This window comes from Bidens hawaiensis, unplaced genomic scaffold, assembly GCF_021521415.1.
Source record: "Bidens hawaiensis isolate Kalapana, Puna unplaced genomic scaffold, B.hawaiensis_p1.1 tig00008796_1, whole genome shotgun sequence".
Lineage (NCBI taxonomy): Eukaryota > Viridiplantae > Streptophyta > Magnoliopsida > Asterales > Asteraceae > Bidens > Bidens hawaiensis.
In genome coordinates, this window is record NW_027491634.1 from 630,845 (window position 1) to 919,202 (window position 288,358).

Genomic DNA, 288,358 nt, shown 5'->3' on the forward strand with positions numbered 1-288,358 from the left:
GTTATCCTAACATGTTAACCAGTTGGTCTAAAGAGCAATTCAGATTATACTTGAAAAATATTATATATATATATAATAATGAAAATTTTATCTTCTTCCTTTATCAAGAACATAAACCCTAAATTTTACAATCGATTAATCTGTTCAAGGTTTAGGGAAATTAGTTTAGGGTTTTTAATCATTGATGTTACGACAGTACAAAGCATATAACAATTACCTTAATATGTTTTGATTTGGCCGAAACCCAGTTGCCGGAAAAGAATTTATAAGAATGCACAATTACAGATTACTCAGTGTATTAGAGGGGGATTGAGAGGAATGAGCGAGTTGTAATGAAGCTTGGGCATCTATTTATACTATGGGGTGGAGCTTATACGCGATATTTGCATTAATGGTGAATCCGTGATTTCCGGCGACGATTACGGGGTGTTTTACGGCAAGGAATCACAATTAATTAGTCAGTTAATGCTTTAGGTCAATGGAGAAACACGTTTATATAAATATTTGGTTAAAAAAATAACTTTGGGTGGTGTTTGGGTCACCTCCGGCGCCGCTTCCGGCGGCCGGAGGGTGGCCGGAAAAACGGGGTGGGGGAGGGGGGCTGGTAGGGTTTTTTTAATATAAATTGAATTAAAAATGTTACTCTATTAGTCCCTGAAGTTTAAAGAACCTTTAAATGATAATATAAATATCTTTTAAGTTAAATAAAGTTTTCAAGTTTACATTTTTAACCCTAAACTTTATAATTAAATTAAATAGTTTTCGGTTTTACGCGTTTAACCCGTACGGCTTGATTACTTAAGGCTCGGGAATTTATAAATACTTGAATGACAACGAACATCGAATAATGAATATTGAATGTCGAGAAACACTTTATTAAAATATTTACTACATCGAAACGACCCAACGGGTCGGGTTTACAAATACGAAAACGAATCGAAAAACTGACGAATGTCACAAAAAGGGCCTCATTATCCAACTACGTTGGTTATTACCAATTGGAAAGGACCTTACTTGCGCGATTATCCAAGTACGTTGGTTGTACCAACTGGAAAGGACTTACTTGCTCGTTTATCACATGTCTATGAATTGTATGGTTTTTATGTACGTATTTAAACTGTGGAAACTAGCAGCTATATTTATAGCTGACCATATTTTATACATATGTTACAGGTATCGTGATTAGAGGTTGAAGTATTGAAGACAATTAGATTACTTAGGGTATTTCAATAAAAAGAACTATTGTTATGGTTATGTTTTGGTTTGAACGTGTATTGTTACTTTCGAACTTGTGTTACTTGGATTATTAAATGAATTAATGTTATTATGGTCACTTAATAGTGCCACGTGTGTTTGAGCAATCTGTACGTCACACTCGGGTGTTTCCGCCTAAGTCGGGGTGTTACATTAACCAAAATGTAAATTTCAAATAAAATATCAGTAACAACACAATGACTCTAAGAATTAACAAAGTAAATAATTGAGACTTTGAGATCAAAAGTAACACATCGGTCTCAATCGATAAAACATAGATATCAAGATCAAAGTATGCCATTGGTCTTAAATTATTAAAACATCAAGAACAAGGTAATCAAAGTAAGACATTTAAGATCAAATATAACAAAATGATTCGAATAAACTTTGAGCGAAAATAGAACTAAACAGATAATCAAAACAATTCGTGTAAAATTAATAAACTCAACATGTGCATAATCCCACTTTCCACTAAAAGATTATGCTTAGGGGAAATCGGTTATAGACCACGAGAGTGAAATAACGAAAGTAAACCAATTCAATAATGTAACTATGAAGAACGTATGAAAATAACTAATTAACGAATAACCAAACTCAACATAAACTTTGTAAACAACCTTTGAAAGAAATCGAAAATTATTTCGATAATGTCCAAACATAATACATATATAATAATATATGTATATAAAGAAGAAAGAAACGAACTCAAAAGTTAGCTTGCAACGCTTGTCTTCTCGAAGACAGATTGCGGCATGAAAATTATTATGGGGGCGATGGTATGACTTATTAACTCGAAACTCATTGGCGTTGAAAAGGAAGATGAAAAGAAGTGATTGTTGAGCTTCGTTTAAATTTGTGAAAATCAATTGTAAAAACACGATTTTGTTTAACTCAGGGAAAAAATAATAATAATAATAATAATAATTTGTAAAGAAACTTTTAGTTAAGTACTAAAGTTTGCGAAATTTTATAAAACCTTTTAGTGTAAAAGATTTTATGTCGGGTTGTGTCTTATGAAAACACTATGGAGGATTGTCAAACGTTATAACTGTTATAGTGATAATATTTTTATTAACGGGACTCACAGATTTAAAAAGTATGTAGAAGTTGGTTATTGAGTGAAAGGTGATAAGATTAATTTGTAACAAAAAGAAATAATAATAATAATAATCTTATTTTAAAGATCTTTTTGGAATAATAATAATAATAATAACAATAATGATAATAATAATAATAATTTTTCTTAATAAGATAATAATTATAGTAATAATAATGATAGTAATAATAATGATTGTACGAGTAGTAATAATATTAGGGATAACCCATTTGGTTAAAATGAGATTTCTTTTAGAAAAATATTTTGATTATACCAAATATATATGGATATATGTTTGTTAATTGACTATTTAAAATAATCGAGATTTGATTTTTCACATAAAGAAATAAACGTGGAAAATTATGTGTGAAAATTTATATATTTAAAATTTAGGAATGGTTGATGAGTTTGAAAAGACTAAGTATTAATGTCGGAAAACGAATAAACTTTTTAGTAGTCAAGGGATGCGAGGTAAGGTATGACATGGCGGAAACAAGTTAGGCATTATAATGGGTGTGCTTGGGTTACTACGAGCAAATGGTTGGAATGAATGGTTGGGTAACTTTTCGTCGGGGTAAATGTGTGGTGTTGAGTATGTTTAGGTGCATTGCAAGAGTTGATGTGGCCGAATTTATCACCATTTGGAGCCTTTCGACATCGCGGTAGCGGAGTGGGGGAATCGTACGTGTCATAGAAAGGGTGGGTTCTCGTGTAAATATCTTGGTTGGGTTTGAGTATCCAAGAGTTAGGTTGGGTTTGGATTTACTCAGGTATGGCTTTGAGGTTTGAATGCATTGTTGTGGTTGATAATGAATCTTGGTTTGTTATGATCGGGATTACGTTGGTCAAATGCTTGATGATTTGGGTTGTCGTTTTGTGGTTTGAGTTTCGAGGCAATGTCAAGGAAAGCGAGAAGGCATGCTAAGAAGCGTGACACAGAATGTAAATATGAAATTCGTATCAAAAATCAAAGGAAACTTCACATAAAAGATTCCTAAAATCAGAATAAATCTTTATAAATAATAAAGATGAAATCGCATGAAACAAAAGTTGAAATCAAAATTGAAATGCTTATGAGTTTTCGCATTTCAATGATATTCTAATTAATATTGGAATAAACATATGAAAAAAGATATCAAATTTTGAAGTAAAATATGAATTTAATGCAAGCTTAATATAGGTAATGAAATCGAATTGAAAATCAAGTGTTTATGTATCACCATAACTTGTTCGGATTTTCAATTAAAACCATAAAAATGAACGAATTATATAAAGAAATCGAATTGAAAATCGACAATTCATGCATCACCATGACTTTCCAAATTCTCAATTTTAAAACACACGAGTAAATGAGTATTGAAAGTCGACAATTCATGTATCATCATGACCTTTCGAATTTTCAATTTTTAAACCCAAAAGAGTAAATGAATATATATAAATAATGGAAACGAATTGAAATTCGACGATTCATGTATCACCATAACTTTTCGAATTCTCAATTTTAGAACATAAGAGATAATGAGTATTTACAAATAAAGAAGATGAATTGAAAATCGACTATTCATGTACCACCATGACTTTTTGAATTTTCAATTTTAAACCCAAAATAATAAATGAATATATAAATAAAGGAAACGAATTGAAATTCGATGATTCATGTATCACCATAGCTTTTCGAATTTTCAATTTTAAATCCCAACAATAAATGAATATATAAGTAAAGAAATGAATTGAAATTCGACGATTCATGTATGATCTTTCGAATTATAATAAGTAAAGAAAACGGGTTGAAACTCGAAAATTCGTGTAATAGCGCAACCTTTAGAAATTTCTATATGAACACGAAAAAAAAACGAATTAAACTTGACTATTCTCATAACCAATGTCTTTTTAAAACCGTAATATGAACAATGAAGTCTTAGAAATCACACACTGTAAGAATCATCGTAACTCGTGTGTTCCAAACATACGTAATCAACTTGAACCAAAAGTTGGGTATTCGTGTATCACCACAACTTGACAGACTTTCAGTTAAAACAAATCAAAATGCGTAATTAAATCGAACCAAAAGCTGGTTATTCGTGTATCACCACGACTTGTCAGACTTTTAGTTAAAACACATTGTAAAACATTGAGGGTCGGAGTCACACGTCGCATGAAACATCATGACTTGTGTGACATCTTAAGGAGTGCAGCCATATCCTTATCACAAAGAGGACATGGTTTTTAAGAAGATGAAATATCGAAACACCGAATTTGAAGATTGCTTGAAATTGCTTTTGAGAAATCTTGTTTTAGGCCTAAGGACTTGTGTGTGTGTGTACTTGTGTTCATGAGGCGTAAATGAAATCAGTAGTACAGTAATCCAGTAATAGTAAGTGCGTTTAAACAATCAAGTAAATGCTCACATAATTCTATCATGCAACCCTAACAAATAAACAAATAAGCTATAGCTACCTAGAACACTACGTCTAATGTTCTATCTTATAGCCACGGCTTTCATACCAATCTGTAACACCCCGGCTAAAGCGGAAACGCCTGAGTGTGACTTACAGATTGCTCAAACACACGTGACACTATTAGGTGACCATAATAACATTATTTCATTTAAATCTTCTTGTAACACAAGTTTATCAAATAATACAAGTTGTAACAAATAAATAAACAAATGATAAGTTATTCTTTGAATATCCTATAGGCATGCTATGTGTCTTCTAACTTTCATCCTTGTATCTTTACACCTGTAACATATGTATAAAATAAAGTCAGCTAGAACATAGCTGGTGAGCTTCCACAGTTTAAATACGTACGTAAAAACCATACAACTCATGGACAAGTGATAAACGAGCAAGTAAGTCCTTTCCAATTGGTAACAACCAACGTACTCGGGAAATCGCGCAAGTAAGGTCCTTTCCAGTTGATAGCAATCAACGTACTCGGATAATGAGGCCATTTTCCACTCGATACAAATGGACCGGAGTGCAAAGGGGGCGTATGATCATACTTAATGAGGCTTCCCAACCGTGCAAGTAATATTCGTGCAAGTAAATTTGTGCAAGTAATACAAGTAACACACAAGTCCATATACGAATTGTAGTTTTGAAATAGAAGTAACAATACTTGAATTTCAATATGGATACATATGCTACCCCAAAATAATGAAAATATTAAAAAGGGGTGGTGAAAAACTCACCTTGAAATTGAAGATAAACGTTGCAATGAAAACCGAAAGCATGATAACGAAACCGAAGCGGTCGAACATGCGTTAAAGAAATCCGAAACGATTGAACTTCTCGAACTATAATTAAAACAAAAGCAAAGTCTAACTATCGGGATTGAAAAGGTTAACATTATTTTTTTAACGGAGTTAAGCATTATTTAATGTAACTTTTATTATTTTATGGCATTTTTATATTTTAATAATATTGTTTAAGCTTTAACGGGTTTTAACGATTTAAATTAATACTTTATTAATAACTTAACGCTAATACGAGAATTATGATATTTGCGAATCACGGATTTTAACTATAGTTTTATCTCAAAAAAAAATGATTATGTTTACAATTTATCAAAGGTAACGAGCTATAGTCAACGAAACGGAAAAATAAAATAATTTTATCGGGTTTAATGAAGGTGAACGTTAGTTTTAGGTGAAAAATGTTAAACCTAGATTTATACATAATTTATTTATGTTAAAATGATTTTATTTGATTTAAAATAATTTTTAATAATCTATTTGGTTTATTTAATAATAAAGACGACTTAAAAGAATTCGGTTCATTTCCGGTCGGACCCGGACTCAACTTTAGGTTGGGTTCGTTTCCGACATGGTAAAAAGTATTATATTTTAGAGAGTGAGATGAAAAGAATTAGTTTTAGATGTTGGATAAATAAAATAACTAAACCGAACCGAATAAATACATAAACGAGTCAAGATCGTTTTTGATGAAGTACACTATTGTTAAATAAATAATATAACATTAAGTTCTTAACGACACGAACAAGCAGAAACTAAAAACATGCCCGGAACAAGAACTTAGATAATAAAAGAAGAAATCTTGAACTTCACGGTTTGACTTCATAAATCAAAGTAGGTGAAATCACCAAAATGAGAAAATAACAAGAATCTTTTGTAAATTGAGTTGTGAGGAAATGGGAAGGAATGGTGCTTTATTTATAAGTGAAGTGAGCTAGAGTTGTTTCAATTGTATTAAATTGATCAAAATACTTAATGGGTCATGAATGTCATTTAAAACTTGTAATTGGTCATAAAAATTAAATTGTAACCTATAATTTATATTCAAACACATTTATTATCATCATAAAGAATTTTGACCAAGATTTAAATGTAGTAGGAATGTATTTTTCTTCATCTTTTAAAACCAACTAAGTAAAAAAATGTGACATAATTAAATAATAATAAAAAAATGTACTTTGGTTATACGTAAGTAATGTTATCTATACGACATTTGAATAAAGTATATATATATATATTAGTAATGGTTAATATATTTAAATAACTTTAGGAAAAGCTATTACATATGAAATATGTAACATATGATTGTATTTATAACTAAATGGATCACCTCGACTAATAAAACGGATTAATTTTCCAAAATATATTTACTCTTTAGTTCTTGAACTTTGAGGTGCAATCTATATGAAATAGAATTTATATAACTTGGATATTTTTATATTTTACCCGCACAGTTTGCAAATTGTTTTATCTTTAAAACATTGACTTTCGTTAATTGCGCAGAATGAATTGAAAGCGACAAATGATAACCGTAAATCCTCGGAATTCAATACGAATAGAAAATGAAGGTATGATAAACGACGAACAAGAGTACATTAAAATGAAAAACCGGGTCGGTTTAATGAACACAATACTAACTCAAAAATGACGAATGTCACTTGAAGTGAAACTTAAGAATCTTTTAATAATATATATATTTAATATATTTATAAAAAAAAACCGAAAATTTGAAATGGGTCAGGTTTTCAGATTTGAAAAGTAACGAATGTTACACATTAGTTCTTGGAGAACCATAATTGTGTGTGTATGGCAGTGGCACAAGTTCCTAGAAATAAGAGACGTTTCTGCTGAGTTTGTTCCAAAACTATCTTGTCAGTCAAATGTTTTCAGAGTCAACGATTCACCAGCATATTGCTGAAGTATGTTTCCCCTCGTTACAGGAAAACAAGTATAGCACAGATAGCAAGGCATAAGAGTCACTCTTGGAGATAGATGCTCGCAGATACAGATGGCTCAGTTTTTAATAAATAAAATATTGTATACGAAGAAACAAAGGTTTGTAAATCAAATACTTGGATATTTATGATTCAAGACGTTTTCAAAATAAATTAATATTTTATTATAATCAAAGACTTCCGCTAATAACCGCAACTCTGATATATTTACAAAACAGGTACCAATTACGGGTGTCACACCTAGGCCCTAAGTCGGGGTGTGACAGATGCACACGCGTATTACATTATAACTTAGCTATGTTGATGCATCTAACTGTATTTGTTTATTATTTCACATAAACGGTACATAAATTATGTGTTTGACTGCACATATTTTAGATATGTTAGTCGAACACAACAATTTTACCATATGTGTGAATATCCGGTTATAATGCACACATGTATTACATTATAACCTAGCTATGCTGATGATCTAATTGTATTTGTTTATTGTTACGCATACGCAGCACACAAGTCTCATGTTTGGCTACACATTTTTTAGATATGTTAGTCAAGCCTAACAATTTTATCGTATGTGTGAATATCCGGTTATAATGCACGTGTGTATTACATTATAACCTAGCTATATTGATGATATAATTTTATTTGTTTAATGTTGCACATATGTAGTACACAAGTCTCATGTTTAACTACACATTTTTTAAGTATGTTAACCGAACATAACCATTTTAATGTATGTGTGAATAACTGGGTATAATGCACACGTGTATTACATTATAACCTAGTTATGTTGGTGCATTTAATTGTATTTGTTGATTGCTGCACATGCAGTACATGAATCAAAACTAATCAAAGTCCCGATAATGGGTAACAACGTGCAGTCAGAACGCGCGTTAAAAAGTCCCGATAATGGGTAACAACGTGCAGTCAGAACGCGCGTTAAAAAAGTTAAACATTGTATAACAAGAAAAAGAAAAGTAAAAAGGAGTTTTTAGATTACAACAAGCTTGGTAAGTTATATTGTTTATATATTTTCCTTATTTAAAATTGCAAGCGTTTAATTATTCTATTTTGCAATTTATGAGGCAAACAAAAGAACGAAAAAGGGTGAGTAACTCAATACAGAGAAGATTGTCAGGCGTCGAAGAGGCCAATTTAGGTAAATATAACAAAAATGACAGTTTTGTGAACACATATTTTTGTATCTATGGCATTGCGTATATTTCACAGCTGCAAAGACAACGAGGGTGTCAAAACGCACAAATATATTTAAACGTGCAGTATCATATGATGATGTCTTCGAGGATGAACACTATATACCCATTATAGACGTATTGCACATATCCGTTACCGGTGTATTACACTTTTTCGCGGATATGGTGTATTACACGTTTACCTGGATCTAGTGTATTACATATATGCAGTACAAATGTATTACATAGATGTAGTACTGATATATTACTACATGAAATACTGACGTATTACGCATATGCATTAGTCATGTATTACACATATATATTCGGTTATGGTGTATGACATATAAGCAATGCAAATGAATTACATATGTGAAGTATGGATGTTATACATATTTGCATTGCTAATCTTTTAAATGCATGCATTATTGGTGTTGTAATAGGTGGAAAGCATGCCCGGGAAGGAGCAACATAGAAAGAAAACATGTATGGCATGGAATACGAATTACGATTGTCTACACGCTAGCTATTTGAAGGCATTAGAGGACTGTCGAAAAACAACGTGATGTCGTTCGAAGTCTGGTCCAGGTCATACCATTCGGAACAATGTTGTAAATGTGAACGCATTGTTTGGTTAATTGGTTATTTCACGGGTTAAGTCAGTTTCGGGTCAGCAAATGCTATCAGGTAGTTAAGGGGTCACATGTGTATAAATAGTCAAAGTTGACCAAGTTTTATGGGATGTGAACATTGGAGTTGGAGAAAAAGTGGAAGATGAAGTTTGTTGTTGATATAGAGGAATAATTTGTCAATTTTAACATATGTTTTATGTGTTTATTTAATAAACATAGGAGTAGCTTTTTCCTTTCATGAGTACCTTTTTGTAATTCTAATATTGAAGTTGGAATAAATATTAAAAAAATCCTTTTTCATGATGTGTCTGCGTAATCGGGCCTGAACTGATGCCCGCAGATCAAAAGCTTAGTGGATTAGTTTTCAGGTTTGGATTTTATGTTGTTTGCTTGGATGAATGTTAGATATTTCAAGTTTAGATGGATGGTTTGGATTTTTTCAAGTTTACATAACTCATGCTGCATAAGAATTTTATGATAAGCTACATTGCGTATTTTCACATTCATCAAAATAATAGTTTGCATATATTCACATTCATATTGCATAAGAATTTTGTGAACAAAATGAAGTTAATTGGCCTGATAGCTGCTGCAAAGTAATAGGTTATCAGACCAGGGCATGCAGTCTGTTGCAAATTGCAGGTTAAAAAAATTCTAGAAGCTACATTATGCAAAGTTTCACCTGTATTTTTACATATATAAAACAAACATAACAAAATTTGACTAATTTAAAATGTGATATGCAATACACCCAATTATTAGCGAGTAAAGGGTTTGCAGTAGACGTGCACAAAAAAACCGGTTCCGGAACCTAACTGGTGGAACCGAACCGGAACCGGTTCCAGTTCCAACCCGGTTGGTACAATACCCGGTTTGGGTATTTTTGTACCCGAAAATCGTACCCGGTTCTCCTATTTGTATGTCAGTATCAGTTCCAACCCGGTTCCTACCCGGTTCTTAATTGGAACCGGTTCGGTTCGTACCTGGAAAAACCGGTTCCGACGGGTTTTTTTTGAAGGGTCAAACAAAAGTCAAACTAGCCGTTGGAACCGGTTCCAACGGTAATATAGCCGTTGGAACCGGTTTTTTAGACACCAATTAGCCGTTGGAACCGGTTCCAACGGTAATATAGCCGTTGGAACCGGTTTTTGAGACAATAGATCCGTTGGAACCGGTTCTAACGGTAATATTCATGATGAGGAGGCGGAGGACGGGGTTTCTTCCGATAACGAAGACGAGGGTGAAGACGAGAATGAAGACGAAGAAGAGTTGTAATTATTTGTTTTGGTAAAATTATTTGTAACTTGTTCAACTAATATTTAGTTTTGATTTGTTTTATTATAATTACTTTTGTTACTCATGATTAATTTTTGTTACTTTTTTAATGACGAACATTTTATTTATTTAAAAAATAACTGTTACAAACATTATTAAAACCTAAACGATACTAAACATAACAACTAAAACATAAAAAACAAAGTCCGTCGTTTTAATCCGGGAATACTTATTTTTGGGTTGTAGAGCCGGACGACTCTCCCACTTCCGTTTTTTTAGCTTCCAAACTTCTTTTCTCTCGACAATACTTATTCGTATGTTTTCGTAATGTCGAGTTGGACTCTGCTTTAAGAAACTTCGAGCAATATTTGCAACGTGCCAACTCATGTGAGTCGGTCATGAGACACAAATCGTAATGAACCCAAACATCGGGGCATCTTGTTGTTTCGATCACCATAACAACGTCATCATTAGTTGCCATTTGTTGTCGGTTTAAGGTTAATTGTGGTTTGGAGTGTGTTTTATAGTTTTGAAAGTGGTTTAACAAGTACACAAACAAACCTTGCTATTTATAGTAAGAAAATAACCTATTTGTAGTTAAAAAACCGGTTCCAACGGTCAAAAACGGCTATATAGCCGTTGGAACCGGTTCCTAACGGCTATAATATTTAAATTTCAAAAAAAACCGGTGGAACCGGTTTTTACGTAAAAACCGGTTCCGGTTCCAACCCTACCCGGTTCCTAAAAGTTTGCATTTCTGGGCATCGGTTCGGGTCGGGAACCGAACCGGTTCCTGACTGGAACCGGTGTCATTTTCTACCCGGTTTGAAAAAAACCGGTTCCGAACCGGTTCGGGTTTTCAAGGTGAACCCGATTTGTGCACGTCTAGTTTGCAGCCTATTGCATTTTGCAGGTTAGCAATTCCCATTTAAAACCCAGTTTAAAAAATGCATCAGTTGCAGATTGATAGGAAATTGAAAAACCCATGAAAACCGTTACTCGGCCCATATAACACGTTTAAAAACCAAGACCAACCCATGTGTTGATCGTCCGGTTCAACTACATGCATTTATCACAAAGGCACACGAGTTTAACCCGCAACATTCAACTACAAATATCATACAACAATTAACACTAACACATAAAAGTACAATAATATTGATATCCGTATTGTCAAAAAAACGTTCTATTATATATAGTAGCCCATACGCAAACCCAAAGAATTCTTCCATCCAGCTATCATATATTTTTTACATGCCCACATAAACAATAACAAAACAAATCTAACTATTTAATATACATAAACTTGTAAAAGTATACTATTTTTTGCCTAATCCCTTTGTATTCCAATCCGCGCATTATTTTTCCATCATTCGCTTTCTTTTAACTCTAGTTTCCTGTCCAACCCGCCGTACTCTTTATGATCTTTATCACCTGGTTATAAATTAAAGTTAACAATTAATATTTAGAAGTAATATAGTAGTAAACAATAGTACTGCATGTATATAACACAACATACCACATATAAGCATTTTATACACAAGCACTACATACATTTTGCGTATATGTAAGACAACAGAGTGCATATGTATGTGACATAAAAGTGTTGCATATATGCAATACATCATACTACATATATGCATGTAATAGATAAGTGTTGCGTATATGTAATATAATCGACTTTATATGTGCATAATAGATACACTACATATATGCAATATTATTAACCTACTTCAAATACACTACATATATGTGATGTTAATATATACATGTGGCTACATTAGCATTGATAGGTTTAAACATATTAGAAATATGCATTATAACTAAACATATACATTTACTTAACATTACTACTTTCAATGTTATATATATGCAATATAACTAAAATGTGTAGTAAAATATGTCATTTATGCACTAGATAAATGTAAAACATCAATATTGCATATATGTGATGCATCATATGTGATGCATCAACGCTGCATATTCATGAAGTACAACATTACTACATTATGTAATATATCATAATCGTATATATGTAATGCATCGGCACTGCATAAACATGTAGTATATCAATAATACATATATGCAATACTTGACAAATCATGTAAAATACATAAACTGATCAATATATGAAACGCTCATAGCTTTCATTTATAATTAGTTTAGAAATTAATGTTCAACGACGTTATATTATTACTCGATTAAACAAATAAACAAAAACACAGTATATATGAATGTGATATCCTCTATTTATGCTCGATTGGTGTAAAATTCACCTAATCAACATTGAAAACACAAAAAATTAACTATTGCCATCGATTACCTGCTGGTTTTCTTATGATTTTAGCTTCGTTTTCCAGTCGATTTGGCGATTAGTTATCGAGTAGGGATTTTTACCCTAGGTTATCGCTGAATGGGGAGGGGGGAGATAACGATTGTGACCTCCTCGTGGTCTTGGTGTCTGGGAAATATATGTAAGGTCATTGATACGAATATATGTAATTGTAATACAATATGCATTAAATGTAATAAAATTTCAAACGCATACCGTCAAAACTGCTATTTTCACCGTTGGTTTTTGAATCAACCTCGTCTTCATTGTCCAGTAGCTTCCTGTGATTCACCTTTGCTTCATTTTTGCCCCATTATTGTTTTCATGTCTTTGTCATATATGCAGGGTCATAAACTAAATAATATACAAGCATTTTGCAAAACATATCTTAACAACCATAAAGAAAAATTAACACGAGATTGTGTTATGATGTAGGTACCAACAACTAAATAAACAACTATAACAATAGTGAGATTTATTCAAGGCGTATTACCATTTAGAATAAGTAGCTTATGGCCTTAAACAACACTTCAACAAAAATAATCGAGGAAGAATGTGATTACCAAAACGAGTTCTTTTAGACCTTGTATCATACAGTTGGAGCGCATATTGAATCCAACGGTAAATTAAGCTCAAATTCATCAATTAAGCACATAAAATGATAAACCAAATATGCATTATAACTAATATGAATTTAGGTAAGCATATGCATTATAAACTAAAAGTCGTAAGACTATATTACCTTCAATCGCCACGGTTTTAGGTCAAATTCAAGATGTGTAGACATTTAATGTGGAAGTCGATTATAGGCAAGATTCGATTATATCAACAAATTTGATAACCATGAATATGATTTGAATGAATCGTAGGCTTGTAGAACTCTGTGTTCGTTATCTCTGTTCACTCTTGGGTGAATTTAGAGAAAATCTGATTATATGCCATTTTTACATATTTACCCCTTATAGTTAGGAGTTTTCTAGTTTTCTCCCTAACAATAAGTTTTCTATTGATCCCTCCCTTATATATACACACACACACACACACACTAGTAGATACCCGCGCAATGCGGCGGAATCCGAATACAACTTACAATACATAAATTTGATCATTTACAAAACTCATCTTATAAGATCGCGTTAACATAAGCTAAAGCAAACCATTCTACACTAAAAACATAATATATCCTTTACACTCACGTTGTTATACAAGTTATATCAAGACGAAGATAAAAAAAACAAATAAATTGTAACCTAAAATAAAGGTTCTTTCAGCCCCAAATTAAATGATGAACTGTCTCAAAATCTAACTGCAATCAATTTGTAATAAATATTTTCAAACTAAACAACGCATGTAATCCGTTCCAAACTTGACTCAAATAGTTAGCTCAACCCGTTCACATAAAATCTGTCCGGAACAAATCTCCATACTTTTGACCCGGTTAAAGAAGCACAATCTGAATTAATTAAAGCCAAAAATGAAATTTCTTTTACATGTCCCTATAGTAACAAATATAATACAACTTGCTACAGATCTGTAACCCAAAAACAAACAACCCCAATACTCGATTAACCCACCTGACCCGAATGCAGGTCGTGTTCGGGTTCACTGGCCTTACATGATTTTCCAATTCAGATAGTGTTCGGATGAACAAAATTTAAATAAATGCTTTTAACTCATACCAATAAGGGTGACTGGATGAGGCCTGTATATTCATGAATTCACACGAATAAAATCCCATTTGACCCTTGAAAACTCAAATTTTAAATGCTAGCTTGAAAAAAACTTGAGGAAATTCGCTCAAAATCGGCTCATTCACAAACCGAGTCAGCTTGTTCAACTCGTTTACAAAGAGTAAGTATTTAGTTTCAATAATAACAAATATTGCATTTGAGGAATTAAAAAATAAAAACTTATAGAAACATAAAGTTTCAAATGGTTTTTAGTTTTTTGATTAACTTTCTGTTTTGATCAAAATTCTGCTCACCTGATGATATAAAACAAATTCAATTTCTAATGTATTGCTTAACATATAACTTAAAAGTTGAAAGAGACGTATGAATCTTTGAACTAAAAAGTTATTGGCACAAAGAGTAAACTCACCACATCCACATTTGTAGACTCCAATCTAATGCAAAGGTTTTCTCAATGTTCAGCCTGTCCAAATGCAAAATCATATTTGCTCCTACAAAATTCACAATTTTTTCCATTAATGCTCCAGGACATGTGCATATGAAATATTTCAAAAATAATATAACAAAAAGTCTTCCAAATATAATAATATGAGATTCGTAGGTTTGATTTTGGTCTAAACAGGTTTGGGTCGTGTTTGTATCAACCTAATGGGTTTGCGAGTTTACCCATTTAACCCATTTATTTGGTCTTTGTTTAATGTTATTATGTAATAACTTGAACTACTTGGGATTTATTTTGCTAGAAAAGAAAATTTTAAAAACAAAATGAAATATTAGTATGCAAAAGATACAAACCTTTTTGGGTTAAATGGGCCATGTTTGTGTCAGCCTGCAAATACGCCTGTCGTGTTCAGGTCAGGTCCCACCCCGCCAGCCTGTTAGAACGACTGCTTAGTAGCCCTAGCTGGTCAGGACATCCATCAGCTATAAAACTAAATTTTATATACCAGATAACAAATGCCAAAAATAAATTAAAACCATAAACTTCAAAAATTTATATACTGCATTGAATTGATAGGCTTGCTTTGCATTCTCCATTCTCCATTATTAACTCGTACAAATGAAATAGGTGTAGTTATCCCTTGAATTTCCAAAATATAACAAACTTAACAAAAAAATAATAATAAAAATAAAGAGTAGTATTTGAAACGCAAACCTACTGCTCTTTTCTGTTAAAGCTTGCCTTAATTCTTCTAGTTTCTTAATGTGTCTTTCCAATTCAACTCTTGCTTCATCATTGTCTATTCAAGGATTGCCATATCAACCCAAATACCAAAAGAAAAAAAAAGGTTTTGCCATTTGAAAGGAAAACCTGCAGCAATTAACAGCAGGGGTGTTAAACAAGACGTCTTAGGTGGTCTAACCCGACACGACCTGAACAAACCCGACCGAAAATCATGGCAAGCACGTGAATCTGAACACGACACGCATATTCGCGGGTTGATCAGAACACAACCTGTTTGACCCGAAACTTTTTTATTTTTTATTTTCTTCACATATTAATACCTTAATTTACAATTTTAAAGCAAAAAAAAAATACAAAGAAACAAAATACGCCAAGTTGTATATCATAAGCAAAACAGAATAGTAGTTACTGTTAATTACAGAAGTTGGTAACTGGAGATTTGTGCAAGAAATGTGAATGTGTGAACATTGAAGTGTTCATCGACTGCAGTTGTCTCTGTTCATATTAACCAACAATAAGCGTACCTCATAATGAAACGGTCCAAGTTGGTAAAAAATAAAATAACAGTCAATTATAATAAAAAGAATACGGAAAGAAATTGGTTTATAAATTTTAAAAATATTATGAAATTGAAATGGGTAAAATGGGTCAGAAACAAATATTAAGCCTCGCCGTCTCGTAACACCTCAGACTGCCTCGGATTGGCTGAGGCTTAGGTTTCACTTGACCCACATGAGGCTAAGCCTCGGAGCACCATTGTAAACCATGGTCACAAAAAGACCATTCGTAAAATATTATAGAAATAATATAATTTAAAAACACAAATTGATGATATTAATTTGGTTTTAAGTAAAAACTTTTTTTTTTGTTTGTTTACGTTCGCTAACTGTTTGATTAGGTTTTAAACGAACCTACATGAACAAACACGAACACGCCAATTTTCTTAATAAGCTAACTTGAACACAAACATTTGTTCTATTATATGTTCGTGTTTGTATTCATGTTCGGTTAAAGTTAAATGAAAGAACGCAAACATGCCACAATCCATGTTCGTTTGGTTCGTTTACATGCCTATCAATTGTAATAATATTTATCACAATGGTAATATGATATGAATTATAATTAATATGAAAGATGTAATTAACAACAGTTCAACACCTTAAATTGAAATATGATCATCAAAACATTTTACATAAATATTTAAAAGAAAAAATACCTAGGATTTCCCATAATGACTCCATCTGTTGGAAAGTCCGGTCCATGCATGTATTCCAGCAATTCCTGCAGCTATTACAAAATCAAGCAGATTTAATAGGTATGAAAATTATTAACAAAATGCTGAAAAGAAAGAAACTAAAACAAATGCCGTGGTATCTAGATTATGATTTAAGACAGATAAAGCATCAACCAACTCCCCAAGATTAATGTGAAATATTGGTTACCATTCCAACCTAACAACGAAAACTAATAAATCAGAAACTACATAGATAGATACATAATTTGTAAGGGTAAAAATGTAGTATTTTTAAAAAATCACCGCAATCCCAGAAGAACGGTCAATAATACGTTTGGGAGTCGAGCGTAGCATTTATGGTTCTTTAAGAGAGTTATCAAAGTTTGGTACATAATCAACCTGCCAAAACATGAACTCAAGGCATAAATATTGTGTAATAAACTAATTCGAAGATTGAACAATACATATGGTGTTAAAATCCAAATCTGATAAAGGTGTTGTTTCAGTAAACTCATAACTGAAGTAAACATCAGTAACATTTTATTTTGATTGATAAATAAAAACTCAATTAAATCTAGTAAACCACAAATACCAATTGAACTAAAAAAAAACATATAACAACTCTGGTAGCGTGCATATCATCTGAAAACGAATCATTAGGGTAAAGTATTTGAGGGGGAATATGGTAAATAATAGAGAAAACTGCACATAAAAAGAAACACACTTTACACTTTTTTTTTCCATATTTTAGTAACAAAGTTTAAATTAGACGTAAAAGGAACAAACAATTTATCACCAAGTTTAACCGAACTCTTTTTATTTGATTTTACCGAAAACCGAACCGTATTAGTAAAAACCAAACTCAATTGTAAATTCGGTTTTCAGATCCACTGATCTTGATTATTCAGATAACCAAACATAATTTAATCAAACAAACATAATATTCTGGTTTAATTAAACAAGCAGATTACTTTTAAAAATATTTGAAAGTTGAAAATGGGTCATACGACCAGTATCGCCAAAAACTATCTGGGTCAAGCAATCCGTGTATGTCAACAAACAAATCTTTTGACGATGTTTTGGGTTCGAACACACGAGTCAATTACTCAACAATGAATTTAAAAAGATAAATCTGCCTACAAATCAGGGTTTCTTACATTTTGCAAACCGAGGCCTTATGTAAACGAAGCCCTTCCGGTTACAATGAGGGCAATATCCTGTAGTTGTAAATGGAGCCCTTCCAGTTGTAAAAAGAAAGAATTTAATATAAGATGATATTCAACTAAACAGTGTCAAAAAAACCTCAAGCTTATACCTAATGGTTTTTAGCATATAAAATGTACATATATAATGCAATTACCCCTATCACCATATGATAAAATTTTCGTATTATAAAATGAACAGGGCTAGTTTTATAAAGTATTAGTATGCAACTTACATGAATCTTTGAAGCAAATCCTACAGATAAGCGCTTTTCCGGATGCATTTCCTTCAACTTGCAGATGATGGTAGTGTTTGCTGAAGCTGCACCAGAATGATCATCCAGGTAACTGTCTCTTCATAAGCCAAATCTTTACCAACAAAAAGAACCTAAACCCAAAATTCAAAACAATTAGAGAGTAAAAATGAAGAAAAATAAAACTTACGAATAAAATATTTGAGTCTAGAAATGTACATATGTAATACTGTAAGTTGAAAAAGGTTACATCTCTGCACAAGAAAAAGAAATGAATATGAAAACGCATATAGTAAAACCATATGGTTTTTATATTCACAAATCTTCACTTCAAAACACTGCAAGTTGAAAAGGTAGGTTCAAATTTAGTTTGTTTGTATTAGAAACAATAGCTGAAATAAAATTATTTTTTTTTGCACTTACTTGTATTAGTAGGTTGCGATTGTTTTATCATCTCTCAAACAATAACCACTCTTAGTGCTTTTTGGTTTGTTTATATTAGAAACAATTACTATGACTCTCCAAATGAAACATATACCTTGGTGTTTTTTTGTCTTTTGCTTGCCTAGCCTTTATATCTTGATACGTCAACGTCTGTTCTCTATTATGGAAACTATATGATGATTTTGAATTTTAATCCTGAAATAATGAAAATGCATAACATGAGACCTGTTTAAAATTAACAAAATTGATACACAGTATGCAGTTTTAGGATGACAAAATAATTAAAAAAAAGTTGTTAATCAACAAATATAAACCAAATCACATGACATTTGCAAATATATAATATATTAGGGCGGTTATTAATTCAACAAGACAAAATTCACACTAACAATATACACTTCTAGGATTATAAGTTAATATCAGGAAAGCAACTAACGTATAAAATAGAATACTAATAACATTCAATTACGGTTGATATATAAATCTAATCACTTAAAGCTATGAACCAAGATTAGGACTTAAAAGTAAGAAAATTTATACCTAGTTGCGCCATTATCAGGATTGCTTCTCAAAACGATGGTGTAATCACCGCAAGCCCTAGAGCAAACGAACCAAGTCCATAACATGACACTCAACGCTGCAAACAAAAGCTCCGTATGGAATAGATCTGACCGGTGTACATGAGCTGGGCGGCAACAAACAGTTTATGTTCCTTCTGGTGCTTGTGCCGGAAAGTGACGCGAGCAAGAGGATCATTGTGGCCGGAATCTTGTTTATTATGAAACCCTAATTCAGCAGATCTTCGTCGGAGGGTGGCTGCAGTCTCTCTCTACCCTGAATTCTAGCGGACAGCAGCTAATAGTATTCAAAATTTGAAAAAAACATCTGCGCGCTACTAAAGAGTATTAACTTCTACAATGGGTTGTAACTTATGCATATATACATGTAAAACTCTTAAAATTAAGAGTTTTTGATAAAATTAATCTTTTGTCAATATATAGTATAGATACATGTATATTCTTATTTTTATTGACCAAAATCAAATATATGTTATGTTTTAATTAAATTTAGTTATGTAAAATTATCCGTTCTACAAATATGACATTTACAATTTATTAACAATATATAAGATACACATATATTACATTTTCTTTATTTTACACCCGTGCGTAACACGAATAACTATCCTAGTAGTATAATATACTGTAATGAAGATGTGTAATCAATCTTAGCCTTTGATTTAATTAATCAACGTATGCTCATGATTTGCCCTCACTTCTTGTAGATAGCATACGGTTTCTACCGGATCTTAACTTGTATTTGCAACTATAATACGGTTAGAAACCGTGCACTCAACTATATATCACATCAGCTGCTCAAAATATCAATTACCGGATGTTAAGTGGTCATTCCTAAATGGAGATGTATGTGAAGAAGGATACATAGAGCAACCTCCTTGTATATTTAAAGAAAAAGAGAAACATGAAGTCTGCAAACTTAAGAAAGTTTTATGGAGTTAAACCTGCACCCCGTGCTTGGTATAGTTGAATCGATGGATATTTGGCTAAACATAACTTAAAAAAGTGTCCATATATATGAGCATACCTTTTATATAAAAGAAAACAACAAAGATCTATTTGTTTGTTTTAATGTAAACGACTTAATTTACAATTAGCAACCCAGCCAAGATTATTAGTTATTGATTTCAAGATATTCAAGAAGACCAAATTTGAAAAGGTTGGCCTAGGAACTCTTCACTATTTTCTTGGGAAACAAGGAGACAACATCATGATTATTTCACAAAAGAATTGAAGCAGGATTGGAATAATCAAAGAGTTCTACTACAAGAGAAGGATCCAAGTATGTATAGAGGTCTTACAACATATGCTATTAGCTAGCCAATTAGCCAAGGACATTAAGAAGCTGGGAAACGGTATGTACTACTGTTATTATCACTTAATTTGAGTTCGTATCTTCATAAAACATAATCAACCGTTCATCAAATCAAATTTATAAATAAGCACACTTTATTTTTACCCAAATCACACACACAGACGCCCTAAAGGACGGAATTATTTTAATACAAAAGTAAAACAATCAGTTGACATCAAACCTATAACTCAAACTTCACTTCTTTTAGTTAACCTCACTTTCAAACCATTCTTCATCTGGATGATAATAGAAGCACTTGGTAAGACTGGGTGGCCCTCAACCAGCTCCACATGGTAATGGTATATGATTGTAGCAGCTACAATCTTCATCTGAGTAAAACTCATGGACTTACCCAAGCAAGTTCTTGGCCCAACATTAAACGCGGGAAACTTATAAGATGGTTGGTGTTTGATCCCACCACCTGCTTTAAGCCACCTTTCAGGTTTAAAGTCCAAACAATCCTTTCCCCATATTGATTCCATCCTTCCCATGGTATAAAAACATAGAATGATTGTGGTGTTAGTATCTACTTGATAACCACTTGGAAGCAAATCCATTTTTTACTGGAGTTTTATGCTGAAACGGAACCGAAGGGTAAAGCCTTAAGGCTTCACATAATCCACCATGAAGATAAACCAGTTTGCCCAAATCAATGTCTTGAATATCATTGCATTTCCTACTTGCTTCCTTTTGTAATTGCGTCTCAAGCTCTTCTTGGATCTTATCTTTGGCTATGGGGTTTTTGGCAAGAAGATAAAAAAACCAAGAGAGAGTACTGCTTGTGCCACCTCTTCCTGCAAGCATCAAATTAAATAAGATGTCTCTCAAACTTTATATTTCTCTGATATAATAAAATAATATTGTAATTATATCCTCCACTTATGAAAGCTAATATTTACTTTATATTTGATCAAGGTAAAAGCTATGCCCCCGACTATGTGTAAGTCAATATAATGATAAAATATTCGGGCAGAACCCTTACTTTATGCGGGTATTATGAATGAAATGCCTAGGCTTCAAGCGAGCGGCAATCCCACTAGTAGCCGGGTATTTGAAAGAATTTAATAACGGCACTTGCACGTACTTCGAGAAATAATCCCGTCAAAATCGTGGCACGTTTCCAGAGGTATACGTGGGTGTTATAATAGTGAGAGGGACTGATTTGGACGCCATAATGCAGAGCCTGAACCCCATATTTATAGTGAAAAATTTGGGACCATATGCGATGAAGTCTCCATCACGTAGCACGATGGACCTTGTTAGACCGCCTTTAATGTTATAATCTGTCGTGTATCTAGACGGACCTACTTCTTACTTCGTTGCGTAGCGTGAGTAGGGCTATAGCCCTACTTCGTCATCATAGCCTAGCAGTTGGCCTGTCAATCGTGCCACATGTTGCCACGTGGTGCTCCACGTGTCCTTTGATCGTGGAGAACACGTCGCGTATTGTGATGACCCTGGGCTTGGTCCATCAAGTAGCACAGACCCTTCATGTCTCGTATTTCGTGAAACATCCATCGCGTATCACGATGGATCTCCCTATGATCCGTCGCGAGCGCGATGGGTCTTGAAGTCCAAATTTTTCATTTTTAACCCTTGATTTCTATATCTTGTCCAATTTAGTCCAAAATTTCCGAGATGTTACAATTAAGGCGATGAGTATACGCAAATTTGGTCGGTCTTCGTCACGTTCGTTATGGTACCAGAACTAAAAAAAACATAAAACAAAATTAACATTCGATTGGGTTTCGAACGTAAATAAAATGCGATGATTCTACACGAATTCAGTCGACTACACTTAACAACACAACCATCCATCCCACGTAAAGTTAATGTTGAAAGATGACCATTCTAACATATCATAAACATAATAACACACTTATAAAAAAAGAAAAAAAAAAGAAAAACCAATGTTTGCACACCATCATATAGAAAAACGTAAATAACACATTTCAGTGTGACCAATTTTTGCAAGAGAATCAGAGATGAAAAAAGAAAAACCAATTTTGCACAACATCATATAGAAAAACGTAAATAACACATTTCAATGTGACCAACTTTTGCAAAAGAATCAATTCGAATCAGGGTTACAAATCGGTACAAGCATCTACCTCAATTTGCACAACCATCCAGCCAACAACATGCATTTGCTTAAAGACAAAACCACTGTTACATGTAAAAAAACAAAAATAGCATATTTGTGGCACCAAAGTTTTCAATTATACAAATTAGATAATTAACCATGTCACGTTTTTAATGCATGCTTAAAGCAAGTATCAAAAGGGACTTTTTTAAAATGTAAATTTAAAAATGATTAAAATGTATTTTACAAGTGATATGAGGGGCTTTATGCATGATAAAATTAAGAAATCATCGAAAAAAATTACTAGAACTGTTTTATTCATAAGATAAAAAGGAAATATAGTACTTTTTTTTGTGAAGGAAAGGGCATATTTTTATTGCATCACATATAGTCGAAGTACCTTAAGTTTTCGTAAATTTCACGAGATAAGTATTTTTTATTGCATCACATAGTTGAGTACTTGAGTTTGTCTCTCTCTCAATAAATATTGCTTCGGGAAAACAAACGAACAACCAACTGTTAAATTAAAAGATATAGCCGACAACTACGTTTATGGCATCCGCCAAATTGTTGAAGATTATTTATTTTTATATTTTTAAACGACAGATTTTCTTTTCGACAACAAAGGTCGAGCATGCGGATCACTCTGACGATCACTTTTTTGGTTATCCAATCCGTCCACATAGGAGGAAAGAAGGAAACTGGCAACTGGGAATTAAAACCCATGGTTCAACCTAGAACAAAATGCTAAAGATCAGACTTGAACGCATGACCTTTCATAAGGAAAGTCAAAGGGCTAGCGATTGACCTTCGTTTTTAGTGACAAATTAACAAACACCATGATATCACCACGTTAGAAACTCTGATAAATTCAAAGATTATTAAGTATATCAAAAGGCATGCGTATCCGTCAGTGGAGCATGTGGATTTATGGGCATGGATGGGAAAAATCAAGAAGGGCTGAGCAGTGTGGCAGGAATATAAATAACTAGGAAGTGCTATAGCATAATCTCCTATAGATACATCCTTTTTTTAGAAAAATTGGATTTAAATAATCTCAATAATCGACTATCGGTAAATAACTGTCACAACTAATGAGTTAACTGTTGACGGTCCTATCTTTTAATATATTTGTTTCCAACAAGTCGTGATTAATAGAAGCTTAACTTCGTTAGTCTCCGGTCACCGGAAAAAAGTTTTTAGCCGGAAAACTCTTTTTTTGCCAGAATACTCAATATTTTCGTCCCAAACCTCTTAGTAACCTTAGATCGGAACTTCAGGAACCTTTTTTTATTAAAAACCCCAAAGGTTGTGAGAACCCTATAACCACCGTCAGAGTCAGTGCTGGTAGAAGAAGAGGGTCATACCAACTCTATGATGGTGATGGACGGTGAGTTGAGGCAAATCTGGCGAGCACCCAACCACTTAGACGACAAACTAGGGTTACGAGACGGGGATGAACGACTGTTCATCGGTGAAAATCATGCAAATCCCTAACATGGAGAAGGTTTCTGGCGACGCGCCAGTGGTGGTGGTGTTCAGGTGGTGGTGGTAGCTATGGGCGAAAAAGATTGAGTTTCCTGGCAAAAATATTTTTCCAGCGACTATAGACTAAAGGAGTTAAATTTCCGTTAGTCGCAGCTTATTGGGAATAAATATGTTAAAAGATGGGACAATAGCAGCCAACCCGTTAGTTAAGACTGATATTTGCTAATAGTCCATAGCTGGGATTATTTAACTTCAGTTTTCCCTTTTTTAAACACTCACGAAAGAATCCAATCAACTATCACATCAGACTGTCACCCGTTCGTTCAAAAACAGCAATTTATACTCCAACTAGTGTTTTTCCCGGCGCGTTGCGCTGGGCAGGTTGGTAAAACCCGGGTGGTGGTAAACTCAAACGTTGATACGGTAAGTCGACGCAGATCCGGTCGGTTTTGGTTACGTGCGTTATTGTATCGAACTAAGACAAAAATAAACAAAAATAAGTATAAAAATTGGGGTGGACCAATAGCGTTGTGTCAGTCGGTAAAACTCGATCGTTGGTAAAACCCGACCGTTATCGATCTCGGGCCCTGAGGCGGTTGAGTCTACGTGAATTCAGTCAGTTTTCATCATGTTCGTTACGGTATCGGAACTAAAAAAACAATAATCAACATTCGTTCGGTTTTCGTTATGGTGCTGGAACTGAAAAAAAACACGGTGAGTCTACGCGAATTCGGTGTATTTCTGTCGCGTTCGACACGATACCGTAACTAAAACAAAATAATGAAAAAAAGAACAAAAACAAAATTCACATTCGGTAAGTTTTTATTACATTCATTACAGGCTGAAACTTAAAAAAAACACAACACTACCAATATGGTGTTGCAAAGTGGCCCAATAAAGGCTTTGCGGCACCAAACTTGTAAGTTATTATATAAATGTTATGACTGCTTTCAAATGCCCGTTTATTTCAACATAATCACATATTCCTATAATTTATATTTCTCACCAACATAGATATAAATAGTAAATTCATGTTTTTAATTTGTATTATTTAAAATTGTGGAATGATATAGTGCAAAAAACACATGATTTCCCTTGTTTAGTTTGTATTGTGTTTGATTGTTTTTAATTCGTTTTCGATTAAAATTTGTATATTACTAACTTAATTATGTTTTATAGGTTTGGGACATAAAAAGTGTTTAAAAGAGCAAGAAACGAGCTAACACTGTGAACCAGAACAATTTAGAATAGAACCTGGTTGAACCGACACGCAAAACGAGAGAAATAGGCAAGCCACGCCATGCGACCAGCTCTCCTAAAGCTGGCCACGCGACGCGGTGTGTCCAATGGGGGTATCTTGTTTGTTTATTGTATGCCATGGATTGCAAGCTGGTCAAATTTGCTCTATGCGCGATGCGGAGAGCCCCCTTTTCTAGAAAAGTTTCGTCCGTTTGTAAGGGTTTGAGTTAAAACACCTATATAAACATCATTACCTTAATCCTAATAATAGCATACAAACCAAATCTCTTTTGGACAAAAATTGGAGTCGGTATTACAAAATTTTGAAGGCTTTTGAGGCTAGGAATCATACAGTGAAGTGCTTATCAAGCAGGATCGAAGATACATGGGTTTTATCACCCTTACTCTTTCGTTTTCTGTTTTTATTACGATGTTCACCATGAATTCTTTTTATGAGTTGTTGGATTTGATAATGATAACCTAAACTTATTAAAACCACCTAGGATTATGATGAACTTGTGCTGCCATTTGATTTTAGTTTGGATTTTACGTTTGTTTATGACTTTATGATTATTGTTATTCATTCGATGCATATGTGTGCTTAAGATTGTTTGGTGAGTTTTATTGCTTCACAAAGTCATTGGTGAATGTCTTTCATATAATAGGATTATGTTATATCATCAACCGTGTGTTTTTACTAGTTTGTGGTTGATCTGCATTAAAACCATAGTAACAATAATAATTAATCAAGTAAATTTAAGCGTGCTGCTAATCTAAATAGTTGTAAGGTGATAGATTATGTGATAGGTCTTGGTTGATAAATTGCTAGATTTAGTTCTCTGTAAGGAGTTCGTCTAGGTTTGTTTTATTTGTCTTGTCTATATAGTCGAGTGAATTCTTTAAACTACCTTTGATTTCCGCGTTGTAAGGTAAGATTTCGTATAAAGGTACTTGTCATAAAATAAATTAGCAACGTAAGCGAGTCTAGTTAAACCGGTATTTTTAATAACTTACTAGAGTTCCACATGTGTCTCCTTGAGAAGAGTCAAGGGTCCTGTTCGGTTTCCCATTAAGTGAATACTTTAATATCCGGTTTCATAACATAGCATGTTCCAACTATTTGATAATTGATGCATTAGGGATTCTAGCCTAGGTGGTTGTTTGTCATTATCTGAATCAAATATGAGTCCTAAGTTAAGCCGTGTCTAGTTTTATTAATTAGTAGTTCTAATTGGTTTAAATTTAGCTTTTCAGTAAACCCCCCTCCCCCCTCTCAAAATAATAAGAAATAAATGCCAGTCATTTGAGTCTAGTTAGCTCGTTAACGTAATTTAAAGAGTCTTATGGGTTCGATATTTTAATTTACTTAGTTGTACTGGAGTCAATCGATACATTTGCCGGGATAGTAGTTTTAGTTAAGTTAAAAGTATAAGAATTATTAATTAGTATCTAGATTAACATAATTTTAGTTAATACTTTTATAACTACTTTTAGCACATCATGGAACAAATTTAAATTATATATATATATATATATATATATATATATATATATATATATATATATATATATATATATATACAGGGTTATGATAAAATAAAAAATCCACTTAAGTTGTGAAAACTCTAGAAACTCATTCTCAATCATATGTTTTTAATTAAAGTTTGAATCTTGTGGTACACAATTAAAGTTAATAAAAATATAAATGTAAATATAATTTTTTCTCTCTCCTGAAAACATATTTAAAAATAAGTAAAAAAATGTAATAAAGTAGCATAATAGTTTTTTTTTTTAATTTTTCGATTTTTTGTCTTAAATGTAACAACATGTATTACATATGTAAAAAAACAAAAAAATGATGTTACATAGGGTTTTTTACAACTTAAATAGGTTCTCATTCTAGCTAAACTTCTCCTATACACACACACACACACACACACACACACACTAGCCATATGCCCGCGCGATGCAGCGGGTAACAACACTTAAAGGCTGTTAGCGAGCCAAGCCTAGGTTAGCTCGAGTTCGACTCAAACTTAATGCCCTGCTGACTCAACTCAGCTCGAAATTAAAGCCGAAATCTTAAACTTGAGTTCGAGTTGATTAAAAATCAAGCTGACTCGCTCGAAATTTAACACTTGTAATTATTTTAACTCTTAAGTTTTATATAAACCTTTTTGTTATTTCATATATGTTTTATAGTATTATATAATATAGTATATATCACGGTTAATTTTTTTTTACTTGAAGTTGTTTCACATTTAAATATAGACTACATTAGAACTTCTTTTTTCTAAAATTGCATCACCTTAAAAAAATTTATCCAATGGTAAGAGAATTATTCAACACATGCTATCATGAAACTTAAATAAATTAAAAGGATTAGGACAATTTTAGAAATAATTTAAGAAACTTACTTTATTTTTGAAAATTTCGAACAGAACATTCATGAGGATATGTAGTTTGTTGTGAAGTTGGTAGTCGGTGTAAGGTAAAGAATCAGGTTTTCTCGACTTATATGTTTGACAATTTCGAACAAAACATCCATGAGGATACTAATATAAAGTGATACGAGAAACAAACTCTTATTTGAACACTTCCTATGGAAGTGCGATAACATTTTATACATAATAACATAAGAAAAAACAACTGCATGCATTTTAATCATTGTAAACGTGTGCTATATAATTGTTTGTGCCATGTTAAACCGATGAAATGATAAATTTTATTTTATATGATTATACATTTATAGCAATCAACATAATATATATATATATATATATATATATATATATATTCTTTTGAAGTAAAAATGCATCTATGTTACTCATATATAGTTTTAATATTTATAATTATGTGATTTTTTAATTTTTTTATTTCGTCATTTTTCCTCATTTTTGTTCATAAATAATTGAAAATAATTTCATATATTCAAAATATATATGCTTTGAAGTGGAATGATGTTTCACATATTGGTTATATAATAAATAACAGACATGATTTTAAAAATATAGAAAGAAATGTGATTTTGGTATATCACGCTTTAATTGTGTTTAGTAAAAATAAATATGTGAAATTATGATTTATCTCATTTGACATTAGATTATAAGAATAATATTTTAATAAACAATTTTCAATTTTGATAGCTTCAAAGGGAAAATTGGTTCATTGTTTTAGGGGTGCAATTTGAAAGTTTGTAACTACCAACCATATTATAATAATGCTTAATTGACTTGTACATTATTGCATAGTAAACTTGTATATTATAACTGATAAGTCGATATTGAATAAAATTTACATCGAAACGTTGAAAAAAAATATGCACGTCGCAATGGTAAGTCCAATAATTTTTTATAGCATGATATATTAAAATATATATAAAGAATAAGAATTTTAAATAAAGTTGTCAAATTGAGTGTTAAAGATGAGGGGGTAATTATGTAAGAATATTTAAAATTTACAGAAGTTAACCATATTTAAAGGGAATAAATTGTAACTATTTTAATTGATTATGGAGACACACGTTATATTTGATGTTGCAATGACCTTTTTGTCCATCTTGAACTTTGTAATATGTGCTTTGTGAGTTATAGAACTCTTAAAATTACACCCTTAATTTTGCCCATCATTCATGCTTTATATATATATATAGGCTAAGTATAAAATGAAAACACACTTGAGTTGTGAAAACTCTAAAAACTCATTCTCAACCACGTGTTTTTAATTAATGTTTAAATCTTGTGGTCCACAATTAAAGTGAATAAAAAATATAAATATAACTTTTTCTCTCTCCTGAAAACATATATAAAAATTAGTAAAAAAATGTTAAAAAATAGCAAAACATTTTTTTTGATGTTTTGTATTAAATGTTACAACATATATTACATGTAACAAAAAAAACGATGTTACATAGGGTTTTCGCAACTCAAGTGGATTTCCATTTAACCTTATATATATATATATATATATATATGAGAGGGAGAGAGAGATCCATCAATTTCGTTTGGAAAATTGGCCTCTGAGAAACAAAGTTAAAGCCGAAGTAGACGACTCCTCTACTGGAGCCATCCCCTTTTGGATGTTGAGTAGTCAAGACATCACAGGCTTTGAATCACGGGAGATACCCAGGCTATGCATACGCATACCATTTTCCATTTTGTATACTTCACCACCTAAACGTAATTTTAGAAACTTCTCCGGCATTCACTGCACCACTTTATCTATGTTATATCCTTCATTTTCCATTCTTTTTTTTTTAATATTATTTTGATACAATTTAATTTAATATTTAGCGTTTTTTCCTAGTAAATAAACCAAAGTTATATAAGCTTAATTAAAAAGAGTATAAATTACATAACATTAATTAAAAAATATATATATAACAAATTAAGAACTACATATTAATGTCAAAATTTTTAATGACTTTTCTCTTCAAATATAACGCCACGTAGAGTTCCGACCCAGTAAGATTATCGGTATTGGTTCTTATAATTTGGAAATCTTTCCTCTCACTTTCTTCTTCGCTCAACTTTTTCTTCAAACACATCTTTTCTTTTTCTATCTCAATTACTTTATGACTTAACTTCTCATTCCACCGTATTTTCTCTAGTTTATATCTTAAAATCTGTTTGATATGTGATAATGGATTGAAGAGAGAAAGAAATGGACGAGAGAATGGAATGAATAAATGAATGAAATGATCATTATCATTCCTTAGTCCTGTTTGATTAACCTATGGGAATAGAAGTAATAATTACGAATGTTGTTTGGTAGATATGAAAAGTAGCATAAACGAAATAGAAATGACAAACATACCCCGTCCTTAAAATATTTTTTTACCAAAATAAAAAACGACGAAGGAGGCGGCAATGGTGGCGGTGCCATGGTGAGGGTGGTGGCGGCAACGGCGACGAAGGAGAAGGTGGCGATGATGGTCAGGTAGTGGTTGATGTTTGGTTTATTTGTACATATATATTTTAGATTGTTAACGTTGTCACACCCCGACCAAAGGCGGCGGAACATGCCGAGGTGTAACGATTGTCCATAAGCACATGACACTAATTAAAGTGACAGTATTTAATAAACTCATTTCATTTCACAACATCGAAAATGTCACATAACAATTATCCATAAAATAACCATAAACAAGATATCACAAAATATGGCAAATTTGATATTGTTCATTTTTACTAATATCCTAAGGTCTTTGATGTCGTTTTCTTCACAATCATAAATCAACCAAGATGCAAACCTGCAACATTTCATAAAATAAAGTTTGTCAACACAAAGGTTGGTGAGCAATTCATAAGTTTAATCATATTAGTATATAATAAAGATAGCCACAAAACTTGCATACGAAACGATAAATAAAAGTGGTAATTTGGATATATAGATATCGCTAAACACATTAGCGACACCTAGCTATAAGGGGATGCCAAATAGTCTAGGATTTTATAGTTATCGTTAATTGCATTACGTTAACGACACCTTGCTATAAGGGGATGCCAAATAGTCTAGGATTTTATAGTTCCACCAACCAAAAGCGATAAACACATAGGCATATAAGCATAGAACACCAAATCGAGCAATTATTTAGGTAAAGTATACAATTACGTTTGTGGTTTAAGATTCAAATATAAATCATTTTGTTGAATAAGTATGAAATGTCACCCCCAAAATAAAAGATGGAAAATGGGGTATGAAGTACTCACCTTCAAGTAGTAAACTTGAAAGATGATAATTTGGAGATTTGTCGGAACGACGAGTTTAACGCACAATGCCTAAAAAGAAAAGAAGTCTTGAATTTAGAAAGGTTGTCTTGAAGGTCTTTAAACAAACTAAATGTTGAGAAATGTAAATAATTAAAGTTCAAGGTTTAAAATGTAACTATTTAAGAATTTATAATAATAACTCTTTAAAAATGTAAGTTTGCTCGAAACCGGGTTAAAGTATCTAACCTTAATATTTACTCAACCTATGTTAAGTAATAAGGTGGGTAAAATGCAAGAATGCAAATCCCTTTGGAATAAAGATACTAAAACGGTTTTTTTTATCGAGTGTTCGGGTTGTCGGTTCGGGTCTTGATAATTGGTCAAACCCAAAGTCAACTTTCCAAAATATTGAATGTTATGAGATAACTCAATAAAATTTAATAAGACTTAACCAAGTATGTAGTTCCATTGTTTTAGAACTAACAACGCACGTTAAGCGAGTGTTCGGTTTTGTCGGTCCAAACTTTGTTATGAGATCAAGTTGGATCCAACATTTCCATGTACTTAAGAAAATATTTAAAATCAATTTGTAACTATTTTTAAAGAAATATACAAGTCTTGATGGCTAAAAAAAACACTTGTGTGTCTTAAGCGAATAAGAATCGGTTTGGTTTTCACATGTCCAAACACTAAAGAACTTGTATAATAATGTACAAATAAAAAAAATACTTTAAGTTTTACAACCAAAAGTTAACAATAAAGTCTTTAAACAAAAGTTCGGTTTTCGGTTCGGATCGTGTTTCGGGTTAAGACCGAGGTAAGATTCTGCAAACCCATAACCATAGAATTTGTAAAAATGATTTTAGAAACTTAGATATAACAATAAGTATGTTTAAACAATTATTTAACTAAACTAGTAACAAAGTTCGGTTTACGGTTTAGAGCTATTTACGGTTAAACCGAAGCATAGACTCTTAAAAACCCATAACCATGGAACTTGTAAACATGACCAACAAACTAAAATAAGCAAGATTAATATGTATGAACAAGTTATATAGATGTATATATATCAAGGAAACGAAGTCCTCCATGAAGCCTTGCCTTATGAGGTCCGAAACCTCACCGACCGGAATCGGAGAAGTAACTACCAAAGGTAAACAAGGGGTGTATATTATATATATGTTGCACAACCATAAACAAGTATTAATAAGGCTACATAAACTAATTAAGATGAAAGACTAAAAACCTTCAAGAACACTTAAGAAGATAACCTTGAATCTTTGATGTTTGAGAGAGTTTTTTTCTTTTGGAGTTGTAGCAAGAAAAAATGAAGAGGAAAGGTGGTGTATATATAGGGTAATGTTGGTGGTAAAATATGGGTGTGAGACACAAGAGTTTTCATGCAAAATGGATCAAGACAAAAACACAAAACAACAAAAAAAAAATAATAAAAAATAAATAAATAAATAAAAATAAAAATAAAGGTAGGATGTTTTCAAGACCCAACAAGTGTGAAACAATATTGTAACATAAATCCATCATTTTGATTATAACATAAGCTTCGGTTTACAAATTGGGTCGGTTTACATAATAAACAAATACAAAAACGAATACAAACAAGACCCGAAATTGACGAATGTCATAGTATCCCCTACTTTCGGAAATTTCGTCCCGAAATTAAGACGAAGACGATGTTGCGAACAAATGTGGATACTTCTCTTTCATTTTGTCTTCTCTCTCCCAAGTGAATTCCGCGCCGCGCCGTGATTCCCATCGAACTTTGACTAACCAAATACAGCTACGCTTGGTTCTCTTCTCGTTGCGATCCATGATCTCAACGGGTCGTTCAACCAAGACCATCGACTCATCGACATGTACTTTTTCGAGAGGTATATGGAGATTACCCTCGGCTAAGCACTTTTTAAGATTTGAAACATGAAATGTCGGATGAACACCGGTAAGTTCTTCCGGTAGTTCGAGTCGTTAAGCTACTTTTCCAACACGCTCAAGGATTTTAAATGGACCAACGAAACGAGGAGCTAGTTTACCCTTCTTTCCGAAACGGGCTACCCCCTTCCAAGGAGATACTTTTAAAAGGACAAGATCGCCAACATTAAATTCGATCGGTTTTCGCCGTTTGTCGGCGTAACTCTTTTGATGACTTCTAGCGGCTAGGAGGTTCTTACGGATTTGATCAATAATGTCGGTGGCTTCTTGAACCATTTCGGGTCCCGTGATTTGAGCTTCATCGACTTCGTTCCAACTAATTGGAGAAAGACATTTACGACCATAAAGAGCTTCGAAAGGAGCCATCTCAATGCTCGAATGGTAGCTATTGTTATAAGAAAACTCAATGAACGGAATGTGAGAATCCCAATTCCCACCGAAATCAAGAACACATGCTCGTAGCATATCCTCGAGAGTTTGTATTGTACGTTCGGATTGACCGTCCGTTTGAGGATGATAAGCGGTGCTAAGATCGAGACGTGTTCCCAAAACTTCTTGAAGTGAACGCCAAAAATGAGAGGTATAACGAGCATCACGGTCAGAGATAATAGTCAATGGTAAACCGTGTCGGCACACGATTTCTCGAACATAGATTTGAGCAAGCTGCTCGACAGAATACTTCTCGCGGATCGGAAAGAAAAAAGCAGATTTGGTCAAACGATCGATGATCACCCAAATGCTATCGTTGCCCTTTTGGGTGTTGGGTAATTTAGTGATAAAGTCCATAGCAATGTCTTCCCATTTCCAAACGGGAATCGGTGGTTGCTCGAGTAGACCAAAAGGTCTTTGATGTTCGGCTTTAACTTTTGATCAAGTAAGACATTTAGATACGAATAACGCTATGTCCTTTTTCATACCCGGCCACCAAAAGGTAGCACGAAGATCGAAATACATCTTATCCGCACCGGGATGAACGGAATATCGCGAATTGTGAGCTTCGTCGAGTATACAAGTACGAAGGTCATCGCGATTTGGAACCCACAAACGATTGAGAAAGTACAAAAGACCATCGGGTTTGGTTTCGAGTTGAAGTTCGGCTCCACATGACATTTCGTCGTATATGTTACCTTCTTCAACGGAGGTACGTTGAGCTTGGAAGATTCGAATTTGAAGATCGGTTTGAACGACAATGCTTAGAAGCAGAACGGATTTAACATTAACCTTTCGACTTAGGGCGTCGGCGACAACATTCGCTTTACCGGGATGGTAACGAATTTCGCAATCGTAATCACTAAGTAATTCGGCCCATCGTCGTGTTGAAGGCTTTTATGATCGGTAAAAACCACACATTTCGTACCATAAAGGTAATGTCTCCAGATTTTGAGAGCGAAAACAAAGGCACCAAGTTCGAGATCATGAGTCGTGTAGTTCTTCTCGTTAACCTTAAGTTGCCTTGATGCGTAAGCGATGACTTGACCTCGTTGCATGAGGACACAACCAAGACCTTGATGAGAGGCATCGCAAAATACCACGAAATCGTCGTTTCCATCGGGAAGGGTTAAAATGGGAGTATTGCAAAGCATGTCCTTGAGAGTACAAAAGGATTTTTCTTGCTTCGAACCCCAATCAAATGGTTTTCCTTTATGAGTGAGGGAGGTAAGAGGCAAAGAGATTTTGGAAAAGCTTTGAATGAAACGTCGATAATATCTAGCTAAACCGAGGAAGGATCGAATTTTCGTGGGAGTCGTTGGAGTTTTCCAATCCTTCAGCGGCCTCAATTTTAGCGGGATTAACATGAATACCTTTGTTATTTACGATATGTCCCAAAAATTGAACTTGCTCGAGCCAAAATTCGCATTTGGAGAACTTGGCATAAAGTCGTTCGTTTCTAAGAAGTTTGAGAATGGAACGCAAATGATGCTCATGTTCGGCTTTGAATTTGGAAAAGATGAGAATGTCATCAATAAAGACAATAACGAATTTATCGAGGAATGGTTTGCAAACGCGGTTCATGAGGTCCATAAACACCGCGGGTGCATTTGTTAACCCGAAGGGCATAACCAAAAATTCGAAATGTCCATATCGAGTACGGAAAGCGGTTTTTGGAATGTCTTCTTCGCGAACACGCAATTGATGATAACCTGATCGAATATCGATTTTGGAGAAGCAAGTTGCGCCTTGAAGTTGGTCGAATAGGTCGTCGATTCGTGGCAAGGGATAACGATTTTTAATGGTGAGTTTGTTATGTTCCCTATAATCGATGCACATACGAAACGAACCATCCTTCTTTTTCACGAAGAGAACAGGAGCACCCCAAGGAGAAGAGCTAGGACGAATGAAACCTTTATTGGAAAGTTCTTCGAGTTGGTTCGATAATTCTTGCATTTTTGACGGGGCTAAACGGTAAGGAGCCTTGGCCACGGGCATCGCGCTGGGCACAAGATCGATTCAAAATTCAATCGGACGAACGGGTGGAAGACCGGTGACATCGTCAGGAAAGACATCGAGGAAATCAAGAACATTAGAAATATCTTGGATTTTCCTTTCCTTTTTGTCTTTTGTCGCCAAGAGAGCTAGGAGCGGAGCATACTTTTGGCGTAAGTATTTTTGCGATTGAGAGCACGACATGAGATTAAGCCTTCTCGAAGTAGCTTTTCCGAAGACCTTAAGGATTTTACCGTTGACAAACGAAATGCGAATGAATTTATCGAAGCAAACAACTTCGGCACGGTGCAAAGATAACCAATCCATGCCTACTATGACATCGAAGCTTCCCATTTGCATTGGGATGAGATCGATGGAGAATTTATGGTTAGCAAGAACGAGAGTACAATCGCGGATGACAGAATTTATGGTGATGGAGTTCCCATTGGCGACTTCAATAGAAAACGACCGGGAAAGCTTGGTTCGAGACACGGCAATTTTCGACTCAAATTTCAAAGAAATGAAACTTCTATCGGCACCCGTATCAAATAAAATGGAAGCCAAATGTTGGTTCACTAAAAACATACCGTTCACAACATCGTTTGCCGCTTGAGCTTGATTAACATTCATCATGAAAGCTCATCCTTGATTGCCTTGGTTGACTTGAGGTGCTTGCGGTGGTGGAGGAGGTGGTGCTTGTATGGCTTGGATGGGTTGGATGAGTGGTGCATTGTGTTGGGAAAGTTGAGGTTGGTAGGTTTGAACTTGGTAAGCTTGAGTTTGGTAGTAAGGTGCGGTCATGGTTTGGTTAGTAAGGATGAGGCGACGACAATTGTTGCGGAAATGGTTAGGGTCACCGCAATTATAGCAAGCTCGGGTTTGTTGAGGTTGGTTTGGTGGGTAGGGTGCATGTGACATTTGAGCCAAAACAAGGTACACCTCAGTACGTATTTACCGTTTAAGCAGATAAACGCATTTTGCGTAACAAATGAACGATTAACCGAACGGGTCGGGTTATGACCCAGATATCTCGGGGGGCCATCTATAAGTGATATACGATCTATACAAGCTAAAACATTAGAAATATGGCCTTAGTTTGATAGCAAACAAGTTAAACGAAAATATGCTCGTTTAACTACCCGCTATAGATGTAAATGCGAAAGATAGTTACAAACCAAGCATTGTATCATCCGTTAAGCCGAAAAAGACTTACCAAACACTTATTTGAAATGTTTTAAGCGATCCATGAAAATATTTTTGATTTTTACAAACGTATAGTATGTTTTTATAATTTTACACAAAACTAGCCGAAAAACACTCGTTTTCGCGCTGTTTAACGCACCCGATAAGTTTTCGCGCCAAAAACCAAACCCGAACTAAATTTGGACCGGGCTTTTCGTGTTTGGGCTTGAGAAATCAGAAACTTGGGTCAAAATGGGCCCAAAGTGGGCCCATGATGGTCCGATCGCAACAGCAAACCCCCCCCCCCTTTGGTTCTTTCATATTTAAACTAGATACAAGATATTTTGGCCTCATTTTCTTGAAAATTCTGGACATAAACTCGGTTCCAGCCAAAAACAGCAAGAAAACCTAAGGTAAGAGCTTAAATACTTAAGCTTTTGAACTTGTTTAAACTTGTTTAATACCATAAAAACATGTCTTGGTTACTAAAAATCATTCCTAACCGTGTAAAAATCCTAAAAATGGTCCATAAACATGTTTTTATCATACACATGGTAAGGAACCTGTTTTGATAGTTTTTTTGGCCATAAACACGGATTAAAGGGTTGAAACGACGTTTTTACGGTTCAAAAGTTCGCTTTTGTACACTAGCCGAAACCCTAACTTAAGGGCTGTTATGTTGATGAAATATTGATTGGTTTGTGATATAAGACTTGTACCTAGCTTGCTTAGAAGCACAAGAACCTGAAAACTTGATTAAAAGGTCGCAAACGAGCCAAACCCGCTAAGGTAATGCCGAAACACTCGCTTACGGGCTATTTAGGTTAAGGTTGTGATGTGCATATTTTTAGGACTTGAAATTTTGGAGGGACATTAGAGACCATGTCAATAAGTCTCTGTTCAAATTTGGTAATTTTTCTACCATCCGAGAATATTTGGCAAATTTATTACCGAATTGGGACGTTTATTTAGAAAAAATAGCTAAAATACTTCAAAAATTATGAAATTTTTCTGGGAACTCAAATTTGATGTATTTTGATCACATATGAATTTTGGTATCATTTGGAGAAGTTTAAAGGTGTTTTGTTTATTTACGTTCGTGTGAATTTTTACAGCCGAATTTGGGCCGAAAAGAATATTGCACAAGCTTTTTACATTCTGGAATTGATACAGGTTGTTTTGGGACATGATTTGAGTATTTAGGAATTTTTGTGGAATTTTTGGAAATTGTTTGGGGTAAACGGACGATTTTCAGGCGAAATATAGCTGATAAAATGAATTTTTATAAATTAATAAATCAGTAAATAAATTCCAGAAATATTTTTATAAAAATCTACATATTTTAATTGATAAGTGGTTAAATTTTCATAATTTAATGATTAATGGTTAATTAATTATGCTAATGTGAATATTAAACAAATTCAGTTTTTATAACAACCGGCAAGTTCGCGAATAGTGAACCTGCGGGAAAATCAAAACACCAAGAGTGATCAAAAATCATATTTTTGGGCTAATTAAGTAAAAATGAACTTTTCTATGAGAAACCTGGACAATCCGGGTGGATTGTGCGCGTTTCTTCTCAAATCAAACTGTATAAACGGAAACGGGCCCCGTGGCTAATCCGGGACCCCAGTATGTGATCTTTCTTTATAACTTAATCATGTTATTAATCAATACATTTACCCAAGCTTATTTTCCCATAACTGTTTTCTGAACGCGTAAACGAACAACTTGGCCCAGCTGGGAAAACAGGAGCCTGAGCCAAGTTCGGTTTTAAGTATTAGACATTGAACAACATCACAACCTAAGCCTATTGCCACTTTCTGGGCGTTCCAGCTACACCCAGATTAGTTATACAGCCCAGTTTAGTATTGAGATTATAATAATGTTAAAATATTAATATTATTATAATATTGATTATAGGAACTACTGATAGCGGACTGAACAAACCACGAGCTGATACAGTACCAAATATCTACTAAACCGTGAGTTTCATGACCCCACTTTTAAACTGTTTTACGAACTTTTGGGGTGAAAAGCATGTTTGATTACATATACATACCTGAAACATGTACTGATGTGAATTATCTAAGTGCTAACACACGAAAGTCCCCACGATCACAGTGATTAACTTCGAGCCGGTGGCTTGTGAATAGTACTATTGGTTTGACTAACCCAAACGGAATCGGCCTGGTTGCCTTGTCACATAGCGCCGTTTGCACATGACCATATTTATACAAACAGGCTATGTAGTGTTAGACATAGCTACCGGGGCATGTTGTGGGCGGAAAGGGGCCACAGTGGTTGATTGAGCGTGGGAAATGGAGGCACGCAGCACGAACAGTCCAGGCTTCACTGTAGCTTAGCATAATTACATCACATACATCATTTACATACATACATACTTATGTCATGATTACAAGTGTTGACTTGTGAATACTCACTACTGATTTCTTAAAACTCGTGAAACTCACCAACTCTAGTAGTTGACCCGTTTTAAACTGCTTTTCAGGTGTACCTAAATCGAAGTAATTTGGTGATATGTTACTTACCTGAAGTGTGTGGTTGATGCTATGTAAATAGAGGCAAGGATGTTAGTAGTATGAATGTATAGTTAATGAACTAGTTTTGTTTGTATCACCTAGGCTGTAAAACAATGATAGAACAAAGAAATGTAATATATTGTAAATTAGTTTGTAATGTTTCTTTATAAACAATGTGTTGATATCAGAGGTGTCTGTTACATTCCCGTTTTACGCTTCCGCATTGTGCTAGTCGGGGTGTGACAGTGCATATCGGTGTTGAGTATTTTGGGAAAAAGTTCTTGGTTGGTTTGATTGGTTAGGTTTGGTTCGTTGTGCGGATCAGCATGTGGTGTTGAGATGACCAAGTCGGTTACAAATGGTACAATGGCGACAAGGCATGTTTGGTAGGTGATGGAGTTGGCAAATGTTGCATAGTGGGGCGGTACCGGTATAGGGTTTTGGGTTTGGGGTGGAATTTGGGTTTGTTGTTGAGGTTGGGGTTGGGTAACGGCATAGTTTCGGTAGTTGGTTTTGGGTTTCTTGTTGTTGTTGTTGTTATTGTTGTGACGGGAAGAGTTGGAGTAGTTAATGGCTTGTGGTGCGGGTTCAACCTTGTCTTGTGGTGCGGGCTCGGGTTTGGCTTTTTCGTTTGGTTTCTTGAGGGTTAGGGTACCCGCTTTCACATGATTCTCCGATAGCGCACCGGCTAGAGTAATGACATCCTCAAGATTCACGGGTTTGCTACTCATGACTGAGTCCCGGATTTGCATAGGTAAACCCCCAATGTATTTGCCAAGCTCACACTCAGCCGGGGTAACCAAATGAGGGACGAGAATGCTCAACTCGTGGAAATGGAGTGAGTAAGCGGCGTTATCACCACTATCTTGCTTGAGGTTCCAAAATTCCTCCTCAAGCTTTTGAAGTTTGTGTTTGGGACAAAACTTCTTCATCATGAGTGCCTTGAGGTCGGACCATGGAAGAGCCATATCCGTTTCCGACCCTTGGAGATGCATGACACTACCCCACCATGTTATAGCGGTTTTTCTAAACATGCTTGAAGCGAAATTTGTCTTTTTCGCTTCGGGGCACTCGCTATATCTAAACACATTCTCCATAGATTCAAACTATTGAAACAAGGTAGTCGCACAGTTCGTACCCCAGAATTCAGTTGGGTTAGTACTAGTAAATTGCTTATATGGGTAGGATACGGGTTTGGGTTCAACGGGTGCAACAACGGGTGGAGGAGGTTGGGTAGCTTGGATTTGAGTTACAACTTCGGGAATCACAGCGGCCATTTGCTTGATGATAAAAGCAGCCATATGTCGGTTGATGCTCTTGCGCGGTCTTAGTGGAGGCATGCTAAAAGATTATAAAGAAATGGAATAAGTTTTAGGTAAAAAGAAATGGATATGAGAGTGTATAAAATAAGAATAAGGTGAAGTTAAATTTTCTTTTTGATTGTGAATCCTAGAGTTAGTGAGGAGTAGATGTTAGTGTTAGATAAAATATAAATCTTTGTATATAAACAACAAACCGGAAACAATCGTAAATGATTTTGAGATTTTGAGGGGTTAAAGCTTAAAAATTTGAGATTTTGAGGTTTATAGAGTCGAAAAAATCGTACATGAACCACCATGATTTGATATTCCAACTCAAAATTTTTTTTTATAAAACACAATGTTGGAGTCTAAACATGTGCACGAATCACCGCAACTTTTTCATGTTTTCGACTCAAATAACGATAATAACACCATAATTCGGGATACAACGTCATGTCAAAGCACTAGTCCACGAATCACCGTAGTTCTGTTGTTTTGACACCGAAAAATTAGGATGGCGACCAGAACGCTCGCATTCAACTACTTAAAGTATTGACATGTATAACATAGTTTGTGGCCTAGAAAACGAGCACTATAATCCCACCATTCCAGGTAAGTAAACCACCTTCGATTCTTGGAATCTTTTTGTCAAATGTTCGTTTTATAATGTCTCGCTTCCTATGAGGGCTACGAACCCGATATAAATGCAACCTTTAAGGGATTATAAACAATGGGATCCAAGTTAATCTTATAATCCATAAAACACAATGAAAATCTACTTTTTGCGTTTTAAGGTAAGGATACCTTGGAAATACTATGAAATTATGTGTATGTGAACATTTGGGATATTGTGAATTTTAAACAAGTTTATAAATAATATGCGATATGAACAATCAAGATAGAGTAAACACGTATGAGCACACGTATAGGACCCTAAGCAGAACAATACTAGGTCGATACGTCTAACCACCTATCCTATTGTCAGGGCTCTGATACCAATCTGTCACACCCCGACCAAAGGCGGCGGAACATGCCGAGGTGTAACGATTGTCCATAAGCACATGACACTAATTAAAGTGACAGTATTTAATAAACTCATTTCATTTCACAACATCGAAAATGTCACATAACAATTATCCATAAAATAACCATAAACAAGATATCACAAAATATGGCAAATTTGATATTGTTCATTTTTACTAATATCCTAAGGTCTTTGATGTCGTTTTCTTCACAATCATAAATCAACCAAGATGGAAGCCTGCAACATTTCATAAAATAAAGTTTGTCAACACAAAGGTTGGTGAGCAATTCATAAGTTTAATCATATTAGTATATAATAAAGATAGCCACAAAACTTGCATACGAAACGATAAATAAGTGGTAATTTGGATAAATAGATATCGCTAAACACATTAGCGACACCTAGCTATAAAGGGATGCCAAATAGTCTAGGATTTTATAGTTATCGTTAATTGCATTACGTTAACGAAACCTTTCTATAAGGGGATGCCAAATAGTCTAGGATTTTATAATTCCACCAACCAAAAGCGATAAACACATAGGCATATAAGCATGGAACACCAAATCGAGCAATTATTTAGGTCAAGTATACAACTACGTTTGTGGTTTAAGATTCAAATATAAATCATTTTGTTGAATAAGTATGAAATGTCACCCCCAAAATAAAATATTGAAAATGGGGTATGAAGTACTCACTTTCAAGTAGTAAACTTGAAAGATGATAATTTGAAGATTTGTCGGAACGACGAGTTTAACGCACAATGCCTAAAAAGAAAAGAAGTCTTGAATTTAGAAAGGTTGTCTTGAAGGTCTTTAAACAAACTAAATGTTGAGAAATGTAAATAATTAAAGTTCAAGGTTTAAAATGTAACTATTTAAGAATTTATAATAATAACCCTTTAAAAATGTAAGTTTGCTCGAAACCGGGTTAAAGTATCTAACCTTAATATTTACTCAACCTATGTTAAGTAATAAGGTGGGTAAAATGCAAGAATGCAAATCCCTTTGGAATAAAGATACTAAAACGGTTTTTTTTATCGAGTGTTCGGGTTGTCGGTTCGGGTCTTGATAATTGGTCAAACCCAAAGTCAACTTTCCAAAATATTGAATGTTATGAGATAACTCAATAAAATTTAATAAGACTTAACCAAGTATGTAGTTCCATTGTTTTAGAACTAACAACGCACGTTAAGCGAGTGTTCGGTTTTGTCGGTCCAAACTTTGTTATGAGATCAAGTTGGATCCAACATTTCTAAGTACTTAAGAAAATATTTAAAATCAATTTGTAACTATTTTTAAAGAAATATACAAGTCTTGATGGCTAAAAAAAAACACTTGTGTGTCTTAAGTGAGTAAGAATCGGTTTGGTTTTCACATGTCCAAACACTAAAGAACTTGTATAATAATGTACAAATAAAAAAAATACTTTAAGTTTTACAACCAAAAGTTAACAATAAAGTCTTTAAACAAAAGTTCGGTTTTCGGTTCGGATCGTGTTTCGGGTTAAGACCGAGGTAAGATTCTGCAAACCCATAACCATAGAATTTGTAAAAATGATTTTAGAAACTTAGATCTTACAATAAGTATGTTTAAACAATTATTTAACAAAACTAGTAACAAAGTTCGGTTTACGGTTTAGAGCTATTTACGGTTAAACCGAAGCATAGACTCTTAAAAACCCATAACCATGGAACTTGTAAACATGACCAACAAACTAAAATAAGCAAGATAAATATGTATGAACAAGTTATATGGATGTATATATATCAAGGAAACGAAGTTCTCCATGAAGCCTTGCCTTATGAGGTCCGAAACCTCACCGACCGGAATCGGAGAAGTAACTAAAAAAGGTAAACAAGGGGTGTATATTATATATATGTTGCACAACCATAAACAAGTATTAATAAGGCTACATAAACTAATTAAGATGAAAGACTAAAAACCTTCAAGAACACTTAAGAAGATAACATTGAATCTTTGATGTTTGAGAGAGTTTTTTTTCTTTTGGAGTTGTAGCAAGAAAAAATGAAGAGGAAATGTGGTGTATATATAAGATAATGTTGGTGGTCAAATATGGGTGTGAGACACAAGAGTTTTCATGCAAAATGGATCAAGACAAAAACACAAAACAACAAAAAAATAAATAAATAAAATAAATAAATAAAAATAAAAATAAAGGTAGGATGTTTTCAAGACCCAACAAGTGTGAAACAATATTGTAACATAAATCCATCATTTTGATTATAACATAAGCTTCGGTTTACAAATCGGGTCGGTTTACATAATAAACAAATACAAAAACGAATACAAACAATACCCCTAATGTAATGTCACAAAAGTAGTCGTTTTATTAGTTTATAATAGGAACTTTGGTACTTCATACGTGTTTATTGTATTTCAGGTCACAGGTACTTAACGCGCTTAATTTGGACCTATACGAGCACGAAATGAAGTGCCGGGATGTCCAGCACGCAAATCGAGACACATTATTGAACTTGCTGAGTGAAGCGACCCATCACGTGGCGCGATGGGTGTTGAAGGTGGGGCATCGCGTTACGCGATGCCCTTTAATATTATTTAAACTGTTGACTTTTGGTCCATCGCGTAGCGCTATGGACCAGGGGAGGAGGCCATCGCGCTACGCGATGGTCCCCAGAGTCGTGAAAGTTAGGGTTTTGATTTATATCTCGTTTTGAGGACCCTAGACGGGATCATTTAGTTTTCAGAGTATTTTTAGAGAAGGAGAGCAGCCTACCATCAATTCCATTCATCTCAAGGCCATAGATATGATCCAAATCATCAGAATCAAAGACCGAGAGATGCCGAGACGCGGCTAGATCCTTCGAATCATACCCGGGATGTAGAGTATTGTGTTTAACAGTTTTTCTCATGTATTAAGAACAAATTATTTGTAACCATCTTTGATTAATCTATGAGTATTGATGTCTAGTATTATTGTGCACTCAGTCGGTTTAGGTTTATTTCGATCAGAATGATTAGTGTGCAGTTGCTATGATAATTGCTTATAGGATTGTCTAGACTAGTTTGAATATGATGAAGCATACGTTTGCCCTTAGTTGAGTCACACTGGCAGGGTTCGTTTGATAACCAGTGCCTTGTGTTAGCGAGCGTGAATGCCTAAGGTTTATCTAGTTAGTCAATCTGCATTGATCATTGATTGTTAATATGTTAAGTTGCATGAGATTGCTGTTAGTTTACTTGCTTGAACCCTGGGTGTGATTTACTTTGTTTGATTGATTGAATACTTGATTAATTGTTCATTTCTTATAAAACTAAATTGTTTGCTAGTGTGATCAGCACTTTGATAGAATTCACTTCATAATGTTAGGAATCGATTTCACTGCACACTGACCACATACTCATCGTGGTTCGACACCCTAATTACCCTAGCTTGCTTAGGTGATTAGGACACTTGATTTAATCGTTTTTGACTAGATAGCGACAGTCTAGCATCAGTGGTGTTGGTGGCAACAGTAGAAAAAATGTTGGTACCAGGAGCCGGTGATGGTGGTAGCGACAGTGGTGTTGGAGGCGACGAAAATGGTAGTGGCATTGGTTAGGTGGTGGTGTCGGCGACGATGGTGGTGGCGATGGCTGTGGTGGTGGTGATGGTAAGATGATGGTGGAGGAGACGGTGGTGGCGGCAACAACGAAGGTGGTGGTGATGGTGGTTGCATCGACGACCACAATTGTGGTCAGGTGGTGAGGCAAAGAAAATAAGGTGAAAGAGAAATGTAATGAAAAAAAGTGGTGGAAAATATTATGGAAGCACTTACTTGAAATCTCATTTTTTGAAGACAAAATTTTTTCTAAAAATTTCACCATAATGTAAAATATCCCCATTTGATAAAGGAATCAATAAAAATTGATCCCTAATTCCAATTATGAATTCTTTAGGATAACAATACATACCTATATGCTAAGCATTTCCTCTTTTATATGTATCGCCCCAACCTATGTTAGCCACCGGAGGCAAGCGTTAGACCGTAGCAAGGAATGGTTTTGATTAATGGAATTCCTTGTGTAATCGTTGATGCCATTACAATGACCAACTAAACACTCATTTTTTCCATTCCTCTTAGTAATTCATTCCATTGCACATATCATTCATGCGTACCAAGAGCTACCTAAATTTTTCAAATTTACTTTATAGCTTCCAGTTTGGGATTTGTGTAGTTTTTAATTTATTATGATCTTGCCTTCACTTTGTTCCTCTTGATGGGGTGTTGCGGTTCCGTCAGATCTTCAACCTTCAAATCCTTCAAATTAAGGTGAATGTAACAATATGCATATGAACCACCTAGGCTAAATTCTTCACGTTTGGATTTTTTTTACCTTTTCACCAACTGGCCCAACTCAACCTCATTCAGCACCAAACAACTACTTCGGAGTAAACCTTACAATTTTCCAAGGTCTTGTGTAGGGAAAGACATGCTTGTGTTTCGAAGTGCATCGATCACTAGCCCCCTTGAAAACATTGGCGTCGTGGCAACCAATCTTTCGATTGTTGAGGCGTCACTACAAAAAAATGCCATTTAGTGGCACACGTTTTAATGGCACTTAACTTTTGTGCCACTAATTTATGTTTTTAATGGCACTTTACATATGCCATCTTTAGGGGTGTTCATCGAATCGAAAAACAAATTTTCAAGTTAAATCGAATCGAATAATCCGAATAATTGTTTTTTTTCTGGTATTCGTATTCGATTAAAAGTTGAACTATTCGATTCGTATTCGTAATATATGCCCAATTCAAAATTCGATTCGAATTCGTATTTGAAATTCGAATTCGAATCGAATTTGAATAAATTCGATTTTCATTCGAATAAATACAATCTAACTCAAGTTTACATATGCCAAAATTCAAAAACCATAATCATAATAGCAAAAGAAACATATGAATTTAAAGTAGCTACAGTATCACATGATAATAAATTCAAAACTAAACTACAAATAGTTTAAATTCAAAATATTCAAAACGAGAAGTAAATAACACCCATATTAGTATATGCTAGGAAACAATAATATGGCATATTGGGTTTAATAATTTGTAATGGACATTTATTATTTATAGATTTGACACAAATAAAAAAAATATTATATATATACATATATGTATATATAATTTGAATTCGAATTTCGAATCGAATCGAATAATAAATCATAAATTCGTATTCGATTAATATACTCGAATACGAATCGAATCGAATTTCGAATGTGAATCGAAATCTGAACACCCCTAGCCATCTTAGCTTATAACACATTTTTAGTGGCACTTAGTTTTAACGCCACTAATTTATGATTTTGGTGGCACTTTACGTATGCCACAAAAAATCTAGTGTCACACGTTTTTAATGGCACTTAACTTTTGTGTCACTAATTTAGGTTTTCAATGGCACTTTGCGTATGCCATCTTAGCTTATAACACATTTATAGTGGCACTTAGTTTTAACGCCACTAATTTATGATTTTAGTGGCACTTTGCGTATGCCACTAAAAAAATCTAGTGTCGCACGTTTTTAATGGCATTTAAATTTTGTGCCACTAATTTAGGTTTTTAATGGCATTTTGCGTATGCCATCTTAGCTTATAACATATTTTTAATGGCACTTAGTTTTAATGTCACTAATTTATGATTTTAGTGGCACTTTGCGTAGCCACAAAAAATCTAGTGTCACACGTTTTTAATGGCACTTAACTTTTGTGTTGTGCCACTAATTTAGGTTTTCAATGGCACTTTGCGTATGCCGTTTTAGCTTATAACACATTTATAATGGCACTTAGTTTTAATGTCACTAATTTATGATTTTAGTGGCACTTTGCGTATGCCACTAAAAAATCTAGTGTCGACGTTTTTAAAGGCATTCAACTTTTGTGCCACCAATTTAGGTTTTTTATGGCACTTTGCGTATACCATCTTAGCTTATAACACAATTTTAATGGCACTTAGTTTTAATGCCACTAATTTATGATTTTAGTGGCACTGTACGCCACTAGAAAATCTAGTGTCGCACGTTTTTAATGGCATTTAACTTTTGTGCAACTAATTTAGGTTTTTAATGACACTTTACGCATGCCATCTTAGCTCGTGACACATTTTTAGTGGCACTTTGCATCTGCCAATAATATCTAGTGTCATATGTTTTTATTGATATTTAGATGTGGTCCCGAGGTCGAAACATTCTCTCAGCGTGAACTAATTCTAACATGTCTTCTTATTTCCGGTTCAAACGTGGAGGTCCATGGTTTAATTTGGTTGGATTAAAAAACGCCTGGTTTAATTGATCAAATCCGGTTTAACCAAATGTATCAATTTTTTTATTTTAATTTGATCCGTTATAAGTTAACAAGAAAATTACTGTTTGCGTCCCTGTGGTTTTAGGGTAGAGACACAATGAGTCCCCGAAAAAAATTTTGAATTGGTTGAGTCCTTGTGGTTTCAAGAACGAACAATTTAAGTCCTTGTGGTTTTAGAAACGAACAATTTGAGTCCCTGTGATTTCAGTAAAATAAAAGTTTACCCTGAAAGTTAAGTAACGACTGAGACTCAAATGGTTCGTTTCTAAAACTACGAGGACTCAACCAGTTTAAAAAATTTTTTGAAGACTCATTATGCCTCCGTCTTAAAACCACAGGGACGCAAACAATAATTTTTTGTAACTCAAAACCCGATTTTAAAACATTGGTGGTATCAAATATTATACCACCGGCCATTCAACATTTTATGTTTATTCCTGGAACAAATTACTACTTTTTCTCATCTCCACGTATTAGATTTAAGCTAAGCTAGCAGCCTCTCCACAAATTAGGTTTTACTCTGCGATTTCATCTCCACGATCTCATGAATTCGTCCTCGCCAATTCGTGCTCTGGTATGCAATTTCATCTCCATAATTTCGGATCCTAATTTCTGTTGATTCTTCAATTCATGCTCAGGTCTGCTTGTCCTCGTCCACAACTGCTCCGATTAGTTCGTTCATGTCTGCTTCTCTCTACAAATTGAAAGGCTCGTCAATTCGTTCCACCTTTACTTTCAATTTGAGCACCGGTTTAGGTTTATAGTGATAACTCGGACTTGCAGTGGTGTGATTATAGGCAAATTATGATTAATAGTGATAACTGAGACGTGAAATAGTGTGATTAGGTAGTTCTAGTTCAATCTCGATGATTAATGGTTTGATGCTGCTGATTCCTGTTATTTTCAGTTAGGTTTTACTAAATCTACATTATTTTGCATTTCTAAGTGTTTTAATTCTTTTATCTCTTATACTGATTAGCCCTGAATTTTACGGTTGATGATTTAGGTGTGAAATAGTGGATTTCAGTTATAATTATATGCTTATAGTTGTATTTAGTGATTGATTGTTTGTTTTTTGGGCTTATAATTTGGTAGTATGAGAAACTTGATATGTAGTTAAAATCAAAACTCCAAATCTGGATCAATCCTTGTTTTTGAATATATTTAGTTGGATATGTAGACTAGAAGATCAAATATACCTAATTTCCGACCTATTTAGGACCGGCAATTAGGTTCAGATAGCTATTGTTGCTAGGTTTAGTTGGTTGTGATTTCTAATTTAGTTTGATGTTGTAGACTAGATGATCAGATATTCCTAAATTCTGACCTAATTAGGACAGACAATTAGGTGCATTTGGGGCATGGAAATCATTTTATTAAGTTACTCACACTAGGAATTACATGTGAAGTTATTTGAATTGTGAAGTTTTAATTTAAAGCTCATGCTATGTGTTAATAAAATGTAACTTACTTCTGCATTATCATCTGTCTTATTCAGCTACTGATCCTGAGAGCTTCAATAATAGTGTGGCACTAGGACAACAGGCATGCCATGTAATCTTAGATTATGGGGTTTCGTATGTAAGTTTTAAACTTGCTAGCTATAAAAACCGTGCACAAAAATGCCATTGCTTATCTTTTTTTTTTTGGAACCATTAAATATCATTATATAAATATTTCTAGAGATAAAATTGCCCAGCACACAGGCATGTCATGTAATCCTTAGTTTGTCAGTTAGATTTAGCTTTTACATGTTTTAGAGACCCTCAAATGGTCAATTACTGTTGAATCTCCCTGACATTAATGTATATGTATGCCAAAGTTTGACCTAAATTGAGATCTAGAGTTTTTTTTAAACATGTTGTGATCTATTCTGTGTTCCTGTGGTGCATCTACTTTGCTGTTGTTTATTCATTTTGCAACAAGGGATTTATGTGGATAATGGATAGAGTTAGATTTGTTCGATTCTGTTTGATATCAATGAGTTGAATCTGACATAACTAGATATCATATGATTCAACAAATACATGTCAACAAATAACTCATCAAAGCCTTCTCTTTATACAAATATTAACTGCACACCGTTTGTGACAGCGGTTGTTAGTAGACAGATTGCTGTTGTTCGTCGGCAATTGATCAACTAATGAATGTTGTAAATGTTATGTTGAACATCATTCAAGAACATATTCCCAATGCAAACTTGTCTTCGGTTCTTAGCGATATGAACATAAAGGTACTCACATTCATAACTATTGTTTATTCTTTTTATGGTTACATATCTATGTATTAACATTTTTCTCATTTAGTTGTTTTAAGTACCGGGTACAATTTCTTCGGTTAACCAAGTATCATCTTCACGAAATAATAATGGTAATATGTTTTATGCGATTTGTTTGTAACTCGAGGTGCAAATCCTAACCGGTTAACCGAACCGGTTAATAACCGATGTTGGAGAAACCGGTTACTTTCCAATTGTAACCAATGAAAGTAACCGGTTAGGGATTTTCACACAGGAACCATTTAGAGTGTGTGTATATATATATATATATATATATATATATATATATATTATAAAAATGTTTAGCGCGTGAACCGGCTCGAGCTCGACAATGAAGCTCGGGCTCGTTTATCGAACGAGCTTATTTTTAGGCTCGGGCTCGCGCTAGCTTAGCTTTTTCACAAGCCAATCTTGACTAGCTCGCAAGCATTGATATGGTTGATTTTAATAGGTTATTATTGATTTTAGATTAATAATTAAGCCGGCTACACAAGTTAGTGTATATATATTTACATATTAAAAAGTTTTTATTTTTCTTATGCACCTTGCATGAAGATTGAAGATGGTGAAAGAGGCTAACAAGTGGTGAAATTTTTAGTTTTTATTCAAATATTTGTTTCCTTATTTTGCCTTTAACACAGCCTGTCTAGCAACAAACCCACTATTAGTGGCGTAGCTACCTTGGTTGTAGGGGGTCGGCCGACCCCTGTGAGAAAAATATTTTTATTGGTATATATGTATTAAAATTCCGGTCAACCCTTATGAAATTTTGACACCGTCCCCTATGGATTTGAGAACGACCACCAACAGAGAGAACTTGAGATGAAAAAAAAAAGAGTAAACTCACCATATTTTCTGGCAGCCGACGCAAAGAAGTATTTTCATGTTGCAGTTAAAGAAGAAAAAGAAGAAAGATGACCTGATTTAACATTTTAAGGATGTAATAGGCATTTATTAACAATCTTTCACAGCCTATTATTTTACCAAAATTTAATATGAGATGTGAAAATAAAGATAATGTCAACAAAACATTTAGTTATTTCTGAGTTAGTTTACTTATAACCTAATATAAAATAAATGGCACTATGTTTTTTTGCCCAAAATTACTTACCCATTTATTTCGTATATGATTAATTAACTTTTTAACTTTTAATAAGCATTTGTTTTGCTTTTATATTTTTTTTAATATATGAATATCGAACGAATGATGTTGTGATTTGTTAAGTCCCATTTTGTGTATTTTAGTTTTTTGTATTGAATATATATGTATTTGAGCTTTAGTGTTTGTTTGTATGTATGAGGCCCAAGGGAAATGTAAACAAGCCCATTGGGTATTTGGAAATAAAACTACTTCTCAAGCATGCTCCTCTATAAATAGGGAGCATGCCATGAGAGAAAAGAACATTTTGCAAAACTTCCAACTTACACATATCATCTCTCTCTCTCTCTAATTCTCCCGTTTCTCTCTCTCTCTATCTATACCCGAAAATAAACTTCTCAAGATCCGAGACCTCTTAGGTGGTTTAGTGTGATTTTCGCTAGCACTAAGCTCGGTTGATCCAAGAAACGTTGTTGGATCCACCCGCGTCGGGACCTACAATTGGTATCAGAGATTCGGCTCACTAGTTGAGGGTTTTTGAATCACAACCTTGGGTTTTGATCTTGACGAAAAGAAAGATAAGCTTCTTGCAAAGAAAAACCACAAAAACAAGAAAAAAAACAACAAAAATACATAAAGAATCGGTTTCAAGTCGATAATCATGTCTTAAAGTGTGTTCTTGGTGAAAATAACAAGTGTACTAGCCTTAGATCTAAAAGTTGTGGGTTTAAAATTATTAAAGTTGATTTTACGAGTTTGAAAAATTGTTAAAAAAATTGACAAGTAAAAATTTCGCTTCGCTTGGCATGAAAATCAGTGTAACAACCTTTGACCAGAACTGACAAGATTGGGTGGACAGATCTCAAGAAAGATTGCTTCCAGAAGACTGAACTTTTTCGCATCTCATAGCTTTTCGCTTCGCTTCACTTTTTTGATTCGCAAGACATTTCGCTTCGCAAGACTTTTCGCTTCGCTTGGCTTTTTGCTTCGCACAGGGATTTTACTTCGCGTCACTGTTGTGACATCTGCCCCGATCCGACCCGACCCAGGTACCCGTTTCTCTGACCCGATCTCTTTCTTTTATGATTTAATATTTATTTATACTTATATTTTACTTTTAGTAATAATAATATATATTTTCCTTCCCGCCTCTTTCTCTCTCTTTCTTTCCGCCGTCCCGTCCCTCTTCTTCTCTCTTTCCGCCTTCTGTTCCCTCTTGTCGCCGTTCCGCCCTTAAGCCTCGTTTCCTCCTTTTTCTTCTCTCCTTGTCCTTTGTTTCTTCCTGCCTAAGGTTGTCTGCGCAGCTCCACGCGCCAGACTCCTTACAAGGAAGCCTGCGTGAAGACCATCTGTTCCAGCGTTACGCGAGACGAACTCTTCTCGCAGCGCGCTAAGGATTTGTAGTTCTTCTCGCAGCGCGCTAAGAATCGTAGTTCATCCCTCGACGCGCGAAGAATTATAGTTCTTCCCGCGGCGCGCTAGGAATTGAAGTTCCTCCCGCGGCGCGCTAAGAAATGTGATTCTTCCCGCGGCGCCCTAAGAAATGTGATTCTTCCCGCGGCGCGCCTTAGCCTTCTCGCGCGCAGCTTTCTCGCGCTAGACTTATCTTTTCTTCTGTTTTAACTTGCTTGTTTGCTTTTGATATCATATCTTTGTGCTGTTGACCTAACCTGACCTATCTTATGTCTGAAAAGCCACTTTTGGCGCAGCATGCGCACCAACCCCATTGGTTGGCAGAAAAAGTGACTGACATTATCTTTTGAGATCTGCTTTTTCCATGCTTGACCAGTACCTTTATCTGACCCGCCCATGCATGTTTACTGTTCCCTGTCAGCTTTATCTTGCCCCCTGCAGCTGCCATATCTTTTGATATCTTTTGCTTTTGGAATCTTTTGCTTTTTGAGATCTTTTCCCCTTTTTCTAGGGATTGTGTTCCCTAGGGTTTCTCTATAAATAATAATGTATTTTTCCTAACACTACACACACAAAGCACTTAAACTCTCCTGTTCTCTTTTGCTCCTTGCCGTTCTCCCTTTGCCGTCTCCTCTCTCTTTGCCTCCGTCTTCCTCCCTGTTCTGTCCTGCTTTTCCGGTAACATATTATATATAATAATTTACTTATTAATTATGCTAACTTGTAATCAAGACTTAAAACAAATCATTAAAACAATAATCTTGTTTATAGGTTAACTTGTGCTTGTTTAAAGTTGGTTCTTGCTTTATCTTACACCGCATCGTTTATCATGTGAGTAATCTCCCACCTAATCCCTTTTTATTTTTAATGTTTTGGGATGTTCATGTGTTCGTACAAACTTGAGTCTTAAACTGGTTTATGAACTTTAGTCGCGCAGTATCCCATGTGTTGAGGACGTTTACTTAGCTGTTTATTTGTATGTGTGTATCATTAACCGCTTTGTTCGGCCTATTCCGAAGTTTTCATGGATCCATTAGATGAACACGGGAGACCTATCGTTTACGGTTTTCTTTGTTTACACTTGCACAGATGTTTTCTTGTTTTTGTGCTCATTTGGGAGCACGGATTGAACTATGAACTATGAGCTATGATCTATTTAGGCTTGATCACAATCTGATTGCACCCTTGTTAAACGCCAGACATACACGTGTTGCGCGCAGATTTATTGTTATCTATTATCTATTAAACTTGATTTCTCACCAACACGCAAGTGTTTGACGTTTATTTTAACACATGTTTAGGTTTGCAGTAGCTGTTTTGGAGCTTGTGGACACGTAGGAAGTTTTCTTTATTTTGGGCCTAGATTAAAATGTATCAAGACAAGTTTTTGCTGTTCGAATATTATGATTTATAATATATTGATTTATGATGATTCATGTTATCTTGTTTACTTTGCGCGTGCGCGAATGAATGTATTTATTAAATATTGACACCCAATAGTGTCACGAGTAATGAAACAATATGTGGCGCCCCGATGTATAATCCGCCTTTGGTCGGGGTGTTACAGATTGGTATCAGAGCTCGTTGACTTTAGGATAGGTGGTTAGACGTAACGGCCTAGAATACCTAAGAGTCCCTTCTCGCGCATGAGAGAAATCTCATGTTTGCGCGCTTATTGTTAATTACTCGTTGTTTATAAATATGCTCGCGCTTGCGCAGTATATGATTTTATGTTTTATTCCGCGATATTTCGATTTTTGTTGAATTTCGATTTTTATTGATTTTACTTACATACTCGTTTGTTGGATTTGAAAATCCGAAAAGTCATGGTGATACATGAATAGTTGATTTTCAATTTCCATTTACGATTATGTTCTGAGGTTGGAGACTTGAAAAGTCATGGTGATACATGAATTGTCAATCTCCAATACTCATTTTCTTGTATATTTTATATTGAGGATTGAAAAGTCATGGTGATACATGAATCGTCAATCTCCAATACTCGTTTGCTCGTATATTTTAAATTGGGAATTCGGAAAGTCATGGTGATACATGAATTGTCGATTCTTGATTCGAATTTGTTACCTTTATTAAAGTCTGCATTTAGGGTCATTTATTTTACTTTAACTTTTGACAGTAACTAACTTCGCGAAACAAGCTTTACGATGACATACTTTGCGCTAAAACCAATATATTAACTAAAATTAAAACTTTTATAGAATGCCTCCGCTATCTCGCCGCCATCTGAGGAGAGAAGCCTCGCGCAGACGTTCGCAGCAACGTTCCCAGGAAATGGCCGCCGCAATAGCTCAAGCCTTAAACCAAAACAATGCTAACACCTCTGGTTACAACATTAAGTCCTTTAACGCGGGTAACCCTCCAAAGTTCACAGGTCTTGAAGGAGCCACCGTGATGCTCCAGTGGCTTGAGAAAATAGAAAACACTTTCCTCCACACCCAATGCCCTCTAGACAGACGAACCCTATATGCCTCTAGTGTCCTGGAATCAAGGGCGCTTACTTGGTGGAATGGAGTAGCTCATGCGCGTGGCGCAGAAGCTGCTTCTAGCATGACATGGGAGGAATTCAAGGAAATTCTGACGCGAGAATTCTGCCCTCCCAACGAAGTTAAGCGCCTGGAGGAAGAATTTTGGAATCTTAAGCAATACAGTGGCGAAGCGCGCGAGTACGCGACGCGTTTCCATGAACTAAGCCTGCTTGTCCCTCACCTTGTTACCCCTTCCCGCCGAGCCATCGAGAAATTCCTTGGGGGTCTCCCCATGGAAATTCAAGATTCTGTATGGGCCAGAAACCCAGTTACCCTCTCTGACGCCATCGAGTTGGCCGCTGTGCTCAGCGACAACCATGTCAGAGCAGGAACCCTGTTCCTGCGGGGATCTGAGAAGACCAAACTCACCAAGACTGTCCCTGAACCCACAGAAACCAAACCTGAACCCTCACACCATAACAACCTCAAGCGCAGGCGCAAAGCCTATACGCTTACCAACCCGCCCATTGTCCAGCAACCCATCTACCAACCTTCAGTTTACGCGCCTAACCCACTGACAGCCTACCCAACCCCTCCTGTAGTCCATAACTATGCCTTAACCAATCCCGCACTCCCTGCCCCGCCATTTAAGAAACCTTACACAGGAACCCAACCCTTTTGCCCAACCTGTAGACTTCACCACCCAACCCAAACCCCGTGTCGACAATGTAACCGATGTGGCCGCGTTGGTCACTCTGCCGAATACTGTAGAGTCCCTCCCGCCAACCCAATTGCGCCAACACCACCAGTCTACCCGCAGAACCCACAACCAACCTACCAAAACCCACGACCCAGGTCGTGCTTTAACTGCGGTGATCCCAGTCATTTCCGGAACGCGTGCCCAAGGCTACAAGTTCAGATTACGCAAGCGAATCCGGTGAACCAGATTTCGAACCAAGTAACGCGCGGACGAGCTTTTAACATAACCGCGCACCAAGCGCAAGCGAATAATGACGTAGTTAATGGTACATTTTTGCTCAACGGATTTTATGCTTCTGTACTTTTTGATACTGGCGCCGATCGAAGTTTTATTTCTCGCGCGTTTGAGCAGAAGCTTGCGCGACCGCGCAACGACTTAAAAGAAAATTTTTCAGTTGAATTGGCTAATGGCGAAACTGTTTTAATTAACTCAGTGATTAAAGATTGCACGCTTAACCTTAACGAAAACGATTTTCTGATCGACCTCATCCCCATGCCTCTTGGAAGCTTTGATGTTATCATTGGTATGGACTGGCTCTCGAAGAATCGCGCCGAAGTTATTTGCGCCAAGAAGATGATTCGCATACCTCGAGAAAATGGTGATCTTCATATCTACGGCGAAAAACCCTCCCGCGGTCTTAAGCTTATGTCTTGCGCCGAAGCCCGAAGGCTCATGAGGAAAAGGTGTATTGCATTCTTAGCCCATGTGGTTAAACCCGATGAAGGAAAGAGGAAGCTTCGCGATATCCCTGTTGTGCGCGATTTTCCTGAAGTTTTTCCTGATGATCTTCCTGGTATCCCTCCCGCTCGTGAAGTCGAGTTCCGTATTGATCTTGTCCCTGGTGCTTCCCCCGTAGCTAAATCTCCTTACCGTCTTGCACCCGCTGAGATGCAAGAATTGGCAAGCCAACTTCAAGAGTTGACTGCTAAAGGATTCATCCGCCCTAGCTCTTCGCCCTGGGGTGCTCCGGTGTTGTTCGTTAAGAAGAAAGATGGATCGTTTCGCATGTGTATTGATTACCGCGAGTTGAACAAACTCACCATTAAAAACCGGTATCCCTTACCGCGTATTGACGACCTCTTTGATCAACTCCAAGGTGCCTCTTGTTTCTCGAAGATTGATCTCCGCTCTGGCTATCACCAGTTGCGCATCCGCGATGAAGATGTTCCCAAGACTGCTTTTCGAACTCGTTATGGCCATTTTGAATTCTTGGTCATGTCCTTCGGTTTAACCAACGCACCCGCCGTTTTCATGGATCTAATGAATCGGGTGTGTAGGCCTTTCTTGGATAAATTCGTGATTGTGTTTATCGATGACGTTCTGATTTATTCTAAGACCAAGGCCGAGCATGAGCAACATCTTCGGTTGGTGTTGCAAAAGCTTAGAACCGAGCAGCTCTTTGCCAAGCTCTCCAAGTGTGAATTCTGGTCTGATGAAGTACAGTTTCTTGGCCATGTTGTTAACAAGATGGGTATTCATGTCGACCCATCCAAAATTGAAGCAATCAAGAACTGGATTACGCCATCCACTCCTACCGAGATCCGTTCCTTTCTGGGCTTAGCTGGTTATTACCAGCGCTTCATTTCGAACTTCTCGAAGATCGCTTTGCCTTTAACAGCTCTAACGCACAAGGGTAAACCATATATTTGGGGCTCGAAGCAAGAAGAAGCCTTTCTAACGCTCAAGCGTTTGTTGTGTGAAGCTCCTGTCCTTGCGCTACCTGAGGGTAATGCAGATTTTGTCGTGTACTGCGATGCCTCCAACCAAGGTCTCGGTTGTGTTCTTATGCAACGAGGCAAGGTTATCGCTTACGCATCGAGGCAACTTAAGGTTCATGAAAAGAATTATACAACTCACGACCTCGAACTTGGTGCAGTTGTTTTTGCCTTGAAGATCTGGAGACACTACCTTTATGGTACTAAGTGTATCCTCTACACTGACCATAAAAGCCTTCAGCATATCTTTGATCAAAAGGAACTTAACATGAGGCAACGCCGATGGAACGAACTCATCAGCGACTACGATTGTGAGATCCGGTATCATCCTGGTAAGGCTAATGTGGTAGCCGATGCGCTCAGCCGAAAACCCAGCCAGCTTAACTGTATCTTGCCGCGCACGCAGCTTCACTTCGCGCCGATCCAAAGCAACCTTGAATCGCGCATTCGTGACGCGCAGCGCGCATCCATCAGTAATGGTAACCTTCGCGCCGAGTTAGCGTGTGGCGCGGAAGCGCATTTTGTGCCCAATCTGAGTGGAATTCTCTGCTATCTTAATCGCATCTGGATTCCCTTTGATGAGAATCTTCGCGCTGATATCCTGAGTGAAGCGCACAAATCTCGATATTCCATTCATCCCGGCGCTGATAAGATGTACAAGGATTTGCGCATTACTTATTGGTGGCCCGGTATGAAGAAGGATATTGCTGTGTTCGTAGCTAGATGCCTGACTTGTTCTAAAGTAAAAGCTGAACACCAACGCCCATCTGGTTTGCTCGAACAACCAGAAATTCCTACGTGGAAATGGGAATGTGTAGCGATGGACTTCGTTACCAAGTTACATTTGACAGCAAGCAAACATGATAGCATTTGGGTAATAGTGGATCGTTTGACTAAGTCTGCTCACTTTCTGCCCATTCGTGAAAACTACCGTGTTGAGCAACTCGCGCAGCTTTATGTCAAGGAAATTGTCTGCCGCCATGGTACCCCTTTGAGCATCATATCCGATCGCGATGGCCGTTTTATATACCGCTTTTGGAAATCTCTCCAATCTGCGCTAGGAACTCGCTTGGACATGAGTACGGCATATCATCCTCAGACTGACGGTCAGTCTGAGCGAACTATTCAAACTCTTGAGGATATGCTCCGATCTTGTGTTCTTGATTTTGGAGGTAATTGGGATTCGCACCTGCCTTTGATCGAGTTCTCTTATAATAACAGCTATCATTCCAGTATTGGTATGGCCCCATTTGAAGCACTTTACGGTCGTAAGTGCCGCTCCCCGATTTGTTGGAGCGAAGTGGGAGAAGCTCAAATCACAGGACCCGAACTTGTTCAAGAGACAACCGATAAAATCGCCAAGATCCGTGATCATCTGCTGACTGCCAGAAGCCGACAGAAGAGTTACGCAGATCGTAGGCGGAAGCCTCTCGAATTTCAAGTTGGTGATCTTGTTCTCCTCAAAGTGTCGCCCTGGAAGGGTGTTGTCCGCTTTGGGAAGAAAGGTAAGCTTGCTCCTCGATATGTTGGACCATTTAAGATTCTCGCGCGTGTAGGAAAAGTTGCCTACAGACTTGACCTGCCGCCCGCGCTCGGTAATGTGCATCCAACGTTCCATGTATCCAATCTCAAGAAGTGTTTAGCTGACGAGAACCTTCACATTCCACTTGATGAAGTTCAAGTTGATGAAACTATGCATTTCGTTGAGAAGCCTGTTGAGATTATGGATCGCGAGGTAAAGCAAACCAAGCGCAGTCGTATCCCTATCGTGAAAGTTCGCTGGGAGTCCAAGCGCGGAGCCGAGTTTACATGGGAAAGGGAAGATCAAATGAAGATCAAGTACCCGCACCTGTTCTCTGCGAAACCTACTTCGAGATAAATTTCGGGACGAAATTTCTTAAAGTAGGGGAGACTGTGACATCTGCCCCGATCCGACCCGACCCAGGTACCCGTTTCTCTGACCCGATCTCTTTCTTTTATGATTTAATATTTATTTATACTTATATTTTACTTTTAGTAATCATAATATATATTTTCCTTCCCGCTTCTTTCTCTCTCTTTCTTTCCGCCGTCCCGTCCCTCTTCTTCTCTCTTTCCGCCTTCTGTTCCCTCTAGTCGCCGTTCCGCCCTTAAGCCTCGTTTCCTCCTTTTTCTTCTCTCCTTGTCCTTTGTTTCTTCCCGCCTAAGGTTGTCTGCGCAGCTCCACGCGCCAGACTCCTTACAAGGAAGCCTGCGTGAAGACTATCTGTTCCAGCGATACGCGAGACGAACTCTTCTCGCAGCGCGCTAAGGATTTGTAGTTCTTCTCGCAGCGCGCTAAGAATCGTAGTTCATCCCTCGACGCGCGAAGAATTATAGTTCTTCCCGAGGCGCGCTAGGAATTGAAGTTCCTCCCGCGGCGCGCTAAGAAATGTGATTCTTCCCGCGGCGCTCTAAGAAATGTGATTCTTCCCGCGGCGCGCCTTAGCCTTCTCGCGCGCAGCTTTCTCGCGCTAGACTTATCTTTTCTTCTGTTTTAACTTGCTTGTTTGCTTTTGATATCATATCTTTGTGCTGTTGACCTAACCTGACCTATCTTATGTCTGAAAAGCCACTTTTGGCGCAGCATGCGCACCAACCCCATTGGTTGGCAGAAAAAGTGACTGACATTATCTTTTGAGATCTGCTTTTTCCATGCTTGACCAGTACCTTTATCTGACCCGCCCATGCATGTTTACTGTTCCCTGTCAGCTTTATCTTGCCCCCTGCAGCTGCCATATCTTTTGATATCTTTTGCTTTTGGAATCTTTTGCTTTTTGAGATCTTTTCCCCTTTTTCTAGGGATTGTGTTCCCTAGGGTTTCTCTATAAATAATAATGTATTTTTCCTAACACTACACACACAAAGCACTTAAACTCTCATGTTCTCTCTTGCTCCTTGCCGTTGTTCTCCCTTTGCCGTCTCCTCTCTCTTTGCCTCCGTCTTCCTCCCTGTTCTGTCCTGCTTTTCCGGTAACATATTATATATAATAATTTACTTATTAATTATGCTAACTTGTAATCAAGACTTAAAACAAATCATTAAAACAATAATCTTGTTTATAGGTTAACTTGTGCTTGTTTAAAGTTGGTTCTTGCTTTATCTTACACCGCATCGTTTATCATGTGAGTAATCTCGTACCTAATCCCTTTTTATTTTTAATGTTTTGGGATGTTCATGTGTTCGTACAAACTTGAGTCTTAAACTGGTTTATGAACTTTAGTCGCGCAGTATCCCATGTGTTGAGGACGTTTACTTGGCTGTTTATTTGTATGTGTGTATCATTAACCGCTTTGTTCGGCCTATTCCGAAGTTTTCATGGATCCATTAGATGAACACGGGAGACCTATCGTTTACGGTTTTCTTTGTTTACACTTGCACAGATGTTTTCTTGTTTTTTTGCTCATTTGGGAGCACGGATTGAACTATGAACTATGAGCTATGATCTATTTAGGCTTGATCACAATCTGATTGCACCCTTGTTAAACGCCAGACATACACGTGTTGCGCGCAGATTTATTGTTATCTATTATCTATTAAACTTGATTTCTCACCAACACGCAAGTGTTTGACGTTTATTTTAACACATGTTCAGGTTTGCAGTAGCTGTTTTGGAGCTTGTGGACACGTAGGAAGTTTTCTTTATTTTGGGCCTAGATTAAAATGTATCAAGACAAGTTTTTGCTGTTCGAATATTATGATTTATAATATATTGATTTATGATGATTCATGCTATCTTGTTTACTTTGCGCGTGCGCGAATGAATGTATTTATTAAATATTGACACCCAATAGTGTCACGAGTAATGAAACAATATGTGGCGCCCCGATGTATAATCCGCCTTTGGTCGGGGTGTTACAACTGTTCGTCAGAATTAGTTTCGCTTCGCTTGACTATTTCGCTTCGAACAGACTGTTTCGCGCGGAATTCTTGACTGTTTTAAAATTTGAATTGTTTAAGGATTTTTAAGTGTTTGAGACTGTTGCAGCCATGGCTAGTACTGATTCAGAACTGTTGAAGGGGTATTTGTTGTTAGAGAACCAAGTGGGAACACCTACAAAGCCTCCAAAGTATATGACCCTAGATGATAACTTTGCTGACTTTAAATGGAGGTTTATGAACTTTATCTCGTTGACGGACTCTGAATTGATGAGATGTTTTGAAGTAGGTCCTCATGTTCCCATGATAGTCACCGCAAATGGGGAACGAGCAAAACCCATTGAAGGCTATGATCAAAATGACAGAACATTAATTGAGCAAGATAAGAAAGCTTACCTCACTTTAACCGTTTGTCTCTCCAATGAAATCACTGAGACTCTAAGAGAACATAGAAGTGCAAAAGGTCTGTGGGAAGCACTTGTAGAGAAGATCGAGGGCAATGCTGAAATCAGGGAAAACAAGAAGGCCTTATTGAAAGAAGAGTTCAATATGTTCAACCACCGTCAAGGTGAAGCTGTGTTGGACTTGGTTAAGAGGTTTGAAAAGATGATGGTCAGAATGAGAGCTGCCCGTGTAAACATCACCAACTCTGAAGTCAACCACAAGTTGATGAACTCTTTGCCGTATAGTTGGAGTACTAACACAATCACGATCAAGAGAACTACCAATTTAAATGCCATGATAAACACTGATTTGATTTCAACTATCAAGTCATTTGAAATGGATGAGAAAATGAGAATGAACAATCATCTGAGTTCTCTTAATCAAGCGGGAATGAGTACTGCATCAACTATACCAACTGCCTTTATAAGCAAAACCCAGCAGAATGTGTACCCCGTGACCACTCCAAAGTACTCCACAAGTATGCCACCTTAGACTACAGCATTCATTTCAGCGGGAAGTCAATCTGGGTCATCTGAGTCCAGCTCGTTTCAAAAAGCAGTTGATAGTGCAGTTGAACAAGCTTTGAAAGCTCAAGGAATTTCATCAAAGAATCAGCCAAGCAAAAGCTCAAGCTACTGTGAAGCCCTTCCAATGCTGAACAATACAAACATAATTCTGGTTCATGCATTTTTGTCAAGTCATGAAGAATTGATGCAAGGAAAGTTGTTGCCTCCTCAATTTGAAGCTGGAGATTTGAAAGGCATCAACCAAAAGGATCTCGAGAAGATGGATATCAAGTACAAGATGGCTATGGCAGTTCACAGAGCCATCAATTTCATGAAGACATGGAAAGATAGTTTCAAGGATTCTGATCGGAAGAGAATTGGTTTTGATAAAGACAAGCTTCGGTGCTACAACTGTGGTGAAATGGGTCACTTTGCGAGGGAGTGCACAAATCCTCCCAAACCAGCAAACGACATTCGTGTGACTGAGGTGACCAATGAAGAAAACAGCAAGGCAGCTGGGAAGAAGCACAAAGTGCACAAGCCAAGCAGCTCAACTCCAAGAATTGGAGGTCATCCACACAAAAGAAATCAAGGATTAAACTCAAGGGCTCTTGTCTCTCAAAAGGAGGTCGAAATTGTGGATTGGGATGATCAATTTCAGGAGTTGAACAATCCTCTCAACATAGCTGGCATGGCTTTCTCTTCCAACAATGAAGTTTCTTCATCTTCAGTTGCACGTTCTGATGCATCACCACTCGATGAGGTAAACCTCAATCTCTGTTCTCAGGCTTGCATTGATAAGGTTATATATTATACATATAATCAAAACGAAGTCTAGGAAGAAAATGCAAAACTTCGAGAATTAAATACTGAGTATGTAAAGGCTGACAAGATTTATGTTGAAAAGATTAAAACTCATCATGATGATGTGGCAAATCTTAGGGTTAAAAATTTTTAAAAAGATCAAGAAGTAATTTATTATAAAAACATAGTTTCTGAATTAAAAGAAGAAAGTGAGAATTTGAAACTTGTTGCTTCTGATAAAAGGGAAAAAGGAAAGATAGTCGAAAGATTTGAAACATCATCTGAGCAATTAGATGATCTTATTGGAGCCCAGAGAAGTACTAAAGTTAAAGCGGGGCTAGGATATGATTATTCAGCGGTACCCCCACCGATGAATGATAGCTTTCCCCACTTTAGCTATAATACTTCTCCTGAGGAATAAATGGCATATGGGATTGGTAAAATACCAAAACTAGTGAAATTTGTTCCTGCAGCATCAAAAACTGCTGCTCCAATTCAATCATTTGATAAGTCTAACGTCAATGTGTCTTGTGGAGCGGGTGATATAATCAATGATGATTGTGGGTAGGTTAACCAGGGTTGTAAGCAAAATGGAGAGTTAACCCCGTTTTGAGTCTTGTGTGGGTCTAACAAAGTCAATTAACAATCCTGTTGGTAATAAAGTTTGTGAATCTATGTTGGGAAATCTAATGTCAGGATCAAAAGCTGTATTTTGTGAAACTTCTAGTGATGAAAATTGTAAAGATGTTTGTAATGAAACTGAATGTTCTTCTCCTGATTCAGAGTGTGAAACAGTTTTTGACGAAACCATTGGAGCTAAGGTTGATGAACAAACTGGTCCTAGTTGCTCATCAACTGATCATGATATTTAAAAATTTGAGAAAACAAGAATCAAATTTTGAAAATAAAAAACCAAGCACTTCCTGTAAATATGTGCCACCTAAGAAAACCTCATTTTCTCAAAATACAAATTGTAAAAATAGTTCTCAATTTTATGATCAATTTGATAGTGCCTATTACTACTCTCGATAAAAACCTAGGCAATCAAATTATTTTGCAACTCATCATTCAAATGTTTATAATTATCAGTCAGATAAGGGTTACCAACATGTTAACCAGACCACATCACCCTATCCCACATATCTTAGTGAACATGATGTCTATAGATGCAACCAACGAAATTGTATCTTTGTTTGTGGAAATCCATCTCATCTTGCGAGACATTAAGAAAATGTCTAACCAAACTCACTCCACTGCCAGTGAGTCGGATTTCAAGACCAAAAATGTCAAGAAAATAAAGAAACCATTTTGGCTAACCCAGAGGAAAAGAAAAAGGTTAGCAAAGGGTTCAGAAGCTGAAAAGCCAAAGGGCCCTTCAAATGTTTTCAACAAGAAACACACCGAGGACTTTGCTGTTAAGTCCAAACCCAAGAGAAGGCAATCCAGAAAACCGTTCAAAATCGAGGAAATCATAATTCAGGTTCCTCGAGGGATTGTTCTGATTATAATTCTCCAAAAGATTATATTTTTAGGAACCATAAAATTAAATTGGGTGATTTTCTGTTTAATTTTCCCGAGACAAATACGTCTCGGGAAACCCTCCACTAACTAGTTGTTCATGTGTGTAGGGTCAGCCTGGAAGGCCTGTCAATAGTATTTGGTACTTGGACAGTGGCTGCATCCGACATATGACAGGAGATGAGTCTCTGTTGTTTGACATCAAACCATTCGACGGTGGACATGTCTCTTTTGCCGGTGATGTTGGAGGAGAGATAAAAAAGCAAGGCAAGGTCTCCAATGGTATATTGACCTTTGATGAGGTCAACCTAGTCGAACAGCTAAATCACAACCTTCTCAGCGTGTCACAAATCTGCGATAAGCATTACTCTACCCTTTTCACAGAAAACGAGTGTCTTATTCTTAAACCTGGTTTTAAAGTCCCAGAAGAGTGGATTCTGTTGCATACTCTGAGGCACAATGATGCTTACATTCTGGACATGAGAAGTAATTATTCCATGTGTACTACTTCTTGTTTGATGTCCAAGGCCTCGGAGAATGATTCATCCTTATGGCATCGACGTTTGGGTCACGTCAACTTTAAAAACTTGAATAAGTTAGTTAAAGGTGACCATGTGAGAGGTTTGCCAGTAAAATCTTTTCATTGTGCTGAAAATTGTTTATCTTGCTCAAAATGCAAACAGCACAAACTCCCTCACAGACCCAAGACTGTCAATTCCATAAGCTCCACTCTTCAACTGTTACATATGGACCATTTTGGTCCCATTCAACCAATGGCAATAAGTCGAAAACCCTATTGTCTGGTTATTACTGATGATTTTTCGCGTTTCCGTTGGACTTTCTTGTTAGGACACAAGGATGAGACGGCTTAGTTTCTGCTCAGGTTCATCGTTCTAGTTGAGAACCAAACTGACAAGAGAGTGAAGTGCATAAGGAGTGACAACGGAACAGAATTCTGCAACAAAACCGTCAATGACTTCTGCCACAACAAGGGAATAGTTCGTCAGTTCAGCGCACCTTACACTCCCGAACAAAATGGGGTGGCTGAAAGACGAAACCGCACTTTGGTTGAAGCTCCTAGAACCATGCTGTCATACTCCAAATTTCCTTTGTTTTTCTGGGGTGAAGCTATCAACACTGCATGCTTTACCCAGAATCACGTGTTGCTTAATAAAATATTGAATAAGACACCTTATGAAGTCTTTTATGGAAACAAGCCAAGGGTCAATTTCATCAGGACGTTTGGATGTCCCTGCACTGTACTTCAAACAAACGTCGCTACAACTTCCAAGTTTGCTGAAAAAGCAGATGAGTGCTACTTTGTTGGTTACTCCGCTGACAAAAGTGCTTATCGTGTCTACAACAAGAAAACACGTGTGATCTTGGAATCGTACAACATAGATTGGCAAGAATTGAACCCAACCGATGCACACACTGGTCCAAATTGGATGTTTGACTATGAAGGACCGTTCAAGCAGTTTCGAGGAATCTATACAGCACCGACTGTTTCTCCTGTTCCCGCTATTGTGACAACGCAAGTTCAATCTGAAGACGATCAGTCAATATTGATGTGTGTTATTTTGAGAGGTCTGGAAGATGTTCAAGTAGCTACACCTGTACTTAATGTTCCACCCGTGGCTAACCAACCAGCCCCGGTGATTGAAGTGCAGCCTTCTGCAGTTTCTACAGAGATACCCGTTTTTGAAGACACCACTGATTCAGACACGGATTCGTATGTGTCTGCTGACAATGTGGAAGATCATGTTGAAAATGTCCAGACTGATCAAGCAGTGGATCCTCCAGCAGAACCAATTATAGTTGAATCTGTTCATACACCTCCCTCTGAAAAAGAAATTCATGGTAATGCTGAGGAGACTGATCAAGCATATGTGCAGAATGAACCTGTTCAGATTGAAGCTTCTGGCAGCCCCGACTCAACGTCAGTTCCAGCTGTAGTGGTGCCTTTCTATGAAAACCTATGGGAAGTTCCCATTGCTCAAGAACACTTGGTTGATCAAGAAGAAGGTGCAAGTGAACCTCAACCAAATGTTCCTGTCATTGTGACTACAGTTTTTCATCCCATAGAGAGCTTAACCATTCAGCTCGAGGCAACACCAGTCGAGCATGTCGAACAAATTCCACAGTTGCCAATTCACCGTTGACATCCGACTGAGAACATTATTGGAGATCCGTCCGCTGGCATCCAAACACGCAACACCTCTAGTACTATTAACAGATGTCTTTTTACTAGTTTTATTTCACAAGTGGAGCCCAAGGACTACAAGGTTGCGTTAAAAGAGAACTCTTGGGTTGAAGCAATGCAAGAAGAGCTGTTACAGTTCAAGAAGTTGAATGTTGGAGGCTAGTGAAGAAGCCAGAACATAAGAATCCGATCGGAACGAAATGGGTGTTCCGAAATAAGAAAGATGACAAAGGGTGATCATTAGAAATAAAGCCCGGCTTGTTTTGCAAGGCTTTTGGCAACGTGAAGGTCTTGATTACGATGAAGTCTATGCACCGGTAGCCAGATTGGAAGCAATTCGTATCTTTCTGGCATACGCCTCGTACATGAACTTCAAAGTATATCAGATGGATGTCAAGATTGCCTTCTTGTACGGGAAAGTGAAAGAAGAGATCTACGTCAGTCAACTTCCAGGTTTTGAAGATCCAAGTCATCCTAGTCATGTTTACCGTCTTGACAAAGCACTTTATGGTCTTCACCAAGCACCTCGTGCATGGTATGCCACATTGGCTGGTCATTTAGTGAAGAACGGATACAAGAGAGGAATCGTCGATCAAACTTTCTTTGTCAAGAAGGTTAAGGGTGATTTAATTCTCGTTCAAGTGTATGTTGATGACATTATCTTCGGGTCCACGAATGAGAGTCTGTGCAAGGAGTTCTCTAAGATTATGCAGAAGCGATTTGAAATGAGTTCCTTAGGGGAGATGACTTTCTTCCTAGGCTTACAAGTTGAACAAAAGAAGGGCATGACTTTAATTCATCAAGAAAAGTACGTTCATGACATTGTTCAGAAATTTGGATTCAAGGACCCAACAGCTTTCATGATACCAATCGCTACGCGACCTGTTCTCGCTCTTGATCCATCAGGAAAACCAGTCGATCAACACCTTTATAGGTCAATGATTGGTTCCCTGATGTATCTCACTGCAAGCAGACCGGACATCATGTTCCCTGTTTGTCAGTGTGCCAGATATCAGTCTGACCCGAGAGAATCCCACATGACGGCTGTCAAGCGTATTTTCAGATACTTGAAGGGTAGACCGCGTTTGGGTCTTTGGTATCCAAAGGAATCTCCCTTGGAACTTCATCCTTACACCGACAGTGATTATGGGGGATGCAACTTGGACAGAAAATCAACATCGGGGGGATGCCAATTCCTGGGAGATCGGTTGATCTCATGGCAGTGCAAGAAACAAGTCACTGTGTCCACCTCCACAGCAGAAGCCGAGTACATTGTCGCATCCAGCTGCTGCTCTCGAGTGATATGGATCCAGCATCAGCTGCTGGATTACGGTTTGAATTTCTATGGAACCATGATCAAATGTGACAATGAGGCTGCCATTGCTATTGTTAACAACCCAGTCCAGCACTTAAAGTTTAAGCACATCGACATCCGAATACACTTTATTCGTGATTGTTTTGATCGTAAGCTTGTCGAAATAAAAAGGGTCCATTCTGACTATAACTTTGCAGATCTCTTTACCAAAGCTTTTAGTCGTGCCCCATTTTTGTATCTCGTTGAGTCGTTGGGCATGATTTCCTTTGAGTAAATTTTATCTTTTGTTTTAAAATTGTAAATATTTTTAAAATATGTTACAATTTTAGAGTGAGAAAATGAGTTAACTTTAACTCACCAAAAATATTTTAAATTTACTTTAAGAAAAAACAAAAATCGAGTAACTTGACTTAACAAAAAAGATTTTATATTTTATATAATATTAATTTCATATTTACTCCTATTTAAGAAAATTTCATGAAAACTCTAAAAGACTTATCCTGTTTAGAGGGAGCTCCTTTGTAGAGGGAGTTGGATATTTAAAATTTTTAATTAAGAATTTGATCAGGCCATTTGGAAAGTGATAGTACATTAGTATGTAATGATTCTAGCGCGTCAAAAGATTAGATCAAAAGGCTACAAGGTCATTCATCAATGTGTAGATAGGCTTGACAAACAAGTAAGTGTTGGGTGATATAAACTTAAACTATTGCCGATGCTAGTGGCTATACGTTTATGAAGCGGTTGCATGATTCGGTTAAAGTCATATCAATGAAGGAAGAAATGTAATTACACATGTCATACCCAAGCCTCTCTTTACCTAATCACAGTTGTCTTATAACCTCATTTAAAGGCAAGAAAAAGAAAAACAAAAGAGTCAAGAAAAACAGGAAAAAAAATGAAAAATCAGAAAAAGAGTCATTTAGGATTTTAACTTCTGCTTTATTTCTTCATTTATTTTGATTCAAGCCTTGGACTTTTTCTGTTTGTAGTCATACAAGATCTGATTGTTAAGGCCCTGAATCTTCTGCTTTATTTTAAATTTTCTAGATTGAGTCAAGTGTACAAACCACAAAATGTCGAGTGTACAAAGTACAAAGTGTCAAGTATGTTAATAAGAGTACTGTGATCAACTAAGAACGGTTTAAGTCAAGTTGAGTTGATATGTCAACACAAAGTAGACCCTAGATATGATGGAATCAGTAACATGTCTGATTAAGTGGGGACCACATAAGTGTCGTGCCTAATTGAATCATAAACGTATCACGTTAACATCAAAACACTTGTCAAGTTTAACAAGTGGACAATATCTATAATTGATGATGAACTTGTGTCACAATAATATCAAAATGAAAACGCGATCTAGGGCTGAGCAAATCAATATGATTCCACGTTGTGATCGTTCTTAACGATATTATATAAATTAATTCAATATTTATTTTACACTAATCCCTCTAAATAGTTACTTTTAAATCTTAAGCTCTTAAAAGGCTTATTATTTTAAGTTTAGTTTATTTTATTTTATTTTTAAGTTTATTTTTACTTTTACTTTTAAATTTTGTTTTGTAAAATATATTGTATATAACTATTTTAATTTTCTTTTCTTTTTAATTTTATTTTTAGTTTTTATTTTTAATTTAATTTTATTTTATTTTTATCTTTTATTTTATTTTATTTTTACTTTAAAATTTTCATCAAATAATATTTTACTTTTCTTTGTTTTGCTAAAGAAATCGTCAGTGCAAATGTTAACAGTTACGGACCGACAAAAGAAAATTAAGAAAAATAAACGAGTGTTAGATTCGGTGGGTAAACGTTTTTCAGGTTTGAAAATGCAAATATTTTTAAAGACCAAGGACCGAGAGTGTATTTTCGGTGAATACTCGCGATGTTTTGACCTTATCGCGAGATAGGTTGACCCTATATATAAGGGCAACCTAAAATATCTTTCACTATTCACCAAACACTTTACACATTTCACTCTCTCCTCTCTATCATCCAAACCCTAACTTTTCATTCAAAAATCTTCAAAATTCGGCCCTCTATATCACATTAATCATGAATCCAGATCCTACACCCTCGGTATATCATAAAAACACCATCGTTCTTCCTCTATTCTTTGTGTTTCTGGGTTCACGCGGATCGTGACGGAAGTTCTAACCAACCGTCGGCTAGATCTAAGTGAAAGATCTTCATATATGGTGTTGATATATAGATTATGAACTGTTATTAAGCCTTTAGATCTTGTTTATCATCATTGTTAATTACTTTTAGGTTTAATTTTGTACAGCTTGTAGTTTTAAGGTTTGTTCATACTTTTTGGAGTCCAATTGACCAAGTAAACCAAAGGGTTTCTCTCTCAAACCCTCCAGATCTTTGATTAGGGTCTAGGCGACCATGTTGAAAGTATAAGGAATAGAAAATAGAGCTAAGGAACTTTTTCGCATGAAAAGGGGTTTCGCTTCACCTGGTCATGCGAAGCGAAATGCTTTCGGTTTCGCATGCGAAGTGAAATGCTTTCTGTTTCGCTTCGCCTGAACATGTGAAGCGAAATGTATCTCTGTTTCGCTTCGCGTCCCATGCAAAAAAATAAGCTTCATGCGAAATTCTTGTACTTAAAAAAATTTTCAAAAATCTAGATTTGATACTACTGACTATTTTGGACTTTGGACTACTATGGACTGTTAATCCTTGTGTATATTGGACTAATTAACCTATAAACAAACTAAAATCAACTATTTGACTTATCAAAACAAATTTGTATATAACTAATTAACTATAACTATATGTAATTATTTTGGTTGAATGACTTGTACAAACTTAGATCTTTGTATATAACTTATCTTGTTTAAGTATATTAAATGATGATTCTCATGATCTCAATGACTGATTTCATGGTCATAATCAATTTTGTGCTCTCGGGCGTCCCAAGACCAAAGATGACAAAGTATTCACATCCATGGTGAAGGGGCTAAAGCAATCACCCCTAGAATATGCCATCTCTGCAAACCCATCTATTTATTCCAAGTGGGTTCTGGACTTCTGGGCCTTTGCTAAAGTTGCTGATGATGCTTTGTCGTTTACTACAAAAGTGGCCGGGAAGGAACTGACCATTACTGAAGGGGATATTAGAAAGGTGTTAAAGATTGTAGATGAGCCTGATTATATGTATGAGAAAGGAGACAGGGCAAAGTTGGAAGATTTTGTGACACAGATGGGTTATGACACCGAGTGGAAGAGTTTGGAGAAGAAACACCTTCCACCATATTAGAGGTTCCTCTTCCATATCGTGACTCATTTTTTTCCTAACATACGCGGTGGTTTTGACAGCATGAGAGTTGACTGGGTGCGGATCATGTATGCCTTGACAACTCGAGAAAAGTTCAACTACTCAAGAAGGATATTCTTGTGCATGTTTGCAAACGCAAAGAATGAATCTACATGGCTCATGTATCCGAGGTTTGTACAGATGCTTATAGACGATATGATGCCTGATGTACCCAGGCCTCCCCACAAGGAAGCCAAAGACAATAAGTCATTGCCAGAGCCCTATCATGTGAACAAGATCAAGTTATCAATCTTTGGTGTGTTGTTAAGCACCAAGGGGAAGGGACATCAGTATGTTGGACCGAGGCCGGGTCCAAAGTTTGATTTGTTTGAGGAAACAGAGCCTGTTGGGGATGAGGCGTCTGTTGAAACTGGAGAGATTTCTGAGCCAGAGGTAGAGGCTGAACAAGATTCATCAGATGAGCCTGCTGAGGATAGAACAAAGGCTAAGCACGACTTGAAGAGGAAGGCTACTGACAAGCCTTCTGTTGGTAGTGCTTCTTGAAAGGAGAAGGTTATTGAAGTGGAGGAGGAAGAGGAAGATCAACCGCCCTTGAAGCGTCAGAGGAAGCTTGGAGACTCCCAGAAGTCCTCCAAGCTCGTTGTCAAGCTTCCCACAAAAGGTAAGTCTTCCTCCACCTCCGAACCACCCGTAGTCACAAAAGAAACCATAGCCCAGGTACTCAAAGACCTAGACGTGTCCAAAATTCAAATTCCAGCCTATAGGAAACCCAAATCCAGAAAGAAAGCCAAGGCCAAGAAAACCAAAACCATGCTTCGTGACTCACCCAATTCTTCACCCGAACCCTCATTAGCAGACCAACCTATCTCAACCTTCATACCACCAATACCACCCTCACCACCTCAAAACCAACCACATATCTCACCACCACTATCACAGCCACAACCTACAACTCCACCCAAACTGAGCCATCCCAAACCACAACACCACCTACATAACCTACCACTGAACCTACAACCTCCTCAATTTTCACATCATCCATATTTAGCTCACCAATACAAACCACTAGCCTTTGGAGCCAAACTGTTATCACCTCCCCACCTACAAAACCTCCACCAGCGTTAAACTTAGAACCCATACCATACACCTCCATATTCTCAAAACCACCCACCGTCACAACTTCACCTATACCAACCCAATCACCACTCACCTCAACACCACCCACCTCCACAACCTCACCAATACCTACCCAATCCATCACCGTACCTTTTCAAATCACCTCACCACCCACTATGTCCGTAACCCACCTTCCACAGTATTCTCACCAAAACCTATTACCAAGGGGAAGTATCTGACACCTCCGGTTTACGCCGATCCTATCCTCGATAGGATCGTCGCACTGGAGGAATCAAATGTCAAAAGGGCAGAACGCGAGATGGTGCTCCTCACGTTTATTAAAGACATGAAGAAGAAGGGAATTGAGGACGAGAAAGAGAAAGAGCAGCTAAGTGCAAGGGTTTAGACTTTGGAGGAGGAAAAGGAATTGAATGAGGCTAAAATTGAAAGTCAACGCCTCCTAATCAACACTCTCCACACCCGAACCCAAAACATACATGTGCTGATGAACCATGAGTCTTCTGAAAATGCTAATCTGAGGGCAGACCACTCTAGGATTGGTGATAAAGTGGCTACTCTAGAGAGGAACTTACCGGCTGCCAATCCTCTTATAGAAAGCTTGAAGAAGATGATTGATGATGCACCACAAAGTGGGATGTTGAGAAAGAGGCTACAAACTCAAGAGTCTCCATGTTAAAAAGTCAGTCAGTATCATCTGCCTCTCTTGATAATCTGGTTGCTGATAATGCTAAATTTCAAACTGAGTTGGAGGCAATTCAAGATAAGGTCATGGAGCATGACCGTCTCAATGAGCAGCAGCTAAAGACGAACGAGGATCTGCTAAGCAAGTATCAAGCTGCCTCTTATCTGATGGGCATGCGCGAAGATGAATTTCATGGCCTGGAGGACAGACTTAATACAATTTTCAGGAGTTGGAGAAGGTCTGGTGAGACTTCTTAGGCTGGTGGATCTCAACCCACCACAGGTCCAAGTGCGGTCGTGCGAGCTGAAGGGGTTGTTGCATCGGAAGGTGAGGCAACTGTTGGTCGTATCATACAACAGGGTGGCCAAGCCGTTAGTGGTGTTAGCACCAGCTTGGGTCCTCAACACGTTGAACAACCTCAGGTCCAAGCTAGTGGTGATGATGGAGATGATAACGTGGTGAAGATGATGAAGACGAGGACGAAGACGACAACGTCCACGATAGATTTGTTGAAGACGATGATGGTGATGACAATAATGGTGGTGGTAATGGCAGAGACGGAGGAGCCGGTGCAGCAGGAGGTGGAGATGGAGTTAACACTCAATCACCTCCACATGATCAAGAACATGTACAAGACCCTGCTGCACACGACTCCGCCAGCAAAGTCAGGGAAGCAGACTCGAAGATTGCTGATATGTATAACGAGTTATTTCCTGAAGATACTTTTGCAGGTAACGTTGCAGGGATGATGGCGACTTTATTGAAGCTGGGAAGAGCTTGGCAGATTTAATTGGAGGAACGGAGGAGGCAGTAGACACAACTGACGACTACATCAACTACTCGCCAAATCCTGACTTGCCACCAGCTCAAGCTTTAGAGGCCCCTGCAACAGATCCCGTCTCCAATCCAGCTGCAGGCTTGACACACGAACCACCAAAGAAGAAAAGAAAGACTCACATTGTGTCAAGCCATGCCTGTGCCAACGTGCTCAACTACCCTTATCATGATGATTCACTGATTGTCTACGCCAAGTATGATAAGGAGAACAACTGTTGGGCTATAAGAAGATATAGCGGAGACCTAATCTATCTCAACCACCACGAGTTGAAGTCCTTACCAGAGCTCGACATCAATTATCTTCGAAAAGCTCTAGGCCGTGGTGAGTATGAGGATACGTTGGAGGGCTGGGTCAATACTCATCTGCATAATCAATCAAAGGTAGGCTACAAGGATTTTGAAGTCAATAAGGGTCGCAAGTTTAAGAACCTACAGCCACCGGAGAGCCACGTACAATGTGGAGATATAGGGCGCCAAAAGACTGTCACGATATATATCATGGCGAGCCTTTCCTACCCAACACTCTCTGAGACTTCATTGGTTGGGAGTTTGATAATACAACCGGTGAGCCCGTCATCTACTGCCGTGAAATGCACGAGATACGAGTATTTGACGAGCATGAGCTTATGGGACTACACATGGAGGATGTGAAGAAGCTCTATAACTCGCCGCTTAGAACCGTCAAGGACATCGGTCGTCAGAACACCGACTGGATAGTTGAAGCGTTCAACAAGTTCGTCCAAAGACTTGTTGAACTTCCACTAACCGAGGATGAATGTCTTGTTTATGACACCGACGGATTTCAATACTAAAGACTAGAGGGAGATTGTTAGGTCCCATTTTGTGTATTTTAGTCTTTTGTATTGAATATATATGTATTTGGGCTTTAGTGATTGTTTTTGTATGCATGAGGCCCAAGGGAAATGTAAACAAGCATGCCATGAGAGAAAAGAACATTTTGCAAAACTTCCAACTTACACATATCATCTCTCTCTCTCTAATTCTCTCGTCTCTCTCTCTCTCTCCTCTCTCTCTCCTCTCTCTCTCTCTCTCTATCTAAACCCGAAAATAAACTTCTCAAGATCCGAGACCTCTTAGGTGGTTTAGTGTGATTTCCGCTAGCACTAAGCTTGATTGATCCAAGAAACGTTGTTAGATCCACCCGCGTCGAGACCTACATGATTAGATACCAAAAAATAAAAACTTGTAGAATACAACTAAAAATATATTGTATTTTAATTATGCATAACGAATGACGTATCATGTATTTTTTTTTGTTATATGGTAATATGATATGCTGTGTGATTATCTTTTTTTCATATGACCCAGCCCGATTTAACCCGACTTAAACGACCAAAGCGGATTGAAAAAGAAATTATATACCGATTTGACCTGACCTGTACAACCGGACCAGACCGAAAAAAAAATTATATAACGATAAGCAACTGAGTACTGACCCCCTACAAGAAAATTTTCTGGATCCGCCACTGCCCGCTGTCCCTAAGCCCGACAAGAGGGGACACCCTAGTAAGGTCCACACAAGCATGCTCCCCCCCCCCCCCCCCCCCGCCCATTCAAACACAAGAATGTCCACTAGTCGGAGAGTAGACCTTCCTTCATGTGGATCCGACAAAAAATTCACATGAGGCTCTTTTTTGACCGAGATTCCCGCCCGTTTTAACACATCACAAAGAACATCCTTGACCAAATCATGTCTATATTTAAACCCCGGGAGTTATTTGCAATAAACCGCATGTTCACCAAAATTCTCTAAACATAATTTACGGCAGACCAGGCAGGGCTTATCAACTGGGAACGGGGGGGTCATTAAATGATAAAATAGGAATTTACATTTTTCTTATAAAATAATAAAAGATGTGAGTGGAGTCAATTTGAAAGTTAAACGCTTTGTATTATGTCACTTGGGTAGTTGGCCTAGTGGTAAAGGCTTATGCCTCTTGGTAAACTGTCGCATATTCGATCTTTGGCTATGGCATTAGTTTAGGGAAAATAATGTAACATATAAGTAGTGCAATTTATCGTTAAAAAACCGTTAGATAGCTTTAAGTTGAAAGCTCATTTTCAGTATCTTCTGATGAACCAGTGGAACACGAAAATTTCTCCATTCACCGTTGCCTATAGAGTGACTGCAACTTTTTCATCTACGATCTTCTCGACATGTTTCAATATATATTCGACCTTATAAGGTCATCTGGATATTATATTGAAGGAAAAAATAAATAAATGCTAGAGTCACTGGAGTTTAAATCTACGCGTACGGTTTAAGGTAATGATCTGTAGCCAGGGCCGACCCAAATGCATTACATAGTAAAGCTAGGGCTTTAGGCCCACAAATTTTTTAAGACCCCCATTTAAAAAAAGTTTTATATCTAATATATATGTTTAATATTTTAGCCGTTAGAATAAACAATGTTACTTTGGTGTAGTGATATTGTGACTGTTTTTCTCTCGCAAGACTAGTGTTCGATTCCCCTTCCTCCTTAAAGTGTGATTTTTTCTTTTATTTTACCCAACACTCCAATCCCAAGTAAAGGAAGTGAGGAACAACTTAAAAGCCCAACATTTTCCTCTAGCTAGTGTTTAAAGTGCATATTTTATCTTTCTCAAAATAAATATTAGTTCAAGAACTTCTTCTTTTTAAAGTTCTTTAATAACCATTCATTTTTTTTAAATTAAAGACTACTTTGAAACCTAAGTATGTATTATAAATCACCTAAGCATACGAGCATATATAGTAAATTCTAATTTGAGTTATGTTACTTTAATTAAAAATTCAATCATTATCTTACTTTAATGGCTCATTTTGTATTTTTTTTGGAAGCAAGATAATATATAATATATGCTCATTATAATTGTAGACGCTTATGTTGGAAATAACCAATGTGTGTGTTGTCCACATGATGTTTTTCAATATTATCTGATCAAGTTACACTCATGACGTGTTTCAACATATTTACACTTTCTTTTTGTACTTTGTTATTTATAATCATTCAAACAATTACAACAAAGTAGAAGAGTGTCTAAAGAGTATTTGCATATGGTTGGGTTTTAAAGAAAAAAATAGAGTACTAGTTGCATAGCTCATGTTATAAAATAGAATATCTAAAGAGATGTGAAACTATTTTGGTTTTGAATTTAACCTATTCCTTTAATAAAATGTGAAGTGGAATGGATAAAAATGTAGAAAGCGCAAACTCAATTTTTTTTAAAAAGGCCCCAGGTAATTTACTCGCTTTAGGCCATCAGAATGGTTGGGCCGTCACTTTCCGTAGCAACTCTATGTACATGGATTTTGATCTCCTCTACCCTATAGTATGATATGTGTATTCGTTATTATGTAGCCCTGGATTTGGATAGTGCTTATGTTGTTACCATTTATGTTTTTATTGTTATATATTATTAACGTTAATATTAAAATCTGAACTGAATTTTTAATGTGGACTCTAAGGTGGAATTCTTAATGTAAACTCAGAACGTGTCTCTAAACTTGAAATCTAAATGTGAAATCTGAAGTTATAATCTGAACATGCTACTTCGAAGATTATATTATTTAGTATTGTTACTCTGAATATGGCAAGTTAGCTCAATGTATGTTGTTATATCTGTTATAGTTGTGAACGCACACCGAGCAAATAACGATTTTCTCAAGCGTACTTTTTTTTAGTGTATGGTGTACCGTACAGGACTCTAGAGAAGACATGGAAGAGGGGTTATTAAAGAGACAATTGAATTAGTAGATGCAATAGGTTTTATCATCGATCAATCGATCTAATTTAATTTGTATATCATAACAAATTAAGGGTTTATGGGTTGAGCTAGGATATCTGATTCTTAACAAATCCCCACCACCTTGTCATCTCCGACGGTTGTATGTCAATAATTTGCACGCACTGCTTCGATATTTTTATGGCGACCGTTATATGAGGTTAGGGTTTGAGGATGGGGGATGGAATTGATGAGTTATTAAGATGTTTTGTTAAAATATGGAGATGATGTTAGAAATGGGAGATGGATTGGAAATGCTCTCACAAGGGAAGATCATCACGGGAACAAAGATAAGATACGTGATATCATTTTATTTTCTTCCTTTTTCTTTTTAGCGGTTTTTTATGTTTGGGTTAAAATATCATTTAAAAGAGCTAAATGGGCACGCATTTCAAAACGAAAAAGACATGTGAGCGAATATTTGAGATCAAATATTATGTGCCACAAATTATTAGGCATCTTATACTTTCATAGAAGGTACAGAATTATGTATGCCACACAAAACGGGATTCTTTTTTACGAAACACTTCATACGATAATAGGAAGCCCATACGATAGTATGACTTTTTTTTGTGAGTCAACTTCTTACCCATATGGATAGTATGACTTTTTTTTTTCTTTTTTAAAATTCTTACTTCATTCGACCATATAACTTTTTTTTATTTCAACTTTCAATCTCGTTTCTATCTTTTTTTACACGACTAGATTTTAACTATTTTTTTAACTACCGACGTCAAATGGCTAACAAGTTATATGGACGGTGCATAGATCCCTTTCTTATTCGTTATCGTTATCGTTATCGTTATTTCGTTTAAAAATCGATATTGCTCATGCTGCTTTGGTAGTTAACGAATGAGAAAAAAAACTTGTGTCTCTCAATGTTTATATAATACATTCAGTAGAATCTTGTGTTGGATCAAATAATTGACGGAATTTTGTATCATGTCAAATAATACACATAATATTATATCGCATCCAGAACGCTGTATCGCGTCATTGCGTAGACCAGGGATAGGTGTGTACGAGTGAGGGTCTGGTGTTTTGTTCTAGTTTTCATACCGATTGTAAAGAGATCATACTAGCGTATTCCAAACGATCGATAGCACTCATACTATATGCGTATTCCAAACGATCGATAGCACTCATACTATCGTATGACTTCTGGTCCAATTTGTACGGACTACATGTTTGTCAGATGCTTTTGTATGATACATTCTATGCATTTGTATAGCCCTTATACGACATTATAACGGATATATGAATTCTAACGGAGGATGCACCAATAATATGTCCCATTTAACATCGCATGTCATAATTGATATATGTTAAAAAGTTTTATTTAATATGGCATGCCATAAATATGATGGGATGGTAGTCATGGAACTGTATCTAGAGGACCCTTGATAGGATGGTACATTTAAAGTCTTTTTGATGGGACTAGAGGTTGGGTTATGGCTCGAGGATCAAACCTAAAAAATATGTATGTTTTCCCACTCTAGAGTTATGTCGCCTGCTTTTAATATTTTTTTGTTATACTTTGAAAATGGTGTTTGATGTTTACTGTTTTAGAGCCTCATATCCCTTTCTCTATACTTAAATTTAAAATTACATTAAACATTATAAGATTTTTTTTCTTTTTTTTAATTAAATAATATTTTTATACTTTTATTATTATCTTTTTTTTTCTTAACTCAGAACCATTTTCAAAAAGTATTAAAAAATTATAGTTGATAAACAATAGTTTTTCAAATATACAAAAAAATCACAGTATTTTCTCTCTTCTCCACTCAAAATATTATGCCACTTCTTACATTCAAAAAACTTCTCTCACATAATTTGATGAAGAGAATATGAATGCTCTTACACATTATAAGAGATAAATAAAGATCTATAATCTACCTCTACGGTCTATTCTAATAAAAAAATAATAATAACCAGAGATACATGTAAATTGAGACATATGACACTTGTAGATTCATTAATAGCCTTAATTTCTCGATCAAACTATTTTTAATTTTTAATAAAACATATTTATGTTAATGTAATCAAAATATATCAATCAATCATTTAATCAAATAATTAATTACCTAAATTATATGAATTAAAAATATATGGGTATTTATGTCAATATAATCAAATTATTTATATCTTTAATGAAATCAGATCTATTTTTTTATTAAATCATATACACTTTTGAATGTAGGAAATGAATGTTGTAAAATTCAATAAACAATATTTATAGGTCTAAGATGATAAAGATAAAAAGAAATTATGAATGAATAACAAATTTATTCTCATATATTCATTCAATCTTTATGGATCCATGGGGTTTTTATCCATTTCTTTCGGAACTGTAATAGAAAAACGTATTTTATTCATGCAGACATATATATATGATGTTCTTTTTTTAGGTCATTCAAAATAAAACATTTTATTATCTTTTTTTAGAATTCGTTATTTCATTAAAAATATAGTTTTAACTTATAAAATCACTAGGTTTATCTTTTTCCTGATTATAAAAAAATTGGTGAGAAAGCACCACGTGTTTGTATGAATATTCCATTATAAAATATAATTTGAACTTATAAAGCCATTTAATTTGATAAAATATAGGTTTATTTTTAAATTTTAATCATATAATTTTATAATTGTATTTGTTTTAAGTATCTAGTACATCACACGGGTTCTAAAGCTAGTTATACTAACAATCAATATTTCTCTCATATTTTCAATTAAATAATACTTTTTATACCTTTATTATTATAGTTTTCTCTCTTCTTACTCATAACCAATTCAACAAATATTAAAAAGTAAATGATGGCAAACAAAGTTTCCCAATTTTATAAAGAATTACTAAATTTTCTCTCTTATATGCACAATCACTCAAAACCCTATCATATAATTTGCAAAGCTTTCTGAAAATTTAGGGGATAAGGATGAGAGAATGTCATTAAGAGCATTCTCAACCCATTCCCTACACTATATTCATATATATCATATCATTACACTAAAAATCATTGTTTTTTCTCTCTCATTTTAATTAAATAATACTTTTTATACCTTTATTATTATAATTTCTCTTTTCTCCACTCACAACCACTTTTAGAAAATATTAAAAAATTATACGGTATGAATAGTGAATCCCCAAATTTAACTTTCCCCTATGACATTTTCTCTCTCCTCTACTCACAACCACTTAGGGGGGTGGGGGTGGTTCACAAGCCATCACTTGCTCCCACCAATCAAGGTGTACCACCTCACCCCACCACTTTCCATCACTAGTGATGGAATTTTGGTGGGGGTGGTGGTGTGATGAATTTTTTTTTTTTACAATAAATACTAAAACAAGGTTAAATTAAATAAAAAATAAAACAAGATTAAATAAATATTACAAAAATAAATAAATTAAAAAAACCGACAAAAAAAAACCTACGGCGCTTCCCAACCCCACTTCTCGCATAGCTCGCGTTTGCGTTGAAGTAGGATCGATCTAAAGGGTTTGTTAAGATGTTCGCGCGGTTGTACGATGAATGTTAAATCGGCGTTTTTTTGGTTTTCATTCAAATGGTTGATATACGCCTCGTCACGTTTTAATTTTGAAGTAAGAGCTAGTTGCTTTCGCTCCTTCGTCTCGACCATTTCCGTCAACTTAGCCGACTTGTATTCGTTGAAGTCCTCGGCCACCGTTTCCTTTCCTAATCTTGACGATTCCCCACTTTTCTTGCGATGCGGCCGTGTGGGTGTGTCTTCGTCGGGATCGTCTCCGGGTTGATCGTTCAAGTTCATGTTCGGCATGTTGCTTGACAAGCCGTCGGTAGACGTTGTGTAGTTCCCGGAATCGGAAGTTTTTGATCTTTTTGAAGAAGATCCTTTTTTCCTTGGAGCCGTCGGTCCGTCCATGTCGACCATGGGAACCGGTTCCCACTTCGGGTGGTGTCTCGCAATCTCCCACGCATCCAAGTAGGGAAAAGATTTATATCGAAAAATCTTGGTATAATTGCTCAAGGCGTTCTTTATGATAGTCACCTCGCTCGCTCCGCTTTGTGGATCTCGGCTCTACAAAACATTTCGAAAAATATATATATATCAAAATTTTAAAAATAAAGTAATAAATTATAAAAAAAAATTAACTAATAAATTTAAAAAATAATTACCAATTGGATGTAGCAAGCATTAAATTTTGACATTTTTTATTCAAATCTCCCCACTTGGAAGTCATTTTATCCATGTTTCGATCGGTTGCACCGGGAAGTTTTTCGAAATGTGCAATCACACGTCTCCATAACATATCTCGTTTTTGTTGGTTTCCGTGTTTTTTTGGTTCGGAGGCGTGTAAATAAGCCTTGGTCAAGGCGACCTCCTCCGCGGACGACCAAGGTCTACGGACGATGGCATCCTCCTCCGCGGGCTCCTCCGCGGATTCATCTTCATTGTCGTCTTCATCCACATCGTCGTCTACATCACGAAAAGCACGTGCAAATTGATGTATAACATTGTTATCCTCTAAAGGATCGACGGACGTTTGTGACGGTTGAGATTGAAACGTTTCAAAATGATTATTTTGAAATATTTGGCTAGAAAAAGGTGAAATAAACGGTTGGTTTTGATACGGTGTTGATGAAAACGGTGAATTAAATGTTTGAGATTGAAATGGTTGGTTTTGGAACGGTTGTGGTTGAAAAGGTTGTTGTTGAAAAGGTTGTTGTTGGAATGATTAGGTTGTGTCGGGTTCATCTTGTATTCGGAATCTCGCCGGCTCACCAAGATTTTGTCGAACCTTTGGTCGGGATTGGGTTTTCTTTGAACCCGAGCCACGTTTCTTTGAACCCTCCATTTGTGTGAAGTTAGAATGTTGTTTGTAGTAGAGGATTTGAGTTAGATTTGAGTTGGATTTGAAGATGGATTTGATTATATTTATATAGGTTAATTAAGGTTTTTTTTTATTTTTTATATTGCAACGGTAACAAGCTTCCAACGGTTGAATTGATTTGCGTGATGGCCATCACGGCCGGCCCCCCATCCCTCGTGATGGGAGGACCGGCGGCGGTGTTCCACAAGCCATCACAAGTGATGGGAGGTCCATAACGGACCACCCCGTCTCCCCTTATAACCATACCATATAATTTACAAATCTCCTTCACAAAAATATAGGGAATGAGCTGAGAATGCTCTAAGAGAGTAGAGAGAGAACTGAAGGAGTGTTAGAAAATTCAAGATATTAATATGGAACAATCATAAATTTTGGAGGATATGATATATGAGTTCATGTTCCAAATTTTGCATTCTTCGTTAGCAAATTCCACAATCTTCGTTGTTAATATACATTCTCGATATACTTTATTGTTTGTATAGTTTCTGTCGGGGGTCGATTATTAGGAGATGGAGATATATAGAGATAAAAGTATGCACGACAACTCCTAAGGTCATATATAAATTGAATCAATACCTAACTGACATTTGCAAATCATCACATGAGGTATTTCAGACGTTAAAAAAATGAGGTGTTTCTAAGGTAGTTGTGGATGAATGCAAAGGTATGTGCCTCATTTAGAAACGTATTAGCTAGCTGTGGATGAATACAATCGAGTACCACCCACCAAAAGCGTCCATGCCAAGAGAGTGTGCTAAATAATGATACATATAATTTTAACAAAGGTAATCGCATACTTCATAAGATTATGTAAGGTGTAATTCTTTGAAATCAATTTCAATAGTGGCATTATCATATATTATGACTTTGTTATAGTGATCCAACCGTCACCTTAATTTTGTCACATAATTTGGCAAATGAGAGAGAAAATAAACAAGAATGAACCACTTGTTAAGGTTTGTGTTCAATCCTCGTTCGCAATACCAATTTGTTTTAGCAACATTATTTCGAACACGTTATCTTACAAAGTCCCACATTAAAATTAAGCTGTAGACTCGAAGCTCTTCTTAGTCAGGCATGGTAGAAAATCTTCTCTCAAAAAGAGACAGACCAGAGATGACAGAGGAAGGTATTCGGTTCAAAAAAGATACGGCAGTCAGAACAGCTTCAGTCCAAAATTGACTACAAGTAGTATATAGCTACAATAAGTTGTAAAGTATTATAGCATATAATCAAAATAATTATTATTTAAGTTACATAGTAAGATTTTGAAGTAACTGAAGCGTGTACGAATTATCATTAATGATAAACTTCATTACATGTGTCCCTTACAAGTAAATCATGTCTATTGAAATTTATAGATGCCAATCAAGATTTAACACTACATAAAGGATCCCCACCGCCTTGATATCTCTGATGGTTACATAACACTTATCTCTATTGTCCTGATGTGATTGCAAAATGGCGGCCCTTAAATTTAATGCTTCTCAAATGTGGTATGTTAATACCTTGGCTGGGTGGCCGCTAAAGCTCTTGCCTTTAGGGTGAAGACCATGGTTCAAATTCTTAGAATGAGCTTGAGAGTAGATTGATCTATTGAAGTGATTTAGAAGTAGAAAGTAGATAGGTACGTGAGTTATCGTTTTAAAAAAAATATATATAAATTTTTCCCAAATTGACCTATTGTTCTATATATTTTGATTAACTTTCTATTAAATAAACACTTATGGTTTACAAAACTAACCATTAAAATTAATTAGACAACTTTTATCAACACTAATGCATGTTGAGCTGCAAAGAAAATGAAGTCAACAAAAGAAACACAGGTTCCAACTGGATTCTGATGGGTATTTTTATATGGGCTAGTGATCGAAGTCTTGAATCCAGCGGGGTTGAATGTTGAGATCTGCAAGTGTAAGGGCACTAAGAGAATCGTGTGGCGAAGGTTAGAAGAGAGAGATGCTCTAATCTCATCAAAGAGTCATCATCGCATTCATCAAGGTTTCTTCATGCATAGAATGTATGAACACAAAGTATATGGCTAAAGAGGGTGGAATTGGAATGTTTTACCATTTGATGAAACCTCCTATTTATAGGCGGAGCAATACGATGATGAAGGTTGGTCCACATGTCAGGGACATAATGGGTTGTCCTCTCCATAGCCGTCAAAGTGGAGATCGTGGATGTCGTCTTGCGTGGGGCCCACCTTTTAATACTATTGTCTCTTTTGTGTATCTACAATGGTGGTCCCGCACGTACTGTTAGTGAGGTGGTTTTGCCCTGTTGGTGCATTAGCCCGCACAATTCTAACGCCTACATTGGTCCAGACTTGTACCTTCACTCACGCGGTGTTGTGGGCGTGTTCACCCAAGGGTGTGCGCTCTACTAAAGAGTTCTTTTTTGGCATGTTCTTCTTATAGTATTCTAGTTATTCTCTCACTTGGATTTGGGTCTGACCCGATGCCGAGAACATATCCCTTCATAACCAGTTAAACATATGATTCGCTTCATTTGATTTTGATAATTTATGTAAATTTAGATTTATAAATTTATTTATATCTTATATATACACCTATAATGTTTTCACATAAAATATGTAACCATCTAAAATGATTCTATCTCTAGTATCTAACCATAAAATATAAACGCATACGTATATGTAACGATATAGAACTTCATTTTTACAAAACAAAGTTTACATATTATTTCATATCAAATTGTTTGGTAGTGGCTTACGTATATTTTGGTCTTTTAATAAAGGGCTAAAATTATCATTTCTAAAGAGTTTACGCTCACTCATTTCAAGGACTGAAGAGGTAGGTCCCAGCAGAGCCCAGTTGGACCCGCAGGACTCACCTTGAAGAGAGACGTCTGCGCAGAAACCAACTGGATCCGCAGGACCCACCATGCTCAGAGACGTGACGTCCTTACGCGCAGTACGCAAGCTGTTCCCGCAGGAAATGCCTCCCAATGGTGAAGTACTCCGCCTGTTCCCGCAGCTGCGGATACAAGCCATCAGGGAAGGCCACCCGCGCAGCAAGGCTACACGCACAAGGCACTTAGCTCTCAATAATTCAGTTGTCACCTGAAGGAATGAGCAAAGCCGGGAACAATCCCGCACAAAGGCGGGAGGGGGAATACTCCCGCCCAAATAAGCCAGTCCGTACGATACGGGAAGATCTTTTGTATTGTACCTGACGAGGTATGGGCAAAAGATCTGACCAGAGATACGACAGCTCATTGACAACAGTATGGCGAGCAGCATGCTCTTGTACTGTATGTCACTATTAGCCGCTGCCTACTCACCAACTCCTGTCATACCACGTGCACAGCCGGCAGTTGGTGGAAAAGGAATAGTACACAGCAGGCCTGGTCACTGTCAGCCGCTGCCTACCCACCAACTACCAGCATGGCACGTGCGTAGGCCACAGTTGGTAGAACAGGAATACTATTCAGCCGGCTATACCTTCTTGGAAACCTACCTTCGGCTATAAATACCCCAAATGGTATGATCATCTCATCTTATCATATACTATCTTGTATCTTACATATTATACCTGATATCTGCTCTAGCAATCTCTTAATATATACTTATATTCAAGAGCAATCTAGTCTGATTCTCACGCCGGAGGGTGGTCACAAGGAGGAACCCCACCCCCCTTCTCAGTGACGAGCTCACGGTGTCTGTTTTGCAGGTTATCAGAAGAACCATCTTTGCTGGGTCTAACCCCTCGTGGGAAACATCTATCTAACCCCCAGATTATCCGTAATCTGCCCGGGGTCGATTAGTGTTTCTTCATTGGCGCCATCCGTGCATAAAAGCTAGAACTTCATTTCTTTTCGGTTTTTTCAAACTTCTGGAAAGATGGTTAAAGAAATTCCGGTAACCACAACCCCAGCTACTGGGGGGAATACCGGCGACTACACAGTTTTTACGAACACTACCCCGGTTACTCAAGCCGGGGCAAGTGCAGTAAATTTACGAACACTACCCCAGTTACCCAAGCTGGGGCAAGTGCAGTAAATAAACGCTCACTGGGATTCACCGATACCCAGTTAGGGAGACAAAGAACGAGGCTCCCCCGCCAAACGCTCGATGAAGTCAAAGCGTGGGCGGAAGCACGTCAAAAAGAATTCCAAGCTGAGTTGGATGAACGCTTACGTTCACTCCAACAACCTGAGGAATTCGAAGAATACTTTGACGATGATTCGGAGGAATCCGATAGTGACGCAAACCCTCGTCATAGGGCGAAAGGGAAGCGTAAGGAAACGGACTCCTAGCCGAGAAGGCGTTTTGGATAAACCTTCAAACCAAAAAACGCTGGTGGAAACCCACGTGACTTCTCCAAAACATTCAGACCAACTGTAGCAAATGCGGGAACGTCCAAATTTGCAAGGGACATTGCGGAAGCAATCGCCCCGAAAAGTGCCAAACAGATGTCCAACATCGGCACTTACGATGGTATATCTGATCCAGACGATCATTTAAACAGATTCATAGCGGGGGCAACCGTCAGTAATTGGACGGAACCTACGTGGTGTTACATGTTCCAAATGACGCTTGTTGGGGCAGCTAGAGTGTGGTTCGATCGTCTACCGGTCAACCACATCTACGACTGGGCAGACTTCCAACAGAAGTTTAGCCAACACTTCAGCCAACAAAGAAAGTATACCGAAGAGCAATGGACAATCCTCAAGTGCATTCGAGAGGAAGATGAATCTTTGCCAGACTTCATCACTCGCTTCAACTCAAAGAAGCTAAGTTTGGGTAATATTAGCGAAGATCTTGTTCGCGCTGCTTTCATCCAGGGCGCGAAAGACCCAGAGCTCATCCGCACCTTAACGGGTAAAGATGGCATGCCATCCACATGGGATGCCATCATGACAGCAGCTAAACGCTTCGCGGAAACGGAGAAGCAACTGGGTAGAGATCTCCCCCAGAGCACAAACCTCTACACCCAGAAAATTAGAGAAGACAACGTCCTTACCGCCCGACTAAACAAAAAGCGGAAGCTAGGCATTTGGCAGTCAAGGGTAAACTTTGACACCTCATCTGGCTTGCAACATCGGTTAGGCGGAAGGGATAACGTACAGTCGAACCAGAACTCCAGATGGACGCCACTCACCAAAAGCGTCACCGAGATATTCGCCACTGAGGAGCTCCCATGGCCAAAGGCTCCAATAATCCGACATCGTCACAATGCTGATCGGAGCAAATACTGTGACTTTCACAGGACAAAAGGCCACAACACTGAAGAATGCACAGACGTAAAGGACATGGTCGAAGCATTTGTCAGAGATGGGACGCTCGCGCACCTCGTGGCGCAATGAACGCTGAGCAGGCTGATGCGTGTAGAACCCCAGTTGGGGAAAACACGAATAAAATTACAGCTTCAATGTTGGAGACTACATACTGCGTAAACAACGAGATCCCGAACCAGGTGCATATCGGCTCGATGGCACTCCCATCCCAACAACATGGAAGGGAGCTCAATTACATAGTTTGCATGTAGATCAATTCCAAATTTGTAAAGGCCCAGAGCCACTTCTAATGGAAATGATTCTCCTTAGAACATCGACGCTGATGATTTTACATTTATACTTATGAACTTTCCACACGGATATGCCGGTCTTCACCGCATACATAAGTGTGAAAGTCGTTGCGTGGGGAAGGCGGCAAAACCCGCATAAACCCAAAAAACGAAAACCTTCACGCGGGTCAGTTAAGGGTAAAGTTCAGTCATCCCACTAAATGAAAGTGCCGGTCTATCCGCACGAATCATGATAGAGGAAACTGAACACTAACCTATTAACAACCGCGCGTCGAATGGTTAATTTACTCAACACTGATATGCCGGTTTTCACCGCATAATTACGTGGAAAGTCGTTGCGTGGGGAAGGCGGCAAAACCCGCATAAACCCAAAAAACGGCAAACCTTCACGCAGGTCAGTCATAGGTAAACTTTGGTCATCCAACTAAATGAAAGTGCCGGTCCTAACCGCACAAATCATAGAGGAAACCGAACCTATTGACAACCGCGCGTCGAACGGTTAACTTATTAAAAATACTTAGAAAATTTCTAACAGAAGGATGAGGAAAACCTCCACGCAGGTTAGATGTAGGTAAAGTTTAGCCATCCTATTAAGTGCAAGTGACGGTCCTACCCGCACAATCACGAAAGAGGAAGCAAAACTTCAACCTATTATCTACCACGTTCAAAGGTTAACTTATTCTAAACAGTTAGAAAATTTCTAAAAAGATGAGTAAAACCTCCACGCAGGTCAGATATAGGTAAAGTTTAGCCATCCTACTAAGTGCAAGTGACGGTCCTACCCGCACAATCACGAAGGAGGAAGCAAAACTTCAACCTATTATCTACCACGTTCAAAGGTTAACTTATTCTAAACACTTGGAAAATTGCTAATTTAAACTAAAGTATGCATGAGCAAGTCATAACGTTTATAAAGCAATTAATCCAGTGAAAGTAGCGGTCTTACCCGCACAAAGATTTATATTTCATAATATTCATTACAAGAATGGCCGGGTAACTACCCGCCTACAAGAATATAAATCTATACAAGCTAAACCTATCTTAACAGTGGGAAGGGATCTTCAGGATCAAGCTTCAGGACCACTTCCACTTGGACCAGCACCATCAGTAGAGCGTGGCGGTTCAAGGAAAGCTTTAAGGATAGCTAGCCCATCATCAGCAGCAGCAACTTCGTTCACCTTCTTCACCACCGGATGCGGGAAGGCGGCATACTGATTCACTGCTTGGTCATAAACAGCTTCAGTATCCACATCATACAAAGGGAAGTTGGAAGGCGGGATGCCTTTCTCAACGAACCCTAGACCAAGCAGGAAGCCGGCCTTTTCCCCATCCTCATGAGAAGCGTTGAGGGCTGCGCTCATGGCATCGTCGTATGATGTGTCCGTGAAGACTCGATGCACAACCTACAAAAAAAAATATTCAAGTATCAAAACCTTTTTCTATTTACAAAGAAAAGCGTGAAGACATTATGAAGCTAAGCTTACCTGAGACAACGCTTCTCGAAGAAGCCATTCCTTGGCAACCAGAGCCTCTTGGAAGGCAGCTTGAGCTTGGTTACGGGCGCGTTCGGCTTCACTTTTGTTGAGGTTGGCAAGCAACACTTCCTTTGCAGCAGCCTCTTCAACGCCCTTTAGCTTCCGCTCAGTATGGTCAAGCACCCCCCTCTGGTCCAAGATCTCTTAGAGCTTCTTGGCGCCTTCCATCGCCAAGGCATCATGAGCCTGTTGGAGCGCCTCTAGTTTGGCTTTAAGCTCCTCATTCTCGAGGCGTAAAGGCTCAGCAACAGCTTCAGCCTTGGTGGCCCTCTCGGTTGCGTTCCGCGCAGTTTCCTTAGCCAGCCGAAGCTGTTCGTTAACAGCTTGGGCAGCCTTGGAACGGGCCTCGAGCCGGGCCTGAACTTCAACCTCGAGGGCCTTGAAGGCCTTCTCCTTTTCCGCAGCCACTGCGGTAAGCCTCCTATTCTCCTCCCGGACAGCCAGCGCCTGAGCTACTTCTTGGATGCGAGCTGCTTTTAACTTGTCGTTTTCACGACAAAGCAGCTCGACGCGCGGCTGCATCCGGGCCAGGAGAACCCGAAGCTCATTGGTTAGCCTACCCTCCTGGTAGCTAGCCATGGCTTCCCCCAACGCACCACTGGGAGCTGCGTGACGAGCCCAATCCACGCACTCCACAAGCGTGCGAAGGGTTGTTCCTCGGCGGATGTTCCATCGTGGAACATACACTTCATTGGAATCCGACACTGCAAAAAACAAAAAGCAGTTAAAAAAAAAAGGCCAAAAGAACCCTACGCACCTGTAGGGTCGACAACAGGCCGATAGCCGCCAAACCCATCACCTGAACCCAAGGGAAATCCATCCAAGAGGTCAGGTAGATGGGAAGGAGGCAGAGGTTGGCGAGAAGCCCCGAGCATACCTGAAGGATCGGCTGTAGCTGCCGACGTCGGAGGCATGGAGGCCGCCGCGGTAGAAACCAACGGAGGTTAACTCACAACCGTGGTCGCCGCTGCGGAATGCGCAGAAAAAGTAACCGCCGGCTCAGTGAAAGACTCAGTAAATATGGCACTGACAGCCGGCGGTGATGTCATCACAGTTGGAACAGTTGGCTCAACGGGATGAGCAACTGAACCAACTGAAGCAGGCGCAGCCGCCTGGGTCGTCGCCTCAGGTAGGCTGACCAAGCCTACCGTCATGGGTCCGGAGGTATCCCTCCCCGCTCCACCCTGGAATGCGGTAGCATCCACGCCTGCACAAAGAAGATAAGTATTAATGATGGAAAGTTACGAAGTTAAAAATAAAGGAAGTTTGTACTTACGGGTTTTCTTAAGCCTAAAAGTGCGGACAGGCGGGGACGAACCCGATGGAGCCGGCCTCTTTACGCCGCTCACCGTCGTCATCCTGGGCTCTCCGGAGGTGACAGTCGCAGCCTCCGGATCAGTGGTCCTATCACCACCCGGGTTCCCCGCCACCTCCTCGCTCTCGGTCTCTGAATCAGACCGAGGCACCGGATCGGCAGTGGAGGCCACCTTCGCCTTTCCCTTCCCGCCGGCAGCCTTCTTCTTCCGCACCAACGGAGGACCATCTGCGGATTCCTCATCAGAACACAAGATTAGAGGAATTCCAGCAGAGGTTTCAGCATTGAGGGGTCGAGGGTTGAATAACGCCTTACCTGGCCGCCTGGCGCTCAGGATCTCGTGGCCTGGCGGGTAGACCTCCACGAACCGATCCGCCGTCTGTTCAAGGATGGGCAACTCGTTCTCATCTAGATCACGAGTACCCATCCGAGCGGGACTATCAGCCTCCCGCAGATACAGGAGCGACTGCAAGTCGTTCCCCTCTGAAATAAAAGTAAAACAGTTAGAAGACAAACCTATATAAACAAAGAAGACAGAGCATACCGTAAGGAACAGAGTTCAAACCGTATTCAAGGACGATCGGGATCTTTTGCGCCTCCGCATCCTTCCACACCCGGCTCATCCCGAGCATCACCATCCCGGACTCCGCAAACCGGTAAACCGGAGATTGGACTCGGGAAATCTTTGAAAACCATTCCGCCTCCTGGTAGTTGGAGGCGTGAAGGCTGGGGAGAGCTTGCCCATTCTTGAACTTCATGGCAAGGGGGATGGCGCGAGCGGAGATATAAAAGAACTCCCGCTTCCATGAACGAAGACTGCGCTCGGTTGCGCAAATCTTCAAACCCTTGATCCAGGTTATCAGAGTATACTACCCCTGGATGCACCTCCAAGAGTAGAAGGTCATCAGACGGTCGACGAAGGGCTCAACGCCCAGAATCCGGCACACCCACTCGAAGTGGCGAATCTTTGCGATCGCCATCGGGTGTACCTCGGTCAAGTGTACACCGTGCCTCTCCAGAACACGGTACACAAACTTCGTCAAGGGGAACCTAAGATTCCCATAGACAAAGAATGCGGCATATACCCCGATCTTGCCTCTGGGGGCATCATACACCGTCTGATGAGGTTCAGGAAACTCAGGCTCGAAAGACTCGAGCATGAACTTCCTGACGATGTACTGATATAGATCGACAGGCAGAGCACACTGGCACTCGCCAGCAGTACTCTTGTCATCGGCGTACACCCCAGCCTCCTGGGCTGTAGCTTCAAGATCGTGAGAAGACATCTTGCAGGTATGAAAGAAGAGAACGATTTCAAGAGTGCTCAGCTGAAAAGGTGAGTATTCGCCAGAAATCGTTTTGAAGATGAAGAGAAAAGTGAAAGTGTGGATTACAAAGGACCCTCTCCCCCTTTATATACTAATCGCAATTAATGCGATGAATTTAATGCGGAAGAGAGAGAACTCGCAGGTGCAATGAAACTATGACATGTGGCAAAACGCAAGCTGGCAACAGCTGTTGAAAGGACGCGTGCCATTAATTTCGCGGCCACGCGCCCAAAAAATCGCGCCCACGCGCCTGAAAAAACGTCTGGAATGAATATGTACTGTCACGTCACCATAACTTCCTGCACGTCCTGACACAGTCAGAAGAAACCGTCGCACGACGTTTCAACAGTTTGGACTGTTCTTATCCTTTCACCAACTCTTCGAATTTCAAAAATTCAAAAAGATTCAAAAGTAAGCGGGAAAATACCCCTTACCTTGGCAACCAAGTAACTGTAAGACAGGTGCGAGTACAGTGTTAAGGCAAAACCCTTCACATACTTAGCACCTGCAGGGAATTGAAGACAAGAACACCTCGGCGACCAAGTAACTATAAGACGGGTGCGGGTACAGTGTTAAGGCAAAACCCTTCACATACTTAGCACCCGCAGGGAATTGACGCCAGGAATACCTTGGCAACCAAGTAACTATAAGACGGGTGCGGGTACAGTGTCAAGGCAAAACCCTTCACATACTTAGTACCCGCAGGGAATTGACGCCAGGAATACCTTGGAAGTAAAGTAACCGTAAGACGAGTGCGGGTACAGTGTCAAGGCAAAACCCTTCACATACCTAGCGCTCCGCAGGGAATTGAAACCAAGAAGGATCTTCTGGGCAATGCTTGCGGAAACGGGAATAACATCCCCGCATAGCGGGAACGCCGAGAACTACATTGTTGGAAGCTCCAAGATGGAATTGGTGGTTTTAACATAATTGATCACTATGTTCAAAACTACCAAAACCTCATGGAGAATCCACACAAGTGGGACTCAACACTCCTGACTTGCGAGGAGGTTACAGACCTACCCGCATCATACCCAAAGATCAAGCAGGAAAGTCGGGAATTTCTGCAAGTGACATAAGAACTTCCGCGGGAAGAATCCCCATGGAAAACCTTAAAACTAAACCCTTTTCAAAACCCTTTGCTTAAGTCCAAAAGTTCACCTCACTTTATTAAACATTCATGAGAAGAACATTGGACTGGGGGGACTTGAAGAGGTAGGTCCCAGCAGAGCCCAGTTGGACCCGCAGGACTCACCTTGAAGAGAGACGTCTGCGCAGAAACCAACTGGATCCGCAGGACCCACCATGCTCAGAGACGTGACGTCCTTACGCGCAGTACGCAAGCTGTTCCCGCAGGAAATGCCTCCCAATGGTGAAGTACTCCGCCTGTTCCCGCAGCTGCGGATACAAGCCATCAGGGAAGGCCACCCGCGCAGCAAGGCTACACGCACAAGGCACTTAGCTCTCAATAATTCAGTTGTCACCTGAAGGAATGAGCAAAGCCGGGAACAATCCCGCACAAAGGCGGGAGGGGGAATACTCCCGCCCAAATAAGCCAGTCCGTACGATACGGGAAGATCTTTTGTATTGTACCTGACGAGGTATGGGCAAAAGATCTGACCAGAGATACGACAGCTCATTGACAACAGTATGGCGAGCAGCATGCTCTTGTACTGTATGTCACTATTAGCCGCTACCTACTCACCAACTCCTGTCATACCACGTGCATAGCCGGCAGTTGGTGGAAAAGGAATAGTACACAGCAGGCCTGGTCACTGTCAGCCGCTGCCTACCCACCAACTACCAGCATGGCACGTGCGTAGGCCACAGTTGGTAGAACAGGAATACTATTCAGTCGGCTATACCTTCTTGGAAACCTACCTTCGGCTATAAATACCCCAAATGGTATGATCATCTCATCTTATCATATACTATCTTGTATCTTACATATTATACCTGATATCTGCTCTAGCAATCTCATAATATATACTTATATTCAAGAGCAATCTAGTCTGATTCTCACGCCGGAGGGTGGTCACAAGGAGGAACCCCCCCCCCTTCTCAGTGACGAGCTCACGGTGTCTGTTTTGCAGGTTATCAGAAGAACCATCTTTGCCGGGTCTAACCCCTCGTGGGAAACATCTATCTAACCCCCAGATTATCCGTAATCTGCCCGGGGTCGATTAGTGTTTCTTCAAGGACCAAAAGTTTCACCGTTGAGTAACAATGGGGCATAAAGGGCTAACTATTTGGGACTATATATATGAGCTTTTGATTTGCACTTCAATTACTTGGTTAAGTTGATGGTCACAAGCGAAGTGAAAACTTCTTACCTTTCTGCCTTTACAATTAAAGGGTTAATTATTTGGGAGCAAACGTACTTTGAATGAGAAGAATGGTCCCTCGAATGTGGCATGTTAAAGGTTTAAACGAAGAAGATGAATGCTCATGGTCGTTTGGACCATACACCCAACCTAAGCTCTAGCCTTAGGCCGTCTTAAAATTAAGGCCTCCATTTAAATAAATAAAGACATTTGTATATATTGATATTAGATTTAGCAAATAAATGAATAATAATTGATATGGGTCCAGTCGTTGAAAGCTTGAAAATTGAACGCAACTGTTATATTAACGTTTAATTATTCCCAATGCAGATATTATCTATAGAATTCGGTTAACTATTCTTGTAATTGTTGATCTGTAGAACGTAGCCTTTTGAAATTACCAATGATTAATAATTACTTAGGCTCTACAATGTCACACGAAAGACTAAACGGTTTCACTATTTTGTCAATTGAAAAAGATTTTTCTAAAGAACTTGATTATAAATATTTAATTAAATAATTTGCATCAAATAAAGCAAGAAATATTAATTTTATTAAAAGATATTTTTACACACCATATTACTTTTAAAAACAATTAACTTCGCCAAATATAAACTTTTTGTGTATTATTGCCGGTCTCAAGCTCGAGTAAAGAAAGACGGTTTTTATTAACTAGTTTTATCGTGCTTGTGCCAAACATGCTAATATTATCTTTCTATATCGTTTATGATCATCATGCGCGTATTATGTGCAATGCGTTTATCGCTTTATGGTTGGTACATAAAACATCGAAGTGGAAGGGTCCAATAGGAAGTACTCGCGCCGCCTATATCATGCCCCGGTTGGACTAAATGGTGGTTATCAGTCCCCCGGGTCCGTGACTTTGATCAGGAGAGTGTGGCTTTATTTACATACTTGTTATTGTTTACGTTATGATTGGTATATTGCATGGGACATGTGCATCGAGCAATCAGCCAAGCAGATTATTGTGATAAGTGTGAGAAATCCATTCAGCCAATCAAAATTTTAGTTTTTTTATTTTGTTTTATTTAAATATGGGAATAGTATAGTAAATGGATAAACGTAATATATATAGAAACTACTTAATTATTTACATGTTTATATATTAACATAATGTTTGACCTATAATTATTTAATTATTAATATAATATTAACCATATCCAGAAATCATAACCATATCCTATTAAAGATAATCACCCCTCAGTTCTTATTGTTATCCACATCAAACACAATCAAATCTTTAATTCAAACACAGTCATCCTACATCAAGAATCGTACAAATTCTCCGATCGATTGTATTGAACTCGATCTTCATTCACCACCATTTATCATCAAAGAATGTCTTCACTAAACCTATTTTTAGGCGCTGATTGACATGGTAAGTATTTGAATTCCATAATCAGTTTTTCATTCAATTTAGGTTTTTGTATCCTAATTAATTCAAATATTTACAATTACTTATAATCACGGTGAACATAATAAACCATGATTTCAGTATTTCATCTTTCTGATTTTTTGTTTCCTTATTCCTTTTTTAGCATGATATTATATCAATTCCATGATTTGTTGAGTATCATTAGTTTTATGAACGTGATTTGAATTTTTTTTGTGAAGGATCAAAACTAATAATTTGTACATGTTCTGTATAAACCAACCATTACCTTCATTACACATTATTACCTGCATTATACAGTTTTTTAAATTTCTTTTGAAGCAATGGATAACCCTTCAACCTCTCATCAGTCTTTGTCCATGAGTCAGTCAACATCTCATTGTGAAGGTTTTATCGTTGGTTAATTCAATTTTGAACTTAGTATCTGTTTTGAAAGTATGTGTAGGTTAGTGATAAACACGTGTGTAGGCTATTATAATGTTCTTGTTTGCTTATGGTTTTGTACAAGTAACTGTTTATGTTTTATATTAAGTGTAGGTGTGATGTTAATGTTTATGTTGTTATAGTATGTGTAGGTTAGTGATATACACCTGTGTAGGCTATTATAATGTTTATGTTTGCTTATGGTTTCTATAGCCAACTGTTGTTGTTTATATACTGAGTGTAGGTGTGACGTTATTGTTTATGGTTTTATAGTGTGTAGATTAGTGGCATAGCAGTGTGTAGGTTGTTATAATGTCCTTGTTTGGTTATGGTTTTTTGTATGTAACAGTTCATGTTTAAGAGTATGTGTAGATGTGATGTTATGGTTTATGTTTTTATAGTATGTGTAGGTTAATTATATACGCGTGCGTAGGTTATTATAATGTCTTTGTTTGCGTATGGGGTTGTGTAAACTGATGATGTGTCATAATAATGTGTAGGTGCGTGGTTATTCGTGTGTAGGTTATCTAAACGTCCTTGTATCCTTAAGGGTTTGTGTAGGTTGTTGACGTTTTGTGGTATGTTTAGGTTATTATTGATGTTTCTGAATTAGATGCATGTTATTGACTACTTGTGTTTTTATTCCGTAGGAATCAAACCAAAATTATAAATTAAGTTATGTCTTTAGATATTTTATTTTGTTTTATGTTTTTGTTTTACATTCTCAACAGCATCTACGGTTCTTAGCAATACCATACAATGTTCGCCTGTTGTTAACAATGCATCCATCGGCGACACAAGCTCGCAGCAAGATATTAGTAGCGAACGTAAGAACGGGACTCAAAAGTTTTTTACCATAATAAACACATATTGCACCGAAAATCTACAAATAGTTTTGTATACCGAAACTACATAGCATTCATATACCACATATTGCACCAGAAACCTACATAATTGCAACTTTGTACAAAATCACATCGTCTTGAACTGATTGTTTTCCTCTCCCAACTACTTTTGTGTTATCCCCAACATTACCTCTACTTTTTTTAGCACGCTCGCTACTAGAGTCATTTGCATTAACTTTGGAGGTTTCACCTTCTACACCTGCAGCAATATGTCAATCGTTAGCGTATGTGCAGGCAACTTTTTAAAATGTTTTATCGATCCTACAGTTTTGCTTAGTCTCCAAATTGTAACCTACACTTTATTTTCTCATGCAACATTTAACACATGCATCAGGAACCTTTTCCTCACTAGTATCCTACATTCTATATACATGCACCAACTAGAAAACATACCTTAACTTTTCACTAAAAAACACTACCATACATACACAAAAGATGCACAAACTATCGCACAAACTTGTACATGAATTTCTTACACCCTTAACTACCTTCCCCTGGTTGGTCGTCTAACACTTTCTTAGCTACACTACCCACTAAAATTAATAAAACCAAGTAAACATAACAAAACCAAATACACACAAAAATTGTTAAAATAACTTCAGAAAAGAATACCTTTTCTTCTCTTGCCAACAGGTTTGCTACTCGAAACATTTTTAGCAACATCAGCTTTCTGACCATCAACGCCTGCATCGGTTTAAAGAAATTTAACCTACAATTCGAAAACTAGTTGCCACAACAAAGAAACAGGCAACATAAACTAACGAATAAATTTAGTCAACACAAACATCGTTAATAATTCCTACGCACCACTATTTAGCCGTTAGTATACAACTTTTACGACACACCACAAGTACTACCATACTTGAGTAATCCACACTAACTAACACAGTCCCACACATAGTGTATCATTAACCATCATACACACACGAACAACAAATGGTAAGGTTTTAACATTATTCAGATATAGCATATAGATATTACAGTATCCACGTACTCATCCTGCAAATCCTACATATATATTGAAGACTGTCAAACACCAGACAGGACATTTTAATAATTCCGACCTACACAAAACATACTATACGTTGAGAAATGTTATGACTAATACCTACACAAACATGACTTATACCTACATAAAACATACTACACAATTAAAACCAATTTCCGCTGAGAAATGCTATGGCTTATACCTATACAAACATGACTACACTATCATTGTCATTCGCCTACACTACTCACAAACATCATAGAAACGCCAAATTTTTAACTTACCTCCACTTTGTGAACCATCTCTTGTCTCGGCATCCACATCGACAGGATCGTCAGGAAGATTGGTAAAATTTGAGAAAGAGGTTTTCAATGCTATCCTTTCACTACTCCTTGCTGCACCATACAAGAAAAAAGGTTACACACTGTATAAATGATTTAGTTGTCTATTGTCAACACAGCAACCAAAATACCACCAGATATTTACCCTTTTCCAATGCAAGTTTAGCCTTCATTTTTGAGGTACCTACATACACATCAACAACAGATACATTAATCTGGAGTCCGAAACAATCAGTTGCTAAAAACTATTATTCGAATTACCTACATACACCTCAACTCAAATAGATCAGCAGACAAATACATATTCGAATTTCAGTACATGCGAAGTACCAACCTACACCTACATTCCACTCACAACAACTGAAGGAACGGACAAATACATACTCCTCAGTTTGGAAGAATTTAAGTAACTACGAGGTACCAACCTACACCTAAATTCCTATCACAACCACATAAGGAACAGACAAATACATATTCCTCAGTTTGGAAGACTTTCAGTAACTTCGAAGTGCCTACCTACACCTACATTCCTAACACAACCTCTTACGAACCAATCTATAAAAGAACTAAATCGAACAACCAACAGCATTCATACAACAATTACCGACTACCCTACATTTACTTCCAACACGCATACAGGTAACAACGACTATCAACAAAACCACACTGACTACAAATCCAACATCAAACCGCAAACTTTAATCTGCGGTCAACAAAACACAACGACGGTCAACTAAAACACACTGCAAAATAAAAACGACGCCCAATAAAAAACTAACCTTCTTTTGCATCCCTTGGCGGACGGTAAGAAAATCATTTAACCACCTACGCCTTCAACTCCGACGACCGTATGAAACCTAGCATTTTTTTATCAACCAAAATTACCCTTTTATAGATCGTCACTTACAGCTTCCATATCTATGACGGGAGATTCTTCAAAATCGCCTGACGATTTTCTAAGATACCAGCTTCAATTCAATTGTGTCAGATTCTTCAAAATCGCCGATGGTTATTGTTATATTTACTTACCGCTTTTGTGTCTCTTATTTGGGGAAATGCGGTTCTAATTGGCGGCGATGGAGGAAGTCAGAAGGTCAGCGCCATTTTCAATGCGTTCTACATACACGAAAATACTATTATACCCTTTTAATTAAAAACAACATTAAAACACTAACAGATTAATTACATAAATGTCACGACAGATATGGACCATTGATCCATCTTAACCAAGGACTAGTATTAACTTCTCATAATAGCTTGACTTCTCTCATGAACTATCTCCTATATATATGTGTATATATATGTATTTCAAACTTATAAAACCTCACCAACTTTATGTTGACAAATGTTATCATTTTCAACGTGCTACAATAAGTTGAATGATGACGTGCAAGGATCAAGAAAATTTATTGGCTTTAGGTTATATTTAAATGAATAACAGTTGTCTTGATTCGATGTAATGCTTTATTTTCGAAATATCTTGCCGTGTACTTACGAATTTATGAAAATTAAATAAATATATTGACGCTATTAATAGTGTTACGAGCTTTTGAGTGATCTATACGTTGCATCCGGGCGTATTTCGCTTAAAACCGGGGTGTTACAAATATAATTCAATAGTTCAATGCAAACTGCTCTTTTTTTTAAACCTTAATGGGCCTAAAGCCTTGCATAATGGGTCTCCATTTTCTTTCTGAACTAAAGCCCTAGCTTTTCCAAAAATCATTATGGGTCGGCCCTGTTGATTATGTTAGTTTATGAATTATGACTATATATTTCCAATAAAAAGATAGAACAGTGTGTCGCAAAACTACTTTTATTGATAAACTTTGTGTCTGATAATTGAATTGACGGGTTAAATTGAACCCAAACACGACCCTTGTATTATTTAGTATCATGCCATGACAAAGGATGAGCAAAAAGGGGGTACCGGTACCGATTTGGTACCGTCACCGAATCGGCACCAAGTTTTGAGTTCGGTACAGCCATTTCTCAAAAATTGCCTTCAATATCCTTACCATGCCGGTACCAAACCGAGCATTTCTTCGGTACCGGTACCAAGAATTTATGACTGTGTTTCCAATAAAAAGATTGAATAGTGTGTCGCAAAACTACTTTTATTGATGAACTTTGTGTCTGATAATTGATTGACGGGTTTAAGTGACCCGAACACGACTCATATATTATTTAATATCATGTCATGAGTCATGACAGACACATATAAATTGTGTTGTGTTTTAGTCGTGCTTTGGTCAACCAATGTTCATATGTAAATGTAAGTTATATAACTGACTTAAAAAGTTCCCAATGAGACATTCTAATGATTAAGTGGTGCGCCCGACAACTAAAAAGTTGAGAGTTCAAATATTGTAAGATGTAAGTTCTGAATTTATGTTTGAAGAGGTATGTACCCACCTCAACACCGAGCGAGGCGGGTCAACCCACAAGATACAGACAAGAGTCTTGAAAACAAGACATTATGAAGGCACAAAGCCAAAACCTATGCGCATGGCGCATATCACATATGCTCACGCATATCACATATGCTCATGCATTACATGCTCAGGCACCACAGATGCTCAGGCACCACAGATGCTCAGGCATCACACATGCTCACGCACATCACATCTGCGCGTGGCGCATCCGTGCGTGGCGCATATCACATGCTTGTGCATCACATCTGCGCATGAAACATCTGCGCGTGAGAATAAAGAGAAGACCTCGCGCATCCTCAGGATAGGCGCATATCACACATGCACATAATCAACCTCGTCCTTATCCAAATCAGGATTAGGGCAACCTTGATTGTGCACGTCAGACAACCTTCCAGAAGGTATCTTTTTAAGGAATAAGAATATGCTGATGTTGACAGCTGCCAGATGAAAGGTGGACAACTCAGCATAACTCATGTGCTACCACGTGATTATAACCAATGAAAAAGCACCAGGTGTCCCCAAGGACACGTGGCGCAAATCAATTGGAGGAGGCCAACAAAACCCTAATTGGGTCTCAGCCCAATCAGTGGAAACCCTAGCACTATAAATACAGCATCAACTCCACAAGGAGTTACACAATTACAGAACAATAACACACAGTTACAGCCAGTAACACACTCAATTACATCCAATCATATCCAATTACAAAGTATTCAGCTATTAAGCAATACTCTTCAGATTTCCTTACTCTCACATTATTATCTTCTCCTACAAATACTTATTCTCACGCCGGAGGGTTACCCCAAAGAGGACCCCTCTGTCCCTTTCTGAGGGGTAAGTTGACGGTGCTGTTCATTTTGTAGGTCGAAGAGCCCAGATCCAAGAGATCCATCGGTGAAGAAGTATAATCACACCCGAGGAAAGTAGATCGTCTACCAGTGAGTCGATCCACGTTTCTTCAATGTTAGTATTCAACTATGATCGACAACGGTTGTCGAACCTGCGTCGCCCTTCTTATCACCCTCTTCATCGTCCCAAATATATACTCCATGAATTATTCTCATAATATGTTCAGGTAGCTAATGCATGGTTTACTCTCATGCCCGCAAATTGTTTGTTGTTTTGCTTAACCCACACTTAATGCTTGATAAGTTGATATAATACTATTTTTTATATACGACTAGAAAATTGCGTAAGGCTTTCTTAGTGGTTTAACTTAAAACATTTTGTGATTGATGGGAATAAAGTTGTATCGAGCGTCATACCGAATTTGAGGAGCATGAAGTTTATGCAATTGACATTGTGGATAGCAAGGTGATTACTTATATATATAATGGGTATGTTTGGCAAAACTAGCTGGAAGCTGGTGACTGGTAGCTGGTAGTTGTAGCTGGTAGCTGAAAGCTGTAGCTTTTAGATATATTTAAGTGTTTGGCACATTAGCTGGAGCTTTTAACAAAATGTATAAATGACCAAAATTGGCATAACTAAAAAACAATAATATTAAATGTAATTATTTTGAAAGGTTATTTAAGTAATTAAAATACTAAAAGCTTGTAGCTAGGGGTGTTCATCGGATCGGATAACGGGTTATTCGGTTTATTCGGTTCGGATTGTTCGGATTTGAAAATTTTGGAACCCTATCCGAAATCCGATCTGATCCGAATTAGGGACATTCCTATCCGATCCGAATTGAATTCGGATGGATTCGGATCATCCGAAATTATCCGAATAATCCGTATAACAAATATACAAACTTAAGTTTTATTAAATAAACATACAAAACTGGAAAATAAAAATAAAACACTGCAAGAACAAGGAAGTTAAGTAGTTTGAGAGTATAACGACGAAGTGTTATAACGTTTTTGTCTATGATGTGTTAGGTTGATTGAAAGAATAATAAAGTTATAGTTATAAAGTTATTGTAAATGTTAATGGACTTGGGTATACACACTAATAACATGTTATATATTCGGATTATTCGGATATCAGAATAATCCGAAATATCCAAAATTGTTTGAAATCCAAATCCGATCCGAATCCGAATTAGTTATTCGGATATTCGGATCGATCCGATCCGAATATCCGTATAAGAATTCGAATCGGATTATTTGGGTTTCGGTTTCGGTTCGGATTTCGGTTTTTTTCGGATTTCGGATTTCTTGAACACCCCTGCTTGTAGCTCTTTCTAAAAGCTACTAGTTGGAGCTTTAAGCGTTAAGTTTTTTTTCATGACCTAAAAGCTTCAAACTCCTTCAACCAAACAAAGCTTTTAATTAAGTATGAGCTTTTTCTTAAAAGCTTGAAGCCCATAAAAACTCCTAAAAGCTCATTGCCAAACATACCCAATATCTAACTTTTAAGTATGAGTTTAAAGCTATTTGAAACGACTATATGCCACGACCCATGTTTGGTTCCCAGTTGGCCAAGTTGCCACCGACGACACAGACTGAAGATAGAGACATAAGAGGAGTGAGAAGATAGATTTGATATCGTTTTTTTGTGTGCTTTCAACAAAGATTTAGAAACACTAGTCAAAAGTAAACCTTGTTATATAGGGAAAATGACCAGTATTTTGACCATAACATTTCCAAATTTATCCATTTGTTTCAAAAAATCCTTAAAATAGTCATTTAAATCATAGCCGCCGATGTTTCTTCATCTGCCGTTGATGGAAGTGAAGATATTCCGATGAAACTCGTGGACCGACGGAACTGAAGATGGACCCGACCTAAGCGATTTACAATATGGCTTGATCACGTGGAGAAATAAGAAAGATTGAGATGGAGGTTTGTTACGGAGGTTTAGGGTTTGAGAGGTAGGAGATGAAGAATTTGCTAGATCCATTAAACGTTCCTTCGGATCTAACGGTTTTTAACAAGTTCCAACAGATCGACATAATACGTCGAATTCATTAAAAGTTATGTCAATTCCAATGGTTTGGATGGCTATTTTTGGGGGGGAGGGGGGTTGTGAAAGTGATGGCTATTTTAGGGTTCTAGTAGTCAATATGGTTATTTGGGTCAGCTTCTAATATAAACCAGGGAAGGCCTTGAGGAGGGGCAATGTGGGGGTCCGTGAGGGGGGGGGGGGGGGGCACGTTTTATCTAGAGGTACAAAAATATTTAAAAGTTCCAATATTATATCTTTTTTTTGGATACCCAAACACTTCTACTGTCGTAATAAACTCATTATAATACCATGATTTTGTTAATTGTTATGTTATTGTTATAACTTTAGTTGTCGTTTAAAAAAAATAGTGTATATTATTTACTTTGTTAAGATCTATGGGCTATATTTTTTCAAACTCGGCTGGGGCACATGAATTCTCGTGACTGTCACTATTATAAACTAATGTTATATGGTAACTTTTCCAATTAACAAGAAATAAAACATTCCAAGTAATAAATCTCTAACCCTTATTAAAAAGAATGTTTATCTAATCACATTCGTTTGTTTAAATAAATGAACCAAAAAGTTGTGATAATATTAGTTCATTTATTGAAGGAACAGAAATAATCGAACTTCATGTCGAATGGTTTACTGAATATTTCGTCCATTTATAGGTTTAGGTTTCTAATGCCTGATAGCATAGACTAACCACAATTTCTTATTATTCCCCCACTCTATGTTCGAGAAACCTCTTTTCTTCCACATGTCTAAACTTTGTAACTTCCTTTAAATTAGCTTCATCGAATCGGTTCAAGCATTATTATGTTGCCCTGGTTTTCCTTGATCTTCCTTTCTACTTGCTTCATTTGTTTCTGAGACCAGCCCAACAACCCTAAATACCGTCGACCAAATCCTTGACTTGCAATGCTTTTTCCGTTCCCTCTTATGTTTTGCTTCTTTAATAGTCATGGCTTCCCTTTTTTCCTCAAAAATCAAAGTTTAAGTGAAATCCTTCTTAGTTAAACCCAAACCGACATTCCGCTCTATATCACAACGATAATCACGAGATTAGAAACTTTACACGATGACACAATGTTTTACCTTGTTCAGGCAAAGACTTTGGATTCGCGCATAAAAGTTTCTTTCGATCAGAGAGGGTATCGTTGTATTGTTACGACTACTTGTGTATTATACCAACACCTTATATAAGAAAATTTAGAAAGAAATTTGATGTGGGACGAGGAAGTGAAGGCTGATTTCTTCCCTATTTATAGCTAATTTCAAGGTCGGTAGCATATCGCGACGGCCTTAAAATAAGGTCATCGCGTATCGCAATGAGACTTATAAGGTTGCTGAGTCAGCTCTAGATAGGCCATGTGGCAGGCAACGTGTCTCGTCAGTGTAAATCCACGCCGCGTATCGCGATGGGTTACCTAAGTGTCTGTCATGTAGCGCGATAGCCGAAAAAGTTTTCTGGATAATTACACGTCATCGCATATCACGATGAGAGTAATCTAAATCCGTTGCGTATCGCGATGGGAGGATATTTTAATTTTCAATAAAAAATACTAAGGCGGCCCTTAAGTGGCGATGCGAAGTGCAAAGTGCGCTATCAAAGCGCCACATTGCGCCCATCGCACTTCGCTCGTACGCGTCGGGTGCTTCGCACTCTCTGCTAGAACCACTGAGTGTGACTTGTCATACATGAATATCATCATATGAGCTCTCTTTCTTAAAAAGAGCTTACAAGTTTTATAATCTAGCGATGTGGGACAAAAACTCACATTATTATTTATAACAAGGTGGAAGCATTCCGTTTTCTTTCCTTCACCAATATGGGATGGAATTCACTTGTTTTATTTCTTCACTTTTCTTTTATTATTTATGGTTTGTTATACGTATTAATCTTGATTATGGAATATAATAAATCGTTTTATTCGTGTGTTGTCACAAAACATTCCTTCAGATCTGACGGTTTTTTAACGAATTCTGTCAGATCGACAGAATACGTCGGATTCAATTAAAGTTCTATTAGATCTGACGATTCTTTAACAAGTTTCATCAGATCGACGGTTCTTTAACGAGTTTCGTCAAACCAACATTATACGCCGAATTCATTAAAAGTTATGTTGGTTCCAACAATTTGGATGGCTATTTGGGGGGGGGGGGGGGGTGAAAGTGATGCCTATTTTAGGGATTCTAATGGTCAATATGATTATTTGGGTCAGCTTTCATTATAAACCAGGGAAGGCCTTGAGGAGGGGCAATGCGGGTGTTAGGTGTGTGTATGCGGTGTTGGTGGGGGGGGGGGGGGGAAGAGGGGGGCATTTAATCCAGGGGTACAAAAATTTTTAGATACCCAAACACTTAGAAGTCTACTGCCGTGATAAACTTATTCTAATACCATGATTTTGTTAATTGTTATGTTATTGCTATAACTTTAGTTGTCGTTTAAAAAATAATTAGTGTACATTATTTACTTTGTTAAGATCTATGGGCTATATTTTTTTGAGCTTGGTTGGGGAACATAAATTCTCGTGACCACCACTATTATAAACTAATATTATATAGTAGTTTTTTCAATTAACAAGAAATAAAACATTCCAGGTAATAAATGTCCAACCCTTATGTAATCACCTTCGTTTGTTTAAATAAATTAACCAAAAAGTTGTGATAATATTAGTTCATTTATTAAAGGAACAGAAATAATCAAACTTCATGCCGAATGGTTTACTAAACATTTGGTCCATTTATAGGTCTAGGCTTCTAATACCCGAAAACATAAGCTAACCACAATTTCTTCTTATTCCCCCACTCTATGTTCGAGAAACCTCTTTTCTTCCACATGTCTAAACTTTGTAACTTCCTTTAAATTAGCTTCAGCAAATCGGTTCAAGCATTATTATGTTGGCCCTAGTTTTCATTGATCTTCCTTTCTACTTGCTTCATTACATTTTGAGACCAGCTCAACAACCTTAAACACTGTCGAGTGTCGACCAAATCCTTGACTTGCAATGCCTTTCTCGTTCCCTTTATATATTGCTTCTTTAATAGTCATGTCTTCCCTTATTCCTCAAAACCTTAAGGTTCAAGTGAAGTCCTTCTTAGTTAAACCCGTACCCCAATTATTACTATATAACAAATAAGAAGTTTGGTGCCGCAAGTGCCCTATTGAGCCACTTGGCGGCATCGAAGTGGTCCATAAATTTTGTTTTTGATTTTTAGTTCAGTTACCGTAAGGAATGTAATGAAAACCGACCGAACGCCAATTTTTTTAGTTCCGGTATCATAACAAACATGACGGAAACCGACCGAATTCCTGTAGACTCGTCGCCTCAATGCCCGGGATCGACAACGCTCGGGTTTTACCAGCGCTCGAGTTTTACGACCGACACCACCACATTGGTCCACCTCAAATTTAATTTTTTTTTGCTTTATTTTTTGTTTTAATTATGGTACAATAATGACATCACCGAAACCGACCGAATTCGCATCGATTTACTAACTCAACGCTTGGGTTTTATCACTATCTGAGTTTTATCGAACTGCCCGGCACAACGCATAACGTAAAAAACTAGTTATAATTAATTTGTATGAAATTTGAGTACTACCGACCCATGTGTGACAAGCCGATAATAATGATCTCATTCTACTAGACTAGACTAGTCAAACTAAAACCTTTTATTCTCTAACATTCCACACGTTTCTAAAATGAGCAGTGTTTTTTTAGCATCACCGTCCACCACCGTTGACCAAGTTTGACTCCCGACGCTCAAAACTAATAATCAAAATTTTAAATATCAGACAGACAGCCATAATAATACCAGTCAAATCCCATCTGCTATCATAAACCGCAAACTCCCAGCGCACGTTAGCACCATGCCGGAAATCAACCCAAAAACCGGTTACTGCCACTCAAACTCCACCTTCTACAGCAAACGGAAGCCAACGCCGTTACCGTCAAACCACGTACTCGACGTCACCACCTTCATCTCGGCGCGTGCGCACCACGGCACCACCGCCTACATCGACGGATCCACCGGCCAACGCCTCGCGTTCTCCGACGTCTGGCGATCAGTTGAGTCCGTCGCGTCAGCCTTATCCGACCACGGCATCCGTAAACACGACGTCGTTTTGCTCCTCTCGCCTAACTCAATCTTCTTCCCGATCGTTTGTCTCTCCGTTATGTCACTTGGCGCCATTATCACCACAGCTAATCCACTTAACACTAAAAACGAAATTAATAAACAAATTTCTGATTCGAAACCGGTGATTGCATTCACCACGCCCGAACTCGTTTCAAAACTCGCGGATTCGGATCTTCCGATTGTTTTGATCGGGTCGGGTACCCGACCGGACCGGACCGGGAGGATAGTTAACACGCTTGATGAATTAATGAAAAAGGAACCGAATCCGAGCCGGATAAAGGAACGAGTGACACAGGACGATACCGCTACGCTTTTGTACTCTTCGGGTACTACTGGAGCGAGTAAAGGCGTGATCTCGTCTCACCGGAACTTAATCGCGATGGTTCAAACGGTTATCGGGTGGTTTCAGCTGGAGAATGATCAGGAGAAGGAGAATTCGACGTTTTTGTGCACGGTTCCGATGTTTCATATATACGGATTGGTTGCGTTCGCTACCGGACTGATCGCGTCCGGTACAACGGTTGTGGTTTTGTCGAAATTCGACATCCACGATATGTTGTCCGCGATCGGGTTGTATAGTGTCGGGTACCTCCCGCTCGTGCCGCCGATACTCGTGGCGCTTGTCAATAACGCGGATCAAATTAGGTAATAATAATACTCTTAAGCGTGTGTAAATAATGGCGTAAAATTGTAAATGGTATATTGTATTGATATGCTTGGATGTGAAAAACATACGAATAGCTAAAGTAAGCTGGAGTAATTATGTTGATATTATAATAATTTGTTATTTTCTAATGAAAAAAAACTGTAGATTTATAATGTATAATATTTATTATTGTAGCTATTTGTACCTTTTAGTAGTTTTAGTAGTAGGCTAATTTTATTTGTACAGGCTTCGTTTCAAGGACATGAGATTTTATATGTAAAACATAGTTTTAAAATCATGTTCCGTTTAACTTCTACTAATTACATTGTGTCTAATAAATTTACTAGGAAAAAGTATGATCTTAGAAGCTTAAAGCGGGTATTATCCGGCGGAGCGCCGTTGAGTAAAGAATTGACTGAGGGATTTATGGAGAAGTATCCCGGAGTGACGATTATGCAAGGGTACGGGTTAACTGAGTCGACTGGAATTGGGGCGTCTACTGATACGGTGGATGAGAGCAGGAAGTACGGGACGGCTGGGATGTTATCGGCAAATATGGAGGCGAAGATCGTTGATCCGGATACCGGCAAGGCGCTGCCGGTTAACCGGACCTGAGAGCTTTGGCTTAAGGGTCCGACAGTGATGAAAGGTACGGTCGATTATTCTTTGTCTAGTTATTAATTAGTGTTATTTTAGTCAATCTAGTTGTCAAAATAAACAAGGTATCTACATTTATTCTTTGTCTATTTATTTTAGTGTTAGTTTAGTCAATCAACTAGTCAAAACTCAAAATAAGCATGGTATCTATATTTATACAAGGAATATTTAAATTGTGTTTAGTATTACTTATTAATGACTTAAAAGTATATGTAGCTATAGGCTATAGAACATATGAGGAAAGTAACTGGTAATGGTAGGCGCACCTATTAGGTGTACATCCAAAATAAAGTGATTATTATTATATGAAGTTTGAATTTATAAAGCCTTATTATATTTTCTCATCATACTGTCTCCATATTATATGCATGTTCGTTGTTGGTTCTTGGCCGTTTTTTGTGACAAAGATGAGAAAAGTAGTTCCACTTCCAAATGTCGGTTTTTAGTGCTAGCTCCTTTTATTTGTCTGTTTGTTTCTTTGCATTATGCACCTAAGAGCAATAATGGGACTATAAAGTTGACTCATTGAGTGTGAAGTTGTTTAATATCTTTTGTATATAATATAAGTTTAGATGGATTTAAGCTAAGAACTATATAGATATGTATATCTATTACTTTACATTTGATAGATAAGATTTTTTTAAGGGAGCTGCTATTTAGACACGCATAAGGGTTTTAGAGATGGTGTGTGTAAGAGAGAAATTATGAGTAAAAAGGGTGTGTGAATAGCAAAAAAGGAAGTTTGAATAGACAATGCCTTTTTTCAATCGTATCTCTTTCGCTCTCACACTAATGATTTTCTTACATGTACTGTACAAGTGTTTTGCAGTTTTACGGTCTCAACTTAAAATTGGTTGAGCACACCCTTATAAGCTTAACAACACAGAATTAGAACACTAATGCATTTTCATTTTCTTTTTTAGAATAAATCTTAATAAGTTAGTGGCATATTTTAGTTGTCTGCATTCAGATAGACCCATTTATAGGTTTTAAGATTTAAATTGCTCTATAAAGAGTAAATAAGGTTGCCATGTACTTAAATATCTTTATAATTAGGAAATAAAGAAAGTGTAATTAGCCTTTCATATACGAGCCTGTTTAAAAAGTTCGTTGCTGGCTGCTTGTTCGAAATCAGTTCATTTATAAATTGAGCAGAACCGAGCTTGAGCGAAGGCAAGCTCGCTAAATTGGCTCGTTTGAATTAAGCCAAAATTTTAAAGCTTATAAGTTGGAACCCAATTTCATTTAAATAACCCATATAATATGGTTCCTGGGCTCACTGGAGACCACAAATATATTTTAATATTAATTTTTTACTCAAATATTAAATTAAGTATTAAACTTTTTATGTTTAGTTTGAATGATCAGGCTCATCGATCCACGAGCTGGCTCGAGCTTTTTAAGAGCCCAGCTCGAGCCATAGCTGAAGCTGGCTTGGCTTGGCTCTCTTGTTAAGCATCCCTACTTTTATCAGATTTGATCAATGGACGGTTGAGATCTCTTATGTTCATAAATCATGTTCTTGCAGGTTACTTCAGTAATCCGGAAGCAACTGCGTCCACTCTAGATTCAACAGGATGGCTACAAACCGGAGACCTGTGCTACATTGATGAAGACGGGTTCATCTTCGTGGTTGATCGTTTAAAAGAGCTCATCAAATATAAAGGATATCAGGTTCCTCCAGCAGAACTCGAAGCCTTATTACTAACACACCCTGAAATCGACGATTGTGCTGTAATCCCGTAAGTCAGCATTAATTTTATTTTTATTTTTTTTATCTTTTTATCATGAGTACCTGTCAGTAAAACACATTGCGCCCACCAATACCCTGCTAATCAACCATACGGCCACTGGCCACAGGTTTCCTGACAAGGACGTTGGACAATTTCCGATGGCGTATGTGGTGAGGAAAGAAGGAAGTAATTTAACCGAAAAGGGAGTTATGGAATTTGTTGCTAAACAGGTACTTGTATCATTTGAGGTTTCGGGTATAAGTTTTATGTTTTTGTTAACTTATTGCAACGAGATATACGGGTATAAACATAAATCGTTGATATAGGTGGCTCCATACAAGAGAATAAGGCGAGTTGCCTTCATCAGGTCGGTCCCGAAGAACCCGTCCGGGAAGATATTGAGGAAAGATCTGATACAACTTGCAACTTCCAAATCCAAAATGTAAGAAAGAATAAAAGGATAAATGGGCTTTCTGAGGAGATACAATACAAGAGATCAGTGCTCGATTCTAAACATAGCGGGCCTAGCCCGTTTATGTAATTGGGCTCGGCCTGCCTATAAGCCAATTCTAGTAGTTTTCTTTATTTTTTTCATGAGTAATGTGTATTTTTTTAATGGTATTCTGTTTGTATAATCTTTTGGTTTCAAGGTAGAGATTATTAGAGATTAGTGGAACAAAGTTATTATTAGTAAAAGTTATTATAGTTTGTAATAGTTGGTCACTTTGAATGGTAATAAATAATAATTACTTTTAACAAGATATTTAACAAGTAAAAATCTTAATTTTTTTTATAATGTCCTCTGGAGATTACTTTTTAACACAACTACTTAAAAAGTTATTTTTTATAAATGTTTTTAGGAATCACGCAATCAGTGTTTTAATAATCAGGTTTGGCGGGGCTTAATCGTTACATGTCACTACGCCGATGAAATATTTTGATAATCGATCCTATTAATCGGTAGTCGGATCTAGTCTGCCTAAATCGAACATTTTCTTTTAACTTTTTAATTTATTTTATATTTATTAAGTTTTTTATATATATTGGCTTTTATCCCCGTAGTACGGGGTTCTTTTACATTATTCTTTTCTATATTTATATATTTTTATTTTAATTTTATTTATTATAATAAAGTTAATAATATATTTGAGATTTGATAGTGAAAGGGTTTTACAAATAAATGAGATGTTATAACTCATTTAAAAGTGATCTGGATTTGGTGAGACCCATGACTCGCTTATTTTTTTACTATAAAGTTGTTTCTTAATTATAAATAATATTTTTAAAAAAATCGTGGATATTAATTTTTAATATACCCCTTTTATAGGATTTTCATATCAAACATTTGAAGAGATTAATTTTTAATTTAATGAGATATTATAACCCGTTTAATGGCTATCTGGGTTTGTTTATACCCATACCCATGAATTCGGGTCAAATCCATGGGAAGCCTTCATTTGCAAACAAAGTTTGTTGATTAATTTTTTTCACATAAGGGGATACCTTTTTATATTTTCTTCTTGAATGGCGTTAAAATGCTAAACGGGTGTATAAACCATGTGCCGTGGTTTAAGGATGACAAAATTGGTATTAGTACCGATTAAGTGTCGTTGATACCAGATCAATACCAAGTTTTGAATTTTCGGGTACCGACATGGTACATGTATTTTCCGAATTTTACCTTTAATACCGTATCGTACCGGTACCGAACCGAATATTTCGGTACCGGTATCACGAAATAACTATTTTTGTTGTTTTTTTTTTTTTTTGCAACGTCAACATAACTTCTTAGAAATGTAATCATATGACGAAAATAATAACACTAAATTATAGCTCAATAAGCATGTGGTATATATCGCAAATGACACTATTAGACATAGTAACAGATCCTCATATTTTTTGGAAATGCAAAAACTGAATTATTTGTATAGTAACGTAACGTGATAAACGATGATTTCCCTTTCGTTCCAAAAAGCAAAGCATCACGACGACATTGATTGAGGATGGTAATATATTGCATTACTGTTAAAAGGTTGATTAATTGCTATTATATATATATTAAAAAGCAAAAGTTGGTTAACTCACAAAAGTTACTATTCATAAGCATTAATCACTAACTTTTATACATGTGTGTATGGTAGTTAAAACTTTAATAGATTTTATACATATTAGTCCCTTCAAATATTTTTTTTACATGTATGTCTTGTTCATTGTATGTGTGTTTTTGTTTGTTTGTACCGTGTGATGATGATTAGCAACTTCTATTAATGTCTACTTCTCTAGGAAACAACAGTGACCAGCCGTTTCTTATCAACCAACACGGTAGCATCATCTAGCGGTTCGTCAGCCGACAACGAACAACACCAGTTTCACAACTCCTTACCAAGTGTTTAATTCCCTTTTTATCTCTTTACATCGCCTTCAAACTTTCTTATCTTCTACGAGGCCTGGTACTGATTGTCGTGTGTTGTTTTGGGGTTTATACCTTTGTTTTTCTAAGTTATTGATTGACATCTACAGCTGTCAACAATTTGGGTTAGAGTTCATGTATGTTGTTCACGGCTTCTAAGTTACGTATATAGTAGCCACAATTATATTAACCATTCAACCTAATAGCAAAAAAACAAATTTTCTCTTTGACTGTTATGTATACATGATTTTTTATAATTCAAAGGCCTGTAAGTATCATATTAGATTTCATCATTGTTTAGAGCATTAAATTATCAATGCATACGAACACAATTCTGGAAATACAGAATGATGAGAGTTATTTTATGTTGCATTCAGGTATTATGAAAGTGTCATTGCTTTACTAAAAAAACATGACATCATTCAGGTGTTTGTTACATGTTAAACTTTCTGCGCATTCGAACTTATAATGCAAACTCGACCTCTTTTATGATTTAACGTGCCTGCTGTAGCGCGCGGGTAATAATACTAGTTCATAAATGAAAAGGGTAATCAAATCATGTGACATTTTCATAACAAATAAAAAAAAAGCGACACGACATGCATGTGCATTATACTCCGTAACAAAACAATAAAACAACTTGAAAGATGAAATAAAGTTCCATGATATGCTTAGAGTTAATAATTTTATAGTTTAACAAAGTTTATCAATATTTCGTATACGAACACTGTAATAGTGTAATGTGACCTAATGTCCTATGAAAGTTACAAGGAAACGTATTTGGGCCGTTAAATAGTTCAATGGCTTGGCTAATACATTCCACTATAGTGTCATTCAAGTTGGAAACGAGTGCGCACTTGGACAACCATTATTATTGTTCCAAATTCCAATCAATTTCTAAAGGGTTTACGGGTTTACGTCTAGAGAAAACGAGAGTTAAAAGTAGGTTTTGTTCATAATCGTGGATCATGCATGTATACTTACTTTAAAATGCACGTCTTTCAATGATTGAAAATTATAAACGTATAAAGTTTGCAATTTGGGAGTGGGAGGTGAGGGGTCATTGTCTTCAGAGGCTATAGAGTTAGAGTTAGTGTCACAAATCAATTTCTGAAAGGTCGTCTATAGAGAAAATGAGAAAGTTTTAAAGTATGTGTTGTTAATAATCGTGGATCAAACATAAATATACCTACATATTAAAATACACATCTTTTAGTGACTAAAAAGTATGAAAGTATAAATGTCACAATTTGGGTGGGGGAGAGAAAACGGGGGGAGAGGGGGGGGGGGGGTGTTTGGTTGTCATACTTAAGTCATTTTTAGAATGTCATACTCTTAACCACTTCCCCTTCCTAAGTCTTTGTTTGTGCGACGGATCCAATCAAAGAACCTGGAAGAAGTGGCGGACCATCGCATGCCTAGTCCACATGTCATCTTGTTAGCTATCCAGACAAATAAAATAGTAAGACCAAGTTAAAAATGAACCTTATTATTGATCATGTACATTACTGTTGAGTGTCTGGTATGTTTAAATAGCACCCCTTCAAAGTTATTTGTTCGCTTAACCTTACCACCTCTAACTTGACACTAATTGATTTTGGGTTTTAGTGACGAGTTTTGATCTTTGTTAATATTTGTTAGCTATCTATAAATAAAGGTTATATTACTATTTAATCTTATCCCAAACCAATTTAAAAAGAGTATTAAAATTAAAGACATCGGTCCATTTATGCAAGTTAAATGTCACCACTTTATCATATCACCTATATATTATCTTAAGATTACGATGGTGTAACTATATTCTTTTCTAAAAAAGTTTTAAGGCAACTTGACTGTGAATTCAAGCTTAAGTGCTCTTTAGCTCCACTTGTCTTAAATTATTTGATTTGTCTTATTAGTATTGCTCAAATCCACAAATAACAGGCTTTAGAATAAATTAAGCAATAAAATTTGTAAAGTTACACAACTTGCTTTATATATAAAAACAATAAGCTACCTATATACTAATAAAATAAAATAATCTAGACACATGGTATTCTGAGGTTAATTCTTACTATCAAATTCTCGCCTAGCTAAATCACTTCTCTTCTATTGATGGAAAACAAAAGAAAATATATTTGTTCTAAATATAATATTGATTATAAATTCAGCATACCGTATTAATTGAATTATTAATGCTATAAATTTTATTGTAAACATACGTGATATAAAAATATTAATATATATAATAATTACGTGTCATAAAAATCTTTTCTTTAAAATTAAAATGTATATAAAAGAATTTGTGTGTAAAGAATACACTAACATTTAATTTTTAAGACATCTTCATATTGAAGAAAACTATAATAATTTTGTTTACTTTTTACAAATATCCAATGTTTAATAAGTTTTAAAAATCATAGACAAATTTTTGATTTTTTATATTTAATATAAAACTATTGTAACAGTTGAACAATGTGTGTTTATAAAGATATCATGAAAGCTGTTTAAAAAGGAAAATCTAGTGTCTTTTTTAGTTTATGATTTGAGTTTAGGGTATGGAATGAAAACATTTATGTGAAAGGCTTAAACTACATCCTTCATATCTAAAGACCTCATTGTTTTAAATGCTACTTTCAATAGTATTATTTTTTACATTAATTATCTTTTATTTTATTTGTATTAAATTATTTATTAATTATTCATTGTAATTTATAGATTAACTTATACCGTATAATACACGCGGTTCTAAAGCTAGTTAATTTATATTAGAAGTAGAAATGTGGGTTTTACCCAATTCTAGATATGTTTAATTATTTCCAACTAATAGCTTAGAAGTGTTTGATTTCGAAACCTTATAACAAATTTTTTGGATGCGTATATGTGGTTGAAATGAGACATATATCAAATATGTATAACATTTAGGAAAAATCCATATTTATTTTGGACTAAAGTTGTTAACCTTGAAAATTGAAGGATTAAAATAATCTCAAAATCAAGTAATGGGAAAAAGGAGATAAGAAAAAAATTAAGCATCTTATGTTTAAGAAAGTAGGAAAATCCATCCCACATGGAAAGATGGAAGAAAAGGGAAGCATTCCCCATGGGTATAAATAAGGAATAGAATTTTCATCCCACATGGAAACAAGTAAAGAAATGGAAGCTCTTTATAAGGAAGCAAGTTTCCATAGAAATATTTAATGTGGCTAATCACTCTCCATAGTCCTAGGGGAGGGTGCGAAGCACTCGACGCGCACGCGCACGGACTCTGACTCTGACACTGGCGATGGGCGTAATGTGGCGTTATGATGGCGCACTTGGCACTTCGCACGCTAGTGAAAAAATCTGATAATTCCATGACCCATCGCGCTACGCGATGAGCCCAGGAACAGCTAGAGATGTTCAACGAAACCGGTTCCTGGAACCGAACCGGTGGACCCGAACCGGACCCGAACCGGTTCCTACACGTTTTTTGTAGGAACCGGACCCTATCTGATTCAACCCGATGATCAGTGACCGGTTCTTGCATTTCTGAGTGGGGGCGGGTAGGAACCGGAACCGGTTCTGGAACCGAACCATCCAGAACCGGTTCCTAACCGGTTCTAGAAGATATTGCAAACAGAATGCACGAAGACCTAACATATCTTCTAATATTCTAATATGAAAGATGATTTAGATCACTTAAAGACGACTTGACCATCTTAAGGTTAATTATGAACATGCATCACCTATCCTTTATTACACGTGCCTTGTATACTGAAATTCATATAAGCTCTTTATTGACTTAAGAATTTTCTACTAGTTTAGTTTAATTAGACATGGTATGCTCAAATGATCGACGATTGAGCTCGAATGACGATGAACCGCCCATCTGCCATGGTTCTTCTGCTACTTGGCTATTCAAATTTCAATAAGATCCTTGTTAGATACATCGACTTGTATGACATTGCATCGACTACATATGTTCTTTTTATGAAATTCTTCAATTTTTGATGTTTGTTTGAGTTGATTTTATCTTTACAAGCTATTAATGATGGACTATGCATTAGCCATCCCTCTGGTTCTATATATCATGATTTTCTTTTCACTTGTTTGATCTTTTGAATACTTATTGTGATGATTTAAGAATATAGAATATGAATATAAATTTAAATATTTATATCTATGGATATTTAGTAAAAAATTATAATCTCTCTAACAAATCAACTGATGCATGGAACATATTCCACTAAAATTGTTTCTAGTTTTAGATTTGAATAATTGTCACTATGAAACAATTAGCTAGTGACTCTGGGAACGATCACTAATGGTGGCATTTTAGCCTTAGGAACAAACATATATTTGCAATTCTGTATTCTAGATAAATCAATGTAACACTTCTAAAGGTCAATATTACACCTATACATAAACTTTTCAATAAAATGTTTTAATGACATTATTTCACTAAGATTTCCACTATAACTTTTTCAGCATAAAAAACCCTGACGTTTTCACGCTAATCTACGAAATCATCTAAATCGCAGATTGTGATGATTGATGAACAAATTATCTTGAAAATATTATGATGGGAAACCATAAAAACAAGATTTTAACATGATACCACTTACCACCACATAAAGATTTTATTTGACGAATTTCTATGAAGTACACCCTAAAAGCATTGTACTTTTAAGACTATAAATCGCAAACGAAAAACGAAAAAAAAAATAAAAATTTTTTACACTGTAACCGGTTGGAACCGGTTACGGTACAGGAACCGGGTTATGAACCGGTAAGAACCGGTTAGATAGGTTAGGGGTCCGAGGGTGGGAGAACCGGTTCGGTTCCCTAACCGGTTCGAGCCTGGAACCGGTTTAAAAGGGGGTTTTGAATATAGGAACCGGTTAGGAACCGGTTCCGGTTCCTAGTCCCAAACCGTTTTGAACATGGCTAGGAACAGCATCATCGCGCTACGCGATGCTCTTCCCCAGAAATCAGAAAAAAGGGGGCGCTGCGCCGCGCGATGACCAAGGGATAAGGGGCATCGCGCTACGCAATGACCCCATTAAGCAACCGGTGCCACGTGTCCAGCCACGTGTCAATACGTTGCAACATCTCAACAATTGCGGCGTCACGCTACACGATGCCCTAAGAGAAGGGACCATCGCGCTACGCGATGGATCCAAATTTCGGCTATAAAATGGAGGGATCACGGCATTCACAACTCACACCTCCAACACACATTTTCACACACTTTTACACACACTAGTCTTGGTTTGCGTGCCGGTCTCGTGGAACGTGCCAAGCTCCGAAACTCTGACAGTTTAAGTAGTAGTACGCGATATAAAGTAGAAGTGCCGCTCGATCAGTCATAGGCAATTAACTCCAAATACCCGTGTGAGGTAGGGGTTCTGATTAAGTTATTATTATTATTATTATTATTATTATAATAGCTTAGACCATAATCGGGGGTATAGCTCGAACCTTGATCACTGTTAAATATAATATAGCTTTTCATAAGCAAAGGTTATAGTTAATTATAGTTTCTTCATCATTAAAAAACGTAATTATTTTCATGCAAAGGATATAATTAAATAGTATTTCTTAATGATTAAGAAATATACTATTCACACAGGTAATGTAATGTTTCTTCTTGAAGAAGAAACCTGGTATAAATGTTTCTTCCTGAAGAAAAAACATGATATATAATTAATAAATAAATAAAGGGACTAAATGTCCACATGTTTTATACAAACAAATAAATAATCAGGGTTACAACTACAAAACAGACTACGAGGTCTGAAGCTAGATCGTAGATCTAGATATTTATACAAATTTTATTCTCGTACTATAGGTCCGAGATAACAATCAATCAATCAATCAACAAGGTGAAAACAGAAACAGGAATCAGTAACATAAACTGATTTACTGACAGGGGTTAGTAACATAAGCTGATCAATATACAGGAATCAGTGTCAGAAACTGATTTACAATCATATAAGGTGAATATGCCCCAACCTTTTACAATTCTTTTAGAGTTTGAACTGTTTACATAGGATTTACGAATCCTTAAAACTTTGTGTTACAATAATGAGAAACGGGCATACTCAAATTAAGAGTATACGTGTGTCTGGATTGATACATACATGGTGACTCAGAGTTCCCCGAGGCCATGCATATCATCAAACATGCCTCTGGTAGTCTACGGGACTGATCAGATAAATGATATTGTGTATATGATTAATTGTACATGTACTTAGGGTAATTGTAACCCAATTGAGTTGGGTGCCTAATGATTATTGTCACAAAGGTATTATTATTGTTTACACACTAGTATTATTGAGTCAGCGTCATTCACCGGCTGTGTGCTGACGTATTTTTCCCCTACATTTCAGGGAAATTGTAAAGAATAGAACTGACAGGCAAGACTGATAGAAAATTTAAGACATAGTCATTAGAGGTGATCTGATGGCTCAGATATTTTATTTAGAATATTATTAATAAATTATATTTTCAAAAGACAGTTAATTGAAATATCAAACGGATATTTTGACCCGACATTTTATAAATGAATATTATATTTTAAAAGACTTCCGCTAATAACCCGCAACTCTGATATATTCTCAAAACATATACCAACTAACGGGTGTCGCACCCAGGCCCTGAGTCGGGGTGTGACAGGTTGGTATCAGAGCCAGGTTCTTAGCGAATTAGGTATACTTATTACCTAAGCTTTGACTAGAAATAAGGATATGTTGAAAATATTGGTATTCAATACCAACTGATATAATCACTGAATGATACGGATAGGATTTATTCCTACATGAGTACTGATTCAAACAAAATAGGTACTTAACTGAAAGTATCTAAAATACAGTCACTGAATAATAAAACTGTTACGGATAAGATAGGAACGCGATCCTATTTCTCATCTAACATCGTACAGATGTCTGATCGTCAGTCCAGCCAAGGATCATATCAACCTCGGTCAGGTAAAGGAAAAGGGTGCATAGGGACAACTTTACTCCCAATCCCTATATCTAGTAGTGAAGACTCACATCAGACCTTAATGGAGGAAAATTCAGATTCATTCGATTCCAACATCCCACTAGCCCGTATCATGCGAAGACAAGATGTGCAGGGAACAAGATCAAGTGGATCAAGTGGGTCCCAAAGATCAATAAAGTCAAAGGGAAAAGGGATAATGACTTATCAGGAAGAAAATCCTCAGGGGCAGGAATATTTCAATTATCCGATGAACCAAGATCCTTACCTTGCTCATCCTCAAAATGAACGCCGGAGCACAAATTATGAAGGAATGTACATCAGAGACGATTCAACATGTTATGAAGTCGATGTTACAAGAATAGTCGAAACAATGCTCAACGATATAGAGATGGAAGAAGAGAAGGAGAAGGAAAAAGAAAAAGGAAAAGAAAAGGAAACAACTAGGAATACCAAAAAGGACAGCAAAATCAAGAAATTGATTGTCCGTTAGAAGAAATTAATAATAAGAACTATAGTAGTTGTAACAAGTGTAATTGATGATAATGTTGTGCACTTTTGTAAACTATAATAATATAAATAGAAGATATATTTTAAATTCCTCGAATGTTGAACTTATTTTTAAAATTTTATTGTAGTATGTCAAGAGAAGGAAGTACGAACTCTCAAAATAATCCTTCCAATAAAGTTGGAAGCAGAGAGAATGATGAAAACAAGGAACTTCCCGCCCAGTATAAAGATGAAATCCAGAAAATGATACAAGAAGCTATCAAGAATAATTCTATTAATCAAAGTCAACCAAAACCTGATAAGGAAAGTAAAAGTAAATCTGTTCATTCAAGAAAGGAAAAAGCTTATGATAGCCCTGCATCTGACAATAACTCAAGGGACAAATCCCGAAAGAAGTTGAAGCATCAAATAGGATGCAACTTTAAAATTTTCCAAGCTTACAACCCTAAGGAATTTTATGGAGATAAGGATGCTATATGTCACACCCCCCGGCCGAAGGCGGAAACGCCGGGGCGTGCGTAGATTGAAATCATGCACATGGTATTAAATGTAAAAACTCCTATTAAAAGAAACCAACGAATTATTCAAATATAATCCAAATAGAAAATATGACATAGCACTTTATTCATTCAACTTCTAAGTCTGACTCATGCCCTATATGAAACTTCAAGAATATTCATAACTTAATTTCCATCACCTGAAAAACATGCGAGAGTGTCAACTAAAAATAGTTGGTGAGAACATAGGTTTTGAAAAAAAAAAAAAAGTTTTATGTTGAAACATTCCATATGTGTTAAGTTACTTTGTATACTTTAGTGATTACAACCAAACCTCTGACACGTTTAGCGAGTCGTCTAATCCACGATTAGACTATTATGTTTAATGTTTAACGATCGTCGGATTCTGAACACACAGGCCTCTACCCGAGGCCTGAGTGGGCGGGTCGGGCCAATAGATCTATCATCATACTACCACGGGCTTAACAAGTTAATGATTGTACATGCAATTAAGTATACACTTGTAATGATCACACATAACGAATATTATGAAATAAAGCTTGAATCAAATAGCATGTATAAAATAAATTGATTATGCATGTTTCCACCCCGAATTATAAAACGTTTAAAAGCATGTAAAAGGGGCTATGAATTCACCTTGCTTGGCGGATGAACACGAACACGAGCAAGAGTTTGTTGAACTGGTTACGGGATGCCCTAGAATAAGTTTGATTTTTAAATTAGTTAGAGTGTCGCATAATAGAGTGTTCTAAACCAAGAGCATGACCTCCAGTAAGTTGATTCCCAGGTAAGAGTCACGGGTCCAATGGGATTATTTACGCCACTCTTGCCTTAGACAGAACCGTTTGCTTGTCAGATACATACATACCCGGTTTATACTCTATTTATATGTTAACTCAAAATGTTTTAGAATGGTTTTCATAAATAATAAAGTACGAGGTTAAAAGTGTAATATCATATAGTTTGGGTGTTTATTGGCATTTAAGAAAGTGTAGGGTTCAAAGTGTAAATATTATAGTTTAGGATATTTATTAACATTTATGAAAGTATAGGGTTTAAAGTGTAAATATTATAATTTAGGATATTTATTGACATTTATGAAAGTATAAGGACCAATTATGTAAATATAATTTTTAGTTATGATAACTGTATGAGTTTTTTTGAAGATCATAAGAATATTCATAGTTGTTCATGGAAAAATTATAATTTAATCCAAGATTATGAGAAAACAATTATGATTTCTTGGAATAACATGATCATCATAATATTTTAGAGCAAAAGTAAGGGTTTATTAACAATTTATGATGATCATGGTGAGAGTATATGAACAATTATAAAGATTCAAAAAAAAACTCAAGAACATAGGAACAAACTAAAAAAAATTCAAAAGAACAAGATCAAAATCAAAGATATATGAAGAACAACAAAGAAAAATATGTAAAACTTACTTGATTATGCTTAGAAAGAAAAGAGAGAATGGGATTTGGTGTGAAAAATAATGAGAATGAGAGGCTCTATTTATAGTGAAGGATGGAATGTTTTAATGCAATTGAGATAGGGATAAAACTTGTTTAAAACTTAAGAGATACCTTAAAGATAATGATAATAACAACAACAATAATAATAATATATACCATAATAATAGTAAAAAAATATGTGTGTTTGCATGTGTTTAAAAAAAATGCACGGCACTTTTGCATTTATTATTTTTTCCTTTTTTTTTTCTTTTTTATTTCAAAATTAAAAGAACTAGATAAATTAATTTGAGAAACAAGGTTAAGATATAAGGTTCTAGAATGCTTCATTTTTTAATCACATGATTAATTTAATTACTTAGGATAAAATTAATAATAACAAAATATTTTGTTACATGTTATAAAATATTAATCTAGGCATTCCTGTTCAACGTGTTATATTAATGATTAAGCACGGTTATGATGAAATGAACATAGGATCATATAATTACGCATATGTCACACCCCGACTAGCACAATGCGTAAGCGTAAAACGGGAATGTAACAGACACCTCTGGTATCAACACATTGTTTATAAAGAAACATTACAAACTAATTTACAATATATTACATTTCTTTGTCCTATCATTGTTTTACAGTCTAGGTGATACAAACAAAACTAGTTCGTTAACTATACATTTTTACTAATAACGCCCTTGCTTCTATTCACATAGCATCAACCACACACCTTGAGCAAGTAACAAATCACCAAATCATTCCGATTTAGGTATACCTGAAAAGCAGTTTAAAACGGGTCAACTACTAGAGTTGGTGAGTTTCACGAGTTTCAAGAAAACAGTAATGAGTATTCACGAGTCAACACTTGTAATCATGAAATAAGTATGTATGTATGTAAATGATGTATGTGATGTAATTATGCTAAGCTACAGTGAAGCCTGGACTGTTCGTGCTGCGTGCCTCCATTTCCCACGCTCAATCAACCACTGTGGCCCCTTTCCGCCCACATCATGCCCCGGTGGCTATGTCTAACACTACATAGCTGGTTCGTAAAAATATGGACATGTGCAAACGGGATAATGTCTCAGCAACCGTGCTGGCCCCGCCTGGGTTTGTCAAACCAATAGTACTATTCACAAGCCACCGGCTTGAAGTTAATCATTGTGATCGTGGGGACTTTTGTGTGTTAGCACTTAGATAATTTACATCATCACATGTTTCAGATAAGTATATAGATATAAGCAAACATGCTTTTCACCCCAAAAGTTCGTAAACCAGTTTAAAAGTGGGGTCATGAAACTCACAGTTTAGTCGATAATCAGTACTGTATCAGCTCGTGGTTTGTTTGGTCTGCTATCAGTAGTTCCTATAATCAATATTATAATAATATTAATATTTTAATATTATTATAATCTCAATACTAAACTGGGCTGTATAACTAATCTGGGTGTAGCTGGAACGCCCAGAAAGTGGCAATAGGCTTAGGTTGTGATGTTGTTCAATGTCTAATACTTAAAACCGAACTTGGCTCAGATTCCCGTTTTCCCAGCTGGGCCAAGTTGTTCGTTTACGCGTTCAGAAAACAGTTACGGGAAAATAAGCTTGGGTAAATGTATTGGTTAACAAAATGATTAAGTTATAAAGAAGGATCACCTATTAGGGTCCCGGATTAGCCACGGGGCCCGTTTCCGTTTATTCAGTTTGATTTAAGAAGAAACGCGCACAATCCACCCGGATTGTCCAGGTTTCTCATAGAAAAGTTCATTTTCACTTAATTAGTCCAAAAATATGATTTTTGATCACTCTTGGTGTTTTGATATTCCCGCAGGTTCGATAGTCGCAAACTTGCCGGTTTTTATAAAAACTGAATTTGTTTAATATTCAATTTAGCATAATTAATTAACCGTTAATCATTAAATTATGAAAATTTAACCACTTATCAATTAAAATATCTAAATTTTTATAAAAATATTTTTGGAATTATTTACTGATTTATTAATTTATAAAAATTCATTTTTTCAGCTATATTTCGCCTGAAAATCGTCCGTTTACCCCAAACAATTTCCAAAAATTCCACAAAAATTTATGAATGCTCAAATCATGTCCCAAATCAACCTGTATCAATTCCAGAATGTAAAAGTTCGTGAAATATTCTTTTCGGCCCAAATTCGGCTATAAAAATTCACATGAACGCATATAAACCAAACACCTTTGAACTTCTCCAAATAATCCCAAAATTCATATCTAATTAAAATACATCAAATCTGAGTTACCAGAAAAATTTCATAATTTTTGATGTATTTTAGCTATTTTTCTCAAATAAACGTCCTAATTCGGTAATAAATTCGCCAAATATTCTCGGATGGTCAAAAAATTACCAAATTTGAACAGGGACTCATTGACATGGTCCCTGATGTCCCTGCAAAATTTCAAGTCCTAACAATATGCACATCACAACCTTAACCTAAATAGCCCGTAAGCGAGTGTTTCGGCATTACCTTAGCGGGTTTGGCTCGTTTCCGACCTTTTAATCAAGCTTTCAGGTTCTTGTGCTTCTAAGAAAGCTAGGTACAAGTCCTATATCGCAAACCAAGCAATTTTTCATCAACATAACAGCCCTTAAGTTAGGGTTTCGGCTAGTGCACAAAAACTAACATTTGAACCGTAAAAACGCCGTTTCATCCCTTTAATCCGTGTTTATGGCCAAAAAAACTATCAAAACAGGTTCCTTACCATGTGTATGATCAAAACATGTTTATGGACCATTTTTAGGATTTTTACACGGTTAGGAATGATTTTTAATAACCAAGACATGTTTTTATGGTATTAAACAAGTTTAAACAAGCATAAAAGCTACTTATTTAAGCTCCTTACCTTAGGGTTTGAAGGTTTTTGACTGGAACAGAGCTTATGTCCAGAGTTTTCAAGAAAATGAGGCTAAAAATATCTTGGATCTAGTTTAAATATGAAAGAACCAAGGGGGGGGGGGGCTGCTGATTGCGATCAGGATCTACATGGCCCACCTTGGGCCCATTTTGGCCCAAGTTTCTGATTTCTCAAGCCCAAATACGAAAATCCCGGTCCAAATTTAGTTCGGGTTCGGGTTTTGGCGAGAAAAACTTATCGGGTGCGTTAAACAACGCGGAAAACGAGTGTTTTTCGGCTAGTTTTGTGTAAAATTATAAAAACATACTATATGTTTGTAAAAATCAAAAATATTTTCACGGATCGCTTTAAACATTTCAAATAAGTGTTTGGTAAGTCGTTTTCGGCTTAACGGATGATACAATGCTTGGTTTGTAACTATCTTTCGCGTTTAAATCTATAGCTGGTGGTTAAACGAGCATGTTTTCGTTTAACTTGTTTGCTATCAAACTAAGACCATATTTCTAATATTTTAGCTTGTATAGATCGTATATCACTTATAGATGACCCCCCGAGATATCTGGGTCATAACCCGACCCGTTCGGTTAATCGTTCGTTTGTTATGCAAAAAGCGTTTATTTGCTTAATCGGTAAATACGTACTGAGGTGTACCTTGTTTTGGCTCAAATGTCACAAACGAGATCTTTGAACTCTTCCCATTTCAGATTGTACATTGTTTCTCGTCCCTTATTCCAGATTAGGATATTCCACCATTCAAGAGCTTCTCCCTTGAACATTTGGGATGAATATTGGATAGCTTTTTTACTTGTACATTTACTAATGTAAACAATTGCTTCTTGTTCCTCAAGCCATCTTAAAGCGGCTATAGTGTAACATCTATGGATTTTTCTTGCAAAAACGATAGTCTTTTGTGCTCGTATTAATTTCGTCGTCTACATTCATTAGTGTTGAATTATGTGTCATTTATTGAATAACATTTTCTTTATATGCTGTGACATTTGAGCCAAAACAAGGTACACCTCAGTACGTATTTACCGATTAAGCAAATAAACACCTTTTGCGTAACAAACGAACGATTAATCGAACGGGTCGGGTTATGACCCAGATATCTCGGGGGGGCATCTATAAGTGATATACGATCTATACAAGCTAAAATATTAGAAATATGGTCTTAGTTTGATAGCAAACAAGTTAAACAAAAACATGCTCGTTTAACCACCCGCTATAGATTTAAACGCGAAAGATAGTTACAAACCAAGCATTGTATCATCCGTTAAGCCGAAAAAGACTTACCAAACACTTATTTGAAATGTTTTAAGCGAAACCCTAAGTTATGGGCTGTTATGTTGATGAAAAATTGCTTGGTTTGCGATATAGGACTTGTACCTAGCTTTCTTAGAAGCACAAGAACCTGAAAGCTTGATTAAAAGGTAGGAAACGAGCCAAACCCGCTAAGGTAATGTCGAAACACTCGCTTACGGGCTATTTAGGTTAAGGTTGTGATGTGCATATTTTTACTACTTGAAATTTTTCAGGGACATCAGGGACCATGTCAATGAGTCCCTGTTCAAATTTGGTAATTTTTTGATCATCCGATAATATTTGGCGAATTTATTACCGAATTGGGACGTTTATTTGGGAAAAATAGCTAAAATACATCAAAAATTATGAAATTTTTCTGGGAACTCAGATTTGATGTATTTTGTTCACATATGAATTTTGGGATTATTTGGAGAAGTTCAAAGGTGTTTTGTTTATATGCGTTCATGTGAATTTTTATAGCCGAATTTGGGCCGAAAAGAATATTTCATGAATTTTTTACATTCTGGAATTGATACAGGTTGATTTGGGACATGATTTGAGCATTCATGATTTTTTGTGGAATTTTTGGAAATTGTTTGGGGTAAACGGACGATTTTCAGGCGAAATATAGCTGATAAAATGAATTTTTATAAATTAATAAATCAGTAAATAATTCCAGAAATATTTTTATAAAAATCTAGATATTTTAATTGATAAGTGGTTAAATTTTCATAATTTAATTATTAACGGTTAATTAATTATGCTAAATTGAATATTAAACAAATTCAGTTTTTATAAAAACCGGCAAGTTTGCGACTAGCGAACCTGCGGGAATATCAAAACACCAAGAGTGATCAAAAATCATATTTTTGGACTAATTAAGTGAAAATGAACTTTTCTATGAGAAACCTGGACAATCCGGGTGGATTGTGCGCGTTTCTTCTTAAATCAAACTGAATAAACGGAAACGGGCCCCGTGGCTAATCCGGGACCCTAATAAGTGATCCTTCTTTATAACTTAATCATTTTGTTAACCAATACATTTACCCAAGCTTATTTTCCCATAACTGTTTTCTGAAAGCGTAAACGAACAACTTGGCCCAGCTGGGAAAACCGGAATCTGAGCCAAGTTCGGTTTTAAGTATTAGACATTGAACAACATCACAACCTAAGCCTATTGCCACTTTCTGGGCGTTCCAGCTACACCCAGATTAGTTATACAGCCCAGTTTAGTATTGAGATTATAATAATATTAAAATATTAATATTATTATAATATTGATTATAGGAACTACTGATAGCAGACCAAACAAACCACGAGCTGATACAGTACTGATTATCGACTAAACTGTGAGTTTCGTGACCCCACTTTTAAACTGTTTTACGAACTTTTGGGGTGAAAAGCATGTTTGCTTATATCTATATACTTATCTGAAACATGTGATGATGTGAATTACTGTTTTATTGAAATTCGTGAAACTCACCAACTCTAGTAATTGACCCGTTTTAAACTGCTTTTCAGGTGTACCTAAATTGGAATGATTTGGTGACTTGTTACTTGCCTGAGGTGTGTGGTTGATGCTACGTGAATAGAAGCAAGGGCGATAGTAGTAAGAATGTATAGTTAACGAACTAGTTTTGTTTGTATCGCCTAGACTGTAAAACAATGATAGAACGAAGAAATGTAATATATTGTAAATTAGTTTGTAATGTTTCTTTATAAACAATGTGTTGATATCAGATGTGTCTGTTACATTCCCGTTTTACGCTTCCGCATTGTGCTAGTCGGGGAGTGACATCGTTATAAAGAAATATTGTCCACTTCATGAGATGGATCGAATTCAAACTCAGTTGTGGAATCACAAGGTTGTTGGAACAAATCTCAGGGAATACAATGCTAAATTCCTTGAATATTGCCGACTAGCCTCACATCTGGTTACCCCAGAATATAATAAGATAACTCGTTATATATATGGGTTGCCAAGAGAGATAAGAGACTTTGTAAGAGCTAATATGCCACAAACAATTGTGTCGGCCATGGTAGTAGTCGGATACTTGATTAATAGCATGATAAGAAATCAAGAAGAAGAAGAGAAAGAAGAAAAAGAAATCAAGAAACCGAAAGATTACAAGAAGATAGAGAAAGAAGGAAATACTTCAAAATTCACTTTTAAAACTTGTGGAAGAAAACATTTTGGAAAATGTCAACGAGAAGGCACGGATAAGTGTGCATACTGCAATAGAGAAGGACACATGATGTAAGAATGTAGGAAGAAACAAGGAGTATGTTTCATATGTGGAGAAACGGGCCACTTTAAAACAAATTACCCGAAAAGAAAAGTTAATCAAGACTGACACTAATGTCAGAAGAAATAATAAATATCTGACAACGAATAACACAGTTAATTTCGGTACATTAGTTGTAACTCGTTCTGAAAACGAGAAACTTTGTAAACTGAAAAAAAAAAAGTATTTAATTCCCTATGTTCTAAATAAAATATTAGTATACAGATCTTGTCAATACGCAAGAATGCTCATATTCAGTATCTCTAACAGAAAAGACAAACGAGTGTCTGAATTTAAAGCTGACATTCAAAACTGATAACATGCTGATTTGATTTATCATCTGACAGATTCATCCAGTTGGATGAACTATCTTTATTAGGCCAACACATGCCATATCAAACATCATATGTAAATATAAAATGACTATAAAACTCTATTAAGGTTAGTTCAAACCTAAGAGTCTGCTGAACTGAATCAAACTAAAAATCTGCTGATCAGACCAAGAGTCTGCTGAACTACAACAAACTTAAAAGTTTGCTGATCAGATCACGAGTCTGCTGACACGAATCTGCTGAACCAAAATAGACTTAAAGTCTGCTGATAAATCAAACAAATACTATCTAGATACATATGCAAGACTACTACAACTATAGAATAATAGCGTACTGAGGGAAATGATTCTGAATATCACTGATGTCACGAGATATCAAAATATGCAAAGATAGTATATCATTGAAAAGAAATCTCTAAGAAATACTGTCAATGGAATAATCAACAAAGATTGATCAAAAAGTCAAAGGAACTCCAGAATGTTTAAGAGACATGATTGTATAGCATGTCAGATATGATTGCTCAAAAGTACAAAGGTACTGTTATGACATAAGGAAAACAAATGATAAGAATCAAGAGATGGAATTGATTCGACAAATCGAATCCAAGAAGCAAATAGAGCTAACATTGGTAAATGTTTAGAATACAAAATGTAAGGTAAATAATTAAGCACAACTGGCCACTGTGTTTAGCAATTTACAATTACTTATGATATTCTGAACTATTGACTGATTACTTCAATAGAGATGTAAAGTTAGCAACAGGTCTGAAAATTTTATCATCTTGCAATGGTAGTTAAACTCAAGAATCAGATTAGATAGAATCTAATCCTGAATTAACGAAGTAAGAACATCCAAACCTAAGACAAGCGAATCTCAAGGACGAGATTCATTCCAAGGTGGGGACGATGTAACATCTAGGAAAAACCCATATTTATTTTGGACTAAAGTTGTCAACTTTGAAAATTGAAGGATTAAAATAATCTCAAAATCAAGTAATGGGAAAAATGAGATAAGAAAAAAATTAAGCATCTTATGTTTAAGGAAGTAGGAAAATCCATCCCACATGGAAAGATGGAAGAAAAGGGAAGCATTCCCCCATGGGTATAAATAATGAATGGAATTTTCATCCCACATGGAAACAAGTAAAGAAATGGAAGCTCTTTATAAGGAAGCAAGTTTCTATAGAAATGTTTTAATGTGGCTAATCACTCTCCGTAGTCCTAGCGGAGGGTGCTAAGCACCCGACGCGCACGCGCACGGACTTGGAATCGGACTCGGACGATGGGCGTAATGTGGTGTTTTGACATTGGACGATGGACGATGGCGTAAGGGGCATCGCCGCGAGCCGCATAAGGGCCGCTTTAGTATTTTTTGGAAAATGGAAGTATGACCAAGAAGTGGCAAGTTATCAAAGATGAAGGACCAAAAGTGAAAAAAATCTGATTCCAGGACCCATCACGCTACGCGATGAGCCTAGGAACAGCATCATCGCGCTACGCGATGCTCTTCTCCATAAATCAGAAAAAAAAGGGGCGCCGCCGTGCGCGATGACCAACGGATAAGGGGCATCGCGCTACGCGATGACCCCATTAAGCAACCGATGCCACGTGTCCAGCCACGTGTCAATACGTGGCAACATCTCAACAATTGCGGAGTCACGCTACGCGATGCCCTAAGAGAAGGGACCATCGCGCTACGCGATGGATCCAAATTTTGGCTATAAAAGGGAGGGGTCATGGCATTCATAATTCACACCTCCAACACACATTTTCACACACTTTTACACATACTAGTCTCGGTTTGCGAGCCGGTCTCGTGGAACGTACTAAGCTCCGAAACTCTGACAGTTTAAGTAGTAGTACGCGATATAAAGCAGAAGTGCCGCTCGATCAGTCATAGGCAATTAACTCCAAATACCCGTGTAAGGTAGGGGTTCTGATTAAGTTATTATTTTATTATTATTATTATAATAGCTTAGACCATAGTCGGGGGTATAGCTCGAACCTTGATCACTGTTAAATATAATACAGGTTTTCATAAGCAAATGTTATAGTTAATTATAGTTTCTTCATCATTAAAAAACGTAATCATTTTCATGCAAGGGATATAATTAAATAGTATTTCTTAATGATTAAGAAAGATACTATTCACACAGGTAATGTAATGTTTCTTCTTGAAGAAGAAACCTGGTATAAATGTTTCTTCCTGAAGAAAAAACATGATATATAATTAATAAATAAATAAAGGGACTAAATGTCTACATGTTTTATACAAACAAATAAATTATCAGGGTTACAGCTATACAAAACAGACTACGAGGTCTGAAGCTAGATCGTAGATCTAGATATTTATACAAATGTTATTCTCGTACTATAGGTCCGATATAACAATCAATCAATCAATCAGAAAGCTGAAAACAGAAACAGAAATCAGCAACAGAAACTGATTTACCGACAGGGGTCAGTAACAGAAACTGATCAATATACAGGAATCAGTGTTAGAAACTGATTTACAATCATATAATAAGGTGAATACGCCCCAACCTTTTACAACTCTTTTAGAGTCTGAACTGTTTATATAGGATTTACGAATCCTTAAAACTTTGTGTTACAATAATGAGAAACGGGCATGCTCAAATTAAGAGTATACGTGTGTCTGGATCCATACATACATGGTGACTCGGAGTTCCCTAGGCCATGCATATCATCAAACATGCCTCTGGTAGTCTACGGGACTGATCAGAGAAATGATTTTGTGTATATGATTAATTGTACATGTACTTAGGGTAATTGTAACCCAATTGAGTTGAGTGCCTAATGAGTATTGTCACAAAGGTATTGTTATTGTTTACACACTGATATTATTGAGTCAGCGTCATTCACTGGCTGTGTGCCGACGTATTTTCCCCCCACATTTCAGGGAAACTGTAAAGAATAGAATTGGCAGGCAAGACTGATAGAAGATTGGAGACATAGTCATTAGAGATGATTTGATAGCTCAGATATTTTATTTAGAGTATTATTAATAAATTATATTTTCAAAAGACAGTTAATTGAAATATCAAATGGGTATTCTGACCCGACATTTTATAAATAAATATTATATTTTAAAAGACTTCCGCTAATAACCCGCAACTCCGATATATTTTCAAACAGATACCAACTAACGGGTGTCGCACCCAGACCCTGAGTCGGGGTGTGACAATATGTGGTTCACATTACTCGATAGCAACTCAAATTACAGACACGAAAACCCGACAGAAATCTAATATGAAATCTATGGGTTAGGTTTGGTATAAACGGACTCGCGTAAGTTACGAATCAAATCCGTGAACTTGTTTAGCTAAACAAGTCGTGTCCAGGTCAACCCGATAGGTTTGTGGGTTATTTGTTTAACCTGTTTTTATTTTATTTTATTTTAAAAATGTATTTTATTAGTAAGTTTTTTTTTAACAGCAATGTAAATCTAATGTATTAATATGTAAAAATAGTAACATATAATTTTTTGGGTCAAACGAGTCGAGTTTGGGTTCATAGGCCATACACGAATCTCAGGTTCGGGATCATGTCAAATTTTCACGTTGGACCACAAGACTCATTTAACATCCCTGCTTATAAAGTAGTATGCCATTGTTTTTGCGATTAATTCATTTTTCGTAGCTCAGTAAATGGCCATAAAATTTCGGTAGTTAATCTGATTGCTAAGCTTGTGTGCCACCATTTTGTTGGGTACATGGTTGCTTTTGCAATTAAAATCGTAAATTTATTATACACATATTAATTAATATCAATAGAGTGAACTCATAATTTATATTCATTGAATTTATTTTTATTTTAAGTTTACTCGTTCAATAACCTTTACATGTGAATCTAAAACAAATATAGATAAAACCGTACAATTATAAAGATTAATTTATAACTTCTTAAAATTTAAAATGCATTTTTTATTTTACCTCAATTCAAGTTGGTTGTAATAGGACCATTAAAAAAATTGTTTGAAGCACTCATCATTTAGTGCATCATGTCACTTTTTTGGGTCTCTAACATAGAGCTAGCATAAGGTTGTCGGACCAAATCAAATTTGATTGCAATGGTTTTGGGTTTAAAGGTGTTGGTGAATGGTGACTTTTTAGCCAGTTAGATTATCTTGTCTTCCCACAAAGTGAAATGATTAGAAAAAAATGGATATAATCATATAGATGAGTTTTTTTCTTCTAAAACAAAACATTATTAGACAAGGTTAAGGGAATTTTGGGAAACCCCAATGGTTCAGCCACACAAAAAGAATTTTGGACGAAAATCACATAATTACCAAATCTCATGAATGATTTTCACACTTTAATATTATTATTGTTTGGGTATATAAGGGATTCTTTTCTCTTTTCTTTTTAACAATGACATGAAAAGGAAATTAGTTGTTGATTATAAACAATTACCCTAGCTTTTCCAGTTTTCCATATACCCAAAATGCATCCCAAGTAAATGTTGACTCGTATGTATAAACTTATTAGAAGTTCTACATAATTATATGTCTTTCATACGTGCCCCTTTTTTATTCATGAAAATTTTGTTTATTTCAATTTGAATATGCAAAACAAAAATGAATGGTATGTTTTAGTTTGAAATTTCAAAAGGAAAGATTTTAATTAAAGAGAAGAGGACCCATAATTTGGTAAATTCCAAGAAGGTTTCTACGTGCAACTTTCTTATAAACTAAGGTGTAAGCACAAAAAGAAGGCTTCTATTATCAACTTTCTAGCTACATGGAAATTCGAAAAGCAAAAGATAATGAAAATCATGATGTTTTTTTATTATTCTAAATATTTTAAACTAGTTTTTATGCCAGAAAAGCGTTCTAAAAAATATTATATACATATTTACGACAGGTTGGTGATTTATTATCATCAGTATATAAGAAAGTTGTAGTAAAATAAAATGTGAAGTAGAACTTGTTTAGAACTGATGTAGATTCTCAAACCAAGAAACCCGAGGTTCAAGAGGCAACGCCACAAACAAGAACCAGGAGGCAGCTCTTGGTTCTGATAGTAATCAGTTAATTGGAAATTAATCCAAAGTTGATGTGAGTTGCATGATTAACGTAAAATTATTTGAAAACTGATTATCAGTAGTAGTAACTGATAGTAAACAAAAATAATAATCATCAGTAGTAAGTTATAACTACTTATTAGCAGTAACTTGGCACATTGAATGCAAATATTAATGAATAGAAAGTTATTAGTTATCAGTGGTAGTTTGGTTATTAGTGGTAATCTGTTACAAAAAAATTGCATCACATAACTAAGTAGCATTCATGTTCCCTCTAGGATTACACTGCTGATGAAAACAAATAACTAAGTAGCATTCATGTTCTTGTAGAACTTTTTGGTATTATCCAAAATACTTTAAACTTTTAATATCAAGAGTAATCTCACTCTAATAAAGAATTTGTCCACTCCTAATGAACAAACGACTTATTTTTTCCCAAACTAAATATTGTAAATTATTTTCAGACTATATAATCAAAAGCTATGGAGTTGTCCATGTCAATAAAAATTAAAGTACAGACCATAATTGGTTTATTAAAATATTGCTAGTATTTTTTTATTATCGAACAATAAGAGCGTTTTGAATTATTAAATATCGGATTGACTAATTAAAAAAATATAGTTTCTTAATCATAATAAAATAGTGAAAACATAAATAAGTTTCTTAATCTTTTACATACTATAACTTTTTCTTAACGGCCAAAGTTTTTTCCACATATTTTACCACATGTTTTAAACGATTCTAGAACTCACCAATAGGAGATTCTTGGGGTGTTTTTAAGGATAGAGAATGTGATGTGGATGAGAGAGAGAGAGAGAGAGAGAGAGTATGATATGAAGGCGAGAGGGTGTAATGAGATTCTTGATGAAGAATGTACTAAAAATATGTTTGTGAGATGAGTAGGAGGAGAAAGGAGGAAGAATAGAGGAGAAATGAGGTATTGTTATGAGGTCAAATGCCTAATACATATAAAAACACTTTTAAAAACACCTTTCAATGGTTAGTCACAACTTTACATACCATAACTAATTAACTATCACAAATAAATTTAATAATAAATTTAATCTCAAAGTCGTTTTCAACTGCATTAAGGTTTGAAAAACAGAAGAAGTGAAAAAAATAAAGAGTAAATTACATTTTTTTGGAATGACGACTTTCTTATGTGTTAGGTCATCACACTCCTCAAATTTAAAGAGTTTCGTTGTCATACTCTTGCCAAACTATGTTTTATTAATCGGGTTCACGCTGACTTCAAAGTTTGGCTTGGGTGTTCCCTCGAGAAGCCATGACGGCTGCCATTTGACAGTCGCTATGTCACCACAAGAACAAAACTATTTGGCGTAATACACAGTGGGACGAAAATCCGGGTGGGCTCGGGATTCGAACTGACAACATTTGCACATGACCTAGCTCAAATCATTTATTGCCATAATATACCAAAAGTGATACTAGTAGGGATCGAATTTGAGTTGTAACATTTAGGAAAAACCCATATTTATTTTGGACCAAATATGTCAACTTTGAAAGTTGAAGGATTTAAAAATAATTACAAAGACAAGTAATGGGAAAAATAAGATAAGAAAAAGAAAGCATCTTATCTTAAGGAATAAAAAAAAATCTATCCCATATGGAAAGATGGAAGAAAATAGAAGCATTCTATATGGGTATAAATAAGGAAGAAAAGTTTCATCCCACATGAAAACAAAAAAAGAAATGGAAGCTCTTTATAAGGAGGCAAGTTTCCATAGAAATGTTTTAATGTGGCTAACCACTCTCTATAGTCCTAGCGGAGGGTGCGAAGCACCCGACGCGCACGGACACGGACTCGGACTCGGGCGATGGGCGTAATGTGGCGTTTTGATGGTGCACTTTGCACGCTCGCATCGCCGCGAGCTGCATAAGGGCCGTTTTAGTATTTTTGGACAAGTACAAGGACTGGAAATGAAAATATGAAAATTTCGATCTTCGCGATATGTGAAGGATCAAGCCTCAACATCTTCGCGATACGCGAAAAACAAAAGACTTGGACCGACTTTGAAGCATCTTCGCGATACGCGAAGTGGCATTTCTGCATGCGTGACACGTGGAGACACGTGGCAGCACCTGATGACACGTGGCAACCCTACTGATGACTCAGCGAAGCTAGTGCACCTTCACGATACGCGAAGCAGCTTCGCGATACGCGAAGATGCACGATTTCAGCTATAAATAGAAGGATGTTCGGCACATTCCAACTCACACCAACCACTTCACTTTTTGCATCGTTTTGCGTACCGACCTCAAAAAGCGTGCCAACCTCGAAAGGCGTACCGACCTCGAAAAGCATGCCAAGCTCCAAAGCTCTGACGGTGTAAGCTCTGTTACGTGATATAGAGTAGAAGTGCCGCTCGACCAGTCATAGGCATATAACTCCAAATACCCGTGTGAGGTAGGGGTTCTGTTTAATATTATTATATTATAATAGCTTAGACCATAGTCGAGGGTATAGCCCGAACCTTGATTACTGATAAGCATAATATAACTTTTCATAAGCAAGAGTTATAGTTAAATTATTGTTTCTTCACGATTAAGAAACGTAATCATTTTCATGCAAAGGTTATAGTTAAATAGTATTTCTTAATGATTAAGAAAGATACTATTCATTCACACAAGTTATAGTTAAAGTAATGTTTCTTCTTGAAGAAGAAACCGGGTATAAATGTTTCTTCCTGAAGAAGAAACCGGATAAACAAACAAAAGGACTAAAGGTCCACATGTTTTATGCAAACAAATAAATTATTAAGGTTACAACTATACAAAACAGACTACAGGGTCTGAAGCTAGATCGTAGATCTAGATACTTATACAAATGTTATACTCGTACTATAGGTCCGAGATAACAGCCAATCAATTAATCTGAAAGCTGAAAACAGAAACAGGAATCAGTAACAGAAACTGATTTAAAGACAGGGGTCAGTAACCGAAACTGATCAATATACAGGAATCAATGTCAGAAACTGATTTACAATTATATAAGGTGAATACGCAATAAACTTTTACAACTCTTTTAGAGTCTGAACTGTTTACATAGGATTTACAAATCCTTAAAACTTTGTGTTGCAATAATAAGAAACGGGCATACTCAAATTAAGAGTATACATGTGTCTGGATCCATACATACATGGTGACTCGGAGTTCCCCGAGGCCATGCATACATCAAACATGCCTCTGGTAGTCTACAGGACTGATAAGATAAATGATATTGTGTATATGATTAATTGTAAATGTACTTAGGGTAATTGTAACCCAATTGAGTTGGGTGCCTAATGAGTATTGTCACAAAGGTATTGTGATTGTTTACACACTGGTATTATTGAGTCAGCGTCATTCACCAGCTGTGTGCTGACGTATTTTTCTCACATTTCAGGGAAACTGTAAAAGAATAGAACTAACAGGCAGGACTGGTAGAATATTAGAGATATAGTCATTAGAGGTGATCTGACGGCTCAGATATTTATTCAGAATGTTATTAAAAGAATTATATTTTCAAAAAGGCAGATATTTGGAATATTAAAACGGGTGTTCAATTCCCGAGATTTCAATATAATAATATTTTATCTGAAAAGACTTTCGCTGATATTTTACAATATCCAAACGGGTATTTTATAAATGAATAACATATTTTAAAGACTTCCGCTAATAACCCGCAACTCTGATATATTTTCAAAACATATACCAACTAACGGGCGTCGCACCCAGGCCCTAAGTCGGGGTGTGACATGAGTCTCTACTGAAAAACCTAAGCCTCCTACCTACCACTGTGCCAGGATTAAACAATAATAAATTACATTAAATCTAACTTTTGCTTGATAACTTTTTATAAAATTAACCAGCTGGGCTAGCCCAGTTGGCTAGGCAAAGGATGGGAAGACACGGGGAGACCCAGGTTCGATCCCTGATGCCGATTGGATTTTCCCCTGATACATAAAGCCTGTCGTGCCTTCGGGCGTGGTGAGCGGAGGTTTTACCGGGAATGCCAAATGATCCTTAGGTTCCAGCGTGAGTCCCGATAATGTCAACATAGTCTGGACCGAGGATGATGGGGCCATGAATGCGGTCGCGTTATCACTTAACTGAGAAAGTCGCCGTTCAAAAAAAAAACTTTTTATAAAATTGGGTAAATAAAAAAGAAAAGTAAAGAAAAAAAGGAGCAGCCGGTGGGGTCAGTCAAAGATGCAAAATTAACTTTATATGGCTTCATATATATAAAAATGGGCACTTATGTGACGTAAAAAATTCATTCTTGTGAAACATTGAAAGAGTTTGTTGTAGGTAAATTACCTTAAAGGGGTTGTGTAACCAAAACTATCATCATGATAATTAGGTCGGGACTTAAATAACCCGACATTTCTCCTATAGATCGATACATCAATCGTTTACGCCTCATAAAACCTTTATTTAAAAGCAATAATAAACTAATTAATAACATACAAATTTTTGTTTAGAGTTTCCAATATCAATATACTTGGTTTTTACATATAAAAAACGACCCTAATTGAGTGACTGCTATTTTAGAAAGGTATGTTAATAGTTTCGTCTGAATATATTCATGATTCAGTTTCTAAGGTTTTTAATTCAAACAATTAGTAACGAGGATGTGTGTGTTGCATGCACCTTTGTGTGTGTATAATGGCATGTATCTGTCAACAATCACTACTTATATCTAGTAAAACAAAAGATATACATATAACTTCTCTTCAGTCATTACTCAATTATTAATTTTCTAATTTTATTTATAGTTTTTCAATAATAAGAAAACAAGAAATGAAAAAAGACTGAAATCTTTGTGATCTCCGACTTGATCGTGAGGGCGTCTGGGTTTTACCACAAGTGGACCTTCGGGTGGTGGGTTTTTTCCAGAACTAAAGATAACTTGAAGACGCTTAAGGGCTACGTACGGCTGGATTGGGTCAGCTGGAGGTGGCCTTTTGCCATTGAGTTACCTTGTACGAAGTATCTAAATTCTTTATTTGTTGACCGTTAAAAGAAAATTAATAAAACAAATAGTATTTCACTAAATATTTAAAAATTACATCAAAATTAAAAACACACTAAAATTAAAAAAGAAATTCAAAATACTAATAAAACATAAGAATACTTAAGAAAAACCTAAATACCATTTTTAAGGATATGATCCTTTTTCCTTTGGGCTAGAAACCATGCATTTCAATGGAGGTGGTCGATCGATTGTGATAAATAGTCGATATCTTTTTTCATTTGCCTCTCATTCGTTAGCTCAACAACCTCCTCATTTAATTTGTCTCTTCGGGCCATGCGTTCCAAATGTTGATACCAAATATTGCGTATTTCTTAGAGTCGACGGATCGTTTTGTCAAATCCGTCTTTCATTATGACACCCTCCATTGTAAAATGGAATAAAGTATTTGATTGAGTTTAAATAGAGGTTCTAAATGGAATAAAGTATTTGATTTAAAAATTTTTTTTTATTAAACTAGCCATTGTCAAGTGCCAACTACTTATTTTTTGAAAATGCATGGTTAAAAGTGGGCGTCATGTATATAACGTCACCGGTCTCAAAACACCCTAGGACGCCCCGGGGGGCTATGTGCCCGGTGCCATAGGGGCGCAACGGCCTTTAAAATGCTCCATTACACCTGGTGGCTGGTGTTAGTAGGAATCCCATTAAAAAGTGTGTATATTTTCCAAAATGTTAACTCTTTGATTTTTAAAAAGATTGATATGTCGAGTAAAGAAATACCATAGAAGCAACAACCCGACAACTTGTGTTGCGTTTCATTATTTGAGTCCTCTCTTCTTTTTGTCGTTGTCAAAATTTCTTTTCAAGAAATGACATGTTCTAAACTTATGTTCAGAAAAGAAATCATTTTTAAGAAAGAAGTATAATAAGTATACCAAGTTCAAAAATCTATATGTTGTAAGTTTCTGACGATATGTTTGTAGAAAATATCAATAAAATCACAAGAATATATAGTTATCTTTTTTATATGACAACGTTGGTTTTAGGCAAATTTTTACCACACCAACGTAATCTACTTGTGTATTATTATATTTACGTATTATTATAAATTTTTTATGCAATGCAAATTAAATTTTGACCAAAGTTCTTAAGAAAATACACCAACACATGAAGAAAAATATTCAGATAAAACTTTTGCATAAAAATAAAAGATAAAAGTAATGTGGTATGATAGTTAGCTCTTATTAGTTATCCCATAACAAAAGTCTAATTGATAAATATAAACAAATTTTTATATCATACGAATGTATCTGAAATAATTGTTTTCATGTTTTTATGGTATACGAATAAACGTGAATATAAAAGGATGACGTAATAAATAAATTGAATTGAAGATGTCATCAAAAACAGGAACCTTATCACGAACATCCTATGGTACAACAGAGTTTGCGTTCTGCCCCGTTCTGGTGTTTGTTTACAATAAATTTTTTTAAAGCGACGACTTTTTAGTTTTTTTTTCGTGTTTAGGTTATCGCACCTTTTAAATTAGAGATCCCCGTTGTTTCAATCCGACCATACTATGTTGTTTTAACTGAGCTCACATCGGCTTCAGAGTTTAACTTGTGCGTTCCCTCAGAAAACCATACCGCCGACTGCCGCTTGACATTCGTTATGCCACCACAAGAGCAGAACTCTCTGTTGTAACACATGGTAAGACGAAAAACCAGGTGGGCCTCGGGATTCGAACTGACAACCTCGCAACGCTTAGCTCAAACCCATCATTCCCTGTATCCATCAAAAGTAACACAAGTGGGGATCAAACTTGGGTCTGCACTGGAGAACCCAAATCTTCTACCATTAGGCCACGGGATTGTTTGTTTACATTAAATAATGCTATTTTTTATTAATACATTTTAAAATTAGAGGAAAAGCACCCAAATGACCTAACTAATTACCAAGATATACATAGGAAGTGCATAAAAGTAAGATATTTCACGAAAATTGAGGGCTTAAGAATCTGACACATGACCCTTTTTAGAGGAAAGTTTGTACTTTAGACACTTAGACTGGACGTTATGGGCGCCGTGGAGGAGGGAACACCGCCGGGGCACAGTGGAGGTGCGTGAAGGGGACGGTCGGCGCGGAAGGAAGGTGGAGCGGGGGGGACCCCAACGGTCAAAGAAGGAGCCGTTTAAAAAAAATAATAATTAACCATTTCTATATAAATTCAAACCATTTTCTCAATTTTACTCAAACAACTTTCATTTCTACACCCAATTTAACCATCTTCACACCAAAAACAAATTAACCATGAATCCTAACTCGAACCCGAACCCAAACCCAAACCCGAACATGAGCTCGAGCTTAAACCCAAACCCAAACCCGTGCGATCCGAGTTGTATGTGGTGGGCTAGTTTGCTCGCAAATAACGTCGACCTTAGCAACCCATTCTATGCAAACCAACAACGACCGATGATTCCTCCACACATGCAACCGTTTACCCCCGATATGTTCTTTCGGTCGCCAATGCCGTATACATCCTCGCAAGTACCCGAAACACAAATACCCAAAACGCAAGTACCAGAAACGCAAGTCCTCTGTCCAAAAAGAAGTCATAAAAAAAGAACCCGGGTGACGTTCGAACAACCGAAAAGGTCGAAAGACAAATGTGGGAAGCGGATGAGGAAATGGCGTTAGTGTTAGCGTGGATCGACTCTTTCGAAGACTTGATTCAAGGTATATTATAAAAATATTTATATGTTTTCCATGTTAGATTTTTTTATTTAATGACACTGAGCTTTTATATGTATCGAAGGTGACGGCAAACATTCGCCGGAGTTTTGGGTAAAAATACACACCAAGTTCTTTGCTTTAATGGGTCGAGGTGAGTATCGCGGGAATGATTCCGTCTACAACAAATGGAAGGCATCGCACAAAATTCACACCCGCGTTATGAACAACAGAAAAAACGGCATTAGCGATGCCGACGTGTTGGAGGCTTACTTAAAACAATACAAGTCCCTTTATAATAAAGATTTTAGTATGTTGAAAATTTGGAGACAATGCGTAAGCTCGCCAAAGTTGCATACGGTCCCGACACCATCACCACCGCGAACGGTCAAAGACAACGTCTACTTCGACCCATCAATTGCCGTCTCAGCCCATGTCCGATGGTTGTTGTCAACTTAATCTAAACGAGTTGGATCCGGAATTAATTTTTGACGAACCGGATGAGTTGCCACGACCGGTAGAAAGAGATAAAGCCAAGGCGGAGGATCTTCGTCAAGAACCACATTCTCTATGATTTCCGACGTGAGCTCGCGTTTTGAAAACTTGGAGCCGAGGCTAGCCGAGATTGCCAATGCTAAAAAACAAAAACAGGAGGACCTCATGAGAATGCACGAAGAAAGAAAGGCGATACTTGCGGAATACAAAGCGATGCAGGGCTCACTTGGAGCAAAAGCAAGAAAAGTAATTCGAGCTCCTCACAAAAGATCTATCGCATCTAGATCCGGTGACGCGGGCGGTGATGGAAAAAAGAAAAGCAAAGGTATTGCCCAAATATGCAAGCGAGAACGAGGATGACGAATATTAGTTATATTTTTATTTTTTTATTTGTATGTTTTTTATTTTTATTTAAATTTAATTCTTATTACTATATTATTATTTAATATATTATTTAAAGGGCTTCGAATCCCCCCTCACCATATAGGGGCATTATGCCCTGAGGCTTCGATGCCCCCAGCACCCACATGACGCTGACATAACATTGTGGAGGGACTTCGAAACCCCCCACCATAATATACAGCCTTAGAGCAAATGGTAAAATGTGTTTTTATTTACAAACAATTCCAAATCATTACTTAGTCTCTAATCTTCTCATTTTCTTTCTCTCCTCTCTTTCTCACTCATAAAAGAGTTTGTAGGTGTTTGCAATTATAAACACTTTATCCTCTCCACGTGAAGACCTCCAATTAGTGGGGGGCGTTGGTTTGTGGGTTTAGTTTGTAAATCCAAACACATGTCACATAGAAGCATTAGGAGATGCCCTTATCTGACAGTCGGACCCACATATGGATCATGACACTTTTCAAAGGAGATGTCTACACAAACATCTCCTAAAGGGACACGTCTAAAAACATGACATTTTCTTTGAAATGTCAAAATTTGGACTTGAAACGTGTAGGATCAGAGAAAAAGTATAAATTAAAATAAAAAAAACGTTTAAAACCATGCCAAGCATCTAAAAAGCGGATGAAAGCGTTTAAATAATGATGAGTTAGAGTCAAATACGCCTGAACCGAAGGAAGCGTCCAAGGCTCAGACATTTCCTTCTATCCTAAGCGTGTCATTTCCATATTTGAAGGTTTCTGACAAGACAACTTATTTTTGATGTTTCCCCTTAGAAGACGTCTGTGTAGATGCTTCATCTGAAAAATGGCACGTATTACGAAATAGGTGGTCCGTTGATAGGTCTAGCTGTTATAGATAAAACGTTGTACAAATAACAGACGCTTCTTCAGAATAGTATCGTGTCAAATTTTGAAGATCTCAACGAAGTATCTAATTTCTAGACACTATGTTTTTTTAGGAATTAATTGTGGGGCCATAGTCATTTTGATGATTTTTCTTAAAGTTAAGTCCATGAATATCGGAAAAACTCATTGTTTATTAAAAACATTTCTAAAATAGTACATGAATAAAAAATAAGTAGATATGGTTTTACTTCATTTAGGTCATGAGGTATATATATTCATATTAAAGGATAGAAACATTTTCAGTAATAAATATAAGGGTAAGCATTTAGGTTATGAGGTATATATATATATATATATATATATATATATATATATATATATATATATATATATATATATACTTTATTTCATTTCACTCTACTTTAATATAAGGAAAGTGTTTAACCGTCTTTACCTCTCTTTATTAAATGTAAAATTGATTCTTAAATTAGTGTGTATGTGTGTGTACAAAGGATTTTAAAGTCTGTTAACATTTTAATTCACCCTACATATAACACCCTTTGACCTACGAAGGAAGTGATTTGCCACTCGTTAACACTTACCAACTCAACTTTAACACCTTGGCGTTAAGACATACCCCTAAACCTTATAGTAAGTTTGACACTTATTATTATTTTTTTTTTCAAATCAAAACTCACATCTATTAAAAGTTGGTACTTTACCTGTTAGAATAGTATAGATTAGTTATTCAATAGTAAATAATTTGAATTATGAAAATCCAATTTTTAAATTTTTTATTAGTTATCAACTATGCCAAATTTAATTCATATGCAATTAAATTGACAACTAGAGAAAACAAGACTAAGGGGGTGTTTGGTAGAGAGATTTGATTGGGGAGAAATGGAATTAGAAATATTTCTTTTGTTTGTTTTCCACTTTTCATTTCTATTTCTCTTTCTATTTCTTTAAAACCAGAGAATTCCATTTCTCTTTAAAACAAAGAGAAATCCATTTCTCAGCAGCCTCCACATAGCATGTCACCACCTCGTCTCCGGCCACCACCTCGTCTCCAAGTCTGCAACCGCCACCTCGTCTCCAAGTCTGCAACCACCACCCCGTCTCCGCCGTTCGCAGTGGTGAACACAGAGATGGTAACCGGTTGTAGGTTGCAGGTGGTACGGGTGAACAGAGATTAGGGTTTCAAGTGGTGGTTCGTGGTAGGTTAGGGTTTTCAGATGGTCGGGTGATTGTGGTCGCAGGTGGGTGACAGTGGTGGTGGAAATCGGCGGTGGTCGCAGGTGGCTTCTGATTATCATCATCATCATCGCCACCACAACCACCACCACAAAATCTCCAAAGAGGCAGTGATGACAGATCTGAGCCTCCTTTTTCTATATCTTATGTTCCAAAAATTTGAATCTTTTTAATTTCTTGTGTACTGTGGTTGAAGAAGGGGATTTGGTGGCGGCAGCCGGTGGTGGTGGGCTGTGGTTGAAGAAAGGGCTGTGGTGGTGGTGCTGGTGGTGTGGGGCTGGTGGTGGTGGTGGGGCTGTGGTGGTGGTGCTGTGGTGGTGGTGCTGGTGGTGGTGGGGCTGTGGTGGTGGGGCTGCGGTGGTGAGTGGTGTCAGGTTGGGTGGAGGTGGGGTTGGGTATGGTAGAGTTCTCTGTTTATTTTCTCGTGTACCAAACAAGAGAAATGATTCTCATTCTCCATACCAATTCTCTTTCTTTACAATTCCATTTCCATTTCTATTTTCTCTCCTTTTCCATTCTCTGTACCAAACACCCCCTAAGTATTGTGAGAAACCTTTACCTCTAACTTTGACCTTTGGTCCCCCGTGTTTGAATGTGTACTTGTTTTGGTTGCGAATTTAGAGTAGTTTCAATGTAGCTTCTTCCCATTTTCTTATTTTCTTTCTGTTTTTCTTTCTTTTTTTGGAACCGCAAAAAATATAAAAATAAAAAATTAATAGAACATGGTGAATAAAGTCTTTGTTGCTTCTTCCAATTTGCAGTCTTTTTTTAATAAAGCCTTTGTTATTTCAGTGTTTCTTGACTTGTTGTCTTTCACTAGTTAATAGAACATGGTGAAATTTCTGATCATTTAGGTTTGCATTGCAGAAATATTAATTAAACTTTGAAAGATCATTTAACAATTTTTTTTAATGAAAGCCCGAATCATTGCAAAAACAATGGCTTGTTTCGTATTAAATGACAAGTATACAATCTATAAGACCATTCGTGCCTTCGTGGGGTAAACTCTTCGCTGGCGCTCTGTCCGTCTTCACGTCGGCGCTCTCTCATTTCTCTCTTTAAAGGAGTCACTCCCCCCCTCTCTCTCACATGTCTCCATGACATGAACGTCGCATTGGAGTTGGTTTGGTGAACGGAAGATAGTTTCATGAATGGGTTTTAATACCTAGAAAATATTTTAACAAATGAAAACAACTTTTATATTTTAAGAAAGTTATAATTATATCATAAACATATATATATATATATATATGATGCAGAGTAGCCGTTCGAAAAAAATATATGATGTAGAGTATAAATTACCAAATAGTAGACTAACACGTATTAATGAGGTTGGTGGTCTATTGACTAAGACAAAACCTTTTAGGCTATTATTACATTAGATGACTAACACGTTTTTTTATTTATATAACTCAAAATATAAATAAAAAACGAAAAAAGAAATTAAAAACCCTAATGTTTTCTCCGTCATTCTCGTTAAAATAAACGACTAAAAGACATAATGCTGAGATCAAAGACGCAATCACGTAAATGAACAAAAGACACAATTATAACTAAAAAAACACAATAGATCGCAAAATATAACACAATGCGAAGCAAAATATAACACAATGCTAAGTAATATAACACAATATTAAGAAAAAAAGGCATAATCAGTAACGAAAATAAACATAAAACACAATGATGAACAAAAAGACACAATGATCTTTTTTCTCTCAGCTTTGTGTCTTTTTTTTTAAATGAGGAAGATGGTGAAAACATTTTTGTGTTTTTAGTTTTTCATTAAATTTTGAGTTATAATTTTTTTTTAATTTTTATAGGGTTTATATATATATATATATATATATATATATATATATATATATATATATATATAATTCTTCTCATTATTTTTATTTTTGTCCCCATTTTAGCAAACTTTGGCCCTGTAATGATAAGATTATTCATATATATATGGTAAGTGTTATTTTTTTATGATGTATATAAATCACTTGAAGAGGGTGAATTAGCGAAACGATATAGAAAGTTCGTAGATGAGAAAGACAACAAGCAACAAAACACAAGACTAACGGCAGCCACATATCAGTCAAAAGGCTACTGCTTTATCGCTCGTCAACACCGCCACTATTTCCTTAATTTTTTTATTTCGATTTTCTATAGCAGTGTTCGTTCTTTATATGAGTCATGTATTTTTTAGTTTGTTATAGCTTTATCATTAATTAATTATTATTTGATATTTTGGCATGTGAGATTATATCTGTATATTATCATCAAACATTGTAATATATAATTGGTGCACGTAAATAGCAACTCTATACTTCAGATTATTAAACATATTATTTAGGGATAAAACTATTAAATACTCAAAACACATGTAGCGTATTACAGGAACCGCCATTACTTATTTAAGGGAATAAAAAAGTTGACAATTAGAATTTAGAATCACTAAAACATACTCATTTAAACATATGTGAGTAAAAAGGTCAAAGTATATATGTATGAGAGGTTTGTTAGTGACGATGTCGATCTAGATAAGAAGCCATTAAATCACTACCAAACATATTAATTCAAATCACAAGATGCATAGTTGCTCATGATCGGTTTGTAATTGCTAATTAACTACTTATACGAGTGGTGATATGTTGGATCATGAACTAAGAAGACAAGTTGCATTTATTCATATATGATATTAGTTGCTGGTGTAAAACTTACGTTGTTATTCCTGTAACATTCGTTAATTTTCAAACCAAAAAACCCAACCAATTTAAAATGTTTGATGTATTTCGGACCTTCAGTTATTATTAAAGGTGGTAAATATATTGAATATGATCATTATGTTGTTTATGATTTTCATGATGTTTTATTAATATTATTATTATCTCAAGCATTAAATTTAAGTCAAGATCAATTCAATTCGTTTATGTTTTGATTACATTTCAACTATTATTCTTTCATTAATTGCAAATTTTGAATATTCAACTATATTTATTTATTTTGACCAATTCTATGACTTTTACCCATAAGACTTGTCTTTTGACTTGGTTTAGAAGCTTTTTAATTCACCTAAACTATATAATGTATACATCTTTACCTTCATCAATTATTGGTCAAACCATTTAATTCCATCATTAACTTTTGCTTAAGACTTGGCTAAAGACTAGCTTGACCAATTAATACGGTCAAGCATTGTTATTAACGACTCTTGAACTATAAATTCATGTCCTACCTTTGCAAATCCTTCACCACAACCCAATTAACTCTCACTCATGCTCTAGCTCTCTTTTGGTGTTAAAGTCCAAGTTTGACCAAGAAAGTCAAACCGTTCAAGTTCTTCTTTTTATTTATTATTCCATCCTCGGATAATTTATTATTTTATGTAAAACACATCATGTTGTCATCACCACATTGTCACCTAATGTCGACAGTTATGGTTGTGTATCACTATCGCTTGTCGGCTCGTTTAATGTTCAGTTAAAAAAAAGTTTTATGTTAAAAAAAAACTAACCTTTGCAAAACTAATAAAACCAAACCAAACATTTTCAACATGTCACTTCATCTTATCATTTCAAATATGTTAGACATAAACCCGACTCAAAACCGAGCTCATGTTTGACCAAAAATGAACCACTCAATTAACTTGTTTGCTTAAATAATAATCGGTTCGACAACAAACCGAACTCATTAAAATTAACTAATAAATATTATAACATATATTTTCTCAAAAACTAAAATAGATTGACTAAAAGTTAAGTAATTAACTTGTTTTTCTTTTAACTTACAAAAATAGAATAAAATTTTATTTTTAACAAACTTTTTATTCATGAATTTATAAGTCGAACATGTCGGCCATCTTTTTTTTCTTTCTTATCTTTCCTCAAACTCATTTTTAACCCTAGTTATTTTCTTATCTAAGGTCGCTCATTGAACCAAACTTTGTCGGTTCACTCGATTAAGACATCTTCGCTTATTTTCTCTTTTCCCGCTAAGTAACATGTGAGTTTTCATAACCCCTTTTTACTTTTACACGTTACACGTTTTGGGGTGTTGCACGTCCAAACTTGGCTTTCTTGTGCCAAACTAAAATTCACATGCGTGTCTTGTATGTATTTGTTTTGTATCATATTGCTTGTAAACTGTGTGATTATATGTGCTAGTTGTTTATTGTTTTTGTTGATGGATACACATACTCATAGTGGGAGGGTCCGACAGGACGCACCTGCACCGTCCATTTGTTAATGGCGGTATCATAAACATACTCATAGTGGGAGGGTCCGACGGGACGTACATGCGCCGTCCATTTTTAAATGGCGGTATCATTATCATTATACTATACTCCAAGTAGCTCGGCGAACGGGGGTTCCTTAGTAGATTTGACTTATGTCAAACGAACGGGAATATCATGTATTTACTTTTCTTTTGCTTTATGATTGAGACGATACATCTTGACTTGTGAATTTTTACTCTTTTCGTATTATATATATGCAAAACTTATGAATTCTCACCAACATTATTGTTGACAAAATATATTATTTTAAACTTGTTGCAGGTTATTAGTTAGACCATTAGGTTATTAGAAACATGTCATAATGAAATTTCAAAGTTATTGTATCGCGTATTTGTGATGTAATGAAATGAAATGAATATAATTATTGTCGCTTTAATAGCGTTACGAGATTTTAAGTGATCTGTACGTTACACCCAGGCGTATTCCGCTTAAAGCCGGTGTCACACCCCGACTTAGGGCCTAGGCGTGACACTCATAGTTGGTACCTGGTTTGAAAATATATCAGAGTTGCGGGTTATTTGCGAAAGTCTTTGATTATAATAAAATATTAATTTATTTGAAAATCTATTAGATAATAAATATTCAAGTATTTTTTGTTTACAAACCTTTATTATTGTTTACAATATTTTATTTATTTATTTAAAAACTGAGCCATCTTCATCTACGAGTATCTAACTCCACCAATGACTCTTATGCTTTGCTATCTGTACTATGCTTGCTTTCCTGTAATGTGGGGAAAAATACGTCAGCGATATGCTGGTGAATCGTTGACTCTAAAAACATTTTAAATAACAATTATAATACAAATATAGTTTTCTTGACATTGCTCAGCAGAAATATTTCTATATCCGGTATTGTGACACTGCCCTACACACACACAAGTCTCCGAGCCACGTAGCCCATTCCGGAGAAACTATACATTAGCCCGTGGCCACGTAGCTTTTGACTGTTTAGGCTTAACGGTTATGTTTGGATCCAGACACATGTGTATTCGGTCTGAGTTTTTTTATTCTCTACTTTGTATTATAAAGTTTTTTAAAGATCACGTAATCTCATGTAAATTTTTGACTAACTCTATAAGACAACAACCTGTCAATCTTATAGAGTATAAATATGTTTGACTATTTATAAAGGTTTAACGTATTCACGACGTTATAAAATACGTCAGCGATATGCTGGTGAATCGTTGACTCTAAAAACATTTTAAATAACAATTATAATACAAATATAGTTTTCTTGACATTGCTCAGCAGAAATATTTCTATATCCGGTATTGTGACACTGCCCTACACACACACAAGTCTCCGAGCCACGTAGCCCATTCCGGAGAAACTATACATTAGCCCGTGGCCACGTAGCTTTTGACTGTTTAGGCTTAACGGTTATGTTTGGATCCAGACACATGTGTATTCGGTCTGAGTTTTTTTATTCTCTACTTTGTATTATAAAGTTTTTTAAAGATCACGTAATCTCATGTAAATTTTTGACTAACTCTATAAGACAACAACCTGTCAATCTTATAGAGTATAAATATGTTTGACTATTTATAAAGGTTTAACGTATTCACGACGTTATAAAAAGGTTGAACGTATTCACTTGTACTGATGATGTGATTGTGTGAAAACCTTTCTTGATTGCGACTGATTGTTAACCTATAAACAAATAGGTTTGAATGATCACCTTGATGGTGTTTCTTGATTAGACTGCAGACTATAAGTCTGGTTTTAACTAGGGTTGGCATATCGTGTATACCCGTACATGATAAGACACGAACACGATAAGACACGGACACGAAATGGGTATACCTGTACACGACACGAAAACTTTTCATGTACCTGTATCCTAAACACGAACACGAACCTGTTAATACCTGTAATACACGATAATACACGATAAGAGTTGTTTAGTAACACATATTTGACAACCTGTTTAGGGAATAATAGGTAGGTAAAGATTAATAACTTACCAAGTAAGAGGAAGCACCGGCGGGCGGCGGCGGCTCTGACAGCAGAGAGGAGAAAGTCCGGTGAGGAAGTGGTGGTAGCGGAGGAATCACCGGCGGGTGGAGAGGGGCGGCGGGCGGAGAGGGGTTTGTCCAGATAAGTGGTGGCGGCGATGGAGTGAATGTGGATATCTAATATCTGAATGTGGAAAGTGGAAACGTGAGTTAGGGTTTGGGGATAATAATAGTTTATAATTATAATATTATATATATTTTTAACTATAAAAATTTAACCAGGTACTTACAGGTTTTTACCTGTTTAGACACGAAAATTAACAAGTAAATTCGTGTCTACCTGTTTAGTACACGAAACCTGTTAAGGCCTTACCGTTACCTGTTAAGGTCGTGCAGGTACGTGTCGTGTATTCGTGTCTCGTGTATAAATTTCCAGCCTTAGTTTTAACCTTGATTAGGTTTGTGAATGTTTGAAATCATGATTGTATTGGTGCGACGTTTGGTATAGCATGCTTTGGCCTAATAGGGTTTATCACGTTGGCAAACTTCTCCAGGTAAGTAAACGGGTCCCGTGGTTGATTGGGATGTGTACGAATTACTTACCTTAGGCAAGAAGAGTCTACTAATGATATCCTCCTTCTAGTTACTACATGCCCGTCAAAATATATATTGTGTATAACATTATCATCATCAAAATAATGTTTATCGATAACTATTTGTGAATGCTTTTGAAATACTTTTCAAGGTTAAAGGCCTTAGCTTTGACTGAGTCTAAACTTAATATAATATAATTGACAATAACTTAGACTTAGATCCTACCTTAGTGAATGCTTGAAATACTTATGCTAAGGCAGAACGATTGCTTAGTTTGGCAGAACTTCGCCCCTAACTCGCTTAACTGCTCTACGGCTCGTTAACACTTCAATACTTGTACAAACTTCAAGAAAACGGAGCTCGAAACTTCTCGGCAACATGGTACATTATCCAATGTTAACTATGTGAAGTGATGGTGAATGTGGGATGAATGAGCTTCAAACCCATAGCCCCCTTTTATAGGCAAAGTTTTGGGGATCGTTGCGTAGCACGATGGGCCTTTCCTTAGGCAATCGCGTAGTTCGACGCTGCAATTGACGAGGTGTTGCCACGTGGTTGGCCACGTGGCCCTGATTACTTAATAGGGTCATCGCGTAGCGCGATGCCTTCTAGATCCTGGACCATCGCGTAGCGCGGCGCCCCCTTTTTCAGAATTTCTAGGGATGGCATCGCATAGAGCGATGATCAAATATGTTCATCAATCGCGTAGCGCGATGGGTCTGAAAACCCAAAATTTTTATTTTAACCCCTTTAAGTTTCAGAATTGTTATTTTTGACCCAAAATTGAACAGGGTATTCCCGATATGTTATAGTCAGGGTGTTACAGATTGGTATCAGAGTCGTAACTATAATTATACAGATTGGTATAATTATAGTTAATTTTAGGGCCCAAACTGCATGTATACTCTATGTGCTATGTGCTCGCACTTACAAGTTCATGCATTTGCTTTTATTTATATTTATAATATTTCATAATGTCGCATGCACACATGTTCACACACAACATCATAGTTTTCAGAGACGCTTATAATCTAGTTATCTCAAATGTTGTAATATATGCTATTAAATTGGCTAAAAATATCTTTTATATATCTATTTTTATGTCATATAAGCCTTATTGATACGCTAAGAGGCTTTTTTAACATGACTAGCTAGAGGGTATAACAATATTATTGTGATTTCTCTTCTTATATTCCCAAAATATAAATTCCAAAATTTTGTTTAGCTTTATTAAAAAAACAAAAAAACAAAAATTGCTTTATTTGCACACACACTCTCCCCCTATAAATTGCAAGATCTTCCCACAAGTTCCCTACTACTTACAACGTGTGTCACACATAATCTTATATCATCAGTTGAACTAGAAAACAAACATTCTAGTCTTGTCTGTTTTTTCTGTTTGTCGGGCAAAACTAGAATAAGATGCCTGAACTTAACCCAAACAAGCAAGCTCCTACTCCCACAATAATCCCAACTCCATCACCATCCCAATTTCATTCACCCTCACCATCTATTTCCATTCCAATGACCCCGAAGAGCCCGTTCATCACACGTGTCATGACGCCATTGGCTAGCCCCATGAAGAAGGCCATGGAAAGCATGCAAGGCTATTTGGAGTTCACCAAGCTCAATCCGCATGACGAATGGCTTCCCATCACCGAATCAAGAAATGGAAACGCGTTTTACGCAGCATTTCATTCCCTTAGCTCCGGAATTGGAATCCAAGCTCTTGTCCTTCCCCTTGCCTTCACCGCGCTTGGCTGGTAAGTAGCTCAATTCCTAACTATCACATACACACACTCTACACCTAACTTTCATACACACTCAATCATCACCTAACTTTAAACCAAAATTAAATACCACTTTTCATCGCTCCTTTCGAGGGTGGTATATATAGCGGTAAACACCTGATTCCCCTCTAGAAACAGTCTCAGGTAACTGGTTTATATGATCTCGTTGATTAGCAGGGTATTGACGGGGTCCCATAAGTTTTCTGATAACAGGTTCTCATAAAATGAACTTTTACAGGATTTGGGGGATAATAAGTTTGTCTACATTTTTTGTGTGGCAAATGTACACACTTTGGCTTTTGATTCAACTCCACGAATCACCTTCTGGAGCTCGATACAGCCGATACCTATGGCTTTCCATAGCTACTTTCGGTATGCTTCCTTTCAAGTTCATGCGAAAACTCGAATTCACACAACTATAATAAATCAATAATATGATCATAACTTGATATGTATATTATATAATTCAGGTGAGAAGTTAGGGAAGTTAATGACATTAATACCAACAATTTACCTCTCAAGTGGGACATGCATAACCCTAGTCATGATCGGAGGAGCCACGTCAAAACTTCTTTTGAACACCATCGTTGGGAATACACTCGAGGACAAAAACAACACCCCATTATCCATGATCGAATGGTACCTTGTGTTCACATGTTTGGCAGTTGTGTTGTCGCAACTGCCAAACTTAAACTCCATCGCTGGAGTTTCATTAATTGGTGCAATTGCATAAGTCTCGTATTGCACCATCATATGGGTAGTATCAGTGATCGAAGGAAGGCCTGTTGGTGTATCGAATGAGCAACCGGAGAAGGTGTTGGGAGTTGCTAGGGTTTGTGATGTTCTAAATGCTCTTGGCATCGTGGCTTTTGCTTTTAGAGGCCATAATTTGGTGCTTGAAATACAGGTTTGTTGATTTATTTTGTGCACAAAATGTTGATGTCTTGCATGGTTTCTCTTCTTTGACGTATATATTTATTTGAAAGACACTTAAAAATCTGTTAAAAATTGTCACAAAAAAATTTCGCATCTTAATTTACAAGTGTTTTGAGGGTAATTAGAAATTATGACACCAAATTATAATTATATATAACAAAAATTGGATTTAATAACCTAAACTTTGAAATATTGGCCAATAATAATTTATATTGACAATTTAACCAATAACACTCGCTTGAACGTTTTAAAAATGATTTACAACTTTTTAATTGAATAAAAAGTTGGTCAATTACTTAAATGCATGTTATGGAAAGACTTAGTTACTTTTACGTATGTTAAATTAAGATTCATTTGCAACGAAAATGAAAGTTAAGATTAAAATTAATCAAATTGTAAGCATGCATTATCCTTGACCAATATGGCAATATTTTATAAATTGGATAATTAAATCTAAATTTTTTTTTAATTTAATATTGATTTGTATTGAAAAGTAGGTTTTTATTTCGATCCTGGTTTTGGTGCATCAGACGTGTTTCCAATCAAGTACGCGTCATAAGTACAGTGTTTCTACTTTGGTACTTTATTATGTAGGGGGCTTTTATGACTTTAATAGTGCTAATATAAAAAAAATTTGGGAAAATTTCCAAAATAGCCCTTTTTATAGAGAGAAATCTCAAAATAGCTTTTTTCTTTTTTCCTTAAAATCTTTTATAATTTGGATTGTCAAGACGTATTGGGAAAAGATAAAAATAAAAACGAGATTTCGAAAGAAAGTCAGGTAAAAGACGAGATTTTGGGAAATAATGTCAGTAAAGTCCAAATTATTTGTAATCTTGGAGCAAAAGTTCAAATTTTTCAAAAACTTTTTTACTCAAAAAAACCGTCTTGAGAGACTGTTTTTTTATATTTCCTACATTTCCCATCCAAATTTTCAAATTCTTGGAAAATTATATTTTTTACAATTATACCCCTGAACCACCATCACCACCTTGAACCACCACCATCACCAACGCCGTCGGCCCCACCCCATCACCACCACCGTCACTACCACCATAGCCCCCTCCACCACCACCACCGCTGGAATCTCACCACCACCGTACATTTGATACAAATATTTTTTTAAGCAGACAAAATGAACCAATAATTGACCTTTTAAAAAATGAAAAATGAAAAATAAAAAAATGAACATTTTGTAATATGACACAAAATATACCTGGGTGACTCTATAAGGGAACAGCAATAGCAGATTCACCATTAAATAGCAATTCCCAAAATACCCCTTTCAGTTTGTTGAACTCTGATGGGATTCTGCAACTACTGCTGTTATTCTTGCAAGAATCTTTATCAACTCTTGTTTTAAGGATTAAATTTTCTTTGTCTTGCTAGTGACGGTGGTGGTGATGGGGTGGGGCCAACGGCGTCGGTGATGGTGGTGGTTCAAGGTGGTGGTGGTGGTGGTTCAAGGTGGTGATGGTGGTTCAGGGGTATAATTGTAAAAAGTATAATTTTCCAAGAATTTAAAATTTTGGACGGGAAAGGTAGGAAACATAAAAAAACAGTCTCTCAACACGGCTTTTTGAGTAAAAAAGTTTTTGAAAAATTTGAATTTTTGCTTCAAGATTACAAATAATTTGGACTTTACCGACATTATTTCCCCAATTCTCGTCTTTTACCTGACTTTCTTTCGAAATCTCGTCTTTATTTTTATCTTTTCCCAATACTTCTTGACAGTCCAAATTATAAAAAAATTTTGAGGAAAAAATGACTATTTTGGGACTTCTCTCTCTAAAAGGGGCTATTTTGGGAATTTTCCCAAAAAATTTACATAATTTTTAAATGTGAAAAGGAAATGGAAATTAAATTTTAGTACATCAACATTCTTAAAATAATTAAAATATACGAATTTCATAATAAAATTGAAACAAAAATGGTTAACCTTAATCTGTTTAAACCAAAGGACTTCTAGTCCAATGGTATTTTGATGGTGGGATAAGACTTAGTGACTATAAGGTCCAGGGTTCAAATCTCACAAAAGGGGGGTTTTTCTCAAATATTGAGTTTCCTCCTGAGTGATCCAAATTAGTCAACCTTAATCTGTTTAAATTTGATTAAATATATATTCAAACATAAAAAGAGTATAAATGTTATGCACATCTAGCCAACAAATTTAGAAAATTTATTATTTAAAATCAGATTATGAGACTTTTCAATGATAAATTAAAGAATATATTAACATGATATAATTAATATTAAATATTAACTTATTTTCATATGTTAAAGTTGCATTATTATCCTTTAATCATGATTGCCAAAACAATTATCCTTACTTTCAACTCAAGTTACTTTATTAAGTGCTAAAACACATTTGAATACATATATAAAGTTTCTTTTATTAAAGTTATAGTGACCTATTAGAAGAACCCTTGAGACTCATCACGTCATACTCGTACACAGATAAAGTCATTATTTAATATTTATAGTACAATTCAATTCGATTTGAAAGCTTGCCTTTAGGATGGCATTTACATTTTAACTATTTAGTAATACTAATACATTATTATTATTATTATTATTATTATTATTATTATTATTATTACCCAAAAAAGTGAATCTAAAGTAAAGTTTACGACTTTAGAATTGATCTAGATAGATTCAATCCGTTTCATGTTGAACTAACAAACCTAAATAAGCTGTATTTAAGTCAACATAATGGGTTTTAATGATTCAGATATTTAACCTTGTTTCTAAAAAGTACTTTTTAAGTTGATTAGATGGTTTCAACAAGCTTTGTCAACCCGCAAATTCATATTATTTCAGGTTCATTTGTTGACAGTTGACACGATTTTTATTATTGTGTCTTTTTGTGTGTATGTCAAGTTTGACACTCAAACGCAAGTCATGGTTAGCCTTATTTTTGCTATCACTGATAACCGTATATAATGATGTAGGGTACAATGCCTTCAAGCTTAAAGCAGCCATCAAGAGTACCAATGTGGAAAGGTGTAAAATACGCGTATCTTATCATCGGAATGTGTCTGTTTCCTGTCGCCATTGGTGGCTATTGGGCCCATGGAAACCTGGTACGCATCACTTAATTATACCATACAAATACAACCACTCACTGCACACACTTCAATTACAACCTTAAACGCACCATGTACGGTCACTTATTGTGCAAACATATTGATGCAGATGCCTACAACCGGAGGCCTGTTAACCGCATTATACAAATACCACGGACAAACAACCTCAAAAGCAATCCTAGAATTAACAAGCATCCTCGTCATCATCAACTGTCTCACATCTTTCCAAATATATGCGATGCCCGTTTTCGACAACTTGGAATTAAGGTATGTGACTAAAATGAACGGGCCATGTCCATGGTGGGTCCGGGCAGGGTCTCGGGTTTTCTTTGGTGGACTAGCGTTCTTTGTTGCGGTTGCACTCCCATTATTACCGAGCCTAGCGGGCCTTATTGGAGGCATTGCATTGCCCATAACTTTAGCATACCCGTGTTTTATGTGGATTGTGATGAAGAAGCCCGGCCCGTATAGCAAAATGTGGTGGTTGAATTGGGTGCTCGTGTGTTTAGGAATGTTATTAAGTGTTCTACTTGTTTTCGGGGCCATTTGGACTATAGTGACTCAATGTATCGAGGTTCACTTCTTTAAGCCCGAGTGAAAAATAACTATCTAAAGCATTAAGAGTTGTACAACATAAGAAGTTTGCGATTCCAAGCTAATGTAAGAGTTAATTCGTCTATAAAATAATAGGTTTCATCTTACATCTATTAGATATACAAACAGGTACAAGAGGTGACGATTTCAATCCGTCTGCTTGTTAATGGGTTGTTTGTTCTAAACGAGACAAGTCTGAAAGCATCGTTAAAAGGGGATGGGTTAAATGTGTATATTAAGTTTGAATCTTGAAAGTGTGACTACTTATTAAATTGTTTTTGTCAAGTACTTGACTTTAATTGTAAATACTTTGTGTTTTGAATCTTTTGATCAATAAGGAACCCAGCCCAGCTTATAACGACCCATACACTGTTCAAAGAGCTCGTAGCTTGATTGCTCAAAATCGGCCTGTTTATAAATGGGCCTCACAGAGTCAGCTCAATCTGTAAACAAGTCAAATCAGCCCAATCTGTAAGCAAGCTGAGCCGACTCGATCTATAAACGAGCCAAGCCTGAGCCAAAGTCAGCCCAGCTCGTTAGCTCAGCTCGTTTACAACCGTATGTACTAAAAGGAGCCAATTTCCAACCCTAACCCTTTCTGATACGTTACCCACCTGATCCACTCATCTTTATCACCTCTAAACATTACCCAACATTTCAAGCAAAAAGACTATGATAACACAGAGCATGCTAAAACAGTCAAGTTAGAAGTCAGCATAGCATATAATCAGCATACCTGAAAAGGCATGAAAAAGAATCCAAACTCGAATGCAATGAAACCTGAGATAACACAACACAACAAAACAATCAAAGCGGTCGCAACAATTTCCATTCTTTAATCATCATTTGCTTCAATTGCAATTACAAAACATAATAAACCGAGAAAAGGGGAAGACCGTATAAATGGTCAAAACTTGTTGCAATTTACAAAATAAAATTGTTAAGTTTCTACATTGATAAAGGAAGAAGCATCCTTCGTTTCTTTTTCTGGGCCAATTTTATTCGCTTTGTTACCTTCATAGATACTAAGAGTAACAATGTGACAGTTGCTAAACCAAATCCGAGTTTCATATGCCTGAAATATAATGAAACTGCAGAGAAAACGAAAAAAGCTAGAATCACAAGTTCCCATATTACAAACACCACTACGTCCACCCTGCACGTCCAGTAATGAAAAAAAAGGAGGTATTCAGATAATATTTACATAATAATTTTTTAAATGAAACGTATAACAAAACAAATGATAACATACTTGAGATTGTAAGTCAAACATCTTAGCTTTTACAATAAAAAAAGTGCAGTTACATTTTAGCAAACTAGCAAACGAGCCTTTCACATGTATAGAAATAGGAAGACATAGCTACCAATAAACAATATTTTTCATGTGAACCCACTAGATAGAAGTATGCATTAAAATCATTAGCTAGAGGCAAACTATCACTTGGGTACTATTTTCAAACATTTTAATTTCCAATCTTCCAAGATTTAAGTAAGCGCAAATATTATAAGCAAACAACATGCATTCTATTTTTTCAAACAAAAGTCCCTTTATAAGGTTTTGCACGTTAAAGTCCCTATACCTGTTAAATTTGAATAAAACCATGAATTTTTTTATACAACTTGGAACTGATACATCCAGTTGCTTTGCTTACATGTCTATCTCTTTTCTAGCGAGGCTTCTATTTTTTTTATCCTAGTTATTTTTTTAAACAACTTGGATGTACTGGTTTCAAGTTGTTTTAAAAAAAAATAAAACTTTGTTCAAATTTAACATGTAATGGGACTTTAATGTGCAAAAAACTGTTGGCACTTTGTGAGAAGAAACAGAAAGTATGTTGATTTTTTATGCCAATTGTCCTTAAAAGTAATAAACAAAATGAACCGATACAGAACATTTATTAATAGTTACTACGAGAGAAAGAGATATATTTGAATTTTGGCTATACCATCCATATTCAACTCTATTGTTAATTTTCAACACCAGGAATACTTATATTCCAAGTGTTGTGAAACTAAGTTTCCAGGTGGGTTGATCACAAATGTAATAAAGTAATCAACTTTGTATCAATATTTTTAAAACCTAAACATATGTCACCATGATCAATTGGAAGTCGTTTAAATTTCCAGAAGGTTAATAGAATATATTTAACATTGCTTAAAGTAGGAAATTAGGTAATGTTACAAGTGACTATGAATCCACTTGTATGTTTGAAGCTAAAGCCCAATTATCAATTGTCGATTGTTCATGTTTTATGCATCACAATTTGAACTTAAAGAGGATGAAATCCAAATGTTAGCATCTAGCATAAAACATAAGTACTCGGTCGATTGGAAAACTAAAAAGTAAAATCATGGATTATCATAAAGCAATCAGTTTTGATCACAAAGAACACTCGAAAGTAAAAACGTACAATCCTACATCTATCAAGAACCTAATTCGATCATGAGTGTATGTATTTATAAACTACAACTATCTCTCTCATGAGAATGAACCTATTGGAAAGAATAGCCTGGTTCTAACTTCTATCAACAAAAATCAGTAAGACACGTGCTGCAAACTTCCTACATACTTAGGCAACCAGTATAGGTCCAATTAAAATATCAATGAGATGTTAACAAGGCTGGCAAACATTGCAGGTCACAATTACATATAAATGACAGTTTTCCAGTGTCGTAAAACTCGCTAGTTGGGCCCCGCACGGGGTGGGGCTCGACTAGTGATAATCAGATTAATATTTGATATGTAGCTTTTGTTGTACACACAGACACACACACATACAAAATTTTATGTGTAATTTTAAAAAAAAATTCAACGATTTTGACCAACTCTGGCACATTTCTGGCCGTTTTTGACCCATTTTCACCGAGTTTAAATTAATGGTCTGATAAGGTGAAATTTAATCAGTAACTCACAGATCAGCTATTAATCCCGATTTTCACAGCCAGTTCACCATGAAAATGAAACCTTACACCTATATTTTCACATAAATATACGAAATTAAACCAATTCAACACCAAAAACAACAACCAGCAATCACTATTCAGATAACCTTCATTTCAATTATAAGCTTCCTCCTCAGAATTACAGTATAAACAATTAATCATAAACCAATTAATCAATTCACACAAAATTACACCAACGAAACCCTAACCCTAACAAACAGATCAAATCACCTGGAAGAAGAAGATAAATTCGAAGTAGACGAGAAGAACGACATCGATGCCCAATCATGCTTGGATCGAATCTGATACTCTCTAAGCTGATCCACGAGATTGGATCTTGTAATCCTCTGTCCAGAATAATAATTAGCACTTCCACCACCAACAGCAGCAGAAGCAGATGTGTTGTTGTTGTTGCTGTCTTGCGGCATGGATCCGGATCGCGGTAACATTTTGACGGTACCGCCACCGCCTCGATCTCTATCTACGGATGACCTGTACACGTTTGATTGGATCATATACAATTGAATCTAAAGGATTGATTGATCATCCACGGCGGCCAAGAAGAAGAAAATGGTGGACAGGTTTCGGTTTCGGTTTCGGTTTCAACCACCGGCGGATGGAACAGGAAGGAGAGGGTGGTGTTTGTTTGTTTTGGTTTGGTGGTGAATGACGGGAATACCCTTGGGTTGGATGGATTTGAGTCGGGTGACGGGTATGGGACCAGGTATTAGATATGATTTTACAGTCAGGTATAAGATTAATATTATTGATTTTACACTTACAGGATCACAAAAGTATTTATAAGACTGTTTAGACAATTTTAGTTTAACTAGTTATAGTCTAAGACTAGGTGGATACTAGCGATTAATCGAGACAAATCAAGATTAATCGGAACGGATTTTAATGTATAATTTTTCTGTATGCATGCATGCATGTTTATATTTTGAATTTCCATTTGTATATATATACACAAACACATTTTGGCTGAAAGTTGGTTTGAGTCTTGCTAGAAACCACTGCTTTTAGCCGAAACCGTTGATTTTGGGCAGAACCTCGTTAGAAAAGGCCGAATAAGTCTGATTAATCCCAATTTTTCCGGATTTGACCATTGATTGATTAATTAGACGATTAGCCCAAAATTAATAGATGGGATGGGGACTAGCGATTAATCGGGGATTAATCAACGCCTAGTTGGAATTTTTACAACACTACATGAGATAGTGACCAAAACGAACAAGTCGTAAACCTAAACTAAGTATCTGGCATGTAGGAAGGATGTTATTCGTCTGGTAACGGTTCAACTAGTCCATGCAAATTATCGCTAAGCCCTACACACCCACATAAGTTATTCGAGTCAGTTGTAATAGTTATAGTAGTGTCTGGTGACACATTTTGTCTGATAAGAAGTAATTAAAAAAATAGTTGAAAATTTTGTCTCGTAATTTATGTGTGTTCGTAATAACACTTTGACTCGATTGACTTATAGGCAACGCGTATAAGGCTAAACGGTATGAAAACGTGAAGAGACAATCTGAAGCCGACGAGAACACCGCCCATGGCCTTCAAGAGGCAGCAATTCGGACCGTTAATATTAATTATTATTAACAAACATAGGTTGTGGATAAACGATTATTTAACCGTCTTATACACTATACATGGCCTTCAAGAGGTAGCAATTCGGACCGTTAATATTCAACAATTATTGTTAACAAACATAGGCTGTAGATAAACGATTATTTAACCGTCTTATACACTATAGAAGAAAAATGCTTAGAAATTGATCATCAGTCATAACCGGTTATCGATAGTAAAATATTCGTTAATAATAAGTTGCCATTAACCATCAATAATTTGGTGCATTAGTGAGACGATGACAACTGACATATGATCTCATCAAGTAACAACTTGCTCATTGGGAATTTAATAAGAATGCTAATCCTCTCTTGATCTATCGAAAAAAATACCATGTAAAATCTCATTCGTAAAATAGGGTCTTGACTCTTGATACATTGAAAATGTCTGCATTTTACAGATTTACTCTTTTTTTTTCATAGGTACAGGCACGGTAAAGTTTAACCCGTCTGTTCTCCGTCATTATTATTAAACCTTAAGAATCAGTTATTACACTTACAATTACAAAAAATTTTAAAAAATTTCCACAACTCTCCTTTTTGAGATTTCTAAGTACTTTCCTTCATGGCAGCTTCTTAAGATTCGTATAAATGTAAGTTAATATTCCAACTTCATTACATAAGTATACCATCAAATATAATAATACTACACACTATATTATAATTTATAATCTTATATACAATGAATAACAGGCCATATCCGATTATCTGAGGTTATAATCCGGGACACATTTCTTGGTAGATAAGAAAAATATATTTTTTAGAAGCCTAAATATTTTATTTTAATGCAAAATCATAGTACAGATTCTTCGTACACACGAACCCTCATTGGTCGAAACTCATTTCAATAACTTAGTAACTTAATCGCGTCAACAACGTGTCAAATGCTCCTATAAATTTAAAACCCTCGCAGCTCTTCATTCACACACACCATCAAATCCTTCAAACTCAATTTTCTTTATTTGTATTGCTAAGTTCCATTTTGCTTTGATCATGTCCAGCACGGTGAATAAGTGTGAAGAGTTTGAAGAGAAAGTTGAGGTCTTTGAACCGGAATTGAAATCGGAGGAGAAGAAGGAAGGTTTGATCGATAAGCTTCACCGATTGGATAGTAGTTCCAGCAGTGTAAGTTAATTTTTCATCTTGTTCAATGTATACTCTTGATCAAATATATGCTTGTAAAGTATTTATGCATATAATAGAACTGGTGGCAGTTGAAAATATTCATACATCAATGTTATTGATTTTCTTATAACTAGAGTCCAAATAATATGTATAAATTTAAAGTATTACTCACAACTATGCTATGTGGTTTTTATAGTTTTTATCACGTTATTGGTTATAAAGAAATGTCCATCTCTGTATAGACTGTATGTGATTGGTTACATATTAAGAATATATGGTGTTTTTAATGAGACATATAAGACGGTTACATAAGCACATGTGACATACATCATACATAATGATTTGCATACGCGATTGTACATGAGATCTTTGATTCGATCGTTCCAACACACTTGTTAATGGAGGTTTATGAATTTTATTATTCTTGAAGTTATTGTTGAAATGTTTTATGTTTATAATCTATATACAGTCTAGTGATGAGGAGTGTGAGGACGGTGAGAAGAAGAAGAAAAAGAAGTCACTGAAGGTGAAGATTAAGGAAAAGATTAACGAGTGTAAAGATAAGAAGAGGAAAAGAACAAGAAGCATGAAGCCGAGACATATGTCCCAATAGAAAAACACGAAGAATTAGGGAGAAAGGATTTATGGAAAGATTAAAGAGGAACTACCTGTGGTCATAAGAAGACCGATGAGGAGCATGCTCCTCCACCTCCGGCGACACTTGGTGAGGAAGGTGAACATAAGGAGAAAAAAGGTATTTTCAAGAAGATCAAAGAGAAAATTCCGAGTTATCATTCAAAGAGTGAAGAAGAGAAAGAAAAAGTAAAAGGGTGCGACTAATTACGGGTATATATTTAAAATCATAATGGTTTGTAGATTTAATTATGTTTTCTTGCTATTTTTTTTAATATGCTTTTTGGTGTGCGTGTGTGTTTTTCATGTTATTTATTTGGAATGTCTAATATGTTTTATGGATTTTGATTACAACTTACAGTGTCAAGTCTAATACATTTGTGTATTATGTAATGGAGATCACACGCGACAACCCGTCTGCCCACCACCTCCGTCTTGATGCCTCATCTTCTTCGAGGAATGCTCTAACACAACTTTTCACACACATTCACAACCTTCTCCAATCCAATCTTTCAATTTGCGCTGCATTACAACTCAATGCATACGGTTATGGTGATGATGATGGTGATGTTGTTTAGGAACAACCCTAAAAGTAGGAAAATCAAACTTTTATTGTCAAACTTGGTTTCTTTCCCCACACCCATCAAGTACACACAATACACATTCGATACAAAAGTCAAAAACCATAGGAAACCCATCAAATACACACAATACACATTCAATGCAAAAGTCAAAAACCATAGGAATTCAGCAGCCACAATATAGGAATCCATTACAAAAGAAACAAGCATTACAAAAGTCAAAAACCAAAAAAGTCAAAAATCAAAACAAGAGTTCAAACAATTTGATTCAAATTAACCAAAATAGGAGTTCATTCAAATTAACTCGGTCTGAAAGGATCAGGATTTGTTCTTTTTCGAGAGCCTCTCCTACATTCAGGTTCATTCTCTCTTTTCTTGGGCCGTTTACCACTCAGAATCAACCTGTCAACTGGTTTTCTATTTCTAGAACCTTTTCGGCCCTTTTTCGCAGGGCCTTTCCTAAATTGAGGTTCCTTCTTACTTTTCTTGGGTCCTTTACCACTCAGCCGCAACCTATGAACTGGTTTTTTAACTCTAGAACCTTTTTGACACTTTTTCACAACAAGATCTTTCTCTCCATTATCTTCATCTGTTGATAATGACCTTGATGGGGTTTCTAGGAATGAATCATCATTACGGCCAACAACTACAACATCAACATTAATGCCAGCATTTGTTTTAAGAAAATAAAGTAAGGTATTGAAAAAAAAGTAAAGTATAGGAAAAAAAGCAAGGTATTGAAAAAAAAAAGTTCTACAAACGAACCTTTTCCTTTCAATGTAAGCATTCAAAGGCTCATCATCATGCAATACTTCCTCTTCTACTGGGCGAATCTTTCATCAACCTTGTAAGTTTGTTATTTCTGTAAGGAATGCGATCATTGCCAATAATGATTTATTGATGCTATTATTCCTTTTGTTGCATACCAAACTAACTCGCCTTATTCATACTCTCGAAGCGAACGGAACTTATCTGAATCACAACAATTGAAGTATCTTAGAAAACGTTAATCTAATAATTTGTGACAAAAATACTATATACATTTCCACAATCAGTTGATTGAGTTTTAAGGTTTGTAGACATGATATAAATCAATAAAAATTAAATGACACTGTGAGCTTGCTACTCATTTAAACATTTCAATATTATGTTTTCTTTATGTTCTTTTCAACTTTTTAAACAAGGTCTATTGAAGAAACACTAAGTGACCCCGGCAGATTAAGGATAATCTTATGGTTAAGTAGATGTTTCCCACGAGGGTTAGGTCCGGCAAAGATGGTTATTCTTCTCAACCTGCAAAACAGACACCGTGAGCTCGTCACTGAGAAGGGGGGGTTCCTCCTTGTGACCACCATCCGGCGTGAGAATCAGACTAGATTGCTCTGAATATAAGTGTATATTAAGAGAAATAGCTAGAGACGATAAGATAATATCAGATGATCTGTCTCCATACCGTTCCAAGGTGTTGGAGTATTTATAGCCGAAGGTAGGTTTCCAAGCAGGTACAGCCAGCTGTATAATATTCCTTTTCCACAAACTGTGGGCTACGTACGTGCCATGCTGGTGGTTGGTGGGTAGGCAGCGGCTGATAGTGACATGGCCGGCTGTGTACTATTCCTTTTCCACCAACTATAGGCTATGTACGTGCCACGATGAGGGTTGGTGGGTAGGCAGTGGCTGATAGTGACATTTTGTACTGAAGCATGCTCCTCCTCGTACTATTGTCGGTGAGCTGTCACCCTGTGATTGGTTCATGGGCTGCTTTGGTCAGATCTTGTCTATTTTGTCCATACTTGGCAGGTATAGTACAATCTTCTAGAAGCATACGGACTGGCTCTTTTGGGCGGGAATATTCCCGCCTTGCTCATTCCTTCTTCAGGTGACATTGCTGAAGTATTAAGAGTTAGTGCCTTATGCGTGTAGCTTTACTGTTAGTGAGGGTAGCCTTCTCAGCTTGTACCCATAGCTGCAGGAACAGGCAGGGTACTGTACCAAGGGAAGCTTTCCTGCGGGAACAGCTGGCTTACTGCGTGTAAAGTCTTCATCTCTCTGAGCATGGTGGGTCTTGCGGAACCAGTTGGTCTTTGCGCAGACGTACCCCATCAAGGTGTGTCTTGCGGGTCCAACTGGGCTTTGCGGGGACCTACCTCTTCAAGTCCCCCCAGTCCATTGTTCTTCTCATGAATTAGTGAGGTGAACTTTTGGACTTTAAGCAAGGGGTTTTGAAAGAGGTTTTTGTTTTTTAAGGTTTTCTGTGGGGATTCTCCCCGCGGTTTTCCTAATGTCACTTGCAGAAATTCCCGACTTTTCTGCCTGATTTTTGGTTATGATGCGGGTAGGTGTTTAACCTCTCCACAAGTCGGGAGCGTTGAGTTTCACTTGTATAGGCTCTCCACGAGGTTTTGGTAGTTTTGGACATAGTGATCAGTTATGTTAAACCACCAATTCCGCCTTGAAGTTTCAAACAAGCTAGTTCTCAATGTTCCCGCTATGCGGAGGTGTTATTTCCCTTTCCGCAAGCACGGCCCATAAGATCCTTCTTGGCTTCAATTCCCTGCAAGTGCTAAGTATGTGAAGGGTTTCGCCTTGACACTGTACCCGCACTTGTCTTATGGTTTTTTACTTCCCAAGGTAAGGGGGTATATTCCCTCTTATTTTTGAGTCTTTTTGAATCTTTTTTGAAATTCGAAGAGTTGGTGAAAGGATAAGATTAGTCCAAACTGTTGAAGGGACGTTAGCGTCTTCCGACGGTTTCTTCTGATAGTTTCAGGACATGCAGGAAGTTATGGCGACGTGACATTATATGGTCATTCCAGACGCTTTTTCAGGCGCGTGGGCGCGAGTTTTCGGGCGCGTGGGCGCGAATTTTACGGCACGCGTCCTGTCGACAGCTGTTGCCAGCTTGCTTTTCACGTGTCATCTTCTCATTGCTCCTGCGCTTCTGGTGCTGTGAGCGTTGGGAGTTCGATCAAGCGTGACCGAATTTCCTGAAAAGCTGCTTCCGCTTCTGGTATCCAGCGGAAGTGCGTTTTCTTTAAACAGTTTCTCAATGTTGACACGAATGGGAACGACCTATCCGCATGGTTTGCCAAAAAGCGGTTAAGTGCGACTAGTCGTCCATTCGGTGTCTGAGCTTGCTTGATGGTAGTAGGTGATTCCATTTTGATAATGGCTTCGACCTTTTCAGGGTTTGCTCTGAAGCCATCTTTAGTAACAATGACTCCTAAGAACTTCCCTTCTTCCATCCCAAAGGAACACTTGCTCGGATTGAGCTTCATGTTTATCTTTCTGAGCGTGTTGAAAGTTTCTTCGATGTCTTTCAACATCGCTTCTGGCTCAGGGCTTTTGATGACCAAGTCATCTATGTAGACTTCCAAGTTCCTCCCAATTTGGGCATGAAACCCTATGTCCATCAGGCGTTGGTATGTGGACCCGGCATTCTTAAGCCCGAATGGCATCATTTGATAACAAAATGTGCCATCGGGCGTCCGAAATGCGGTTTTGTCCTGATCGTCAACGGCCATGTGGATTTGATGGTACCCCTTATACGCATCAAGGAAGCATTTAAGGCGAAACGGTGCTAACGAATCTACGTTAAGGTCAATTTCGGGTAACGGGTAACAATCTTTGGGGCATGCTTTGTTTACGTTTTTGAATCTATGCACATGCGCCATTGTTTGTTAGATTTCGGTACCATGACGGGATTTGCAACCCATGTTTGATATCTGCTAACGCGTATGATGCCCGCGTCAAGGAGTTCCTTGACTTGGGTTCTACACGCGTTAGCTTGTTCCGCCCCCATTACTCTGCGCTTTTGTATGACTGGCGTAAAAGCCGGGTCACACTTGAGCTTATGCTCTGCCTTACTTCGAGGTACACCAGTCATGTCAGCTGGTGTCCACGCGAAGATGTCAGCGTTTTTCTGTAGTAAGCGTTTGAGTAAGGTGCGCGTAGGATCAGTGACTGTTGGGCCAATGGTAACAGCCTGGTCAGGGTATTTGCCATTGAAGGCCCATTCTTCTGGTTCGGTGATGGTTGGTTTAGCCATCTTTGGTTTGGGTTTAGATGAGACAGATGCGATGCATACCTGGGGAATACCGGTGATCATCGCTACACCCTCAGCTGTTGGCCATCCCATCATGCCGTGGACTGAAGATACCACGGCATTGAATCTTGCCATCCCGTCTCTCCCGAAGAGAATGTCGTATGTGTGGTGTGGCTTCCTCATTACGACAAAGTCCACGTCTTCTGTGCGGGAGTGTTTCCTGTCCGTGAGAATGACGGGGAAAGATAGGATACCCAGGGGGGTGTTTGTGCTGCCGTCGAACCCTTCCATCGAGGCGTAGACCGTTTCCAGGCGTTCCTTGTCTTCGTCTTCTAGCTTGTCGAAGAACTGTCTGTACATAACCGTTGACGAGGCGCCGTTGTAAGCAAGAGTGCGGGAAGTGATGTAGTGCCCCAGCTGGCTTTTGATGACGATGGGGCCTTCTTTGCTGGGTCCTCCTGACACTCGCGGGAAGCGCACCTCAGCTTCCTTCCACGCGCATGGTTCTGTCGTTCGTCTTTTTCTTCCTCTGACGTTACTATGAACCATGTGGATGCTGATGTCAACGGGCTTTCGTCCGTTGCCTTTGTATCGGTTATCATTCCTCTCTCCATTTTGATTGATACCACAAGGTGTGTAAGTTTTCCATCCTTGACGAATGTTTCAACAATATCCTTCAAGGATGTACACTCCTCAGTGGTGTGACCCTTTGTCCCGTGGAAGTCACTGGATTTGCTCTGATCCGCGTTATGTCGCTGCCGGATCATTGGAGCTTTTGGCCATGGGAGTTTTTCGGTGGCAAATATCTCCGTGACGCTTTTGGTGAGTGGCGTCCACCGGGGGTTTCGGCTTGATGGGTGCGTGTTATCCCTTCCGCCTACTAGAGGGCGAGAGCTGGATGAGGTGTCAAAGTTTACCATTTAAAATGGTTCTTTCGTTTTTAGAAATTTTGAATAACTAAACAAGTTATGGTAGATGAGATCTTTACTCTTTAGTTAATTGTCATCGTTTTCCAAAACAGTATTGATTTAAAAGTCTTTTTATTTTAAAAGAGCATTAAGGTTAAATGACACCATATGTAAAAGAAAGTTAGTTGTAAAATTGAAAGAGCATCGTAGATATGTTTATTTTTTTTTATTATAGTTTATCTAGATAATACTTTACAAACAAATTTTACATATATGATTTATTTCCCTGAATCTCATAAAATGTCTTAAAACATAAAAGACAAATAATTTTTACTTTTAGAAACATCCGGATTAGAAATAAGAAAAACTAAAATAGATAACCCAAACAAAATAACATCACAAAAATAAAATACATACGCAATGGAAAGATAAGAAATATGATAAAATACAATTTATGATATGAAATAAATATATGGTAAATTTTGTTCACAAATTTATAACTTTCTAAAATTGTTTTAGGATTTTATAAATTTGAATACAATTACCCTATCCATTCATTTATTTTAACACAATTGCACTTCTTTTTTAAACCGATGACTTTCTTGTATTTATGTTACCACACTTTTCTAAATTTGAAGAGCCCCGATGTCTCACTCTGGCCAGACTATGTTGTCTTAATCAGACTCACGCTAGTTTCAGAGTTTGGCTTGGGCGTTCCTTCGGGAAACCATACAGCTGAATGTCACTTGACAGTTGTTGTGCCACCACAAGGCTCAAGAGCAAAACTCTCTAGCGTAACACACGGTGGAACAAAAACCCGGGTGGGCTAAGGTTCGAACTGACAACCTTTGCACAAGTTCTAGCTCAAATTCATTGTCAATATCCATTCAAAAGTGACGCAAGTAGGATTCAAACTTGAGCTTTCATTGAAGAACACAAGCCTCATATTACTAATAATTTGAAATAATAATAATAATAATAATAATAATAATAATAATAATAATAATAATCTACCTATATTCTAATAAAGTAAAATAAATGTGGACACTTGTTATGTTTTGGTTAATTCTCATAATTTTTTCTCTCCAAAACTAATATACCCTAATATATGTAATAATCAATAATTATTCACTTTGCTTTTACATTATATTTATATATTTTTATAAATATAAATATTAACATATATTTTACTATATATTCAAAAATTTGGTGAATTTCAAAAATAAACAACAAATCATGTTTCTCAAATGAAAATTGTTTCGGATTTTTTTGTGGAACTTAAATTTGATTTTATGGGTTAAAAGTTGATAAATAGATTGTTTGTTACAAGTTAACTACGTTTTGGTCAAAATTTGTTAGGGTTAAAAATGAAAATTTTGAATATTTTTAAAAGTTTGAGAATGCAAAATAAATTTATCGTCAAATTTGTTATGGGTTCAAAGTGTTGACTTTAAAATGTCAAAAGTATGAAAGTTAAAATTTTAAACATGATTCGGGTTTCAAATTTATTTTTAAGGGCATTTTTTGAAATAATCAAAAGGTTCGGGATTTGAAAAATTGACTATTTTCCCCTTAACTATTAAAATTTAAGAAAACATTGCGAACACTTTCAACATGACACCCTCAAGCCTATCAATGCTTAACTTTTATCAAATTTGAAATATTTTTGTCAACATTAATTTTTCTTTCAATGACGATCAAAACATTGTATGGGAAGCATGACATGCTAAACTATGCTCAAATAAAATAAAATATTCACAAAATTGAATGGGTTAACATGTTTTTTATGTTGTCATTATGACAAAGTCGAGAAGCCCTCTGAAACTTATCAAAATATTTTTCATAGTGTAGCTCAGAAAAATATAGCTCTTAAAGAACATCCATTGTTACAATTTAATGTTCTAATTTCCTTTAATGGGTGGTAAATTGATAAATATAAACAAAAAAAAATCATTTTGTGATATAAATAAAATCAATTTATGTACACATTGTCTAAATGCACGCATAGATGTAATACATTTTTTTCATACACGCTATGTAATTATTTGTTTTACTTATAATTTTATAATTTGAATTATCCCATTGATGACACGGGCTCAAAAATTAATAATAATAATAATAATAAAAAACAAGTTTATAATAATAATAATCATACATGCATTCTAATAAATTTCCCTCTCGAATCTTCACCTCCTTTTAACCCCATCTCTCCCATAATAACAACTCGCACCGCCAACACTCTCCTTGTCCTTTCTCCTCATTTACTTCTTCCTTCCTTCCTTTTCACATTATTATTGTTATTATATTAAATCTCCGATGCCGAAATATTTACCCGTTTGCATCGCCGTCAGTGCACTTCTCATTGCCATTGCCACAGCCGAAGATCCATACAAGTTCTTTGACTGGAGTGTCACATATGGCGACATCTATCCGCTTGGTGTTCGTCAACAGGTTCATTTAACATTATAACGTGCTAAGAGCTTCTCTATATTTATCTGTATTTCTAAAATATAGATAATTTTTTTTTCATTAGAATCTCTGTCTTCATTTTTATCTCTAAAATTTAGAGTATAAACTAAATAAATAAAATAAATGTTTGTGAGTATGTGACAGGCTAAATAACATTTAGCAATAAACTTAAAGAGAATGTAATATTTAGTTAGTAATTAAGACGGAGATGGAGAAGCTGATGTGAACGTTGTAATTCGTACACTTTACAGAATCTGCTTCACTAAATTATATCATTTCTTGTCTGGTTTCTTTTATTTGTAGGGAATTTTGATTAATGGGCAGTTTCCTGGGCCTGATATTCACGCGGTTACAAATGATAATCTCATTGTTAATGTGATCAACAGCTTAGACGAACCTTTTCTTTTATCCTGGTAATCCCATGTGTTTCATATTATTTATGGAATTTTGGTTATTATAATGAACAAGATTTTATTTAATTAAAACTGTAAGAGATAATTTGGTGGGAATGATGAAGAGTGGATCTTGGTGAAAATTTATGAACGATCCCAAGACCGAAAAAAGATGGCGACTTAAGTTTTGGGGTTTCAAAAACATATTAAATTGCAGTAAAGAATGTTGTGAAGTTAATAGGTACTCTAACCTAGGAAGATAACACTAAGTTTTCTTATAATATAATTTTTAAAGCATCGTGGATGAATCAAGTATATATAATATTCTTCTATAAAATAATAATAATAATAGTAATAGTATTTTTAATAATTTTAATCATAACAATTATAAAAAATGTAAGGGAGCCCAACTACTAAAACTTGAGCTTGACTCTGATACGACCCTTTTATTATGTATTTAACTTTTATATTTACATTATATGTTATTTTTATTTAAACTTATAATAAATACATTTTTTTGGTTATTTTTATTCATAAGAATAATTATGATGATATGTTTATAGAATATATATACTTGTTATCTTAATTTAAGATTATTATATTTATATAAATTATAAATTATATAAATAAAAGACTTGTTTAAACTCGTGTGCATAGTCAAGTTTGGTAAATGAAACCCGAGCACAATCATTTATTCAATTAACTTAATTTAAGCTTGATTTTTAATGAATCGATCTCAAGTATATATCTATAGTTTTGAAAGAAGCGCATTGTGTGCTAAGAAAAAATTAGGTATAATTATAAATCATCCCACCAAATTAGATTAAATCTCTATAAGTTTGACTGTTTGAGACACTGAAGAAAAAATATTGGAAATACAATGGACTGCACTTACCAAAACAACTTTTTGAAAACAAGACGAAAATTGTGTATATATTTAATACATAAAAATATAGTGTATAAATAAATCAGATGGATATATATGTTCCTGATACATTTAATATTGTACACGAGAATAAAGTCGATGGGTTAGGTTCAAATAAGAAGTTTGATTTTCCTAAGAAGGCTAGGAAGAAAGGTATTTTAGTCTAATACTTTAATATCAAAACCTACTTACTTTAATCTCAAAAGACACTTAAATTAATTTCAAAAACTCACTTACATAAAGCTCAATTACATTTTCACTCATCTCTTACAACCACCACCACTTCACCGCCCACCACCACCACAACCGTCACCCACCGCCATCACCTCACCGAAAAAGTCCGAAAAAACACAATGAAAAAACACAATGGAAAAATACACTATGAAAAAAAAACACAATAAAAAACACAATTATATGACACAATGGAAAAAACACAATGAAAAATACTATTGTATAACACAATTTTGTAAAACACAATTCGGTAAAACACAATTTATAAAAAACCCACTATTTTTTTTTTAATTTTTATATTACAATATGGTACTCATATAAAAGATAAAAAGACACTCATTATTATGGTGAATTTGTTTTTCAATAAAAACATCGTAAAAAAACGTTATGGACGTTTTAAAATGATGGAGGAATTTTGCATGTGCCTTGCATATGGAGAGAGAAAGTCAACAAATGTGTTATTCCTTTTATGCCCTTTACCTTGTGTTCATACTTAATTTTCTCCTAAACTAATCTCAATCATTCATATTCAAAATTAATGAACAAGATTATTTCTTATACTTCATACAAAAAGTATACTTCCTATTATAACCTAACCCTAAAGTCGATAATGTATTCAATTTATATATGCCTTTAAAAATAATACATATTATATTGCCATACATTAGAGCATTCTCATCCAACCCCTCATATTATGTGAGGGGTGTTTTTATAATTTAGAGAGTGATTCAAGGTGTTGTGAGTGAAGAGTTTTTATATTTTAGAAAAAGTAATGATTTTTCTGTATATTTGAAAAGTTACTGTTCATCCCTTATAATTTTTTAATATATTTTGAAAGTGGTTGTGAGTGAAGGAAAGAGAAAAGGTAATGATAAAAGGTATAAAAAGTATTATTTAATTGAAATAGAGAGGGAAAATAAAGTAAGTTTTAGTGTAATTTTTGGTTTGAAGATAGGGGGTGGGATGAGAATGCTTTTAGAGGTTACCAAAACTAAACATTATCGTATAATTAAATACATAGCTAAAACGTATTTATTGTATGCATATATTTAAATATATCATGGGCCAGATTCTAGTATTTCTTAGAGTTGTAAAATTTCAGACATAAAGCAGGTGACACATGAAAAATCATAGATCTTTAAATTGTTTAAATAAACAATGTATAGCTCAAAGTTACGTATATAATAATTTACCTACATGATAGAAAATGTGACCGAACACTAAAGACAAATTATATCTTGCAGTTTGTTCATAAACATGATTAATAAATTAATTGGTGTTAACCATGATTATTAGTAAAATAATTGGTGGTCGGTTTGAATCTTCAATGGTATTTGTAATAAGGCTTTGTTCTATGTTGAAAAGTGCGGATGATCAAGTAATTTCACTTAGACAAAAAGGGGTAAGAAAAGAATGAGTTGTTGAGATTCGTGTGATTTTGTTTCACTTTTGTTATAAAAATGTGGTCGAAACAGTATAATCACTTGGTTAACACCATATCAATTATTTCCCGTTAACTAAAAGCTTGCCTTTTACATTTAGATAGAGTGTATTGATCATGAAAACATGTTCTTATAGGAATGGGATTCTACAAAGAAGGAATTCGTTTGAAGATGGTGTGTATGGAACAACATGCCTGATCCCTCCGGGTAAAAACTTCACGTACATCATTGAAGAAACACTAAGTGAATCCTGGACAGATTATAGATAATCTGGGGGTTAAGTAATGTTTCCCACGGGGATGAGGTCCAGCTGAGAAGGTTGTTCTTCTAGAGACCTGCAAAACAGACACCATAAGCTCGTCACTGAGAAGGGGGGGGGGGTTCCTCCTTGTGACCACCCTCCGGCGTGAGAATCAGACTAGATTGCTCTGAATATAAGTGTATATTAAGATATTGCTAGATAAGATTGAGATATCAGATGATGTCCTTACCATTCCAAGGTGTTGGAGTATTTATAGCCGAAGGTAGGTTTCCAAGCAGGTACAGCCGGCTGAATAGTATTCCTGTTCTACCAACAGTGGACTATGCACAGACCATGCTGGTTGGTGGATAGGTTACGGCCAACAGTAATAAGGTCGGCTGTATACTGTTCCTTTACTGCCGGCTACGCACTGTTCCACCAACTGTAGGCTGCGCACGTTCCATCGTAAGGGTTGGTGAGTAGGCAGCGGCTAATAGTGACAAACAGTACTAGAGGGTGCTCCTCCTCGTATTGTTGTCGGTGAGCTGTCACCCTGTGATTAGTTCATGGGCTGCTCTGGTCAAACTGTCTGTTCCGCCCATACCTTAGTAGGTATAGTACGAAAGACCTTCCAGAAGCATACGGACTGGCTCATTTAGGCGGGAGTGTTCCCGCCTTGCTCATTCCTTCATGTGACTACTGAAGTAACGAATACCTTGTGCGTGTAGCCTTGCTGTTAGTGCGGGTAGCCTTCCCTGATGGCTTGTATCCGCAGCTGCGGGAACAGGCGGGGTACTTCACCATTGGGAGGCTTTCCCTGCGGGTACAGCTGGCGTACTGCGTGTAAGGTTCTTTGAGCATGGTGGGTCCTGCTGGAGCAGTTGGTCATTGCGCAGACGTCCCTGTTCAAGGTTAGTCTTGCGGGTCCAACTGGGCTCTGCTGGGACCTACCTCTTCAAGTCCCCCCAGTCCAATGTTCTTCTCATGAATTATTAATAAGTGAGGTGAACTTTTGGACTTAGCAAGGGGTTTTGAAAAGGGTTTAGTTTTTAGGTTTTCCGTGGTGATTCTTCCCGCGGTTTTCCTGATGTCACGCAGAAATTCCCGACTTTTCTGCTTGATCTCTGGGTATGAAGCGGGTAGGTTTGTAACCTCCTCGAACGTCAGGAGCGTTGAGTCCCATTTGTGTGGATTCTCCATGGGGTGTTGGTAGTTTTCAACATAGTGATCAATTATGCTAAAACCACCAATTCCATCTTGGAGTTTCAAACAATATAGTTCTCGACGTTCCCGTCATGCGGGGATGTTATTCCCGTTTCCGCAAGCATGGCCTGGAAGATCCTTCTTGGTTTGAATTCCCTGCAGAGTGCTAAGTATGTGAAGGGTGTTGCATTGACACTGTACCCGCACTTGTCTTACGGTTACTTTATTTCCAAGGTATTCCTGGCGTCAATTCCCTGAGGGTGCTAAGTATGTGAAGGGTTTTGCCTTGACACTGTACCCGCATCCGTCTTACGGTTACTTGTTTGCCAAGGTTTCCTTGGCTTCAATTCCCTGCGGGTGCTAGGTATGTGAAGGGTTTTGCCTTGACACTGTACCCGCATCCGTCTTATGGTTACTTGGTTGCCAAGGTAAGGGGTATTTTCCCGCTTACTTTTGAATCTTTTTGAATTTTGAATTTCGAAATTCGAAGAGTTGGTGGAAAGATAGGAACAATCCAAACATCTGAAACGTCGTGCGACGGTTTCTTCTGACTGTGTCAGGACGTGCAGGAAGTTATGGTGACGTGACAGTACATGGTCATTCCAGACGCTTTTTCAGGCGCGTGGGCGCGATTTTTCGGGCGCGTGGCCGCGAAATTAATGGTATGCTTCCTGTCAACAGCTGTTGCCAGCTTGCTTTTTGCCACGTGTCATAGTTTCATTGCACCTTCGTTTTCTCTCTCTTACGCATTAATTTCATCGCATTAATTGCGATTAGTATATAAAGGGGGAGAGGGTTCTTTGTAATCCACACTTTCACCCTTCTCTTCATCTTTTAAGCGATTTCCGGCGAATACTCCCCTTTTCAGGCAAGCATTCTCTCGAAATCGCTTTCTTCTTTCCTTCACAAGATGTCGTCTCGTGATGTTGAATCCACAGCTGATGACAAGAGTACTGCTGGCGAGTGCCAGTGTGCTCTGCCTGGCGATCTGTACCGGTATGTTGTCAGGAAGTTCATGCTCGAATCTCTCGAGCCTGAGTTTCCTGAACCCCATCAGACCGTGTACGATGCCCCCAGAGGCAAGATCGGGGTTTATGCTGCATTCTTTGTCTATGGGAATCTTAGGTTCCCGTTGACAAAGTTTGTTTACCGTGTCCTTGAGAGGCACGGTGTTCATTTGACCGAGTTGCACCCCATGGCGATCGCCAAGATTCGCCACTTTGAGTGGGTGTGCCGGATACTGGGCGTTGAGCCCTACGTTGACCGCCTGATGACCTTCTACACTTGGAGGTGCATCCAGGGGTGGTACACGTTGACAACCCGGATTAAGGGTTTAAAGATCTGTGCGACCGAGCGCAGTCTTCGCGCGTGGAAGAGGGAGTTTTTCTTCATATCCGCTCGTGCCATCCCCATTGCCATGAAATTCAAGAACGGGCAAGCACTTCCCAGCCTTCACGCCTCCAGCTACCAGGAGGCGGAATGGTTTGCGAAGATATCTCGGGTCCAATCTCCGGTTTACCGGTTTTCGGAGTCCGGGATGGTGATGCTGGGGATGAGCCGGGTGTGGAAGGAGGCTGATGCGCGCAAGATTCCAATCGTCCTCGAATACGGTTCGAACTCTGTTCCTTACGGTATGCCTTTTTCCCTTTTGTTGATTTCGAATTTCTTCTAACTTCTTTCCTGTTTATTTCAGAGGGGAACGACCTGCAGTCGCTCCTTAATCCGCGGGAGGCTGATGGTCCCGCCCGGATGGGTACTCGTGCTCTAGACGAGAACGAGTTGCCCATCCTAGAACAAACGGCGGATCGGTTCGTGGAGGTCTATCCGCTAGGCCATGAGATCCTTAGCGCCCGTCGGCCAGGTAAGGCGTTATTCGACCCTCGACCCCTCAATGTTGAAACCTCTGTTGGAATTCCTCTAATCGTATGTTCTGATGAGGAATCCGCAGATGGTCCTCCGTTGGTGCGGAAGAAGAAGGCTGCCGGCGGGAAGGGGAAAGAGAAGGCCTCCACTGCCGATCCGGCGCCTCGGTCTGATTCAGAGACCGAGAGCGAAGAGGTGGCGGGGAATCCCGGTGGTGATAAGACCACCGCTTCGGAGGTTGCGACTGTCACCTCTGGAGAGCCAAAGAAGACGACGGTGACCGGCTCCATCGGGTCCGTTCCCGCCTCTCCGTACCTTTAGGCTCAAGAAAACCCGTAAGTACAACTTTCCTTTAGCTTTTATCTTCATAGTTTAGTCTTTTAACACTTTTCTTCTTTATGCAGGCGTGGATGTTGATGCATTCCAGGGTGAGGCGCCGATTTGTACCTCTCCGCCAATGACGGTAGGCTTGGTCAGCCTACCTGAGGCGTCGACCCAGGCGCCTGCGCCTGCTTCCGCTGGTTCAGTCGCTCACTCTTTTGAGCCGACTGTTCCAGCCGAGATGACGTCACCGCCGGCCGTGAGTGCGATTTTTACAGCATCTTTCACTGAGCCGGCGGTTACAATTGCTGCGGATTCCGCGGCGGCGACTGCGGCGGCCACCGCGGCAGCTGCTACGATGCCCCCGCCATCGGCAACGACTGCCGATCCATCAGGTACGCATGGGGCTTCTCGCCAATCTTTGCCACCTTCCCATCTGCCTGACCTCTTGGATGGATTTCCTTTGGGTTCAGGTGATGGGTTCGGCGGCTATCGGCCAGTTATTGACCCTACAGGTGCGTAGGGTTCCTTTGGCCCTTTTATATATATTTTCTTTATCTTCTTTTCCTAACTGCTTTATGTTTTTTGCAGTATCGGATTCCAATGAAGTGTATGTTCCACGATGGAACATTCGCCGAGGAACAACCCTTCGCACCCATGTGGAGTGCGTGGAATGGGCTCGTCACGCTGCTCCTAGTGGTGCGTTGGGGGAAGCCATGGCTAGCTACCAAGAGGGTAGGCTAACCAATGAGCTTCGGGTTCTCCTAGCTCGGATGCAGCCGCGCGTCGAGCTGCTTTGTCGTGAAAACGACAAGTTAAAAGCAGCTCGCCTTAAAGAAGTTGCTCAGGCGCGGGCCATCCGGGAGGAGAACCAAAGGCTTTCCGCTGTAGCTGCGGAAAAGGAGAAGGCCTTCAAGGCCCTTAAGGTTGAAGTTCAGGCACGACTCGAGGCCTGTTCCAAGGCTGCCCAAGCTGTTAATGAACAGCTTCGGCTGGCTAAGGAGACTGCGAGGAACGCAACCGAGAGGGCCACCAAGGCTGAAGCTATTGCCGAGCCTCTACGCGTGGAGAATGAAGAGCTTGAAGCCAAATTAGAGGCTCTCCAGCAGGCTCATGATGCCTTGGCGATGGAGGACGCGAAGAAGCTTCAAGAGATCCTGGACCAGAGGGGCGTGCTTGACCATACTGAGCGGAAGCTAAAGGGCGTCGAAGAGGCTGCTGCAAAGGAAGTGTTGCTTGCCAACCTTAATAAAAGTGAAGCCGAACGCGCCTGTACCCAAGCTCAAGCCGCCCTCCAAGAAGCTCTGGTTGCCAAGGAATGGCTTCTTCGAGAAGCGTTGTCTCAGGTAAGTCTAACTTGATGTCTTCACGCTTTTCCTTATAAATAGAAAAGGTTCTAACACTTGTATTTTTCTTTGTAGGTTGTGCATCGGGTCTTCTCAGAGACATCTTACGACGATGCTATGAGCGCAGCCCTCAACGCTTCTCACGAGGATGGGGAAAAGGCCGGCTTCCTGCTTGGTCTAGGGTTCGTTGAGAAAGGCGTCCCGCCTTCCAACTTCCCTTTGTATAATGTGGATATTGAAGCTATTTACGACCAAGCAGTGAACCATTATGCTGCCTTCCCGCATCCGGTGGTGGAGAAGGTGAATGAAGTTGCTGCTGCTGATAATGGGCTAGCTATCCTTAAGGCTTTCCTTGAACCGCCACGCTCAACTGACGGCGCTGGTCCAAGTGGAAGTGGCCCTGAAGCCTGATCCTGAAGATCCCTTACCGCTGCTAGGATAGATTTAGTTTGTATAGATTTACTTTCTTGTAGGCGGGTAGTTACCCGGCCATTCTTGTAACGAATATTTATGAAATATAAATCTTTGTGCGGCTAAGACCGCTTCTTCCATTGGATTCCTTGCTTTATAAACGTTATATGACTTGCATACTTTAGTTTAAATTAGCAATTTTTCCAAGTGTTTTAGAATAAGTTAACCTTTGAACGTGGTAGATAATAGGTGTGAAGTTTTGCTTCCTCTTTCGTGATTGTGCGGGTAGGACCGTCACTTGCACTTAGTAGGATGGCTAAACTTTACCCATATCTGACCTGCGTGTAGGTTTTCCTCATCCTTTTTTAGGATAACCTTTGAACGTGGTAGATGATAGGTTGAAGTTTTGCTTCCTTGTTCGTGATTGTGCGGGTAAGACCGTCACTTGCACTTACAAGGATGGCTAAACTTTACTTATATCTGACCTGCGTGTAGGTTTTCCTTATTTTTAGCGTTGTGTTTATGCGGGTTTTGCCGCCTTCCACACGTAACGACTTACTTCTTCCCCATTTATGCGGTGAATACCGGCACCAGTGTGGGAAGTTCATAAGTATAAAGGTAAAGTTAACACATTATGAAAGGAGAATCATTTCCATTAGAAGTGGCTCTAGGCCTTTTCTTTACAAGTTTGGAATTGATCTACATATAACATTTGCGTAATTGAGCTCCATTCCATGTTCTTGGGATGGGAGTGCCATCGAGCCTTTCGAGCCGGTATGCGCCCTTTCCCATGACTTCTTTGATAATGTATGGCCCTTCCCAGACCGGGGCCAGCTTTCCCGGGCGTTCTTGGTTCGAAGCCTCGTTGTTACGCAGTATGTAGTCTCCTATATTGAAGTTGCAGAGTTTTACCCGTGTGTTGTAGTACTTTTGCATTTGTCGCTTGTAGTTCTCTTCACGCACTGCGGCTAAGTCTCTGCGTTCCTCGGTTAGCATAAGGTCTAACCGTCTTTCCGCATCATTGTCTTCTGGCTGAATCAAGACCCTTGGTGAGGGCAAACCAATCTCGACTGGGACCATGGCTTCAGTGCCATAAGTGAGGCTGAACGGGGTTTCTCCCGTACTGGCCTTCTTCAGCGTTCTGTTTGCCCAAAGGACGTGCAGAAGCTCGTCCACCCAGCCGGATCTGTGTTCCAAGAGTCTTTTCTTGATGCCTTCGACGATGCTCTTGTTTGCTCTTTCCACCTCACCATTACCTTGCGGGTGTGCCACTGAGGTAAAGGTGTGGGTGATTTGAAGTTCTTTCAGCCACTGTTGTAGCTTCTTGTCAGCAAAGTTGGTGCCGTTATCGCTCACCAAATTCTGTGGAAGTCCAAAACGACAAATAATAAATTCCCAAATAAATTTTTTGATATGTTTTGCGGTTGTTTGGGCTAGAGGTTTTGCTTCTATCCACTTGGTGAAGTAGTCGATGGCTACCACAAGGAACTGAACATTTCCTGCTGCTGTAGGAAATGGGCCTGTCACATCGATGGCCCACTTCTGAAATGGCCATGAAGAAGTGACTGGAACAAGTTCATTCTTCGGGCGGTGCGTGTTGGGTGCGTAAAGCTGGCAAGACCTGCATTTTCTGATGTATGCCAGTGCATCCGTATGCATCCCCGGCCAAAAGTATCCCGCGTTGTTTAGCTTGGCTACAACAGCGCGGGGACCTGCGTGTACTCCACAGATGCCTTCGTGTACTTCCCTTAGGAGGTAGTCAGCATCTTGGTTGTCCACGCATCTTAAGAGTGGGCCAAGAAAGTTACGTCTGTAAAGGATGTCATCGATGAGTTGATAATTCAGTGCTTTACAGCGTAGTTTTCTTGCCTGTGTTTTGGACTCCGGTAGTGTACCTGCCGCAAGGTATTTTATTATTGGTGTCATCCACGTTTCCGTGCCTGTTTGGATGACACAAATTTCCTTGTGCGGGACCGATGGTGTCTCGAGGAGTTCAATGCGGATATCCTTTCCTAAGTGGGTGAAGGCTAATGATGCAAGCTTGCTTAACGCATCCGCAGATTTGTTTTCACTTCGCTTGACGTGTATGACTTTGCAGTCATTGAAATCGCGCATAAGGGATTTTGCTTGTGCGAGGTACAGGGCCATTGTGTCGTTCACGGCCGTGTACGTCCCGTTGATTTGATTGGCTACCAACATGGAATCCACGTGGGCTTCCAAGTTTTTCACCCCCATCTTACGCGCAATTCTCAGCCCAGCCAAGAATGCCTCATATTCGGCTTCGTTATTCGTACTTGGAAAATCCAGTCGAATAGCGTAAGTGTATTCTTGGCCTGCTGGGTTGGTTAGCTTTAGCCCTGCGCCGGAACCTTCGTTACTGGCTGCTCCATCAGTGTAGAGTCGCCAGACATCATTGATGTCTTGTGATGGAGAGGGTTGAGCCTCTTCCTGGCACTCTTTTTCCCGCGATGCGGGCACTTCTGCAATAAAGTCGGCCAGAACCTGGCCTTTTATGGCTGGTCTTGGCTTATACTTTATCGCGTATTCCCCCAACTCAATTGCCCATTTGGCTAGGCGTCCCTATAACTCGGGTTTGCCTAGAACGTTTGCAAGTTTGAAGTTGGAGAGAATGGTGATTGGGTGACCCTGGAAATATCGTCTTAGCCTGCGTGAAGCGTGTATCAGTGCTAAGACTAATTTTTCTAGGGTAGAGTACCGGGTTTCTACGTCTGTTAGGACACGGCTAACATAGTAGATTGGCATCTGGATGCCTTTTCGTTCTACTAGCAGGACTGCCCCGGTTGCTCTATCAGCTGCGGAAAGGTATAGGATTAATTCCTCTCCCGCTTTTGGTGCTGTCAGCGTTGGGAGTTCGATCAAGCGTGACCGAATCTCCTGAAAAGCTGCTTCCGCTTCTGGTGTCCAGCGGAAGTGCGTTTTCTTTAAACAGTTTCTCAATGTTGACACGAATGGAAACGACTTATCCGCGTGGTTTGCCAAAAAGCGATTAAGTGCCACTAGTCGTCCATTCAGTGTCTGAGCCTGTTTGATGGTAGTAGGTGATTCCATTTTGATAATGGCTTCGACCTTTTCAGGGTTCGCTCTGAAGCCATCTTTAGTGACGATGACCCCCAAGAACTTCCCTTCTTCCATTCCAAAGGCACACTTGCTCGGGTTGAGCTTCATGTTTATCTTCCTGAGCGTGTTGAAAGTTTCTTCGATGTCTTTCAACATCGCTTCTGGGTCAGGGCTTTTGATGACCAAGTCATCCATGTAGACTTCCAAGTTCCTCCCAATTTGGGAATGGAACTCTTTGTCCATCAGGCGTTGGTATGTGGACCCGGCATTCTTAAGTCCGAATGGCATCATTTGATAACAAAATGTGCCATCGGGCGTCCGAAAAGCGGTTTTGTCCTGATCATCAACGGCCATGTGGATTTGATGGTACCCCTTATACGGTCCAGGAAGCATTTAAGGCGGAATGGTGCCAACGAATCCACCTTAAGATCAATTTCAGGTAACGGATAACAATCTTTGGGGCATGCTTTGTTCAAATCCTTGAAATCTATGCACATGCGCCATTGTTTGTCATTCTTCGGTACCATAACGGGATTTGCAACCCAAGTTTGATATCTACTAACGCGTACGATGCCTGCGTCAAGGAGTTCCTTGACTTGGGTTCTACACGCGTTAGTTTGTTCTAGCCCCATTACTCTGCGCTTTTGTACGATCGGCGTGACAGCCGGATCGCATTTGAGCTTATGCTCTGCCTTACTCCGGGGTACACCAGTCATGTCAGCTGGTGTCCACGCGAAGATGTCGGCGTTCCTTTGTAATAAGCGCTTAAGTAAGGTGCGTGTGGGATCAACAATTGTTGGGCCAATGGTGACGGCCTGGTCCGGGTACTTGCCGTTGAAGGCCCATCTTTCTGGTTCGGTGATGGTTGGTTTAGCCATCTTTGGTTTGGGTTTAGATGAGACAGATGCGATGCATACCTGGGGAATGCCGGTGATCATCGCTACACCCTCAGCTGTTGGCCATCCCATCATGCCGTGGACTGAGGATACCACGGCGTTGAATCTTGCCATCCCGTCTCTCCCGAAGAGAATGTCGTATGTGTGGTGTGGCTTCCTCATCACGACAAAATCCACATCTTCTGTGCGGGAGTGTTTCCCATCCGTAAGAGTGACGGGGAAAGATAGGATACCCAGGGGGTGTTTGTGCTGCCATCAAACCCTTCCATCGAGGCGCAGATCGTTTCCAGGCGCTCCTTGTCTTCGTCATCTAGCTTGTCGAAGAACTGCCTGTACATCACCGTTGACGAGGCGCCGTTGTCAGCAAGAGTGCGGGAGGTGATGTAGTGCCCCAGCTGGCTTTTGATGACGATAGGGCCTTCTTTGCTGGGTCCTCCTGGCACTCGCGGGAAGCGCACCTCAGCTTCCTTCCACGCACATGGTTCTATCGTTCGCCTTTTTCTTCCTCTGATGTTACCATGAACCATGTTGATGCTGATGTCCACGGGCTTTCGTCCGTTGCCTCGATACCGGTTGTCGTTCCTTCCACCCTTCTTGATTGATGCCACCAGGTGTGACAGTCTTCCATCCTTGACGAATGCTTCAACAATATCCTTCAAGGATGTGCACTCTTCCGTACCATGACCTTTTGTCCCGTGGAAGTCACAGGATTTGCTCTGATCCGCATTAGGTCGCTGCCGGATCATTGGAGCTTTTGGCCATGGTAGCTTTTCAGTAGCAAATATCTCCGTGACGCTTTTAGTGAGTGGCGTCCACCGGTGCTTTTGGCTTGAAGGGTGTGTGTGATTTCTTCCGCCAACAAGAGGGTGAGAGCTGGATGAGGTGTCAAAGTTTACCCTTGACTGCCAGATACCTAGCTTCCACTTTTTGTTCTGCCGGGCGATCCTTACATTGTTCTCTCTTGTCCTCTGCGTGTAGAGGTGTGTACTCTGGGGAAGATCCCTTCTCAGTTGCTTTTCCGTCTCGGCAAAGCGCTTTGCCGCCGTCATGATGGCATCCCATGTTGATGGCATGCCATCCTTACCCGTCAATGTGCGGATAAGCTCTGGGTATTCGGCGCCTTGGATGAAAGCGGCGCGAACCAGATCTTCACTTATGTTGCCGAGACTTAGCTTTTTGGAGTTGAAGCGGGTGATGAAGTCTAGTAAAGATTCATCCTCCTCTCTGACGCAGTTGAGGATCGTCCACTGTTCTTCAGTGTATTTCCTCTGTTGGCTGAAGTGCTGGCTGAACTTGTTCTGAAAGTCCGCCCAGTCATATATGTGGTGGACCGGTAAACGATCGAACCATGCCCTGGCCGCTCCGACCAGAGTCATCTGGAACATGTAACACCACGTGGGTTCCGTCCAGTTACTGACGGTAGCCCCCGCAATGAACCTGTTCAAATGGTCGTCTGGGTCGGATAGACCATCATAAGTGCCAATGTTTGACATTTGTTTGGCACTTCTCGGGGCGATTGCTTCCGCAATGTCCCTTGCGAATTTTGACTTTCCTGCATTTGTAGCAGTTGGTCTAAAGGTTTTGGAGAAGTCACGCGGGTTTCTCTCCGCATTTGTTGGTTTAAAAGCTTCCCCAAAATTCCTTTTTGGTTGGAAGTCCGTTTCCTTACGCTTCCCTTTCGCCTTATGGCGAGGGTTTGCGTCGGTATCGGATTCTTCCCTCCCGTCGTCTGAGTACTCGCACTCACTGTTCATATTGAGGTGTTGGCGAGTACTGCCGAATTCGTCAGCCTGTTGAACTGAACGCAAGCGTTCATCCAATTCAGCTTGGAACTCTCTTTGACGTGCTTCGGCCCACGCCTTCACTTGATCTAGTGTTTGGCGAGGGACCCTCGTTCGTTTTTCCAACTGGGCATCAGTGAACCCCAGTGGAATATTTACTGCACTTGCCCCGGCTTGGGTAGTCGGGGTAGTGTTCGTAAGATTTGTATAACCGCCGGTGTTCCCCCCAGTTGCTGGGGTTTTGGTTACCGGGGTTTCTTGGTCGGTTACTGGCCTTGGGACCGGAGTAACGTTAACCATTTCTTCAGAAATTTTGAAAAAAACTAAATTAGTTCTAGCTTTTATGCACGGATGGCGCCAATGAAGAAACACTAAGTGAACCCTGGACAGATTATAGATAATCTGGGGGTTAAGTAATGTTTCCCACGGGGATGAGGTCCAGCTGAGAAGGTTGTTCTTCTAGAGACCTGCAAAACAGACACCGTAAGCTCGTCAGTGAGAAGGGGGGGTTCCTCCTTGTGACCACCCTCCGGCGTGAGAATCAGACTAGATTGCTCTGAATATAAGTGTATATTAAGAGATTGCTAGATAAGATTGAGATATCAGATGATGTCCTTACCATTCCAAGGTGTTGGAGTATTTGTAGCCGAAGGTAGGTTTCCAAGCAGGTACAGCCGGCTGAATAGTATTCCTGTTCTACCAACAGTGGACTATGCACAGGCCATGCTGGTTGGTGGATAGGTTACGGCCAACAGTAATAAGGTCGGCTGTATACTGTTCCTTTACTGCCGGCTACGCACTGTTCCACCAACTGTAGGCTGCGCACGTTCCATCGTAAGGGTTGGTGAGTAGGCAGCGGCTAATAGTGACAAACAGTACTAGAGGGTGCTCCTCCTCGTATTGTTGTCGGTGAGCTGTCACCCTGTGATTAGTTCATGGGCTGCTCTGGTCAAACTGTCTGTTCCGCCCATACCTTAGTAGGTATAGTACGAAAGACCTTCCAGAAGCATACGGACTGGCTCATTTAGGCGGGAGTGTTCCCGCCTTACTCATTCCTTCATGTGACTACTGAAGTAACGAATACCTTGTGCGTGTAGCCTTGCTGTTAGTGCGGGTAGCCTTCCCTGATGGCTTGTATCCGCAGCTGCGGGAACAGGCGGGGTACTTCACCATTGGGAGGCTTTCCCTGCGGGTACAGCTGGAGTACTGCGTGTAAGGTTCTTTGAGCATGGTGGGTCCTGCTGGAGCAGTTGGTCATTGCGCAGACGTCCCTGTTCAAGGTTAGTCTTGCGGGTCCAACTGGGCTCTGCTGGGACCTACCTCTTCAATCATGCAGGCTAAAGATCAAATCGGAAGCTTCTACTACTTTCCTTCTCTTGGATTTCATAAAGCCGCTGGCGGCTTTGGTGGTATCCGGATTCTTAGTCGTCCAAGAATCCCAGTTCCATTTGATGAACCCGCAGACGATTTTACTGTTCTTATTGGAGATTGGTATAAGTCTAACCATACGGTAAACATCCTAGACCTTTGTTTCTCTTGCTTTATATTTAATTTATTATTTGTTGGCACAGTCTTTTTTTATACAAATTCTAATATCTTTTGTTATAGCTCTATCTATACATTTTTTTGTATAATAAAAGCTTAAAAGACTTCTTTTTATGTTAAGCACATTGACTTTTGAATGTTTAATTATACATTTGGCGCCAATATTTTAAAGTGGTATAAGTAATAAAGATTTGCAATAATTGCGGAGGGATTGATACCAACTTTGTTTACTATTGAAGCAAGGAATTTGTGTCTCTTGACAACCACTTTTAAGTGGGTCACTAGTTAAGACTTCTTTTTTAATCTCTTTACATTTATAAGAATTTAGTAAAAAAATAGTAATTACAAATAACAATTATCCTTCTAGCAATCCTCTAATATTCGAATCAAGCTTCCAAAAATTTGTTGTCTTTTACAACATTAAATTCGCACATGCTCAATGCAAACTAGTTTTACACAATCTCATTTGTTAGTAGTAACAATGTCCCATTAATTTATAAGTGAATGTTTCTAATAGTCAACAATGAGTCAAAAGAGAAAATCTATTGTGTCATATAAAATTGTAATATTTTGTATTTGCTGAATTTTTAGAAATATATTTATAAAATTGTGACATTTTTGAAAAATTTGTTATCTACATGTATTAATTTGGTTCCACTTATTTCATTTTAAGTCGACAAACTTAACGCATATTTGTTTTTTTCAGTCCTTGAAAGCGATTCTAGACCGGGGACATAAGCTTCCGAATCCTGATGGAATTCTTATCAATGGTCGCGACTCAAATGGTGCCATCTTCACAGTCCAACAAGGTTATATTTCCATGATTTACTTATTTATTTATTTATTTTTGTGTTTCACTTTTAGTTTTCTATGCTCCAACAAGGGACTGATTGTTTCAGGCCTAGTCAAGCCCAATATAATTATTAATTAATAACAGCCGTACTAGTAAATCCCATAAATAGCATAACTATCTTTAATTTTTAAAAGGGCTTTCGTATATATTAAATGCTAATTCTTTTCATGGAAAACAGGAAAAACTTACCGATTAAGGATATCAAACGTGGGATTTCAAAACTCGCTCAATTTCCGCATCCAAAACCACAGGATGAAACTCGTGGAAGTTGAAGGGACACATACGGTCCAACAAATGTATTCTTCTCTCGACATTCATTGCGGTCAATCTTATTCTGTACTAATCACAGCCGACCAACCAGCAAAGACTATTACATTGTCGTCTCATCTCGATTCACCACCCCAATCTTAACCACCACGGGAACTCTTCACTACACCAACTCTGCTGGCAAAGTCTCAGGCCCAATCCCAGGTGGCCCAACCATTCAAGTCGACTGGTCCCTCAACCAAGCCCGATCCATTAGAACCAACCTTACCGCAAGTGGACCAAGGCCCAACCCACAAGGATCGTACCATTATGGCATGATCAACACTAGCCGAACCATTATTATCCAAAGCTCGCCTGGAAGAATTGATGGCAACCAGAGATACGGGCTCAATGGTGTCTCGTTTAAGCCCGCCGACACTCCCTTAAAGCTTGCTGATTATTTCAACATTGGAGGCGTTTTTAAAGTCGGAAGCATTCCCGATCGGCCCCAAGGACGGAGATTGCATCTTGATACCGCTGTTATGGGAGCGGATTACCGAACTTTCGTTGAGATTGTGTTTCAAAACCCGGAAGATATTGTCCAAAGTTATCACCTTGATGGCTACCAATTCTTTGTTGTTGGGTAAGTACCAGAAAAAAAAATCATATTTTAGAATTAAAATTTTTATGATGGGCCCAAAAGCCCAGCCCACAAGGCCCATACCAATTCTTTGTTGTAACATAAATTTTCTAAATAATATGAAATGTAATGGTAACATTGTTATATGCTGTCAGAATGGATGGAGGCCTATGGAGTGAAGCAAGCCGAACAGGTTACAATCTACGAGACGGTGTCGCACGAAGCACCATTCAGGTATATCCAAAATCGTGGTCGGCTTTATACGTGCCACTAGATAATGTCGGTATGTGGAATGTAAGGACCGAGTTTTGGGCCCGACAGTACCTCGGTCAACAATTTTATTTACGTGTTTACTCCAACTCGGGGTCTATTAGAGACGAATTCCCTATACCCAAAAATGCTCGTCTTTGTGGAAGAGCTACCGGCCACCATACGCAACCGCTATAATTTGCTACGAAGCTTGTTTTATGAGGTCTGGTTTAGAAGTGATACGTAACTTATAGTGTATCGGATTGTGTTACTGTTATAAATGTTTATGACCTTCGTCTCGAGGTCACATTGTTTTTATTTCATGTTTTTTCCACTTAAGTGGGGAATTCCTTTTTAGTTTTTTTATTTTCAATTTATTTTTAATGTTTTTGTTGGAACTTGGAATTAAAGAATTCCGTGTTATTGTAATAAGCCACCTGTTTGATTGATATTTTCGTTTATTATATTGGATTGTTTTACATTAATTTTCAAGAAAATCTGGAAAAAGTAAGCCTAAAACATTGTCGGTAATCCATAGTTGGTTACTGACATATTACCAACTGATACTCGGGTAAGCCCGGATATCATTGTTATTAGTGGGATACTCTTGCAGATGAAACTTTTGTCGGTAATGTGAGGATAGTATTTTATGGGTAGGACTCATGCCTAGAGTTTTCGATCCTTTGTTGGTGTGGGCCGTGGGGTAGGGTTGTGTATGTTAAACCTTAGACAAGTGAATCAAGAACACAAAGACGATATTGTATAAAACGTTTATGTGACTCTTTTCATTAATAAGAAAACAAGAACAAAATATTTTCTACCACACTAAAAATAAACCTTTTGATGGGTTTATATAACATCCACAATTCTAATCATACTCAAACTAGGAAACACAATCACACTAGACTTTTACTTTATCTAATAATAAATAAAAGAAAACTATGACATCAAGTTATTTCAACTTGGTCCATGAACTTTGATCTCCACCAAACCGCCTCTTGAGATCTTCCATACCACCCTTATACTTTTCATATTAACCATTCGGGTCCTTCTAGTTGGTGTTGCTCCAAGTTTTACAGTGTATGGGTCGGTTTGGGGCGGTTTCGAGTCAAACCCATAACCATAACCATAACCATAACCATAACCATAACTGGTATTTCGGTTAATGGATAAACACACCCATAACGACCCATTATACGGTTTTAGTTAAGTGGTTTTGTTGGTTACAGTGAGTCGGTTATGGGTCGGTTAACCATAACCAAAACAATGTAATTGGACCCAAAAGTTTGGTTTCAATTATTACAAACAAACGACATTACATAACAAAGTATATAATCCATAATATTAATGCTAAATATTCAAAAAAGAATGAAATTATATAATCCAATAGTGAAATTCAACTTAATTTGATAACAAACGTTGAATCAAAAATATCAAAATGATATAATCCAACAAAATGTTTTGTGGAAGTTAATTCCAAGCATATTGTTGGTTAAATTAACGGGTCGGTTCGGTTATAGGGGTTTTGGAATTATCTTTAACTAAAACCGACTTGGATTTAGTGGTTTTTATAAATTCATTAAACCGACCAACCGGTTATGTTGTTTATCGGTTAAAATCGGTTTGGTTATGTCCTGGTTCGGTTTAACGGTTATGGCAGTTTATGACTATGGGTTAAGGTAAGTATTTCAAATTGTACACATTTTGTTAAAATACTTTGTTAATTGCTATGTTACTATGGGTCGCAACACGATCTTGTGTGTAACAATAGCAACATTATAAATGGCATTGTACTTATAACTATTTTTGCAAACTTGCATTTCATACACTAACATTGATAGTACACCACCAATAACTAAACATTTTTGAGATAGCTTCTATTCACAAAGCTTATAGTCCAAATTAATTACTTTTCAACTTAATTTATTATTCCACACTAACCTTAATCAATCCAGGTTGCACCCAACGCCTGTGCCATGAAGCTATAACAATCTACCGACTTATCAATCTGCGGTTCAAGCATAAAATATGCAAAATCTTGTCACGTTTAGCGTCTATGAGTCACACATAAACTCGGAAAAACAAGCTAATGTTGACGTACCATTATTTGTGTCGAGCTCCCACAACCATGACCAGATTTTCGACTGATTCGTCCAATGATCGGGTTAATCTGTGGGCTGTTCTTCACACTTGTACATAGCTCATGTTGCATAGTCTGGAAAACAAATCATGCAATCAAGTTAACTACAAGAGAACTTAAAGAGTATTTTAATATCAAAAGGAAACTTTGCGACTAAAATTCCTACTGACTTGCTATGGATTATTTTGCGACCATATTTAGCGACCTATTTGGCAAGCATATAAACGGTCGAAAATTTTGCGACCACATTTTCTCTTTATTTTAGTTTCAATTAATAAAAGTTTGAGACGGTTAACAAACTATAACAGTATAACTAAATTAAACCAAAAAGGTTTTTTATTTTCTAATAATTTTTCTGCGTTCGTTTTGCAACTGGGTCTTGACCGTCGCTAATTTTACTTTTGGTAGCAAATTGGTTGTAAATTTGTTACCGTTTATTCAATCACGAATATCCAGTTTTCTAGCAGTGAAAGCTTTGCAAAATGTTGTATTATTTGGTATGACAACTTGACAAGGAGTTCAAGCATTCAAGCAAGTAAAACTTTTGATATTCAAAGACCAAAACGCACCGCTAATAACTTTAACGTGTGTAATGGCACAACACGATCATCATGATCTGCGGTTAGTAACATACAAGACGGATACTGTGTAGCCTTGGTGGATGAATCCTCCCATGGTCGTTTAACATTGTGCAATGGTGAATATCTAATACAAAAATTATAAGTTTATACAAAGTTGCTGCTAATATATTTTGAGATATTATCAACGTCTTACTTGATTAGGTAACGAAAATCGTCTTCGTTATCAGAACAACCAAACTCGGGCACCCATGCGTGACCTAAAGCACGATATATTAAATGTCAAGAACTGTTCTAGCATTCAAGCAAAAGATAAAAGTAACGATTAACAAACAAACGTAAAGTTGAATGATATAATAATAATAATAATAATAATAATAATAATAATAATAATAACTATATATAAAAGATAATAAACTCGGTTAACATGCATTATTGATTTATTATAGACATGACAAGCACTCACCGATGGTAAAGTTATGGTACCGTAGCATGTCCATGACTCCGGCATGAGCTAGAACACAACCAAAGAGATCAGGCCTCTGTTACAAGTCATTCACAACCAAAACTTTAGGTTCAATCTTGTTGTCAAATCCATATGTTGTCAAGACTAAGAAAATTTGATTTTTTTATTTGTTGGAGGTGTAGAGATGTAATACGTATTTCTAGGCGTTTTTTTGAAAGTTCGTATACAAATATGCAGTTCGCTACACCTACGAGCAAACAAAAGAAATCTGACAATGTTAATTTTGTTTGCTTATAGGTGTAACGAACTATCTATTTACACAACTTTCAGAACATGTCTAAAGGACTTTCCACTTCTCTAAACCACCTACAAATCCAAAAAAATTCGAGATAAATACGATACCTGATTTATGCAAGCACCGACGAGGATGCCCCCATTGCTCCCACCTTCAATACATAACTTGCTAGGGTTAGTGTACCCTTTCGAAACAAGATACTCAGCAACCGAAGTAAAGTCATCAAAACAATTTTGCTTGTTTGCAAGCGACCCGGCTCGGTGCCACTCTTCACCATACTCTCCACCACCACGAATATTCGCAACACAAAACACCACACCAAGATGTCGTGCCAGAACAACACGTGTAACATCAAAAGACGGTGTTAAAATAGCACCGTATCCACCATAACCGTATAATAAACAATGGTGTGATCCATCTAGCTCAATATCCTTCCTAGCCACAATAAACGCGGGTACACGTGTCCCGTCCTTACCATTCACAAACATCTGACTCGCATAATAATCAGCTTGATTGAATCCCGGGACCACATATTCACGTAAAACCTTAGAATTTGGGACCGCGTGTTTCAAATCATACTGATAAACGACACCCGGGTTGATAAAGCTACTAAGCTTAACGAAAAACATATTATCTTGTCTCCTTGCACTAATGTAGTCAATGCTACCTATGTCAATAGGTAACTTGTGTAACAAGTTTCCATTCTCTAAACTTCGAATTTGCAAAACATGTTTGCAATCACTCAAATAGCTCACGATCATCTGGTTTCCGTTAATGGGTAGGACAGATTCAATAATGTCGTTATCGGATTCTTGAAGCACTTCAATCCAGATATCGGGTTTCTTGAGGTCAACCCTAACTACCTTGTTTCTTGGAGCATCCTTGTTGGTCAAGAAAGTAAATATTGTGTCGTCGTTTGCCAAGGATTCGTAGCGAGCCTTGAAATTGTCGACGAGCTTCACGAAAGGGAGATTGCCTTTTCCTCTATGGCCTTCGAGGCCATTTGGTAGCGCGGATAGATTACAACAGTAAAATTTGTTAAGTGGTACCGCACCTTGACATATGTTCATAAGAAGATACTGCCATACGAAAATAATTATGTTTGAATTGTAATAGAATATAAGTTTATCGTTGGCATACTATCCACACACCACTAAAATGTGGGTCGTATAACATTTTCAACATATCATACAGTCTGTCTAATGCTTGTCTAGAAAAACAATGTTTTATATGAGTTGTTATATGGCCCGTATAACTTTATTCAAACTGACCGATGTGAAAATAGTGTGAGAAGTTATCTAACCCATATAACCTTATATGGCCAGTATGCAAAAAGTCATACAGTCGTATAACCTAGTACGGCCATATGATGACAGACATGTTAGGCTACACAGATTTGGGGGGTTTCACCCTAAATAAGATCAGACACTTAATGAGCACCTTTCCGTCATCTGCGAGTCGCACCTCAAGAATGTGTGTTGGGTTTTCAACATTGTCCCAACATAATATATCTTCGGATTGTTTCGTCCCTAAGAAATGATAGTAGAGTTGATGATTATGGTTAATGTTCACTTCTGTGCCAGCATCCATGTTTTTGCTATCCCTAAATGAATCAAATGAAACATGTCTCAAAACTTCAGACATTTTGTTTTAACCTATGATTTATGAATAGAAGTTATCCTAAAACATTATAAGTCTAAGCGAAATAATTTACTTAGGAGCAGGAAAACGGCAGTAGAAAAATCCCTTTGTGTCATGAGTCCAACTTATCCATGTAAACTTCACCTGCAAAATACATAGAAAAAAAATCCATTAATTAATTTCTTGTAATAAACAAATATTGTAACGTTTAGAACTTACCCAAGAAAGTTTGTCTGGCTTGATGGTCTTGTTATCAACACGCAAAACTTGTATGGTTAACCAATCGCTTCCACTAGAGCTTAGACCATAAGCTAAGTATTTTGCGTCATGGCTAATCTCGTAAGCTCGTAGCGCCACGGTTCCATCCTCGCTTAGTTGATTAGGATCGAGCAAAACCTGGCCTTCCTCATCTAAACTATCCTGTAAACCATAAGAAGCCATAATATGATCGAACTACTTAACTTTTTATCTATAAATATAAGATTTTCATAAACATATCCTGCCTCATAATACGCCTTGGTAATTTCATATCTTGCGAATACATGCTCCAATAATACATTATTAAAAACAAATAACATACTTGCTGAAGGGGTATGCACCCGCCTTAACATCGAGCGGGGCGGGTCAACCCACAAGATATAGACAAGAGGCTTGAAATCAGGATGTCATGAAGACACAAAGCCAAAACCTATGCGCAAGCGCATGAAACATCTGCGCGTGGCGCATATCACATACGCGCAAGCGCATGAAACATCTGTGAGAATAAAGAGAAGACCTTGCGCATCCCCGGGATAGGCGCATAAAGGCCGCGCGTAAGCGACACACAACAAATGAGACAATAGTCTAATCCAAATCAGGATAAGGACAACCATGATTGTACTCATCAGGCAACCTTCCAGAAGGTATCTTTTAAGGAATAAAGAATGTGCTGATATTGACAGCTGCCAATGAAGGGTGGACAACTCAGCAAAGCCCATGTGCCACCACGTGATGGCACATGGATCAGGTGAAATACCTTGGTCAGAGAATAATCAATGAAAAAGCACCAGGTGTCCTAAGTACACGTGGCGCGAAGCAATAGGAGGAGGCCAAAAAGGCCCTAATTGGGTCTGAGCCCAATCATTGGAAACCCTAATACTATAAATACCACACCACCTCAACAGTGCAAAAGGAGGCAAGAAAATATATTCTAAGTCCTTTACTCATTTTTACATCCTGATTATCTTCTCCTACAATACCTGATTCTCACACCGGAGGGTTACCCCAAAGAGGACCCCTCTGTCCCTTTCTGAGGGGTAAGCTCACGGTGCTGTTCGTTTTGTAGGTGGAAGAACTCGTATCTCGGAAAACCATCGGTGATATAGCACACTCGTACCCGAGGAACGTTGATCGTATACAAGTAAGTCGATACACGCTTCTTCATTGGCGCCATCACCTGTTACAACGGCAACAAAACTACTATTTCATCAATTTTCTCTTCACCATGGTTTCCGGTGTTCGAAACAATGATCAACAGGAGTAACATTTGTGTACCGAGATCACTTATGCGCAGTAATAAGTATACCTCGAGAGGGGAGAATGAAGCTTCCAGTGGCAAACAACGCGCCAGAGGAATGGATTCTCAACCCAAAATTCCCAGAACAAACAATCACAATCGGAGCTACGATATCAGATGACACAAGAGTGAGAATGAAAAGATTGCTCACAACGTATATGTCAGTCTTCGCGTGGCAACATTCTGATATGACTGGGGTTCCGCGAGACCTGGCGCAGCACTCTCTCAACACATTCAAGTCCGTGGAGCCAATTGCTCAAAAGAAAAGAGTCATAGGAGACGAGAAGACAAAGGCCATGAATAAGCAAGTAGAAGATCTACTGCGCGCAAATATCATTAGCCCAATACGATATCAAACATGGGTAGCCAATCCTGTGATGGTAAAGAAGAGCAATGGGTCATGGAGAATGTGCATTGATTTCAAGGACCTCAACAAGGCGTGTCCAAAAGATTGTTACCCCCTCCCAAACATTGACATGAAGGTGGACTCTGTGGTGCCATTTAAGCTCAAATGTTTCCTGGATGCCTATAAGGGCTATCACCAAATTCAAATGGCACCACAGGATGAAGACAAGACTGCTTTCAGAACTGACAAGGGTGTTTTCTGTTACACAAAAATGCCCTTTGGTTTGAAGAATGCAGGAGCCACTTACCAAAGACTCATGGATGCAATTTTCAACGAGCAGATTGGAAAAAACTTAGAAGTCTACGTGGATGATTTGGTGATTAAAAGCAGGGAGGAAAACAAATGCTCAAAGACATCGAAGAAACCCTTTGGCGCCTAAAGGAAGTGAACATGAAGCTCAACCCGAGCAAATGCACATTCGGTGTTGAAGAAGGGAAATTTCTCGGCGTAATGGTCACCAAGGATGGTTTCAAGGTGAACCCAGAGAAGGTGGAAGCTATCCTCGGCATGCCCTCACCATCCACCATGAAGGAAGTTCAAAAGTTGAGTGGTAGATTGGTATCAATTAACAGGTTCCTAGCAAACCATGCAAGCAAATCTACACCATTCATTAACACACTGAGAAATTGCTTAAAGAAAAGCCAATTCAAATGGACGCCTGAGGCCGAGCAAGCTTTCAGTGAGATAAAAGAATGTCTGATAAATCTGCCTGCGCTCATAGCTCCACTACCTGGTGAAACTTTAACGTTGTACCTGTCAGCAGGAGAGCGCGCCATTGGCGCAGTATTATTGGTGGATCGCAAGGGAATCCAAACACCAATTTATTATGTAAGTCGGGTGCTGACAGATCCTGAGACGTGCTACACCATCATAGAAAAGTTAGTTTTATCACTAACGCATGCGTCGCGCAAGCTTCACAGATATTTCAATGGTCATCCTATTGAAGTTCTGACTGATTACAACATCCAGCAAGTCTTGCGACGTCCCGCGCTCTCAGGAAGGCTGACAAAATGGGCGCTGGAATTAGGGGAGTACAAGATCACCTATAAGCCTCGTCCAGCAATCAAGGGACAAGTCTTAGCTGATTTCATCGCAGAAATCCCTGAAGGAAAAGTCGAAGAGGCTCAGCGCGAAGTAGACCCTCCGCAAGCCAATAATGAGGAAAACGTTTTGTAGGTTCCCAGCCGGATCTACACGAGATATCTCGTTTTACGTAGGTGCGGAATCCCTACGTAAGACGTTACGAGTGTAGAAGACGATACGATTAAACACACGTTACAATAAACAAATACTCGTTATATTGCAACCTTAAACACGTGATATGTATCACTAATACTGGACTCGTTACACGTAAACTGAATACACTGATTGAATCTCTCATAATGTTATTGATTAAGCCGTAACCTAATCAATATATAACACGACAACTTCGCCTGGCATGTTCAAGCGAAGTTGTCACTAACTTCGCTTAGTTCACAAGTTCGCCTGTATCAGCGAACTTGTGAGCTAACTTCGCTTACATACAAACACAAATCCAAACTACTCGATTACAGACACTAGACACTGAACTACTGACATCATGTACCAACAGACTCCCCCTTGGCAGTAGCTTCATCTCTTTATCTTCAAACACGTGTCTTGTAATCTTCAACAATCTTGAATCTTCATCTTTAAGCATTCACTCCTTCTCGTACACATACCGACACAACTCTTTGATATTTCCTCGCTTCGTCTTTCCAAGCAGGAATATAAAAGATTTTCTTCTCATTCAGCACCTGCAGATCAGCTCGAGACAGGTTCACTAGATGCATCGGATCATAGACTCTCAGCAGCTCTTGTTCATCTTCGTCTTCCATCACTGCTTCAGCTGTCTCACAATCTACATACCACCACTTCAACTCTTTGAGCACATCCTTGGGCATTTGTTTCATCGGCACTTCTTTCAAACACCGGATCGGTTTATACTTCATAATCATCCAAGGCTTGCCATCTGCTCTCAACCCTCTATCTTTATCTTTGATAAGTTTACCCTTCTGTGGTTTCAGCAGCTCGAACTTCTTTTCCTTTATACTCTCCTTCCATACTATCTTCCCGATGACTCTAGCCATATTATCATCACTTCGATTTATCAATCCCAATCTGGCTAAGTCTTTCACTTCACATTCTGGCAGTGTGTTCAACGATCTCAACATTCTTTTGAAGTACTGAATACCATCATATCTCTTAATCACGAAGAGCCTCAACTGCTCATCGTATATCCAGCAAATAATCCCTTTTCTCGCTTCAGCATAGCCTCTAATGTTGTAAGTCTTCTTAAACATAGTAGGACCGCTGGTTTCTTCGTTTTGACGAACCACTGAGCATAGCCTTCTTTCCATCTAGGCTGCTCTTCCCATTCAGTCTCATCATTTCCCATCTCTTTACTCATATCTGCGTTATCGACTTCTGGAATCTCATGCTCTACATTCTCTTCTACTATCTCTCCCTCTTCTATCTCATTATCAATCACAATCTGTTCACCAATCTTCTCTATCTCATCACTCGGTAATACATCATCATCACACATAAAGTCATCATCCATCTCCTCAACCTCCACTACCACCACATCATCACCACCAGCTGCAGTTGTCGACTCCCCCTGAGTTGTGGAAGTCCTAAGAGCTTGTACAGTTCTTGGCAACTCACCACCTGCACCTTTCGATGCATTGGGATCATCGTCTCGATCATTTCTCCTCTTGGTCCTCAACTCATCGCCTTTACAGCTCGTCTCCCCCTGAGATGCCAAGAACTCCTTCAGAGCATCTATGATTTTTCCATGTTCTACCAGCAGGGACGACTGCATCTGATTCTCTGCAACTAGGCGTTGAATAGCCTGGGTCTGGATAAGATTAATCCTTGACTGCTCTGCCATGACCCGTTCAAGTGCTGCTATTCGTTCAGAGTCTGATAGGGTTGTATCGAAATCAAACCTCATATGAGATATATCGTGAGTGTACTGAGGAGAGATTGCCGATGTATCCGGGACCTCAGAAGTAGACGTAACCGCATGTGGTATCGTCACCGATAACCCTGCAGTGGCCACAACCATCGACTCAATAAAATGTGCCACGACCTCCGTTGGAGTAAGAGTTGGAGGTGGCAACGAGACAATCTCCGGAGCCGATAGTTGAAATGAAGTGAGTGGGAGGCCAAATGAGGATGAGGTAGCCACCACGGGAATGTCCGTTGCGCTTGGCCTTGTAACCTGTAATGATGAGGGAACCATTGTAATACCGGACAGTGCGGGTGGGGTGAAACGTACCACCCTTGAGCTCTCACCGGCTCCCGATCCTGCACCTATCCGTTCCCTTCTTGATCTCCGGATCAACTGTTGAACTTCTTCTTCATAGTCTGACTCACTATCATCATCAGCTCTCTTTCTTTTCCCATGAGTCCGTTCATGTGTTACCAAAATCCATCTCGCTTCGGTCAATTCATCATCAGAATCTGAGTCAGCCACCGTTGTAGCTGCCCTAGTAACATTCACACCCGAAGCTTGTTCAACCGAGACCTGTACATTCTCCTCTGGATCAACGCTTTCCATGTCAAAAAATCCCTGACCGCCAAACTCTGCGTCAAGATCTATGTTCTCCTCCGGTGACACAACAGGAGCAGCAGGTATAGCTTGAGGTGCTCCTGCCTGTTGTGGTGCCGGGTCCCGAAACTCGTCCCCACGAGCAGGCACATACCCCGGGTTGATTAAGTACCCGAATAGTGGAGTATGTCGAGGACGGAGCTCAGGTTTGCTCCTCGCACTGGAGGATCTGCATTGGGCAAAGATCCTTTTGCTCACACTTTCTACGTATCGGATTGGGCGGCGCTGAGGTAGCGTTGGAGCAACATGATCCAAGATCATTTGGAGAAATCTTGGATACATGATAAATCTCTCACGCACCACCGCTCTTCGTTGTCGATCGATCTCGTGGAAGACCATCTGACTAAAGCTGTAACGCTTGTTATAAGTCAGAGCAGTCATAGCCGACTGCATGGTCGCGCCCATGCCATCAGTGCCCGCCTTTATCTCTGACATGCAAACAATCATGACATGCATGAGAAAGCGCCACTGGTCAAGCAAAAATCCCTTCCTTCTCTGGGTATCTCCCAAGGGACCTGAGTATCCCATCCTCAAAAATGCTCCATCACGGAAAGGAGCTACAAAATCTGTCGGGTCATCTCTTGTCTCATCTCCAAAACGTAAAGCCGCCGGGATTTGTTCAGATGAGAACTGAACAATGTGATTGTTGACTGTTGCTCGCATCACCGGGGGCTCGACCCTACAATCATATTCCACGGTCTGCCAAAAATCTTCAATGTTTGGCAAGGATATTGGCAGTGTTGTCGTAATCGCGTGGAATATACGCGAGCGTAGTAGGAATGTGATGATTTCGCGGAAATCATCAACTCCGCTCGCCTCCGGGTCTAATGTTATATACATGTTGTGACCCGGGAAGAACTGTCTTTGGTTATCACCACCGTCATCACCGCCTGCACCACCTATAGCAGCCATATCTGCACCAAACAGACTAAGTTAGATAAGCGACAAAGCAAATCACAAGTTCGCCTGTTACCATGAGCGAAGTTGTGATCTTTTCAGTATAGGCGAAGTTAAAGGTGGGGCGAAGTTGGGAAACAACTTCGCTTCAACTTTAACTTCGTCTGTTAACTGTTAAGTAAAAAAGTCCAGGCGAAGTTAATGGTAACTTCGCCTAACCACAACATCGCCTCATAAACTGTTTCAAAAATAATTATCAGGCGAAGTTAAACCTCAGGCGAAGTTACGGACAACTTCGCCTAAACTGTAACTTCGCCGAATATGAAACGGCATCAGTTAGGTTTATCGAACGACGTGATTTGGTCAATTTTGAGCTTGCGGATCTCGTAAAACTTGATTTAATGACAATTTAGACGATTAGATTGATTATGAACACGTAAAGATACGTTTGAAAATCGGTTGTTAATGGTTCGAAAAACGAGGACGTGAAACGGGTCGAATTGACCGATGATAAACGTTAATGAACATGATTAATCGATTCGATTACCCTACACACCTTTAAACACGGATTAGAACTTGAGAAAATTGAATACAGAAAGATCGAGATGAAGTTCGCCCAGGTATACGATAAGTTCGCCTAGGGATTTGATAGATAAGTTCGCTGGAGTTTTGGAAAATAATGGACCAGTTTGACCTATGAATTCCTTTATATAGGGTCAGAGTTGTTCCGGCGAAGTTATGGATAACTTCGTCTATAAATGGCGAAGTTATGCTCAACTTCGCTGGAATTAAAAAAAAAATTCAAAACAAACCCCATAATTTGAACAATTTGCAATTAAGTTTTAAAACAACCTTTAATGTGTTAAATGATACGATCAAGACCAAGTAACCAGATATAAAATCATACAACTACATAAGTAGAAAAATTTTAAAATTTAAAGTACACGGGATCAAATTTCAGTCTCGATAGGGACTACCATGTTTTAGAAAAGATCCGAACAGGAATCATACTAACTACGTGACTGTCACACAGATCGGTGTTCAACTTTATTATGACATAAAGAAACAGGTTGTAAGCAGGTAATTAACTTAAAATGGTTTTCATCGTTTCTGTGATACGGGTTCGGTTCAATTAAGCTCAAAACTTAAGTGGGCAACAACTCAGAGATTATGATGCCTCCTATCTATTCTCAAAAGCGTATTTGGCTTTCCCCAAGTCACCCCGAGTTGACCTCGACCCGTAGTGTCTGATTAAATAGTAGGAACTCTTCGATCTTTGGACTCTTAATCCCGTTCTCTATCTTGCATCTTGATTGAGAAGTCTTATCATTATGAACTCTATAATGTCTCAATAACTAATTTTTTTTTAAGTATTTACACAAACTTCAGATAAACTACTGCAAGTCCCGAATCTGGATCACTGCAGTTTCTTGACACGCTATCTTCACGGGAATCAGAACACTCACGGGCTCGTGTATGACTGGGTAATCGCTTTTCTGCCTATCATTCGGAAAGATATATATGGAGACATGCACAATTGTTAAGAAGTTTCCACGTAAAATCGAGTAGATTTAGTTAGTATCACTTCTACTTTTACTCACCATAAAAAGCTACCATGACATACAATGACTGTTCTAAAGTCTTTTAGACCTAATAACTTCACTAGTTAAGCACACAGAATCAGTATATCTAACACTTTCCAAGGTTGGATCAATTTTCTGTTAAACATAGTAAAGGAACTTCTTACGAAGTAGTAGACTTGAAAAATAATTTCATCTCCCGGAAAAATTTTTAACTTCAATCGCCCCGATTAAATTGAAGTTTTCAGGTAAACGGCTATCCCGAAGATCCAATGGATCAGCTGGACCGACCACATACAAGTATGTGTCCTTCTAACTAAGTATGATCGACTAATTTTCAGCGAAAGAATAAAAACACATCATAAACCGCCCCGGTCACTTTCAGTCATCTGGTTAATGGCTATCCTTATATTCAACAAGTAGAAATGAGGACCAAACATATCCGAAGATATGTCCTTCAAACTGAGGCAACCGACATAATTCTAAGCGATAGTGACCTTTTTTTTTATTAATAAAGATAAAAACACGGTTACTCGGGATAGATCATCCCATTCAGTTCAACAGGTTTTGAAATCTAGTTTTGTCAATCGCTTTCGTAAACATGTCAGCGAAATTATCTAGCGTATCAACCTTTTCGAGCACAATCAGTTTCTTCTCAGCACAATCCCGTATAAAATGATGACGGATGTCAATATGTTTAGTTTTACTGTGTTTTACGGGATTGTTAGTTACTGAGATAGCAGCAGTATTATCAATGCAAATAGGAGTATGAGTGAAATTCAGACCGTAATCGCGCAACTGTTGTTGAATCCAAAGAACCTGGGAGCAGCAGTTAGATGCTGCCATGTATTCTGCTTCACAGGTTGAAATCGCGACTGAGGTCTGCTTCTTGCATTGCCATGACACTAATCTGCCACCAAGAAACTGACATCCACCTGTAGTTGACTTCCGACTCTGATTGCACCCTCCATAATCAGAATCTGTGTAGGCGACCAACTCCAAGTCTCCTCCTCTCGTGTACCACAACCCCATCTTAGGCTTGCCTTTGAGATACCGTAGAATCCTCTTCGCACCCTTCAAGTGAGATTCCTTTGGGTTTGCCTGAAAGCGAGCACAAAGACAAACAGCAAACATTATATCAGGCCTAGAAGCAGTTAAGTACATTAAAGAACCTATTATTGCCCGATATTGAGTTGGGTCCACGTCTGCATCGTTGTCTGAATCAGCACCCAATTTGTGGTTGACGCAGACTGGAGTATCGTATGGAGTGTTGTCCTCCATCTTGAAGCGTTTGAGAACATCATGGACATACTTAGTCTGATGAATGAACATCCCATCTTTCTTCTGATCAACCTGCAGTCCTAAAAAGAATGTTAGTTCACCCATAGCACTCATTTCAAATCTCTTCTTCATGACGGCCTCAAACTCCTGACACATGGCGACTTTTGATGCAGCAAAGATGATGTCGTCCACGTAGACTTGCACCAGTAGAAAGTCTCTCCCTTTTCTTTTGAAGAACAAAGTGCTATCAATCTTTCCTCTTTCAAACTCATTCTCAAGCAAGTAGTCGGATAGTGTGGAATACCGGGCACGAGGGGCCTGATGTAGCCCATACAGTGCTTTACTTAGCTTGTATACGTGATCAGGAAAGTCTTGTAACATCCTAAAAATTTTAATGATGAATAAAGGAAGTTATGTTTAGTGTTTTCGCGTAATTAATTAGTATCGGGTAGGGAGCGGGTCTTGGACGTGGATTAATTGAGATGGGTTAAATAAGAATGGGATTTCAGGGATATAAATACCCCCAAAATCCCAAGAATATCTTCATTTACATCTATTTCTTCACACACTCAAAACACACACATTCTAACCGATCAAGATTCGAAGCCGAGACCCGAGATTTTGTTGATAGATCTGAGTTGGTAAGGTAAGAACAAATCCAACAAAGCTAATAGTACTGAAAATGGTTAGGATTGGATGGGTTAACCGGACCCGAAACCCAAACTGCCCAAATCGGACCCCTAAAACGTCGATTTTAGGCCGATTTGATGGTTGGGATTTGTAGGCGCCGATCATACGATTCCATGGGTACCAAAATCGAGTTATTTGGCTAAGAAACGAAGGATTTATGGGCAAACAGATCTGCAGCGCGATAACTTCGCCTGCAAGATTAAGTTCGCCTGATGAACTTCGCCTTCAAGCGTAACTTCGCCTTCATGCGTAACTTCGCCTAAGGATAACTTCGCCTACGGCCAAGTTCGCCTAAGGATAACTTCGCCTGAAGCCAAGTTCGCCTAAGGTTTAACTTCGCCTGAAGCCAAGTTCGCCTAAGGTTTAACTTCGCCTGAAGCCAAGTTCGCCTAAGGTTTAACTTCGCCTGAAGCCAAGTTCGCCCGAGGTTTAACTTCGCCTAAAGTGAAGTTCGTTTAGAAAATAAATTAAAAACCTAATGGAAAATGTGTTAAGACAGTTATTGGAAATAAAATTTTTCCATGCTGACCTGGCAGCTCGACCCCAGCCAGGGGCTCTGCCCCTTGGACCCTGCTAGGGGCTGCCGCCCCTAGACCCCGCTGCCAGGGGCGCTGCCCCCGGACCCCCGTTCGTTGTGGGTAGTAATTAAGACTAGAAAGATGTTATAAGTAGTGATAGTTAAATTGATATGTATACTTGTTATACAGTCAGCCGTGCACAACTGAAGAAAGGGATTACGATCAACGGAGAACGTAACCGTGTTCAGGTGAGTTTCTAGCCCCATTTATGTGTTACGTTTTCGGGGCTGTGTGCATACTCAATATGTTTGTTAATACACTTATCCTAAGAGATAAGTGTATGCCTTATGTGGATAATGTGAAATGTATGAATGATTGCTTGATGGTACGTGAACGATCTTCGGATATTGCACGTACTGTCAGGTTGTAACGCTATGTATAAGGTAAGTATGTTATGTATGTTTATGTGTATGAACATGATAGAGATAATAGAAGAAAGAAATGATAATGTATGGTTGTATGGTTACGAAAAGGGTACCGAGCCCTAATAATACTCGAGGTATGATGTATGGTTGTATGGTAACGAAGAAGGAATCGAACCCTACTAATATTCGAGAACTAGGGAACCGAACCATACTAATATTCGAGGAAGAAGGGTACCGAGCCCTAATAATACTCGAGGAAAGAGGGTACCGAGCCCTAATAATACTCGAGGAAAGAGGGTACCGAGCCCTAATAATACTCGAGGAAAGAGGGTACCGAGCCCTAATAATACTCGAGGAATGTAGGGCGTAATGCTCTTTATAACATAAGATATGAAAGTAAGATAATACAAAAGAAAGTAAGAAAGTATGAAAGTAAGAAAGTATGAATGTAAGAAAGTATGAAAGTATAAAAGTATGAATGAAAGAATATAATGTTATGTGAATGGTATGATTATGTGATTATCTAGAACTCACTCAGCGTAGCTGACTTTTAGTATGCACGCAGGTGAGTAGGATGAGGCAGCTCGCTTGAGGAGACACATGGCACTGAACAAGAATCTGGCATCTGAAGACTTATGATGTTTTAATTTAATGCTTTAATGTTGAAAGACAAATGATGTTTTGAGACAAGTTATGAATTATGTAAAGTTTTATGAAAGTTTTATTTTCCGCGTAAATGTTTTACTTAACTCTGATATTTAGAACAGTCTTTATGAGTAAATCCAACACGAAAGTAGGGCTACCGGTAACGGGGCCTTACAAGTCTGGGTCAGGAAAACCCGGAGGTTGCTCAACGTACACAACCTCATCGACTATACAGCTTAGGAACGCACTCTTCACATCCAACTGAAATACCTTCATCTCCTTATGTGCAGCAAATGCCAAAAACAAACGAATGGCTTCCAATCTCGCGACAGGAACAAACACCTCATTATAATCGATCCCCTCTTGCTGATTAAAGCCTTTTACAACTAGCCTCACCTTGTTCCTGATAATAATCCCTTTCTCATCTCTCTCGCATTTGAAGACCCATTTTGTGCCAATCGCATGCACATTCTTTGGTTTTGCAACCAAGTTCCATACCTCCATCTTCTTAAACTGGGCTAATTCTTCTTGCATGGCTTCGACCCACGAGTTGTCCTTGAGAGCCATTTGATAGTTCTTTGGTTCAATCTGGCTGATGAAGCAGGTGTACAAGCACTCGTTGATTATGCCTGAATCTTTAATGCTTGTATAAACACATGTGTGCTCATTCAAGCTTTGTCTTGTTTGTACACCGTCGGACAGATCACCTATCACATTCTCCAATGGGTGATTTTTGTGAACTCTCGTAGTCGGAACCGCACTGACATCTAGATTGTCTTCCAGGTTCGAAGGTAGCTCATCAGTGGGTGATTGTTGTTGAGAGTGAAACGGATTGAAAAATTCTTCTTCAGTAGAGGCAGCAGGGGTATCGACAGCTTTTGACGAGGAAGGATGACATTCATCATACTTCGGTCGTTGCACATAATTGTCTTCCTCATCAAAAATCATCTTCGAAGCAATTCTTTCATCTACTTCTGCACAATCCAAGTAAGGTATGTTAAAAGATTTGAAAAGTCTATCATAGTCGAAAACCCCAGCGGGTCCCGTACTTGGTTTTGGTGATTTGTAACTTGTGATATCAGTGTTACACACCACCTCAACCTTGCTGGTCGATGTATTAAAGACACGTCTGTTGGGAGTCCCAACAACATATCCGACTAAAATTCCTTCGTCGGCTACTTCACCAAATTTAGAATTTGTCTTTAATATCGAACACGGGGACCCGAATGGTTCAAGACCACTCAAGTTGGGCTTTCTCCCATGCATAAGTTCATAACATGTTTTATTTAATCTTTTAACGGTTAACACTCGATTAAGGATATAACAGGCTGTTGCAACAGCTTCAGCCCAGAACACCACAGGAAGTTTCGAATCAGCCAGCATGGTTCTGGCTCCTTCAATTAACGTTCTGTTCTTCCTCTCAGCCACTCCATTTTGTTGCGGAGTATACGGAGCGCTGTACTGGTGTTCGATTCCTTTCTGTAAGCAGAAGAGCTCCATCTGATAGTTCTTGAACTCAGTCCCATTGTCACTCCTGATGTATTGAACTCTTTTTCCCATAATGTTCTCAACTTTGGTAATCAAATTTATCACCATCTGAACCGTTTCATCCTTTGACTTCAGGAAATATACCCAAGAGTATCGAGAGAAATCATCAGTGATCACCAAGCAGTAAGATGTTCCTCCTAGGCTTTTTGCATTCACGGGACCAAAGAGATCCATGTGAAGTAAGTCTAGGGTACTGACAATTGAGTTAACCTTCTTGGTGCGATGGGATTTCTTGTGTTGCTTTCCCTTTTTGCATGATAAGCATTGGTCTTCAAAGTTGAAATTCTTCAAGGGAACACCCAGCACAAGCCCATTCTTGACAAGGTAGTTCATTTTTCGAAGATGAATATGCCCCATTCTCCTATGCCATAATTCGGACTCCGATTCAGTTGCTTTCGACAGAAGACACGATTCTTCTGTGGTCATCTCAGTTGACCTCATGTCCATTATATACGTATTCTTTTCTCTTGGAGCCTTCATAACAATCCAATCCTCTGGTATCTTGAAACCAGGATATAGCACGATCGCTTCATTCTTGGTGAAATGCACGGTGTAGTCTTTGTCACAAATCTGCGAAACACTCAGCAGATTGTGCTTCAGTTCTTCAACAAAATTTACTTTCTCTAACGTCATCTTTCCGTTAGTCACCGTCCCAATTCCTGTAATCCTTCCACCGCTCTCTCCAGCGAAACTCACTCTTCCTCCCTGAACAGGTTTCCAATCGTGTAACAAATTCTTGTTACCCGTCATGTGCCGGGAACAGCCGCTATCCACAACCCATTGATTGTTTGCAGCCCTGTTCAACTGTTCCTGCACGATTAAAGCAGATGATTAAAATCTGGGGACCCAAGACCTATTGGTCTTGGGTCGATACATCCCGTACCTTGGCTGTCCAAAGTTAGTATCAGAATAATTTCTGTAAGTCCTAAAAGGATACCTTCTTGGAGATTGACTATGAGGCCATCCAAACCTTCTAGAATTAAATGAATTATTTCTCATGATTTGGTTGTTAACGGGGAAAAACTGAGGTTGATTTCTTTGAAAACCTGGATTAGTCCAATTTCTGAACTTTGAAGAGTTTTCATTTTTACCATTATAGTGATTAGTTCTATTCTCAGTTTTTGAAGGTCTCACACCTCTGAATCTCCGCTTCAGAGGGCAATCAGCAATTAGGTGTCCTAATTGATTACATCTAAAACAACTCCTGTGTTCAACTTTCTTTTCAACAGTTGTTTTAGATGATGAGGCTGCATTACTGCCCGTTTGTCTCACATATGGTGGAACATACGGGTTTAGTGGAGATTTATTTCCAGTTGTTTTATTTTTCTCTCCACTTTTTGGTAATACTGCCTTTTCTTTTGTCTCACTCGACTCTGATGACTTGTCCGAGTTTGATGAGACAGGACTAGGAGCAGAAATTTTAACACTCGAAACAGGCTTACTTGTTTCGCCTTTACTAACTTCTGGTTCTTTACTAGTTACCTTAACCGGAACTGTCTGACTATAATCAACATCAACAGATTTCTGATTACTAGGATCATCAGTGTAATTATGATTGTACGGTGGCGGAACTTCATGATATCCAATTCCTCCCCTTTTAACTGGGGAACCTTGATCACTAATGAGGTGATCAAGTATAGCGGTGGAATTTCTAAATTTCTCAAGTTTCCTGTTAAGTTCCACCACTCTCACCTGGTGATCAGCTATCTGTTTATCCCTTTCAGCTATTAGTTTGGTTTTTTCTTCTAACACTTCATAGCTCAGATCAATTACTTCAATTTTTTCAGCTAGATTTGCTTTAAGACTTCTAATATCTTTTTCACTAGCTTTTATTTTTACTTTATAACTATTTTCTCTAGCTTTAGTGAAATGATGTTCTTCTTTTAAGGTTTTAAATTGAGCATCCAAACTAACATACTGATCAGTTATAGTTGTCAATTGTTCAGACAGATTTTCACACTTAGTGCAAGGGAGTTTAGTACTTACCTCCGTGAGCTGATCTTTCACATCTGCCATACAAGCTTCATTTTGAGCCTCTGCCATGTAAGCTTCACTTTCGCCAGTCACTTCCTCAGTATCTGCAGTTTCGATGTTCGCCATATTGGCCTGTTCGAACACTTCTTCAACATGCAGATTCCAGTTATATTCCCCATTCTGTCTGGAAATCATGGCTCTATTATCATTACCACCCCCATTCTGGTGTGTCGACCTGTTCTGACTACGTTCAACTCTCTCATTCGTGCACTCCTTCGTAAAGTGGCCATTCTGTTGACAGTTGTAACAGCGCACCTTTGACTTGTCAAAACCCGGTCTCTCACCAACAAACTTCCTTCCTGTCTTCTTCATAAACCTCTTAACCCTTCTCACAATCATCGCCATCTGCCATTGCAGATCCATCTCTTCCAGATCATCAGCATCGATCTGATCATAGTCTTCCTCCAATATTGCTGGATCAACAATCTTACCCTGAATGTAATTTTCATACGAAGCAATAAAGGATGCATAGAGAGCAAACAGCTGTTCAGCAGATTTAACACTCATGGGCATCCTTGAGTAGTTGTTGTTCGAAACACTTGGGGTAAAACTACTCTTGGTTGCTTGAGGGTTAGAAGCATTTGATCCTCCAGCTACAAAGCATACATCACCATTCATGTTGAGAGATACATGACCTTCATGTGTTGAGTTAGCGCCCGACTCTCCCTTTGAGTAGTAAGCAGACGAATCAGACTTCGAACTTGAACTTGTATTAACCTTTACACCATACATTCCTGGATCTTGAACCTGATCAGTAAGTGTCTCTTTTCGAACCATGTTTAGTTCAAAAGTTCGTAGCTTGTTAACTGCTGTTTCCAGGTCATAGTCAGCAAAGTCTTTGTCTTCTCTCATCAACACAGTGTACATCTCCCATTTCGGTGGGAGAGCATCAAGAAGCTTTTCAACAATTTCATCTTCTTTGTAAGCAATTGAATAATTGTTGAGTTCGGTCATCAGATGATAATATCTAGTGATGATATCATCAAGTGATTCATTCTTCAAGTACTTGAAGACCGAGAATTGGGTTTTAAGTAGTTTAATCTTTGAAGCACGAATTCCCACATTACCCTCAAAACGGTTTTCAAGAGCTTCCCAAAGCTCTCTAGCAGTCTTATACTTTCTGAAGGTGTGTAGAATCTCTTGTGGAAGAGCCATAGTAATCGCAGCATGAGCTTTGCTTTCAGCCTCATACATTTTCTTCTCTTCTTCTTCCATCTCTTTGTATTTCTTTATCTGATCACGACCCTCATACTCAGCAGTAGGTGGAATGTAACCATCTTGTATGCATACCCACATCTTAGCATCTTGGTACTTGACATATTGTTCAAAACGATCTTTCCACGCTACATAATCGGTTTTATTAAGCATCTCCGGTGCCTTTGTAGCCGAACCCGCTTCCACTTCCACTTCCATCTTAACTAGTTCCGTAATGTTGATTGAAGACATCTTTCACGAAACACACAGAAACCCGAAAAATGAAAATTTTATTTTTAACAGTACTGTAGGCGAAGTTGTGGATAACTTCGCTTAAGTCTGAACTTCGCTGATTCTGAACTTCGCTTTCTTTTTAAATTCGCTTGATTTGGCGAAGTTGTAGATAACTTCGCTTAAGGTAAGCGAACTTGTGAAGTAGGCGAAGTTGTGGGTAACTTCGCTGATATAGGCGAACTTGAGAAGGTAGGCGAAGTTGTGGATAACTTCGCTTAACCTTATATCTTCGCTGAAACCCTACGAACAGTGACGGCAACTTCGCCTGATGAACACGATGAATATGCAGGTTAGATTTCTGGATTTTACGAGGTTTGTGAAGGTGTTATGGGTTGTTTATGATTGTATGAGGTGAGTATAACACAAAAACTCAGAAAACTCGTCCCGCGAATAGTCGAACGGAACGATTTCTACACCCGCGTGATAATCCCGAACCACACAATCGAGCAGCAGCTCTGATACCAATTGTAGGTTCCCAGCCGGATCTACACGAGATATCTCGTTTTACGTAGGTGCGGAATCCCTACGTAAGACGTTACGAGTGTAGAAGACGATACGATTAAACACACGTTACAATAAACAAATACTCGTTATATTGCAACCTTAAACACGTGATATGTATCACTAATACTGGACTCGTTACACGTAAACTGAATACACGGATTGAATCCCTCCTAATGTTATTGATTAAGCCGTAACCTAATCAATATATAACACGACAACTTCGCCTGGCATGTTCAGGCGAAGTTGTCACTAACTTCGCTTAGTTTACAAGTTCGCCTGTATCAGCGAACTTGTGAGCTAACTTCGCTTACATACAAACACAAATCCAAACGACTCGATTACAGATACTAGACACTGAACTACTGACATCATGTACCAACACGTTTGGAGATTATTCACTGATGGAGCTTCAAACAACGAAGGGTCCGGCGCAGGCCTCAAACTGGTGGATCCAGAAAATCATGAGTATACTTACGCAATCAGGTTGGATTTCAAGAGCACCAACAATGAAGCTGAGTATGAAGCCCTGCTGGCTGGTTTGCGCATCGCGCACAAGTTCGGAGTTAAAAAGCTAGAGGCTCATGTAGATTCATACCTGGTAGCAGCACAAGTCAATGGCCTTTATGATGCCAAGGAGAACACCATGCCTCTGTATCTAGAGCGGGCGAAGAAACTCACCGAACAATTTGACTTTTTCATAATCATACACATTCCGCGCAGTGAAAATAAGTCTGCCGACGCGCTAAGCAAGATGGCATCAACCAGCTTCGATCATTTTGGCAAAGATGTCAGGGTGGAAGTAATGAGCAACCCGTCAGTGGGAGCGAAGTCTGTTCTTGTAATTCATACAACACCTTCATCATGGATAACTCCAATAATGGAATTCTTGAAGGAGGGAAAGGTACCAGACGATCGCGCACAGGCGAGGAAGATAAGACACAAGTCGCAGAACTAAGAAATGCTCGATGGTACGTTATATCGACGCTCTTATCTTGGACCACTCATGAAATGCCTAGACGCTGAGGAAGCAAGCTATGTGATCAGAGAGATACACGAAGGAATCTGTGGAATACATGCTGGCTCGCGCATGGTGGTCGCCAAGGCAATGAACACAGGTTACTATTGGCCAGGCATGTACTTGGACGTGTTAAAAGAGATCCAAAAATGCAAAGCGTGTCAGAGCTATGCGCCAAATACCATGCGGCCAAAGAACAACTTGATTCCGGTGACCTCTGCATGGCCTTTCCACAAGTGGGCAATCGATATTGTGGGTCCCTTACCACAAGCGCCAGGGCGAGTAAAGTTTTTGGTAGTGGCAGTAGACTATTTCACAAAATGGGTTGAATTCAAGCCACTGGCAAAAATTACAGCCGAGGCAATGAAGCAATTTATTTGGAGCCACATCGTATGCCGTTTTGGCCTGCCCATGGAAATCGTGAGCGACAATGGCAAACAATTCACTGACAGGAAGATATCCAGTTGGTTCAAGGAATTGCACATCAATCAGGTCTTCACTTCAGTATACCACCCTCAAGGGAATGGTCAAGTGGAACGCGCGAACCAAAGCTTGCTGAATGGGCTGAAGAAAAGGTTGGAGGGAGAGTCCCATGCATGGGTCGAGGAGTTACCTAATGTCCTGTGGGCGCACAGGACATTAAGCAAAACCAGCAATGGCGAGTCCCCGTTCAGCCTAACCTATGGAACGGAGGCTATGATTTCAGCAGAGATTGGATGCCCATCCTATAGAGTGCTCATGATGAGTAAGACGGATAACGAGCAAGAAAGGAGGTTGGATCTCAATTTGCTTGAGGGACGCAGAGAGGCGGCTATCATCAGTGAAGCCAAATACAAGAAAAAGCTAGAAAAATACTACAATCAGCGCGTGAAAGAATGCCACTTCAAGAAGAATGATTTTGTCCTTCGGAACAATGAAGCTAGTCGCGCAATACCCCCGGGAAAGATGTCTCTCAACTGGGAGGGACCTTATCAAGTCTCGGAAGAATTGGGAAAAGGCGCATACGCTTTAAAAGATTTAAATGGAAAGAAGATCCCGCGCACATGGAACGCAGCACAACTTAGAAAATGTTTCATGTAAAAGTTGTCAAGTTTGTAATCAAGGCTTTTTAAGCCATTATGAATAATGATACACTCTATATGCGTTATATTACCTTTTGCATACATGTTTCACACTTCCCTTTATTAATTTTGAGCAATATGACAACATTGTATTGACATCAAACTAAAAATAAAACGAAGTAAAACATACATGCGCGAGCTTCAAGCTCAGACGCGTTAACGAGTTTTAACTCTAAAACGTCAGGGCCTTAGCCCAATAATATGAGCCTTAGCTCAAATTACTCATAGCATCCATCCTACGTATTGTGCAGCTGGACCATAAAAATACCTAAGCACAACTAAGGCAAAGCACATGCCAAAGCATAGTTGTTAAGGTCTCAGGTCGGGGCCGCGCATGGGATTATAATGGATATAAGCAGAGTAACACATACTGACACGTAAAGGCTAAAAAACTCATTCATAATTCCTTATAATAAATGCACGATAACGTCGCGAAAAAGAGGAATAATGAAATGCCAAGGCACGTATCAGCATATTCAGAATATCGCAAAAAAAAAAACTTGAAATATGACAACTGTTAAGGATTAAGTAAAAATAATTTCCTTACAACCTTGTTCAAGTTTCAATGTGTAAGCATACCTTATATTCAACAAGCACACACATGCAATATAAATAGATGAATTGGGAATGCGCAAGATGCGAATAAGGGAAAAACAAAATTTCATTCCGAAACATAGAAGTTTACAAATTTACAAATGATGAGGTAAAAACTACAAACACAAAAAAAAAAAAAAAACAAGAAGGGCTTTTCAAGTCTCTATGTTAATATCAGCCTCTTCATCCTCCTCATCATTATTTCCTCCCTCAGCATCTGGCACAACCCGCTCCTCGTCATCTCCAAACTTACCATAATCAAGCTGTTCGTCTTGAATATAGTCGTCTTCTGTCATGATAGCGTCAGGAGTAGGTCCTTTGGCCACGCCAGAGCCGCTGGCAGAGATAGCGTTGCCCGCGCCATCATCATTGCCACCAGTCCCTTTACATTCATCAAGTAATTTCTTTAAAGCGCCAAGATCGGGCTGGTCAGCAAGCGCGGCTATCTGCAAGTCACAAGGAACAGTATAAGTACCAAAGATTATGAAAATAAGTCAAGTAAACTCATTAAGGTTAAAATACCTGCTCAAGGATGGGAATTGGAGTATTCAAGTACTTCTCCCCCACCTCAGCCATGTCAGCGCAGACAGCGTCGAGCTGATAAGGGTAGTCGGATGGATTCTTCTTTAGCATGCCATTCATAACCATCCTTAAACCCCTCAGCCCGACCCACCAAGCGCAACGCTGCATTACAGTCCATCACAAGGGTCTGAAACTCGTCTGAGTATTTCATGGCATAAGCGCAACGAGTCACACCTTGTGAAATCAGCCATTGACGGTCCTGCGCGAGGGAAGAAACAGACGTTTCAAGAGCAGGGATTTGAGAGTTTAATAACTTAACAGTTTCATTGACTTGTTCTAGCTCTTCTTTGTCAGACGCTGCTGCCGCCAAGGCTTCATTCTTTTCCGCTCGCGCAGCATCGAGCTCTTTCTTCAGGCGCGCAACCTCAGTCTCCAATAAAGATTTTTCAGTATTAACCTGCGCAATAGTTTGGTCACGCGCCTCCACTGCCAACTCCAGGTCACGCGCTTGACGCGCGTACTTGGCCGCATCTGCCTCTGCCACTTGCAATTTCTCCCGCGCAGCTTGCAGCTCAAGCCCGCGCTTCACAAAAGCAGCGTTGGAACTTGCCCGGTTCTCGCTAAGTTCTGCTTGGAGTTTCTCAGCTTTCTCTCGGGCATCAGAAAGATTCCAAGCAGAAATCTTAGCCTCTTGCTTGGCCTCCACAAGGGCATCATGTACCTTTATATAATCATTGCGAAGCTCTTGGGAGGCAGCAAAAAACGCAGACCCAGCAAAAAGGTGGTCATTAAGCAAATCCACGCGAGCGCGGTCCTCTTGAAACCTCCTTTCAGCTGGAGGAACAGAGTAAGCCCAAAAGTCTTCACATACGCCCAAGGATTGGAATGAGCTCTCTTCAGTGATACTCCAGCTCGGGCGATATATGTGATCGGCTCCCTACAAACACAAAGCAACGCAAAGAAACGTTTTAGTTATCTAAACACTAATTTGGAAGTCTGCACAGCGGAGCAAAATAAACTTATACCTGAGGAGAACCGGCAGAAAGATTAGCGCCAGCTGATGAGCTCCTGCCTGCCCCATGAGAAAAAGGCAGCGCCACGAAATCTCGTGGCGCTATAGGGCTTACGCAGCCACCATCAGAATTTTCAAAATTAACCTCCTCGTCATCCTCTATAACAGGTCTCTTTTCCTGCGACTTGGAAGAATCAAAAATAGTCTCGCGAGAAGGGCTGCACGCAGGAGGAGGTGAGGGAGGTCTTGACGCTGTTAGAGCAGCGCGAAAAATAGTCTCCTGCTCCTTAGTGATCCCAATGAGGGGAGATTCAGTACTTGTTGGAGCAGGAGCAGAACTAACGGCGCCAGCGCTAGCAGTGCCACCAGCAGCTTGTGTGCAAGCTATAATTCCTATGAAAAAACCAACAAGGAGAAATGATTCATGACTTGAACTAAAGGAAAAATCAGACAATCAAAGCGCAATAAATACCTTGGCGCACCGCAGTCCGCAAATTAAGCATCGCCATGAAGTCCATTTTCCCTTTTTTTGAGGGCAAAACAGAGGACTTCAAAACAATTTTCGGCATAGCCTTGGCACCTTGCTGCGCCTGAGGTTGAGCCACCAACGTTGCCGACTCTACAAACATTTGAGTGAACAAAGCTTCATTAATAACTCTATCAGAATCACGCTCATAAAACCACAACATATAAACAAAGTATACCTGTTGGAGAAGATGAAACAGCAGGCGCAGCACCGCTTCCCTTGTCTGCCGCGCGCAGAGATGAGGTGGCAGCACCATACATCGTGTGGACTGGAGGATTGCCCACACCTTGAGACAAAGAAGACGAGGAAAACTTGGAAGTAAAACCCTTGGTTTTCTCAAGTCCCTTCACTTGAGTAGGAGGAAGTTTCTGGGCAACAGAGGCATCATCTTTTTTCTGTTTTTTACTGGCCCCTGCGCCAGTTTTGCCTTTAGCCTTGCGCTTGAGTTTTTGCGCTTCAGCTTCTTCCTCCTCCCCTTCCTCTTCCACAGGCTCCGACCCATAATTAGCGAGCGCATCTACAATACGCGCAACAGAAATGTTAAAACCAAATTTGGTATTCTAAGGGCCTAAACACAAATACAAGGGCTTACCAGGCGCATCGCTGTCAAAGCAAAATTCTAAGTCGACAGGGATGAACATATCATCGAAGCGATCAGGGAAAGCAACTTCCCCAGCGTTTAGGGCGACAGAGCCACCTTCTGTATGCTCGTCATAGGCGGCGTGGATGCATTCCTTGCTTTCTGCATAAAACAAGACAAGTGATATCAGCAAAACGAATTATACTCGCGCAAAATTAATGCAATGAACAAACAACCCACCTGAGCCATCAACATGAATGACAGGCTCAGTCTCGCTGTCAGTCCACCTCTTGCTCATACCAACCCCCACCAACGCTTCCTCGCAAATATTCTTGGCGGGGGATGGTTCAGCAGTTAATTTTTTAACCCACGCGCCAGATGGATTCTTAAGAACGTCATCATCCGCGGGCGCGGAAGTAATCGCGCGCATGGTCATACGAATGGGAATAACACCAGCCTTGATATAAAAGAATTTTTCAGCCCAGTCATGAAGGCTTTTGAAGGTAACAGTGCAGCACTTAACCTTCTGACTGCGCGGTGTGAATGAGAACCAAGAATCTTGAATTTTCGACTTATAAAAAAATTGAAAGCGCCGAGGGGTGGGCTCCTCGCGCTGAGCTTTGCACATGAACTCAAAATGAGTCATGCGCACTAATCCACAGGGATGGACTTGAGATATATGAATCCCGTAAAATTGGAGGAGCGCACCTATAAACCTCGTCATCGGAAGACGAAGATTACAGCGGGTGAAAAAGTGAGAATATAAAGAGATATAGCCGGCGGGAGGATCCGCCGCCGTCTGCCCGGCTGCCGGGAGCAGACAACCATACTCAGGGAGAAAACCCTGAGAAGCAATGAGACTATCAAGCTCAGGCTGTTTCAACTTGCAGGGGATCTCGTCCCATCTTTTCGCCGTTTTATTCTTCCCCCCTCCTCCGACGAAGCCTCGGCAACCCGAATACCCTTGCCGGTTTTCTTCAAAGTAGACATAACCACTGATTTTACACGGCCTTTACTAGGGGAAATTGTGGTGTCTGGGTTATCAGACATACAATTGCGAATCGAACAATATGGTTACTTTAAGCACGGAATTCAGGGACGAAGACGAAAGCTCTTAATCGGAATGTAAATGATAGGCAAAAGCTCTGAAAATGACAGTGGAGATGAAGAAAAAACCGTTCAAAAGGTTTGGTTTTATAGGCCAAGGGGAGAGAAAGAGAAACAAGTAATAATCAGATCTACGCTCACGCGCCCCCACTCGCAGGCGTAAGCCAACATAAGCGCGACACGTGTTCCTGACACTGCATGAGGAGACGTGAAAGGCCACTGTAGCACCTCGAGCACACGAAAGGTCTGACACATAACGTCTCTATCTCTGATGCATGTCAACACCAACCAACCACGTGCATTGACGATTCGTTTTAACCAAAGGGATGAAATTTCGCGCAACACGCATACAAGAAAAGAAAAAGAAAAAACAAGCCATATTGAAAAAGCAAACTATTAAGTCTAATATCTATCTTACCTCACTCGCGCGAGACAGGACACACATTAGACTGGGGGGGCTTGAAGGGGTATGCACCCGCCTTAACATCGAGCGGGGCGGGTCAACCCACAAGATATAGACAAGAGACTTGAAATCAGGATGTCATGAAGACACAAAGCCAAAACCTATGCGCAAGCGCATGAAACATCTGCGCGTGGCGCATATCATATACGTGCAAGCGCATGAAACATCTGTGAGAATAAAGAGAAGACCTTGCGCATCACCGGGATAGGCGCATAAAGGCCGCGCGTAAGCGACACACAACAAATGAGACAATAGTCTAATCCAAATCAGGATAAGGACAACCATGATTGTACTCATCAGGCAACCTTCCAGAATGTATCTTTTAAGGAATAAAGAATGTGCTGATGTTGACAGCTGCCAATGAAGGGTGGACAACTCAGCAAAGCCCATGTGCCACCACGTGATGGCACATGGATCAGGTGAAATACCTTGGTCAGAGAATAATCAATGAAAAAGCACCAGGTGTCCTAAGTACACGTGGCGCGAAGCAATAGGAGAAGGCCAAAAAGGCCCTAATTGGGTCTGAGCCCAATCATTGGAAACCCTAATACTATAAATACCACACCACCTCAACAGTGCAAAAGGAGGCAAGAAAATATATTCTAAGTCCTTTACTCATTTTTACATCCTGATTATCTTCTCCTACAATACATGATTCTCACACCGGAGGGTTACCCCAAAGAGGACCCCTCTGTCCCTTTCTGAGGGGTAAGCTCACGGTGCTGTTCGTTTTGTAGGTGGAAGAACTCGTATCTCGGAAAACCATCGGTGATATAGCACACTCGTACCCGAGGAACGTTGATCGTATACAAGTAAGTCGATACACGCTTCTTCACTTGCAATCATATCAATAATATTATTCATCTAATTACAGTTAGAATAAATAACAAAAATGTTAATCCAAGTTAAGGGAAAATTTTATTTATTTTATTTTATTTTAGAAAACCATTTAGAAAACTATATGAAAATTGCAAATCTGAATGAATTCCCTGAAGTGGGCCCAGAAAAAAGTAAGTCACCTTTTGCAATCTGACTTTGGGCTAAAGGTGGGCTTTGTAAGCCCAACAATGTGACAACAACTTCAAGGTGTTGTCATTCAATTGGCCCATTTTTTTGTATAGCCTAAAAAAACGTACATCTCAAATCTGACTCGGTAGTTGTTCAAATGATTTCGAACACAGTTTTTTTCTTCCAAAAAATTAAAGAGAATATTGCCGAAATACTATTAATCCTATATTAGCCATGCCAAATTGAGAATTTTAATTTTTGTAACTACTATGATTATTAAAGTATATATATGAGATAATAACAATTATTTTTAAGCAAATATGTAACTAATATTGAAACCTGCCTACCTGCATGTAGAGAACTCGATGGGGGCATAGGCCTGGATTATGGAAATAGAAATACTTATTCCCTCTCCGGAATGGACACCCATATCGTGGAAAATCGAATGACTCGGTGATGCTAGCACGAAGTTTCTCCCTTGAATCGTAGTTCGAAAGCACTGACTCAGTCACTTTCATTTGCTTTTCCATAAACCACTTTACCTCATCAGAGTCAGGATCCTCCAGCCTATAAATCCAACAAACGTTTTAACAAACACGATACTCAAAACATGAGTGGATCGAGCCTAGCTTCCGTATGGCCAATAAAAGATCTTGATATTTTTAGAGTAAAGATAATTTTTCAGAACATAAGCTCTTGTATACGTCATTGAGTCAAAATGTGGATCAAACCACATAGACGATTGGTGTAATTTACTTTTTGATCAATGCATTTCAACTTGATACACTATGAGAAAAATGACAAATCACTAATGGTGATGTCAATATCCAGTGATTAGCCGGCAATGCTAATTGCTACATAATATGTAGATAAATTATTCACCGGTGATCTGCAAGTAAAAATGATCAGTGATTCATTGATGCTTTTACTCATGATGGGTTTCCCGACGAATTTTTAACAACAATTACTTTCACATATGTATTACCGGCTCCTGGTGTAGATCATCTTCTTTAACTTAAATTGATTTGACTGTTTTTTTTAAGTACACTTAGGATATGGTCCAAAAAGAACCTTTATTAAAAATATGATTAAAAAAACTTGAAGCTCGAAATTTTAAAATAATTCATATAAGGTTAAAATTCTAGAAATTATAAACAGAGTTATGAACTAATGCATGAAATGATTATAGGAATGCTCTTAACTTGTGAAATGTATATGAAAAATAAAACATCAAATAAATAAGTTAAGTTACCATCTATAGGGATCAGAAATAGCAACACCATGGTAGTAATCAACCACAAACTTGTCTCGACGAGCAACCGGATATCGCAATGGCTCACACACTCCACATTCCGAGCCCATAGTCAACCTGAAAGAGATACAAAAGAGATTGATTTGAGGTGTTCTTGCTTTGAGGAACTTATTTTGGGTTTTCTCATTAATATAGTGGTTCAAACAAGGAATCCAAGAATTGACAATGTGTGCAGATGAGAACATCATGGTTTTGTTGTGTGTGGTTAATGTTGTTAGTTACAAAATTTAGAATTATTATTCTTCCTAGAAATGGTGAAAGTGTTGACATTTTGTTTTATTGTGTCTTCATATTTGGTGTTTTTTAGGATACCCTGTATCTTGACATTTTCATAAGTGGACGATCTTGCCCCCGGCCGTATCTCCTGTCATTTTCATCATTTCTTCTATTCGTTTATTTTTCTTCATAACGTGCATCCCTTAGTTACGTTTTTTCTTTTATCTATAATCTCTAAAATGTTAGAAATATTTTAACAAATTAGCATTTGAAAAGCTGAATTATATATTAGACTAGATTTTTGCGATCTCTAAGCGGGATTTCAGTCATCTATCCTTTATCTTTCCCTAGCGAGTGGAGAAAGAGTGGATGTTTTGAACGAGTGTTGAGCAAGTGAAGTGCCCCATAAGCTATAAGGGCGAGCTATATGTATCAATTCTGTGAGCAGCGATTGAACTGAACCTAAAAAGTGCATCCAGCAGGAATCGAACCTACGAATTTGCCCGGTTGGGCGCTTTAACAATTCAGCCATGGATGCAAAGAGACTGAGCGAGTGAACTAGGTTTTGGTATTCCTTCTTGAGCTTCTATTTCTTCCGTTAAAGGAGATTCGAGAAAAGATGGAATAAGAAGACGTGTTTCTAGAACGAACAACATACAGGTTGAGGGGGGGGGGGGGGGTTAGCAAAGTTAGACAAGATTGGAATGGGCATAGGAACATGTGTTCCGGAAAAGTGTGGCAAACATTTGGAAACATCCTAGCCGTTCAAAGTCTTTAACTTTTAATCCTAACCCTTTATAAAGGAATACCATGGCGCAGAGTCGCCCTGAGATTACTTTTGCGATCAATATGGTTTTCTCAGTTTCTACATAAACCTATTGATTGATGCTAAAAATACTCAAGCGTAGTTTAAGGTACCTTAAGGGTATCATCTCTCAAGGATTGATTATTCGACGGTCTACTGGTCATGACTTACTTGCCTCTAAAGATGACCGAGTTGGGTGCCTTAATGATCATTGTTTCCCTACAAGTTGTTGCATTATTCTAGGATCCAACCTGATCATTGTTTCCTCCAATGATGACCGAGTTGGATTGTTTCCATTGTGCGTGAGCTTCAGTTCAACTTCCTATCTTTTGTTAAAATCTTGGTGCTATATATATTTGGCTGTCAATCTAGTTTTTCATCAGTGCATGAGAAATCTTGAATCGATCTGCGCTTTATTTGAGATATTATCTTAGTACACACTCTCAATATCAAATATGTCTACATTACTACTTCTCAGTTGACCGATTATAAAGTTATTTTTTTTAAGGAATAAAAGGTCCAATTACAATGGATAGGTGGGTAAGCGGTTAAGGGGGCATGCTAGACTTTATACGTTCAAGGGTATTATAGTCATTTCTTCATATAGTTTTCGTGATGTGAAGAGTTTGTTAGTGGTGATCTCCCTTAGACCATCCGTTATGCGATTGGTGAAAAGTGCAAGGTGAAATGAGCAAATCTTGACACGTAAGCAATGTGTTGGCAAAGATGTTTTCACCTTTCACACTCGCTAGAGAGTGTTACAGTTGGAGATATGTTATTGGTTTAATATTTAATTGAATATTAAAAAAATAAAAAACAGAAACAAAACACAAAAGGAGTGGCCACGCCTGTGAGGCCGTGACCTCCTTCACGAAAAACTGTTAACGCCCTTTGGCGCCAAAGGTGTTATGGTGTGCACTGTTAATGTTGCTTAGATGGGTCTTTGGCGTTGGGGTTTCACATACGCCTCACAACAGGATAGACTTTTAGATGTATTCATGTATGTATCCTATAACATTAATTCATGGTGTCTATATTAGATTGCACCATTGTATTGTATGATTATCAAAGTTAAATAGTTAAATGAATCTAGGCTTTAACACACCTTTCCAAGCTTTTAATTTTTATGATCCATTTCAAAAGATGCAAGCTGTGATTTTAGCTTCATTAATGATGAGCAGAGGGCAGCTAGTAGCAAAAAGAATAAAGACTGAATATAATACTGAAAGATGATGAATTGCCTGACAAATTTGGTGGTACCTAAAACCCTCATCATCATCATCCCTTTTGCCCTACCATCTTCATTAATGCATGTTCATGGAGTTCTGTTGCAATCCTTGAAACCACCTCTCTCCTCTTTAACTTCCTACCAATCATTGTAAATTTACAACTCAATATGCATGCTATACAACACCCAACTATTTAGATTGCTAAGTTTTGTTTGTGGATGCAATAGAAACTCTTTGTAACAAGTTGAAATAGAGGATGTGGTTTTGAAAATCACCTCTTTTTTGTAGAAGAAAACACTTAACACCTGTGTTTCCGAGTTCCACTTATGAAGAGAAAGGAAAGAAAATAGAGAGAATGAAAAGAAATGGTATAAAACTAAAATATATACAATTCCATCCATAGACATGTACATGTGGTAATTGGTATTTTAGATTCATCATAAATTTGAATAAAGGTTACAGAAAATACAACTAAATTGCATTTTATTTTCACAAATAATTAGAAAATACAATTGTACAATACAATATATTAGTCATCTTTTTTGAATGGCGAATTGCATTCAAACAAAACTAACAAGACGCTAGGAGCCAACAAACAAACGAAAATTACAAAGAGAAATTGCACCGATCTTTACAAAAAAAATGCTTTTAAATCTACAGATTAATAATCTTAATTAAAATTTTAAAAATACATTTTCTAAATGTATAGTAAATGTAATCCACATTAAATGCAGTAATGTATTTTCAACAACCGTTCTGCAATCCATTTCTGGAGTTTGTGCCTAACACATTTCATATCAATCAACCAGACAAATTGTTTTGGCATATTATGTTCTTATAATTTCTATGGATGATGTATATATATATATAAGAAAGTCAATCATTAAAAAAAAAAATTTGCGCCAAACATTTCGTATCAATCACTACACAAACTTTTAACCTGTAAGATTATGGCATTATGTATATTTCTCTTGGATAATGTAAGAAAGTCAATCACCTAGCTAACATTCCATATCAATCACCAGACAAACTGTTAAACATATAATTTTGTTGCTCATAGCTGAAACTAGTTTTCTGATCATTAGATCAAGTTCACTGAAAATATATATAATAAAATACTTATTTTTTTAAAAGATTATTTGGTACTTAGTACTCTTCAAGAGTATATATATGTGTGTATGCATTTTTATATATAAATCTAGGGTTTTACTTGAAAGTTGGAAGGGTCAAAGGGATGAACTTACAGAAAAGGTAAAGTGCATTGCTTTTGAGTCTTGATGATGATCATCTACACAAAGATATCTGCTTTTGAGAAAGAATCATCACAAAGTACTGCAAAAACATAATGTTTTCAACTGATCTATCCCACAATTTAAACACAAAAACATATTATGTTAATGTACATAAAGATTCAAGATGGTTTTACAAAGGGATACCGACAGAGCTCCATTGTCAGTATGCCCACCTCCACACACTGATTGGTAATTAACTAAGCACATACAAACAAAAACATGTTCTTGTATCAGAAACCCTAATTACAAAGACAAACAGTTTTGATCTATGTTATTTATCAATGAATTATAAGGAGAGGTGGACAGAATGCCAAAGAAATCTGCAGGAAACCCTTTATTAAACCGCCATGAAAGAAATCTAGATACCAAAAATTAACACACACACACTCGCACACGCGCTACGGTGTATACATATATAGAGGGAAAGATGTTGGGGGTGAGAGGTCAATGAGTTCTATTTATTTAAGATGGCGAAGAGAGAGAGAGAGAGAGAGAGTATTGATTATAGATTGCTAAATAACTAAGAAGGGTAGATGGTATCTTGGTAACACTAATTACACCTTGAACCCAAGCTAGCGTTAATGGGAATCGTGGGTTGATGTGGAAGTGAGAGAAGGATGTGGAAAACATGCTGAAAAGAGAGATGATTTAAAAAATCCCTCTCCACGGACGTCCAAAGATGTTATCGTAAGAAAAGGGGATGAGAGAGTGGCCGCCCATAAGCTTTTGGCTTGGGTCCCATTTGAGGCTCGCCAAGTATGAAAGGAAAAGGGTGGTGCTATACGCACACCCCAACAAGGGGGGGGGGGGGGGTATAATGTTACACCTTTTGAGAAGTCGGAATGGTCCTCTGAGTTAGTAAACGATAGTCGGCTATCATACTATCCAAGAACGCCCGTCCAACATTTGAAGATGGCAGACATTACGCTGACAGCCTCTCCTTTAAGTGTTATTTTAGATGGCCGCCAAAACATCTCTAAAATGGTCCTTTTGCAAGTAAACGGTCTCAATAATTGCGAAACCGTCTTTTTGACATGTAGAGCGCAATGAGTTTGGGATCAAGTGAATTTAGAGTTGCTTATGAGTTATGACATGAAAGCAAGTGTTTCCTATGGGAGTTTGCATTTGGAGGTTGTAAAAAGCTTTATAAACGGCCGTCTATTTATATAATTATATCATCACCCAACGGTCATCGTATTTGTGTCATTATCTGATGTCAACCTTGCATGTTCAAACCATCGTATGCTATTGTTTCATGTTGTATGTTGACAGTGTGGGATTAGATCGCCGATGGTGTAAAGATAGTTGGCCCCCAAATAGAAGAAAAAAAAAGAAGAAAAACTTGGGTCTTTTTACCTACTTGCATCTAAAAAAAGGTATGAAAAAGATTCGGTTCTTTACCTACTTATAAAAGTAATATTGGTGGCGGAGCTAGCAATTTTTTTCAATTGGTTCACTAATTCAATATTCAAATGTGTCACTTGGGTTCGAATTATTTGTTCGGGTTAGGTTACATGCCATACGAAGGTGATTTTAATTATGCTTGGATGATTTTGACAATTATTTGTTCGGGTTAGGTTACATGCCATACGAAGGTGATTTTAATTATGCTTGGATGATTTTGACGGTGATTTAACTAATTATTTTATGTTTTAAATGAATTTGATAATTTCATAAACCTAAATTATATCGGTCAATCGTTACGAAACATACACTAATTTCTTTTGGAACACGATAAAGAGGGAAAAAAAACAATCCAAACAAAGAAAGAGAAAAATCGGAAATAAAGGTTGGTAACGCCATAGCCGAGATTCAGACTCGTGACCATGAACTAAAGAAAAAGGCAACTACCACTACACCTTTATATATGTTTGTTTCATATTCTTTAATATTTTTTGTTGAGCTATTTGTTTCGCTTTTGGATACCATACACAATGTACAAAAAAACGTGAATGGGTTCATTTGAACTCAAACCTATTAAGGTGGCTCTGCCACCAAGTAACGCCATAACTCAAATGAAACATCAAAAGTTAGAATCCGTTTCATGAATCATAGGTGAATCAGTTCATGGAAAATATAGGGATCAAGGAGCTAGCTTTACTAATTACTACTATTTACACTTTAGTTCATAGATCGTTGAGCCCATGTATGCCAAAGATTTATGCGTTAATATATATTTATTTACTTTAATTTATGTAGTCTCGTGTTATCATTATCTATATTTTCCTTGGTGTATGGGGTTCACACTCAATGAAAAAATATTTTCATTCTAAAAGAGGTGGTCCAACGAACACGAGGAGGAAGTTTTTAATTGGATTGCATGTGTAACGTTATGTTTTATATGAAAATATATGAATTATTTAGGTACATGTTTTTTAGCCAGTTGCCCTTGACATGTCACAACAGTTGCGTCACCACAAGTACCGCTACCACTATCACTACCAATGCCATTATCACCGTCGCCATTGCCACCACCGTTACCACTATCGCCGCCAACACCATTGTCACTCTCGCAGCCACCATCATTGTCACCACTTTTCGTTCATTCCGTTACCCTTACCAAACATATCCTTAGTTTTAGTTTTTGGTGTGAGCGAATTCAAGCTTGTATACATAACTATTAAATAATCTAGTTTAAGTAGAGACAATTAAATATATTCAGAAATATGATTACAACATTTTTGCAATGAATATATTGTTCAGAGAAAATTAAAAGTACGTATAAATATTAGTTTTAAATAATAATTCTATTAGATTTTCACAATTAGCTAGTTACACTTAGACTATGTGTTATGGTTTGTTTAGTTATAATGCCACGGAGACACCATGGATCTTTGCATGTTTGGAGCGCCATTCCTTTGGCGTGTGTGGGGTGTGTCATTGGTATCAGCTTCAATATGGGTTGTGGTGGTGTTTGACGCCCACCTTGCATGCGTGACGCCCAAACACTCACCATAACACTTGGGATTATAGCGGTGTGCATATGGCTTTGTTTAATTAATCAATAGTTTCAGGTATGATTGAATTCAAGCTTGTTTCAATTATTAAATTATAAATCAAATCTAGTTTATAACACAATTTATTATGAACCATTGTTTTCTCATGTCATTCGTTTTTATCGACTATTTTTTAAGTAGTTTTTCTTCTCAGATGTATGTATGGGTAATTATTTTAACTTTTACCTTTTAAAAAAAATAGCAATATTTTATTGGTATTGTGCGTTTAAAACACACACGTCCTTTTAATATAATAATCCAGATTCAGAAAACAGGTTATAGTCTTTTCGTGAGTACAAGAAATAAATAGAGCTATTAAAAAGTATGTTATATAAATTAAAAATGAATCCGGTTAAATAAAACGAGTTTGATATTGCGTAGTTGATCATAAAATGGTTCCAGGCTTTTTAGTTATTAGTTTATCTAAAGTGCAGTCTGTGAGTATGTTTGATAAGAAGCTTTTAGGGACTTTAAGCCTCAAGTTTTTAAGAAAAAGCTCCTATCAAACAAAAAGTCTTGTTAGGTTTAATGGGCTTGAAGCTTTTATATTAGAAGAAAAAGTTATTTCTAAACACTACTATTAGCGTAGCATTTGATAAAAAGCTAAAAGTTTTTACAATTAAATTTACACTTTTAGTACTTGAACTTTCATTAAATTTTGTTAATTTATATAATAGTTACATATTTTACCCTTATTCAAAACTAACTACCTCCATGACTCTTTAAAAGTCCATAACTTTTTCACACGTTAATATTTTTTTAAACACATTACATTATAAAAAATAGAATTTTATTCTTTTTAATTTGAGTATGATATTGATATACTTCTTTACCGGTTATGATTGGCAACAAGTCGAGTCAGACAAGCTCGGTCATGTGTGAAGAAGCGTGGATCGACTCACTGGTAGACGATCTACTTTCCTCGGGTGTGATTATGCTATTTCACCGATGGTTTCTCTTGGATCTGATGGATCTGTGTTCTTCCACCTACAAAATGAACAGCACCGTCAACTTACCCCTCAGAAAGGGACAGAGGGGTCCTCTTTGGGGTAACCCTCCGGTGTGAGAATAAGTATTTGTGGGAGAAGATAATAATATGTGAGAGTAAGGAATTTGGAGTGTATTGCTTAATAGCTGAATACTCTGTGATTGTATGTTGTCAGGTGATATTTGATGATCCTTCCTTGTGGAGTTGATGCTGTATTTATAGTGCTAGGGTTTCCACTGATTGGGCTCAGACCCAATTAGGGTTTTGTTGGCCTCCTCCAATTGCTTGGCGCCACGTGTCCTTGGGGACACCTGGTGCTTTTTCATTGGTTGTAATCACGTGGTAGCACATGGTTTATGCTGAGTTGTCCACCTTTCATTTGGCAGCTGTCAACATCAGCATATTCTTATTCCTTAAAAAGATACCTTCTGGAAGGTTGTCTGACGTGCACAATCAAGGTTGCCTTAATCCTGATTTGGATAAGGACGAGGTTGATTATGTGCATGTGTGATATGCGCCAATCCTGAGGATGCGCGAGGTCTTCTCTTTATTCTCACGCGCAGATGTTTCATGCGCAGATGTGATATGCGCCGCGCGCTGATGCGCCACGCGCATATGTGATATGCGTGAGCATATGTGTGCCTGGGCATATGATGCCTGAGCATGTGTGGTGCCTGGGCATATGATGCCTGAGCATGTGTGGTGCCTGGGCATATGATGCCTGAGCATGTGATGCATGAACATATGTGATATGCGTGAGCATATGTGATATGCGCCTTGCGCGTAGGTTTTGGCTTTGTGCCTTCATAATGTCTTGATTTCAAGCTTCTTGTCTATATCTTGTGGGTTGACCCGCCTTGCTCGGTGTTGAGGCGGGTACATACCTCTTCAAGCCCCCCCAGTCTAATGTGTGTCTTGTCTCGCGCGAGCAAGGCAAGATAGATGTTAGACTTAACAGTTTGCTCTTTTTAGTAGGGGTTTTGTCTTTTTTTTCTTATTACTTGTCATTGCGCGGAATTCTATCCTTTTGGTTGAAAACGAATCGTCTATGTACGTGATGGAGACGTGTCAGACCTTTCGTGTGCTCGAGGTGCTACAGTTGCCTTTCGTGTCCCCTCACAGAGTGTCAGGAACACGTGTCGCGCTCGCATTGGTCATTCCTGCGAGTGGCGGCGCGTGAACTCTGGCAACAGCTGTAGAGTTTCTTTTCGTGTCCCCTCACACAGTGTCAGGGACACGTGTCGCGCTCGCGTTGGCTTACACCTGCGAGTGGGGGCGCGTGAAGTCCGATCAGCACCCATATTTCTCTCTCCTGGGCCTATAAAAGCCAGCCCTTAGAGTTTTTTTATCCTTCATCTTCTTGTTTATCATTCAGGGCTCTTTCTTTCTGTCTTTGTCTTCCGATTACCTTTGTTCTGCTTCCAAATATATGTTCTTCAGTAGTTTCCCCTGTTCGATTTTACAATTGTATGTCTGATAGTTCAGACAACACAATCTCCCCCATCCATTGCCGTAGAAAATCGTTAGTAATGTCTACATTGAAGAAGACCGGCAAGGGGAAGAAGGCTGCTGAGGTCTCATCGGAGGAGGTAGGGAGGACCAAGGCGGTGAAGAGGTGGAATGAAATCCCCTGCAAATTGAGGCAGGCTGATCTTGACAGCCTTATTGCCTCTCAGGGTTTTCCCCCCCTGTTTGGCTGCATGTTGCCTGGGGCCGGGCAAACGGCGGCGGACCCGCCTGCCGGCTATATATCCCTATATAGCCATTTTTTCACCCACTGCAACCTTCGTCTCCCGATGACAAGGTTTGTGGGTGCGCTGCTTAAGTTCTATGGGATTCATATATCCCAAGTCCATCCGTTTGGACTTGTGCGCATGACTCACTTTGAGTTCATGTGCAAATGCCAGCGCGAGGAGCCCACCCCTCGGCGCTTTCAGTTTTTTTACAAGCCCAAGATCCAAGACTCTTGGTTCTCTTTCATTCCTCGCAGTCAGAAGGTGAAGTGCTCCACTGTTTCATTCAAGAGCCTTCATGACTGGTCTGAGAGGTTTTTTTACATAAGGGCTGGTGTAATCCCCATCCGTATGACCATGCGCTCGATCTCTTCTGCGCCTGCGGATGTGGGTGTCCTCAAGAACCCAACTGGCGCCTGGGTTAATAAGCTGACCGCTGAACCATCCCCCGCCAAGAACATTTGTGAGGAGGCGCTGGTTGGGGTTGGTATGAGCAAGAGGTGGGCTGACAGCGCGCTTGAGCCCGTTATCCAAGTCGACGGGTTGTGTAAGTTAATCTCATTGCTTTACTTCTGCGCGAATATAATTCTTTTTGCTGATATCATTTGACTTGTTTTGTGCAGTCACCAAGGAGTATATCCATGCCGCCTATGATGAGCACATGGAGGGTGGATCCGTTCCGCTGGGCGCTGGGGAGGTTGGCTTCCCCGCTCGCTTTGATGACATGTTCATCCCTGTTGATCTGGGATTTCTGTTTGACAGCGATGCGTCTGGTAAGCCTTTGTACTTATACATTTGCCTTTATAATACCAAATTTGGCTAACACTTCTGTTGCATGTATTGTAGATGCGCTTGAAAATTACGAGCTGGAGCTCGCGGAAGAGGAGGAGGAAGAGGAGGCGCCCCAACTAAAGCGTAAAGCTAAGGGGAAAACTGGCGCAGGGGCCAGTAAGAAACAGAAAAAAGATGTTGCCCCTGTTGTTCAGGATCCTCCTACTCAGGCGGGGGGATTTGGGAAAACCCAGGAATTTACCACCAAGGTTTCCTTGGCTTCCCTGCCTCAAAAAGTGGGCAGACCTCCTGTCCACTTGAGGTATGGTGGCGCTACCTCCTCCCTTCCCGCGGCGGAAAAGGGAAGCGGTGTTGCGCCCTCGACAGGTATACTTTCCTTATCTTTTGCTTATCTTTTATGGTTCTATGAGCGCGATTCTGATAGAATTACTAATGAATCTTTGCTCACTCAAATGTTTGTAGAGCCGGCGACTGCGCAACCTGATGCCGAGGCTGCGCCGGAGGTCGCTTCGAAGTCCCCTGTTTTACCCTCAAAGAAGGGTAAAATGGACTTCATGGCGATGTTTGCTTCGCGAACGGAGTTGCGCCAAGGTACGTATTGCGCTCTTTTTTTTTTTTGACTTTTTTTTAGATCAAGTCATGAACCATTTGTTGTTGTTGATTTTTTCATAGAAGCCGTAGCTGGCGTACAAGCTTCTGGCGGCACTCCTGGCGCTGGCGCCAGCGCCGCTGGCTCTGCTCCTGCTCCTGCAAGCGTCGAATCTCCCCTCATTGGGATTACTAAGGAGCAGGAGGCCGTTTTGCGCGCCGACCTGGCGGCGCCGAGACCTCCCTCACCTCCTCCTGCGCACAGCCCTCCTCGCGAGACCGATTTTGATTCTAGGTCGCAGGAGAAGAGGCCTATTTCAGAGGAGGATGAGGAGGTTCATGCTGAAGACTCCGATGGCGCCCGCGCCAGCCCTGCAGCGCCACGAGGTTTTCTCGGCGGGGCCTTCTCGTGGGGCTGGCGCTGACTTTTCTGCTTCATCCCCACAGGTATAGGTTCTTTTTTGCTTCGCTGCGCGGACTTCCATCTTAATGTTTTGATGACTTAGATAATTTCTTTGTTTTTGCAGGAAGCCGATCACACTTACCGCCCGAGATGGAATATTACTGAAGATAGCACATTTCAGTCCATGGGGGTGTGTGCGGAATTCTGGGCTCATGCTGTGCCTCCATCTGAAAGGAGGTTCCAGGAGGACCGCGCTCGCGACGACCTGCTCAATGATCATATGTTTGCTGGGTCGGCCTTCATTGCTGCCTCCCAAGAGCTTCGCTCTGATTACGTAAAAGTACGTGATGCTCTTGCGGAAGCCAAGCAAGAGGCTAAGGTGTCTGCTTGGCATCTTTCTGATGCTCGCGAGAGAGCTGAAAAGCTCCAAGCCGAGCTCAGTGAGAACAGAGCAAGTGCCAACAGCGCCTTCGTGAAGCGCGGGCACTTGCTTCAGGCGGCGCGGGAGAAGCTGCGGGCGGCGGAGGCGGATGCGGCCAAGTACGCGCTCAGAGCGCGCGACTTGGAGCTGGAGGCGGAGGCACGTGACCAAGCTCTTGTCCAGTCTATCACTGAAAAATCATCACTGGAGAGTGAGGTTGCGCGCCTGAAGAGGGAGCTGGCGGCCGCGCAGGCCAATAAAGATGAAGCCCTAGCGACGGCAGCGTCTAGCCAGGAAGCACTTGATGCTGCGCGGGCGGAAAAAGAAGAAATCTTGGCGGCAGCAGCGTCCGACAAAGAGGAGCTAAAAAAGTCTAAGGAAACTGTTGAGTTATTAAACTCTCAGGTTCCTGCCCTCGAGACGTCTGTTGCTGGCCTCGCTTATGATCGCCAATGGCTGATCTCACAGGGCATGACTCGTTGCGCTTACGCGATGAAATACTCATACGAGTTTCAGGCCCTGGTGATGGATTGCAACGCTGCCGCGCGCTTGGTGGGCCGAGCTGAAGGGTTCACGGATGGTTATGAATATGGCATGTTGAAGAAAAACCCATCCGAGTACCCTTATCAGAGCGACGCTGCCTGCGCGGAGATGGCCGCGATGGGGGAGAAGTATATGAATACTCCCATTCCCATCCTTGCGCAGGTATTTTAACCTTAATGAGATTACCTTGACTTTTTTTTCTAAGTCTTTTTGTACTCATATTTTGCTTATGATTTGCAGATATCCGCGCTTGCTGACCAGCCCGATCTCGCCGCGCTAAAGAAATTACTTGACGAGTGCGAAGGGGCTGGTGGCGGCGATGATGGCGCGGGGAATGCTGGCGTTGCTAGCGGCTCTGGCGCGGCCAAAGGATCCGCTCCTGACACTGTTGTGCTAGAAGACTCCATTCAAGATGAACAACTTGACTATGGTCAGTTTGGAGAAGACGAGGAGCAGGCTGCGCCAGATGCTGAGGGCGATGATGAGGATTATGAAGAGGCTGACGTCGACGTGGAGACTTGAGAAGCCCTTCATGTTTTTTTTATTTTTATTTGTAATTTGTATCTCATCATCTTGTAAACTTGTAAATTTCAATGCTTTTGAATGAAATTCTGTTATTCCCTTCTTCGCATCTTGCGCATTCCCCTTCATCTCTTTATATCGCATGTTTGCTTGTTGAATATAAGATATGCTTGCACGTTGGAATAAGAACAAGGTTGTAAGGAATTAATTATACTTAATCCTTGTCATATTGTAAGTGATATTTCCATATCTTGATTATGTTGACACGCGCCTTGGCGTTTTCATTATTCCTCTTTTGCGCGACGTTTTCGCGCATGGAATTATGAATTTTTTAGCCTTTACGTGTCAATATGTGTTACTCAGATATCCATTACAGTTTCATGCGCGACCTCGACCTGAGACCTTAACAACTATGTTTTGGCATTTGCTTTGCCTTAGTTGTGTTTAGGTATTTTTATGGTCAGGGTGCGCAGTATGTAGGATGGATGTTGTGAGTGATTTGAGCTAAGGCTCACATTATTGGGCTAAGGCCCTGACGTTTAGAGTTAAGACTCGTTAACGCGTTTGAGCTTGAAGCTCGCGCATGTATGTTTTACTTCGTTTTATTTCATTTTGATGTCAATACAATGTTGTCATATTGCTCAAAATTAATAAAGGGAAGTGTGAAACATGTATGCAAAAGGTAATAGAATTGGGCTAAGGCCCTGACGTTTTAGAGTTAAGACTCGTTAACGCGTTTGAGCTTGAAGCTCGCGCATGTATGTTTTACTTCGTTTTATTTCATTTTGATGTCAATACAATGTTGTCATATTGCTCAAAACTAATAAAGGGAAGTGTGAAACATGTATGCAAAAGGTAACAGAATCCACATTAAGCGAAGATAGCGCGTATCATTATTCATAATGGCTTAAAAAGCCTTGATTACAAACTTGACATTTTTACATGAAACATTTTCTAAGCTGTGCCGCGTTCCATGCGCGCGGGATCTTCTTTCCATTCAAATCTTTTAAAGCGTATGCGCCTTTTCCCAATTCTTCCGAGACTTGATAAGGTCCCTCCCAATTGGGGGACATTTTTCCCGGGGGTATCGCGTGGCTAGCTTCATTGTTTCGAAGGACAAAATCATTTTTCTTGAAGTGGCATTCTTTCACACGCTGGTTGTAATATTTTTCCAGTTTTTTCTTGTACTTGGCTTCATTGATGATAGCCGCCTCTCTGCGCCCTTCAAGTAAGTTGAGATCCAACCTTCTTTCGCGCTCGTTATCAATTTTGCTCATCATGAGCACTCTATGGGATGGGCATCCAATTTCCGCTGGAATCATTGCCTCTGTTCCATAGGTTAGGCTGAACGGGGATTCGCCATTGCTGGTTTTGCTTAATGTCCTGTGTGCCCACAGGACATTAGGTAGCTCTTCGACCCAAGAATGGGATTCTCCCTCCAACCTTTTCTTCAGCCCATTTAACAAGCTTTGATTCGCGCGCTCCACTTGGCCATTCCCCTGAGGGTGATATACCGAAATGAAGATTTGGTTGATGCGCAATTCCTTGAGCCAGCTGGATATCTTCTTGTCTGTGAATTGCTTGCCATTATCGCTCACAATTTCCATGGGCAAGCCAAAACGGCATATGATGTGGCTCCAGATAAACTACTTCATCGCTTCGGCTGTGATTTTTGCTAGTGGCTTGGCTTCGACCCATTTTGTAAAATAGTCTACTGCCACTACCAGAAATTTTACTCGCCCAGGCGCTTGCGGTAGGGGACCCACAATATCGATTGCCCATTTGTGGAAAGGCCATGCGGAGGTCACCGGAATCAAGTTGTTCTTTGGCCGCATGGTGTTTGGCGCATAGCTCTGACATGCTTTGCATTTTTGGATCTCTTTTAGAGCGTCCAAGTACATGCCAGGCCAATAGTAACCTGCGCTCATTGCCTTGGCAACCACCATGCGCGGGCCAGCATGTATTCCACAGATTCCTTCATGTATCTCTCTGATCACATAGCTTGCTTCCTCAGCATCTAGGCAATTCATGAGCGGCCCAAGATAAGAGCGTCGATATAATGTACCATCAAGCAGTTCATAGTTCTGCGCCTTGTGTCTTATCTTCCTCGCTTGCGCGCGATCATCTGGTACCTTTCCCTCCTTCAAGAATTCCATTATTGGAGTTATCCATGATGAAGGGGTTGTATGAGTTACCAGGACAGACTTCGCTACCACCGACGGGTTGCTCATTACTTCTACCCTGACATCTTTGCCAAAGTGATCAAAACTGGTTGATGCCATCTTACTCAGCGCGTCTGCAGATTTGTTTTCACTGCGCGGAATATGAATGATTCTGAAGCAGTCAAATTGCTCGATGAGCTTTTTCGCCTGCTCTAGATATAGAGGCATGGTGTTCTCCTTGGCATCATAAAGGCCATTGACCTGTGCTGCTACCAAGTATGAATCAACATGGGCCTCTAGCTTTTTAACTCCGAATTTTTGCTCGATGCGCAGGCCAGCCAGCAGGGCTTCATACTCAGCCTCATTGTTGGTGCTTTTGAAGTCCAACCTGATGGCGTAAGTATATTCATGATTCTCTGGATCCACCAGTTTGAGCCCTGCGCCGGATCCTTCATTGTTTGAAGCTCCGTCAATGAACAATCTCCAAACATTTTCTTCATCATTGGCTCGCGGAGGGTCTACCTCGCGCTGAGCCTCTTCAACTCTTCCTTCGGGGACTTCTGCGATGAAATCAGCCAATACTTGTCCCTTTATTGCTGGACGGGGCTTATAGGCGATCGTGTGCTCACCTAATTCCAGCGCCCACTTTGTCAGCCTTCTTGAGAGCGCGGGACGCCGCAAGACTTGCTGGATGTTGTAACCAGTCAGAACTTCAATGGGATGACCATTGAAATATCTATGAAGCTTGCGCGACGCGTGTGTTAGTGATAAAACTAACTTCTCCATGATGGAGTAGCGCGTCTCAGGATCTGTCAGCACCCGACTCACATAGTATATTGGCGTTTGGATTCCCTTGCGATCCACCAATAATACTGCGCCGATGGCGCGCTCTCCTGCTGATAGGTATAATGTCAAAGTTTCACCAGGAAGTGGAGCTGTGAGCGCGGGCAGATTTATCAAACATTCTTTAATCTCGCTGAACGCTTGCTCGGCCTCAGGAGTCCATTTGAACTGGCTTTTCTTTAAGCAGTTTCTCAATGTATTGACAAATGGGGTAGATTTGCTTGCATGGTTCGCTAGGAACCTGTTGATTGAAACCAATCTACCATTGAGCTTCTGAACTCCTCACGTTCAATATCCTCCAGAACTTGATCAACGTTACGAACGCCAGAAACCATGGTGAAAATTGGTTTTTTATAGAGATCTGATGAGATCTTGTTGCCGTTGTAACAGTGGATGGCGCCAATGAAGAAGCGTGGATCGAATCACTGGTAGACGATCTACTTTCCTCGGGTGTGATTATGCTATTTCACCGATGGTTTCTCTTGGATCTGATGGATCTGTGTTCTTCCACCTACAAAATAAACAGCACCGTCAACTTACCCCTCAGAAAGGGACAGAGGGGTCCTCTTTGGGGTAACCCTCCGGTGTGAGAATAAGTATTTGTGGGAGAAGATAATAATATGTGAGAGTAAGGAATTTGGAGTGTATTGCTTAATAGCTGAATACTCTGTGATTGTATGTTGTCAGGTGATATTTGATGATCCTTCCTTGTGGAGTTGATGCTGTATTTATAGTGCTAGGGTTTCCACTGATTGGGCTCAGACCCAATTAGGGTTTTGTTGGCCTCCTCCAATTGCTTGGCGCCACTTGTCCTTGGGGACACCTGGTGCTTTTTCATTGGTTGTAATCACGTGGTAGCACATGGTTTATGCTGAGTTGTCCACCTTTCATTTGGCAGCTGTCAACATCAGCATATTCTTATTCCTTAAAAAGATATCTTCTGGAAGGTTGTCTGACGTGCACAATCAAGGTTGCCCTAATCCTGATTTGGATAACGACGAGGTTGATTATGTGCATGTGTGATATGCGCCAATCCTGAGGATGCGCGAGGTCTTCTCTTTATTCTCACGCGCAGATGTTTCATGCGCAGATGTGATATGCGCCGCGCGCTGATGCGCCACGCGCATATGTGATATGCGTGAGCATATGTGTGCCTGGGCATATGATGCCTGAGCATGTGTGGTGCCTGGGGATATGATGCCTGAGCATGTGTGGTGCCTGGGCATATGATGCCTGAGCATGTGATGCATGAACATATGTGATATGCGTGAGCATATGTGATATGCGCCATGCGTGTAGGTTTTGGCTTTGTGCCTTCATAATGTCTTGATTTCAAGCTTCTTGTCTATATCTTGTGGGTTGACCCGCCTTGCTCGGTGTTGAGGCGGGTACATACCTCTTCAATGTGTAAGACCAAATTAGGGTCGGAACGAGTCGATAAAAAATGGTTAATTTACTTCGGTTCATGTCGGTACGGTTTTGAGTCGAAAGGGGCCAGGTCAAAACATGTTTCAGATTAAAACGGTGTCGGGTCAGAAAGGGTTTCAGATCAAAAGAGGTTGGTTTAAAAATTATCTATTTGAAATTACCGTATATTTTAGCTTTGTTTCTTGATTTTCGCCACCGATTACACGCTTACTGCCTTTGCACGAAATACACGTCTGCATTCGGGTTATGCGTGCACTAATATCAAGTGAATCACATACCGACACTAATTATGCGGTTGATGTCAGGTTGCGCGCGCACTCCGCCGCACCACGCTGACACCCAATTAGTTTTATTAAAAACTCCAGCTACTCTGCCAAATACCTAAATATATATCTAAAAAGCTCCAGCTACTCTGCCAAACACCTAAATATATCTAAAAAGCTACAGCTAACAGCTACCAACTACCAGCTTCCAGCTAACAGCCACCGGCTAGTTATGCCAAACATACCCTATATATTAATGTTTGGCAAGAAGCTTTTAGGGGCTTCAAGCTTTTAAAAAAAGCTCATACTCAATTAAAAGTCTTCTTTGGTTGGAAAAGCTTCAAAGCTTTTAATTTTGGAGAAAAAACTTCTTTTTTAAACACTACTTACTACTTTGAGAAAAAGCTAGAAGCTTTTATAATTGAATTTATAATTTTGGTACTTGAACTTTCATCAACTTTTGTTAATTTATATAATGGTTACATATTTTACCCTTATTCAAAACTAACTACCCCATGACCCTTTAAAAGTCTATAACTTTTTCACACATTAATATTTTTTTAAACAAATTACATCATAAAAAAGAACATTTTATTCTCTTTAATTTGAGTATGATATTGATATACTTCCTTACCGGTTATGATTGGCAACAAGTCGAGTCAGACGAGCTCGGGTCATGTGTAAGACCAAATTAGGGTCAGAACGAGTCGATAAAAAAGGGTTAATCTACTTCGATTCATGTCGGTACAGTTTTGAGTCGAAAGGGGCCATGTCAAAAAATGTTTCAGATTAAAACGTGTCAGGTCGGAAAGGGTTTCAGATCAAAAGAGGTTGTTTAAAAAATAATCTATTTGAAATTACCGTATATTTTAGCTTTGTTTCTTGATTTTCGCCACCGATTACACGCTTACTGCCTTTGCACGAAATACACGTCTGCATTCGGGTTATGCGTGCACTAATATCAAGTGAATCATGTTCCGACACTGATTATGCAGTTGATGTCAGGTTGCGCGCGCACTCCGCCGCACCGCGCTGACACCCAATTAGTTTTATTAAAAGCTCCAGCTACTCTGCCAAACACCAAAATATATCTAAAAAGCTATAGCTAATAGCTACCAGCTTCCAACTAACAGCCACTAGCTAGTTTTGCCAAACATACCCATAGATTACTCAACTTTTTCGAAGGCCTAAACTAAAGTAAAAATTCAGGGTCTTTTTTGAATTTCGGTTGTTATAAACCCCACACTCTATGAGTTTTGGACCGGGAATTTATAAAATAAAAAGTTTATGTAACGTTACATGTGCCCTACCTTTAAAAGTTATTAGTTAATAACATGATACGTGGGGATGATATATCGTAATAAGCTCAACTATTGAAAGCCCTAGTGACGTTGTTTATCAAAGACACTGTAAGATGAAACAATTGTGGTACATAGTTTAAAACTATGATTGAAGCACTAAATTGTTACTCAAGAAATCCAAGGTGTGTGAACTACGAAGTTCTATAAAAGTAAGTGCTCTTTTCTTTTAACAGAAACGACTATTTAAAAAAAACTAACACGCCTAACAAGAAGCCAGACGCGAAAACAGAAAATTACAAAAGCATTAAAGGCCCTTTTAGTCAATTCACCCGAACGAAGCTAAACTCTTCTGTTCCTTTTAGTGATCCACAAAAAGAGAAGGTAATGATACCATTTAAAAAGATAAAAAATAAATAAAAAACCTCTTTTATATATGTGTGTATGAATTTGAATATTTAGTGCTAGAAATCTACCTTTGAGGCTTCAACCATCTCTCATAAATAATATACACACCCTGTCATAATCATGCTACCAAAGCATTAACTGATCAGCTGGTTGGGTTTTTTGGAGGTTTCACATACAAAGACAAATATCGTATAATTCTTTGTGTTATAACTTATAACCGTTTTATGAATTATTTTTAACTAGTCTTATATACTATCAATTAAGGTAAAAATCTAATCTTGCTCGATGCAATCATGTTTCGAGAAGGTATGGTAATGTGTCTTGGAAATAGAGGTGAGAAAACGGTCGAGGTTGAATTAAGGGGAAAGGAATGAGCTATCAGACTGTTTAATAATGGATCGGATAGATAAGTTTGGCAAAACGAATTTGTTGGTGCTTTCTCGTTGGCGGCCATGAAGTATCTCTTGTTCAACACGTTTAATAATCCAGCCCCCTTTATCATGAAATAGAATTAAGGGAGTATAGTTCACACTTGACACGGTGGGCCATGGCCTCCTTTACTTTGGGCTTAGAGCTAGGTATTTGTCAATTATGCTTGATTATTCTTATGTGTTTTTGTTAGGCTTGCAAGTGGAATAAACTCAAACGAGAACTAGACAATGAATTAGTGAATGATCCTGCGACCATCGTTTTTCGACTTAAAAAATTCAATTTCAAATGCCCCCCCCCCCTCTCCCCCCAACCCCAAACACACACACACACACAATCTAAGTGTTCAATTTCTATCACTGCTTGGAAGGCGGACATTGATAAGCTTCCGACACGGTTAAGCTTACTAAAAGAAATATGGTCAAAGGTTCGCTAGTTTGTTGTCTTTGTGGAGAATACGAAGAGACTAGCGGTCACATTTTCACCGCTTTCTACTTTGCCTCGCCTGTTTAACAATTGGTGTCGTATTCGTCCCATATTTGCCTCACCTTCACAAAATGTGCAACCTGGGACATAGGATAAACAAGGTGCTTTACAGTGTAATTCTCACGGCGTGCTAGTATATTTGAAAGACAGGAAACAAAGTCATCTTCCAACACAAGTCGGCTAATGTTTTCAAAACAATGAAGACATAACATTTTTGAGCTTCGTTTTGGATTAAAAATCGCTCCTCTTACCATAATTTGTAATGGAATGATTGGTGTCGTCTCTTTTTGTAGTTTCTTCCTCGTTGTTTGATCCTTCGTGTATAAAATCAACCGTTCTAAAAAAAACTATATTAACTTAAAATTTTACCAAAATAGTCACCCAAAAACAACTATTTGTCTAAAAATGAACAAACATAACCCAAAAGTTTACAATATATTTTAAAAACTTGAAGAACGAATTAGGGTTTTACACTTTTATGCTTCAAGATATCAGTGAATAAAACAGGAACTAATACAAGGAATCAAAGGTATGCTTTAATGAATTAATTTGGAGATTTTGGTTTCTTGCACAAAAGGTGTTCGATGAAATGCCTCAGTGAGTTTTGACTAACCATTTTACATATCCCTCATGTATGAAATAGATGGGTGAACCAGCATCCAGTGGTGTCAATGAGGATGACAATGTGGCCCTAGAATACAACACCAACAACGTCAAGAAAGCAAAGCTGAATTCAACACTAGCTGCACTTCTAGATGATCCTGTGCTTGCAGATGTACCCAAAAACCCGAGTCTTTCGGATGTTGAGACCCTTATCAGCTTGGAATTGGGGAGTGCCATGCGGGTTTCGGTGCTTAAGTTAGACGGCACATCTTTCGGTATGTGATTATTATTGCCCGATCAGAGAAAAAACAAAATCGAAACAAACACCGATGGTTGGTTTGGTTTTATGTTTTCATAAAAACAGAACTTTCGGTTTGGGTTTGCGGGTAACTTAAACAGAAAAAGCCCTGACCGAACTTATAGATTTTTATGCTTTATTTATATACTTTTATAATAGTTTATTATCTAGTTTAATCAAAATATTTTAGCCTAAATGTATAATAATTAATTAAGTAAGTTTATTATATTTCACCGACTCTTTTTTTCGGCCAAAATTTCCAAGCCCAAATGGGAAAACCAAAACTGAACGGTTTTCAAAAATTAAAAAACCGACATTTCGGTTTTTGTTCGATTTTAGCTCAAAACTGAACCGTACCAACCCATGCTCACCCCTAATTTCTTAGCTTCTTATTTTCAGCTTATATGATCTTATCATCAACGGTTGTTGGTTTTTACTTGCATTGGATGCAGATGTTGCAGTGATGAATTCTGCAACAGTCAAAGATTTGAAACTTGCGGTCAAGAAAAAAGTCAACGAAATGGAGCAGTCAAAGATGGGTCATCGCCACATTTCTTGGTTTTCCCCTTAACTTTTTATTGATCGTTTTCTTTGTAAAAACGGGTGGGTCGGGACTTGGGTATAGGCCTCTAAATGAGCCGAACGTTCAGTGGATTGTTTGTGAACCGTTTACGGGAAGTTCAGTTATATAATAAGCGAACGAACATGAACACATATCCCGTTCGTTCATTTATGTTCATGTTCGTTCGTTCATTTATGTTCTTTAGTTACATTTGATTGAGTTCGTTCGATTATGCTAGTTAATATATTCATTTAAATTTTTTACGCTGATTACTATTTAGTCTAGTTTTCATAACTTGTTAGGCCATGTATTGTTGGTCACATTTAATTTTAATCGGTTATGCTCAGTTTTGTTTGTTTGTTTACGTTCGCGAACCGTTCATTTATATTGTTAGCAAACGAACATAAATGAACAAGAACAAATTCATCTTCTTAACAAACCGAACACAACAAGAAAACCACTCATGTTCGTTCATTTACAAGCCTACTCGGGTCGAAGGTCAAAACGGGTCAACACTAATACGCTGGTCAAAACTGGCTGGGTTACCAACCCACCAACACTTTCCCGTCCAGTTTTTGTATTTTGTAAATAATAATGTGCTGAATATGTTTACAAAACTATATTATCAATACATTTTAATAAGAACAATCTCGAATTACAACGTTGTTGAGCTTTCATTTGTTGTTTGTGTTTTTAGGAAACATGTGTGGCGAAATTTTTGTTTGTCACACAACAATGAAAAGCTTCTTAATGATGACGCAAATCTTCAAGATTATGGTGTGCGTAATCACTCTCAGGTACACGTCAGTGTTGATTAATGCTGTAAATGTTATGTGGTGTTAGTTTGATTAACTGGGAATTTCTTGTTGGTTAGGTGCATTTTGTTCCATACGTAATGCCAAGAGCTTCGAAGCAGCATTCACGAAGACGAAAGCATCGGTTTTTTCATGGTCTTAACAGAAGGGAATGAATACTGGTTCTTATTTTTGTTTTGTACGTTACATATTTTGTTTCATATATGAAATGGATTAGTATTTAGGATACCATTTTTAGCGTACTAGTGTTATCGTTTGCATAAACGCAAGACAACCTCTCCGAGTTAAGTTGCAAGTGTCCTAATGTGCGTCCTTACAGATTGAGTCACATAACATCGTTATTGTTTGTAAATAATAATGTGCTGAATATGATTGCAAAACCATATTATCAATACATTGAAAATATGTTGCTAATGTTAGTAAAAACTAGTGTTTGAAACTTCATTTTTTATTTTTATATATTTGGTGTAGACAAATTTTTTTATGTGGTGTTAAAGTCAGATTCTTGGTAGAAATACTGAAAATGCACCAATTTCCATATTATTGATAAAGAATAAAACATTGTTTCCATTATATTGAGGTGTTACACCATTTGATAACTATGATTTCAATTATAAAATACTTGTTAAACATTCTTGCAATCACATTGAATTTGATTTGACAGACATAAAATAATGTAACTTATATAAGCCCTAATTAATAAATATAAGCCCTAATCCAGATTCAAAAAACTTCCTCCTGGCGGTCGTGCCAGACAGAAGCTGACTGGTAAAAAAATAGAAAAACTAGACAGAAGCCGGTTGGCAAACAACTTGTGGGCGAATGGCGATTCACAAAGTTCGATTTCATGCAAATCCTCGCAATAAACCCTCGAAGAATTATGTGTCATCTGCAACCCTGAGACTGAAAAATGAATTGTCAGCAAAACCATGAATTTGACCACTAATCTTTGTTTGGTTAATAAGTTACATACCAGACCAGACAGAAGAAGAAGTTACTTAATATCCTCCAAATCTCTTCTCGGTATTTAGCTGCATATCTTTGGGTCGTTCGCCACTACACTTCCGACAAACAGCATTTCCAGCAAAATTGAAGAAATCACACCTAACCAAATTCAATTCAAGATACATTAGACCTCAAACCTTAAATATGCACGAGGTGCTTGTACGCGTGTCTTAAAAAGGATTATGTGATTTTATATAATAAAAATCATATAGCTATATGTGCAAATGTGTTTTAGCCTTCTTGAAGTTGTAATAACCTGTTAACAATATCTTCTTATTTAAGAAATTAATCAATAAAATGGTTTAAAAATAGGCATTCTGTGGGGAAAAAAAAAAACTAGACTTACGAGGGGCACTCCCACTCTCCGCCATTTACTTGTCTCTTGGGACGTTGCTCTCGGCAACGTAAACACTTTGTGTTGCTCGCAAAATTCATAAAGCGACACCTGATAAAAATATAACAAAAAACATAGGTTAAAAAGGTATTTTAGTCGACAATGCTTATGCTTAAACAGTTACAATATAAATTAGTAGAACACATAAATACCCTTCTGTCACAATTATATAACGAAAGCATATTAAACACCCACATATCTTTAACAACGAAAATAAGTCAAAAGGTTGCACATGAGTAAGTGAGACAAATTGTGATAGACAAAAGCTAAACGCGGTATGCATAATGCTTGTGTGTGTATCACATATACTTATCTAAATATATAAACTACTTACTGCGGGCAGTTCCAATCTCCTTTCTTCATTTCAATATCATCTGCTCCAACCCTCTTAGGCCCCTCCGTTTTGCATTTCAAGCACCGGATATTTCTAGAAAAATTCATAAAATTGCACCTGCAGTAAAATTAAAGACCATTTATGTTGTTAAATATACAATTATGACATCATAAACACATAATAAAAAATAAATGAAAAAGGTGATAAGATCAAGCTTAAAAGCTTTATAACAACAATATCTAATTTACAAACTTACTGAGGACAAATTCAATCGCCTTTTTTCATTTCAACATCTTCAACACCAGCCTTTTGAGGAGCGTCTTCAAAGCATTCGCGACATTTTTTATTCCTAGCAAAATTCAAGAAATTACACCTGCAAAAAGATCATGAATATATTCATCAATAACAAGTATTAAATACTTAATGCTATTTTATAATTTTAACCAACATGTGTAACTTAACAAAACAATATCAAGAAAGATTTAAACATATTCTCACTTGGGACACATCCAATCGCCTCTTTTCATTTCAACATTGCGTGTTGAATCCCGTTCACTATATTCAGAAGATAGTGTCTTTCGGGGAACCGTTTCTGCCGGTTTTTGCAACTCGGGGTCAACTCTCGTGTCACTAAGCTCGGTCAACTCCAAAAGCAACTTCTTGGCGGATGCTTCAACAACTTCTGCATCAAAAGGCTTCTTATCCATATCAACAACTGGATCGAGGGCATGATTTAATAATATCCTCACAATATCTACAGTTCGTGCAGTTGATTCAATGTCTTTTAGCATCACATACGCTCTGTCACATGATCCTCGAAGCACACAAACACCACATGCCTATAATCAAAATGGAGATTACCAACATTAATCACAAAAATCTAGGCCTGTTTACGAATCGTTCAGTGGAAGAAACATATATGAACAGATGTCTTGTTTGTTCATTTACATCTGTTCCTTCAGTTTGTTTAAGCATTCAGGCAAATTATTTTTACAGATATTAATTTAAAAACAAAATGATTTTCATATTTTAAAACCGCTAAGCCATTTTACAAGAACAACCATCTGGATGTAAGAATAAGTGTATTTTAAACTTTAATTTGGATACATACTTTTAACTTTTAATAGCTGTCCACTTTTTTTTATTTCAATTCATTTATGTTCATTTGATTATGTCCATGAACCATTCATTTATAGTATTAACTAGGCGCGTGCATGAAACCAAAAAACGAACCGAAAAAGATAAACAGAAACATAAAAAAAATGACAGTTTGGTTTTATGTTTTGCATGTAATAAAATTCGAAAAAAAAAAAACTGAACTGAATTTAATAAATATGTAACTCAAATATTTTAGCCCAGGTGCATAAGAAACCGAACTGAAAAACCAAAGAAACCAAAACCGAAGAGTTTTCAAAATTTTAAAAACCAAAGTTTTAGTTTTTGATTCGGTTTTAGCCAAAACCGACCCAAACTAAAACCATAAACCAATGAGCATAAACGTACACGAGCACATTCATTTTCTTAACAAACGAACACAAACTCGTTCAAATCAGTTCATTTAAGCATTCATGTCCATTAATTTGTTCGACCAGGCCTACAAAAATCTGTTCTTATAAGCATAATAAGCTAACTAATATAACTTACATCTCCTTCATCAATTTGTAGATGTGCACGTAACCGTTTCCCGGAATTAACAGTTTTCCGGTTAATATTGGGACACCCTTTTTCCACCAGAGTCTGAACATCTTGCATAGATAATAACCTAAAACACAATTAAATTCAATTAATTACTTACACAATTGAAGTAATTAAATTAGGGGTTTTAACAAATTACAGCAAAATTAGGGCTAATTCTTACTTGAACAAATCGAATCGATCACGACCGAAGCTGAGGCAAGCTTCTTTGAGAACACTGATATCTTTATAGAGCCCTTTATTATTATTTGGTATTTGTGGTTGATTAATGTAGCCTTTGGTTTTGAGACGGTCAACGAAAGTCACCCACTCCGGCCACGGGTGTTGTTGAGAGTCTCCGGTTGTTGGTAATTCAGGTATAGTGGTGGTGGTGGTGGTGAGTGTGGGATTGTCATCGGTTATGACGGAAGCTGATGAGTAGTGGTTGAAGAGAATTGAACGGAATGGGTGGATGTTAACGGCGTTGGTTTTTAAGACGGAGAAGAGTCTACTGGTTGTCATTTTGGTTGAGAGGCTGAACCAGGGTTTTTCTTCCTTTGGATGATTGGAGTATAGGGTTTAAGGTAGGACGGGCAAACGGGTCGGCGGTTAGGGTCCGAACAGGTTTCGGGTTAAAATTTAAGGTGAGACTGATTAAAAAGGGTTATACCGTTAGCTTAGCGCCTTAGCTTTTGTAGACCTAAATTAACTAATTAGACAGAAACTTAATTAAAAGGAAAATAATACAACGTATTCAATTTAACTTATCTTCTATGACTATGAGTTGAGGACACATTTTCATTTGTCGTCGTAGATAGTGTACTCTTATTAAGATATGCCAGTTGCATTGTCTTTGTCGACAATACTCGGTTCTTCTTGATTTATTTTGAACCACGTGCTTCTTGTATGCAGTGGCGACGCTTAGACGAAAACGCCGGGGTGGCCAGACTCGTTACGCATAAAGATTTTCACAAACCAAGGTGGTCAACTTTAAAATTTTCATTTCATGACTTGTAACCCACTTGATTTGATAAGTTCAGTGTTTAGGGTAGGTGTTCAATTTAACGAGTAAATTTTTTGACGAACACCCATAAATTCACTACTAAGAAAAAACGGGGGTGACTGAAGCCACACGGGGCCACAATACAAGCTTCCCCCTTGTATGCTTTGGATGGTTGATAGTACACACATTTTTTATTAGTTTCGTGTAGTTGATAATGTTGTCATTGTTTGCTAGAATGCGTTGTTGTGTCATCGTATGTGAGTGCGAAACTTGATCAAGATCATGCTTTATGTGGATCTGCTAGATATCCAGTATCATCATAATAGCCAGGATAGCCATGTTTTGTAGAATAAACCTAAAAGTCTCGCCGTTGGTGTTCAAGTGAGTCTCTTCTTATTTTCCTAAAAATACATGTAATCATATGTTTGATCTCCTGTTGCATCTTCTTAGTGGCTATTTGCACTAGAATAAGCAATTGGTTAACTGAAATGAGGCAGCTTTATGATTATACTAAGCCTATCTGCCTATAGAAACAGAGAAAAAAAAACCAGTAGCCTTTAGTGGCAAAACAAGTGGGTTGGATAACTGGTCACGACAGGTTCGACTCAGTAGTTAGCGTATCAAATTTGATCACAAAATATATTTATTTCAGTTATGATCTAACTATTTGTTTGATTAAACCACTTAGGATTTCTGCATAAGAATATATGCATAGACGACTTACTATTGAATGCATCGGAAGTGATCTTATTAATACACCTGCACCTTTTCCTGATCGATTCTTCTCGGGTAGGAACTCTTCTCAGCGAGCCTAAAAGAGAAGTCCAAACAAACTCTGAAGACGCAATCTCGCTTATTTACGAAAGAGATTAATTGGTGACTGAACTGCATCTACCTATTTCAACTCATTGACCAACTATTAAAAGTTGTTCATAGTGAATAGATTAATTTGGTGACTGCAATATAACAACACAGAATGAATAACTGTTGGAATGAATCATCATACAAAAAAAAAAAGTGTTACCACTTACAACTATATATATAAGTCCTATTAAATCTAACAATTCATACTACAACAAATACTTTTCTTAGATATCATATACACTATACAACACAAACACTCCTACTTAATGGAACCTTGTCCATTACTTTCTGCATAACTTCATCTTAACACATCTATAACTAGTCATTATTATATGCATAACCCGAAGGCTAGAGAGTATAACAGTAAATGCACCAGCATGCTGATCCATGAAACGAAACAAAAAAAACACGTGTTCACGGCTCCACTGGTATAGAGTCATCAACCACTTTTGATTCCGGGACAACATGTGGGGCCCGGATCATAACACTCATGATGAATGCAATCATCTGAAAATAGTCAAAATGCGCAACACTTCATTAATTCTTAAATCCCATTATTACTTAACATCATAATTTGGATATAATGTATAGTTCAAGATTTACCACAGCAAAGGCAGCACACACGAGACTAAAACCAGGAAACACGAATGGAGCATCATCAGACAAGAATAAAGCTGCACGATACAATTAAAAACACAAATTTAAATTACTTTAACAATTAAAATCAACCAAAAATAAAGCATCCATGAAAACTTTGGTCACCTGTTAAAGGACTAAATATCAGTGGAGAAACAATACTGGCAAAAGAACATAGGCCTGTGATACACCCTTGAGCTTTTCCCTGAAATAAATAAATAAATAATCATTTTAACTATTAAAATTTTCTGAAGTCAAACTAAAAAGTCAAAAGCATTTCAAATTACCTGCTCAGTAGGACCAACTTGTTTGGATACAATGCTCCTTAACTGAAAAGTATCAATTTACTTGTTAACATAAATGATAAATTAAAACTGGCGAAAGAAAATACATCAGAAACAAAGAACTCACGCTCGGTCCGGCAAAAACAGCCAGGATTTGAAATGTGGCTGCAAAATAAACTACCCATGATGACCAAGCTACACTATATAGGAAGATCTGCATTTAAAACAAAAATTATATTATGACAAACTAATGTTATACAATTAAATGTTTAATTAAGGATATAGATATACATACATGTACACAGTTAAAGGCGAGTCCAATGGCAAGAATCTTTTCTTCAGTGATAACTCTAGCCAACAAGGGCATAAGGACCATCTGCAATAGTCAAATACAATATTACTTTCAATATATATATGTATGAGTTAAAATAAATGCAGTTACTTGATAAAACTATAATAGTGTAACTACAAGACATACTTGAGATATGATCCCTGCGATCCCGTTAATGATCATCAAGTCAGCAAACTGATCTTTATCAAAATGAAACTCGGCCTTCAAATAATACTGCAGGATATGAAGATAAATGCTTAACCGTTAACATTTAACAGACCAGTAAGTTTTAATGGAAATGCTAATATTATTATCATGAATGATTAATTAAGTACCAATAATGCAGAATAAAGGCCTAGTTCACCAAGGCTGCTGAAGAATGCCACAATAGCTGCTTGCGAAAACGTCCAGCTGAGAGTATACATTATGAGAAGTTGTCGTCGAAATCCAAGTTGATATTAATGGTGTGCACGATTTGGTTTGGGTTGGTTTTGGCCGAACCAAAAACCGAAAAACTTCGGTTTTTGGATTTTTGAAACCGTGCAGTTTCAGTTACGGTTTCATTTTGGTTTTTACGGTGTTGCCATTCAAGCTTGAAATTTTGGGACAAACAAATAATTATATGTCCACCTGTCAGTTAATAATTAATTGATTATTAGTAATCTGGGCTAAAATATTTGAGTTAAATATTTATTAAATTTTTATAAATTACTTAAAAATAAAAATCTAGAAATTCTGTTCGTTTTTCCCTATTTTTATTGCACGCAAAAACCAAAACCGAACCGTAAATTCAGTTTTTACAAAAACATAAAACCAAACCATCGGTACCTGCTCCTCAACAATGAAATCGAATCGCACAACGAAGGGCTCGCAGATCGACAATCAACCGCGCATCCTTTTTCGAGAAGACATTCATTGACCGTCTCCTCTTTCACCGAAGCGGCTGCGATCACAGCAGCCTCCATACCTGATTCGGGCAAGAATATCCTCATGTACACTACAGAAACCATTGCAACTGCCGCAGCTACCTGAAACAAACAGCTAACTTAATACACACATACATATTATCATTCACATGTAGTAGTTATAATATTGCATACTTGAAAAACAGATGCAGCTGATGGGAGGAAGCGAGTGGAAAGATTGCCGAACACAAACGAACAAGATGATATGCCGGAGAGTATTCCGAACGCCGTGGCCCGCCGTGGCAGTGCCACGTTGTCAGCCTGAAAAGTCAACATTTTTAGTTCAAGTCAAAATAGTCAAAACTCAGTTTTCTCGTTTAACTTAGAGTCTTAGACAGAGCTCGAGCTCAAGCTCGGCTCATGAGTAGCTTTTCAAGCTCAAGTTTAGCTCGAGCTCAACTCGTTTACTATCTATTAAATATATATTATATATATAATTATTCTTATATGTTTTTTTGATTATAATTATATGTATAACATCAATCTGTTTTTTAGTTATTTTTTTATAACATTCTATATATTAATTAATAATTACTACACATATATATTATAAAATTTATATAAATGACATGCTCGTTTAAGCTCACGAGCAGACTCAATAAATGAAGATTGTGTTCGGGCTCATTTATAAACAAGCTTACTTTTAGGCTCGAGCTCGGTTTTGGGTTTGTTTAAGCTCGGCTTGATCAAACTTTTTTACGAGCTGATCTCGAATAGCTCGCAAGCGACTCAGCTCGTTTGCACCCCTACGTGTGTTTTGTAATAATAATTGATGTTTCATATTTTTAACAAGTGATTACTATTATAGTGTTATTATTAACTTGTTATATTCTTAATCAATAGTAGATAGAGGTGGGGGAAAACCGGTTGACTGAAAATCGAACAGATTTAAAACCGATTATGTGGAAACCAGTTTGTAACCGACTAAAACCGTAGCGTAGGTTTGGAACCGGTTAATAATTCTCTTCACTGAAATCGGTTTCAAACCGAAACCAACCAGAACCGGTTTCAACCCTAAATAAACCGATCATAAGTCGTTTTGACTTTTATTGACCATATTGAACTAGTTTGAACCCGAACCAATTTGTGCCCCTCTAAGTTAGTAGATGTATTACTATAAGTTTATTTTTAAGAACTAATCAATAACAACAAATTTTGAAAAAACAAAATCATCTTAATAAGTATTTTAAGGAGCATATTTCTGTCTCATCTTTCATGTCCGACATGTTTCCATCTACAGTCATGAAGTGTATGTAATTATGGCGTGTCAACTTATAAAAAAGTGTTTAGGAAGTGGCCAACAATTTATTGTTCTTTATTATACATGAAGTTTTGTTGGATGTTTATTTTTTTTCTCGTGTGGTGAGTGAATTTCACGTGTTTATCTTATTTTTTCAAAAGTAATCAGGTTTGTATACTTTCAATACAAACAATGATACACGAGCATAAAGTGGTTATGTCATTTTTCAAGAAGTAAAATATATGTGTTGAACAAAAACTACCGCATATATGTAGCATAAAAAAACTTATCATTCATATGATTTTCTTAAATGATTTAATAAAAAACATGCATAAGGGTAACATGGAAAGACAAGAAAGAAAGAAAGATATGATTACCACGTAAGCATGTGCAAGACAAAGTACACTTCCTTCACAAACCATGGAGGTGAGGGTTTTGAGTGCATAGTATGCAAAGAAGAAGTTCCTCTCCCTGCTGTATGCCAATATTACTGTTTTCACCCACCAATTCATCAGTTACTACTTTCTACTTTATATTACTTTAGAAACAATGAGGTTATAACATTAAGAAAAACAAACATGGAATCAAATATTACATTCTTTGTGATAGAAATATTAAGTTTAAGTAAAATATAGCCGTTGATTGGGAGTTTAGTTGTTTAAATATGTATCTCAATAGGGCGGTACGCTAAACTATGTTCAAGGCTAAATAATAACGTATGACTAATAGTCAGGGTAGAAATGATTTTGAAAAAAGAGTCAATAATTGTTTTAAATCATCGGATGGGAGCTAATGGAGGGTGATGAGTCTCGGTAGGGTGTGGAACCGTGGAAGTCGGTCCACCGACCGACGTGCTTGTGCATAATTAGTATTCAACCCACATCAAATATGCATCCATATAGAAGGTGGTGGCCTTATTTTGTCTTTTTAAGACTTGAGCGGTGATGAGATAAATATATAAGAGAGTAAAAGGGGGGTGGAAGTATACCAGATCCAAATGTGTAAGAGGTAGGCTGGGGTCCTTGGGATGTTACTTGTGATCTAAATGGAAAAATAAAGGGCATGAGGATATAAAAGAAGGCTAAGAAGTTGGACCTAAAAGTAAAAAAACAAGTCAATAAATAATAAGTAGGCTATGTGTGCTTTATTGAATGATTTACCATCTTTGATGTAACAACAGTAGCAAAGCAGCAGCAGTTATAATGAAAATAATTTTATTTTCTTCTCTAGTTCTCATATCATATTTATATTTTCACAGTATAACACATGAGAAAAGAAGAAAACTAAGGAAATGCACAGCAGCAGTTATAATGAAAATAATTTTATTTTCTTCTCTAGTTCTCATATCATATTTATATTTTCACAGTATAACACATGAGAAAAGAAGAAAACTAAGGAAATGCACAGCAGCAGTTATAATGAAAATAATTTTATTTTCTTCTCTAGTTCTCATATCATATTTATATTTTCACAGTATAACACATGAGAAAAGAAGAAAACTAAGGAAATGCATTTTGTCTGTTTTGCTAGGGATGGTCCATGGATAGAATATGTGATGTGTATTCATAAAAATCAATCTTATATCCCATTATAGAAACATAAAAACGTGTATCATATCTAATCACATATCAAAATAACATCTAATCAGTCATTTAGTCGTCCCAAATGTTCAAGTTTTATGTTTTACAATTAATCAAATTCGGATTATATTATCATCAATGTATTTTAATTGCTTGTGTTATTTGCTTTTAGATTAGTTTATATCTTTCTTTATCATAAAAAGGGACAATTATCATAAATTAATTAAAGTATTTTCTAGTGATGTTAATTAAACCCCAATTATGTCCTTACATCTCCTCAACCATTTTCATTTTCTCGATTCCAAATTCTCCTGAAAACTTTATGTATGTTTTAAAAATCATCCATTAAGCTTTCTTTTATTTTCAATACTTTAGTCTATTATAGTATCATCTATTTAATAATTTAAAATATATATATTTTTTAACTTTTATACCTAAAATCTGTTTATCTCACCATCCCATATACACGTTAAAGGAAAAAGGATGAACAGTAGACGTGATTGACAACATGACGATGAAAGCTAGCAATATTTTCATGTTTTGACCGCATATTTATTGTATTAATTGCGTATGTGATGTGCTAGACATTACATGCGTATTACAAGTGAATAACGACCCAGTAAAAATGACAGTCTTTTAAACACCTAAAGATCTTGCAACTATATAGGCGTATGCTTCTAATTGTGTGTGTATATGTGTACTACAAGTGAAAGGGGAGTGTGTGTTTTATTTAATTTTTTATTGAATTATATGTTAGATTTATTATCATAGAACTTTTAAATTATTTAAGAACTTTAAGAAAATTTTAATAACTAACATTTTTTATAAAAAAATTTATATGTTAATGTTATTTGAGTGTATTTTAATCACTTTTTATATCTATATTTATGATTACAGGTATGAAAATTAGTTGTTACATATATTTAATTCTTTTTATATATATATAAATTTGCCATTACATAAATTATTATTATTATTATTATTATTATTATTATTATTATTATTATCAAACTTAGATATACAAGAGCACAACAAAAAATAAGACTATCAATGTAAAGAGGAAAAAAAAAACATTTAATTACCAATCTCAATCACTCAACAATTCATTCATTTATTTAAATTTCTTTAGTTAAAAAGGAAAATGATAGTGCATACCCAAAGGTAAAGTGGTGAGGAGCATTGGGAGAGTGAGCATGACCTTCCTTCCATACTTGTCTGAAAAATTTCCAATGAGAGGCATCATCACCAAAGTTCCCATGCCTGTTAACTGCCATTTTATATTATTATTGTTATTATTATGTTTAATCAATTAATTCTTACAATTTATTTTTAAACCATCTAAAAAAAATATAACTTCCAATACTTTCATTTTAAGAAAAGAAACAAGAAGCTTAGTCAGAAAACAATGAAAGTCCAAAAGCAATGGACTCTTCTGAAGCCTAAATCAACTACCACCAAGGTACAAATCATATTTATCTAAAAGATGATTAAAGTGGTGCATTCTAACTAAGGACCACAGTAAATGAAAGAGGTGCTTTTCCATATTGAAAAATAAATATAAATAATATTTAGTATTATGCTTATTGTTAATTTGTACAAAAGGATGCATTTTGTGGATGTATAATTCATAAACAAGAATATGATCAAATTTATCTACCAATTGCGTGATTTTTCTTTAATAAGTATTTCAGTTTTCCTCGTAATCAGTTTTAAGTAGAAAAAACAGAAGAACAAGATCTCAACGCTTATATATACGTTTTTAATGTAATACCTGAGACACTTTTATTATCGACGTATCTTTCTTTCTCATGTAGAGATAAGTGAGCCTATTTATGCTTTCTCGTTAAGGGATATTTTGTCTATACATAAAACTTCGATGTTTGATGGGATAAGAGAAAAGATGGTTCAATGGGTAATCCTCACTTCTTGACTTCTTATTGGTCATATAGAAATGAGGTCATCTTTAACAAGTTTTCTTTTACATAAACCGTGTAATTGAGGGCAAAACAGTTTCCTTTGGGTTAAGTATCAAGTTAAATTGGTGTCGTTAGATTGGAATGATTGGCGTAGTTTCGATGTGTAATTCCTAATTCCTTTTGTGTCTTGTAATGTGTAGTGTTTCCGGTTTCTAGCGACTTACTAGACCATGTTAATAATAGTCGTCATTCAAAAAAATGATAAGAGATTATTCTTCATGCAATACTAACAAATATTTATGCCAATATCATAATTTTCTTATTTAAAATTAATTGTGTATACGGCATATTAAATGCTCTTACGAACAGTATGCATAAAAGAATGAACAATTTGATTTTAACTTATAATGATAAAAGTAAATAGTAAAAACATTTCACTTCGATGTAATCGAATGTTATGAAGAAAAAATCAAGAAAACCCACATGGGAAATTTCAAAATAGTTGTTGATTAATTTATATTTTCATAACACGAAAGTACATATTATGATATTATATATCATAAGGTTGGATGAAATATAAATGAAATTAATCTGTTAATAATGAAAATCAATTAGAGTACTTATGTAAAAGTAGAATAATTATGTAATTAAGTAATTACATAATACTTTATGATATAATTACATAATTACTCTACATGATTCTTACAATTAACATGTTAATTTCATTTATACGTTAACTTTTCCCTGTATATTATATTAATAAACACACAAATTAAACTCGTTACCGCTTGTTGAACTCCGGTGAGGTAAATAGCCAATGAACACTCGTCTTCTCCGGGACAAAGTGCCGCCATGGTGACGTCGGTAATGGCCGGAACCACCATGAAATTGGCAAAATTGAATACAAACACCGTCATGAAAAGGTGGCCAGGCCCTGATGATATTATGGTCTTGTCCGTCATGGTAGTGGTGATATGGTGGTGATGTAAACGATAAATTGATGGTGGGAAGCAATGCTTAATGTGGAAGTCTACACCACCACCCTCTTTATATTTGCAAACCGAAAGAGAAACGTCACTGTTGATTATGTCATGAAGCAAATGAGTCTCACAAGCCAAGTTACACTCTCGATATGTCTACACCTCTCTCATTTCTTAAATAGAGATGCTTGCCTATTTATATTGGGGAAATTATTTTTTTTATGTTGAAATTACATTAATACCCCTTTGGCAATATGAGATTTTACACAAGGATAACAGCTTGGCCTGTAAACGAACCAAACTTCAATGAATCGTAGCAAACAAAAAGTTTGTGTTCATTTAACTAAACGAACGAAGATGAACACATGTTTGGTTCATTCATTTATGTTTGTGAACGTTCATTTATATTTGTTGTTTTATGTTTAGTTCGTGTATGTTTATTCATGTTCGTTTATTATTGATAGAAAATAATTAGATATTATTTGTATTTTACATATTATAGCACCCTAATATTTTTTTATTGTTTATTTATGTTCATTTAAATATATACAGTTATATTTGTCTTTGTTTGTTTGTGTTCGTTTGCAGTTTTGCACCATCACCAATAAGAGTGTTTTTTGGAGTGTTTTTTATGTGTCACATGGCATTTGGCCCTAGGGATGAGCTCGGTACAGTACCAGCACCGACCGGTACCGAAAATCCCGATCCCGAAAATCATAAATTTTGGTACCGGTACCGAAATGTTCGGTTCGGTACCGGGACGGTACCGGTATTTAAGGTAAAATTTGGGAAATACCGATACCGTACCAGTCCCGAAAACTCAAAACCTTGGTATCGATTCGGTACCGACGGTACCAAATCGGTACCGGTTCCGGTACCGGTATCGGTTTGATACCGGTACCAATCAATACCATACTGATTTTTGCTCATCCCTACTTGGCCCCACAAAAATACGTTCTCTGTCCTCTCTTCTCTCTACTCTCTCATCTATTTTTTCTCACAAACTCATTCTTAAAGCATTTTTTTACCAAAAATCTTACCATACTCTCTCTTTTCCATATCATATCTCACCTATTTCTTCTCAAAAACACCCCAATAATCCCTTATTGTGAATGTTCTTGCCTATGGTCATAAGAATATAAACACAAATACTTGTCTGATTAAATGCTCATGTTCATTTGAATTTAAATAAACGAACAAGAGTATGCCTTTATTTATGTTTGCTTAATTTGTTTACATGTCTAATATAAACCATAAAAATTAATTTCATGATTTCTTTGTTGACCATCAATAAGAACCAAGTATTCCCATTAAAGAAAAAGGGAAGAAAATGATAAAAGGTGTGGAGCAATTTCATGCTTTACTTGTGTCACACCCCGATCATGACGGAAACATTGGGACACAACCGATTGTTCATCGCACACGACACTATTAAGTGACAATATTTAATCAACTCATTTAAATTCATAAAAACACAAAGAGTCACATAACTTGTTCATACAATAACCGAATTCAAATCATAGTAAATAATATAATGTTCGTTTTGCTAATATCCTAATAGCCTCGATAACGTTTTTTCTTCAAGTCCTCGAGTCAACCTAAAGTCAAACCTGTAACATTGCATAAATAGATTTTGTCAACACAAAGGTTGGTGAGCCATTTCATAGTTTTTGAACAATAGATATATAATATGAAATTCCACAACTTGTATACAAAACAATAAATAATAGCAACAATTTAGATAAATGAAATCGTTAATAAGAATACATTAACGACACATTTCTATAAGGGGATGCCAAATATACTCGGATTTTGTAAGAAATCGTTAATAAGAATACATTAACGACACCTTTCTATAAGGGGATGCCATATATACTTGGATTTATGAATCAATCATCCAAAAGCGGTAAACACATTAGCACTCAAGCATATAAGCATATAATCACCAAATCGAGCATTTATTTAAGTATGTATACAATAAAGTTTATGATTTAAGACTCAAGTATAAATCATTTGGATTTGAATAAGTTTACAATGTCACCCCCAAAGTATAAAAGAGTGAAAACGGGGGATGAAAGTACTCACATTCAAGTAATAAACTTGAAAGATTTGATGATTTGGAGATTAACCGGAACGATGAGTTTAACAAGCGAAGCCTAAAGGAGAAGAAGTCTTGTATTAGAAAAGTTGTCTTGGAAGTCTTTAAACGAAAATAAATGATAAGAAATGTAAACAATTTAAAGTTTAAGGTTTAAAATGTAAATATTTAAGAAATTATAATAATAGTCCTTTAAAAATGTAAGTTTGCTCGAAACCGGGTTAAAGTATCTAGCCCTTAATTTTACTCAACATATGTTAAGTAATAAGGTGGGTAAAAATGCAAGAAAGCAAGTCCCTTTATAATATAAATACTAAAACGGGTTTTAACGAGTGTTCGGGTGGTCGGTTCGGGTCTTGGTGACTTGACCAAACCCAAAGTCAACTTTTCCAAGATAATAAATGTACGAGATAACTCAATAAATCTTAAAGAGACTTAACCAAGTATGTAGTTCTATTGTTTTAGAACTAACAACGTCCGTTAAGCGAGTGTTCGGTTTAATCGGTCCAAACTTTGTTATAAGATCAAGTTGGATTCAACATTCCGAGTACTTTGTGAAAATAATTAAAATCAGTTTATAAAGTATTTTTAAAGAAATATATAAGCTTTAATGGTTAAAAACACACTTGTGTGTCTTAAGCGAGTAAACTTGGTTTGGTTCGGTTTTTATCTTGGAATAAGGCCAAGAATGGTTACCACATATCCAAACATCATAGAACTTGTAAAATAATTTATAAATAATAATACCAAAGTTTCACATACAAAAAGTCGACAACAAAGTCTTTAAACGAAAGTTCGGTTTCCGGTTCGGATCTTGTTTCGGGATAAGACCGAGGTTAGATTCTACAAACCCATAACCATGAAACTAATTAAAATGATTTTAGAAACTCAAATCTTACATAAAACATGTTTATACAACTATTTAAACAAACTAGTAAACAAGAGTTCAGCTTCCGGTTTGGAACTGTAACACCCCGACCAAAGGCGGATTATACATCGGGGCGCCACATATTGTTTCATTACTCGTGACACTATTGGGTGTCAATATTTAATAAATACATTCATTCGCGCACGCGCAAGGTAAACAAGATAACATAAAACATCATAAATCAATATATTATAAATCATAATATTCGAACGGCAAAAACTTGTCTTGATACATTTTAATCTAGGTCCAAAATAAAGAAACTTCCTATGTGTCCACAAGCTCCAAAACAGCTACTGCAAACCTGAACATGTGTTAAAATAAACGTCAAACACTTGCGTGTTGGTGAGAAATCAAGTTTAATACAATACATAGATAACAATAAATCTGCTCGCAACATGTGTATGTCTGGTTTTCAACAAGGGTGTAATCTGATCGGGACCAACTCTAAGATTCATAAGACTGCCAGTGCTCACAATTGAGCTCACAAACAAGACAAACTGTGCATGTGTAAACAAAAGAGAAAATCATAAACGATAGTTCTCCCGTGTTCATCTAATGGTACCATGAGAACTGCGGAATAGACCGACAAGACGGTTAATGATCCACACATACAAATAAACAGCCAAGTCTACGTCCTCAACACATGGGATACTGCGCGACTAAAGTTCATAAACAAGTTTAAGACTCTAAGTTTGTATGAACACATGAACATCCCAAAACATTAAAAATAAAAAGGGATTAGGTACGAGATTACTCACTTGATAAACGATGCGGTGTAAGATAAAGTAAGAACCAACTTTAAACAAGCACAAGTTAACCTATAAATAAGATTATTGTTTTAATGATTTGTTTTAAGTCTTGATTATAAGTTTGCATAAGTAAATTATTATATATAATATATTACCGAAAATCAGGGCAGAGGAGAGAAAACGGAGGCAAGAGAGGAGGCGGCAGAAGGACAATCGGCAGAGAGCAAAGGAAGAGAAAGATAATAAGTGTTTGTGTGTGTAGTGTTAAGAAAAATAACATTATTATTTATAGGGAAACCCTAGGGAACACAATCCCTAGAAAAGGGGAAAAAGATCTCAAAAAGCAAAAGATTCCAAAAGCAAAAGATATCAAAAGATATGGCAGCTGCAGGGGGCAAGATAAAGCTGACAGGGGACAGTAAAAAGCATGGGCGGGTCAGATAAAGGTACTGGTCAAGCATGGAAAAAGCAGATCTCAAAAGATAATGTCAGTCACTTTTTCTGCCAACCAATGGGGTTGGTGCGCATGCTGCGCCGAAAGTAACTTTTCAGACATAAAGCAGATTAGGTCAACAGCTCAAAAGATAAGACAACACAAAAGCAAACGGCTAGATTAAACAGAAGAAAACTCAAAGGGTTTAGCGCGAGAAGGCTGACACAGAAGGTCAAGAGAGCGCGAGCGCGAAGGCAGACAGAACCAACCTTAACGCATCGCGGAAAGAACTACATTTCTAAGCGCGCCGCGGGAAGAATCACATTTCTTAGCGCGCCGCGGGAGGAATTAAAATTCCTAGCGCGCCGCGGGAAGAACTATAATTCTTCGCGCGTCGAGGGATGAACTACGATTCTTAGCGTGCTGCGAGAAGAGTTCGTCTCGCGTATCGCTGAAACAGGTGGTCTTCACGCAGGCTTCCTTGAAAGGAGTCTGGCGCGTGGAGCTGCGCAGACAACCTTAGGCGGGAAGAAACAAAGGACAAGGAAAGAGTTGGAAGAAAGAGGGAAACAAGGCTTAAGGGCGGAACGACGGCAAGAGAGAGAAAAAGGCGGGACGGCGACAAGAGGGAAAAGAAGGCGGAGAGAAGAAGAGGGACGGGACGGCGGAAAGGAAAAGAGAGGAAGAGGCGGGAAGGAAAACATTATTATTAAAAATAAAGTATAAGTATAAATAAATATTAAATCATAAAAGAAAGAGATCGGATAAGAGAAACGGGTACCTGGGTCGGGTCGGATCGGGGCAGATGTTACAGTCTCCCCTACTTTAAGAAATTTCGTCCCGAAATTTATCTCGAAGTAGGTTGCGCAGAGAACAGGTGCGTGTACTTGATCTTCATTTGATCTTCCCTTTCCCATGTAAACTCGGCTCCGCGCTTGGACTCCCAGCGAATTTTAACAATAGGGATACGACTGCTCTTGGTTTGCTTAACCTCGCGATCCATAATCTCAACAGGCTTCTCAACGAAATGCATAGTTTTATCAACTTGAACTTCATCAAGTGGAATGTGAAGGTTCTCGTCAGCTAAACACTTCTTGAGATTGGAAACATGGAACGTTGGATGCACATTACTGAGCGCGGGCGGCAGGTCAAGTCTGTAGGCAACTTTTCCTACACGCGCGAGAATCTTGAATGGACCAACATAACGAGGAGCAAGCTTACCTTTCTTCCCAAAGCGGACAACACCCTTCCAGGGCGACACTTTGAGGAGAACAAGATCATCAACCTGAAATTCGAGAGGCTTTCGCCTGCGATCTGCGTAACTCTTCTGTCGGCTTCTGGCTGTCAGCAGATGATCACGGATCTTGGCGATTTTATCGGTTGTCTCTTGAACAAGTTCGGGTCCTGTGATTTGAGTTTCACCCACTTCGCTCCAACAAATCGGGGAGCGGCACTTACGACCGTAAAGTGCTTCAAATGGGGCCATACCGATACTGGAATGATAGCTGTTATTATAAGAGAACTCGATCAAAGGCAGGTGCGAATCCCAATTACCTCCAAAATCAAGAACACTAGATCGGAGCATATCCTCAAGAGTTTGAATAGTTCGCTCAGACTGACCGTCAGTCTGGGGATGATATGCCGTACTCATGTCCAAGCGAGTTCCTAGCGCAGATTGGAGAGATTTCCAAAAGCGGGATATAAAACGGCCATCGCGATCGGATATGATGCTCAAAGGAGTACCATGGCGGCAGACAATTTCCTTGACATAAAGCTGCGCGAGTTGCTCAACACGGTGGTTTTCACGAATGGGCAGAAAGTGAGCAGACTTAGTCAAACGATCCACTATTACCCAAATGCTATCATGTTTGCTTGCTGTCAAAGGTAACTTGGTAATAAAGTCCATCGCTACACATTCCCATTTCCACGTAGGAATTTCAGGTTGTTCGAGCAAACCAGATGGGCGTTGGTGTTCAGCTTTTACTTTAGAACAAGTCAGGCATCTAGCTACGAACACAGCAATATCCTTTTTCATACCGGGCCACCAATAAGTGATGCGCAAATCCTTGTACATCTTATCAGCGCCAGGATGAATAGAATACCGAGATTTGTGCGCTTCACTCAGGATATCAGCGCGAAGATTATCATCAAAGGGAATCCAGATGCGATTAAGATAGCAGAGAATTCCACTCAGATTAGGGACAAAGTGCGCTTCCGCGCCACACGCTAACTCGGCGCGAAGGTTACCATTACTGATGGATGCGCGCTGCGCGTCACGAATACGCGATTCAAGGTTGCTTTGAATCGGCGCAAAGTGAAGATGCGTGCGCGGCAAAATACAGTTAAGCTGGCAGGGTTTTCGGCTGAGCGCATCGGCTACCACATTAGCCTTACCAGGATGATACCGGATCTCACAATCGTAATCGCTGATGAGTTCGTTCCATCGGCGTTGCCTCATGTTGAGTTCCTTTTGATCAAAGATATGCTGAAGGCTTTTATGGTCAGTGTAAAGGATACACTTAGTACCATAAAGGTAGTGTCTCCAGATCTTCAAGGCAAAAACAACTGCACCAAGTTCGAGATCGTGAGTTGTATAATTCTTTTCATGAACCTTAAGTTGCCTTGATGCGTAAGCGATAACCTTGCCTCGTTGCATAAGAACACAACCGAGACCTTGGTTGGATGCATCGCAATACACGACAAAATCATCATTACCCTCAGGTAGCGCAAGAACAGGAGCTTCACACAACAAACGCTTGAGCGTTAGAAAGGCTTCTTCTTGCTTCGAGCCCCAAATATACGGTTTACCTTTGTGCGTTAGAGCTGTTAAAGGCAAAGCGATCTTCGAGAAGTTCGAAATGAAGCGCCGGTAATAACCAGCTAAGCCCAGAAAGGAACGGATCTCGGAAGGAGAGGATGGCGTAATCCAGTTCTTGATTGCTTCAATTTTGGATGGGTCGACATGAATACCCATCTTGTTTACAACATGACCAAGAAACTGTACTTCATCCGACCAGAATTCACACTTGGAAAGCTTAGCATAGAGTTGCTCAGCTCTAAGCTTTTGCAACACCAACCGAAGATGTTGCTCATGCTCGGCCTTGGTCTTAGAATACACCAGAACATCATCGATAAACACAATCACGAATTTATCCAAGAAAGGCCTACACACCCGATTCATTAGATCCATGAAAACGGCGGGTGCGTTGGTTAAACCGAAGGACATGACCAAGAATTCAAAATGGCCATAACGAGTTCGAAAAGCAGTCTTCGGAACATCTTCATCGCGGATGCGCAACTGGTGATAGCCAGAGCGGAGATCAATCTTGGAAAAACAAGAGGCACCTTGGAGTTGATCAAAGAGGTCGTCAATACGCGGTAAGGGATACCGGTTTTTAATGGTGAGTTTGTTCAACTCGCGGTAATCGATACACATGCGAAACGATCCATCTTTCTTTTTAACGAACAACACCGGAGCACCCCAGGGCGAAGAGCTAGGGCGGATGAATCCTTTAGCGGTCAACTCTTGAAGTTGACTTGCCAATTCTTGCATCTCAGCGGGCGCAAGACGGTAAGGAGATTTAGCCACGGGGGAAGCACCAGGGACAAGATCAATACGAAACTCGACTTCACGAGCGGGAGGGATACCAGGAAGATCATCAGGAAAAACTTCAGGGAAATCACGCACAACAGGGATATCGCGAAGCTTCTTTTCTTCAGCAGGTTTGACCACATGGGCTAGAAATGCAATACACTTCTTCCGCATGAGCCTACGGGCTTCGGCGCAAGACATAAGCTTAAGACCGCGGGAGGGTTTCTCGCCGTAAATATGAAGATCACCATTTTCTCGAGGAATGCGAATCAACTTCTTGGCGCAAATAACTTCGGCGCGATTCTTCGAGAGCCAGTCCATACCAATGATAACATCAAAGCTTCCAAGAGGCATAGGGATGAGGTCAATCAGAAAATCGTTTTCGTTAAGGTTAAGCGTACAATCTTTAATCACTGAGTTTATTAAAATAGTTTCACCATTAGCCAATTCAACTGAAAAATCTTCTTTTAAGTCATCGCGCGGTCGCGCAAGCTTCTGTTCGAAGGCGCGAGAGATAAAACTTCGATCGGCGCCAGTATCAAAAAGTATAGAAGCATAAAATCCGTTAAGTAAAAATGTACCATTAACTACGTCATTATTCGCTTGCGCTTGGTGCGCGGTTATGTTAAAAGCTCGTCCACGCGTCGCCTGGTTCGAAATCTGGTTCACCGGATTCGCTTGCGTGATTTGCACTTGTAGTCTCGGGCACGCGTTCCGGAAATGACTGGGATCACCGCAGTTAAAGCACGATCTGGGTCGTGGGTTTTGGTAGGTTGGTTGAGGGTTTTGCGGGTAGACTGGTGGTGTTGGCGCAATTGGATTGGCGGGAAGGACTCTACAGTTTTCTGCAAGGTGACCAGCGCGGCCACATCGGGTACAAAGTCGACATGGGACTTGAGGTGGGTGGTGGAGTCTACAGGTTGGGCAAAAAGGGTGGTTTCCTGTGTAAGGTTTCTTAGTTGGCGGGGCAGGGAGTGCTGAATTGGTCAAGGCATAGTTGTGGACTATAGGGGGAGTTGGGTAGGCTGACAGTGGGTTAGGCGCGTATACTAGAGGTTGGTAGGCGGGTTGCTGGACCATGGGTGGGCTGGTAAGCGCGTAAGCTTGTCTGCGCCTACGTTTCGGGTTGTTATGGTGTGAGGGTTCAGGTTTGGTTTCTGTTGGTTCAGGGACAGTCTTGGTGAGTTTGGTCTTCTCAGATCCCCGCAGGAACAGGGTTCCTGCTCTGACATGGTTGTCGCTGAGCACAGCGGCCAACTCGATGGCGTCAGAGAGGGTAACTGGGTTTCTGGCCCATACAGAATCTTGAATTTCCATGGGAAGACCCCCAAGGAATTTCTCTATGGCTCGGCGGGAAGGGGTAACAAGGTGAGGGACCAGTAAGCTTAGCTCGTGGAAGCGCGTCGCGTACTCGCGCGCTTCACCGCTGTATTGCTTAAGATTCCAAAATTCCTCCTCCAGGCGCTTAACTTCGTTGGGAGGGCAGAATTCTCGCGTCAGAATTTCCTTGAATTCCTCCCATGTCATGCTAGAAGCAGCTTCTGCGCCACGCGCATGAGCTACTCCATTCCACCATGTAAGCGCTCTAGATTCCAGGACACTGGAAGCATACAGGGTTCGTCTGTCCGAGGGGCATTGGGTGTGGAGGAAAGTGTTTTCTATTTTCTCAAGCCACTGGAGCATCACGGTGGCTCCTTCAAGACCTGTGAACTTTGGAGGGTTACCCGCGTTAAAGGACTTAATGTTGTAACCAGAGGTGTTGGTATTGTTTTGGCTCAAAGCTTGGGCTATTGCGGCGGCCATTTCCTGGGAACGTTGCTGTCTACGCATGCGCGAGGCTTCTCTTCTCTGAAATCGGCGAGATAGCGGAGGCATTCTATAAAAATTTTAATTTTAGTTAATATCTTGGTTTTAGCGCAAAGTATAACCTCGAAAAGCTTGGTTTCGCGGAGTCAGTTACTGTCAAAAGTTAAAGTAAAATAAATGACCCTAAATGCAGACTTAATAAAGGTAACAAATTCGAATCAAGAATCGACAATTCATGTATCACCATGACTTTCCGAATTCCCAATTTAAAATATACGAGCAAACGAGTATTGGAGATTGACGATTCATGTATCACCATGACTTTTCAATCTTCAATATAAAATACACAAGAAAATGAGTATTGGAAGTTGACAATTCATGTATCACCATGACTTTTCAAGTCTCCAACCTCAGATCATAATCGTAAATGGAAATTGAAAATCAACTATTCATGTATCACCATGACTTTTCGGATTTTCAAATCCAACAAACGAATATGTAAGTAAAATCAATAAAAATCGAAATTCAACAAAAATCGAAATATCGCGGAATAAAACATAAAATCATATACTGCGCAAGCGCGAGCATATTTATAAACAACGAGTAATTAACAATAAGCGTGCAAACATGAGATTTCTCTCATGCGCGAGAAGGGACTCTTAGGTATTCTAGGCCGTTACGTCTAACCACCTATCCTAAAGTCAACGAGCTCTGATACCAATCTGTAACACCCCGACCAAAGGCGGATTATACATCGGGGCGCCACATATTGTTTCATTACTCGTGACACTATTGGGTGTCAATATTTAATAAATACATTCATTCGCGCACGCGCAAGGTAAACAAGATAACATAAAACATCATAAATCAATATATTATAAATCATAATATTCGAACGGCAAAAACTTGTCTTGATACATTTTAATCTAGGTCCAAAATAAAGAAACTTCCTATGTGTCCACAAGCTCCAAAACAGCTACTGCAAACCTGAACATGTGTTAAAATAAACGTCAAACACTTGCGTGTTGGTGAGAAATCAAGTTTAATACAATACATAGATAACAATAAATCTGCGCGCAACATGTGTATGTCTGGTTTTCAACAAGGGTGTAATCTGATCGGGACCAACTCTAAGATTCATAAGACTGCCAGTGCTCACAATTGAGCTCACAAACAAGACAAACTGTGCATGTGTAAACAAAAGAGAAAATCATAAACGATAGTTCTCCCGTGTTCATCTAATGGTACCATGAGAACTGCGGAATAGACCGACAAGACGGTTAATGATCCACACATACAAATAAACAGCCAAGTCTACGTCCTCAACACATGGGATACTGCGCGACTAAAGTTCATAAACAAGTTTAAGACTCTAAGTTTGTATGAACACATGAACATCCAAAAACATTAAAAATAAAAAGGGATTAGGTACGAGATTACTCACTTGATAAACGATGCGGTGTAAGATAAAGTAAGAACCAACTTTAAACAAGCACAAGTTAACCTATAAATAAGATTATTGTTTTAATGATTTGTTTTAAGTCTTGATTATAAGTTTGCATAAGTAAATTATTATATATAATATATTACCGAAAATCAGGGCAGAGGAGAGAAAACGGAGGCAAGAGAGGAGGCGGCAGAAGGACAATCGGCAGAGAGCAAAGGAAGAGAAAGATAATAAGTGTTTGTGTGTGTAGTGTTAAGAAAAATAACATTATTATTTATAGGGAAACCCTAGGGAACACAATCCCTAGAAAAGGGGAAAAAGATCTCAAAAAGCAAAAGATTCCAAAAGCAAAAGATATCAAAAGATATGGCAGCTGCAGGGGGCAAGATAAAGCTGACAGGGGACAGTAAAAAGCATGGGCGGGTCAGATAAAGGTACTGGTCAAGCATGGAAAAAGCAGATCTCAAAAGATAATGTCAGTCACTTTTTCTGCCAACCAATGGGGTTGGTGCGCATGCTGCGCCGAAAGTAACTTTTCAGACATAAAGCAGATTAGGTCAACAGCTCAAAAGATAAGACAACACAAAAACAAACGGCTAGATTAAACAGAAGAAAACTCAAAGGGTTTAGCGCGAGAAGGCTGACACAGAAGGTCAAGAGAGCGCGAGCGCGAAGGCAGACAGAACCAACCTTAACGCATCGCGGAAAGAACTACATTTCTAAGCGCGCCGCGGGAAGAATCACATTTCTTAGCGCGCCGCGGGAGGAATTAAAATTCCTAGCGCGCCGTGGGAAGAACTATAATTCTTCGCGCGTCGAGGGATGAACTACGATTCTTAGCGTGCTGCGAGAAGAGTTCGTCTCGCGTATCGCTGAAACAGGTGGTCTTCACGCAGGCTTCCTTGAAAGGAGTCTGGCGCGTGGAGCTGCGCAGACAACCTTAGGCGGGAAGAAACAAAGGACAAGGAAAGAGTTGGAAGAAAGAGGGAAACAAGGCTTAAGGGCGGAACGACGGCAAGAGAGAGAAAAAGGCGGGACGGCGACAAGAGGGAAAAGAAGGCGGAGAGAAGAAGAGGGACGGGATGGCGGAAAGGAAAAGAGAGGAAGAGGCGGGAAGGAAAACATTATTATTAAAAATAAAGTATAAGTATAAATAAATATTAAATCATAAAAGAAAGAGATCGGATAAGAGAAACGGGTACCTGGGTCGGGTCGGATCGGGGCAGATGTTACAGGAACTATTTACGGAATAACCGAGGCTAGTCTCTACAAACCCATAACCATGGAACTCAAAATGTAAAATAGAACTAAGATGAGCAGAAGCTAAACAAGTATAACAAGTTTGATAGTTAGATGCGGAAAATATATATAATCAAGGACTACTACGAGTCCTCCATGTAGCTTTGTCTTATGGGCCGGACACTTAACCGACTGAGACCGGAGAAATGTCCACCGAAGGTACAAAGGGTGCTATTATATATATGTTGTATAACAATATTCAAGTATAAATAAGTGTTAACAAGTTTATTATAATGTAAGACTATGGTCAGTTTGACTTTGGAAAATCAAACTGCCAAAAAAATATGAAGAACACCTTTGAATGCTTGATAATTGGAAGAGAAAGAGATGAATGAGCAATGATTAATGAAGGGGATAGGGGTGTATATATAGGGTGGGTTGAAAGGGTCAAGCATGGGGTGTGATATCAAGGTTTGCATGCAAGAGGGGTCAAGACAAGTCACAAAACAACAAAAAAAAACAAAAAACAAAAATGGGGCTGCTGCTGATCTGCTGCTGGTCAGCACGTCGGTTCGCGTCCGGAAATTCGTTTTTGATGTATCTTGAGCGTTTTAAGTCCGTTTTCGAATCCGTAAAAGGGGTTTTTCAAATTAGACAAGTGGGAATGTTTTAGTAACATAAAATCCAATATTTTATATATTTGAAATGTTCGGGATATAATCGGGTCGGTTTACAACATAAAAACAAATACAAAATAAATACCATTTGACCCGAAATCGAGGAATGTCACAACTTGAAACCAAGGGTAGGTTACTTGACCATGCGATAATTATATTCCCCTTCCTCAAATTAACCTCAAGAATCGTTTTATCGTTATTAATTCATAATGAGTTTAATAATATACGATCCTTTATATCAACAAATTTATTATTAAAAAATATTTAATGTTAATTTTATTTTTGTAACATTATCATATACATGATAAGTTATTAAGTTATGACTTATTACATGATCTTTAACATGAAGTGACTAAACACTAAATTAAACAAGTTCGGGTCATAAACACGAGTTGACAAGCGAATTATGCTATTAAAAATGTATACTTCCTTAACCAATCGGCCTAATTTATTAAGACTTTTATGAATTGTAAATTTAGGTAACTTTTTTTTTCATGTTGGTTTTGTTTTATTATTGATTAATCTTGTTAAAGGTGTCATGTTGTGTAACATGATTATTAAACATATTGGCTACTTAAAACTTAAAATAAAAAAAAATCGATAAATTCGGTTCAGTTTTTAGTTACACGCAAAAACGAAAGTTTGATTTTTATGAAAATATAAAACCAAACACTCAATTTTTGTTTCGATTATTCGATTTGTTTTTCGGTTTAGGATTGGATTTTTTTCTATTTCATGCATACCCTAGATTATTATGTGATAGAAGGCGTTATAAGCAGAAAGAGAAATTAATTTAAGGAAAAATAGGAGACATATAAGTTAAAGCTCTTGAACAGGTGAAAGGGATAGGGTTGGGGTCGAGGCCGTAGCTTGCAAGCTAATGCAAGAATTTTAGGGAATTAACTTTTCGGCGAATTACTCTCTTAAAAATTGTTGTATGAATATTAAATTAAATTATATATATATACTTAATGAACAATCATTTTCTCAATATTCTTTTTATCAAATTTTTCCAATAAATATATTAATATAATTGTCTTTTAAAAGTTTATAAATAGAAATAACTAGGGATTGGGGTTGCAAATGAACCGAACGCTCAACAACAGTTTCATTAACCATTTGAAGAAAAATTTGTTTATTTTGTAAAGAAATGAACATAACAATGCTTTATACTTTATGTTCACTTACTGAAATGAATGGACGCGAACAAACTTCTTGTGTGTTTATTTACGTTTGTTAGGATTTAGTGCAATAGTGAAATGAATGGATACGAACAAACTTCTTATGTGTTTATTTACGTTTGTGAGGATTTAGTGCAACATTCGTTTGTTTTATGTGTGTGTTGAAGAGGTATGTACCCGCCTCAACACCGAGCAAGGCGGGTCAACCCACAAGATAAAGACATTATGAAGGCACAAAGCCAAAACCTATGCGCATGGCGCATACAAAACATGCTCAGGCATCATATGCCCAGGCACACATATGCTCGCGCATCACATATGCGCGCGGCGCATATCACATGCTCGTGCATATCACATCTGCCCAGACACACATGCTTGCGCATCACATATGCGCGCAGCGCATCAGCGCGCGGCGCATATCACATGCTCGTGCATATCACATCTGCGCATGAAATATCTGCGCGTGAGAATAAAGAGAAGACCTCGCGCATCCTCAGGATGGGCGCATATCACACGTGCGCATAATCAACCTCGTCCTTATCCAAATCAGGATTAGGGCAACCTTGATTGTGCACGTCAGACAACCTTCCAGAAGGCATCTTTTTAAGGAGTAAGAATATGCTGATGTTGACAGCTGCCAAATGAAAGGTCGACAACTCAGCATGACACATGTGTTGCCACGTGATTACAACCAACGAGAAAGCGCCAGGTGTCCCAGAGGACATGTGGCGCAGTGCGATTGGAGGAAGCCAACGAGGTTGAGCCCAACCGGTGGTAACCCTAGCACTATAAATACAGCATCAACTCCACTTTGATGACAGATTGATACTCAATCATTGACAGTTACAAGCAGTGATATCACATTCAAACATATTGAATTACATTCATTCACAGTCAGTTACATAAAAACAGACAGTCTCACAATCAGAGGGTATTCAGCTATTCAGAAATACTCTGGAGATTCTTTGACACTCATTATCATCTTCTCCACAATATACTGATTCTCACGCCGGAGGGTTACCCCAAAGAGGACCCCTCTGTCCCTTTCTGAGGGGTAAGTAACGGCGCTGTTCATTTTGTAGGTGGAAGAACACAGATCCAGAAGAATCATCGGTGAAATAGTATAATCACACCCGAGGAAAGTAGATCTGCTACCAGTGAGTAGATCCACGTTTCTTCATTGGCGCCATCCACTGTTACAAACGGCAATCAGATCTCATCAGATCTATAAAAAAAAAAATCAATCACCATGGTTTCTGGAGTTCGTAACGTTGATCAAGCTCTGGAGGATATTGAACGTGAGGGTGTTAACGACGGACAGCAGGTTCTGAGGGTTCCGGGTGATTCTACGCGTACCACCAGCAGCCGTCCCTTCGTCACAACCCCTCACGGCCAGACTGAAACTCCTCCAGACGATCTCACGTTACAAAATATGGCCGGCGCGAAACTGAAAGGACCAATGGGTCCAGAAGAAGAAACAAATGATCCGAATGAATGGCTCATAAACGAGCAGCGGCGTCTGATGGAAAAGTACACTGAAATGGTCAAACAGAAGAAGCTAGCCGACCAAACACAAAGGCAAGCGTTTGATAAACAGACTACAAAAAGGCCGCGCGCGCCGGAAGAAGGACATTCTGTTCACACTGCACACACTGAGTTCAGTGATGAAGAAGTGCATAGCATGAGGAAGACACGGGATACTCATGCAGGAGGCTCACAGCTCCGCGCGCCTGTGAACATGGCGCCTGGAGCCAGAGCAGATCTGGACCTGCACATGCCGTACAGCCCACCGGTCAGAGGGCAAGTGGACGTAACCACGCCCTACAGACCAGCCATCCTGGTAAAACACTCAAAGTTTACTGCGCGCATCGCGCAGGCTCCCATCCAGCACAAGACCAAGATGCCAAGTGGTCTGGGCAAATATGATGGCACAACAGATCCAGATGACTTTTTGCAAGGTTTCTATAACACGGGAAACCTAGAGAGCTGGACGATGCCAACATGGTGTCATATGTTTGCTCGCTGCCTCACGGGCGCAGCGCGGGTATGGTTCGAGAGCTTGCCGACAGGGCAAATTGATGGGTTCGAGGAACTATTAGAAAAGTTCCAAGCCCACTTCGTACAGCAGCGCAGGCACACGCGCGATCCTGATGATATCATGCACTGCATACGCAGGAATGATGAAACGATTGAAGATTACATCACTCGTTTCAATCAGGAATCCCTGGCAATCGGGGGTATAACTGAGCAGCTCCTGCGCGTGGCCTTTATACAAGGCGAGCGCAGTGATCAACTCCGCCGGGCTCTCGTAAGCAAGGATGGTATGCCCACCACGTGGGCCAAGTTAATGGAGGCATCGCGAGTTTTCGCGAGAAATGAGAAACAGATTGCCCAAGATAGGGCAAGAGAAAGAGCGCATCAGGCAGAATCACCGCGCAGCAAAGAGAAGAGGGCCAAACAGAACTCTGTATGGTCCAGGTTGCAGCCAACAAGTTTTTCTTCCGCGGAAAAACAAGCGCAACCAAGCTCACCCCAGCCCCAAAAAGAAATTCGTAATCGCGGGGAGGGTGACAAGAGGGAGGGCGGCAGAGATCCTAGCAGACCTCTGCCAAGAATATGGACACCCCTCACTAAAACACCTTCACATGTGCTAAGTACTGAGAATGTCCAATTCAAGCCCCCCAAGCAACTACACTATAAGGGACCGCAAAACAGTGGCAAATATTGTGAATTTCACAGGTCCCCGGGCCACAACACCGACGCATGCCATCATTTAAAGGATGCGATCGAGAAGGATGTAAAGTCAGGCAGGCTGGCTCACTTGGTGAAAAACCAAAGCATAGAAGATGAGCAACCGGAAGGAGCCTCTGCCAGCAAGAAATACAAAAGAATCTGTGTGGCTGAGGGGGGACGACAAGGGCAGACGTCAAAAAAGAGAAGCGCGCAAATCCACGGGGATTGGCGCGAGCAGCAAGTCATCTTCCCAAAAATCAGGGGAGGCCCTTCAATAAGCAGTCCTCTCGTCATCACCACACACATTGCTCATTACGAAGTGTCAAAAGTCCTGGTGGACACTGGAAGCGAATCTGACATTATGTATGAGCAATGTTTCAGAAAGTTAGACCCGGCAGACCAAGCGCGGCTCGAAATTGTGAACGCACCAATCTGTGGTGTTTCAAATGAAATCATCCATCCCCTAGGCCAGATTCAGTTTGAACTAACTATGGGGGATGATGAGCATAAGCGAGCAGAAGTTGTTAACTTCTTGGTCTTGCCCACCACGTCATGCCACAATATGATCCTGGGTAGGGGAACGATTGCCCAATTTAATGCTATACCGTCGCCAGTGCACGGCGCATTGGGGTTCCCTACACCAACAGGTGTAACATTTGTTTACCGCGATCATTTGTGCGCAGTGACAAGCACGCCGCGGGAAGGGAGAATGAAACTTCCAATGGCGGACAATGCGCCAGAGAAATGGATTTTAAACCCAAAATTCCCAGAGCAAACGGTCACAATTGGCGCTACCATTTCAGACGAAACGAGATTGAGAATGAAAAGGTTGCTCACAAAATACGCGTCGGTTTTCGCGTGGCAACACTCCGATATGACGGGGGTCCCGCGAGACTTGGCGCAACATTCTCTTAACACGTTCAAGTCGGTGGAGCCAATTGCTCAGAAAAAGAGAATCATGGGGGATGAAAAGGCGAAGGCCATGAATGAGCAAGTGGAGGACCTGTTGCGCGCAAACATCATCCGCCCGATCCGATACCAGACGTGGGTAGCCAATCCTGTGATGGTAAAGAAAAGCAACGGGTCATGGAGGATGTGTATTGACTTCAAGGACCTCAACAAAGCATGTCCGAAAGACTGTTACCCCCTCCCAAACATCGACGCAAAGGTGGACTCCGTGGCGCCATTCAAGCTCAAATGTTTCCTGGATGCCTACAAAGGATATCACCAGATTCAAATGGCACCACAGGACGAAGACAAGACTGCCTTCAGAACCGACAAGGGTGTTTTTTGTTACACAAAAATGCCCTTTGGTTTAAAGAATGCAGGCGCAACCTATCAGAGACTTATGGATTCGGTTTTCAGTGAACAAATCGGAAGAAATCTAGAAGTATACGTTGATGATTTGGTGATCAAGAGCAGGGAGGAGAGACAAATGCTCAAAGACATCGAGGAAACTCTTCAGCGCCTAACGGAAGTTAACATGAAGCTCAACCCGAGCAAATGTACTTTTGGCGCGGAAGAGGGGAAATTTCTTGGTGTAATGGTCACTAAGGATGGTTTCAAGGTGAACCCTGAAAAGGTGGAAGCCATCCTTGACATGCCTTCACCATCCACCATGAAAGAGGTTCAGAAGCTGAATGGTAGACTGGTGTCAATCAACAGGTTCCTAGCGAACCACGCCAGCAAATCTACTCCATTCGTTAACACTTTGAGGAACTGCTTGAAGAAGAGCCAATTCAAGTGGACGCCTGAGGCTGAGCAAGCTTTCACGGAGATAAAAGAATGTCTTATAAAGTTGCCCGCGCTCACAGCTCCACTTCCTGGCGAAACCCTTACATTGTACCTGTCAGCTGGAGACCGCGCCATCGGCGCAGTATTATTGGTGGATCGCAAGGGGATCCAAACGCCAATATACTATGTGAGTCGGGTGCTCACAGACCCTGAGACGCGCTATTCCATCATGGAAAAGTTAGTTTTGTCACTAACACACGCGTCGCGCAAGCTCCATAGATACTTCAATGGTCATCCTATTGAAGTTCTGACTGGTTACAACATCCAGCAAGTCTTGCGACGCCCCGCGCTCTCCGGAAGGCTGACAAAGTGGGCGCTGGAATTAGGTGAACACACGATCACCTATAAGCCTCGTCCAGCAATAAAGGGTCAAGTTTTAGCGGATTTCATCACAGAAATACCAGATGGAAAGATTGAAGAAGCTCAGCGCGAGGTAGACCCTCCGCGAGCAAACGATGAAGAAGATGTTTGGAGGCTATTCACTGATGGAGCCTCCAACAGCGAAGGGTCCGGCGCAGGCCTCAAACTGGTGGACCCTGATAATCATGAATATACTTATGCTATTAGGTTGGACTTCAAGAGTACCAACAATGAGGCTGAGTATGAAGCCCTGCTGGCTGGTCTGCGCATTGCGCGCAAGTTTGGAGTTAAAAGGCTAGAGGCCCATGTTGATTCTTACTTGGTAGCTGCTCAGGTCAACGGCCTATATGACGCCAAGGAGAACACAATGCCTCTATATCTAGAGCAGGCAAAAAAGCTCGTCGAGCAGTTTGACTTCTTCAGAATCATACACATCTCGCGCAGCGAAAATAAGTCTGCTGACGCGTTGAGTAAGATGGCTTCAACTAATTTTGATCACTTTGGCAAAGATGTCAGGGTGGAAGTGATGAGCAACCCGTCAGTGCAAACGCAATCTGTTCTTGTAATTCATACAACCCCTTCATCCTGGATAACTCCAATAATGGAATTCCTGAAGGAGGGGAAGTTACCGGACGATCGCGCACAGGCGAGAAAGATAAGACACAAGGCGAAGAATTATGAACTACTTGATGGTACAGTATATCGGCGCTCTTATCTTGGACCGCTCATGAAATGCCTGGATGCTGAAAAAGCAAGCTATGTGATTAGGGAGATTCATGAAGGAATCTGTGGAATACACGCTGGTCCGCGCATGGTGGTTGCCAAGGCAATGAGCTCAGGCTACTATTGGCCAGGCATGTACTTGGATGCGCTAAAAGAAATCCAAAAATGCAAGGCATGTCAGAGCTACGCGCCAAACACCATGCGTCCAAAGAACAACTTGATTCCAGTGACCTCCGCATGGCCTTTCCACAAATGGGCCATTGATATTGTGGGGCCCCTGCCGCAAGCGCAAGGGCGAGTGAAATTTTTGGTAGTGGCGATAGACTATTTCACAAAATGGGTTGAGGCCAAGCCACTAGCAAAAATCACAGCTGAGGCGATGAAGCAATTTATCTGGAGCCACATCATTTGCCGTTTTGGCCTTCCTATGGAAATTGTGAGCGACAATGGCAAACAATTCACTGACAGGAAGATATCCAGCTGGCTCAAAGAATTGCACATCAACCAAATCTTCACTTCGGTCTACCACCCTCAAGGGAATGGCCAAGTGGAGCGCGCGAATCAAAGTTTGTTAAATGGGCTGAAGAAAAGATTGGAGGGAGAATCCCATTCTTGGGTCGAAGAGTTACCTAATGTCCTGTGGGCGCACAGGACATTAAGCAAAACTAGCAATGGCGAATCCCCGTTCAGCCTAACCTATGGGACAGAGGCTATGATCCCAGCAGAAATTGGATGCCCATCCCATAGGGTACTCATGATGAGCAAGACTGATAACGAGCGCGAAAGAAGATTGGACCTCAACTTGCTTGAAGGGCGCAGAGAAGCGGCTATCATCAATGAAGCCAAATACAAGAAAAAGCTGGAAAAATATTATAATCAGCGTGTTAAAGAATGCCATTTCAAGAAAAATGATTTTGTCCTTCGAAACAATGAAGCTAGCCGCGCGATACCCCCAGGAAAAATGTCCCCCAATTGGGAGGGACCTTATCAAATTTCAGAAGATTTGGGGAAAGGCGCGTACACTTTAAAAGATTTGAATGGAAAAAAGATACCGCGCGCGTGGAACGCGGCACAACTTAGAAAATGCTTCATGTAAAAGTTCAAATATGTAATCAAGGCTTTTAAGCCATCATGAATGATGATTCGCGCTATCTTTCAATATTTGTTCTATTACCTTTGCATACATGTTTCACACTTCCTTTATTAATTTGGAGCAATATGACAACACTATATTGACTTCAAAACAAAATAAAACGAAGTAAAACATACATGCGCGAGCATTAGCTCAAACGCGTTAATGAGTCTTAACTCTAAAACGTCAGGGCCTTAGCCCAAACCTACGAGCCTTAGCTCAAACACGTTAATGAGTCTTAACTCTAAAAAAGTCAGGGCCTTAGCCCAAAACAAAGAGCCTTAGCTCAAAACACTCACAAACATACATCTTACATCACGCGCAGCCTGATCATAAAAATCCTTAAACACAACTAAGGCAAAGTACATGCCAAATCATAGTTGTTAAGGTCTCAGGTCGAGGTCGCGCGCGGATTCATAGTGGATATCTGAGTAACACATGCTGACATGTAATGGCTAATACTCATACTTCCATGTAAAAACAGCGCGACTACGACGCGCGAAAAAGGAATTGTGAAAAGTTATCGCGCATGTCAGCATAAACAAGATACTGCGAAACCACTTACAAAATAAGACTATGGTTAAGTGAATAATTTCCTTACAACCTTGTTCTTATTTTAACGTGCAAGCATATCTTATATCTATACAAGCAAACATGAAGAGATGAATGGAAATGCGCAAGATGTGAAAAAGAGAACAAGTTTCATTCCATAGCATTGAAATTTACAAGTATGATGAGTTACAAATTACAAGTATAAAAAAAACAAAAATTATAAAATTTCATGAAGGGCTTCTCAAGTCTCCACGTCGACGTCAGCCACTTCATCACCCTCATCATTTCCCGCGGCATCTGGCACGGCCTGCTCCTCATCTCCGAACTGACCATAGTCAAGTTCTTCCTCCTCATTGGAGTCTTCTATCACGACGGTGTCAGGAGCAGATTTATTCGCAGCGCCAGAGCCGCTGGCAGGGGCAACATCCCCCGCGCCACCATCATCGCTACCAGCCCTCTCGCATTCATCGAGCAACTTCTTTAGCGCGCCGAGGTCGGGCTGGTCAGCAAGCGCAGCTATCTGCAAATCATTAGAAAAGTATTGAGTACAAAACACTTGGAAAAATTAGTCAAGTAAAACTCATTAAGGTCAAGGTACCTGCATAAGGATGGGGATGGGAGTATTCATATACTTTTCCCCCACCGCGGCCATGTCCGCGCAGGCCGCGTCGCTCTTGTAAGGGTACTCGGATGGGTTCTTCTTCAACATGCCATATTCATACCCATCCGTAAACCCTTCGGCTCGGCCCACCAAGCGCGCGGCGGCATTGCAGTCCATCACAAGGGCCTGAAACTCGGCGGAATATTTCATCGCCAAAGCGCAGCGAGTCATGCCCTGTGACACCAGCCATTGGCGATCCTGCGTGAGGCCAGCAACAGACGTCTCGAGGACAGGAACCTGGGAGTTTAATAACTCAACAGTTTCCTTAGTCTTTTTTAGCTCCTCCTTATCAGACGCTGCTGCCGCCAAAATTTTTTCTTTCTCCGCCCGCGCAGCACCAAGTGCTTCCTGGCTGGACGCCGCCGTCGCCAAGGCCTCATCTCTATCGGCCTGCGCGGCCGCCAACTCCCTCTTCAGGCGCGCAACCTCGCTCTCCAGTGATGATTTTTCAGTGATACTCTGGACGATAGCTTGGTCACGCGCCTCAGCCTGCTGTTCCAAGACACGCACTCTACGCGCGTACTTGGCAACTTCGGCCTCCGCCAACTGCTGCTTCTCCCGCGCAGCTTGGAGCTCATGCCCGCGCTTAATATAGGCGGTGTTGGCACTTGCTCGGTTTTCGCTGAGCTCCGCCTGGAGTTTCTCAGCTCGTGCGCGAGCATCAGAAAGGTTCCAGGCGGCCACCTTAGCCTCTTGCTGGGCTGCCACAAGAGCATCGCGTACTTTAATATAATCGCGATGAAGCTCTTGGGAGGCAGCAAAGAAAGCTGACCCAGCGAAAATGTGATCGTTGAGCAAGTCAGCGCGGGTGCGCTCCTCCTGATACCTCCTTTCAGTAGGAGGCACGGCATGAGCCCAGAAGTCCTCACATACGCCCATGGATTGGAAGGAACTGTCTTCATTAATATTCCATCTCGGGCGATAAACGTGGTCACCTTCCTACAAAACACAAGAAACGTTCTAAGTCATAAACATACTTATATGGAGGTACGCGCAGCGGAGCAACAAATTAAAACATACCTGCGGGGACGAAGCAGAAAAGTCAGCGCCAGCCCCACCAGAAGTATGCGCTGCGAAGACTTGTGGCATCGCAGGGCTGGCGCGGTCTCCCAAGGAGTCCTCAGCTTGAGCCCCCTCATCCTCCTCATCTTCTTGAATAGGCCTCTTCTCCTGCGACCTGGGGGGCTCCAAACCAGCCTCGCGGAGAGGGCTGCGCGTAGGAGGAGGCGAGGGAGGTCTCGACGCCGCCAGTTCGGCGAGCAATACGGCTTCCTGCTCCTTTGTAACCCCAATAAGGGGAGAATCAGCACTAGCAGGAGCAGGACCAGAACCAGCGGCGCCGCCAACGGCGCCAGGAGTGTCGCCAGCAACTTGTACGCCAGCTACAACTCCTATGAACAAATCAACAAGGAAAAATGGTTTATGACTGAATCCAAAAGAAAAATAAAGAAGACAAGTGTGCAAAACATACCTTGGCGCAATTCTGTTCGCGCGGCGAACATCGCCATAAAGTTCATTCTACCCTTTTCAGAGGGTAGAACAGGGGACTCCGAAGCAGCCCCCGGCGCAGCCTCAGCACCTTGTGGCGCCTGTGGCTGATCTGCTACCGTCGCCGGTTCTGCAAACATTCAAAGGAGCAAAGGTTTAATAACAATTCAGCCAGATGAAGATAAACAAAGTATACCTGTTGCAGGCGCGGCACTGCTTCTTTCTTCAGCCGCGTGAACGGAGGAGGTGACGCCACCATACCTCAAGTGGACAGGAGGTCTGCCCACTCTCACAGGCAGGGAAGCTAAAGAAACCTTGGTGGTAAACACCTGGGTTTCCTTAGGTCCCTTCGTTTGAGCATGGGGATGAGCAACAGGGGTGTCATTTTTCTTCTGTTTCTTACTGGCCCCTGCGCCAGATTTCCCCTTAGCTTTGCGCTTTAGTAGGGGCGCCTCCTCTTCCTCCTCATCCTCTTCCGCGAGCTCCAGCTCGTAGTTTTCAAGCGCATCTGCAAAAACAACCAACAGAACTGTTAATAAACTTGGGTATTCTAAAGGAATGAGCATAAGTGCGAAGGCTTACCAGGCGCGTCACTGTCAAAGTCAAATTCCAGATCCACTGGGATGAACATGTCATCGAAGCGATCTGGGAAACCAACTTCCCCAGCGCCAAGCGCGACGGAGCCACCCTCCACTTGTTCATCATAAGCGGCAAGGACATAATCCTTGGTGACTGCGCAAAAACAAGTCAAGTGATATCAGCAAAAGAATTATGTTCGCGCAGAAAAAGAAATAAAGCAATGAAATAAACTTACACAACCCGTCGACTTGGATAACGGGCTCAAGCGCGCTGTCGGCCCATAGCTTACTCATGCCGACCCCCACCAGCGCCTCCTCGCAAATTTTCTTCGCGGGGGATGGTTCGGCGGTCAGTTTCTTAACCCAGGCGCCAGTTGGGTTCTTGAGGACACCCTCATCCGCAGGCGCAGAAGAGATAGAGCGCATGGTCATACGGATGGGTATCACACCAGCCCTAATGTAAAAGAACCTCTCAGACCAGTCATGAAGGCTCTTGAATGAAACAGTGGAGCACTTCACCTTCTGACTGCGAGGAATAAAAGAGATCCAATTGTCTTGGATCTTGGGCTTGTAAAAATACTGAAAGCGCCGAGGAGTCGGCTCCTCGCGCTGGGATTTGCACATGAACTCAAAGTGAGTCACGCGCACGAGTCCAAACGGATGGACTTGGGATATATGAATCCCATAGAACTTCAGCAGTGCACCCACAAACCTTGTTATCGGGAGACGAAGGTTGCAGTGGGTGAAAAAGTGGCTATATAGGGATATATAGCCGGCAAGCGGGTCCGCCGCCGTTTGCCCGGACCTAGGCAACATGCAGCCAAACAGGGTGGGAAAGCCCTGAGAGGCGATGAGGTTGTCGAGATCGGCCTGCTTCAATTTGCAGAGGATTTCATTCCACCTTTTGGTGGCCTTGGTCCTCCCTACTTCCTCCGATGTGGTCTCAACAACCCTCTTCCCCTTCCCCTTTTGCTTCAATGTCGACATCACCACAGACTTCACACGGCGTCTTCGAGAGGCAACAGAGGTGATTGAGGGGCTAGACGAGTCTGAACTATCAGACATACAACTGCAGCAGCAGATAATCGAAAAATCGAAAAGATGAATATACTCAATTCAGAATATGAAAGGCAGAAAATAGAAAATTTGAAACAATGAAGATGAAGATAAAAATTTCCTAAGGGCCTGCTTTTATAGGCCCAGGAGAGAGAAAAGTGGTAACTGATGGGATTTCACGCGCCCCCACTCGCAGGTGTAAGCCAACGAGGGCGCGGCACGTGTCCCTAACACTGTTGAGGGGACATAAAAACGTAACGGACCTGCCACGGAGCAGAGACGCGCCCCCACTCGCAGGTGCTAACCAATGCGAGCGCGACACGTGTTCAAGACAGCTGTGTGAGGGGACGTGAAAGGCAACTGTAGCACCTCGAGCACACGAAACGTCTGACATGTTTACGGCGCACGTCACCACCAACTAACCACGTGTTCGGACCCTTCGTTTTCAACCCTTCGTTTTCAACCCTTCGTTTTCAACCAAATGGATAGAACTTCGCGCAACGATGGAAACAACCAATAAAACGACAAAACCCCTTTAAAAGACCAAATCAGTAAGTCTAATATCCATCTTACCGCGCTCGCGCGAGATAAGACACACATTAGACTGGGGGGCTTGAAGAGGTATGTACCCACCTCAACACCGAGCAAGGCGGGTCAACCCACAAGATAAAGACATTATGAAGGCACAAAGCCAAAACCTATGCGCATGGCGCATACAAAACATGCTCAGGCATCATATGCCCAGGCACACATATGCTCGCGCATCACATATGCGCGCGGCGCATATCACATGCTCGTGCATATCACATCTGCCCAGACACACATGCTTGCGCATCACATATGCGCGCAGCGCATCAGCGCGCGGCGCATATCACATGCTCGTGCATATCACATCTGCGCATGAAATATCTGCGCGTGAGAATAAAGAGAAGACCTCGCGCATCCTCAGGATGGGCGCATATCACACGTGCGCATAATCAACCTCGTCCTTATCCAAATCAGGATTAGGGCAACCTTGATTGTGCACGTCAGACAACCTTCCAGAAGGCATCTTTTTAAGGAGTAAGAATATGCTGATGTTGACAGCTGCCAAATGAAAGGTCGACAACTCAGCATGACACATGTGTTGCCACGTGATTACAACCAACGAGAAAGCGCCAGGTGTCCCAGAGGACATGTGGCGCAGTGCGATTGGAGGAAGCCAACGAGGTTGAGCCCAACCGGTGGTAACCCTAGCACTATAAATACAGCATCAACTCCACTTTGATGACAGATTGATACTCAATCATTGACAGTTACAAGCAGTGATATCACATTCAAACATATTGAATTACATTCATTCACAGTCAGTTACATAAAAACAGACAGTCTCACAATCAGAGGGTATTCAGCTATTCAGAAATACTCTGGAGATTCTTTGACACTCATTATCATCTTCTCCACAATATACTGATTCTCACGCCGGAGGGTTACCCCAAAGAGGACCCCTCTGTCCCTTTCTGAGGGGTAAGTAACGGCGCTGTTCATTTTGTAGGTGGAAGAACACAGATCCAGAAGAATCATCGGTGAAATAGTATAATCACACCCGAGGAAAGTAGATCTGCTACCAGTGAGTAGATCCACGTTTCTTCATGTGTGTATGCACTTTTAATAATATATTTATACGTAAACGTTAGCAAACATATACTAAAGTGAATTTTAAATATATATTCAACTTTAATATACTTTTATATGCTTTATTTCTGAATATTTTTAAATGTATGTTTGTCTATCTGCTATATATATAAACATGAATAAACATATATTTCTATATTCTATAACGAGCAAACACCAAACATAAAAACTCTTTCAATTAAGTGTTTGATCCTTGTTTGTTAAAACTTAAAAAAGAAACAAACCTCGTTCTTGTAACGTTTAGTTCATTTATAACACTAATCTTAATATAAAAATTGACTATGTTTATGTATGTATTTGCTTTTCTATATCTTTATTTTTATTTATAAAGTACTGTAACTAAGACAATAAATGTCTAATATGTAGCGGTAAACATTAATTATGATGCCATGAAGGCCGATTATTTGATTTGAAATCACGAGTGAAAAGCAACATGAGAAGGATTGGAGATTATGCATATATTACTAAATGAGGAAGTTTTGATGGGACCAAATAATATGATGATGCTTAGGGGATTCACTTACGTTTTATTGCGTATAAGTTTTACTCACCTCCACTAATGTGATTTTACTATTTTAGTTAAAACAAAAACATATTTTTATTTTTTATTGCTAGTCATCTAAAGTAAAAACAAAACGATGTGGCATGCAGTTGTTTTTACGAATTAGGATGGACGGGGTTAATCTTAAAACATTTGTATTGAAAGTTTTGTAAATGGGACATGTTGTAGAGGGTCGTCTCTGAGGATTTAAATACCTCCACCGACCCAAAATAAAAAGGTCTGTAGGTCTTAACGAATAAATAATATATGAGCTAATTTTTATTAACAGCGATTAATGTTATAACAATATATAAAATAAAAATATAATATGAATATAATACCTAAATTTTCGAAACCCTAAAACTTAATGCTTATACGAGTCATTAATACAAAACTTATTAAAATTAATATAGTTATTTTTATATAAACTCAATTTTTTAAAATTGTTTAAGGGATTTTAAATGGTACGGTGAAATAAAAGTAAAGGGTGAACTATAACTAAAACAAAAATAAAAGGGGTGAGTATGTCAACAATAGATTCAATTATGAAATAAAAGGCAGGGGCTATTTTTGTCATTACTTGAAACTTGATTTAGTTGTCATCTTCTCCACCAACACTTTCCGACAAAGTTATCCGGTGAACCTATTTTTTCGGTGACTTTTAAACAACAAAATTAATGACTAATTCGACAAATTGACGATGTCGTTTGACTCAGGAACTTCTACATATCATATTTATATATATATATAAATATATATATATATATAGGGGACGGTTCAGTGGAGAAATGAAATCAGAGTGAGAAGTTGGAGAAGTGAATTCTGACCATTAGATATATTGATCAAAGGCCTACATTTATTGTAACAGTTTTGGTAATTAATTATACAGGTTAAGATTTAATTTTTAATGAAAAAGGTACAATAGTAATCTTGTGATACAACCAAAATAGGAAACTAAGCTAGTTGTTTGGAAACTTGCTTGTTATAATCAAACCCTCGTTGACTTTCCATCTTCCAAATCTGCACAAGATTCATAATATCAATTATGTTCACCCCTTTATCGCGCGATATATTCCAAATTAATAGATAATCCATCAAATCCACAAAAGTATTCATGTGATTCTTACAAATCATCTCAGTTTGTGAAAAGATATCATCTGTGCGAATGTGTGTAGGTTAGTGTAGGCTAAATTAAAAAGTCTGGTGACTTGTGCTTTCCAACCATGTATGCTACGGATGTTACCATGTGGAGGTCAATGTAGGGTAATGTATGTGGTTAGTAAGTTATTGTGTAGTGTAGTGTAGGGTTTGCATATGTAATGTGTGGTATAAAAGTATAATGGCATGTTTCTATAGCAAGTATTGTATAAATATGAACTCGTGTAGGTAAGTGTAGGGGGAATATATAAAACTATTACAACACAAAGCTGCAATTGATATTCTATAAATAACATGATCATGTCTTCGTTATGTTGTCGAATCATGGCATGCTATGCAAAGCAAAAATAGGCATAATCGATTCAGTAATCGGTCATGATTTAAGTTTTAAATTAACAAAAATATAGGATATAAAATAATTGTTATGATAATTTGAAAATTCAAAAACCATTAATACTTACCATAGAAAAGAAATTATGAAATTTACTAATATGCCCATGCATTTAATTAAATGAGAAAAGAAAAAGAAAAAATCTGATTGGTTCAAAGAATTTCTCCAACTTCTCACACTAATATGATTTCTCCATTAAACTCAACCCTATATATATATATATATATATATATCTGTGTGTGTGTGTAAAAAAGTTTGGGCCATAGAAAGTTACGTGCCCTGACCGGGGGTACGGCTCGCACCCCCGGTTCGGCCCTGATGTTGTAGACTCAACAACTCTATTAGATCAGCGGTTAAAATTAATTGGCCCCATCTCATAAAACCAATTAGCTTTGATGGTTATTTGTATGTTATGTCTAGTTCGCTCAAAACCACCATGTTTATTTTTGATCGGTCTCTTAGCTCGTAATCAAACCCACAACATCAACATTAAACAGGCTAAACACGTCTGTACATTCTTATTTAAAAGGAGTGATGTTTTATTCAAAACTTAAATTATATAAACGATTAAAGTGAAATATTTTTATATAAATAATTGTTTCATGTATGAGATTTTTATGTATTTGAAAACACCGTATGACTCGTTAGGAAATTAGCTCTGTATTATTATTTTACATAAATAAAATTTGTCACCTTTATTTTGGGTTTATGCCCATAAGAGAACAATATGCGAAGATGCTATATTGTGTACGTTACATACATCTCATTATTCTTATTTTTCTTACTCAAGTTTTTCATTGTTAGTTGTCACAATAAAGGTAGTTTAACTTTTTTTCTAGTTATAGTAGCCTTTCAAAATTTCAAATCTTGATATTATTTTAAAACTTTATTTTATAAATATTATAATTAA

At 38.2% G+C, this 288,358-nt stretch overlaps 5 protein-coding genes, 2 long non-coding RNA genes and 4 pseudogenes across 10 annotated transcripts; 6 read left to right on the top strand and 5 right to left on the bottom strand.

Moving 5' to 3' along the window:
- Window positions 1–27,408: 27,408 nt before the first annotated feature.
- Window positions 27,409–159,549, top strand: LOC143529989 (lysine histidine transporter-like 8; annotated as a pseudogene). Its single transcript, XR_013134766.1, has 6 exons — window positions 27,409–27,422; window positions 154,495–154,902; window positions 155,168–155,301; window positions 155,400–155,836; window positions 158,817–158,948; window positions 159,061–159,549. The product of XR_013134766.1 is annotated as a lysine histidine transporter-like 8 (transcript).
- Window positions 108,551–112,434, top strand: LOC143529988 (peroxisomal OPC-8:0-CoA ligase 1-like; annotated as a pseudogene). Its single transcript, XR_013134765.1, has 5 exons — window positions 108,551–109,479; window positions 109,828–110,129; window positions 111,666–111,879; window positions 111,998–112,100; window positions 112,197–112,434. The product of XR_013134765.1 is annotated as a peroxisomal OPC-8:0-CoA ligase 1-like (transcript).
- Window positions 159,550–160,385: 836 nt separating the features above from the next.
- LOC143529950 (uncharacterized) lies at window positions 160,386–163,003 on the bottom strand. Its single transcript, XM_077025620.1, has 2 exons — window positions 162,720–163,003; window positions 160,386–160,701 (listed from the first exon to the last, which is right to left on the bottom strand). The coding sequence occupies exons 1-2, from the start codon at window positions 163,001–163,003 to the stop codon at window positions 160,494–160,496; spliced, it is 492 nt and encodes a 163-aa protein (XP_076881735.1). The 3' UTR covers window positions 160,386–160,493.
- A 2,109-nt stretch (window positions 163,004–165,112) lies between these two features.
- Window positions 165,113–166,084, top strand: LOC143529951 (uncharacterized; annotated as a pseudogene).
- A 7,638-nt stretch (window positions 166,085–173,722) lies between these two features.
- Window positions 173,723–177,139, top strand: LOC143529952 (L-ascorbate oxidase homolog). Its single transcript, XM_077025621.1, has 3 exons — window positions 173,723–173,862; window positions 174,184–174,293; window positions 177,007–177,139. Exons 1-3 carry the CDS (start codon window positions 173,728–173,730, stop codon window positions 177,137–177,139), a joined length of 378 nt encoding a protein of 125 aa, XP_076881736.1. The 5' UTR covers window positions 173,723–173,727.
- Window positions 177,140–189,340: 12,201 nt separating this feature from the next.
- Window positions 189,341–191,790, top strand: LOC143529990 (L-ascorbate oxidase homolog; annotated as a pseudogene). Its single transcript, XR_013134767.1, has 4 exons — window positions 189,341–189,520; window positions 190,262–190,364; window positions 190,587–191,297; window positions 191,450–191,790. The product of XR_013134767.1 is annotated as an L-ascorbate oxidase homolog (transcript).
- A 1,635-nt stretch (window positions 191,791–193,425) lies between these two features.
- On the bottom strand, window positions 193,426–223,207 carry LOC143529991 (uncharacterized). Its single transcript, XM_077025645.1, has 11 exons — window positions 223,069–223,207; window positions 222,164–222,383; window positions 196,883–197,083; window positions 196,737–196,807; window positions 196,463–196,625; window positions 195,130–196,101; window positions 194,728–194,803; window positions 194,458–194,521; window positions 194,253–194,388; window positions 193,645–193,758; window positions 193,426–193,551 (listed from the first exon to the last, which is right to left on the bottom strand). The coding sequence occupies exons 1-11, from the start codon at window positions 223,176–223,178 to the stop codon at window positions 193,486–193,488; spliced, it is 2,193 nt and encodes a 730-aa protein (XP_076881760.1). The 5' UTR covers window positions 223,179–223,207; the 3' UTR covers window positions 193,426–193,485.
- A 20,120-nt stretch (window positions 223,208–243,327) lies between these two features.
- LOC143529993 (U11/U12 small nuclear ribonucleoprotein 25 kDa protein-like) lies at window positions 243,328–245,437 on the top strand. Its single transcript, XM_077025646.1, has 5 exons — window positions 243,328–243,502; window positions 243,617–243,851; window positions 244,327–244,432; window positions 245,134–245,233; window positions 245,311–245,437. The coding sequence occupies exons 2-5, from the start codon at window positions 243,617–243,619 to the stop codon at window positions 245,404–245,406; spliced, it is 537 nt and encodes a 178-aa protein (XP_076881761.1). The 5' UTR covers window positions 243,328–243,502; the 3' UTR covers window positions 245,407–245,437.
- Window positions 245,438–246,285: 848 nt separating this feature from the next.
- Window positions 246,286–247,627, bottom strand: LOC143529994 (uncharacterized). The gene is made up of 5 exons (XR_013134768.1): window positions 247,483–247,627; window positions 247,241–247,357; window positions 246,985–247,101; window positions 246,603–246,701; window positions 246,286–246,355 (listed from the first exon to the last, which is right to left on the bottom strand). It is a non-coding gene; the product is annotated as an uncharacterized LOC143529994 (long non-coding RNA).
- Window positions 247,628–247,728: 101 nt separating this feature from the next.
- On the bottom strand, window positions 247,729–249,012 carry LOC143529995 (uncharacterized). The gene is made up of 3 exons (XR_013134769.1): window positions 248,843–249,012; window positions 248,629–248,746; window positions 247,729–247,823 (listed from the first exon to the last, which is right to left on the bottom strand). It is a non-coding gene; the product is annotated as an uncharacterized LOC143529995 (long non-coding RNA).
- A 1,829-nt stretch (window positions 249,013–250,841) lies between these two features.
- On the bottom strand, window positions 250,842–258,603 carry LOC143529996 (uncharacterized). The gene is made up of 13 exons (XM_077025647.1): window positions 258,263–258,603; window positions 256,717–256,828; window positions 254,359–254,471; window positions 252,877–253,002; window positions 252,605–252,804; window positions 252,112–252,187; window positions 251,924–252,010; window positions 251,741–251,821; window positions 251,573–251,659; window positions 251,449–251,490; window positions 251,288–251,366; window positions 251,129–251,199; window positions 250,842–251,032 (listed from the first exon to the last, which is right to left on the bottom strand). The coding sequence occupies exons 1-13, from the start codon at window positions 258,437–258,439 to the stop codon at window positions 250,940–250,942; spliced, it is 1,344 nt and encodes a 447-aa protein (XP_076881762.1). The 5' UTR covers window positions 258,440–258,603; the 3' UTR covers window positions 250,842–250,939.
- Window positions 258,604–288,358: the final 29,755 nt, after the last annotated feature.

Bases quoted from the DNA above. Each gene is read 5' to 3' on its own strand.
- LOC143529952 (XM_077025621.1), top strand. From the start codon at position 173,728: ATGCCGAAATATTTACCCGTTTGCATCGCCGTCAGTGCACTTCTCATT. The intron at 173,863-174,183 runs GTTCATTTAACA...TTTTATTTGTAG, and splicing joins CGCTTGGTGTTCGTCAACAG to GGAATTTTGATTAATGGGCA. The intron at 174,294-177,006 runs GTAATCCCATGT...ATGTTCTTATAG, and splicing joins GAACCTTTTCTTTTATCCTG to GAATGGGATTCTACAAAGAA.
- LOC143529993 (XM_077025646.1), top strand. From the start codon at position 243,617: ATGGGTGAACCAGCATCCAGTGGTGTCAATGAGGATGACAATGTGGCC. The intron at 243,852-244,326 runs GTATGTGATTAT...CATTGGATGCAG, and splicing joins GTTAGACGGCACATCTTTCG to ATGTTGCAGTGATGAATTCT. The intron at 245,234-245,310 runs GTACACGTCAGT...CTTGTTGGTTAG, and splicing joins GTGTGCGTAATCACTCTCAG to GTGCATTTTGTTCCATACGT.
- LOC143529996 (XM_077025647.1), bottom strand. From the start codon at position 258,439: ATGACGGACAAGACCATAATATCATCAGGGCCTGGCCACCTTTTCATG. The intron at 251,822-251,923 runs GTATGTCTTGTA...TGACTATTGCAG, and splicing joins TCGCAGGGATCATATCTCAA to ATGGTCCTTATGCCCTTGTT. The intron at 251,491-251,572 runs GTGAGTTCTTTG...GATACTTTTCAG, and splicing joins CTGTTTTTGCCGGACCGAGC to TTAAGGAGCATTGTATCCAA.
- LOC143529950 (XM_077025620.1), bottom strand. From the start codon at position 163,003: ATGATCCAATCAAACGTGTACAGGTCATCCGTAGATAGAGATCGAGGC. The intron at 160,702-162,719 runs GTGATTTGATCT...CTGGACGTGCAG, and splicing joins AATTTATCTTCTTCTTCCAG to GGTGGACGTAGTGGTGTTTG.
- LOC143529991 (XM_077025645.1), bottom strand. From the start codon at position 223,178: ATGGGCTCGGAATGTGGAGTGTGTGAGCCATTGCGATATCCGGTTGCT. The intron at 196,102-196,462 runs GTGCTCATTAAG...TTCGTATGGCAG, and splicing joins GACTCGCAGATGACGGAAAG to TATCTTCTTATGAACATATG. The intron at 194,804-195,129 runs GTATCGTATTTA...GACTTGTAACAG, and splicing joins TCGGTGCTTGCATAAATCAG to AGGCCTGATCTCTTTGGTTG.